Raw genomic sequence first — 273,027 nt, 5'->3', positions numbered from 1 at the left:
ATAGATTATAGAAAACAAATCTAACAATTTTAAAATTGTGAAACTATTTTGAAGCGTGTACTCTTATAAGAAATCTATTCTCAGTCTACCCAATATTTTCTGTAAATGCAGCAAGAAGTATATACATTGTTCGGGAGTGACCGTAAAATGCGTAACGCTCTAGGGGGAGAAAGGGTTTGACCCTGCGTTACGCTGTGTTACAAGGGAGAGGGGGTCAAAAATACAGAAAAACTACGTTACGTAATTTATGAACGCTCTCCCTAAGGATCTTGCGGAGGGAACATTTTGTAATTTTTAGGGGGAGGGTTGGCAGAGCGTTATGGATAAATTTCAGAAGAATGGAGATTGTTAAAAATCTGCCACTAAAGAATGGAGAAATGGCTCTTAAACTAGTATAGACATGTTTAAAATGATGACATTTTATTACAAGGACTTTCGGAGAAACTCACCACATTGCTGAGCAATCAAAATTTACCAATAGCCATTTATGGAGATTAAAATCGAAGGAATCCGCATATTTTAGTCCTGCCGCTAAATGTTTGTACTCTGGAAGCATCAGCGCAGCTCCTGAGGAATAAACAATCCACCCAAAATTATTGAAGCCTATGTGGGTTGCTAAATAGAGCGGTTGCTAATGGATCGTTTTTTGAAAATTTTTAAACTAGGTCAGATCAGCAGCCGCTATTTTCAATTGATCTAAGTTACCTCTTACTCCAATCCTAGATTGGAAGAAAAATGCGCTGCTTTACCACTTGGTACGTCAAAAATGTGGCTGAAAATCTCTAGATGTTTACTTGACTGCCCTTCTGTTTCAATTTGCATTCCCAGGATTTAAAGTTAACTTCAGAAGCAGTCTCGCCAACATCTATAGAGATCACCGGACACATATTTGAATTTGACATCCAGGATGCTTTCTTAGCACTTTTTGGGGGGTAAAATTTCTGTGGATAACCAATTACATCGTCTCAGATGTAAGGGGAATACATCTACAAACCAAAGCTGCAACTATATTTTTCTAAAATTTTCAGACATTTAGCAGATAATTTGGAAATGCATCTGAAGAAATTTATACACCCACCTGCGTATGCTGCATCTACGTGCAACCATATGTCAAATTTGTTACAGACTGGTCCAATTGATTCCAAATCATCTATACTACAAGTTCCAGTTGAACCAAACGCCGCTACTACCTGTGAAATCAATCAAAAATCACTCTCATAATAAATATAATTCTATACACACTGCTCATTGTGACATAAAACGGAAGAAACTTGTTATAAGGATTGGAAATTCTATTGAAAAATTTCATGAAATTTCAGACGGCTGTATTTTTTAAAAATACGAAACATTCATTTCAGAGGTGGAGTATATAATTCTTACCACAAAGAACCAAATATTGCAAAAAAAAAAAAAAAAAAAAAAAAAAAAATCCCCTCTTATTTCATTTAGCTCTGGACTATTATTTCACAGACAAAATACGAGTGATAATAATGGGAAACTGAAGCTTTAAAACAACATTGAAGGAAATTTGAAAGTAGAAAGAATACAATATTTGCATCAATGCTTACGAAGCATGGTATGAGGCCATTCGCTATATCAACTTCAACAGCTTCCTGTAAAGTATCAGCGGCAAGCTCGCCTTTTTCATTCGAAGGTAGGATTCTTATCGGCATGGATCCAACTAGCCCGGCTTTTTCTACACTCGAATTAGCTTGATCTGTAAAAATTGGAAATATGAGAAGTTAACACGTTTCATTGTTTTGAATCATATGAGACCGTCCATGAGAAACGGCCCGGGATCTTACAAAACAGAGCACAATCTCGATATTGAGTTGTTGGTATCAGAACACGACAAAGGGCTCTACAAACATGATCTGTACGATCACAATGTAGATTCGAGAAAAAGCTTTTAAAAATCTTATTTGCCATGTTCAGGGTACAAAATTGCAGGATTAACGTGCAAATTCACGCTTTTTATTGCCACAGTAATGAACTGGACTGTTAGCGATTTGTTTTTTAGGACATCAAAAACAGTTTTTCATCGAAATTTTAGAATCCGATTTTTTCACCCAAATCGAAAAAAATTGGTTTAGCGAGAATTTCGTCTTTGGTAAAATAAGAATGCTTTTTTCGTGGCAGCTTGCTGATTTGTACACAAAAGGAGAATATAAAGACATTTATTTGATCGTTGGATAATTGTGTTCAGAGCAAATCAGGAGTATTTCAATCATATCATGCGGAAACCAATGTTGCTTATGAGAAAGGCAAGATACAAGAAAAAAGGAACTGGAGCGAGGAAATTGAGGAGACTGGGAGGTGGGCAGAGGAGATTGGGGGCATAGACATGCTACTGCGACCTAAAAATCAACACAAAAATTTTACGAATTGGACACAGCAAAATTCTCTTTAGATGAAAATCAGTTCTAAAAATTTAGAAAAATGTCTCAGATTAGGATTTTTGTTCAACTCAATATGCAAAGGTGTGCATTATTACATTCTCTATGGAACTTGAGAGTTACATACCTGAGGTATATCCAACAAGTTTCGCCCTGATATCGTTTTCATTACTATTTATAGTATTTTGACATATTTTCCTAATAGTCCGACCTTTTGCTGCTAAGAGTGCAATGACTGTTGCCTCGCTTGCTGAGCCCTAGGACAAAAACAATTTAAAAATTTGTTTTAAAAAAATTCTAAAAATGTTGCAATTAGTTTTGTGTGAAACTTCGTGCTTGGTAAAATGGTAACTTATCGCAGTTGAACTCCGATGTATATAATTTACCTTCAAATCGCAGGATAGGCAAATACTGCGCCGTTAGGCGCAAAAAATGTATGCCATATTGACTGGGTGTTGAAATAAGCTACGGTTATATGCGTCCACTAGCTGCCCTTTTTGCTCTAATCAGTTGTATGCATTTAAAATTTGGGTTAAATTAAAAAAAAATGAAGAAGGAGACAGTAATTTTTTGAATTATATGCGCAATATTTTAATGCGTAAGTTAAAGTGATCTGAGCTCATTGGGTTCTGGTTCGGAGTTTTAGTGCAATTCATTTTGACACGAAGTTACTGTCGATTCAAGCCCTTCACAATGTAAATTTCCGCGGCTATTCTCGGGTTTTTTCATGAAGATTGTTCAAACGTCTAATGCGATGTTGTTTTACAGACAAACTGAATGCTTTGCAAATATTTTAACTATCTTAATGACTTCTGATAGCTACAAATTCCCAATGACTCACGATCGAATAGGTATTGCAACACATTAAACCTGGAACATACCTGGATGACTCCTCCCCCTCTGCCACCCTCCGAGAAAAGAAAATCCTCGGGAAGATTGAGTAATTTACCCAACCAGTTCATCATTGCAACTTCTAATTCGGTGCAAACTGGGCTTGTAATCTGGAAAAATTACAAATTCAATTTTAATATTTAGAATTAGAAATATTATCCGTGATTGTAATATTACTTATCATATTGCAGATCAAAATTTTCCTTCACATCAATTAAATAGATAGGTTAATTTAAATGAGTGCGCCCATTGTATCCTTCTTTATTTCTTGAAAACTTATATTCTAGGTCACCCAAGTGTGCATAGAACAGGATTTTAATTTTTGGCCTTCAAACTTTTTCATCTCCTCGTATTTGAATTTGGATGTTGGAATGATGTCATTGAACTAGAGAAAATGACATTATAATCTAAACTTTTGATTCATTTCCCATTTAATTTTAGTTGGCCTAGAAAAAAATCTGTGTAAGGAATACTTACCCACGAAAAGCCAAGATTTCCAAAACCAGCGGCTAACATTTCTCCTATAATACTGGGGTAAGAACTAGCGGCTGGGTAATATGCGTGACATCTGGGAGATTGCCAATGAGTCATCTGTTAAAAGAATAAATAAAAAGAAGTAATCGTGAAAATTATAAGTTTCTTGCTCCATAATAATGAGACTATTTTTCCAACTTTCTGTCTAATCCATAGAGACACTTCTCTGCACAGGGACTCTAATGGCACATACACTATTACAAAAATGAACCAGAAATAGTAGTTCCTTGTGGCAAAATGTTGTTCAATTACTAACAGTTGTCCTTAGCTAAATAATCATATCTTTCTACATTTTCTCTGACTACCCCTCGCATTTTGAACGCGATGCTGTTTTATTTTAAAGAGTTCAATAGCTGTGCGTTCAATCAGGTTCGGTAAGTATGTAGAAATAAAGGGGGGGGGGGGAGGAGGGTTTTTGAACGTCAGCAAGCAGATATGTTTTTTCGACTGGAAAGTGATAAAATACTGTGGTGATTTAAGAGTTACTACACTGCCTGCTTATTTGTCATAAATTCAGCGCTGATGTTGAACATAAATTTTGACTTACTCCTGGCATGATTGTCTTCTCTACATCTGCCAGAACGTCTTCCCATTTGTCACCCTTGTCTGGAAGCCTATCCGGAATGAGACCGTGTAGATAACCGGGCTCTACATCTGGCAGAACAGACCTGACAGAAAAACAATACAAATTAAAATAGTCGATACCTATATTGCAAAATTATGCTTTTTTAGGAATGATATTATTTCTACATTATGTTATCTTTCTGTAGAAAATGTGTGGCAAATATCTCCGTTGGATTAACAATCTTGCGGTAAAAAATGGTAACGCTTTTTTTAAAAAAACGGCGATCTGCAAGAATTCTGTTGATAAAAATGTCTAAAAACTGCCGGGTTTCTTCAGAGTGAAAGTTGCAAGCGTTGGCAAAATTGCGCAGTCCGAGGATTGGTCGATATTTTTGCCTAGTGCTTTAAATAGGCAGCCAGACCACGGACTAGCCGGAAAAAAGTCTAAAAATTGCGCCAATGGGGCCGGTAGTCAGCTTCAAATTCAATCTGTGCGCTAATCGACTAATGTCTCTCACAAATGCTAGACTGACTTGAATGCGGCGCCTTGATGCAACTATTCGTGTTCTACGAATGTGCGTGTTGCCTGTACAAAAATTGAAGGCGCTCCCGCTTTTCTCACTTCCTCAGCAATGCATGGAACTTTTGAGTTGTACCTAGCAACCGGATATGAGAGAGTTCCCAGGGACAATATTGCCAATTAGTGACAAGAGGCCAGAGCATCCAAGGCCAATTATTCGATTATCATATCGACCTACAAATTCTTTCCTGGTTGATTCACTGATGGATGGGATCTACTGAAAAGGTCTAGAGAGACTCAAAACGTCACAGATCTCTCGGTGTGACCCTGGCTTAGTACTCCAATGCATCTGCTTAAGCTGAAAGCTTCCCCACCCCTCACAGCCTGACACCGATACTTATTAGAGTTCAATTTTATTTATCTAATGAACCTCGTTATCCCGGAGACCAGTGTGGACCCAGCACTATTCTACTACTTTGTTGCACATTAAGGGAAGAGGAGCTTGATATAATTAAGGAGAAAATTGAAGTTCTAAGTTTCGCTATTGAAAAATGGTTTTAAGTGCATTTTCTGCTTTAAAGAAACACTGATAATTAGGAACACCGGTGGAAGTCATGGAAGGTCAAAAACTTACATGTAAAGGGTCGAATAAGACAGATTTTTCTGTTGTTAAAAGCGTTATGAAGTTTTACCTAACCGTGATCATGGTCAACTTGGTAGGGTTAAAATGTAGACTTCAAAACGGATAAAACCGACCCAAACAAGTAATTTGTACTAGAAGTTGCTAAAGTGACAAAAATTACAAGTATAAGTGACTTAAATACTTGCCCGCAAAAATTTTCCTACGGAATAAGGTCAAATGAATCGCTTTACCTCTCAAAATATGGAGAGCTCTTTAACAATCACTGTGCAAAAAGAAGGATCCTTCAATCAATCATATGAATACTCTCGTACAAAAGCAGACAGAGAGATATAAGTATCGCACATTATAGTATTATCTCACTATTGCGTTATACAGTGCATAATTACGGAGTCTCGCGCCGAAATATAGTTTATTTTTAGAATTTGTCTCCTCATTGTCAGAATAATGGAGGTATTGCAAATTATCGCCTGGTCGCGTGCGCAAAATTGTCGAACTATCTTTTTGAAAGTGACTGCGCAGAAATTATCGTCACCCCCTGTGAATAGCCGAGAGGAAATTATCTTGCACTGCGTGAAGACTGGAAGAGTGTCCTGAACGAATTCCTTCATTTAATAACCAATTTCACAGATTCAACGGGCTCGCACAGCCGAGGAACATGCATGCGCTGTAATTCGGTTCCGGTATACATAGTTGTCCAACGGTTGCCAAACATCAAATCTCAAAATGTTATAATGCGACACGTGTCGTAACAAGTTCCGATAGCGTTTTATTTTTATTCAAAAGACTATATTATACGTTCCAACCCTTTTGTTTGTCAGTGACGCAAACTCAGTGGCTTTTGAGTGGCCGAAAACCGACATGGCAAAACTAACTAAGCGGAGACAAGAATTTCATCACATGAATCTTCTTGTAGAGAAGCAACGTCACCGAATGAAAAACGATCAGTCTGATCAATCACAGTTTCGATTCACTCGTTTAAGAGGGTTTAAAATGAATACTTGAAAATTAGACGGTGAAGTTCATACTGCCTTCAAAGGAACCTTACGCAACCTGCACAATAAAGCTAAAGATGCAAAACTATCAAGATTATTGTTGTAAGGGCCAAACGAAGGAAAACCACTCGAAATTTCGTACAACAATGATTGATCAAATGCAGGGACGGATTTAGGGGGTGACCACATGGGTCGTAGCCCATGGCGGCAAATTTAGGGGGCGACAAATGTTGCAATTTTTCAAAAGTAGGTATCAAAAAGAAATCGGATGCAGAAAAAAAATTATTAACGAGAAAAGGCGACAAAATCTCTCATTTCATGAGATTTAAGTATAGTAATTTCTAATTCGTTCGTGTTTCGGTGATACATGAGACAGCGCCTTTCATTAGTCTAGTTGAGAGAGAAACCATGAAAACACACAATTTGGCCTGGTACGGCACTGTGCAGAGAGCAATGATGACGAGGACTTGGGATGGAATGGAGAAGCCCTCGTCCTCGGCGCGCCGGTCAGCATGAAACACATATGTATTAGCGCCTACAAGACTCCATGAATACTTCACGCATTGCGTCAAATGTAGTGCGGTTAGCAGCGGTCGCGCGGTCGGCGTGAAACGCATAGCGCCTACAAGACTGTAGGGATACTTCACGCATTGCGCCAAACACAGTGCGGTTGGCGCGGTGCCGGAAATTAAAATTATGAAACCACATTCATGTTTATTCTTTCATATTTTTTTCGTTCAATTCTTATAAATGAAACGCCTTCTCCACACAGAGATAGGTTTACGGAACTTAACTTTCGCGCAAAGTTCCGTGAACTTTTGCCAGTGTTGACAGGGCTTTCAAAAAAAATGTGCCTAACACGAGTAAACGCGTCTTTTGCACCCCTCCTCCTCCGGCACGTTCACTTGATGTTTTGTATCGATGTTTCAAAACGAATGAGAAGGGGCGGTAAAATACAGGCGGCCCATGGGCGGCAAGTAGGTAAATCCGGTCCTGATCAAATGTCTTTGAAAAATAAATAATGCGCTAGAAAATCAGAACTGTGTGCTTGAGGACATTTATTGTATAAGATTTTAATTAATAGAAAACATAAGACAGTTTTTTACGAAGAGAGCCGAAAGTTAATGAAAGTTAACTTTATTTTGTTTATCTGTAAGCTCAGCGACTGCATGAATTTTCATTTCGTTCCATAACAATTCGTTCTACTGTTCTACTGGGACAATTTTCATGATATTTGTAGCTATTGACGAGTGAAGGTCCCTATATAAGCCCGCTTCATTTACATTAACTCATGCATGAGGACCCTCAAAGCTGTCCTCAGAAGGCGCCTCGCGTCCTCTGCGGCATGAGACGTGTATAGCAGCCAGGGGGCGCCACCTCCTAATATTTTTATATTCTCAATTTCAATGTGGTGTATTGATTTGACATCTGGGATAAATAGGTCAACGAGAAAATCAGATTTTGTGCTACGATACTACAGTGGACTATCGATAATTCGAAATTGAAGGGAATCGGCTTTTTCTTCGAATTAGCGAGGTTTCGAAATAAAGAGAGTTCGAATTAAAGAGATTCCATGTAGAAAAATTTCGAATTAGAGAGGTTCGAATTATAGAGGGAAGGCGCCATCTGAATTCGAATTATAGAGGGGCAAATGGACGGATTTAAGCCTAAAGGTCTTTAGCTCAAAGGTCAAGCTCTTTCAGACACCCAGGAACATGAACAGTTGACTTCGAATTGTAGAGGGAATGTACCGTCTTATTTCGAATTATAGAGGGAGGGCCATACTTACTTCCCACATTTCGAATTACAGAGAGAATTTTCGTCGCAATTTCGAATTATAGAGGGCCAAGCCAGCTTTAAAATTTCGAATTGACGAGGGGAGAAAAATACATTGATTTTCTTCGAATTATCGAGAGATTTTCAAGGGAAACAGACTTTCCTTCGAATTAACGAGGTTTTCGAATTATCGAGGTTCGAATTATCGAGAGTCCACTGTATATCTACATCAGCAACGCGTGTTCCTCCTGACCACCTCCACCTCCTGACGCGATGTCTGATTGATAAGAACTACAAAATTGTACTACACTTTGCACTACTAAGGATCGAAATATTTTTTTATTGCTTTTAGCAGTCTTCGCTCTCGAGAACAAAATAAGGAAATTTCAAAACAATCCGCTGATACTAGCGGAAGGTGAACATGCGGCGATGGTATGTTAGTAGGTAAATTTAAGTTTTCCAGCGAATCCCTGGGTCTATTCTCAAAGTCTTTGGCTTGTTTTGAAGCTGAGAGTACGTCTGTTACGATCATTGACCACCGACCTGATTTTTTGTTGTTGTTCAGTAGGTGTGAAATAGGGAAATTTACTTTTCGTATGACCTCTTTTTTATGTGGCTTACATGGAATGCTTACCTGTCTCTAACATTATCCAGATAATCTGCAATGAGATCCACAGCCGCTTTCCCAAACTCTCTGAACTGCGCAGAATCCATATCTGGTCCTTATTAAATGCGAAATGAACTGGGCAAACACATTATAAACGAAAATTAATATAAGATCATAATAAGTACCGAAGTTTAACGAAAAATCGAACTTTCAAGTTGGAATGCAATTATTATCACATTTAAAATAAAACGATCAGTCAGGTCTGAAACTGGCATGCTTCTTTACCTTCCATTTCTCCGTGGAATTATTATTATCATCACTTTACAACCTCGCTAATAATCTGCTGATTCACGATAGAATTTAATTTCCTTGTCTAGTGTAGGTAGTGTTGTGTGTTACTTGTCTAAGTGTCCAAGCAGAGTGCTCTCCCACAAATCCCTAGAAACTACTTCACATAGACCCACGGCCACCAAACCCACACTCCCTTGACAAACACCCACTAATAAAACCCCCTCTGCACTGTTAAAAATAATATTGGCTCTGAGAGATTTTTGAAATGTTCTATATTGAAACTGAATCTGCTTGTGAGTTAACATAACTTTTGACCGGGAAGGCTTGCCGTAAAAAATGGTAACTTTCATCACACGTTGACTTATTTCTTTCAGAATCCGCGTCAATTATTCGGAAACTAAGAAATTCACTCAGATGCTGACATTCCTTTACGAATCTATTTCGTTCATCAGTGAGCAAGGAATCTTCTCTGCTGCTGAAATGTATTCAGTGCGACTCTCTCAGAAATCTGACTGACTCAAGGAAATGTTCTTAACACTAAGTCTGAGTGATTTTCTTTTTTACAGTATAGGTTGTCCGACACACATATTTATTCAGCTGCACTTCTTATCCTTTCAAAACACCAAATGCTGAGGAAATAAGCGTGGAAATTGCGAAGGGATGCGAGAAATTTTCTCACATCTCCTCACACTCACTTGCGCATACTCCTCCAATCATCACACAAAGAATTAAAATTTGCCTCATCGGAATCTTCAAAAGCGAATGGAAAAATAGATTCCATTTTGCAAAAAGGAACCAAGAGCATTCCAATGTTGCTCGGGTTACATTCTTTGCAATAAAATTACTGATATCATGCAAACAATTACATTTAAAAAGGTAATTTTCTTCTTGAATTTATAGTTTATTGGGAGTAAAGATAAAACTTAGTTAGATGTTCAGTTTATATTTGCGAGGTAAACAAAGTTGCGCCATCTTAGCGACATCGGCATGATCTCGGTTCCTTTTTGCAAAACCCAATCCAAATCTCTCAAGACGCAAGACACCTCACTTGACAAGATATAAACGCTTTACATTTTTCTAGTGGCTCTGAAAAAATATTTCGAAAAAAAACTACTCACACACTATTGATATCAAAAATTACAAGTCGGCGAATCGGTTTCCCGGATCGAGAGCGGTCAATCCGCGAATCACTCGGCGAAGAACTCGGCGTGATCGACGGGGCAACACGTGTCGTCGGGATGGAAAGCGAAAGGAAAAGCGGCGCGCCGCGACGTCTGAGGAAAAGAGGCGACCACTAATTGGCTGCCATTGTCAAGGTGCGTCGCGACGCTCCCACCACCGCATCGCCACCGCGCGCCGCGTCGCGAATCCGCGAATCCCGCGCCTCCAAATTGGTGGGGGTCCCCGGACACACGCTGCGGACATACCGCTAGGTGCGTAACCCTGTCACACGCGCCGGGAAAACGCCGTATCAACATCCAGGCGTTGCCAAATTTCCCCGGATACAACACGAATTTCCTGAAAAACTTGAGGATACACTCATTGGCGGATCCAGAAAATGGAGATGCTGCATGTGTGAGGGATTTGCGATTTGACCATTGATTCTTACGTAAACGTTCGCGAGAAACACGATAGTGTCACTGGTTTTCTCTGAAATCATCTTCCAAGCTCAAAAAAAGCTCTCAAAGTGAGGCCGAAATGGAGGGGATATCCCACCCAACCCAGAGAGTCCACCTCTACATCAAAACAAACTCTCCATGCAAAAATAGGGAGCAAATACATTAGCAGGGTTGCCACTTTATTTGGGAACTCCAAAACTGAAAACACGGCAACCCTGCTAATGTATTTGCTCCCTAACTTTGCATGGAGAGTTTGTCTTGATGTAGACGTGGACTCTCAGGGTAGGGTGGGATATCCCCTCCATTTTGGCCTCACTCTGAGAGCTTTTTTGAGCTTGGAGGATGATTTCAGAGAAAACCAGTGGCACTATCGTGTTTCTCGCGAACTCTTACTTAAGAATCGACAGTCAAATCGCAAATTCCTCACACATGCAATATCTCCATTGGCAACATTGTCTTTTTAACATTTAAACCTATGAGACTGTATCGATTCTTGAAGGGGCCCGCGGTGCTTCAGTAAAAATCGATTATTTAGCATAGATTCAAATGGAGGCAATCCGGCGTTGCCAAATTGCTGGATCCGGCTCTGGTGAAAAATCGAAGAGTGAAATGGAGAGCTCTTGCAAGTGTGTGAGGGATTTGTGATTCAAAATCTTGCTTTCGCGTGAAATTTTCATGAGAAACTCGATGGTGCCACTGGTTTTCTCTGAAAAGAACTCCAAAACTCCAAAAAGCTTTTAAAAATTGGAACCTTAATGAAGGGAATATCCCACGCTATCCTGAAAGTCCCCCTCTAATGTATATCTAGTCAAACTCTCCTTGCAAAGATAGGGAGCAAATGCGTTAGCAGGGTTGCCATGCTTTCAGTTTTGGAATCCCCGAACAAAGTGCTTAACTTTGCTGGATAAGACAATGGTGTATTAGAACCTCCCTTAGTCACAATATACACCATATGGCAGGGCCGGATTTAAGGGATGGCCACATGGGCTGCGGCCCATGGCAGCAATTTTTGCAATTTTTTTGGAATGTGGTATGAAAGAAAAGCGAGCTCAGAAAAAAAAATTACAAACGAGAAAAGGTGACAAAATCTCTCATTTCCTGAGGGTATGATAATTTCTAATTTTGTCGTCTTTCAGTGATACCGCACCATTAATTAGTCGAGTTAAGAGATAGAAACCAAACACGCAATTTGGCCTGGAATGGTGCGGCGCAGGGAGCAATGATCACGAGGACTTGAGAAGAAAAGGAGAAGCCCTCGGCGCGGCGGTCAGCGTGTAACACATTAGCGCCTACAAGACTGCATGAATACTTCACGCATCGCGTCAAAGACTGTGCGGTCAGCAGCGGTCGGCGGGAAACGCATAGCGCCTACAAGACTGCATGAATACTTCACGCATTGCATCAAACAGTGCGGTCAGCGTGAAACGCATAGCGCCTACAAGACTGTAGGAATACTTCACGCATTGCGCCAAATACAGTGCGGTCAGCGCGGCGCTGGTTAAAATTATTAAACCACATTTATGTTTGCTCTATCATAATTTTTTCGTTCATTTCTTATAAATGGAAGGCCTTGTCTACACAGAGATACGTTTACGGAACTTAACTCTCGCGCAAAGTTCCGTGAACTTTTGCAAGTAGTGTTGACAGCAGGGCTTCGCAAAAAATGTGTCCAACACGAGTAAATGCGTCTTATGAACCCCTTCCCCTCCGGCACGTTCACTTGATGGTTTTTATTGATGTTTCAAAACGAATGAGAAAGGGGTGGCAAAATACATGGGCGGCAAGTAGGTAAATCTGGCCCTGCCATATGGTAAAGGTACTAAAAGACTTCCTAAAAAGAGGCACTAATCAACTATGACATCGCGATCCTAATTTTTTTTTAAATTGTCAGTGAAAATTCTCCAAAATTTTTTTGGCATACCTGAAAATTTCAATGAAAAAAGAGGCGTTTATTGACAGAAATTTGGTACCGTCTGAATGTCCATATGGCGTTTTTCCTCTGCACGAGAGAATTGCGTGAGCATATCGTCGAAGCAAGGGCGATCACGTGCTTCTGCTCCGCCATTGACACCGCATATCAAGGATCCATCAGATCATTGGTATTACTTAATCGCGGTCCGGATGAAGAGCTATGAGTTAATCTGATGTGCTAAGGAAGAACGCCGTATGAATAATCGAGAGTTGCCAAATTTCCTTCCATAAAATGATTATTTTCAAGGAAAGTTACGAATATTTTTCTTTGAAACTTTAAGGAGCTTTAGGTGGAATTGCTGACAAAATCATCTGAAAAAACTGGGAGAAAAATATTCAGAAGTTTACCAGGAAATTTGCGTCTTATCAAAGGAAATTTGGCAACACCTGAAGATTCATACGGCGTTTTTCCTTAGCGAGGCAGTGATGGTCACGGTCCGGCCCTGCTTCTCGGTTCCTTATTTTGTAACGTATTTAAAATCCAATTCGGTCACCTATTATAAAAACTTACGTGCGGTTAGAGTCCTCGCCAAAAAAGTTTACTCGTTTCTAGATTGTGACAGAGGATCGTCTGACGTCACTTTTACATGTAAAGTAAATGCAAGAAGCAAGATGGCGGATCATCTGTCGCAGTTTAAAAGTTCGTAAAATTATTTGGCGTGGACTCTAGTATTGTCGTCTCAATCCATCCAGTATGTAGAGGAACTGTGCCGCAGTACTACTCTGTGATTGATCTGCGAGTTTTATGCTTTTGTGGAGCCATTGATGCCCAATGTGAACAAACAAGATGATGATCGAGTCCTAGGCGTGATAAGAATTTTTTTCATTTTCAATTTCTGAGATGACATCGAAGTAAACTTCGATGGATATTTTGGCCAGGATTGCACCTGTCCTATAGGTTAATTTTTTCTGTTCAAGATTTTCACGTTCGCCCCTAAAAGTCCCATGAAAGGCATCAGGAAGTGCGGCAATACTCTTCTTTTATAGGTGCTCTATATAAATGGTCTTGCAGAATAATTGAATCAAAATGTGACCCAAGTCTCTGCATATGGGAAGTTGAGACGTCTTTGGTGCTGACCATTGATGGTTTCAAAAATTACACAGTTCATAAAATGTTTCATAATTTTTGATCAACTCAATCTCTACTTTGTTTCTCATTCTCTCATTTCTTATTTTTTTATTCCTTTTCTCATTTCGTTCGCCTTATCATACCCTTCGTTCCCTAGTTCATTCCAGCGGTTAATTTTTGCAACTTGTGAAAGTGCTAACTTTCTGACCGTTTACATCGTGGGAGTCAATCAGAGACGAAGAAACGAGAGGTACGCAGAAATTGAGTACAAATGGCTAAACTGTTCCTACAGAGAATTTTTGGCGTAGCTGGACAGAATATAGTTACTGTATGATGATAGACTAAAGCTCAGGTCTCGACATCTGGGAATAAAATGAGGAAAAACGCAAGAACCAACTTCATAACATACAGTGTTTTGATTGTCAATCTTAATGGGAATTAGGAAAATGTTTTAATAACAAACGTTATCTTGCTACCTTGAATTATTGGTGTAGGTACTTGAACATGAACATGACCGTGAAATTCAAATTGGCAACTTTTTATCTTTCCGCAACGACCTCGTGTTGCATTAGTTTATCAATACTATTTTCGGATTTTTACTTCAGGGATCACTTTTTGAGAATTTTCCATGCATGCGGTTGTTAAGTGGCGTAAGTGCTTCATACTTAGAGCCAGACGATCGTTATTGATCATCCTTGAATATACAGACACAAATAAACATTTAATCAATTACTCGAGAGCCGCGAAAGTAAGTTAATATAAGAGTAATTCATTGAAGATAATTTCTCTCTATAATCTACTATGCATGAAAGAAAATTGCAACCTTTTCTTTAAAAAAAATTTGCCATGCCTATTTGATTCACTTAAAATAATGGAGGATTTTACCTTTTACCTTTACCACGGTGTTACACACGTAACGCAGATCTGCACTCCTCCTACATAAATTAAGTAAATCTACCCTTAAGTTAGCTTTTGGTGATGGAACTCGGATGAGGAATTGCTATCTTGCTTCAATTTTTCATCTTAATTTTTCGAAAACTCAGCGCAACGCATTGATTTCAGCGTTACGTGTAATGCAGATCTAGACCCCTCTCTCCCCTTAACGCACTCGTAATACAGCCTTCGACCCCCTCTCTCCAGAGCGTTACGTATTACATGAGCGGCCACTATGTTTCGTGTTTAGTATCGAAAACAATCCTCAACCAACTCGAAGATTTTCTGCTCTTTTAATCCAGAACATGCGCAGATTTTTTTTCGGTAAATATGGACAGTGACTAATATGGTACAGCCGGCGATTTGAAAGAATGTATACAATGAAATTGAGTCACCTGCGAAATATATTGGTCACTTGACGTTTCTCACGAAAAACATAATTGATTTTTCCGATCATTTATAGTTTACAAATATAAATCGCATTTAAAATTCACATAAATTGACTGAAACCTTGAAGTCATTCGAGACTTACAGACCTATTTTTGAACATTCTAAATCTAGCATAATAATTGCTGATTCAAAAATTTTTTAGCACCTGCATTTGCAAATTAAAGTACATTTTTAACGGGAACTTGTCTATTTTTTTGTCATTTTACAATATATTAATGCAAACTTCATGAATCCCGAGCACCGCTATTAAAATAACGAAGCTTTCTGTGTTTCAAATCAATTCTGTTTCAAATGTCACGGAGTTGGACAACATGTGCCTCAGGGTGGAAACTCAAACAGCGGAAAAAAATGCGATTTGCGGTTAAAAATATCGATTTCCAGTTTCGATGCTAAACATTTGTGATTATTCTCGATCGAATTGCTCCGATTACATTTGGCTAAATTTTCAAGACATAATTTGCATCATAATTCGTTATTGCTGGTGCAGGCGTTTAAAGTGAATCATCGGCAACAGCGCTGGAAAACTTTTCCGACGGTTTTCTTGAATTCCTAATTTTTTCTTTTCAAACTTGGGATCGCTGTCAACGGGTCAATTTTCCAAATTTTTAGGCATTATTTACGCCAAACTAGCCTTTTTTAGGCTTTGGTACAGTTACTTCATTTTTCTTTGTAGCTTGAGGCACATTCTGCTTGACTCCGTCATAAATGAAAAAAAGTTGGTTTTTTTTCTTCTTCAGAGGCGGATACAGCAATTTAACAACACGGATTCCCTCCATTTAAACCTATGTTAAATAATCTATTCTTGTCGGAGCACCTAGCCCCTCTAAGAATCGATACATTTTCATAGGTTTAAATAGAGAAAAGGAATGTTGTCAATTCGCTGGATCCGCCAATGTTCTTTTTCTTTCTTAGGAAGGACCTCGTAGCTTGCACGTAATTCCATAGCCATGAACATTGCATCGGTATACGAGCTGCATGTTGAGTGCGTGACAGTGGCAGCATTAAAAGGGTGGCACTTACACACAGGTATTCGAATGAGGTTTAGAGGTATGGCAGAGATGTGATAACATGCGTTTAAAAATAAACTCGACGAAGGGGGCCTTTAACCACAAATATTACAGCTTAAAACAAGGCGGTGACTGGATCAATATACGGTGACCGCCCTCTTTGCGGCTTTCAGCCAATCGCCATCGCCCTTGCATCCTGCCAAGGACCCTGCGAAACACGCGGTAATAGGAGGGACGCGCTAGGGTTTCTCGGGAGTTGACGCTCCTGCTGCTTCAGTCGTCTCCCTTTTCACCTCGATGATTTTCCCGATTCTAAAATACACTGAATACATGCATGAATTTTTCATTTTCACACAACAAATTTCAATATAAGTTCACGGATCAAATATTTTAGCTGTTTAAACTTAGGATTTCATTATTTGACATAGATCTATTTTAATTAATTTTAATAAAAGTATCAATTTTACTCGTTTGAATCAACCTGAAATTTGTGTAACTTATTTTTATTTCATTTAAGAATACTTTACTTTTTCTTTTGCCAAAGTTAGGTATGAAAGAGCTGCGGAATAAATAATATAGGGTCAATAAAATGTCACAACATGTAAATAAGGTTATCTAGCTGATACGTTATCACACTAAATTTAATTGCAAAACTGTAGTAATTGTACGAACAATGAATCGATTTAAAGACACAGAATGGGAGAGAAACTAGATACAATTTGTAATTACAGATAGGTACCCACCAAATGATCAAGAGTATTTTCCGCAGAATAAAATTCATTGCTATATTTTACAAATTAGGCTTAATACTCTCCCCTCGTTTTTACGAAAAAAAAAATAAAATAAACTGGCGAGAATTCCTCCAGCAGAATAATGTGAGAAATTAAGACGTCTTTAAAGCCGTGGACGGAAGAAACTAGCCTGTTGCATCATTTATAAGCCAAGGTGCAATTTAAGTCGTTTAAAAAAAATCCCCTCGCATCTTGAGAAAAGTATAAGTTTATGGATTTAAAACTTGAAATTAGGTTAATGCATGTAAATCATTTGCAACTGTCTAGACTCTCTCGATAAAAAATCCTTCGTATCCCGGTGTTTTCCTGTTGTCATCATTGATAACTTTACCATTCAAATTATAGTTTTCGAATAGCCTCTCGCAAAATTGATTTTCAGTATTTTTTTCTTGAGAGAATTATTACTATGAATTCTCTAAATTTTGATTCTTTTAACTTTGATGCAGGTTGATCGCATATTATGGAAATAAGTTTTTTAAAAAAAATTGGAGTAGTTATGAGCTAGACGAGCCGTATATTTTCTCTTGCAGCGCTCTGACTTTTTTCTTTTCCATTTTCCCACAAAAATTTCACTCAGAATTGAAACGAAAAAATGTATTAAAGCCCCCCCCCCCCCTCTATCTAACTAACGATTTTATTTCAGAGGTAGCGGCAGCTGCGACTGTATGTAACGTCATGCGTTGTTCGTCTAACACGAGGATACAACTATTGCGGCTCCTAAGAGTCCGCTTTTGCCTACCCTCTTGATTGAAGGCGAATTTATGAGTTTGCAGAACACCATTTCTGGTAGATGCTCTGGCATTGGCCATTCTTAGGTATCACACTAAGAAAAATTTCCCAGAATGCCAAGCTACATTTCAAATAGAGGAGTAGACCGTGACTGATAATAATTTTCTCACAGGAATTTCTATTTCTTATACTCCTATTATTGTAACTGAAATTACAGTTGAGGTAACCAGACATTTGGGACTTTTAATAGCTGTTTCATTTCGTGCGGGCAGATTTCCTGTTACCACGACTAGATTTTGAGATAACCTGTATATACGGTTGATGCCCCAGTTATTCCTACTGTAAGTCAGGTAAATATCGGAGTGACAGCAATCTTCCTTTTTGGCGTTCAAGGAAAACTGTCAATGGGACTATTCCTGTTGCATCAGCAACCCAGTTTTTCTCAGTGCAAACTGGAGCATCAAACTGTTAAGTTCTTATGGAAATGAATAATAAGAGCTCTAATTGCTGCACGAGTTGAATTCCCCACATGACCTTGTCATTGTGATGACATGACTTAATATTGTGAGATGAGGTAGGTTCTATTGCATCATTCTAAAGATAATGCAAAAAATGCAAACAATAATAATCTAAACCTAAAATACAATAATGAAAAATGTGAACGAAGCTATACTCTCAAACCGCACGTTTTCAGAATTTAGAGATTGAGGTAGCCGCCACAAATCGCCGACCCTCTCCTTAAATGAATCAGTGAGAACGAAAACACACCAACTCGGTATCTAGATAATACTTAAGTTTTATTAAAGACAGTCAGTTTTCATGAGGGTCATTGATGTTAGCGCATCTGCTCCAATTTGGACCTTTAAAGTGTCCTTGACTACTTGTGTTTTGGCACCAAAAATCTTTGCCTTTGACTAACTCCTTCACTTACTGTGCAGTTTTGTTTGTGTCTAGATTATTTTCATTTTTTCGAGTTGGTGTGTTTTCGTTCTCACTGACTCAGATCTCACTAAGTGTATGAATACAACTATTACTGCTCCTGAGTACCCGCTTTTGCCTACCTTGTTTAAAGAAGGCAAATTTCTAGTAGCTCACGTGGAGGCTGAATATGCAGGAGGCTCTCAAACATTCGGTATCGCCTATCAGTAGTATTATGAAGGGACTTGGAGGATGTATGTAGCTATCATTTCAGTGGAGCCGCACTTACCCTCCGCTCCTGCCCTATCCACCTTGCGGTCTAATCATTGAAATTAGTATTCTGACAGAAGATCAACCCGTAGGTTATCCACTCTGCCGTGCTAGAGAAAAACGTCGCATGAGCCTACAGGCGTTGCCGCATTTCTTCCGATAAAATATGAATTTTCGAGAGAACTGTTGGATATTTTTTTCCAATTTTTCAGAAAATCTCACTCGCGATTTGATTTAAAGTATGTGAAAATTTCAAGGAAAAATATTAATAACTTTCCTTAAAAATTCCTATTTTATTAGAGGAAATTTGGCATTTCCTGAAGGCTCATACGGCGTTTTTCTTCAGCACGGTAGCACCAGTTGTTAAGGTATTATGGATTATTAAAAAATAACACCTCGTTAGATAGTACAGAGTATATATCGATGATAATAAGGCTTAGTTATGACATCGTGCGTACAAGTGCTGAAGAGGACTGAGTACAGGAGAAATTTTGAACTAGACAGGGAGCTTCATCTTATCGCTGAGTCTCAGGCTCAGTTGACCATACGTCATAAGTAATATAATACATGAACTGATACAGGTTTGCAAAATCTTGCGTTATATTCTTAATTTCATTAAACCTCAACACACCCCCTTAATGCCAGATTTTGCTTATGAAAATTGAACTTGATCTTCTGCAAAGGTTTTGTAAGAATATCAGCAATTTGACGATCTGTGCTGATATATTTGATTTCCACTTTGTTTCTCTCGACTTTCTCTTTAATGAAATGAAATCTTATGTCCATGTGTTTTGATCTCTTACCATTTACCCCAGTTTTGATCAGTTTAATAGTACTTTGATTATCGATGAATAGTCGGTTATGATTTACATACAGAATATTTTCTTTATATTCATCAATTAATTCTAGCATGAGATTTCTCATATAAGCAAGTGTTTTCCACGCAATCAAATGCAGCCATTAGTTCAGATTCTGCACTGGAAGTGGCAACTAAATGTTGCCTACGAGATGACCAGCACACAGGGGAATTTCCAATAAAAATGACGTACCCTGTGGTGCTCCTTCTTGTGTCTAAGTCCCCGCCATAATCGGCATCAGAATACGCGTTTAAGTTTAAAGTACCACTCTTTTCAAAAATTATTCCATCAGACATTGTACCTTTAAGGTACCGTAAAATCCTTTTAACCTTAATTACATCACTTTTATCCGGATTGTCAAGATGCCTACTCACGACGTTTGTCGCAAATGCTATATCAGGTCGAGTTTTATTACTTAGGTACAAAAGTGACCCTACAGCTTTCCTATACGGAAAATTGATCACCTCAATTTGATTTTCTCCAGTTTCAAAAATATTACCAGACACATTTTCAGGAATCATTGGAGTTTCGACACTTTTTGCATCATACATGTTAAAAGTTTTCAACACGTTATCAGTGTATTTACTTTGAGATATTTTGATGTAACTCACCCCTCTCTTAATCTCAATACCAAGATAGTCAGTTGGATTCACCTCTGTTTTGATATCAAAGTCTTTACCTAAAAAATTTATCAACTTGTCAAGCTCAGTTTTACATTTAAAGACAACTAATCCGTCATCAACATGAATAGATATAAACACAGTATTTGTTTTGTTCTTAAAAATACAACTATCAGTTTTCAACTGTTCAAACCCTTGTTTTACCAAATGCTGAGTCAAAGTTGTGTTCCATGCCTGAGGTGATTGTTTAAGTCCATAAAGTGCTTTATTCAGTTTACATATTTTACCTTCAAATTTTTCAAAGCCTTGCGGAATGTACATAAAAACACTTTCTTGAAGCTCCGCGTTAATAAAAAGCTGATTTAATATCAAATTTGGCGATGTTCATATCACGCTCAACGGCTAACACCAAAAGTGTTCTAATAGAACTAAGTAATGCTGGCAACAGGGCTGAATATTTCCCGTAATCAATGTCTCCTTGCTCAAATCCCCGTACTACGAGTCTGGCCTTTTAGTACCATCCTCTTTGGTTCTAAACACCCATTTACTTGAGAGAATTTTTGAAGTTTTAGCTTCATTCTTGTTGACTAAAACCCAAGTTTTATTATCTTTCAACGCTGCTGTTTCAGCATTGATGGCAGCTTGCCACTTATGCTGTTCTGGAGAAGCTAATGCCTCATTGTAGGTTTGAGGGTCAGGTGAACCCGAGCACCCAGGAATGACGCGATCAGCCAAACTTGCTTGCTCTGGATATCGGACGGGCGGTTGTCGCGGGCGGTCAGGATAGCGACGGTCCCCTGATGGATTTTCTGGAGCGCTCGGGTCTTCGTCATCATCCGACTCCGGTAGCCACTCACTCGACTCGCTGTCTTTATCATCCAACTCGCTCTCGCTTTGGTTCCCATCGAAATCCGATTCCTGAACACTTGGCGATTTGCCTCTTCCCGTATGCTCTGACTCACGCTCAGAATTTTCGTTCGAGATTGCGTCGTCCTTTTCGTCTTGCTCACTAATAATGGATGAATAATCATCCTCCGCGGCGTGGGAATTAGTTTCAATGAACTTCACATCTCTTCTCAACACAATTTCACGTTTTTCTTTGTCCCAGAGTCTGTACCCATTTTGACAATAGCCAACAAAAATTAGCTTTTCACTTCTCTCTTCAAATTTACCTGATCTGGTTAAAATTTTGCATATGCAGTTGAGCCAAAAATTCTTAAATTTTTCAAATTTGGTTTTCTGTTAAACCACAACTCAAAAGGAGTAGTTTCTTTGTTTGCTTTAGGGCTTCTATTAAGAACATAAGTTGCAGCCAAAACTGCCTCGCCCCACATTTCTTTATCAAGTTTTGATTCTAGAATCATTGCTCTGGCCTTGTCCAAAATTGTTCTATTCAGGCGTTCAGCGGTACCGTTTAACTGAGGCGTGTATGGAGTACTTCTGTCAAGTATAATACCTCTATTTTTACACCACTTTTTAAATTCGGTACTTTCGTACTCTCCGCCATTGTCACTTCTAAGTTTAGATATTTTCAAGTTGAACTTTGCCTCAACTTCAGCCACATATTCCTTGGCACACTCGCTCACTTCACTTTTTGCACCAAGCAAGTAAATTTGGACAAAACCTGAAAAATCATCCTCAAAAGTTACAAAGTACTGTTTATTGTCCCAGGTTGGTGGGCTTACATAGCACACATCACTGTGAATTATTTCAAGAGGTCGGCTAGCCTTATGCCTATCATTTTCAAATGGTAATCTGGTCTGCTTCGCGAGAATACAGACTTCACAATTTTTAATAGTTTCAATTACCTGCTGTTTCTGTAAATTCATTCCTTCGCTCAATTTTAAAAGTTTACACATATTTTGAGCACCTATATGCCCCAATCGCTTATGCCACATCCATGCATCATTTACAACGTTTGCTGAAAGAGCTTTATCGATGATTTTAGGATGCAATTTTATTGTATATAACCCGTTATCTCCTTTTTCTCCTTTAAGAACTTCAACGTTATCTTTGGAGATTAACACTTCATTTTCTGTAAAAAGAACTGTTCCACCTTTTTCAGTTATTGCCTTCACTGACAAAAGATTCCCTGCTGCTTCGTCTGAGAATAGAACTTTTGTTAGCGAACACTCATCGGCGCACACTTGGCCAATTTTTGTTATGTTTAGACTATTACCCTTCTTCGCAACACCGATTTCGATGTTAGCATTCTTTACGTCACTCAAGTCAGTTAGATTATTCGTGAGATGGCTCGTGGCCCCGCTATCAACAATCCACTCATCAGACTCCACACCATCGGTCTTTATTTTATTAAGAGAAAATGCTACCCCTTTTTCGCCCTTGGAGTTTTGCTTATTTTTCTTTGCATTACCTTTTTGATTGGCCTTATTATGCCAACATTTTTCAGTTGAATGGTTTCCCTTATTACAAATACTACAAGTACTAGTACTATTTTCACCTTTCTTGTTTCTGCAGTATTGGGTCAGGTGACCTTTACCACAATTTTCACATTTTAACACTGTTGTACAATTGCGTTTTAAATGCCCGACTTGATGGCACCGATAACAGCTTAAGGATGAACTAGTTGAAAAAGCCACGCCAGACTCACTCGATGTTTTCAATCTTTCCTCCGCCAAAAGAAGTTTGGAGACTAATCTCTCGACCGTTTTCTCATTAATGGACAATACATCCCATGATGTTACAAAGCTTTCCATACTTTCCGGGAGTGTAGTTAAAATTTTTGACATGAGCATCTCATCACTAACTGTTTGATCAACAGCTTTAAGTTGAGCAAAGATATTTTGAATTTTACTCACATGTTGAGTCATAGGCGTGCCTCTTTCAAATTTAATGCTGAAAAATTCTCTGATTAACTCTTGCTTTTGTTCCTCTTGGTTCCTACCATACAAATTTTTCAAACGAACCCACATTTCAGCTGAGGAGTTGCACGACATGATGGATGGCATGATGGTCTTCTCGAGTGTTGTAAAGATGATCCTTTTTCCGATGACGTCCTTCTTTGTCCAGGCTTCCTGTGACTTTGTGTCATCTGGTCTGTCAGTTGCTGCAGGTTTAGGGTCCTCTCCAGTTGCGATTTTCAGCGCGCCCTTTTCTTCCAGAAGGATTTGCACTTGAAACTTCCAAAGTTCATAGTTTGATTTTCCTTTGAGTTTATCCACGGCCCGCATGTCTAATAACTGATACTCGTGCGATTCAGACATTTTTGTTTTGCGTATTGATGCGCACCGATAAATTGATTGGCACCGATTTTGCCCAGAAAATACAGTATTTCTTCAGGAAATTTAGTTTCACGTAAACTTCGATTTAGTTGTCACTGTGTTGACCGAAAAGTTCAATTTAGTTGTCACTGTGTTGACCGAAAAGTTCAATTTAGTTGTCACTGTGTTGACCAAAAAATTTCAATTTAGTTGTCACTGTGTTGACCAAAAAATTTCAATTTAGTTGTCACTGTGTTGACCGAAAAATTTCGTTGGCCGAAAACTTTGTTGCCCGAAATTTTTATCACAAAAACGAACGTTAAATTTTTCGTCGAATTAGTTGGCACTATGTTGCCCGAAATTGGCTCTTTGTTGCCCGTTGGCACTTTGTCGCCCGTTGGCACTATGTCGCCCGTAATTTTTGACTAAAATTTTCGTCGTTCTCGTGATTTTTCGGCACGATTGTTTTTCACATGATGGTCACGTTCACTCTGGGCCCATAACCTGTTAAGGTATTATGGATTATTAAAAAATAACACCTCGTTAGATAGTACAGAGTATATATCGATGATAATAAGGCTTAGTTATGACATCGTGCGTACAAGTGCTGAAGAGGACTGAGTACAGGAGAAATTTTGAACTAGACAGGGAGCTTCATCTTATCGCTGAGTCTCAGGCTCAGTTGACCATACGTCATAAGTAATATAATACATGAACTGATACAGGTTTGCAAAATCTTGCGTTATATTCTTAATTTCATTAAACCTCAACACCAGTGACCCCGTTTGATTTCATTCGCCAATTATTGGAACCTCCTCTCGTACAAGATCCAATCTGGTTTTAAGCAGAAAATCTCCAAAAAGTAGCCGTTTAAAATGCATGCCGACATCTAACAGTGTCATTGTTTGTGTATTTACCGGCTAAGGACCAGAATTGAACATAAAATGCGCAATTTTGAGAAAAAACATTTTATATCATACCGTTTCATTAAGTCGATCACATAAATCATTATTGATCAGGATAGTTTCTAAAAAGAAGGAAAATTTTTGCTAACTCGAGAAATACCTACTCACAGAAAGAGGTATAGTTCAGAAGAGGAGAAGCCAATATACGGGTAACCTAGACAATATTGCGACAAAAGGTTTTTGGGTCGCGCGATTCTTATAGGAAATGAGTCATTGAGCCATTGACTGAGGTTCAAGAAGGATTTAATAGCCTTAAATGTATGTACTGATATTTAGATACGCTGGCAAATCTCTCTCGCTGCATTTACAGTGTATTTGCCCAGATATCGGCGCTGACCTCTTTTGAAGGCATTCATAAGGGGTTAAAATGTACTTTTTGTATTTTCAGGTCCTATGCGAATGTTGAATTGTATCCTATACAATTTTGAAAATAAATGTTCTTGCTAAAGCGAACGGTTTAGGGGCTGCTATTTTAATAAACTGCGGAATATTTGGTAAACCTTTTTCATAATTTTAACGATTTGCGGGTACAGGTGTCGGAATCCCGGGGCGGAATTAGCAAATTCGGATTCCGCGACTCACTTTTTTTTACGAAACTATCAAAAAACTTTTTGTTGCAATTTTGTCTAATTTCCGCCCCTCTTTTCCTGAACTAGTAACTTATTTTAGGTGTGAAGGAAGTTATTACCTCTGGCCCATCATATCCTGCCTCAAACAAACTCTTCTTCAAACCAGTGTTCGAAACTCACAGGCATAAAAAATGAAGGATCTGCGCCAACGTGGCCCCTAAAAATTGCCCCCCCCCCCTCCACCCAGAGAAAAAATCCTAATTTTTCTGTTTGGTGATTTTTCGAAATTTCTCCTAAATTACAGCTACTCGTTTTGTAACTAAAAAATCTTGCGTCTAACTTTTCACTGAATGCGCCAAGATATTTTGGCAAAAAGTCAATTTGGCCCCCAAAAAATCTTCAATGGCCCCTAAAAATTGAGCTTGATGAGCCACATGGCTCCTTTAACTCAAATATGAGTTTCGAACACTGCTTCAAAGCCACCCTTTAAAAAATTCCGATCGCCTCCTCAGTCACGGTTTTGGCCTAGTTACGGCTTTTGTCCCGAAGAAGAAGTCCTTGCATAAATGAATAGTTGGCACACGCAATGATGACATCAACATTATTGATGGAATGCAAAATGAGGGACTATCGCTGGGGCGAGGGAGGGGCGGGAATGGGATGGGGTTTGATTTATTGGCCACAAACTGGTGCATGTGCGGAAAAGTTAGAGTATGCATCATTGCGTGGTTATAATGAAGGCAACTGCCCAGGTGGCCGACAGGTGGGAGTGGGGAGGTAGGTAAGAGGCACCCTGGCGTGATAGCAGAGCACAGACCCGGACCCGAAAGTCCACCGGCCGTGGCCCCTGCACAGGGATGATGCGCCGAAGCACGAACCACGCCCATGTTGCCGTCTATCGAACTTTTACCATTCGCTATCACTGCTTTCTCCATTGAACCGCATTCACTGTTGCGATTCATTGATTTGTTTCATATTCAGCAAACTTTGGGGTCTGACCGTAGAGTACTTGTCATTCATAGGGGTTTTGATAGCTTTTCACAAAAACTATACGATTCACTGCAGATTTAGTCGTTTCTCTGACGAAGGAACGTAACTTCATTCCAAGGTTCCAAAATTGACTCAAACAATTCAATTTTTTACGAGAATATCACTATGCAATTTATTTCTAAAGTTTTTCTGATCTTTGCATGAGATTAGGAGAAAAATCAGAGAAATTTTCAGGCTCCCTAAGTAAAAATGCAATTTTTGTAAGATGAAGCCTTTTTTCAAAATGCAAGAAGTTAGGGAAAATTATATTGAAATTATACGCTCCTTCGTAAGGGAAACGACGATTTTTCCGCTTTCTTAAGACATAAATATTTGTAAAATTCTCCTTTATGCAATGGTAAAAGTGAAAGTTACTAAATTTAGAGCTCTTTGCCCCCAAAGTCCTCTTTTCATGCGAAAGTTCAAATGAGAATTTTTGCTTACATCAATCCTTTTGACTTATTACAAAAACACTGAATCAAATCATTAAATCAAACCATGATGGGGAAACTCTGAGAGTATATTTCTCTTCACTAAGAATGCTAATAAATAGTGTGGACCCTGTAGAATATTTGAACCAAATTGAACAGAAAAATTAATTGTAAGTCACATTGAGTCGTAACCGAGCAAATTAAGGTTTGGAGTTTTTCCTGTATAAGACTCAGTGTTAAAGAAAAAGTTCAACTTCCATCTTCACATTCAAAATAAGGTTCCTCGACTCATTTATGAACATTTTGGAGAAAAATATACGTTCAGTTATGCTCAAAACTGTACGCTTATTGCTCTCTTCTGATTCATTCAGTTCATTTTTATTTTTGATTAATTCCGCATCAATATTACAACGCTGGATATGTTTTTCCAGGCCACCGTGAAACCTCAGTTGCACTCGGACTTGCGACAGATGTCCACCACGTCGACTGGCCACGCTACGGCGCGGCGCCCCGACCCAAAAGCCATGTCCGACCTCCGCCTCCACGGCATAACTTTTGACTTGATCTAAACAGCTCCTCATCCCTCCGGTTTATATTACTCTCTCCCGTTATCAGCCACGTTATCACGCTCATCCATCCGCAGCTCACTGCCCCAATTTTGCGCCTCTTCGTGACTTCATACCCTGGCCTTATCATCTCATCCAAAGGGGGTTTCAAGGCATATTTTCGATAGTGAGCCTTTTTTATGTTCTCCATCAGTATTGATGCAGCTTTGTTCGTCGTGCAAAATTATTCGGATTGCATTTTGCAAAAAGGAACCACTAGCATTGCAATGATGCTAAGATTGTGCAACTTCATCCTTTGCAATAAAATTGCGGAAATTGTGGAAAACTATGAAATTTAGATGGTAATTTTTGTCTTAAATTTACAGTTTTTAGCGAGTAGTAGAAACTATTTAGGGATAATCGGGTTTTTCCTCAAAGACAAAAGAAGTTGCACAATCTTAGCAACATTGCAATGCTAGTGGTTCCTTTTTGCAAAATGCAATCCATTTAAGCCTAGTATCCACAGTATTTTGCAAACAGTCGTACCGCAGAACTGTACTTTACGGGTTTACCGACACCAAAATTGCTTGACGTTAACTAATCATTGTAAAGTCGGATGGCAGCTGGTTGGTCAGATGACGCATGAAAAAAATAAATCTCGACACAAGCTTTATTACGGACTTATGATAATGGATTACAGTGCAATGTGTCTTGATACAAAATCATTTACTTGAGCGCTGGTTTACCTGGGTTAAAATTGTCATTACTTGCGCCCAAAATTCGCGGCGATTTAAAGTTAAAAAAAAACAATCGATTCTTGACCATCTTCATCTAATTTCCAGACATTAGTTCAAAATGTGAATACATAAAATCAAAAATTATGCTGTAGTTCGCAGCATATTTGAGCTCGCTGAAAGAAGAGAGAAAGAAAACGCTAGGTTTGCGCGGACTTTCTAAAAGCAATTAAAATGTCTCCTTATCCTCCAGCTTTGCTTTTTTGGAGCAAACGTCTGACCTCTCTATTCTCATTTAACTTTTGAAGGGGATGATAAAGTACGAGATGATAAATAATGATAAATATGACGGACCCCCTGATGAATAAAAATATTTCCAGCCAGAATCAAGGTGCGAGAAAAAAAGGAAACAGTCAAAGACGCGAAGAGAGGTGGGGTGAAGAGGGAGGGACTTTAATGAAGGATAGAGTGGGAGGCTGTAAAGATAAGAGCACGTCCGCGCCTTCGGTCGTCGCCAAGGCTACCGGGCAGTGCAATAAAATATGGATATTTAACAGGGGATTATATGGGGAAAGTGTTACTTTTTCGGCACTATCTGGCAACAACGACCTTTGCGTTGCTTCATTTTCTGCGCAGCATCCGTATCTGCATCTGCAACCGGGATGTCAGGGCTGTGCGGTCGGAGCGTCGCTTCGACTCGGAGCGCGGTTGGCCGCGCCGCGCCGTGCCGGCAGGCCACCGGTGGAGCACCGCTGAGCTTTGGTCGCATATTGATTCCCACGTTGATATTCACCGTGTATTCCGCCTCGAAAAACTTGCCAGATCGCCACTCGAAATCATCCAGTTCCCTTTCAGTCTAGGCCCAGCTCACGCTTTGAGGAAAGTTGGATTCATCTTTTCGGCGGATAAAACCGTTTCCATGGCTGTCTCGCTCCGTGCTAACGAAAATATTTGTTGCCTTAAGGAGCCATGAACTAATTGTGCCGAGTAAAATTTTATGACGGAAGCAACTTGTGGTGGAAAAGTATTTATGGTCGTGGTGACTGAGAAATGTGTCATCATGACAGGGAACGTTCGTTATCACAGCCGAAAAGTTGTTGCTGTAACGTGAGTCCGGTTTTTTAGAAATAAGGAACTGAAAATTATCGCGTTTGAGTCGGTCATGTAGGGCATTTTTAGGAATAAGCTGGCGGTCCTCTAAATTGCATGTTGAGATGCAGCACACCTAAAGTTGACGGCACTGCCAACTAGAAGTAAAAAGTTTCATGCGATAGTTCCTACCCACAAAGCTCTGATTGCATAGCCATTAAAATGAAGGAGCACTTAAAATCTCGGTCAATCAGCTACAAGTGAAATCAAATTATTTTTGAACTATAGCTTGCAATTCAGAAGCACTTTATTCTATCGACCATTGTTGACAGAGGCCCAAATTTTAAAATGAACAGTCCATTGCGATACTTGGCCGTTAATCTCTCTTTTTTACCTTTATTCTTCGTAGAAATTCAGGCAATAGTTAGGAGGCGCTTCGTTCGATCAACCGCTCAAGTCACAAGAATTCACATTTTCAAATGGAATGCCTCGACTGGGCTAAGCCATTAGTTCCTCTGCAAATAATCTCTTTTTGGTCATCTGAAGAGAACTCTGCGAGTTTAGTGTCCTGCTTACTCTCCAAAGGAACTGGTCGCCCTCTTTTTAATTCGCACGTATTAGATAATACTTCTTTAACCATAGATGCGGATAATGTCCCTGGGAGCGCAAGCCACAGGGCCGGATTTACCTGCTTGCCGCCCATGGGCCGCATGTATTTTGCCTCCCCCGTCTTATTCGTTTTGAAACATCAATAAGAACCATCAAGTGAACGTGCCGGAGAGGAAAGGGTTCATAAGACGCGCTCACTTGTGTTGGACACATTTTTTGCGTAAGCCCTGTCAACAATACTAGCAAAAGTTCAGTTCCGTAAACTGATCTCTGTGTGGACAAGGCCTTTCATTTGTAAGAAATGAACTAAAAAATTATGAAAGAATACACATAAATGTGTTTTAATAATTTTAACTTCCGCCGCCGCGCCGCGTTGACCGCACTGTGTTTGGCACAATGCGTGAAGTATTCCTACAGTCTTGCAGGAGCAATGCGTTTCACGCCGATCGCTGCTGACCGCAGTGTGTTTGACGCAATGCGTGAAATCTCCATACAGTCTTGTAAGCGCCACGCGTTTCACGCTGACGGCCGCGACACTGTGTTTGACGCAATGCGTGAAGTATTCATGCAGTCTTGTAGGCGCTATGCGTTTCACGCCGACCGCTGTTGACCGCACTGTGTTTGACGCAATGCGTGAAGTATTTATGCACTTTTGTAGGCGCTAATATATGTTACATACCGCCCGCCGCGCCGAGGGCTTCTCCTTTTCATCTCAAGTCCTCGTCATCATTGCTGTCTGCGCCGCGCGCTCCAGGCCAAATTTCGTGTTTGGTTTCCCTCTTAACTCGACTAATGAAAGGTACGCAGTCTTTTGTAACACCGAAAGAAGACAAAATTAGAAATTGATACACTCTCAAGAAATGAGAGATTTTGTCACCTTTTCTTGTTTGTAATTTTTTTCTGAATCTGATTTTTTTTACCTTCATTTAAAATAATTTCAAAATTTGCCGCCATGGGCTGCGGCCCATGTGGCCACCCCCTAAATCCGGCCCTAGAAAGCCACCCTAATTTAAAGACATGTTAAACTATCAGATGCAAACTAAGGAATCAGCAGGTATTATAATAACTCATCATACGTGCGTATCTGTCTGGGTGTCATACACGGTGGTTTTCAACAAGCTCTGACAATGTTCTGCAGCGTTAGAGCCGGTCACGACGACTCAAACATTGACTATGACACCCAGCGTTGTCCGATTATCGTCGAAAACCATGAATTTCAACAAAGCAGGAATTTCAATTCGTGTCCAACTTGGCAACAAGGGGCGCGTTATGAACGCCAGAAGCGTCCGCGTCGGCATCAGATGATTAATGAGCGCCACCAGCAACGAAAACAACAATAATCGAAGTCCCAAAACTCGATGAATGATTGATGCTACAACCCCGGAATTATTACCGGCTCCTTTATGTACTTTTCACCACCTCCAACCCCCGCCCGCCCGGCTTGAGCTTGCCTTGTGGTCGAGTGCACATACGATAGAGCAACACGACGGGGTGAGTAAGGAGGTGGTAAAAAGGGCATTTATGAGTTCGTGTCCATTTAACATTTACATAGCTATAAACTCGGTCGATAAGGCGCTATCAAAGTGCGCGAAAATTCAAGATCGGACCGAAGTCGGTAGTCAACGATATACCTCTAACGCTTGCACTTGTCTCACGTTTTTATCATCGCCTTTTCGAAGTCAAGTGCTTTCTATCTAGAGGTTGTCCTTTCGTCCTATGTTTAACATTTATTTGGATCCTCTCCTTAAATCTAAAATAATATGTTTTGGGTTATGAATATGGATCTAATAAATCAAATGAACTCCTTCCAGAAGTCACGACGACGGGACGAAGTCACGTAACACGATCGAATGTTTTTCTTGAATTGCGGCCATCTGCCAAGGGTCTTAAAATTTTAAACTTCTGAGTACATTTAATGCCATTTTTGAATTATTCCAATTTCATGATAACCCATCAGTCCCATCACAAGTCAAAATTAAAATATATTTCCTCTTTGTTTCGCAACTTTGCACCTTTATGCCATAAAGCCATAAAGTTTATGGCTCGATAGGATTTAAATTTGAAATTCGAACAAAATTTCACCGTTTCAAGAATAAGCGACCAGCAAAGACGATGTTGAACTTGAGACAACATTAAATTGTACAAACTTATCAGTGAACATTACATGAAGTATATTTTTTAATTACCCCTAAATCAGTGTACTGATTAAATGGGAAAACGAGTAAGCGCAGAAAGGCAAGGAGCATGCGTTGATTACTTTCCTCCATACGTATCTCTTACTTAGTTGAGTTCGCCTTCAATAATTGTGCCGGCAATATGAGCGACTTGGAAGCACGAATAGTTGCGCGCAGCAGATTTGTCATTTGTCACTCTTCCACCGGCCCAACCAAGAACAAACGTTGATTACTATCCTCACTGCGTGTCTCCCATTCTGTCAATTTCTGCATCATTCTACAATACTTATTGTAAATCATAAATGCTTGAACCCGAATGACTGAAATCAGCATTAAAATAGTTAAGCAGAGTTTGAAATCACTCACTACAGGGCCAGATTTGTGTAGACATTTCGAGACCTCGAATATTTAACTATTTTGATGAGTTCTGGCCTACCTCTTAAATTGAAGGCAAACTACCTTATACGCTCAACCTCTAAAGTTCCTCTTTTCTTCCTCTCATTTTGTAGTTATTTTTAGTATATTAGCACGATGGACTATGTTTCTCCATGCAAACAGCCGCTTTTACAGCGCAGCTTCGCGCTCTGCGACACCCAATCGTCATTGCCCCCCATCTTTCCAGAGAACGTCAGGCAACTGACACCTCCCGATCTCCTCCTCCACTCCTTGTCACCAACTTTTCACGGGATGTCCATGCCGTCTCCTTCCGGGAGGAATCCAATCGAAAACCTGCGTGGGCAAACGATCGTCTGCCATCCACACATGTCCATACCAGACCAACTCTCTGTATCTGGGCCCAACTCTGTCTCTAAATTTTGGAAAATCACAGCCGCAATTGTTATCGCTCGGTTCTTCGGCGCAGCGTGTGACGTCAGATTGAAACGGTCTATTTACGCGCGTCATGGAATTAGCCGGCGACTTGAGCCCGTTTTGAATACTACACAGATGTTTGTTTTACGGCCGACCGAGGGGTGGGGGGAAGGTCGCGGGGCGAGGCAAGAGGGCACCTGCTAGAATCATTCGACTGATGACTTTGAATAGCGCTGCAGGGTGTAGACTCGAACAATACGAGGGCGCAATGTTTTCATGAAACCCCTTCATGCTTGGGCCCGGCCCTGATTAATTTCAATGGACTATGACTGTCATGCACCTTCATCCCTCGCTGACTCCCCCCTCCCCCCCTCCCCCGCGGCCTTCGCCCACTGCCGCGCCCCATCAACCTCGCGCTCTATTCACCGACGACGCTCGGCGCGGAAGCATTACAAGGTTTTTAGTTCCATCTTTTGAGCTTTTGCGGATTTGGATTTGTTCGGGGCGTTTTTAATTTGCAAATTATGAAGTGAACTTTGGCTCTTGAACGCTCGAAAAAAGGAAAGAAAGGAAGCCCTCGATTCACTTGACGGTCCCCACGGCGCTTCTTCTTTGCTGCTTGTCGGATGTCAGATGAAAGTGCTTCGCTCTTTCTTACCCCTAGCTCATCCTCGAGGGGTGTTCCGTATTAGCGGAAAAAAATAATTCAAAATTACTGATGAAATAAACTGTTTTGAGGGGTAAAATGACATTTATCATTGATACCATACAAGCACTCCCTTTTCCTAAAATTTGCATAAGCACTTCGACGGTGCAAGTCGGCAGTCACATAACTCGGTTTGCGACGTCGCAGACTTCCTGTCATACTTTATTTTTTAAACGGGAAACTACTCAAAAGCAATTCCTTAAAACTGCCGTAATTTTTCTTCTCTGTGCGAAGAAAATTCTGCAAAAACTTCAAGAAATGATGTCAATTTGTTCTCCTTTAAAAAAATAACATTGAGTCGGATAGTCGCATGGCGTGCTTTGCGATATATCGATTGATCTGTCATTTAAATCTGTGGATAAGGATCGATGAACAGGGTGTTCGCAGCGAACATCTTAATAATCGATTCTTTACCATAAGTTTAAATGGCATAACAATCGCTACATCGCAATTCACGCCACGCCACGCTGGAGTCGGAGATTTTCAGACACACCGCAAAGGAATGCTGACTTACGCCGTCAACTTACAATAGCAGATACTGAGGGAAATGTATCAAAAATGAGACGGGTGCATTGAGTTATCTTGCTATCACTGTCCTGAATATTCCAGAATTATTGGTGTTTAAAAAAGCAATGTTAAAACGTTATATTTACGAAATGACTTTTTTTCATCAATGTATATTAAAACAAAAGTTGATAAAATATTTTATTAAGTTTTTAGAGGACAGGAAAATTTGGAAAAGATCGATGATCAAGCTATGCATAAACTCAGTTCAGACATATACGATGAAGAAAATATTTTCAGTTACTTCTTAGAAGAAGTCACACAGACAATATCATCCAAATATTGCTGTATTTTTATACAATTAGTAGAGTTGTCATCTTATTCATGTAAATATTATCTCCATCGAACACATGCAAAAAACGTTGAATTGGATCCGAAAAAACTCAAATTATGTGTTCAAGTGGCTACTTTAAGACCAGATTTTAAAATAATCTCTTTTGCGACATTCTGTAGCCTTAATGGGGGAGGGAAAAAGACACTAGTAAACACTCCTACTGCCTGGTAATTAGAAAACAATTACCTTTAATGAGGTGAAAAAATCTGCGAAATATTAAAAATGATTCATTTTTTATCATGATAATGAAATTAGGCCAAAAAGGCACGACATTGCTATCGTCCAATTCCTGAATAACCATTCTGGTACTTAAAATTCAAACACAAACTGCTCCCCAAAGCTTCGTATCATTTGTTCCTGTCCTTTGTTTCGGTGCCATTGATCAATGTGCCCGCACATCGAGAGAGAAAAAATTGAGCGCATTTGTAAAATGCCACGTTAGCTTTCATCTTCGAGCCTTTGTGACATTTACTTTTTCAGATTGTATTCAATTATTCTTCTGCAAAGAATTTATCAGTCTGTATCTTTTCGTGCCGGCACTCAAGTACCTACCAAGAGAGCTATTAACGCAAAGGGATCCCTCTCACATCACAGTAGGGGTGCTACTTGAGTCCCTGATGGCCGCGAAAGAGCGCCGATCCCTCGAGAGCGATTTTGCTCCGCGGAGTTGCCAACCGCATGCAATCGGAGTGGCTTTCTGCCGTGCCAAGGAAAAACGCCGTATGAACCTTCAGGCGTTGCCAAATTTCCTTTAATAAAACGTGAATTTCCTGGTAAACTTCTGAATATTTTCCTCCCAATTTTTCAGATCATTTTGTTCGCAATTTCACCTAAAAATTCTGAAAATTTAAAGGAAAAATATTCATAACTTTTCTCAAAAATAAACATTTTATCGAAGGAAATTTGGCAACTCTCTAATGTTCATGCGGCGTTTTGCCTTAGCACGGCAGCTTTCGGCTCCAAATGAAGGGGTTGGAGTTGCGATTTGGTGAGGTTGGTCCCCTGTCCTCGAGTCCAGCATATTGTAGTTTATCATCTCCGTTAACGCCACCCTCCCCCTTCCTCCTCCCCCCCGGTACTTGACTTTTCGTAAACGCTACAAATGTCTTGGATTGATTACGTATCCCACAGGACTGCATAATGGCTCACAAAACAATCGGTCGGATACGGACTCCTGATTTTTATCGTGACGTTTTGAATCTGTTCCCCAGCACGCCTTCCATTCCTCCCTCCGAACTTTTTCCTCTTCTTTCTGTTCATCCATCTTCTCGGTCATGGTTGCAATTTCGGGGTCTAAAATTGTACCCTGAGATCGGTTAGCGCACAGCGCATCAAGTTCGAATCAGAAAGCTAAGCACCGGAGGCAAGTTTCTTGGATCCAGAGTTCAAATTCTTAAAACGTTTGACAAGAAAGAATACTCTTGATTCACCCGGCTTTTTGCTTGGATCAAAAGGGAACCCGCTTAAATTAAGAGGCTTGGCTCTCGATTCAAGCAAAATTCCGATTGAATTAAAAGTTTCTTTCTTGTCAATCTTTATAAGAGTCCGGATTTTGGATACAAGAAACTTTTCTTCCAGTGAGCTGACGAAATGCAGAATCTGAAAATAGTTTAAAAATGACGGGATTTGGTTAAACCAAGGACAATGGTTGTAACCAAGAACAATGACAGATATGCAACAGTAAGACGCCATTTGACTTTCAGAGAGGTAAAAAGGGCAGGGAGCATTCGTCCCTCTCCAGGCATAGTGTAGAGTTGACGTTTCGAAATGCCGAAGATGATTGATTTTGATCAATCTTAGGGCTTTTTTCGAGTTTTTCTTAAACAAGAAAACTGATTTTACTCTCAACAAGTTTTGCTCCCTTCCTTGAAATTTGCCTGAAGAGACACCATTATTGACTCGATCGAGTACTTGAGCCTCAGCTGATATAAGTTTAGTTGCATGTGTCGCAGAGTGTTGTCTTGATTATTAAAGTTTTAGGAAAACCATAAAAGAAATCCATTTTTCCAGACGTCGCATTTTTATATTTAAAACCAACAGAGAGAACGCTTTATGTAAACCACTTTTCAGAGCAGATGCCATGATTTTCACTACGAGTGATTCATGCCACCGATTTTACTGCGCAAGTAAGTTTTCCTTATTCAGGAGAAATCAAAGCCATAATTTTCGTTGAAAATTAACTAAATGTCCATAAGACTACCTTTTTTATGGGCGAGTAATGAACCTCGCCGTTTATTCGTTCCTCTCGGAGACAGGGGGAGTCGAGCTGCGACGATATTCATGTCCCCGAAAGAGACGCTAATCGGGAGCAGAGTAATTCTTGAATTTTTAATGCGCGCTTTCCCTCCCCTCCAATTTACAAGCTTTAAAATTTAGAAGAGCTTGACCCGGGAGTCAAAAGTGTCGTTTGGGCCTTGTACTCTCGTGATTTTATGCGGGAAAATTCATGCCTCAAGACCCACGCCGTTTCATCCTTTTCGTCGCTCCTCTGGCGTATGGGCTAATCTTGATTTCTGCATGAGCCCCAGAGAGCGTGGATTTCCGTGTAGAGCAGGGCTCACGTTAAAATCTAGATACGCTAGTGAGTCAGGGGGGCGACGATATGAGGAAAGATTGGCATGGACTTATTGCTCTTTTTTATGCACGATAAAGAATTGGATCGCTTTTAGCAAGAAGGAACCAGCGCCCCTGGTAAAAATTGGCAGTAGAATGTGTGTTCCAAAATACTATAGACCTAAAGCCGGCTGTATAAGATTTCCAACAGCTTCTGTAGCCGGCTGTACAATTTCTTATAGCCTTTTATAGCCGATGGCGATTAAGCAACAACCAGGCGATAAATTTTATGCTAAACGTTACCAAATACGGATACTAGGATTTAGTTTGTTTATGGACTATCGCTCCCTTTTTGTGCCGTAGTATCTTGATTTATTTTGCGAGGAAAGCTCCTTACTTTTGAAGGATGCCTGTCATTCTTAATAAGTTGGAGCGCCTTCAATTTCTTATGATACTGTGCAATACCTCTGGTGTGAAATAGTTGCTTCAGACGCCGTGGCACGCTGCGGCGCGGCGGGCGGGTAGAGAGCGCAAAACGCGGATTGGCGCCTACAAACCTAACAGGGATACTTCACGCATTGCGCAATGCGTGAAGTATCCCTGTTAGGTTTGTAGGCGCCAGTGCGTCGCCGCTCCGCTTTGTGTTAGGCTCTAATATTTAATCTCGCGGAGTCAGCGTTTTTCAACTCATGATTTTGAAATGTTTGCACACTCTGTATGGATTATTCTCATTTTAACTGATAAAAAAAATATGTTTTAAAGGAAAATATAACATGTGTTATTAAGGTAGTTCCATATCAAACTTAATGATTTCCAAAGCACACACATTTCTACACAATTTCTTATAGCCTTTTATAGCCAATGGTGATAAAGTGTAGAGCCCAGCGATAGGAACTATAGCCCGACTGTATACTTTTTATAACTTCGTATAGCCCGGCTATATGATTTGCTCCGCTTTCTACAGCCAGCTATATGATTTTCAATAGCCTTCTTTAGTCGGCTATAAGAACTCCGATGGTATTTTGAAACGCAGCTCCTATCGCCAATTTTTACCAGGGGTGAACGCGGTATTTTCAAAATCGTACAACTTCTTCTTTTCTTTCAAAGATACTTAATATATACACAGTATTGGAATTTGCACAATTATTTTCCTTTAAAATTAACAATTTTTCGGCGGGAAGCAAAAATTATTGGCTGTTCTTAGAGATTTTGTGGCTAATTATGAAGGAGCAGCATTTTTACAACGTTGTAATAGCGCTGGTTCAATTTTGCTAAATTCGATCCAATTGGTCTGTTCCACTGGTCACAAAATCGTGCTCTGATGGTTTAAGCTTATCGATTTTCAAAAACGAAGATCTGCTCAAAGACCAAGTTTCTACGTCCAATATTAAAGGATATATCGCTCATCGAAGAAATGGCGTATAGACGTAGACTACCGCGTTAGTGATCTTTCTCTTCATCGATCACACATCTGCAGTATTGGTTGCTGAACGTATACCAACACGGATAAAATGGGGGTGGAAGAAACTACCGTATGCTTTTTGTGCCGTGGTGAATGACGTCATACAACGTCTTGCTTAAACCATCAAAACACGATTCTGCGGCAAACGTAACTGACCTGTTTGTGTGAGGCAGAAAACCGGTTACTATATAATATTCACGACATTTTTCACGATTGCTTATGAAAAATATTCAGAACCGTGACCGTGTTTTTCATTTTCCATTTTAATATTGGAAACTGAAGAACTGTGAGGAATCAATCAAATTCAGTCTCATATTTATATTAAAAGACTTTGTTAAAGTTTTTTTTTATCTAATTAAGAGCGCAAAGTTTTTTTTTTTTTTTTTTTTTTTTGTTTTTTTTTGTGAGTTCAAAGGTAAAATAAAATATAAAGAATAAAAGAAAAAGAGGGAAGCTCGACATTAGATGAGCGTTCCTTAACGTGTGCGAGAGGGCTTCGATAAAATCACTTGTAAGGTAGCCGAGTGATTATAATTACTGTGAGATAACAATGAGAGAGCACGGATTAGCTTCTCGATGATCGAAGAAATGGAAGAAAAGAAATACTGAAAGAAATAAGGAGGAACTTCAGTACTCTGAAATATCGCAGGATGAAGTATTCGCCGAGGAGGAAACTGTGATCAGAGATGAAGGAGATGGGAAAAAGGAGAGAAGCCAAGCAAGCTTGCACAAGATGAAAATATGAGCAGCACGGCAGAAAGTTGGGGAAAAGTTGGAAGATTTTTCCCCCGATTTGCACGCACAGTAAGACAAATCCTGACATTTTTGGAATAAACCCTTTAGAAGAAAGTTATTACTTTTTGAAGTGTGTCATAATATATTAATTCGGAGGGAAAAAGATCCGTCCTTTTAAAATGTTTCCTTTTCCTCTCACATACTTCCTTCAAAATCCTGTACCGGTCACCAAAGCTATGTAAGAAAGTGTAAGGTAAATGTTCAAAACCTACTGCTAACATTGTAAAGGTCAGAGGCGGATCCAGCAACTTGGCAACGCCGGATTCCCTCCATTTAAACCTATGTTAAATAATCGATTCTTGTCGGAGCACCTGGCCCCTCAAAGAATCGATACATTTCCATAGGTTTTAATTGAGAAAAATGATGTTGCCAATTTGCTAGATCCGCCATTGGTAAAGGTGAAGGATTTTATATGAAGACCGGGAGGAGGAGCTGAAATATTTTTTTAAAAAAAGTGACGAAATGAGAAATTTAAATCAAATTTTCAGCAAAGAGTATTATTGATGTCTCATTCAAAAAATTCTGCTGTTCATGAGGCCTAAGATTCTTGCGGAGAAGGATCTTTTATCTGTTAAGCTGCACTGTTCAAGGTCTGGCAATGATTATTTAAGTTAATTCTCAAATTCGAAACTCATCGGCAAAAATCTCATTTTCTTGCATAGTGACACTCAGTAAAGTGGTACAGGTAAAGTGGTCTCATTTTCTGTTCCCCCTTTTTTTTAGTTTTTTAATAGATAAAGTTGCTATATTTAAAAAAAAGGGTATGGAAAATGAGGCGGTTCATGAACACGATATAATTTAAACGATAGTATGGTCCCTTTGAAACAGAAATGAAGCATATCGCATTGAGATCGAACCCAGGAAAGGAGGTTTGAAGTTTTAACCCTCCATGAGACTCAGTGCTAGAGACTAAGTTCAACGATTGTTTCAATGCATATTCGAAATATTTTTACTCGATTTTGAAATTGCTCATAAGAAATTTTCGGTTACTGAAGCTAAAAACTACTCAATGACTCATATTTTTCCAAAAAAAAAGAAAAAAAAAATGATTTGTTTAACCTCCGTTTGATTCATTAAAGTTTTCCGTGCTGGTTCTCAAAGTATCAATGGCTGCAGAAATTGAAAAAAGGAATCTCCATTTTATTTTTTAAAAATCTCCGAATATATTTAACTTGAAAAAAGTACCTTTTCGAAATTTCATGCAATTACTTTGGAATGACTAGAATAAAATTTTAGAAAATTTCAAGAGAAATGGTCGGTCACTTTTCTTTTTAAAAAAATCACAAAAAAACTTACAACGTCTTAATCAGACATGGGGATTTTTTCACTTAAACCATGGATATTTGGATTGCATTTTGCAAAAAGTAACCACTAGCATTGCAATGATGCTAAGATTGTGCAACTTCATCTTTTGCAATAAAATTGCGGAAATCGTGAAAAACTATGAAATTTAGATGGTAATTTTTGTTTTAAATTTACAGTTTTTAGCGAGTAAAATAGAAACTATGAATGGATAAGCGGGTTTTTCCTCCAAGACAAAAGAAGTTGCACAATCTTAGCAACATTGCAATGCTAGTGGTTCTTTTTTGCAAAATGCAATCCATTTGTCGTCCGAAAAGGCGCGTGAGGAACACGTTCGGAAAAGCGAGCGACGCTCCCACTGTAAGGCGACGGGACGTATCGGGATAGAGGACATCACCCGGAGGATGATTTAGGGCTGTTGTCGTGGCAACAGCGACGCGCCACACCCCCCGGAGTAACCCCCCTCCCCCATCCCTTTCCCCTTGCAGTGAAACCCGACGGCGAGAGCTTTCCACCGCGATTCGGGAAAGCGGGAAAACAAGCGACGAAGCTTGGAAAGTGTCTGCCTGCCCCGGCTCGATCCCTCTCCAGTTGCCATGACAGGGTTGCCATTCGAAAATAATTAAAAATTAACTTGAGAAATATTATCAGCGTGGCGATTTGTTCTCATTAAAATTGATCACTATACAGGGTAAGAATTTAGCAATACAAAATCAACCTCACGCAAAATAAAAAAAAAATCTGAATTAATCAATTAATGCACTAAGTCTCTATTTAAATTTACATTTAAATCATTTAATTCAAAATTTTCGCTCATAGAAGTACCAAAATTAACGAGGGTCAAAACGGCACAACATTGATCAAATTCATTGGTCAACATTCGACATATAGCTATTGCAAGATTCTAGAAATTCCTTCCTAGGCAGGAGCACGATATATGTAAACGTCAAAAATTTAGCATACTTGACGAGAATAATTATAAAGTAACAGTTATTGATTAAATAGATTCATAATAATAGAATACATTTCTGTTGAAAGAACAGTGAATTTAGTTCGATGTCCAATTGGATACAGATGGACCTAGGCTTTCTCACAATAGTGATATTTGAGTTTTTAAACTCAGAAAATTCTGGGTTTTTTTTGTTCAAAAATTGAATTTGGGCATTTTTTGATAGATCCGTCTTGTTTTACCTGAAATTTAGATCCATTTGTGAATATGTAAAACCGTGTGCGAAAAAAGATACATTAATCGACGCCAACTGAAAAATGACGTTTTTTTATGCCAGAGCGGAACATATAAGAGTGTTTTAGGATATCTTAGTACCATGGCAAAGCGGAGATATCGCGGTTTCAAGTCTCCGGTTCAGGAGACATAATTTTGACTTACATCAGCTGTTTCAAAATTCTACTTTGTACAGTATCAGTGTGTCTTGTAGTGTTCAGGGTACAAAATCGACGAATGATGAGGCAATTTTATGCCCTGTATATTAGCACAAAAAGTAACCAAATCGCTTTAGCTATATTTTTAGGATACGAGAGAGGGAGTTACCAAAAAATCTCAAAAGCCCAATTTTTTAGGCCAACTCGACAAAAATCACTTCTCTGAAAATGTTGCCACGGTGGACCGAGCAATTTTAATCTTGGACGGTTGTTTTTATAAATTTATCAGTAAATACTAAAAATAAAAGATGGACCAGGAAACAAGGTGCGAATTTAAGCCTTTTTACACATATTTCCTCATCAAAATTTCAAGAAAAGTACGAATTTTGCGACAAAATTTACTGAAAACAACTCCTAAGCAAGATATGTAACGTTTTCTAGGCGAAAATTTAAACCAACCGCTAGTGATAAAAACAAAATCTTTCGCAAGTCAAATCCCGCACTAAGCGTTACCACCGTGGATACTGCAGTATCTGCGGTATAAAAGTATGGAAAGCTCAAGCTCGTCGCTTCGACTCAGCTGTTGAACGTTTTTAACGTTTTGAAAAACACATAGGGCGGGGAAGGGATACTGATCGATTAAGGAAAGCCTGCAAAAACCAAACTGCGCGATCAAAATTCCCATAATCAATAGACTAAAAACGTTCATATAACTTACAATTAGTTAATTTTAGGAATTTTTGTCGCGCGAATCGTCTTTCGATAAAAAGTAAGCTAAAATATTGACAGGAAGAAAATAGCTCAAATTTTCCATTTCAACATACTTGATACATAAAATTTATCATTTCCCTGCAGTAAAAGTGAACATATTTATGCCGAGAGGAATTACGTGGAAATGATTAATATCAAAAGGAATTATGTGACACGCAAAACCTATACACATAGTTCCTTTTAATTTTATTCGATTTCGCATAGTTTTTTGTTTGTTTGGCATCCAACTGATTCATTTCGAAAAATTGGCGAGAAAGCCGAAATAAATACTTTCTTGTCATTGAAACCTTTTTTTAAAGCTTTGATTTCTTGTCTTTTTCGATTTTCGCGCAAAAACAAAAGTAATGATTAAAGGTTGTCTGTCATTTTTCATTCAACATATTTTTTTCCTGATGCACCTGTTATATTTCCAGTTTATTCTCTGTATAGTCTCGTCCCCTCCATTAGTTATTTTTATGCATTCTTTTATTTCATGTGAATGCTGATGATGCCTGTAGGATACGGCTGTTTCTTTGTTGAGGTATATGCATTAACTTTTCTATGGTGCACTTAACCACACCTAACAGGAAAAACAGAGATCCCAGATTTTGCGGCTAAAGCTTTAAAATCGGGAACTTACGGTCACTGTGTTCAGAATTCAGGGTTCTTGTCACTGAACTCGAAATGTCAACGATAAAGCTGTCTCGCCCGTAGTTGAAGAATTATATTGATAGAAGAAATGGGTCGATTGATTGTTCAAATTTTTTCCAACGGACGGTTGGATTAGATCCCAATGAAATGCTCTACATAGCCTTTTTGGTCACAATACTCCTAGCGCAACCTCACTGCTTGCCTGCTATACTGATTCTTTTAAAAAAGTAACATCCTGATACTTTAAAGTCTCTAACAAAGTTCTGCCACCTCCAAAAATTTGGTTCTCCCGCGAAATAAAAAGCAACCAGATTGGTTGTTCAGATGGTGGAAAGAAGTAGGAAGGAACCTTAAATGCCAATAAATCACACGTATTATACTCTTGATTGCACATTTAAAACACAGCAACCGTGATTTGTGTTAAAGTTCAAATCGTTAGTTTCGAGAACACTATAAAACTAAAAAAATGTTCGAAGGGGGAGTCCTTTTTATTTACTTTCATTTTTTTCCTACCTAATGTTTGCCATTCTTCCCCGCAGCGCGATGCCTATCCATTGACATTATCTCCTAGCGTTTTTGAAGAGGGGGTCAATTCGCACATCTAGAAATATTCACCTTCAATATTCATTTATAAGTAGGAATTCGTCGAGAGTGAAAAATTTGGAATTACATTTTTTCAAATTTTCACGCTGGAAGCAAGTAATTTTTTCAGTAGATTCAATCCACAGGTGCTTAACGTGATGGAAATACTGCTATGAAACGGCAACAACGGTGTCTAGATGCCAGCAGAGAACAGACTTACGACTTTCCCTCCTCTTATAACTCCACGCTCCTCAATTGCAGCAGGAATTGGCGCAAAATAAAACTACATAAAATATTATATCCTGTTATATTTAGATTCGGGTAATTTACAGCCCCGCCTCGGGTGAAATTACCCATTTCCTCCACCCGAGAAAATTTCAGATCATAAAAGTATAAAACTCTAATTGTTCACAAAACTTTGAAATCTCAGCGCTATCCTCATTGTTTATTCACGCATAACTGATCATTTATTTACCTAATGAAAAACGAGCGAGCCATGCATGGCAATTAAACGACCCTGTGAAATATTACCTACTCCTCGTTTCTTTTGCATAGTAATAGCCAAATTCCACTTTTAATTTTTCGACGGGGACTCTAGTCGCACTGACCTTTAAAAATCACTTTTCAAAAGCTATTTAAATAATGTGAGAAAATTCTTTTTCGGGGAACCCTGTTGGGTTAAAATTCACGTCTGATAAAATGTACGAAAAAAATTATTTTAAAAATATACCACGGTGTAAGAGTTTTTTTTTTTTTAAAGAATTTTCAAAAATCTCAAGTATTGAGAGGCTAATGTAAAAATGGTAAGAGCTCTGTTTTTCAACACTTTTTGACTCAACTTGTGACAGCTTTAGCCCCCAAAATTGTCTTTATAAAATTCACGAATTTTTTAAAAGCTTTTTTAACAACCTTTTGCTACTAGGGAAATGTAATTTTAAGTTTATGTATACAATTGGACAGCATAAAATGTATTAGGTGTATTTAACCAACACACCCACGGACTTTTTCATGCTGGTCGGTGGAAAGGTAAGTAAACAGTTATCGTTACTTGGATATGACTTCGTATTCTCGCTCTGAGCCATTCGCGCGTTCGAACTGGAGCAACTCAACAGATTCAGGTATCCAAGTTGATCGGAGGGTTTTGCGATCTCTTCTCCGGTTAAAGTTGATCTTTAGAAGGAGTGATGCCTAAAGGTTTCTTTTAAAAATTCCTCGGGAAAAACAGCAAAAACTAACAAATCGGAAAAACCACGATTTTTTTTACTTTCAAGGTGTGATATTTGAAACACCTCTAGTGTATCCCTTCATTGGATTTGAGTTTGGACACCCTTTTCTCTAAAGAAAAATAAAACACAAAATCTCGATTAACCTTTTTAACTAATTTTGCCGAAAATTCGCATCAAATCAAAAACTCAGATCAGACTTTTCAGAATACTAGACCATGCCGATGATGAGGTTTTGGTCATGGTCACCTCGGCTGACAACGGTCGAATTCGAGCTGAATATTGTGGTCGACTCTTGCACATAATTATCCAATTAATTTGATAATTCGTTTAGTTTTCAGTTTAATTCAACACAATTTCCATGCCTCAGTTATACGGAACTCCATTCACATGACTGAATTCATCAATGTCCATTTGTTTAATGACATCCCTGGTCGCGTCGTATTACAGGACATCAATGCAATTCATTCAACGGGCCTGTCGTGAAACTGCATGGGCAGGGGGCGGGGGGGGGCTGCCCTTCCACTCAGAATTGAAAATAGTATCATCTGCCCCCCTCCCCCAGAAATCCTGGATGGTGGGAAAAGACCTTCGTCTAGGATGGTTATATCTCTTAATGTAAAGTCTAAATTGAAATAAACCGTGTTCATTTCCTTAGTGTTTTCTAAAATTTTCATCACGGAGGCGTCAAAATGCATCCAAATAGAGTTAAAATTTCAACAAATTTCCTGATCTATATATTCAATGCAATAATTCGAAAGTATTCTTTGCTGAAAGTAAAAAAATGAACGTCATTTTTCGGCAGAAATTTATGGAAAATCTGCGTCATGGAGGCCTCAAAATGCATCCAAACGCTGTTAAAATTTCAAACAAATTCCATATCTATTCAATGCAACAATTCAAACTTATTCTTTGCTGGAAGTAAAAAAATAAACGTATCCATCAAACTGCGATATGACCCGTATGACGTAACCACTGAATCGGTCTATTATGACCGAATTCTCATATTGAATGAAATCTGTGTCGATTTACGTTCGATCTTCACAGTGTGATTATGTTCCTCCAAGAGCATATTACAACTCCATTATTCATGCCCAAGATCCTACGCATAATGGAATCCCTTACGAAATTCCATTTGCGGCTATTCTAGGTCTTCGTGGGTCTCAAATTCAATTTTTCGTAACAAATCCGCGAACGAAGCAGCGCTCGAAAGTAATGTCTCTCTCATGGAGCAACAATTACTTGGCATCGGTTGAAAATCGCCCTACGGAGAATTGATTAATGCGCGAAAAGACGCGGAGTCAGGGAAACTGAAGAGCGAGCGGTGCACATTATAAAATACTGGGCATTTTACCATGGAAAGGACCTGTTTGATGAAGAGGGCAGAAGAAAAAGGAAAATGAAAACGGGAAGAATCGGGGAGTGCGTCGGTGGCTCCATTAATGGCGGGAGCGCCAAAGGGGCGGTCGGGGGTGGTGAAGGGCGGCGAGGACGCTCATGCGTCGGAAAGGGATCACGTGACGCAGCGATGGCGGCGCAGGGCGACAGGGCGTCGTAAGGCGGCCAAAGGGATGAATATCTTCCTATAGCTCCGTCTCTCTCACCACTTAGACAAATTAAAGCTGGACTGTGCGTGCATCGCAAACCCTGTTACCCGGTTTTTGAGACGATTCATAACCAATATTAAATTAAAAACACGAGTCTTGCCCCGAACACACCAGTAAATATCGAACACTTATGAAGCAGTATATTGGTCTCGCGTTTTTTCAGGGTTTTCCGGGAAAAACTTGTCCGTGCGCGCGTTCGTTTTTACCGATTTAATAATTATTTCGATATTTTGTTTGAAGTTCTTCGATATCGGATTTTTCTCCCTCAACTTTGTGCGGTTAAATTTTTTTCTCTTTAAGCGCCGGAGTGGTATTTTAGGAAAAGCGGTTGCTGACCTTAGATCCTGTGGTCGTGCAAGTTTCCAAGTGCGGTGTTTCAAGTGTGATCTGATCCCGTGGGGCTGTGAAAAAATAGTGCGCGTATGGGACACTAAAAAAGGTGCTTTTTCAAGGCGAAAGAAGAAGAAAAACCATGCGGTAGAGTCTCGTAAAAAGTGATTATTCTGTTATGCGTCCGGTACTTCAGCGCTAGATGTGCGAGGTAAACAATTTTTCGGTAAAAAAAGTAAATACTCATCCATAGAACAGGCTATGCTATATTTTCGATTAAGAGCTCCCAATTCCAATTCTTTAGTCGTCCAATTTGTTTGAGAACTACTAGATAGCCGATGAGATGTACAATTATTTTAAAATTAAATACAGGTTTAAAATAAGAAAAGCATCAAATAGATTTCCTGACAACGATGCTACTACCTTAGATGTCTCGATAAAAATAGCAGCTTGCTGATGAAAAAATAGGCAATATTCTTGTTTATGATAAATTCTGATTGGTGCTTAGTATCAAATTTAAAAATAAAAAAGATAATATTTGCTCGGCTACTGTCTTGTTTTTCATCGGTGAGGAACGATAGGCAATACAGAAACAGGAACCAAAGAACTGTGAAATATTTAGGGGGAAAAATTTGTGGATGTATGAAAATTATATTCTTACACAAACCAAAGATTTAAAAGCTGTTATTGTCATAACTGATGTGTCACGGAAAACTGAATTTTACTCTGCCCATTTTTATCAAAAACTAATCGGCGATAAAAGTTCCTGATTCATGAGCGTGGAGCTGATGATGTCAACAATCGTTCATCATGGTGGAATACCCCCCACATCAACTGGTGCCCCGAATATACTGTCCCATTTACACCAATTTACTACTGCCCAACCACATAGTCCCGATGTTCTTCTGGCTTTGCTGGCTCGCAACAAAGAATTAGAAGGTATGTTATAACTCAATTTTTAAGCCTTTTCTATATTATACGTTGTTATCAGAGTGACAGCCTCAAATAGAGGAATATAGAAAACATCGACGGCCAAAGTCTGAAAACACGAAATTAATTACAACTTTTCAAAATCTACGTTCATAGTTTATTATTATACAGAAGAACTGACGAACACTAAGGTATGCATTTTTACGGGAAAATCTGACAAAGTTAGGCAAGTTTTTTCTTTTTCCTCTTTTTTTCATAGGGGACTACAATAACTTACAATATATTTACCCTTATAATCTTAGCTAAAAAATGTCGGTAGAATATTGGGTGAGCCGGTTATCCCGACCTTGGGTTTTTACACACGATACAGTGACTGTACTTGACTATACAGTCACTGTACTATATGATGAAGAAGTTTATAACTATATGTGTTCTTTTTTTCGTTTTTGTTTTTATTTTTCATTTGATGAAGAAGATTAACAGTGTTGAGAATATTGATAGAATTTGACTGAAGATATTTACACCAAGCCAAAATAATTTCACACAAGTTTTTCCCCTTTTGAGAAATAAAATATGAGAGAGAGTTACATGCGGAGAAAACTTAATCCTTTCTTCATTGCTATAAATCAAAATACTAGTAAGCGAAAAAGTCAATGCGACGCGACGCGTAGATCACTCTATAGTAGATATAGCAGATACCACTATTTCGACGTAAGGGAGCTCGTATTGCCTATAGCATCAAGCGAAGGCTGAGATTGAACTGTGTGCGAGAGGGCGTGGTAATTGCTCAGGGTACAGTGGCTCAGTGTGCTGTTCTTCTTGCGCGCGAATATTTTTGACACACTAATACAAGTGAGTATACTTGAAGAAATTTCCAAAAAGTTTTCCCTGTGAACTTGCTCTCCCAAAAGAAAATTCAGAAAGCACAAAGATACTCTCTGAGCTCTATCCAAAATACGAAGGACTAACTCGTAGGAAAACAAAATATAAGAGCTCAATTTCTCTCTCTTAGCCTCTAGTCTTCTTGGATAAAAAAAAAAATCAACAGATATTTTGCGTGCACATTTTCGGGGGTAATTTGAGTCTTGGGAAAGGTGAAGTTCACCTTTTAACCGTGCGATCAATGCGGACCCTGGTAAAAATTGGCGGTAGAATCTGTGTTCCAAAATACCATAGACCTACAGCCGGCTGTAAGATTTCCAATAGCTTCTATAGCCGGCAACACAATTCCTTATAGCCTTTTATAGCCGATGGCGATTAAGCAACAGCTTGGCGATAAAGTGTATCTTTATCGCCAGCTAGGACTAAGGACTTAGTGAGTTTTTGGCCTACCGCTCTCTTTGTGGGACGTGGTACCTTGATTTATTTTCCGAGGAAAGCTCCGTTCTTTTAAAGGATGCCTACCATTCCTAATATGTTGGAGCGCCTTCAGTTTCGTATGATACTGTGCAATACCTCTGATGTGAAATAGTTGCTTCAAGCGCCGTGGTAAGCTGCGGCGCGGCGCGGCGGGCGGGCAGCCAGCGCGAAACGGGCATTGACGCCTACAAACCTAACAGGGATACTTCACGCATTGCGCAATGCGTGAAGTATCCCTGTTAGGTTTGTAGGCGCCAGTGCGCCGCCGCTCAGCTTTGTGTTAGGCTCTAATATTTAATCTCGTTGAGTCAGTGTTTTTCAACTCATGACTTTGAAATGTTTGCACACTCTGTATATGTATGGATTATTCTCATTTTAATTGATGAAAAAAAATATGTAGGTAGGAAAGGAAAATATAATGTGCGTTTTGTAAATATTAAGGTGATTCCGTACAAACTTAAGGATTTACATAGCACATGAATTTCTCCACAATTTCTTATAGCCTTTTACAGCCGATGGCAAAAAAGCAACAGCCAGGCGATAAAATGTAAAGCCCGGCGATAGGAACTATAGCCCGGCTGTATAATTTTTTATCGCTTTGTGTAGCCCGGCCGTATGATTTTTTCCACTTTCTACAGCCAGCTATATAATTTTCTATCGCCTTCTTTAGTCGGCTGTAAGAACTCCTATGGTATTTTGAAACACAGCTCCTATCGCCAATTTTCGCCAGGGGACTCAGAATGAAAATGGGAAAAAAGAACTAAAGAAAATTATTTTTGTAACAAAATTTTGAGAGAGCTATATCACGATGTAATTTTGATGTTTGAACTCTGAATCCTAATTACATTTCTTGACTTTGGATAGAAGAATCGGTTTTAAAACGGTGTACTTCTCAGGTTGGAACCTGATTTGAATGAAACTTAAACATACAATCTTTGTAAAAGTTGCGGCTACAAATTGTGCCTCACTGAGTTTGCTCTCTGACACTTTGAGGCTTACCTGAACACACACTGCGAGGAAGTAAAACATTTCAAATTCCAGTACAGTTCAATGTATCAATATGTTCGAGTTTGTGACGTTATCACTGTCGGATTTGGTTTAGGAAATCGATGGAATCAATTGCAGACGCAAATATTTTCCTTATAGTAAGAATAAGAACAATTTATGAAAACATGCGCACAAGTTTTGTCTCAAATTCAAGGAAAAAAGCTTCATATTTATCATGATTTTTACTTATCATCCAAAGATTAATCAAATTGAGAGTGATCGACAATTTATGATTAAAATGGACGCGAGTTACTGACATCATCAAACTATCGGCGCGGCGGGAGGAACCCAAGAGCATTAAAAAATCTATGCAATAAACGGTAAAAGTAAACTTTACGAATAGATACACAGTGCTTAAAGTTAGAACGAATTACTTTAATTACAAATTTCACGAAGTCATTTAACAAAATATTTACGGTAATCCTTCTTGCGACAAGTATTCCGAAAACGAACCGAGAATTTGAGAGAATGTTTCATGAAAAGACTCAGCTGAGGAACTGAGGAGCCTTCGTTCGCACAGTAAGTGTATATCCCACTGTCTACCACATTAACCGTAGATTTTAATGCTTTTAGCCACCCTACCGATCGCAAACTCACAACTGACGTTCTGCTGAAAACAATTTAATGGATTAAAAGTTACATTTTCTTCACACAGCACCGGCGAAAATTGGAAGAGTTTGCTGCGCCGCAGTCCTAGCGCCGCGCGGTTCAACCCGGCGCCTTAAATGGACTAATTAAAATATCTGGGTCAAAATTTGAAAATTTTCACGATAGTGGATTCATCTACAGATTAATTTCCGATCCTGAAAACTTAAAAATTCTACAAATTATATTTTCTTCACGAGATAGCCCGTGAGTCTGTTATTCGTGCTCGCATGTTTAATCGACTATCAGTTCTTTCCTATTTTTACAATGGAGCGACTTTTAAATGTCTGACTTAAATGAGCTCTACGCACGGTGCCGCTCTGCTGGATGTACAAAATCACATGCAAATTAAGAAGCGAATTTGGCGCCCCTCTCGGCCAATAAGAGAAGGGAATAGAAAAGTACAGGGAATAAAAAAAAAAGAAAAAAAAAACATCTCCAAACAAGGTTGACGCTAAAATTGAAGATCTCAGTTCAAAAACGACCCAAATCGGGTTTTTTAAGATGTTCATTTTTGGCGTATGAACACTCCTTTTCTGGCTGCAATACAATTTTTACTTTTTTTCGTCTCCTGTAAAATTTCGTTTTTCCGAGATGGGTCATTTTCGAATTGAGAGATGCAATCATAGTTGATCGTAAATTGTCTTACTGACAACCTCTGAGCGTGAATGGCAAAGGTAATTGTCGAGAGCTGGCAGCATTATTTTTCCTCGCCGTTTAAATGTCTTAAAAACCATCAACTTCGGGTAAGGCAGCCTACTTTGATACATTTCAAAGTCTGCTTCTAGCAGTTCAGCTATCGATTACTTCATAAAACATTAAATGAACGAAACACAATATTTTAGTTATTCGGGCAAAATTTTGCAATTAGGAATTGCAATTTCTGACTCATCCGTAAAAGCGCTTATGTGCATAAGGAAAATAATGACGTATACATTTTTGTAATACCAAGCCAGAGATTGTAGTTCTCAAGTGCAAAATGTAGTCCACTTGCATGATCGCCGCTGATCAACGGTCAACATCGCCATCGATGCCGTAAGTTTGATCGTTTGGAAGGCGCTAATCATCTCGAACCTGTTCGCGTCCGCGGGTCCATCGATTGAACCTGGATCATTCGTCACGCCTCACGCGTCGCGACGCCGCGCGAGCGAGCGTTGGCGCAGCATGACGTGGCGCTGGCGCTACTTTCGTCAGCAAGCAAGCCTGCGCGGTAGTCGCTGCTGCTGCACCCGGACTACTTTCTCTCTCTCTCACTATAAGTATTTCTCTTTCTCTCGCTCGCTCGCTCGCTCGTGCCCGCGGACGCGCGATCAGCGGCAAAACCCAAGACCAGGAAAGAACTGATTCTGTTTATATTTATTAAGTGTAGCGGCCGCAGATGTAAGTCGTGATCGTCTAGTGGTTAGGACCCTACGTTGTGGCCGTAGTAACCCAGGTTCGAATCCTGGTCACGACACTAAATTTTTAAAATGATGGGATTTGGTCGTAGGAGCTGGTCGTGTACCTGGGTTGGATTAGGAGATCTATATGCACAGGCATATTATCTTATCTCTTTTATTGGAAAAATTTAAAAAAAATTAAAAATAATGCGGAATGGAATAGAGGAAGATGAGAATAATGTAAAAAATGAAGTTGAGAAGTGGAGTTGAATAAAATAACAAAAAATAAAATATAATACAAAAAATTATTAAATAATGAAACATGCTCAAAAAAATAAAAATAATTGAAAAAGGAGAATATAAGATTAATTTGCAGGAGGCCGTGTAAAAGTACACTGTAATGTTTCAGAAATTGATTGGACTATTAATATTCGTTTTTTCAGACGAGAAATGATATCGTTTCTTTGTCGAAATTCTATAAATCATAGAATTTCGATTAAGAAATATCAATACTTTACCACTGCTGAAAAGTATACAAAATCTAAATTATCATCGTGACATTATGTTGGAATGAAAACGTGTTAAGATCTGAGCCTTCAAAAAAGGACTGTCTCCTCCACTTTTATATGTTATCATAAAAATAACATCAAACCAAAATTATGTTTAACATATATTTAAGAAAAATTCAGAGTGAGAAGGGAAAAAATTTAACAATACTCGATAAGATCGAACTTGAAACTGTATTTAATTTAAGAACTTTGAAATTTCAAAATAATTCTTGAGTAATAAACATTTTTCAAAAAATAAAAAAAAATAAACAAATAATGATAAAAAAGGAGAAAAATAAGATTTATGTGCAGGAATTTTTTGACATAGAAAGACTTCAAAAGGCTAACAGATTAGATTAGGATAAAACAGAGGTAGAGCACATGAGAGAATATACCCCTACATTAAGACCAGCTAACTCAACGCAGGAGCTACGGCCAGCACTAGCACACACAGTCAAATACCACACTTAATTTCAAAATTTTAGTGTCGTGACCAGGATTCGAACCTGGGTTACTACGGCCACAACGTAGGGTCCTAACCACTAGACGATCACGACTTATGTAGTTGTGGAATACACTCAAGAAATATAATCAGAATCACTTATGCGCTGGTCTTGCAGTTTTTGCTGCTGATCGTGCGTTTGTGAGGCATACGTCAAAAACCATGCTTACGGCGGAAAGTTCAACTGGGCTCCAAACTAGAAACTCACCGATATGCAAATTGCATTGAAGAATTTATTTCAAGACCTTCCGAACTCCTTCCGGGCGGTTTTTACGAGCAAATGTTTTCCCTTAAGAATGATAGGAAGAAAAGAGAAAAAAGAGAAAAAAAGAGAAAAAAGAGAAAAAAAAGCAAAAAGAAGAAAAAGGAAAAAAAGAAAAAAAAGCCCTACGAAACAGACAACATATTTTTCATTTATTTGAAATTTTAAGAGAGAGGTAAGGATACTCGCGATTCTAGCGCGTAGATCCATCTAGGTAGGTATTTAAACTCTTGCAGAACATGTTGCATACGTAGTAAAATGAAGGCACTCATTGTCCAAAACTTCGCTTGATCCAGAAAACTGGGGGGGGGGGGGGGGGGAGAATTAAACCTCTTCAAAGCATTAATTTATACCTCGTCCATAGCCCATTTTTATCTGCAGTCTCGTAGATTATGAAACATGGCAGAGCGCAGAAACGAATGAAAATTCGCTTCTCTGGATACTGCGGGACGTCCGATTAAGTTAGGGTAAATTATACAACCGAGCGCGTTATGTGTTTGCATCGGAACCCTTCAGTGATCATTTACGGTGGTGAATATTTGCTGAAACTTTTTTACGATTTCCACGGAGCAGGGCAGATATTCTGGTTCAATATTTGCTCGGTGCAATTTCATATTTCCCCCGGCTCGTATGTCATTGAAGACCGTATCCCAGAGCCCACTCACACGAGCACACACCGGCTACTCGCGCTCTCTGCATCCCCAACTTATCCAGTGTTGCCGTGCGGTCATCGTAAACTCTATGCATTCCTCCCCTCCCCCCCTCTCTCTCTCTGCGAGACAGCAGAAAGTTAGTTAGTTAGTAAGTATATATTAAGAAATTCAGCGTTAGTTAGTTAGTATATTTTGAGACATTCAGCGTCACAGGCTATTAACGTCTTTACAGAGAATTTTGAAAATGGGAGTATATACGAAAATTTAGATTTTTAAATTAAGAGAGGTGAAGAGTTTCATAATTTTGGTAGTAATATTGGGTTCATCGCATGTAAGTGGGTTTGTATTTCTGTTGATTGTAGGGGAGTAGATCTGTGATAGGAGATATCATATGATTTTATTGTTCATTTTATACATATTTATAGATACTATAAAGTGGACCTTCAGCGTTAGCGAAAGAGTATGTTCGCAATTTTGAGCATCTTCTATTGTACCTTCCTCAAAAAATAATTAATATTTAACTCTATAACTGGTTTCCAGTTTTTAATGTCTCTTCCTCTAATTCAACGCAAAACTGAAAATGTAGCTTCCGGTTTTCATTTTCTGATTGTTAATATTTTCGTTTTATTGACTGATGGTTGCAGGGTAACCAGCCTAGACGCCGCTTGTTTCTTCTTCGGAATTTTAATCTTGCTTCCAACCACTTTGTAATTTTTGCTTACTTCGTTCATGTCAGACGCTAATGTAAGAATTATTTTACCGCGTGGACATACCTTACCTTTTCAAAAATTGTGTCATGGAAAGTTCAGAGATTACGTAATTTTGTGAATCAAATGTATTAATGAAAATTTTGATGAAAAATACCCCTAAAAATATAAGAAAACGATCTGATTCAAAGGCAAGCCCAAAACACATCTTTCTTACATTCTTATTCTTTCGATTATTTTCTGAATTGATCAAAAAATAGTTATCCTGCTCCGAGGAGGGTTTTTGGCATGGAAGTGGAAACAAGCAATGTTTAAAAATTTAAGTTATGGTCCCCAATTTAATTTTTCAACTTCACACAAAAATTTGTCTTTGAGTCACAAATATATGACGATTCACAATTTTTTCCCAATTTCCCTTCATATTAGCTATCAGGACCCGCAATGTCAGAATGTATTGATCGTACAAAATTACTCTGCACCCATCCGCATCATTAATTTTTAAAAAAATTATTGACTTTCATATGGGTCACAACAAAGCAAATGGTGTAAATACAGATTTATGCATAGTTTTGAATCATTAGCGTGATTTCCAGGATTAGACTCAGCCAATTATAGAGGGTCATCGATGCGACTGTCGAGTGTTGCTGATCAATTTCGAGAGGCGCCGCTACTTTTTGATCGACATAAATCGCGAACAAAATATCGAAAAAAGATATTTTGATACGCTGCTCGCAATTTATGTTGATTAAATCCTAGAAGGACTTCTTAATTTTAAACGGCAACACTCAACAGTCGCATCGACGACCCATTTTGGTGTATTTTGAATAATTTTGATCGTCAACACAAAGCTATCAAGTACGTTGGAGTTGGAACTAATTCGACTTCATTTTGCGATTCGGAACTACATTCTCTGGCTCATCTGTAAAAACACATACAGGGCCAGGGAAACTTATAGTACTTACGTCGTTTCTTAACTGAGCCATAAATTGTAGCTCCAAATTGAAAAATGCAGTCCAATCCTTATACCTCGTTTTCGAAATAGGCTTGAAAAATCCTCAGGGCTCCGATCTGACTTAATTATCACAAATCAGTGTGCCACTTAGTGACGTCAGACGAAACATCTACCAAGACTTCAGAAGTACTCAACGAGGGTGAGTGTGAAATCTCATACGTTGGAAAAGCGGCAATACCGAACATTTAAGCACGTCTCGTCTCTCCCTACCCTCCCCTCTATGCACCCCTCCTTGCGAAAGCTCAAGAGCTACAGGCACAAGTAACCGTGGTATATGCTCCGGTTGTTTGGTTTGGTTTACCAATACATACAATTGATAAAGCTAACACATTCCCGACTCCCCAGTTATACCGACTTATTAAATATTTAACTCGCTGGGGAATCTTACACATACTCTGCTTATAACCCATTCTGTTTACGGCTCCTTCTCCCTTTACGCGGGTATTGTTGTTTTGCTCGAGAGGTTCTTTTTTTTCTCCTCTTTTTTTATAAGGAAAATTAGCCTCCTCCTCTTTTTACCCGTTTCTTTGTTTTCTTCGCTCTTTGTGCCTCCGCGGTAAGTCCCAGATTTTCATCCACGGTTCGACGCAGTTCAATTTATGGCGGTTTCAAGTGAGGCATTGATATGCTGAAAGATTCATAGTTATAATTTTCTAGATTGAGGTTTGTAATCTTTACGGTGGAAAATTAGTGCGGTCCTTTGTATAAATGGTTTCATGAGTTTGTTTTGTTAGAGTCCAGGGCCGGATTAAGGAGGTGGCCACATGGGCCGCGGCCCATGGCGGCAAATCAATGGGGCGGCAAATTTTACACTTTTTTTTAAAAAAATCGGATTATGAAAAAAAATTACAAACGAGAAAAGGCCACAAAATCTCTCATTTCCTCAGAGTATAGTAATTTCTAATTTTGTCGTCTTTCAGTGATACAAGAGACAGCACCTTTAATTAGTCGAGTTAGAGAGAAACCAAACACGCAATTTGGCCTGGAACGGCGCGACTTAGAGAGAAATGATGACGAGGATACTTGAGATGAAAAGGAGAAGTCCTCGGCGCGGAGGTCGGCATGTAATACATATTAGCGCCTACAAGACTGCACGAATACCTCACGCATTGCATCAAACACAGTGCGTTCAGCAGCGGTCGGCGTGAAACGCATAGCGCCTACAAGACTGTCGGAATACTTCACGCATAACGCCAAACACAGTGCAGTCTGCGCGGCGCGGCGGCGGAAGTTAAAATCATTAAACTATATATTTATGTTTGTTCTTTCATAATTTGTTCGTTCTGAATGGAAGGCCTTGTCCACACAGAGATAGATTTACGGAACTTAACTTCCGTGAACTTTTGCTAGTAGTGATAACAGGGCTTTCCCAAAAAATGTGTCCAACTCGAGTGTGCGCGTCTTATGCACCCATCCTCCGTTATTGATATTTCAAAACGATTGAGAAGGGGGCGGCAAAATACAAGCGGCCCATGGGCGGCAAGTAGGTAAATCCGGCCCTGTTAAAGTCCTTTCAATTTAATCTAGTCAAGAACATGTGATTTACGTGAGATGAAAACACCTTGCTTTGTAGCATTCCCAAACTTTCCAGAGCTGTGTAGCAAATTCTAGCGGTCCTGCAGCGACCTTTTTCCAATGTATCAAACAAATGCTACTAAATTTCGCTCAGATGCAGCCCCCCTCCCTCTAAACTTCCCAAAGGAGATCAGGGGAGCTCCAAGACTGTAGAACTTGGATTTCTTCATATCACTGACCTAGGATATCGCCAGTTTCTGGTGAATATACGTGAATTTTGCGACCTTTTGCAATCTAGAATATTACGAAAATTGCCAAATGATCTGTTAGACATTAGAAACTGAACTCACTGCGGGCGATAGGGTTTTTTTTCTCGACATCGACCAATTTCTGTAATGATCAGACTTTTGAGAGAGACAGGTCCTAACATAGCCTCAATATACTAATCCCAATACGAATCTCATGATGGATAAATTCGAGAAATAATAAGTACCATAACTACTTGCGACCTGTGTGTAATTTTCGGGGTGGGTCTTTTGTGGTGGGCAACTGAGAGAAAAGGCATGAAGCATTAGTAGGGATGCTAGCGCGTGTCATCGGAGGCCATTTGGCTGCGGAGGAAAAACGCCGCCCTCTTGTCAGTAATCTCACTTTGATGAGCAGTCCCTTTGAAAAAATAATTATAGTAAACATTCTGGCTTCCGCGGCTTCTCTCTTTGGTGATCTGATTTCTCAGGCAATGGAAAAGACGGAAAGCACGTGTCCGGCTCGGAATTTCATCGATTCGCGTTGTAAGCGGACTAGGAAGTCATTTGAACAGTGGACATGAGTTTTAAGAGTGAATATACAAAACTACGGGGCTACGCCCACTGGCCGCTGTACGCAAACCAACCCCGTGAGGGTGCTACGCGCTCTCCAGGGCCAGGGGGCTTCGCGGGCTCCTGTTAATTTGACTGCATTTTGCAATTTGGAGCTATACATTCTAGCCCGGTTTAAAAATAACGTATGTGCCATTAGTTTCCCTATGCACATAAGTGTTTTTCCAAGAGAGCCAGAATTTATAGTTCCAAATTGCAAAATGCAGTCCAATTAATTTAAATAGATCGGGCTCATCTGTTATGTGCTATTTGTTTCACCTGTCGATACCCGCAAAAGTCATGGAAACTGGCCGGGTAGATGTTTGAGGAACTATGACGAAAAATTAAAAATTTACATTATGTTTAAATGAGAGGATTCCCAACTTCATCACGTAGTGAATGAACTTCATCATCCAAATAACCTGGGTAATATTTTGAAAAAGTGAATAAAGCGAGCTCACTTAAAAACTATCACCTGTCGATAGCCGCAAAAATCGTGGAACTCGGCCTCGCAGAACGGTAGAACAAGTCCTGATAAAAGATCAAAATTTAGAGGGTTAGAGAGCTTGTGGAAGCGGGTGGTTGTAATGGACAAAGGAGGTAGGTAATAGACTAACTAACGGCAACCCACGAGAGACCCGATAGTTAGTCCATCATTTACCCCCTTAGTCTATAGGAACCACCCATTTCCACCGTTAAGATCGCTCTATACTCCTTATGTCTTCTTTGTCCATAGCTTTGTCTATAAATTTCAATAATCAGCCCGCTGATTCGGTTGTCCGCGAACATAAGGAAGTGATTTTCCGCGGTGGCTCCGGTTATAGGGGTTAATGTAGTGCGATGACTTGTTGAGCAGATGCGTGGGGAGGGGGCGGGCGAGGGTGAGGTTGAGGGGGAGCGAAGGGATGCGCGGACGTGTGGCACGAAATGAGCGAGGCGCGGAGGCGGAGGCGTGCGGTGGCGCGGTGGCGTCAGCTGAGAGCTCCGCAGGCCGCGACTCCGGAAGTGGTACGTGGTACGGCACGCGACTCTTGCGTCCTCCTATCTCTGGCTTTTGTTCCGCAAAACAAAATAATCACATCCGCTATTCTTCCCGTCTCATGATTGATCGCTCGGCAAATACGCTCCTTTGTAGCCGCCACGTCTCCACAGACCGGAGAATTCGACTTCGATGAGTGCTTGTCCAAATTTCAACAAGCTAGAGCAAGGATTGTAAACAAACAATATGCATGTTACGCATGTTACGCCCTGTTGGCAAAATTGATCAGTCCGCGAACTGGCCGATTCGAATCGGTGATCATGAATACGTTGATTGTGATTTGGTTCCGGCGCCTCAATGCTACTATTCGTGTTCCGCGGACATGCGTGTTGCATGTTCAAAATTGAAGGCACTTTCGCTTTTCTTACCTCCTCAGAAATGCATAGAAGTTGTTGTTAGTTGTAGCACTCGAATAGTATAGTGCCTATGTCGGAAACTAGGCATTGCATCTCACTAAGAAAAAGTGCCGTTTTCTGATTGGTCGACGAATTTCACACTTTCATGGATTTTCTGATTTCCAATTTTTGAAATAATTTCTGCAAAAAAGATGGATGGATATTTTTACCGATAACTGTGATAAACCGAATTTCTAAAGATCGGTTTGGTTTACTTAGATACCGGGTTCGTAAACAGAAAAAACTCGTTAGGTATTTAAAAACCCCTGAAAAAATCGAAATAAATCAATTGTGAACGTGTGAATCAATTGTCAATTGGCGAAGTATTGCATTTGGGATGAAGCATTGGGGGTCCAAGGGATACTGTGAATTCAAATACTAATTGAATGGCATCGTTCGAAAGTTTCAGGGTGCAACGGAGAACATTTGTGGTAAAGAAGTTTCGACTTTTTTCTAGTTTTCGTGGACATCTGAGAACTAATACGCGTTGCTTGAGACTCATTTCATCTTTGTGGTGAAATCCGCGGTTTATCCACAGTTGTCAAATCTTTTTTAAAAGATCTCCAGAACAGGAAAGTAGAGTCCTTTATAATGGGAGTAACTTGCTACTTTTGCAACTTTAAGTCCACTGCCAACATATTAGCGGCTTTTGCTCTATCGATTTCTTCAACAAGTCTTCCTACGAGCTGTGATTTGTACCTAATGCGGTTTCTAATTTTAGTTCAAATTTGTCTTTCGAGGTATGAAAGATCCGTGCGCCAAACTTTTTAGAACTATGAAATGGTGATAATCTTCACTACCCTTTTACTTTTTACGCCATCGAAGAAGTCAATGCCAAGCCAACAGCATTTGAAGTGAGGTTTTGGAGCAACTCCTCCTTCAGTTGCAATGCAAACATGTACATCCAAAGGATTTTTAAAAAACGGAAACCAAAGAAAAAAATATACAAATTAATAAAGTTTGTCAAAGTTTTCTAAATTTTACCACAATCAGCACATCAAGGACCACCCAGCCAAGGTTGAAAATCAAGCATCAAAAGTCATATTTTCTTATTTAATTTTTACGAGAGTTACGGTGATCACCAAAAAAAAGTCGAGATTTGGCTCTTAAGAGAAAAATCACGATTTTCAACGTGTATACAGCTTGCCAAAAGATGAAAGTCTGCTTGATGGGAAATTTTTCTTCCCCAACACGTTCACAACAATAATACCTGACCGAACAGGCCAACCTTGACGCAGATCACTTTGTAAACGTTTTGTCTTATTTCACGGTCATAGACCATGAGCCACGGCTGATGCCATAAACCACGTGTGACCCACGCATTGAGGAGCACCGCATTACGCGTTTCACCTAAACACATAAGCGTGCTTACGTAAGCATCAAGATATTGTCCTCCCAGGATTTTGCCATCAGTGCGAGGGAGCGTCGAAGGATTACTGACGTCCGCAACCTTAACGCCCGGAAAATCTTCATGACGTAATCCCGTCGCGGTTATCATCGATAGCTTTCAATCATTCGTGGTTTTCATTACGGCGCCATCTCGTAGACTCTCGAGAACACTGGTGCTGTGTTGGCTGGTGAGACTTGAGGAGGCTATATACGAGTACTTCGTCGGGAAACGAATCCAGATTGGACTACATTTTTCAATTCGATTCGGAACTACAATACAATTTCTGGTTCAGTTTAGAAGCAACGTATGTACCATTAGTTTCCCTATGAACATATGAATTTTTCCGGACGAGCCAACAATTGTTTCAATTCGGAACTACAATTTCTGGTTCAGTTTAGAAGCAACGTATATACCATTAGTTTCCCAGTGAACGTAAGAATTTTTACGGATAAGCCAAAAATTATTTCAATTCGGAACTACAATTTCTAGTTCAGTTTAGAAGCAACGTATGTTCGTATGTACCATTAGTTTCCCTATGAACATAAGAATTTTTACGGATGAGCTAAAAATTATAGTTTGGAATTGCAAAATGAAGTCCAATTGTCTGATTGATTCACTTTTCAGAGGAGCAGAAGGAATTTTGTCATCGTCTTTGACTTGCAGGCAATAGAGAAGTTTTAACCATGGAGTCTCAAAATGACATTACGATATAGAACACACATGATGAGTACAGTAGATGTACACTTCATTTTATTGCTCATATTTAAATATTCATGAAAGCAGTACCCCTAGTAAAAGTGAATCAGCCTGAAGTCAGGCTATGTTTCATAAACTACCCTGAGTCAGACTGATTCAGACCTATGTCAGACTGATGTCAGCCTGAATCAGTCAGGCTCAGGGTAGTTTATAAAACATAGCCTGACGTCAGGCTGACTCACTTTTATTGGGGACATTTTATAATAAGAGACTATACTATTTCCGGCTCATTTTAGGAAAAACGGACGTGCTTCCAGTTTACCTGGGCAGATAGGTGTCTAATGCTTTCACGGCTCAGCCTGAAATGGTATTTCTTATCGCAAAATGCAATCCGTGTTAAGAATGTGTTTAAGTATTGCGTTCCACACTCCAAAAAAGTCAGTGTCGACTGAAAATCCAGAAAAAGCTAATTTCACAGGGAAGTGTATGAGCTTTACACACGTTGCTTATTCGCCTTCAATTTCCAAGGTAGACTGGAGAATATCCTATGTGCAACAATAGGTATCTTTGCGACGGTACATATTCTGCGTTGTGTATAATCTTGTTTTGCAGTAAATCGTAGCAAACTTCTCTAACCTGATGACCTTATCGCTGGCTCTGCTTTTTTACTCGCACCTTTCCTGCTCATGAAAAATTTTATCCCTGGTTTTCACCAAAAATAACTATTTAATCAAGAAAAATTTGACGACTGCCGAATGTTCATACGATTTTTCCCGGGCAACGTAGAATAGTTTATTAAAATGTAAAAAAAAAAAAGGAGGCGGAAAAATATTAACAATAACGAAAAGACCAGGAAAGCGAGAGATTGACGCGCCGATGCACGGGTAAAAAGGAGGATGAGCAGTGGCGAGATGTGAATGATCGATTACCGATATTTTCCCATTTGAAGCTATGATAAATAATCGATTATTAGAGTGTCCGTTGCGAACACCCTGATTATCGATCCTTTTCCATAGGTTTAAATAGCAGATCAATCGATACATCGCACAGGACACAACACCACTGAGGACGAGGGAGAGGCGAGGGCGCCGAGGGAAAAAATGGACTAATACGTTGATTACACGGTTGACAATGAATGCGTGGTAGGGGTGCATCCGCATCGCATCCCCCGCAGGACGGCGATCTGTTTATCGAATCAATAAACACCAACCTCCCCTAACTGGCGCTCCCTCTCGGTTTTTTATATTATTTTTTTAGGCTATCACCAGCGATGTAATTATATTATTTATGGAGTTTATAGTTCAATGTAAAGTCTGTTTTCACCTCGCCCGACTCTTGAGGCGAGACGCAGCCCGGCTCCTGCTCTTATTATACTCCCTCCCTCTTTCTGCTCCCCCTGGAGCTCCCAACGCAAACATTCCTGCCAAATTAACTGCGATCTCGGAATATTGACGGGCATGTCAGTCCTCTTGACTTCCCAATCGGAAATTTGACCTTGGGCAGATCAGAATAATATTGTGGCAACCTTAGCGAGATTGTGAGCATATTTCAACAGTAAGGTTGGCCTGAGAAACTTGGTACAATATACCATCAATACTGGATATATAACCTTAGTATTTTAATATTGCACCAATATTAGCAACATTAGAAATCCAAGGTCAGGTGGTGCTCGGTGATTCCAAGATTGTCACAATGTTGTCACAATATTGGTTATACAATATTGGTAAACTAATACTGTCGTAGAGTTGTGTTTTCAATATTGCAGTAATATGTTAGTTTTAACATTGGCGCATTATTAAAAAAAATACTGAACATAGGCTTTTGCTTATAATATTGACACAATATTGACACAATATTAGGAAAACAAAATTGCTAAAATAATATCGAGACGATGTTATCTCTGTGATACTGCGGTATTGTTATTATGTTAACATTCAATTAACGTTAGAACAACAAACATAACAGGCTTCTGTTCGTAATATTGTCATAATATTGACACAATATTGGATATCTAAAACTGCTGAATTGATATTATGTTAACATTATTTTTACAACATTGTGGTAATATTCGCACTTTAACATTGTCTTAAGATTAAGAAAATAAACATTTTAAGCTTCTGTTTCTAATATTGTCATAAGATTAACACAATATTGTGCGCGGCGAGCACAATTCGACCGCGTTTGCTGTTTCCGCCACCAGGGCGCGCTCGCCGCGGATCTGCCGTTGCGGTCCCTTTAAGGGCAAATTAAAGGGCAAAAACTGCGACCTTTCGCTTTTTAACGTAATAGGCACATGATCCATAGGCGTCTAACCCATCTTACCGATATTTTTAGGCCAAGGGCTCAAATGGAGCTTTTTGGCAACGGTCCGCGCGCGGCCGCCCCGTCAATGGGGCTGGTTCTCGTTTCGCCTGGGCAGTGCCCGTTACAAGTAGGATTCAAGTTAAATACTTCAGCCAGTGCAAGCAGCCAAGAAATTAGCTGACTTTTAGGAAGGATCCTTGGCACTTCAATGTTCCGTATGCTCACTTTATAGGCATTGCGACGCTAAGGAACTTCTTCCGCGAGGACGGCAGGTAATACGGCGTTCTATCGCCTACCTTACCTCAGAGGGAAGGTTGGAAATCCAAGCTTGTCTCAGAGGTAAAATAAATATTCTTCCAATATTATGGCAATATTATAACATCAAGTCTATGGCAACATCATGATCACAAACCGCTGAACAAGCTTGGAGCAATATTGTTAACATAACGTTGTCACAATATTGAATATCCAAGTTTGTCTCGGAAGTAAAATAATGTCCCACCAATATTGTGGCAATATTGTCAGGATAGGCTTGGAGCAGTCTTACAAACCTAACCTTAGCACAATCTTTGGGCTCAAGCTTGTCCCAGAGGTAAAATAAATGTCCTGCTAACATTGTGGGAACATTAGCAAGATAAGCTTGGCAACTCTATTCAAATGCGAAAAAATGTCATACTAAGCTTGTACTAAGGTCAAATTTCCGATTGGGTTACCTCATTCAACTCTGAGATTTTTCGACCCTCGTTGAGTTGTTTCATCCATTCGTGAGTGAACCGATGAAATTCTGGCCTAGAGTGCATTGAGGTTGGAGGCTTGTTAATTTGCGTATTAATTTTACAATACCTGATTTTGCGCAATGTTCAACACCATCCACATGAATATCTGTTTTTATTGGGTCTTATTCACGCAATCAAGTTCGATAATCCGATAAGGTTGGAAAAACAATTTGGAAGGAAAATTCAGTGCCAAAAAAATTAATAAAACTATCATTGCCATGTGAATTCCCGGCACCTACGCAAATCCAGCGAAAATCCGGTTTTAGCTGATTTCAGGCAAAAAGTGTTGTCTTTCAGCAACATTTTTTGAACTTTCAACAAAAAGTTCTGAGGTCAAAAAATGAGTTTTTTGTGGTAAATCAACCGGGAAACTATACCCTTCAGTCGATTGGTCTGCCCACGTCTGTGATATATGTCTACGTTTTAATGCTAAATGCTTCATTGAAACATAGATTCAATAATCCTACATTCAGTAGTCAGAATTCTGTACCACCTACAGTTCCCTCTTGTATTTTGGGTTTAAGAAACCTTAAAGCCTTTACGATTCTCCCCCCTCCCCTCACCCAACGACCCACCCTCCATCTCAAAGACCAGTTTACCTAGTAAAGCCTGAAGAAAAACAACCCCTGCAAAACCATAGATTAACGCCATCTATGCAAAATTTTCAAAGAGGAGGTGGTAACTAGATGGAAAGTTGGACGTATTTATGCTAAAAGGAACTATGTCCCATTTAAACCGTATGCACATAGTTCCTGTCAGCATAAATACGTCCAATTGTAGATAGTATCAGTGTCTGCAAGATCCCTTCATTTTTTTTTTTTTTTTTTTAATAATGAAAGCAGAAAGGAGTGATAGATTTTCCCCGCGATGAAGAACCTGTGCGAAAGAAAGCTGGTGCACATTTCTGACAGATGTTCAAAGGAGGACAATCAAAGACGCAAGATCGTTCGGGTTGATTAAGAGTGGGTTGACTGGAACAGTGGAATTAGGGTTACGGAGTGAGGTGATCTGGAGCAAAAGAGGGCTGGGGGAGGGAGTAAGGGAGGGAGGGAGGGACCGGGAGCCGCTACCACCACCAGCGAATTGAGGAGGGTATTAAAACTTTCAGCGGGAGGTCTTTCAGATAACGAGCTCGGCACTCAAGCCGTCCGCTCGCGAGAATGCTGCGCGCAGACATCTAAATAACACTGTTATAAATATCATTTAGTTCAATTTAATTCAATTTAATTCCTCGCTTTAACTTCCTAGTGGGCTTGTCACCCCAGCGCGTTGTTGTCGAAGAGCGATCGAGTAAAACCATAACTCCGCGACGCCCCAACACGATTATCCGTGACAGAAAAACATTTGGCGGCTCAGCTCCCGTGAAAGCCGCACCCTGGGCACTTCCACCTTTACAACCCCTTTCGGATCGTTGAGGAGCTGAAGTTCTTGAGAATAGCTTCTGAGAGAGAACACCACTCTCACTCATATCAGAATAACTGAAAACTGGAGTGAGAAATCAAGTTCGCCTTCAATACGATGGATACAATTTGAGCGGCTCGGAAGTTAGGATAGTTGTATCACGCATTTTTGTTGTGCGTGATGCGCGAATGACGAGTACCTTTCGTTGCAATCTTCGTGTTTTTATGGCCATTGCAGTTAAAGGTCCCGTAAATGTTAATGCATTCTCCCCGCAGGAAAAGATTTTAATGATGACAAAGAGATAGGTTGCAAAAGTTAGAATTTAGCACCGCTCTCGCGGTCATGTCTGATTGACTGAAAGCTGAAGTGCGAAATCAAGTTCGCCTCAAACCCGAAGGATACAATTTGAGCGGTACAGGGCTGAAATAATTGTGTCACGCATTTTTGTTTACGGTGCGATGTCCAAAGAAAGTCGTCCAGAAAGATGTCCAAGTGACTTCGTTGCGAGCTTTGTGTTTTTAATGACCATTGCAGCGAAAGGTCCCGTAACTTTTAATCGATTCTCCCCGCAGAAAATATTTTGATACTGACATTCAGATAAGTTTCGAAAGTTAGAATGTAGCACCGTGCTATACATACTATACCTCATCTTTTGTGAACCTTCTAAGTGAGAGTGTGGACACTGGAGGATCCATTTCTGATTGGCTCAACCATCTTAGATATCATGGAGCTTTGAGGGTCCAAAACATGACCGGAGTCGCATGCAGATGATTCAAGACGACGAAAATTGCTTGTATCACCGAGTACTCTTCTTGAACTATATAGTTAAGCGTATTTACTCAGGTTTTAATCCAATTTTGTACATTTTACTCGGAAATTCTCTTGCAACTCATATCATTACTCTGGCAAGGTTGACAGCAAGTGCAGCAGGTGATAACTGGCAAACAGTGGCGTGGCGTGCTTTGCGACTTATCGATTTATCTGTATTTAAACTTAACTATGGAAAAAGATCGATAAAGGGGTGTTTGCAACAAACACCTCAATTACCGATTCTTGACCATAGCTTCAAATGGAGAAATAGCTATAATCGATCATTCACACCTCGCCACTTCTGCGAAAGGTTGGCAACAACCCCCTCTCATCCAGAGCCGCTTTCAATTCGCCTAGATCCTAAATGTCTCCATTAGACCCGATGTCCAGACTCACTTGGGAAAGGTGCTCTACTCTATTGCAGTCACGCTCGAGAAAAATCAAAATCGGACAATAGAATAGAAAGCGACAGAGTTAGATTTGAGTGACCAAAAAAGTCCATCTTAAGAGGAAGAGTGCGCGGCAACTTGCAGGGGCAAAATGGTAGGAAAAGAAACGAGGAATTCTGCTATGCTAAGGAGAAACGCCATATGAACCTTCAGGTGTTGCCAAAGTTCTTCTGGTATATTACAAATTCATTGGGTAAATAGAAAATATTTTTCTTCCAATTTTTCAGACTATTTTCTTCACAGTTGAATCTAAGATATCTAAAAATGTAAAGGAAAAATATGCATAAATTTCGTCAAAAATACATGCTTTAGCCGGGGAAATTTGGCAACTCTCGAATGTTTATACGGCGTTTTTCCTCGGCTCGGCAGAACTGGAGGGAGGGCGATACGGACGAAAAAACAGGCGCTCGGCGTAAACGGCTGAAAGGAGCGTGGAGCTCGAGCACTTTGTGAATGATCGATTATCGATAGTGCCCCATTTGAAGCTGTGGTAAAGAATCGATTATCAAGGTGTTCGTTGCGAACACCCTGTTTATCGATCCTTTTCCACTGGTTTAAATGGCAGATTAATCGATATATCGCGAAGCACGTCACGCCACTGAATGTTGAACACACGCTTAGTCATAGCGTGCGTCTAGTCCGGGTCCGCTAGCTTCAGCGCCCCGCCCTGCGTCCTGCGTCTGTGTCGCGGGCGCGGGCTCCCAGTCTAGGCGGATCAAAAGGGCGATTATGCTCTAATCAAGCAGAGTGCTTTCCTTTATGATCGATATTCTGATGGAGGTGTCGCGATATTTTCACTCCTATCTTTGTCCTTTTCCTGTCCTCCTCTTCCGCGTTCTCAACTTCCGACTCTGGCCGGCCCGGCGCGGCGCAGCACGGTGCTGACTAGTCCATTTTTAGTCATCCCATGTGGTTTCCACGATTCACCTGTCTTTTTACTGAGGACAAATTAGAAATCGATGGAAAAACTTAAAAAACATGGGTCAGTTCTAGTGGTGCCAATTTTTGATCCTGATTTTTTTTCTGGAAGAGAAACGACGCAACTTTATTTTTTGAAATTTTTTACATAATTTCCTTCAAACCTAAAAAAAATATTTTCCAAGAACAAAGGCTTCCAATTTCGGAACAAAGGCTTCCCACGAATGCAGAATAAACTCACACATTCAGGGATCACCATAATTTTCAATTGTTCCGACTGATGAGTGATGCTTTGGGGAATGCATTTCGCAAACAAAATTCAATTCTACGGGCATGAATGGCTAAGTAACCAGAGCAAACGCAACTCGGGAACACGACTTTCAGGAGTATGCCATTGAAAGAAAATGATTGCTGTCATCAGTGAGAAGGAATTTTCACTTATACATATCGACGGTGCAAGTCGGCAATCACATAACTCGGTTTGCGACGTCGCAGACTTCCTGTCATACTTTATTTTTTAAATGGAAAACTACTCAACGGCAATTCTTTAAAACTGTCATGATTTTTCTTCTCAATGCGAAGAAAATTCTGCAAAAACTTCAAGAAATAATGTCAATTTGCTCTCCTTTAAAAAAATGACGTAGAGGCGGAGATTTTCAGACACCGCAAACGAGTTATGTGATTGCCGACTTTCACCGTCGATATGTAACCTTTTCACTCGTTAACATGAGATGGACATTCAGAGAAGGATCTTGAAAATATTTTTCCTCTAGTTACCGCAACTCACAATCAAAGATCCCGGGTATTCGTGTTGAATGATCACACCCATTATACCTCAAATGAAGACTGTATAAGCGAAGATAGCTGGATTTATTATTCTGTAATATGATGCTAAAAATTGACGAAGCAAGCTGAAAATTGAGCAACGTGTAAAGGACAAGCCTAAGAAAATTCATAACCATCTGCTGAACAACCTCCCGATCTAAAACTCCGGGGAGTATGCGCGAGGTAAGCTCAAAAGACCCACAATCAGTTGATCCAGGCAAGAAAATACCATTCACTTGTGAAGACCACTGATCGTATTCGGCGGAAGTACTTACGTATGCGAATATCATTCCTCGCTACTTCGATTCGCCTTCAAAAACGGAGGTAGACCACACATATAACTGATTGCAGTTAATGGATGTTATTACAACGTACAACGTGCACTGTACATACACTGATTGTCGCATTTGTGCATCAGATTTTCTACTGTGCTACACATTCATTCTGTAAAATGATTCTATGATATGCTTGCGTAAAGTTTCGTCGATCCCGTGCAACAGTTCAGAATTTCAAATCAATGATTAGGTTGACGGACAACGGAAATATTTGTTAATATCTTCCCCCACCCCTGAAAAAAAAACATAAAAATATAAAAATCTCGAAAATGTTCGCAAAAGTAACTTAAAAAGGTAAAAGCAACATTCCTGTATTCAAATAGAGTTGTAGATTTGGAGAAAGGCGTCAAAGGGGTGATGTTTTTTCCAAGCGAAGAACAGTGCCTGTTCTGTGCGCCTGAGACCGAAGATGGGAGAGAGGAAGGACTGACAGAAAATTGAAATTGATTACCTGACAATTACGAGGATTTCGCCTATCAGTAGTCGAGGAAGGCAAAAACTTCCCTCGCACCCTTGTCCCGGGGAGGTATAAAACATTGCCCGAGATGTCTCACAGCCGTCGGTGCTTGCCCGCCTTTTTTGCCAGATTTAGCAGAAATCAATAAATTGAAAGATCTTTTATTAGAGCGTGAGGTATTAAAACCTTGATGAAATTTTTCAGACCGTGGAAATTTGCGATGATGTTTGTATCCACTTCTTCAAAACATTGTGCGAAATGCGATGGGGGAGTTGCATGCAACGTAAAATCGAGTATGACTGGACAGGGCCGGACTTACCTACTTGCCGCCCATGGGCCGCCTGTATTTTGCCGCCCCCTTCTCTTTCATTTTGAAACGTCAATAGATACCATCAAGTGAAAAGCTGTAGGGGGAAGGGTACATAAGACGCGTTTACTCGTGTTGGAAACATTTTTTTGCGAAAGCCCTGTCACCACTCCTAGCAAAATTTCACGGAACTTTGCGCGCAAGTTAAGTTCCGTGAACCTATCTCTGTGTGGACAAGGCCTTCTATATTTATAAGAAATGAACGAAAAAAATTATGACAGAACAAACATAAATGTGGTTTAATAATTTTAACTTCTGCCACCGCGCCGCGCTGACCGCACTGTTATTGACGCAATGCGTGAAGTATTTATGCAGTCTTGTAGGCGATATGCGTTTCTCGTCGACCGCTGCTCACCGCGCTGTGTTTGACGCAATGCGTGAAGTATTCACGCAGTCTTGTAGGCGCTATGCGCTTCACGTCGACCGCTGCTCACTGCACTACGTTTGACGCGATGCGTGAAGTATTCCTGCAGTTTTGTAGGCGCTAATGTGTGTTAAATGCCGACCGCTGCGCCGAGGGCTTCTCCTTTTCATCTCAATTCCTTGTCATCATTGCTCTGTGCGCCGCGCCGTTCCAGACTCGACTTATTAAAGGTTCTATCTCTTGTATCACCGAAAGACGACGAAATTAGAATTTACTATTCTCTCTGGAAATGAGAGATTTTGTCCCCTTTTCTTGTTTGTATTTTTTCGCTGAATCCATTTTTTTTATACCTACATTTAAAAAATTGCAAAATTTGCCGCCATGAGCCGCGGCCCATGTGGCCACCCCCAAAAACCAGCCCTGTGACTGGAAGTCGACAACGTCGCAAATGGAGATAAGCGGTCTTGCACTTAAGCCATCGATATCGGTGGCGTGGCGTGAATAGCGATGTATCGATTGATATGCCATTTAAACCTATGGTAAAGAATCAATTATTAAGGTGTTGGCTGCAAACACCTTGTTTATCGATACTTTTCCATAGATTTAAACGACTGACTAATCGATATATCGCAAAGCACGCCACGCTACTGATCGATATCATAGTCTCCTTCGGCCAACTTAGTCAATCAGTAACACTAATCGTCTGATCGAACATTAAACTCATGAGAGCTGACGTGTGACCGTGAATTAAACCGTGTGGCGATCACAGTCTGATCCGCCTTCAATCGATAGAGTAGGCAATACGAGTTCATTAAAGCTTTAATAGTTGTATCGAGACGCCTTCGATCAAATATCCTTTAATCAATTTGATTGCCGCAAGGAACCGTGAAATTAACTGATCGTGGTTTTTTATTTTTTATTTTATTTTAATTTCTTCTGGCTCGTACTGCCATGCGTGGGACTCACTCTTGAAAGGCCCCGGCATATTTAACAAAATATTAACAACTAAAGTCAGAAAATTTGTACCTACATGACAGCGTTGCAGATCTCCGTTAACGTTGTAAAATTTTTAAAAAAAATCAATCACAGTTTTATATAGCCTTCGAATTAACCTCATTCGCTCAAAAATATTCACAAAAAATCATAAGGAGAGAGATTTTGGGTGAAGATCTCCCAATATTTATGTTTTAATATGCTCGGTGTTAGATGGCCTGACAAACAGGCAATGACCTAGGCGTTTGAAAAAGAAGATCTCTCGAAGTAATAAATTATTATCACATATGGACGTATTTATGCTGAAAGGAACTATGTGCATAGGCATTGCGAGTAACATTGTTCCTTTTAGCACGTATACTTCCATATTCATAAACTTTGCAATAAAGATATGAATTATTCGAATTTAGCCATCATTATTCATATTTTCCTCAGTTGTCGTTTTCTTTCTTTCTTTTTTGCGTCATGTGCTCCTGGCTATCATCACATCTTGTTTCAATTGTTTATCATAGTCACGCACGTGGGCGCAACCTAGACATTACTGTCTATATTATTGCACCGCTACCTCTAGCATTTCCCATCCATTCCGATCCCAGCATCGCGTTGTTGCGACCGGCATGTCCCTGTGCGGCACGGAACTCGGGAGCCAGGGTTCAGAGGGACCAATAACTTCGGGACGACCGCCACGCAACATCGTGGCACGGCCCAAAGGGCGCAGGGATACCCCGCAGCTTGGGATTACAGTTGCCCGACGGCGCGTGAAAAACAATGATTTCCCCTCTGAATAAATACGGATTTGGATAAATATGGCAACGTGGTTTGGGAGTCGGCATCCGCGCCCGTGTCCCGCGAGGATTCCCGCTAATCACGTACGCCTTTCCGCGTCGCGTGGCCGGCGTTACGCAGCCTCTTCGGTCCTAAAACAAATCAAATTATACTGTTTACCGACTTCAATTTTCAAGCATCCTTCTCCTCTTTTGCCTTTGCCGGCCGCGGTGACCCCATCTCCCTCCCTCCCTGCGTACCTGCCTCATCATAAACCGGATTTCGGATGTAGCTGCAAAACTTAACATTCCAAGTTCACTTTGATGCCCTCAAATAGAATATCTCCATTTGTGACCGCGGTAGGTGACTCCGGAGGAGCAAAAATTTCAAATTTGAGAAAAGCGAAAATGCCCAAAAACGAGGCCCGAGTACAGTTACTACACGGAGAAAAAAACCTCGTGCGTGAGACCCGAAGTTTAGGTCATATGGATCTCTGTGGTTTTCGAATTGAGCATCTGAACACTTTAGGTCTAGCTGTCGAGGTTCGGATCACACATCTGAAACTTCAGTTCTCACATCTGAAGTACTTCAGATGTGAGAACCGAAGTTTTTCGGATGTGAAAACCGAAGTACTTCAGATGTAAGAACTGAAGTTTCAGATGTGTGATCCAAACCTCGACAACTAGACCTAAAGTGTTCAGATGCTCAGTCCGAAAACTTCAGAGATCCATATGACCTAAACTTCGGGCCCCACATACGAAGTTTTTTTCTCCGTGTAACAGGATGTCTGCCGTGATAACGAGGAGAGTAGCATGTGTCAAATTTTTGAAATGGATTTTCCATTAAAATTCGTCTAATCTCTTTTTAGATGAAGTTACTGAAATAGCTGAAACGGCAAAATTCATCTTAATTGTATAAAAATGAGACTGAAGGCGTAAAATCACGCCGATTAATCGCCACAGTTGAAAGACGGAAGCTAATGGAGAGCCTGGATTTCGATCCATTGACGTCGATATATCGAAATCCAGGCTCTCCATTGGCTTTCGTCTTTCAATCGCGGCGATTAAGCGTCGTGTGTATTTAGGCCTTAATGAGAAAGCCGTATGAGTGCGCAAAAAATGACGCAGTTTCCGGCAAGACACCAGTAAGAGACATTATTTCTCCAGAGCGCCAATAAAAATAGTGCTTTCAAGTGAAGTGCTGCCCTCTTCTGTCAGTTTCTAACCTGAAAATGTGTTTGTTGCGTGTCCATAACGCAATCACGAAAGCATGCAGAAGCACTTACGGCTGTCTTGCCTAACACTAGCCTAATATGGAAATGAAAAATACCCATTTTATGTAATTGAAATAAAGTCGGTCGATTTTTAATCATTCAAACGATTTTAAGGAGTCTTGCAGATGATAAGAGGCAATTTGACAAAAAAAGGAGGGTTCTTTCAACGAAATTTTCCGGTTATACGTTTCTGAGCCCGTTTTCTCAGCACTTTGTTTTTGCACTTATTGCTCTCCTCACTATCTCGGCAGCGCAGTGGCGTACGTGCAGTGCGTGAGGTATCCTTGCAGTCTTGCAGGCACTAACAATGCGCACCGTGGAGTACGCGCAATACGTGAAGTATTCACGTAGTCTTGCAGGCGCTAACATTGCCGTGACTGTAATTAAAATAGAATCAGTCGAATTTTAATCATCCAAACAATATCTCAGAGTCGTTCGTATGATTAGTGGCAATTTGAGAAAGAACGGAGTCGTCTTTTAATAAAATGTTCCGGTCAGATGAGTCAGATGCTTCAGATTCATTTTTGCATTTACTGCTCTCTTTGCTGTCACAGCAAATGTATACATGCCTATACAATTTTCAAACTTACCTGAGGTAGAGGTTGTAACGGCTCGAAGTTTCAAGTTCAGTAAACGTGGTTTTGTGAAGAAGCTATACAATTCTAATCTGCTAACAAGCACGTTATTTATTCGTCGTGCTAAAATAAATGATGCTGAAAGCCAAATTGAGTTTTTAATTTGTGGTAAACTTGGTCACAAGGAGATCGAGCCAAGAATTCTGTGGCTACTCTCATTCAAAAAGTCTTTGGAAAAAAGAATATGTTTTTGTGGGTAGAGAACTTAAACATTCCTCGCATCGCTATAATGATATCGTAGAGTGATGACGCTACCGAAATTTCTCTTCCCTGGATGTTTGCCAACTGCTTGTACTCGACCCGGCCCGTACCGTAATTAAAGTCTTTTCCTCCAGCCCTATACTTTCCGAAGGGTTATTCTTCTCTCGTTTTCCTCTTACGCATTACTCCTGATTTCAATTGAGCGCTGCACTGATACAAACCATAATTGGTTTATTAATCCACTCCGAAATACTACCTGATTATTTTGGATATTCTCAGTCTGGATCTGTGATTACAGACTGGATCTCATAAAAAAACTCCTAGCCCACGATTAAATTGGCACAACATTGAGTCGATTAAAAAGAAACTGGCATCTTCAAAAGTATTACAAACAGTGTTCGAACTCACAGGCGCGAACGCGCCAAATGCGCCTAAAAAATTGGCCATGGCGCCTAAAAAAATGAAGGCTCTGCGCTCCAACGTGGCCCTTACAAAATGCTCCTTAAAAATCTGAATTTTCATATTAGGTGATTATTGGAAAATTTCAGCACTACAAGTGAAAGCTTTTTCTATTCCTCTTGATTTTATCCTTAGTGCTTTTGTCTTCCCCGAGTTTTACAGCAATACTTACTAGTTCTGTTACGAAAACATCTTGCGTCTAATTTTTCACTAAATATGCCGTAATTGCCGTAATATAAAGGCAAAAAGTCAATTTGGCCCCTAAAAATCTTCAATGGCGCCTAAAAATCAGGCTTGATGCGCCACATGGCTCCTAAAACTCAAAGGTGAGTTTCGAACACTGATTACAAAGGACAAAGTCATCTTCCGAGAGGTTCTCGAGTGAACAGTGCCTTCAAATACGCACGTCCTCAACACTGGTAAGAGAAGGTTATTCCTCTTTCACATAACAGACTATCATTGGCCGTGAAAATGTGTCTCAAGTCTATATAGTACACAGACAGCAGGCTTGACTGTCTGCGTTTTGACAGGTACTTTTGCCCTTACATATCTAAACAGGGTTAAACTGACCCAAGGTTTTCTAAAAAAAACGTGGCCCGCGGGTTGTATGGAGCCTGCACATACGAGCTTTGGATATAAGGCTACAAATACACCGCAATAAAGAATCGGACATCAAATGGAAAAAAGAAAAGAAACAAAATCGAGTGTAAAAAGATAGAAAAGACGTATTCGGGCCTCGTTTTTAAATTTTTCTCCCGAAGCTGAGCGACACCTAATTGGCAGCATGGAGCGGAACATTGCGAGCTCACGCCTCGCGCCATCGCGCCTTCAATTTTGCAGATGCAGCACGGGCATCCATCAAGCACGAATAGTTGTATCTCTGCGCCGTTATCAACGCGCAGTCTTCCTCTTACTCTATTTCCTTATTTTGTTGGTTACAATTGTCTCATTTGTAGTGGTGGTTTAAGAGCCACGTAAGCTACACAGTTGAAGATAGGTGAGACGAATTTTTCTATCAAACAAATTTATTGTAAACCATTTTTTTTTTCACTCAGGAAAACGGCTCACGTGCCACGCAACAAAATTTGTTGCAGTTAGCCACGGACTTTGTGATGACGTCAGCGACTTTAGGATGACGTTAGCGACTATAGGATGATGTTGGCGACTTTTACATTGGCAACATTAGTGTTAGGTTAGGTTAGATTAGAAGCTCGTTTTAGTTCTTCGTAAAGTGTCGTTCTATTATGCGCATGATCATACTCAGTCTGTCAGGAAAAATATAAATAACTGACACATTCTAAAAATTCAATTAAAAATAAAATAAATTTGTTGCATTTAGCCACACTCATTTTTAATTGTTACATTTAGCCACACAGCATCTATAAGCTGTGGCTAAAGGCAACAATTTTTGTTGCGTGGCGCCACGAGATGTGGCTAAATGAGATGTATTCGGATTTTTTGCCATTATCTGATTACACCTCGCGTAGTAACTGGCTAACTCTATGGAACAATACCAAGCTAATGCGATATATTTTCTACTCTACTAATTCATGAGATTTTACTATTCTCTTCATTAAAACACAACTTTATGCCTAACGTAAATGACCCATATTCTCTAATTGTAAGCCTTTTTCTCGGGTAAAACTTGTTGGAACGGTATGCAAAAGGCCCTGAGACGATCAAGTTCAAAAGATATCGATAAGTTCCAAATTTATTTCCAACAATCTTACGTGCTACTTCAAAGACCGATTCGGTTGTGCACAATTTTTAAAAGGAACGCCTGAGCAGAGCGCGCGACCCAAATTCGAGAATGCGTTTCATTGTAAGCGCACAAATATGGGGAATAAATGCCAATTTTCAGGCGGAGCCGTGGAAGAGGCCCTTTTAATCTGTGTAAAAGCCGCTCATCAAAGTGAAGACCCTGAATAGGGCGGGGTTGGGGGGGGGGGGGGCTAACGACGGCGAGACACGGGCTATATGGCTGAGCATCTTATTTTGTAAAAGAACTTAAACGCAATTGAGATATCCTAGCACTTGGGTCCTTCTTCAAGTCAGCTATTCGGTTCTTTTCGCCGTGAATGTTATTACCGGGGAGGGAAACCAAGTTAGAAGCTAAGTGGAAGCACAGGTGTCCTGAGAAGTCCTTAAAACTTACTACATACCATTTAACCTGCGGTTCACTCCGTTTTATGCGCTCGCCGTTCAACCCCGGCACCGTTTTAACCCGAGACCCTCTTTTGTTCGCTAATTAAACTAACTATCAGTATTATTTTGTCCTTTAATAAAATATGGCGTCCTCGATACTCGCTTCAACCGTATTAGAAGCCTAACTTTTAACGGCGCCGCTGCCTTCAAGCGGAAGTCTCGAAGAAGTTCAGCACTGAAAATCTGCGCTGTTTCTCCAAGCTCAGCTCCTCAATTCCAGGTATATAAAGAGTCTGCTTTTCTCAGTTAAGCGAGAGTCTGACAATACGATGATACGCTGCCTCTTTGAACGCCGAAGCTTTTCTCCCACACTCTCTTTTGCTTCTGATTCTTGATGTGTCTCATCGATCCTTCTCGCGTTTTTTTGCGTCTCTCATTTTCTTCTCTTCGCACTGTGTGATACGCTTTTGTGTTTTCCTAACTCCTTTCATTTTTCTTTCTGTTCTTCAGTTCACTCTTATTTCTCCCGATAATGCATCGAGTAGAGCCATTTTCCAAGAAAGGGAAAAATGGACTTATTGAAGTCCAGAGTTCGGTTCATGGAGCCGGGGTGAATTTTCCGCCCCTGCGGGGCGTTTTCCGAAATCAACCAATATTTATTATAAAATGTCTTTTTAACATTTGGTTCTTCTTCTTAATTGTTTCCTATAATGACGAACTTAATTCATGTTTAAACAATATTTTCCCTGTATATACATCCCTCTCTGATGATTTTCAAGTGACTTTGGAACACTCTTTTAAAAAAATGCACGGTAAAAATAAAAACGTCGAATAGGAACTCGTTTGGATTCCATTTTACAAAAAGGAATCAAGAGCATCCCAATGTTGCTGGGATTGTGCAACGTATATTCTTCGCAAAAAAAAAAAAAAAAAAAAAAAAAAAAAAAAAAAAATACCGAGAGCACGCAAAAAATTAAAATACATAGGTAATTTTCTTACTTGAATTTATAATTTATTGGGAGTAAAGATATAACTTGTTCACCGTGTTCACGTGATCAGTTTATATTTGCATAATTACCAGGATAGTACAGTAAGTCCACGTATTCGTGTCCACGTATGTTCGTCCACGGTGTTTTTGTCTGCGTCCAGAATTTTAACGTCTCGACTTTTAGAGCAATCTCCCGGAACGTCGATTTTGATTAGCTAAAATTATTTTTTACTATGCGTAGTCTCACCTGAAAATCCGCCCCTCATCAAATAAAATTTGAACAGTAAGTTGGAAATGTATCCAACATGCGTTAAAACCCAGAAAACTGTAAATCTCAATACAGAGGGAAAAAGCTCACTCGAGCACAATTTTCCCTCAGGGATTTTCCAACTTTTGAGGGAAAATGGAGATGTTGCATATGTGAGGAATTTGCGATTTGGCTGTTGATTCTTACGTAAAAGTTCGCAAGAAACACGATGGTGCCACTGGCTTTCTCTGAAATCAACTTCCAAGCTCAAAAAAAGCTCTCAAGTTGAGGCCAAAATGGAGGGGATATCCCACGCTATCCTGAGAGTCCACATCTACATCAAGACAAACTTTCCATGCAAAGATAGGGAGCAAATACATTGATACACGGCTGTCACTTTATTTGGGGACTCCAAAACTGAAAACACGGCATCACTGCTAATGTATTTGCTCCCTATCTTTATTGCATGGAGAGTTTGTCTTGATGTAGATGTGGACTCTCAGGATATCGTGTGATATGCCCTCCATTTTGGCCTCAATTTGAGAGCTTTTTTTGAGCTTGGGAGTAGATTTCAGAGAAAACCAGTGGCACCAACGTGTTTCTCGCGTACTTTTGTGTAAGAATCAATAGTCAAATCGCAAATTTCTCACACATGCAACATCTCCATTGTGCTCGAATGAGCTTTTTCTCTCTGTATTGAGATTTCCAGTTTTCTGGATTTCAACGCACGTTGGCTACATTTCCAACTTAGCGTCTATACGACTCGTACGTTCACCGCAATCAGTTTGTTTTGCAAATGAAATTTGGCGAGATTCAAAAGCTGATACGTTGTTCTACCCTGAGACGGAATAAGCATGTGCCCTGGCCCTGGTATCGATGGTGCTTGTCAAGCGAGCGGATGATCTCAAGTCGGCAAACAAGTCGAAGAGCGTAACTTGATTAAAAAGCCATTTAAAGTTCATTAAAAGAATAAACTGTTATTTTAGGATCGGACGAGGCCGTAGACTTTCACACGCTCGGCGGCTCGCGGCGCGGCGCGGCGCGGCGGGGGGTCGAGTGTGTAACCAAACACGCGACCGCCGTCTGGAAACACAATGAGAGCATCGCATTTCCCGAAAGAAAACACAACAGTTACTTTTTACCCGATTTTTTTCGTAGCCCGAGCCCCGACAGCATCCCGCCCACTCGGAAGCCGACATTTAGCGGGTTTCGCCGCGGCCTCCCCCGGGGCCGAGGGCGAGGGCGGGGAGGCGCACACGTGGTCGCCCCGAAACGCGTGCTGTTTTAATCTCATTCCGTGTCGCTACAACTGCCCATCCCTAACTGCCGTGTAATTATATGCTTTTCCCCTGTCAGCCCCTCCTCATGCTCTTTGATGTCTAACCTCCCGTCGAGTAGGCATGTGATGATGCGCTTTGTTTGGACTCAAATATCCTCATGATCTTTCGCGTTATCGGCTATCATCGCACTCCATTTACCTTACCTGCGCGAGAGGTGAGAAAGCGTGCTCCGCGGCTTTGCACGCATAGGCGGAGGTGCAAACAGTTGGGTAAGCGGATGAGTTTTTTATGTGACGTATGGGGTGAATGAGTGGATATGACAATCTGGTGGGATGTATGGCTGTGGCTAGTCACATGAAATTTTCATTCCTTGAGCTAGAACTGTGAAAATTGTCTTGATACCTAAATCACTGGAGTCGTTTGAAAAAAGGTGACTTTTTCAAAACAGCGTGGATTACTGTGAGAAGAGTCATATTATCTCTTTATGCCACGGTAAAAACTTGAACATTAAACTACTGCAAGAAACTATTGCTGATCCCAAACCACGCACATTGCCTAGTTAGGAGATTGAAGGCGAACCGCCGCGCCGGTCAATGCGAGCGCAAAATATTGTGCATAGTTTTACAACTTTACATGAATGAGCATACTGCCGGGCATACTGAGGCAGGCAAATTTCAATGAATACGAATGCATACTCCGTCAACTCTGATTTAAACGCAGCAAAGTTCTGCTCCTCCACAATTATTCCCTCATTTTTAGTGTCATCGAAGCATGAGCCCTTCAGGTCCAAGCTCAATTTGTGACAATGAGTCTCGTATTGGTGTTAATCGCCATTTCTTGCGAAAGAGGTGACAGCACAGACATCAAAATCCAGTGCGAGTAATCGACGATAAAGAAATTTTATTGCTTACTGGCAGTGCTCCCCCACAAATGGAATGAACCGGACTAAGTTCGAGCACAAACATTAAATTCAAGCAGATCGTGCATCCAACACTGGGAACAGTCGGAGACATTTTCACAGCGCAATTCTGAACACGCGCCGATAAGTTTGGGAAGAGAAGGAACGTGCTGATTCTAACGAGAGAAAGATATTCGCCGTCAAACCATCCCCTTGAGAGCGCTGGCACCGTGGACTGACCCATAGCCGTTTTATACCTTATTTGGTGTAGGGATGAACTTTGCCAACCAATTACTGAATCTCTGGATGACAACCCTCTCAACTCTCAATAACTCAACCAGGTTCCACAGAAGGCAAGTTCGGAGTGGGCTCGTAAAAGATCTGTTTAAGAACGTGAATTTTACTTCGAAAAATAATATTGCCACAGACACATTAGCACAGACACTTTATTCCATTCATGTTAAAATAATGTAAAAAATAAATAGTAATTGCGCGAGGATAGATTTTATTTACGTAAAATTTACGTACTTTTTTGGTAAATATATTATTCAAGGTTTAAAAATCAAGGAAATTTTCTCCTAAAATTTAGGTAAGAGGTTCTCGCGAGCCAAAAAGGAAACACGATTTAATGGTCAATATAAAAAAATGAATTGTTTCAAAATTTTACAAATTTTACCCAGGCCTCGATTTTCTTTTGACACCCTCCACTGAATGAAACCATACTAAATTGCTCCTGACTGTACCACACCCACTCTGATGAGGTGCAATACTGCCATGCTACGGAAGAACGCCGTATGAGCCTTCAGACGTTGCCAAATATCCTTAAACAAACCCCGAATTTTTCTGAGAAACTTAGTAATACTTTTCTCCAAATTTTTCAAAGAATATTGTTCGCAATATAATATTGAATATCTGAAAGCTTCCAAGAAAAGAGTAAATAAGTCTTCTCAAAAATAAATGTTTTATCAAACATTTCTTTCCATTCTTTCGCCCATTATCGAACTTGCTAACAATCGAATATTCATACGGCGTTTTTCCTTAGCACGGCAGAATACTGCAGGTTTTCAATTTACACTGAAAAAAAAAATCTCGGTGTATTTACTAAGAAAAGGGTAAAATTACCAAGAATTCAGGGTTCTATTTGATCCCAGTTTTTTCTTGGTAAAATTACCATTTATGGAATTGGTAATTTTACCGAGAAATCTCGGTAAAATGATTGAACTTTCTCGGTAATTTTACTGGACCTTGGTAAAAACGCCAATATTTTTTATCGACTATGGTAGAATAACCGAGATAAAATGGCAAAGTTACCGGGTATTGATTACCAATAAAAGTGGTATTCTTACCTGAAAAAAACAGTAAAAATACCGGTTTTTAGGTAAGTTTACCAGTCTATCTTGGTAAAATTACCAATAATTGGTAAAAAAAGTGAGATGGTAAAGGTACCAACGGACGTTGGTAAAAACGCCGAGAATTTTTTTTCAGTGTAAGGATAAATCAAACGGGGGGTCGTTACTTTGTTGACCGCGGGGAAGGACACGACGCGATACGACCTAACTGGTGTAGAAAAAACATTACTTTGTTGACAGAGTTAAGGACGTTTTTTCCGATTCAACTATCACTAATCTCCGCCAATTGAATTGAGGGGAAGGCGAAAAGGGAAAACGACGACAGATTGCTCTCAAGCACCAACTCTTCCGGCCGGATTCACTCCGATAATACGACGAATATCCTCTGCGCGGAGCATCCCGGATCAGACGGATTGCGATCGGTGACAGAAGCCCCGGCGATTTTTTACTCGTATAAATAAATTCCACGCACCCCTCCTATTTTCCGCTATTAGCTTTAATGACTTTACAAGTGTCAACAACTCCTTCAAACAGCTATTATCCACCTGACAAACAACACTGCCTCATACTTGCGACACCCCTCGCTCTCTCTTCTACTCTTGATCAGAGGTGATAGAGGCTGGAGTGGAGGGTTGCATCGGCTTCCTTCCTGAAAAAGAATAGACGAGTGAGAAAGGGGTGGAAAGAGAAACTAACGTTGCATCTTCAATCAAGAAACTAATTATACAATGTTTCATGTAAAGTGGCAAAAAGCCCCAATTTTGTCTTTAAAAAACTACGGGCGGCTGCACATTTTTGTAGGTACTTGCTACTATCAATGCATCAGTTACGCATGTTTTACGTCACGATTTGGTGTTTATACCTGATGATTTCACAAAAGATAAAAATAAACGTGAATTAATGAATTTTCTACCCATTCATTGTATATTGTTAACACCATTTCAATATCACGGTAGAGAATGTTATCCAGCATGTTAAAGTGTATCATGATCTCCTTCAAGTTTGTCTCATCAATTTTGCAACAAGGAATTATAATTTCTGGCCCAAAGATAAAAATACTTTTCTGCTTAGGAAACCAATGACACATACGTCGTTTCTAAAATGAGCCAGAAATTATAGTTTCTGGTGCAAAATGTGGTCCAATTATACACGGCTTACTCCGCGTGAATCTCTCCATTGAGCCCGAAGTAAGTAAAAACCACTGTAGCAGCATAAATGGGATGAAAGACGTTGGTCTGAGCTTGCATTTCTTCGTGTTACTTCATGCACGGAAATGGATAGGTCGGGTTAAGTCCCAACTATTGCATGATACGGGCATTTCCAATTAACTGTGGTAGTACCCCAATCAATTGTGTTAGCACCGCAATAAATCAAGTTACCAATCCAAATGTTGCGGTACTACCCCAACTTGAGTCGCAGTACCACCAAAATCAATTCAGAATGTCCATATCATCCAACAAATGGACGTATTTATTCTAAAAGGAACTATGTGCATAGGTTTGCGTGTGACATAGTTCCTTTCAGCATAAATACGTCCAAACGAGGATAGTACCACAATTTTAGGGTGTAACTTCCGACACTATTTTTTCCGTGCGTACTCTTGAGAAATGGTTCGTTTGTATTTGCCTTCATTTAGACATATAGGCAGAACGAGATCCTGAGAGGCGGAATGGTGGTGGTGGTGGAAAGGACATCACATCTTGTGAGCTATTTCAACGGGGTGCGTGACTTTGCATCATAGAGTACATAGAGTCGTAATGTAAGCGGGTGAGCTGGCGCCACTTCTAAGTATTTTCCAGGTCCCGAATTCCGAGACTCCTGTGTGACGCCGGGTCACTTTTTCGATACATAATCGATTGTTTGCGATACACGGGTACCCGGCCGGGGGCAGGACATTACCTACAACGGCATTACCTCCAAAAATCCAACATGGTCGAGCGAGAGATCGAAACTTTGGCAATGTGCCCAAATCGATCGGTCGAGGTTTCGAGATGTAAGGCTGTCTCGAATTTTACGATGTTGCCAAACCAAAAAGTAAGCATGAGATTTCTTTATAGGTGTTTCTCACTTTCTACCACTGTCGATGGTCTGTGTCTGTGAGATTGTGCGAGTTGTGAGATAATCTGATAATCGCTCTCGAAACATGAGCATGAGCGTGAATTAAGAGTTAGAGGTTAGAATCCATTAAGTGAAATTGGTAGAAATGTATGTATTAAAAGGCATTGAATCACAGGATCAATTAGTTTCTCGTAGACTTTTCCCCTAATACTCGTGGATCGGGAGACTTGTAATTTAAGGAGTATGGGTGATGTGATTAGATTCGTGAAAAAGTGTAACCGCATTGCTTGCTTTTAACTAGCGCTTATGGTTTTGATGCAATGATTGTCATCAGTTAGTTTCCTCTACTACACGACCGCACCCTTATGAAGGCAGATGATGAATAAAAGTGGTTACTTCAGTTGTTAAGTACTCTTTCTCTAAATTTTATGTTTTGGCATCTCCGCTCCGAAATCACAAGGCTGCCGTGTTCCCTAGCTATGCAGATCGCTTGCTAAGTCTGCCCCCTGTGGAAAGTCTAATCATACCTAAGTTCTCTCCGGTTGGAATTTCTCTACTTCAATGTACGCAAAATAATATTTTGCAGCTGAAGAACACAGCATCTCTCTTGCGGCTATGAAACAATCCAGTTTTCTCTCTGAGCTAATAGATTTCATGATGTGCTTGACTTGACTGTAGCTTGATCAGTTACCTAGTTCATCCAGGATGTCACCATGCTCTTCCACAACTCTTGTTGTTTAAACAATTAATGGGCTCCATTAATTAATGTTCGACAATGTTGTGGAAAAGCACGTCGATAGTCCGTCCAAGCATCGAAGGAGAAGTACATTTGTATGAAGGTTTGTCAAGTCTGGCTTAAAGTAAGTCATGTACCAGCCTTCCACCTATCAGCACATCTTAGAGCGCCAGTTTTCTGACAAATAGACCAATTCTGCATTGTCAGACAATGATCTACCTTTTTTAGAATCCTTTCAGATGTTCCAGTAAACTGTAAACATCAAGTAAACATAACCTCACTTTCTTCTTTTACTTTTACACAGAGATAGAAGAGATAGCAGCATAGAGTAAGAGTAGTTAGAGGTAAACTCTCCCGTATAGAACCCCTAAGAACTATACCATCATTGCAGCCTGATTAGAGGTTTTTTTGAAAGTTGATTTCTTACATACGGAAAAAAATCAGCGATTCTCGTAAAATTTGGGGGAAAAAAATAGGAATAGTTGGTTAATAAATTAGGTATCGCTCGGCATATATAAGAGCTCCGCCGAGTGACGGAAAATTTCAAGGGGGATATTGTGGCAATTTCACGTAAAACTTATGAAACTTATGCGAATGAATGAGGCTGCTTATGAACCAACAAAAAAAATGAAAATTCAATTTTGAATTTTTTATGAGATAAACTTCGTTGGAAAAAAAACATTGTTAGTTGAACTTGCAAATCGTCGGCGTGATTTTGTTACAGGCTGCGGAACCAACCCGTAAAAAGTACCTAAGTTTAAATGCATGGGAATATCCACCGAAAAAATTAAATTGCTCATTTAACAGTTTTGTACTTACAAACTGTCCGACTTGTTCCAAATGAGGAGCTTGGAGGACAAGGCGCATAAATGCAGTTTTTGAAAAAATTAAGATATTAATGATATTAAGTAAAACTAGTCTTAATGCATATTCTGTGGAAAATTCGTTCCAAATTTCCAATTTTAAAGCATCAAAGAGTCAGTTTGAGCTTTCTCTCCGCCATGGATCCATGTAATTTCGAAACTTTAAACACGCATTTCTCGGAATAGCAAAAACTGCACTTATGTGCCCCTCAAATGTCCTTTTCAATAAGGGAAAGCTAATTGAGCTACCACAAAATTGTTGAATCAGCAATTTCATTTTCTTCCGTGCATTGCAAATTTGATACTTCATGTGAATTTTTAAGACGAACGCCGCTCGTTCGCCTCAAAAAAAGTGAGTGTGGGTGGGTGCTTAGGGGAGCTATAAAATACCTAATTTTGAAATTCAGATTTTTACTTTCTCGCTCCCATAGGGTAGAGAGGAAGTATTGTCATCCTCCAAAAAAAAAAAAAAAAAAAAAGTTGAAATTTCATCATTTCTAGACGTTTTAAGGTCCCAGGAGTAAAAATAACCATACTTGAAAAAATGTGTGTCCGTCCGTGTGGCGTCCCCCAAATCTGTCTACAGCGATATCTCAGAATCTATCTGTTCGATTTCATTCAAAATTGGCACAGGACACCATATCTATGGTCTCCTTATGCACGTTCAACGATTTTGAGGTACGCTAAAATTTGGGGGGGCTACGCTCAATTGTCCATTTTTAGCAAAATCACACGGAAAGCTCATTTTGAAAGACTGTAAATTTTGAAAAATGTCTTTAATTCTTTAACAATGGGCATCAAGCACATCACCTGGGTCATTAATTTAAGTTCCAAAAAGATCTTTGGACTAAACTCAAAATTCAAGAGATACGAGGCCCAAAAGTAGGGCACTTTGCTCCGCGAAACAGCTCATTTTCAAGGACTGTAAATTTGAAAAAAAATAAAATAAAATGCCTTCAATTCTTCGAAAGTTGGCATCAGAGCACCACCTGGTTCATTAATTTAAGTTCCTACGAGGTCTTTGGACTAAACTAAAAATTGAAGGGTTACGCGTCATATAGCGAGGAGAGCACTTCGGTCACACGGAGAGCTCATGGACTGTAGATTTTGAAAAAATGCCTTTAATTCTTTGAAAGTTGGCTCAAAAGCACCATCTGAGTCATTAATTTAAGTTCCTAAAGGATTCATGGACTAATCTCATAATTGCAGAGGGGCCGATAGGAAACGCTCAATTCTCTGATAAATGAGTCGGAGCGCTTCTAGATAATAGCAGCAAACGCTTTGAGTCAGGTGAAACCTAGGAATTCAAATGCATTATATAATGCATCATATACTATTTCCAAAATTACTCCGTAGGTAATCACAAAGCAAAATTAGACAACTAATTAGATACATACTCACATTACAAAGGTACTATGAATCATCAAGCTAACGCCAAGAACTGACACTTAGATCTTTATTAAAAACTAATATGTTTGTTGTTAATGAATTTAGAATCCCGGCAGATTCCATCTTTTGCGGTTCCTTTTTACGAGGTACTAAGCACAAATATAATGTAATAATTCGGCACAAATATGACTGATTTAATGCTTGTTAATGAAGGAGGTTATAATTGTTATAACGTGACGTTTGTTGACTTGTCTCTCGTTGACGTTTGTCGATGGCGCTCTCTATTGTTTTCGCTTTGAGTTACGGGGATACGCGGTAAGGAGATGGCGCTCCTGGCGGGCGTGTCGTGAACCTTCCAGCAGGTAGATTCGCCCGCCAAATTTAAAATTTGGGAGATGCTAAGCGAAAACCGTTTAGTTTTAAGACTATTTGAACATCGAATAGTCATTCTACCCATTCAAGTAGATATTTGATGGCTTTTGACCGTGCTTAAGGAGAGATTATAATATAAAATCGTATCTGAAGTATGATGTCAATGAATCTAATGGATCCTAATGAATCGTAGAAAAGCTAAGATTTTTACGGATCGCCATCTTTGACAGGAGACTTAGTTAATCAATTACATATTTAATTGAAGATGCCTCATAAAATCAACAAGTCGAGTCCGAATATATGAATTCACCACATATCGCGAAGACATTTACAATGAAGTTCAATGGTTTGAATAAAAATTTCATAACTATTATCCTGTGATCAAAATTCCAATCAAACTTTATGATTTTGTAAAATTGGCAGTATTTTTCTAAATATTCCAGTAAAAGTGTCTATGCCGGCGCGAAGCGCCGGCTCGAGCGAGAAAGTCCCGTGCGGTCCCCGCACCAATCCGCTAAGCGGATGGGGGGGCGAAGCCCCCCAAATGCCGGCGCGTAGCGCCGGTACGCGGCGCGAAGCGCCGCGCATAAATTGGCCGGAGGCCAATTTTTTTCACTCTTTCTCATCTTCATAACCCACCTGTGACATACGTCTGCACTACTCAAAAAAGAAGAAGAAAAAAAAAACGTAACGTTTTGTATGATCCCCTTCCTCGAATTAGTATTCTGTAAGTAATGAATTTTGAATGAAATTTCGTAATAGTCGGCCTCCTAAGCTGCCGTGCTAAGGAAAAACGCCGTATGAACATTCAAGGGTTGCCAAATTTCCTTCGATACAATGTTAATTTTTGAGGAAATTCATGAATATTTTCCCTTGAAATTTTCAGGACTTTTCGGTGGAATTACGAGCAAAATTATCTGAAAAAGTGGAGGGAAAATATTCATGAGTTTACCAGGAAATTCGTGTTTTTCAAAGGAAATGTGGCAACGCTTAAAGGTTCATACGGCGTTTTTCCTTAGCGCACGGCAGTATGGTGTAATGGTTGTAGCGCCAGCTCGATGATCGGGAGGTCCCGGGTACGATTCCCGGCCAGACGACCCGAGTTTGATAGTCTCAAACAATGGTTGCCTGGGACTGGTTGAGGGGTTGGAGGGGGACGGGAATAAAGGGCAAGGATTGGTCCCTTGTGCACTATTTGAAGTGGTAAAAAAAAAAAAAAAAAAAAAAAAAAAAAAATAGTGTATCTTTCCTTCGGAAAATACACTAAAAACTCATGAAATTTAACATCTCTGCGACCAACGCCCAAAACCGCAGGGGGACGTAACGTCACCGTTTTTACCGGCTGATGAGAGCAGAGACCAGGGGAATATATTTTGCTGTCGACGGACTGATCGACCAACAGCCACAATCTCGGCATTTCCATCCGATCATCCATGTTCCGTAGTATCATTGAACATCTATTAAGAGAGTCCAAATGTCGCTTAAGAGATACTTCATTTCATTGATATCCTTCATAAATGGGCTGGGCCGTTATCGGTCCGAGAAAATCAAACTAAGATCAACAAAGCAACACACACAAGAAAAGCAACACAGTTCAGGGTCGTTTCGGCAGAGTTATGTGGACTAAAGGGGTCAGTCGAGAAAGCTATTTGTTTTGAACAATGTATCGCCTTCAATTTTCATTGCGATCAATCCACCGTACAACTGGCTTGTTGAGAAGAACGGGACATTTGCTGATAGGTATCGCGCCTTCATTTCGTTTAACAGGCAACACATCATACACTACAGACTGGCAACATTGTATGAGTTTCAGCGCTCTCTGTCGGCATCTGGCCGCAACCCCTCTTGGGTCACATTGCCACAATCGATTCGATATATCGCAGGGGAGTCTTGTGGAGGTAATGCCGTTGGAGGTAATGCAGTATTCCCTACCCGGCCATCCGATGTAAACAAAGAAGATAGGAATCACCACGTATCCCACACCGCCATTTTGGATCGAACATGTATCGAAAAAGCGACCCAAACTCGGCGCACACCGGGCTCGGAACTCGTCGAGCAGAACATGGCGCCAGCTCTCCCATTTACATTACGGCTCTATTAACTCTATGAATCTAACCTAACCTAACCTAACCTAACCTAACCTAACCTAATTTAATGGCTGGGTGGATGCATCGCAGGTGGATGCAACGTCCTGAGCCATTCCAACGTTACATACCGAGGAACGTGAACCTTTAACATCGATGCAATTTCAATGATACATTAAGAATGTCCTCCAAGACGACCGAGACGAAACAAGAGGACCAACAACCTGTCTCGAGTGAGGAGCACCGAGCGGTGTTAATTCTAACAGCCGAAGTAATGAAATAAGTGATACGTTAATTCTGTATAAATCAATCAAGCGGCAAATCCCTCTATATGGGCTATGACAAACGGGTTTATTGTCACCGGAGGGACGGGCCGGAGGGAGGGCGGCGAGGGATGCAAAGAAAGGGCGGTCGGAGAGCAGAGGCTCATGAATACTGGATGAGGGACGAGCGGACCACTTAGTCCACTGTATCCGCGGATCCCCGAATCCCTCCGCGCTAATAGTTAGCAGGGATTAGGGTGTCACTTACCGAAATTTGTTTGCACTGTTATCAATTACATCTGAATATATAAACTGCGGAACTTGTCTCGCCGCGGCGTGGACCCGCCTCTGCCTCGAATTTTCCTCGCGACTAAACGCCGTCCCTGTCGCCACATGGGCCGCTGCGCTGGGTGCTCTTTAACGACCCGCTTAAACGCCTCTTAGAACGCTCCCTGGCCACCCAAAACTCCTTTTCCGTGTCGGGGCTGAGTCTGCACAGATGTGCAGGCTGTTAGCATCTACCGAGAGCTGCACCACTTTTCCATGAATTTTAAGTGCGTTTGCTCGCGTCAATGTGCTTGCTACCAGCAATGTCACTTTTAATTTTTTTTCTTACTCGAACTTTCTATGCTATTTTAACTGTAGTCTCTGCACGGAGAAAAACACTTCGTGGATGGGACCCGAAGTTGAGGTCATATGGATCTCTGAAGTTTGCTGATCACGCATCCGAAAACTTGAGGTCGAGCTGCCGAAGTTCGGGTCAGACATCGAGGCACTTCGGTATGTACCTACCGGATTACTTCAGATGTGTGACCCGTACCCTTCGCTATCGAAGTACTTCAGATATCTGACCCGAACTTCGGCATCTGGACCTCAAGTTTTTAGATACGTGATCCAAAAACTTTAGAGATTCATATGACCTCAACTTCGGGTCCCATACACGAAGTTTTTTTTTTTCTCCGTGTGCTGCGTTGGTACAAGAGTAGCCAATACGTTCGATTGAGTCAAAAATCGATGAAACCAAGGTGTAAAAAGCGATTATACCCTAAGAAAAAAACTCACTTGTGTTGGGAATTCATACCCTTAAAAAATTTGACACGAAAAAATACTCTTGATTCAATCGGATTTTTGCTTGAACCAAAACGAAATCTGCTTAAATTAAGTGGCTTGGCTTTCGATTCACGCAATCAAGAATATTTTTTCTTGTCAAATTTTATAAGAGTCTGGACTATGGATCCAAGAGAATTTTGTCCAGTGCACGCTTAAACACAGTTGATGAAGTCTGGGGCAAATGTTTTCAACAGATACCTCCACAATGAGAAAAAGACATTATTTATGTTTATAGAAACATCGTTTCCATTATACACACCTCCTCGACTCACCCAATTTTACTTTATATTCGTAGTTATGATCAACTGGGCCAATTTTCATTATTTTTTCGCCATCATCGGGTAATATTTTCTAGAAAAGCATAGGTTATTAAAAATTTTTAGAGTTAAGTTCCCAATTTTTCTGATGTCACAGAAAAGTTTTGAGAAGGTGCGAAGATTGAGAACCTGATAGGAGCTGGGCCGTGTAATGGCTAGTAGGCCTCTTCTATAATTTTCGCCGGTTCATAGATAGGTATAAAAAATTAAAGCCGATTTCGCACCTGACAACATTTTCAGATAATTCAAAATACTGTGCCTTCGTGAGTCATCTCCGACTTTCCGACTTTTCTGTAATCAATTTATAGCTTTTCCAAGGGCCAAAGTCTTATGGTATTATACCTCGCCCACAGAATTGCGGAAATGCGCACTGAAAAAAAAATTCTCTGCGTTTTTACCAAGGTCCGTTGGTACCTTTACCATCTCACTTTTTTTACCAATTATTGGTAATTTTACTTAAACAAACTAGTAAACTTACCTGAAAACCGGTATTTTTACTGTTTTTTTAGGTAAGAATACCACTTTTATTGGTAATCAATTCCCGGTAACTTTGCCATTTTATCTCGGTAATTCTACCACAGTCGATAAAAAAATATTGGCGTTTTTACCAAGGTCCAGTCAAATTACCGAGAATGTTCAATAAATTTACCGAGATTTCTCGGTAAAATTACCAATTCCATGAATGGTAATTTTACCAAGAAAAAACTGGAATCAAATGGAACCCTGAATTCTCGGTAATTTTACACTTTTCTTAATAAATACACCTAGATTTTTTTTTCAGTGTGGATAGTCAATATTGTCGCGCGAATCTTGACCGTGAAAAGGTGCAATGAATAAATAGACAAACTGGAGAGTGGGACCACAACCGGAAATGAATTATTGCTGACCCACGGTCGGTCACGGGGCGGAATGTCCGTAAGAGCGAGATTTGGGGTGGTGAGGGGGCGGGGGAGCAGTCGCAGGGTGGAAAATCATGAAACTGTGACTCCAGCTTGGCGATTACGCACAGGTCTGACTCGCCCCCGATGATGTGGTCTCGCTCTGGAAAACACAGAACAAGCTTTCAATTAAAATCACTGCATCTGCCGCTTTCCATAATATGCTGCTCATTAGACCGGAGATGTCCGTTTCGTTTGAGCGGCTCATTCACAGAGAGACGTAAGCGCCATAGGGATTTCATAGTGCTTATGTTCTTCTTAAATAGGCGGTTTGAATCGACGAAAATATGAGCAAACAAGCTACCATCGTATTTCCTGAACTCAGAATTGCAAAGTGGACAAGGCCAACCCTACGAAAAAGGTAGCCAAAATACTATACCGTATTGTTGCCAGGATACACTATTTTTAAATATCAGAACAATATTATCTAGCGAATAGTCCAAAAAACTGAAAATCAGTGCTGGGCGATATTGCAGACAAACAAACGCGGTGAAAATGTCAACGTCAATTCTTAGTCCGAAAAAGGCCTCACTTTTACTAAAAAAAAATAATATTAATTACGTAGAATGTTCCGGCAATATTGAATTTTCAATTCGAGTTTTCACGGAGTGGGCAGTTTTTTTGCCATTTCACGGAATGACAGATCGCATCGGCTACAGGGCGGATTGACCGGAAAATGGACCAAATCGTAAATTTGCTGCCCAACCCACGGACTGACCAATGAAATTAAGTCAAATTCTGCAGACGAGGCAACAGATGAGTGACCGCAAAGTAACTAGAGTTGCTTGATTGAGTAAACGAAAACGATGAATACTTCATATGAAAGAATGAGAGTGAACCACCCGGCGCATGGCACAACAATAAGAATGTACGCGACCCATACTTAGCGCACGGAAGCGCGATGCAACTATTCGACCACCCGAGCGTGGCACAGTATCACTCGTAATTGAAGGCGAACTCAACGCACCAACTGACTGAGCTAATGGACCACTAAGGTATTAATTTGAGAATTCTGGTTTATTATATTATTCCTCTTCAAAACTACACGTAGGCACATAGGTGGATCCAGAGGGGCGTTCGCCCGAGAAAAAAGGAGGGGAAAAAGGAAACAAAAAAAAAAGAAGGAACGGAGAAGAGAGGAAGGAAGGGCGCTTTATAAGATTCGGTAATTATTCATAACGAAATTGACCCAAACTGCATATAAGATACTTCAAAATTTTGAAAATTTCTCGATGGGACGGGACCCTTCTTAGCCCCCCCTCCCCCGTTCGGATTGTCTGGATCCACCCGTGAGTAGGCACAACACGATTTGCGCTTACACGAGGAGCTTACAGAATGACTTAGACCCTCGAACCGAAACTTAGTCGTTCCAATTCTTCAAGATGCGCTCATTTAGTAAGTTTTCGAAAAAGGGAGGCGAAAGGAGGAAAAGGCGGGGGCGATGAAGGAAATAATCGGCCGTGCCGATGAGTTTCTAAACAGTTATGATTCCGAAAGAAAAAACTACCAGCTCTCCATGCACCTTAAAAACGAGAGAAGGAGGGAAAGAAATCGGGGTAGTTAATGAAATTTTAACGTCCCTCGAGAGCGGGAGCGAACGGCGAAAGGCAATGCATTTTACGGGAGGATCAGAGGGGTGGCGGGAAGGTCGTGCCGCCTCGCTCAACCCCGCGCACCGCCCCGACCCGACTCAATAAGACGTAAGGGTGGGCTCTCCGTTCCGGCCGTTCTTCTTCCTCTCCGTCTTGTAACTCAATTTTTATCAAGTATTACTACCACCTGAGAATCCTCTCGCTCGCTGTAGCCTCCAGCACTCACTGATTTTCTGCGATTCGCAATTCTCCTCTTCCGCCAAACTCGAATATTGAACCCGACTTTTTTCATGCTTGGTTGTCTTCAATATGAACATCGAGTTTGTCTGTTTTTTTTTTTTTTTTTTTTTTTTTTTTTTTTTTTTTTTTTTTTTTTGAGTGACTTAATGTGCATATTCGTCCCTGCAAGTAACTTGAACGTAATCACCTGCATTGGTTGAAAGTACCGTTTCTAGCTTCATTTTCCTTTTTCTCCATGAATTGTGTTCAAACTTCCTTCATGCGGGAAAACCAAAATCAACAAAGTTCAAATTTTTAGATTTAACCAATTGGAATATCTTACACTACTCTAGCGGAGGGATTTTATAAAGTTTTGAAGAAAGTGACGATCCAAGTTTGAAACGCTTAAAGTTATAACATGGAAAGAAATACCAAGGACCCAGATTTTGAAGTAAGCAACTAAAAATCAGACGGTTGCATTATACAACCACAATTTCTCTTTGTTCACTAAGATACATGTCTTAAAAATAACTTACAAACAGATTTTCTTTTATTTTAAAAATACGTAAACTGAACTGCCGAGAGTTCAAGTGGTAAAATCGGTGGCCAAAACACCGGAATTCAGTCAGAATGTTAGAAAAATGTAAAAATTCACGAACAGTCACTCGCATGAAATTTATTAAAGGTATAATTCCTTGATTTTCTTATTTTTTGTGAAATAATCGCATGCAAGTCAGCACGTTTAAATGTTTGAAGAAACTTTCACTTATGTGGTTTTTGTGAAGTTTCTGAACCACCCGCTAGAAGATTATTGTTAATGCGAACTTTCGGAAATGTAAATTGTGGCATATACCGATCACAGATCTCTTATCAATATATACAGACACCGAATTGCGGGCCCTTGCGGCAAAAGGAGATCGTTAGAACCATAACACTAACACAGGTATTTTTTAACATTCACAACGATAAAATACTGCAACAAAAGTACTTTTATTGAGCTGTGACGATTCTGATCCTCTTGCCCTTTTTCTTGCGTATTGGCAAAAAATACTACTAGAATAGTTACGACAGAAACCAGCATCAGGTGGATCTATATTGCGATAGTATCCGCGCATTGTCACCAAAAATGTGGAGTTCAATCCGAACCAAGAGCACATTTGAAAGTTAAAAATGGACTGCGGTCCAAATCGAGTTAACAATAATTACCGCAGTCTGTTGGGGAAGCAAACGCCTTCCAAGTCCTAAATGCACTTAGCATAATAATTCACCCCACAACCGGGCCTTATTCAGATTTTCTGCGACTGAATTACAAACATATTTATCGGCAATAATCATATATTACCGAGTGTAGGTGAATTATACGCCGCGAATTCATAAAAGGGAAGAAGTCAATGGTCGCCGCGCACCGCACCGCGAGAGGGATGGAGGGGCGGCAAATAATGGATTAGTGCATTACGGGGCTCAATGCTACGGGACGATACGATAACCAGATGGCTCGACAATTGCTCAGAGTCGGCTTAGAAATGTATGTCATCGATATCCCCATCCCTACAGCCACTATCACCACGAACCTAACCTTTACAGGAAATGGGCATTTACACCAGCAGGCAGGCTCAAAACACACTAGTACTTGATCCCTCGAATATGTCAATGGAGGATTCCCTTTTTTCGCGATTTATGGATATATCGTCGCCCTCCTGAAATAAGGGCGTAACTACACTCAGCGATGACCCCTCGAGTCCATATAATTCAATGCCCTCCCGGGCTCATCTCTAAATGCAGTTACGCCTTTTTGTCAGCCAAGCGACGATATGTGCCGGCGCATTGTCCATCCCGGCACTTTATGCCTATTGTTTAAACAGAACGAAATCCGCCCAATAAATTTTTCCTTCCACCTAGATTTTTATGCCCCTTTTTCTGCTTCGTCCCCTAATTCGTCCTATCTTATTGCACCGTCAGTTTTTCAGGGATTCGGGATTTATAACTGCTCTCGGCGAGGGGGAAGGGATGAGCTTCTAGCAGGTTTAGGTGCAGGTTCATGCACTTGTTTGAGTTTGCGCACTAAGCGTTTGATTAATGATGCGTGAAATTGTGAGTGATTCTGAATTCATACATCATTCCATTGTCGTGGTGTAGGCGAGGATACGGTCAGATGTTCCTCCCTCCCCCCTTTTTCCCCGAAAGTGCAAAATTCTTACATGAGAATCCAAAAAACTTGTAATCATCTGGATTGATTCCAAAAAACTTGTAATCATCTGGATTGATTCCAAAAAACTTGTAATTATCTGGATTGATTTGGACCCTAACTGATCCGGATATTTAAAAAATCTGAGAATCCGTAGAGAAACCAACACTAATGTATGCACATGTATTATTGAATTAGATCAAATGTTGTTTGACAGGACGATTTTTCCTTTTTAAAAAATAGGTTTTGCTGCCTTAACCCTCCACCTCCATGGCGTGGTGAGATACTTATTCGTAACAACACACTTCTTGGTCTTGGTATTTTAAAAATTGCATCTTACTTTTGTGGCATGATTTTCCAAATTTTTGTAAGCGAGTTGTTTTCTGAAAAAGTGATTTCCAAAAATTTGAAATTTTGGGAAAAAACTTCGGAAATTTAAGTTCATTTGAAAGCTGCAACATAGATATGTGTCCCACAGAATCCAATATTTAAAATCAATTTATGCCATAGAGGGTTGATTGAGGTCACTTTTTCAACAAATCAAAATGTATAAAAAATGTCCACCAAAATGCCCAAAATCGGCCTGGCCAGGTCGATTTGACACTCGTCTGACGTAAGGGCGTATCTCAAATTCCACGTGAGCCCCGATAAGCATGGAGTTATATGGACAACAGGTTTCAGGTGAAAATTGAGTTACACCCTCTAGTCAAAGGGCCGACGAATTATACGGCCGTGCAGACGTGCCGAATCAATCCGGACAATCCGAAGCTCGGTTACGTCTGCAGCTGGATAATCGCAAGTTTCAGCCTGAAACTTTTAGGTACCTGGCAATGTTATATTTTCCCGATTTTTTCGCTCTCTGACAATTGTGAAAAATAGTTCCTGAAATATTTTGTCGAAAGGTATGAGGAATGAAATGGACTTTCAATAAAAAAATGAATTATGTCAATTTTGGTCGTAAAAATATATATAATTTCTGATTAAATGATGATATTGGCCCTTACCGATCAAACTCGACTATATCGAACGTCTTTCTACCTTGCAAAGTAACTCTAGCCTCTGAATGCGGTTTTTCTTTTTTTTTTTTCTTTTTTTTTTTGTAGAATTTAGGGAACATAAGATATGATTAAATATTAAACGGAATCGATCGGAAAGGCCGTTTAAACATACACATAAAAGAAAAGGAAAGAAAAGATGGAGAGTAAATAAAAGACGGCGAGTTTTTTTAACTCAACGTGAGTTGGGATTGAAAGAGACACTATAAGACAGTCGTAAATTTTAATAGTCCAAATTTCTTATAGTCCACTAGTCCAGTTTAGACCTTCTGTTATTCCATTTTGCCAACTCCGCAAAATAAAGGCAAATCCGTTATAATCGCCTTGAATTATCCCAGATAACAGCAAGACTAAATTAGAGTCCCTTTATACTGAGAGTCAAGACAACACCCCTCATGGAGTCACAAACGGGAATAAAGATTACAGAAATTGAACGTTTTTCGTAATCTTTGATCGGCTCATTCTTAAATTCCTTTCTCCGTTCCTTCTTTCATTCCGTTTGTTCCTTGTCGAACCCGAAATTCCTCGGTCCATTCCAGATTATAATCTTTGCAATTGGTGAAAATGTAATCTTTATTCCCGTTTGTGACACTGTGAAGGCCTAAAATCCGGCTAACCAATCAGAAATGGATTCGCATTGTCTTGACTCTCAGTATAAAGGGACTCTAGACTAAATAACGTGGACATAAACTTTGAGCTCTTATTGGGCACTCATTTCCCACTATTCAAGCCTAAAAAGCGTCACTTTTCTGGTCAGTGATTTTGTGCTTTAAGAAGGCGCTCTTCAAATTTTTTTCTTGAAAAAGGGGAAAACTTTGCCTTAAAATTGTAGTAAACTAAATCCACTTGAACTTTCGGGTTAGAAGTTCAGAACTTAAGACGGCTTTTTTCTACCTGCCTCCATCTTATTAATATTCGTTGATTCACCCATTGGACTCTTGGCCAGTCAGATCAGGCATGAAACCCGCATAATGTCATACATTGCGATCTGATTTACCGCTTCCGAATGACCAAAACGATTTTAAAAAGTATAATATGTGCGTCAGAACTACAACCAAACTCTCTTAGTACTGTCCTCTTTTTGGACTTAATTGTCACGTGAAAGTACGCGGGTTGAGCAAGTGCAGTTTTCAGTTACATTAAACTTTCCACAAAGTTTAATGCACTTCTTTGCATTCATCAATCACAGGAAGGAAATTGTGTACGTCGTCGCAAAAAGTTGATTTTTATTTTTTTATTTACTTTCTTTGGAACATTTACGATCGCTGGACATGGGACTTTTTTCCAAGAAAAATTTTCTGTATTTTGTCATTTTTAGGCGCAATCCACTTAGTTTCTATTGCTGCGCTGGACCATCAAGACAATGGTGATTATTCGTAAAATTTGTCATAAGATACAATTTTTTGTATGAACCTATTTTTAAAGTCGTTTACAAGTTACAGGATCTCAACGAGTCGGATATATATAACACAGAATACGAAAGTGTTAAAAGTGAACATTTTTATGTAACTATTATATTAAAAAAAGGTCATAATTTTCGTGTGCTTTCCGCGAATTAGAAGATTTTTTTAATATTTTTGCGAAAAGCTCACGGAAATGATGACTTTTTTTTATATAATGGTTAGATAAAAATGTTCACTTTCAACACTTTCGTATGCATCCGTTTTATAAAAAAAATTAACTTTCGTACACAATCTTTATTTTTTCCTTCTATGGTTCTGCTACTGGGGAAATGGCACGTGAACTTTCTTATTTTCGGTTTGTAACGATACTCGTTAATACGGCAAAATTTGCCAATATCTTTCCAAGAAATGAAGTACATGTAAAATTAAAGTTCCTTTTTCTTCCCTTCTAAAAATAGCACCAAATATGGCAGAATATAGTGAGCATTTTCTGGGTGTGGGGCGGAAGGTGCGAGGCTGCTCGCGAGCGGCAGGGGCGGCCGCTAATAAGGGGGTGGAACGGAAACGAACCAATCGCATGCCCCGTTACATGAACCTACCCCTCGGTGGAGGGTGAATCAAGTTCAGTGAATATCGAAGCTCTTTTGATTGATGAAAAAAAGCTGCTCCTGTGCACAATCAGTTCTTCGGGCGATGCCAAGCCGCCAACTCGACCTCGCGATTTCCCTTTTAATATCCTCAATAATCTGTCAAGTAATTAATCTAATTGAACACGCATCAGTTCCCGTTGTATCCTAAGTTATACGTGTGCTCACATTTTTGTGCATCGAATTTAACCTCAATTCCGGGCAGTGCAATTTCTTATGCTTGAAGAAGTGTTCCATTTCACCCCTATTCGCGCTTTATCCTTTGCTCACCTTTGATTTCTCTCTGCAATCAGTGGGTGTACGATACCTAGTTTCACTGGAGTGCCTATTGGTGCCGACTTGATATTTTGTGCGTCCGTCTCAAGTGCTGCATTTTGTGCTCGCTGGATATAATTGTAATCTGTTTTTCATCTTCAGATGATATTAGTGGTGGCACGGCGTGATAAAATCTTTTCGAGTTTTTTTCGAGTAATTTCTAGGCATGGTCTGGAAGTTTAGAATTCTAATGACAACCCAATGTGCCTTGTTTTCCTAAAAGTTTGAAATAAAAATTGCAAGACATAGAAGGATCGATCGATTTTGACGTCACGGAAAGTTACCGCGATATAGTTTTATTCGAAACAGAGGGCTTTCTATCACGTGTGATGGGCTGCTATCATGATTACATTTCCAGATGACCCCTACTGCAATGTGCCGCATTCCAGCCCGCAATCTCAAATTTGGGTACCACCCAACATCCAAGCGTATCCGGCAGAATTATTAGGTATTTGCGTTTAAATACATGATTATTTTCAATTTAGCAGTTCATTTTTTTGTTAGTGCATCCTCATGAAGAAACAATGAAGCTGAACTATTGAAGGGCAGCATTAACGTCATGTTAGTTTTTTTTTATTTTTTTTTATTTTTAGGATTCAAGATGAGAGCGAAAAGAGGAATTATGCCTTGTAGTACCCTCCTTCTTACAGAAATTGGGACCACACGTAAGGCACGAAAATTGATTGGTGGTTCTCTTCAATGATACAAATATCTGATTTTTTTTACAAGATGTGCAGTTTGTCGACTTGTTCTGATTGAAGCATATGGGTTGATCTTCAGTAGGACAACATTTTGCAAAGAGGCACTACGATTTCAGGCTCATTAAAGAGACAACGTACGTGTCATTCGTTTCCCTAAGTAGATAGGTGTTTCTACGTAAGAGACAGAAAATGTCGTTCCTTATTGAAGAATGTGATCCAATTATTCAAAACTTGTTGAGGTGTTTTATCAAAGCATTTACATTAATTAAGCAAAGATTGGCAAAAGTCCGGAGTGACATCTTTTTACGAAGGAAGGAGAGCAAAGTGGACGTAAAATATTTACGATTAACTTCTTTTTCTATTCATCGCTAGTCACGCGGCACGGTGTGAGCTGTGAAGGCACACGCTGATGCGCCTTCATCTACGAAGTAGGCAAAACGAGCTCCTAGAAGCTTGAATAGTGGTATCCGTCATAACGCGGCTCGTGAGAACTGCTGGTGAAACCGGAATGAACGCGATCTTGCGAGCACTTGGAAGTTGTTATTACCACATTTAGGTTAAACTAAATTAAACAGAAAAGAATCAAGCCACACTTCGGGTGTAAAATTAGTAACAGTAGTTTTGACTTTTGCGTTTATTGAACTGCACAGTTTCTCATGACAAAAATTCAAGGCCGAAAAAAGGACTTCGAATGTGAAAGTAGACGTTGAACTTTACCTCTAAAATTGAATATTGCGGAGGAATCTGACCTTTTGTTTTTGATTCGATCTTGGTGCGACTGAATTTATTTCTATTACACTCTGTCTAAATCTGACGCCTGCGGTCTAGGTTAAAACTTATGGACAACAACCGGCTTTTTGGGTTAAAACTTATGGACAACAATCGGCTTTTTGGGTCATCTCATGATATATTTCTGATAAGGGTCAGTTTTTTTCCTAATTCATACATTTCGGCTCAGATGGTGTTGGGCTAAATAAGAAATAAGATGGCAATTAAAATATCCGTCTCACCCCCCTTGCTTGGCTGGGAAAGGATTTCATTCCAAATTGAAGTTGTCAGTATTTTGTGTGGAGAGAAGTGTGGACACTGATTCCACGAATCTCCTTTCGGAAATTTAGTCGAGTGCGTGGCGTTGCGTATATCATTTTGGATCGATTTGACCTTCAAATGTTAACATGATTTTGCGATTAAAACGGCAGTTTCTCTACAATATCTGCACCACTAAGAAAAAGAAAGAAAAAAATAAAAAGTCTGCAAATTTGTTTTGACAAAAGAAAAGTATATTATCTTTGAATTGCGCTCTTTGAAACTGCATTTTATTCATTTAAATCAAAACTTTGGTGTTCAAAAAGTTGTAACTATAATTGAACATTTTTGCAATTCCCGTACAACTGACGAAAATCTGTACTAATATGGCTTCTGACACTAAAATTCTGTCAAGCACAGGGTCGGACGGGCTCGCATCTGAGGGCGTATAGACCTTTGGCTGGTTAAAGGGGCATAATGTGATATTTCCTGGTAAGGCATTCCCTACGTGGAGAGCGGTTCAGAAAATGTGGGCAAATCAGCACAAGTTTACGCTATTTTCAGGTTCAAAGTTTATTGATCGCACGGAGTAAAAATTGCAAAATTGAACGTGAAGCACAGCATTAAGAGCTCACGCTTCGCGTCATCGCGCCTTCAATTTTTCAGATGCAGCACGGACGTGCATCAAGTACGTATAGTTGTATCTCTGCGCCGTCGTAAACACGCATCCTTTCCCTCCCTCTTTTTCCATATTATGTTTGTTTCCGTCTGTCTTATCCGTAATGGTGCTTCAAGCACTACGTGAGTAATATAGCCGAAGGTAGGAGAGATGTCTTCAGGCCTTTTTTTAACTTTTCTCCCGAATCAGAGCGACGCTTCATTGACAGCATAAAGCAGAGCATTGAGAGCTCACGGTTCACGTCATCGCGCCTTCAATTTTTCAGATGCAGCACGGACAATGGACATCCATCAAGTACGAATAGTTGTATCTCTGCGCCGTCGTTAACGCGCATCCTTTCCCTCGCTTTATTTCCATATTGTGTTTGTTTGCGTTTGTCTTATTTGTAATGTTGCTTCAAACTAGAGCAGAGCATTGCAAGTTCACGACTCACGGCATCGCGTCATACATTTTTCATATGCAATGTACATCCATCTTGCGCGAATAGTTGTATCGCGTTTACAATTTAGATGTCTCTTATTTTTGAATTTCGAGATAAATTAAGGTTAAGTTTTGCGTATATCTAAAAATCGAACCGACCATCGCTTCTAAGGGAGTTACACATAGCGAATGAAGGAGGGGGATGATAAAAGCGCCTGTATGTCAAGAAGAAGGTGAAAATTTCACAGAAAATTGTTTTCGCTTCAGAAAGTAGTTCTTGGATCTATGTTTACCACTATCATGCGTTAAAGCACCTTTTTTTTACTCCTAACTCTCTCTTCTTCCGTTCATTTAAGAAATTTTTCTCACATATTCTTGGTCGTAATTTTTTTCGTTTCTTATTTTGCTCTCTGTAAGAGGGGCGCGTTTTCGGCGCGCAAAGGGTGCGTATCTGCCAATGGCAGATTGGCCTTATGGCCAGTCCGAGCCTGGTCAAGCAAGTAAAAAATAAGCGCTGAGTAACTAGAATCTTCACCCGTATCTTTCGGTTTGATTTTGGTTGGAGGAGGAACAGGGAAATGTTAGAATGGGGGCTTTTAGTGCGCAGCGTGAACAGATTCACTAAAAATTCTATTAAATTTGCCTCTGACATTTTCAAAATTGGATTTGATATTTTTCAATCACATCCATTGGTGCGCTGTTCAGGCTATCTCCCTCCTTTCACTGAATCTTACATTGCAGTATCCGACGGATTGGACAGTGCATGAGGTGTAGTTGCTTGAGTAAAGTAGTTGGTTGTAAGTTGCTTTGAGGAATATCGGTCCACTCAGCACTCTCGTTGTAACTTTTGTATTCTTTCGGCGTTCATACTTTTTCAGAGCTTCTTCCGCAGTCAGTCATAAATCGACGGTGTGAGTCGGCAGTCACATAACTCGTTTGCGGTGTCTGAAAATCTACGCCTCTACGTCATTTTTTTAAGGAGAACAAATTGACATTATTTCTTGAAGTTTTTGCAGAATTTTCTTCGCATGGAGAAGAAAAATCATGACAGTTTTAAAGAATTGCCGTTAAGTAGTTTTCCGTTTAAAATATAAAGTATGACAGGAAGTCTGCGACGTCGCAAACCGAGTTATGTGATCACCGACTTACACCGTCGAAATGTGAAGTGATTAAGGAAAGCTTTCTTTTTTCCTCTTTTCTTTCCTGTAAATCCTTATTGTACAACCTTTTTACGTACCTAACATTTATGCAAACTTTTTTCTGTTCCAGCTAGCATACCAAAGTGCGGAGGGTGCCAGGAGCTGATTTTAGATAGATTCATTTTAAAGGTGCTAGAACGAACGTGGCACGCGCGTTGCCTCAAGTGCAGCGAGTGCGGAGGTCAACTATCAGACAAGTGTTTTGCTAGAAACGGTATGGTTTTCTGCAAGGAGGATTTTTTCAAGTGAGTAACCTCTATCTGATACTTTCTCACTCGGGGAAGTGGGCAAAATTGTCGGCCTTCTATGGTGTAGCGGTTGTAGCGCTAGCTCTATGATCGGGAGGTCCCGGGTTCGATTCCCGGCCAGGTGACCCGAGTTTGATGGTCTCAAACAATGGTTACCTGGGACTGGTTGTTAGGGACGGAGGGGGAATGGGACTGAAGCGCAGGATTAGCCCTTGTGGGCTACTTGAAGTAGTAAAAAAAAAAAAAAAAAGGAAACCCCTGTAATTTTCTCTTTGGGAGTGACACTTTGGAGGGTTAGAACTGATGGAAATTTTGTAAAATCTACAAGCTGTAAAATGCTGTCACTGAAATTAGGTACTTAGCATTACAAATTAGGTAGGTAATTGTAGCAGTTGTTGAATTCGCCAAATTATTTTTTATGCACTCATGTCGATAACCGTCACATTAAGGCTCTCTACTGAAACCTAAAATGTTCCCATAAATACCCAAAAAGAACTTTCCGTAAAATGAAGGAGAAGAAAAATGAACGGCTTTTGTGCTTAATAACCCTCAATTAACCTCATTAAATATTATGTTTGTTAAAGAGGAAAAACTAAAATTCTTCCATCGCATTTTATCATGAAATTAGGGTAACTGATCGTTAGCCGTGCTCATGTCCATATTATTTTGCTTTACCTCAAGAATCTCATAATTGCGAGATCAATTGTTGATTCTTTCTTCGAAAAAATAATTGCTCAAGAAAATTTTAGAATAATGCGAAGAAAAAGTATTTTCCGCCTAGATTATGACCAGGTAACTAAAGAATCGGTGATATTATCAAATTTTCCTTTAAGCTTTTTTTTCAAATCAACATTTTGTGAAAATAACAACCCTCCTTCTCCGGCATTTTCTCACTCAGATCATTCTTTCTTCTTTGGCGAGGGGAACTACAAGTTTAAATCACTATCTGTCAAATTGTAAAGACAATTTTCAAAGGGCTAAAACTGTTTAAAAACTCACTTGCATAAAATGTTTGATCATTTTAATGAAATGCAGCGAAAGAGTTTTTGCAAATAGGTAATCAAAGCTTTTAAAGTTCACTGGCGCTGTCGTCAGATTTTGAAAGGTGTAACTTGTCATGGAGATTGTCCGTTATGTTTCTCCTCCTGCTACCATTCATTATACACACATTTTGTGAGTTTGAATTTTCTCAAGATTGAGTTAAATCTCAAGAGAAAAACACTTGCATAATAAATGACTAACTCAATCTGGTTTGTGCTAAGGAGGTACGGGACCAAGTGTGCTGGTTGTGAGATGGGCATCCCGCCGACGCAAGTCGTGAGGAGAGCTCAGGATTTCGTCTACCACCTCCAATGTTTCGCCTGTGTCATGTGTGGACGACAGCTCAACACAGGAGACGAGTTCTACCTCATGGAGGACAGAAAATTAGTTTGTAAACCCGATTATGAAACAGCAAAAGCTAAAGGTACGTTTATTGATCATAATTAAACCTTTCCATTCTTAAAATATCCCAAATCCAAACGAATATGCTGAAAGAAACGAGGCATCTGATAGGTATCAATAGTTATAAAATTTTTCTTTGAAACGGTGTATCTTTAGTTAAGAACCAGAGAAACTTGACAGTATGCATTCTCTACACTTTTCGTAAAAAATGTGTAAAAATTGGTAACGCCCAACACCAGGTCCAAGGTTCAGGGTTTATAAAATTACAAAATAGGTAGCACACCATCGATTTAGGTGAACCTAACTCGAGGCAATGGAACTGTCGCATGGTTTTTCACTGATTTCTCGAATCTGTGAAAATAAAAATTACGATTCTTCGACCCGTAAACTACTGTTTATTCTGTATATAAATTGATAACGAAAAACCGTTTATATCTCATGTAGTTTTAAATTCCAAATGCATACCTATGAATTTTTCCAAATCCATTTTTATTTGGGCCCTCAGAAAGTTGAAATACCGCATAAATTGTTAAAATATAAAATGAATTTTATTTCCAAAATTTCAACAGCACAATTTTCTGACGCAAAAATTACAAAAAGGCTTTAAGTAAATAGAAAAGGAAAGAAGAAACAAAAAAAATCCGGAAATCTGTATTTTATTACAGGAAATTTGGCAACAGACGGCCTTAAGGTAAATTTTCGGGGTGATCTGGCGTTTCTTAGCAAAGCAGCATGGTGTTCATCCCTAAACTACAAATCCTCCTCATCGCGCGGAATAAGGATGACTGTAATACATACACCGTGTCGGCGCTTGAAAACAAAGTCGCTACTAGTTCGCCTTCAAGTTAGGCGACGCAACCCAGATCCACACCGGAGTTAATTAAGTTGTATCAACCGATTGGCTGTATTCTGAATGTTTCTACGTGGCATTATTTACATTCGAGGAACTATCGAAAAATTGACCGACACTCTTGGTCACGCTAAGGAAAAACTCCGTGTGAATATTCGAATGTTGCAAAATGTCCCTCGAAAAAGAACGTATTTTTGAGGAAAGTTATGAATATTTTTCATTAAAAGTTTCAGAGCATTGAGATCAAATTGCGAAAAATCTTTACTAAATATTATGAGAAAAGCCACGTGGCAAGTAGTTTGATAACAAGTTTTAAATGTCAAATGTTTTATTGACACCTTGCTTATTCAACTCCATTTTTAATGTGTTTATTTTTTTCTACCCTTTCGTTTAAGTCTCCTAACTCATACTTTCCTTATTGTTCCTGAACATTTAACCAGAAATCCGTGTTTTATCAAAAGAAATTTTGCAACTACGGAGGGTTCATACGAAGTTTTCCCTTAGTAAGGCAGCATAGGTTTAATTCCTAAACTGCAATTCCTCCTCATCGCGGGATGGATGACGGTGGATACAACGTAGCGGCGGGTTGAGCGCCGTGCCGCGCCGCCTGAAAACAAAATCGCTACTGGTTCGCCTTCAAATTTGGCGACGCAACCCAACATCGCACCGAAGTTAATTAAGTTGTATCCACCAATTTGCTGTATTCTGAATGTTTCTACGTATCCTGAGGACCTACTTCTTACATTTCGGACATGATCTATTTATCGACAAGCACGCACAGTCATTCTAAGGAAAAACGCCGTATTGTATGCGAATGTTGCCAAATATCTCTAAAAACAGTATTATTTTTTAGGAAAGTCAAGCATATTCTTTTTCGAAAGTTTCAGAAAATTTAGATGAAATCACGAACAAACTTCTTTGAAAATTTGGGAGAAAGATATTCATCAGATGATCAAAGTACCTCTAACGGTGCTCGCCCCGTGTTTTTTATTGCACTGGTTGTATATGATTTTTTGAAGCTCCGAACAAACAACTACCTGGAAGATTCATAAATATAATTTCTAAATACTCTCATGTATTCAATATAACAGTTTGCTGCTTCTAGCTCGCTTTTTTGAATTGAGAATTTCGCTCAGCATGCACGGCTTTATTTGAAGATATTCACCTTATTTATTTATTCATCCAATTGTTTCAGAAGTAACGTTTTTTTAAAAAAGAACTGAAGGAATGAAATTATGATGCACAGCGTTGTATATTAAAATACTTGTAAAACATCCATACAGTATGTTGATAAGACGGGTCTTTTACATAATGTTCAGTACAATTACATAGTTTTACGGTTTGAAAACTTTGAAAACGCGCGTGTTTCTTGAATTCTATCAATAAAATGTGAAAAAGCTCCCTAAAAATACTTATGAATAATAAATTTTACTTTAAAATTCCTGTTTCAGATGGAAACTGCCTGGAAGGAGATCAACCAAATAAAAGGCCTAGAACAACAATAACCGCAAAACAATTAGAAACCTTAAAAATGGCGTATAATAATAGCCCTAAACCAGCTAGGCATGTCAGGGAACAACTTAGTCAAGACACAGGCTTAGATATGAGGGTAGTTCAAGTATGGTTTCAAAATAGGTGAGTAGTTTTGCACATTAAGTGTATTGATCTAGTTTATTTTTCCGGTACATAATTGCACATACTACGCATGATAGGATCACGCGCTTGCACCGTAAAGTTGATAGAAGAAGGTGTTTAATACGATGCAACTCGATGTTGAATGGAAACTGGAAAATCACACGTCCTCCAGAATCCAGATCTGAAAAAATGTTCTTTCTATTTATTTATTTATTTATCTATTTATTTATTTATTTATCTATCTATTTATTTTTTTTCGGAAAAAACCGCAACCTTCTTTTTAACGCACAAGAAATTACATAACACCATCGAAAGAGCAACTACAAAAACACTAATTTAATCCGAGAAATGCACTCAGTACACCAGAAAATATTGCAGTACGAATCAATTTTTATAATACTCTATGTAATGAACAGCCAAACAACGCACAGAGCAATATAAACTTGGGTGTGCCTGTGCTGTTAACGTCTCTTTAGAAAATGGTGACAATGGTCACCAGGGGCTGGTGGTAAGCGGGGGATCAGCCAGTAAGGGCTATTTGAAGCTTGTAAAAAAAAAAAATAAAAAAAAAAATAAAATAAATAGGCACTTGGTGTTATGAGGTTACTGAAAAAAATTGATGGGTCATTCCTCCTTCCCACGATCTACGTAAGAAATTTTAGTCCAACTCGGGTTTAAGAGTATAAATTATTCTCACGCCGACACCACTATTTAAAATAGTAAACTAGATGGAATTTACTTAAAATTACTATAATTTAACTGTCCATTCTTTTTTCCAGGAGAGCGAAAGAAAAACGACTGAAGAAAGATGCGGGAAGAAGTAGATGGAGCCAGTATTTCAGATCTATGAAAGGTGGAGTGTCTCCTCGACATGATAAAGATGATATGAAAGTTGATTTAGATTCTAATTTTAGTCATTCGCATGGTAAGTTCCTCCTAAATAAGATGCAATTTTTTGAGAGAACCAATTTTTTAGGGGGGGGGGAAAAATTAGAGAAAAGGTAGCACGGCCGTGATAACAGTAAGCGGGCCTCTCCGTTTCACCGATAGTTGATGATATGCAAAAAGTTCGAGCGCGTGTTTCAGTCCCATTCATTTCCTCTGGCGCGACAAGATTCGCCTCCAATGGGCAAAGTAGGCAAAAGCGTGTACTTCAGAGCCGCAATAGTTGAATCCCCGTTTTGTACGAATGGACAGACGTCTTTCGACAGATGATGGCGGATGCGACGCCGCCGCCGTGATGAAGACACCTTCTGGTTTTTCAATTTCAGGGTGAAATTTCCGAAATTAGTAAAAAAAAAATTTAAAAAGTATTAGCCGATACGAATGAACCTCATGTATTCAGATTCAGACATACCTTGTGGAGCTATTGATATTGATCCTGGAGTTCATTTTTTCATCCCAATATTCGTGTCTAAAGTTCAATTGCTAAAAAGTTATAGGTAGGGTCAATTTTTAACTTTCGGCAAGTTTACATCAAAATCACGAAAATGTTACAAAAAATCAATCCTTGCTCGCAATATCCTTCAATCATCAACCCATCAGTTCCTTGTGATTTCCGCATTCGGTTGTTGCCTACCTACGTTATCCGTATTCATGGAAAGTTAATGGTAAATAATTGGATTTTTTCCTTCATGGCAAAAAACGAGAGGAAAGGAACAATCTACACGTTGCGGACTTCAAAAATCGATTTCGGGAATTCTATTCTACCATGGTTGATGAATAACAGGTTCTACTGTTTCTCGTTTTAAATAAATGAGATCCTTCTTCGGATATCCTAAAATTGATGATTGGAGGCTACCAGTCTCCTCCCTTTCACTGACGTGATTTTGAGGACTTCCGAAAAAATTAGTTTCTTCCTTCTTCCCAAGTAGCACAGTGCAACGAAAATATTGAAATTACATTTCAATTTATTGATTTAAACAGAATTTTAATTTTTTTACCATTAAATTGCAATATTTTTACATAATTCAGTCGATTTGTGCCGACTTTAAACAATAAATAAAATGAGCTCCGTGTGTCAGAAAGATAGGCAATGTGAAATGCAATGAAAAATTGCAACTCATTTAAATTTAATTGCAATGATTTTCAATAAATGGGGCCCCTTCAAATAGGAGCTAGGCAACATACACAACACCCACAATCAGTAAAATTGCAATACTTTTACAATGTGATTGCAACTTACTGCAATCTGTGCTACTTGGGTTTCTCTTTTTTTCTTCACGCGAAAAAAGGGTGCGACATATAGGACTCACAAATCATAATAGAAAATCTCCGGAAATCGATTTTTGAAGTTTGCGACGTAAATTTCTGTACTTGTTCTCGAGTTTTTCTTGTTCTCCGAGTACAGTTCATGAGAAAACTTTTTTTGTTCCATTTCAGATCTAGAAAGCAACGATAGTTATGGTACTCTGGGACTCGAAGGTGAGGGAACGTCGCCACACAGCCGATTTTTACACGGTGGCAGTTCCTCTCCGGCCTACCTCTCCTCACCGACCCATCCTCTACCATATAGTGGTGAGTCTTTTACTTAAGTACATAGGGTCGTATTCGTTTTCGTTCCTGAAACAGTTCTTCCTTTCAGTAGGCCAGCAGGCGCCATGTGATTTTCACTGTAATTAAAGAAGATTGAACAAGACCCTTAATATATAGCATCATAAAAAGGACGATTTTTGCAAATCTCGAGAAAAATTCAATGAAATAACTTAGAAAATGGATCCTTGCGAGGGATATACAACGATTTGCCACTGCAAAAAGTATAACGAAACCTATAGAAAACGTCGTTTCCCGCACGAAGAAACGTAACTCCATCAGGGCCGGATGCACCTACTTGCCGCCCGTGGGCCGCCTGTATTTTGCCGACCCCTTCTCATTCGTTTTGAAACATCAATAAAGACCATCAAGGGAACGTGCAGCGGGGAGAGGTGCATAAGACGCGTATACTCGTGTTGGACACATTTTTTGCGAAGCCCTGTCAACATTACCAGCAAAAGTTCACGGAACTTTGCGCGAAAGTTAAGTTCCGTCAACCTATCTCTGTGTGAACAAGGCCTACCATTTATAAGAAATGAACGAAAAAATTATGAAAGAACAAACTGACCGCACTGTGTTTGACGCAATGCGTGAAGAATTCCTGAAGTCAAATAGGCGCTGTGCGTTTCACACCGACCGCTTCTGAACGCACTGTGTTTGACGCAATGCGTGAAGTATTCATGAAGTCTTGTAGGCGCTATGCGTTTCATGCCGACCGCCGCGCCGCGCCACTCCGTTCCAGGTTAAATTGCATATCGACGGTGAAACTACCAAACCACGTATCTCGGTTTGCGACGTCGCAGACTTCCTGTCATACTTTATTTTTTAAATGAAAAACTACTTAACATCCAGTCTTGAAAATTTCTGTGATTTTTCCTCTTTGTGCGGAGAAAATTCCGTGAAAATTTCAAGGAGTGATATTGATTTGGTCTACTTCAAAAAAATAAAATGTGAGCGTAGATTTTTAAACACCGCAAACGAGATACGTGGTTTGGTAGTTTCACCGTCGATATTTGGTTTCTCCCTTAACTCGGCTAATTAAAGGTGTTGTCTCTTGCATCACCGAAAGACGACAAAATTAGAAATTACTATACTTTTACCCTTAGGAAATGAGAGATTCTGTCGCCTTTTCTCGTTTGTAATTTATTTTCTGAATCCGATTTTTTTCTCTCCGAAATTTTGCATCGTCGCAAATCGAGATACACGTTCCCGTTCCAGCAGTTTCGCCCTCGATGTTTTCTTCTGCTATTTTTTCTTTGCGTCTAAAGCAGGGAGGAATCTGAGTTCGGGCGACTGCTGCCCACATCCCACATGTGCCAGGAATACACTGCCGAAAATTCTACCCCTGGCAGCCGCGAGGAACTGACGGAGGGAGTGACCGCGCCTCCCTTAATAGCAATGGCTCTTTAAAAAATTTTATAAATAGTTGTAAAAAAAATGTAAATAACAATTTAAAAAACTTGTAAATTTTAAGAGTTCGTAAGTTTTAAGTAAAACAACTCTTAAAATACTCGTTTTAGGAAATCCTTCTGAGGAATTCTTTTAAAAAAAATTGTGCTATTTTAATTAAAAGAAAACATAAAATTTGCGTAAAAATTAAAAAAAAACAGTACCTATCCTCAATTTTTATGGGCTGCAACTTTTCCTTTTATACTTTTCTGTTCACCACTTTTTCCCCTCGTTTTTGGCTGCAGGAAGTTTATAAAAAAAAAATACGTAAATTTTAAGTAAAATTTACGTAAAAAAATTTACTTCACATTTATCTTTGAGTTTATGTAAAAAAATCCCCAAAAAGGGTTTCCTGATACGAACATTTCAAGAGTTTTCCTACGTAATTTTCAAGTGGTTTTGAAGTAAATTTTAAGTTCTCTTAAAGTTTACGTGTTTTTTACAACTTTTCTCAACAGCCACTGCTACTAGGGCCCCTGGCCCCACTCGCTCGATGGTCAGGAACAAGCGAGTGGGTTCGGACCCCTGCCACAAGCCTCTGCTGCAGTTCTTTTTGTTTAAAAAAAGGACGAATTATTTCCTACTTTCTTCATCTTGTAGTCGCATTTTAATGAGTTTTTTCTCTTCTTCTCTTTCAGGAGTCTCTCATCATGCAGGGTCAGAACTCAGCGATGGAAGCAGCACACACGGTTACCCTGACTTTCCTCCGAGCCCAGATTCTTGGCTTGGCGAACCTCCTACGCATCGTTACTGATGATAAATTATACTTTTTTTAAACTTTCACTTGTATTATATGATAAAAAGTAATTATGATAAATTCATTAAATTTATAAACTTAAATAAGGGTGTTTGGGCTGGAATGGGGCAATACCTAAGGTAGTAGCAGACGCTTCTACAAAAACTGTAAAAATAAATATTAAAAAATGTCTTGTGGGTAAGAAAACAATTTCAGATACTTTGTTGCATTCGAAAAGATATTCTTAAATTTTAAATACCAAGTTTCCAAAGTATTTTTCAAATGAATTGCCTCGTTTTATCTAGTTATGTACCTCCTAAAATCCATGACAGTACACTATATGTTCCAACATTTTATTTATTTGAAATTTGTGAATTCTTGACATTGACATTTCGAGTTGTTGGAGTCACTGCTACTATGGTGCTCATTTTACAAACAAAGATCGCCACTGCTAAATATTAATCAATTTGGTCAAAACCATGAAATTTTAATGAGTGGTGAATACCCGTAGGTAATGCATATAATGGAGACATACCTACAACACATACCAGCATGAGAATGAATGCTCACTACAAAATCAAAATTGTAATCTATTACATGCTCTTCCTTTTTCTTTTGACACCAGATGAACCGTGGAAATTGAAAAATTGAATAGTTAGCGATATGATTTTAAAGCACCTAGCAACAGCCGAAAATGCCGTTACGAAGACGTTGCTACGATATGAATAGCATAAAGTTGTAAAAACGTTTTCCTGACCACATTTTACCAGGCAAGAAGTAACCTGGAGATTTATATGAAAAATTAGACCTAATGTGTCTATCTGTTGACGATATTGTAAGAATACAGCAGTATTTTTCTATTTTCACGAGAGATAATTGCTGCTTGTCCAACTTGATGAAGCCTCTTTTGAAAGGCCATCTTCGGGTGGAATCCAGGAGCGAGCCATGAGATGTACGGACGGATAGTGTCTCCTATCAGAAGTCCCTCTGTGCTCTGCGCGAAGATGTCGAAGAGCTTGCAAGGCGCACGCAAGTCCGCAGCGCTCTGATTCTTGTCGTCGTGATGTCAGAGTCCCGCTCCCGGGCCTGACTAGTGTACAACATGCGCGGCTCGTCTCGGAGACTCACGGGGGGGCGCTTATACACATCTTCCTCACTCAGAGTTGTGTCTCTCTCTCCGATAAGAGCTCACGTGTTTGCTACGTTTGCCGGCAATGTACTCGTGGGATCGCTGCTTAAGGTATTCTATATATCTGCTGACTTCAGCTGAGGAACGGCTGTTCTAGTGCACGCCTACTCGCGTGTCTCCGCAGGGGGTGATTATCTGATTATGCTTTCTGTTGTGCGAGTCGATATCACTTGTTGACTTTGATTTGCTGTTTTTGTCTGTCGTCTAGTGTCTTGTTTGTTGTTGCGTTTAGTCTGCTTTTAGTGTTTCTCTAGTGTCATATCTGTTTTCTGAATGTATTTTCAGTCTGTGAGTATTGATTCTGTCACAAGAAAGTACGTGTGAGGGTCGCTCTGTGACTCGAGATATGCTTGTTTTTTGTTAGCGCTTTTGTGTTTTCGCTTCGTTAGTTCGTACTAATTTTATCGTAGGTCTTCACATCTCACGCGATCAATTTTAATTGTGGCTTAATAAGTGATGCATCTAGTTGAGAAGTCCTCTAAACTATTCTCGTGTATGTTTTTTCTGTTTTGCTTTTTTTCTTGTCACGTTATTCACTTTTTGAGTTTTGTTTTCAGAGTTCTCTGTATTCGTTGTGTGTCTCTACTTCCATCTTCACATGTTTTTTATGTTCTCGAGATGTAAAGCATAGATCACTCTAGATGTCCGCGAGCGTTAGAAACGGCCGGAGGACGTCACCCCAGGTTGTGACTCCCAGAGTTTCTACGTGGTCCTTTGTGTTCCGTTGTCCAATTCTCCACCTGGACTCGGCGAATAGTTACGCGGCTTGAGCAGGATACTGCTCGACGGAAACTGCGTCAAGAAGCGCGAGTGTGCTAGTACATGAGATATATATTAGACAGTATCGCCTACACAAATGTGGCCTTCATTATTAATCTTTATTGCTTCCCTTAATTTTTGTTCATTATAACGTCACGCGATGAGTGATACGAACGTGCAGGAAAGATGTATCTCATACTCATCTTTGGTTGTGGTTATCGGAGTACCCAACAAGCCTTGGGCGTAGTCTTTGATAAATCAGAGTTCTTCCGCGGCGGGGCACCCGATCCGGCATGTCTGATACGCAACGATATCTTTAAACCGTGTCGGAGTAGCTTTACAACTACGCGACACTGCGCCAGAGATGCATTTGAGGAGTGTGTATGAGTATTGCTTAAACGAAAGGTTGATTTTTTAGTGCAGTGTTTTCTGTTGCAAATCTTATACTGTGTTTGGTGCTCTATGTGGCTAGTGCCGCGAACACCCAGGCTACTGTGAGAGTGTAACTTTTAGAGGCGCTGTTTTTAAAGATATCAGGGATGAGCACCCACCTGCTGTCTCGAGTGCGTCTCGATCGAGTTGAACTGTACGTATGTCGACGCTGCCATCTCGGATTCTCGCGTGCGTGCTAGTTCTCCACGTCATGCAGAGGCCCTGTATGCTCTCTGACCGAAGGCAGTTTCCATTGTTCCTCGCTGAGTTTTTTTTGAGCTCAGATTCGCGGGACGGAAAAATCAAAGATAGGAATCGGCAGGGACAGCACTAGCTCTTGAGGCTCTTTGGTGCTTGTGACTGGTACTCTCCAACTTGATCAGGAATCACTGAGCACAGCGTGCAACGCGCAAGAAAGCTGGACGAATTTGCCCGAACGTGTAAACTGATACACGGTGAGACGACGAACAGAGAAAGCGTAGTAAATGGAAAGCGAGTTACTGCCACTCTTGTCACATATAGATAGTGTGGGGGGAGAGAAAAGCCACCACCACCCTCAACTCGTATGGCCGGTGAGAAGCCTACTCCTCGCCGGAACAAGAGTCTACGGCGAGCATGGCGCCTTCTAGATGTTCACTGCTCGTGCAGACTCCCTCATTTGCGCGCACCGACGTCTATGTGTAGAATAGTTGTGCCGGAGCGGTGCCAAACTTTGTTTTATATCGTATTGTGAGTTGCTAGTGTCGCTGGCTGTGGAGGTGTAGAATCAGGGCTGGAGTTAGATCCTGGTGGTTATGTGTAAGTTCACGCAGTTGTAGGTTCGAGAGCGGTGACGTACATGTGATGGGCTAGCTGCCAGGAATTCAAGAGCGGATTGCTGTCGTTCTCTGACGTAGAAATGGGTTGCGTTGACAGAAGTGTGGCTCTACTTTGGGACCTATACATGACTCGTACGACGAGTGTTTTTCTATGTGTCATGTTTAATGTCTGTTTGATTTTGTGTGTGTTTTTCGTTTAGTCTCTCTTTGTGTGTGTTATTTGTGTATTTTGTTGTCCGATCATAGTGCAGCGAGAAATAAACTATGTTAAATAAAATTCGAGGCGAAATCCGTCTTCGCGAGGTGTACGCTCATGTTTGTGGCCATGTCTGTGTTTGGGGGTTGTATCGCTCAGACGCTAGTATGATCAAGGTGCTCTTCGCTCGCTGTTGTGTTTGCATTCCACTTGGCGCGACGCGCGTCCTACCCTGTGTGTGCACGGGTTATAGTACAGTAGAGTGTCTTGTTGTGTACGAGTAAGTAGTTCAAGCCTTAGTGCGACGTCCCGTTAATCATGTTCTTTTCTTTGTTGATTGCCGTTATTCTTGTTCGTTCTTTTTTTTTTTAGGGAGTGCGCAGCGTGCTCGGTTGCGATAGAACAGTCGTAAACAAAACAGGGTTATGTGTTATCTAACGGGCTGAAGCGGTGCATGCTCGCTGAAGAAACCGATTGGAGATTTAGCATGTGAGTCGAGTACGAGCAGGCGCCAGTCGTGAAGTGTTTTTCCGTAACAGAGCGAGGGAGACAAGAATTGACTCGGAAGTGAGTGCGAACTAGCAAGGTCAGTGATCTTTATCGCAGAAGCCGTGCCAATGTCGCATGAACGCTTGTAGACATGTTTGATTATCTTGATTTATGATGTGTGTGTGGTGTTGTTTTTGTAGGGCCCGCTCCTGCGCAGAGATTTTGTGTGAGGAGCGGTGTAAGGAGTAGGGAGAATTCACGAGTAGTGATAGTATTTACGGGAATTACGATGCAATGAACCAGACGGGGTGTTTCCGAAGTTTTGGCGAATCGTCGGATTGATGCAGCTACGGTGTCTAGACTCAGTCGAGATAGTTCTCTATGTTTCTTTCATATAGAGTCCAGGATGTGTGTTTGGAGATGTTGTTGTAGGTGTTTGTTTAGTTGTTTTTGTTGTTTGTGTTAGTAGGTGATGATTTAATAGGAGTTATAAGAAACTGTTTTGGTGCTTTGTCCGATTGTGATGTAGGTTTGTTGGGGTTGCTCGGAGTACGGGCAGCTAATTTTTGATGCGAACACGTTGACGAAACTTGTCACGAGGGCTACGGGAATTAGTTGTCATAATGAGTGACAGGTTTTTGGGCTTGATGTGTTTTAGAGTGTCTGCGCCTCGGTTTTTCTTTTGATTTAAACTTGGAAAATCTGCATTGTAGGGTAACATTTTCCTCCAATGTGTTAAAAACTGCCTGATTAAAAAGTTTCAGTTTTGAATCACCACTGTTGATGATTTAAGTACTTTTCTGTGTTGCTCCTTTTTTTCTTCAACAAACTTTCGTAAAGATAATTTCTAGGTGAGAAAATTAAACTTAATATGAAAAGCAAAATAAGAAAAGCTAACAAAGAGGGTATAGGAGGCATCTTCATTTTCCCTTATTTCTCAGATTACAAAATAATGCATGTGGAGAGTATTTTCCTTATGTCACTGATAAATTAGAAAAGATTCCAAAGGTTTTCCCACATGAGGAATTAAAGTGCGAATCATGTGAAAACATAACAACCTTCGAACCCAACAAACCTACATCTCAGACTCCATGATGAACAATAAGTGTTTTGAATTTGATACAAGAGATCAAAGTCAAATACTTTTGCCATTACTATGTAGACATTTGTGACAAATAGCAAGGGAGCTTTAACGTAGACAGGAATAACCAAAAAGGTTCTTGGATTATGAGCAAAGAATGGTTCGTTAGAATAAATGTTCCTCCACTTCCGGTAAAAATAAATTGAAAAAAACAGAAATTCATGTCATTTTTGAGAAGTTTTCACCTCATGACATGGCTCAGCTAAATTTTGAGATGATGGTTAAATAGAGTAAACTTAGGATTAACATGATAAATATTGTTCCTCAAAAACAGCGAGCAACAACTTATCAAAATTAGAAGCACAGCCAAAATATCAAAGAAAACACTCTAAATTGATATAAACCAATTGCTCACCGAGTTGAAAACTGTTAATCTTACTTCACAAATAGGAAACTTTTCTTCCAAATCAAAGATGGTAAAAGAGAGGGGAAGGAACAGTTAAAAAACTATCAACCTGATACTCTAAAAACTAGCACGTTCTTTACCAACAGACAGGATGGCAGAAAAGGTTCCTTCACAGCACTTACTATAGTGATCTTCAGAAAAAATGATGCAGAGAGCAACCAAAGAAATTAGATTTGAAAACACGGTAATCCTGAGGAGATGCTCCATGTGCTGTTGTAGCAGAAAGTTGGTGTAAAACGTCTTTTCTCTCTTTGATGACCGTTCAAACAAAAGTTTTGTAGTTTTCATTGCAATGAAAGCACTCTTCTTTTTTTTGCGATTAGCAAAGCACGGTACATAAAGCTAAGATCAAAATTGATAAATTGTAAAATTTGTGGAAATTTTTGATGAGAAGATAGGAAAAATCGGTTGTAGTATACCACGTAAAATCTAGTTCTTCTGTTCTTCCAATACCTGGAATAGAAAAATGCTGCAATTACATTGCAACATATTTTAAAAAAAAACAAGAGCCACAGTTTTTCCAGGTAATTTGGGCCAGCCAAGTATGAAAATTCTTGACTGTAACAAAATGACTTGCAAATAGTTTGGTCCTTAAAACTCTAACCAAGCCTGAACTCATTTACAACATAGCTGGTTGAGCTTTGATACCATAAAAATCTATTTGTAATGGTTTAAAATACAACGATAGTTAGTGTTAGAAAATTATTCAGTTTAAAATTTCCCTTCCCTTGAGAGAATGAAAAAAGGCAGGTGGTCGCTTTTAATAGACAAGCATTGTTGGGTGAAAATATTTCTCAAGAATTTACCTTTACAAACAAGGGAAGGTGAATTTTATGAAGCCCACTGCTGCAATTCTTTCATATCATCATCATCTTCCTCTTTCTTCTTGCCTGTAACAAAAATGTAAAGAGAAGCGATTGAAGCGCAAGGCTGCATATAAGAAAGGACATTACTTTATTTACAATTGAAGCGGTCAGGTACAAAAGGGCTCAAGCGCCAAAAATGATAATTCAAGAAAAATGGTATAACCATTTTAATCGACCCCTTATAAATCTCAGAGCTCTAAAAAATTAAAGCGATGAATTAAGTAATTACATTATTAATTAATCTGCAATTTAAAACAGGTTAGTTCTTATAGTTTTGACTGTTTTTTGTTGTATTTTCATATCTGGCTCTTGAGCCCTTCTGTAACTGACCGATTCAAATCTTAAAAGCATGAAATCAGCAATGGGTATGGAATGGTAAATTTGGCGAGTTGGAGCTCGTCTGATGACTCTGAAGTGATGGCAGCAGTTTTTACAATGAATAATTTAACCTCCCTTGACATTATTTATTAATAGTAATCTCGGAGAACATGAGTTCCATGAAACCATTCATCAACGATAATTCATTTTCTCATTTATTCCGTACTGAAATGAAATGACACAACAAAATTCCTCAATTGGCCTTTTTTGATTCGTCTTTTATTTCTTTCTATTGAATTTAGTAGAAGAAACACAAAAAAGAGCCATATTTTCTTTAGTATCATTCTTTTGCTCTCTTTGAAACGTCTTAGACACTCTTATACAACTACCAGAAAAAAAGCTTTCTCTCTTGGTTCACAAAGTAGATTTCTACTTATCTGCAGGATGCAACAACTTTTCAGCTTTCCCATTTTTCAAATTGGTTCTTCTATTTGTCTCCTTTTACTTCAGAAATTTCAAAATGATGACCTTGTCTAGCCACAATCTAGCAGAAAGCGTATAATTTTTACCACAGTTTAGCAAAAGTATAGGACTTTTGACAGCCTTCCCATTCATAAAACCTGTCTTTGGAGCTCCCTCGTTTTATTATTACGACCCGCCCAGTCAATAAATTTTTACACTTCTGAGCGTAAGTACTGTATAGAGATTAAGGGATCCTGCCTAAATAAAGAGGCAACTTACCACTTGATTTATCTGCCACTTTAGCAGGCTCTGCAGAAGGCACAATTGGCAGTGCTGGTGAAGGCCCAGTGCCGAGAAGTTCTTTGTCTAGTTCTTCCTGTTCTAGTTCTTCTAATTCTTTCTCTAATTCATCTTCATCAATGTCATGGCCAAATGCGACTGGATTTGAAATGGCCTCAGAGATTTCCTTAGCAACATCTTGCTGTTCAGCAATGTCATCCATCATATCATGCACTTGATCAACATCCCTAGATCAAAGCAAAAGAAATAATTAGAATCAAAGTTTGTGTGCTTTTGCGGTTGGTTACATTTAAAATTGCACAAAATACAAACATTGAACCTATTGTGACTGAAATGAAAAATTCAGGATGCACTTTATTTAAAAGAAAAAAATAAATATTACCATTCCCCGCATTGTGATAGTGCTTCAATTTTTTCAAATAACCATGTACATACAAGATGTCGACGGTGAAACTACCAAAGCACGTATCTCGGTTTGCGACGTCGCAGACTTCCTGTCATACTTTATTTTTTAAATAGAAAACTACTCAACGTCAATTCATGAAAACTTCCGTGATTTTTCCTCTTTGTGCGGAGAAAAATCTGTGAAAATTGTAAGGAATGATATTGATTTGATCTCCTTCAAAAAAATAAAATGTGAGTGGAGATTTTTAAACACCTAAAACGAGATACGTGGTCTGGTAGTTTCACCGTCGATGTATGGTTTTTCGGTCTGTAAACTACCTCTGCTAATGCAAAAGTAAGTGAGTGTCTTAGGTATAAAATTTTCAAATTCCCTGACCTTCTAACAAAATTTCCACATGGTTTTTTTTAAATACCTACACTGACTTTCGCTTTTGGACATAATTTCCTTGTTGGAAGATCCAGTTATGGAAACAAGCATTCAGTAGCTGGTTAAAAGATGACATGCCTTCATAAGACCACAAAAGGTGAACAGTTGGAAGATCTGTGGTATGTTTTGATGATAAGTAGCTGTGTTAGAAATTCCCTGACTTTTCCCTGTCGCTGCAAATTACCTACTTTCCCTGAATTTCCTGGTTTTCCAGACCCCCGGCAATTCTGCTATGATCAAGGACTTTTCAAAGCATCACAAGCCCTGACTCTTGCAGGCAGCTACTTGAAATAGGTATTCTTTGTCAGGTGGGAAGCTACAACTCCCTGAATCATTATTTTGTAACTTAAAGTTACAGCAAACAAAAAAATAAAAAGAAGTAAACCTATGGGAGATTCAAAATTGATAGGATCGTACATGTGTTTGTGAGCGGCTTTGAGCGCATCTGCAGCATTTTTCATGGTAGTTAATACAGCTGTGTTGGTATTGGCGCCTTCCAGTGCTTCTCTTTGCATTTCAATTGTAGACAGTGTGCCATCGATCTGTTGTAACTGTTTCTCAAGCCGCTTCTTCCTCTTCAACGCCTGAATAGCAGCTGTGGAAAAAAAATGAAGGATAAGTACTGCAAACGAAAACTGATCCAGTTAAGTATGCTCTGTGTGGAAACTCTTTCAATTTTTTTTCCGGTTTCCTCTACAGATAAATTTACAGGAGGTTCTTAGCGCAGCAACAATTGTTCCAGATTTTCTGCGTATAAAAATGAAGTTGGTAAAAGCATTGCAATTATCAACTGAAAAAGGTCATCCTTTTTACTGCTCATCCTCTTAATGTTCTAGAATACGTAACTTTTCACCATCTTCAAACCTTTCAAAAATTTATTTCTACTTCAGTTGATGTGAAGCTGTAAGTCAAAGAGACATGATGACATGATGAGATTTCTCTTTCCAGAAGTCAATTGATCATGTTTCAATTTCAAATCCAAGCAGAGAATCTTCCAAATCCGTACGTAATAAATTTAAAACAGAAAATCTTCTTTCTAAGCAAGTTTACAGCTTTTTACGAATAGGTTGACAACTTCATTTCATTTGTTATTTCAAGCAATTACAATAACAGACAAGATTTAGTGGCAACGTAATTTGATCAAAATTTCTGTTTGATGGTTTAAATTCAAACAGAAACATAACCTAATCATACTCATGCCACCGTGGTTGAATATGTTGAGTTGTTTTTTGCCGTGTAACATCTCAAATCTGATGAGTCACACATTGATTCATGATTCATTAATGTAGGATTAGTCAAGCACCATAATCAATGATACGCTATCAAAACCAAATTTTGACAAAAGGCTATGTTATAAAAATTGCATGAATGACATAGCAGCTGGATGTGACTATCAGAGAGGTTGTGTGATAGACTTTTTTTTTATAAAATGATTGAAAATCTCCATCAAGATAACACACCACTATCAGGGAGCTGTTCAATTATTTGGAAACAAAACTTAGACAGTATATACTAACATGAGCTTGCCAGTATTACAGCTTGCGCATCAATCATTGGCACAAACAGGAGTTTAATTTACGATGCCGATAAGCATAGGTATACCGAAACTAGATTTGTGATCTCTCCGTTAATCTTGGACGAAGTTAGGACTTAGGGTGTCAATTAATAAGTTGGCAAAGAAATAGATACTAAATAATATTGTTAGGTTTCAACCTAAGATGGATTAGTCATTCATCAATTTTAAGGTTGATGAAAATAGTTCCTGTTTAGGCTGACGTCTCCAATCTCACAGGAGCTTCATGCAGCTCAATGACGGTGGCAAGAAATAAAGCGAGTAAGTCTTGCTAATTTTATCAGAGATTATGCATTTTGACCCTTAACAAGATAAAGAGATCAAAGACAATGAAAGTTCAGGATGATGATGAAGCTGGATGACTTATCAACAGATGACATGTACTCAAGGATTCTTGATCGTAATGATAGCAATGCGGTCATTCAAGGAAGAGACCAAAGCGGATACTTACCTCTTTTGTTTTTGGATCCATTAGCTTTGGCAGTCTGAATTTCTTTTTCAATCCTTTTCTCTAAAAATTCCTGTTTCTTCACTAACATTTCCTCAGTTTCCCTCAACTTTTGAATAGCTTCCCCTGTTGAGGGAGCTTTATCCTCCTTTTTACCACCGAACACTTTTGCTAGGAAACTCATATTGACTTAATGTTATTTCTAGCACTTAAAAGTAATTCAATTTAGAAATGAATAAAGAAATACTCGATAAATTACACCATGAGTCACTCTAAAGAAGTTAGAATTGCACTCCGCACCTAACCAAAACTCCAAAATCCAAAGACAAAACACGACAGTCAAGTCTGATAAAGGACAGAGATCGAAGGCTATGTGTTTATATGTAATGTAACCGGAAATTCCGTTTTATCACAAAGCTTCCAGCTTGCCAGAGTTCAGTTTAAATGCACATAAGTCTGTTAATTTTAATAACGTTTTTAACTAACTGGCATCAACGCTACTATTCAAACTGCAAGAGCGGGAAATGTAAAGTTTAAATCTGTCACTTGCAGTGAAGAAAAATTGGACCACATTTTGCAATTGGGAACTATAATTTCTGACTCAGTTTAGAAATAACTTATGAGCCATTAGTTTCCCGATGCACAAAAGTGTTTTTAAGGATGAGCCAGAAATTTTAGTTCCTAATTGCAAAATGTAGTCCAATTATTCTTCTCTCATTGTCTGTCACATAAAAGAACTTAACGGAATAATCAATAAGATATACTTAGAGCTTGATCTGAATCTAAATAATGCGTAGAAAATTTTTTTTTTATTTTTTGGGATGATAGTTTCCAACTTACCGTAGTTATACTGATGCCATGAACCTCAAGAACCTGCAGATCATGGAAAAAATTTGGAGCATCCGAATAGTGGATATTTAATGATCAAAACCAGAGAAATTAAATTCCATGGTAATTTTATAAGGGAATGAAGTTTTCTTTAGAACTTAATCCTTAGTCGGTGACGCACGCATATGTTTTGATGGCTTTGGTCGAAAGATGCACATCTCCACTGCAAGGTTTAAAAATCTGCAATTATTGTCTCCTCTTTTTTATTTTAAAAGGAATGAAATGAAAATCTTCTTTGAAGTTTTTGTAAATATTTTTTAATTAAAAAAAAAAGATAAGTATACCTAAATAAAGTAATTCTGAGAGGAACTGATATACTTGGCTCTCATTGAAAAAAATCATGCGCGAAGATTTGCTGCAATCTGAGGAGGGAATTTTTCGACTCTATAGCCATCGATTTTATTATGAAAATTTCCGTCAAATCAAAAAGAAAATTTGAAACCATTCTCAAGTGTCTAACTTCACAATGCGCCAAGTGAAAATTTGCAACATTCCAAAGCAATAAACCCCCACTGCCTCTAGTCCTTTCAACTGGACTAAGTTGAATGTGCATGAGAGAGAGTAGTTTACCTACTTTCAAAATCACCTTTACTGAAATTGACAACTGTTGTGGAGGCATAATGTCCACTTAATAGGAACGATTTTTGAAAATTACCTATCCTTAACAACTCGTTTGAAATTTCAGACTCCCATTGTGTGGCTCTAATTATTTCTAGCTGAGCCCCTAAGAAAAAACCTCTGTAAAACAATAGGATTCTGCTATCTGAGTTAACATTGACAAATACCCATGCTCAATCTAAAAGTTGCATTCCGCTACCTTGTTAAGATTATAGAAAGTTGTAAAAACTCTGAGATGACGAACGTCGTAAGCAAAAACAGGACTTTCTAGTGGATCTTCAAGAATAATTCATGCTTAAGCTTTGAACTCCAAGACATGCTTACCTCCACATTTTGACAATTATTTCCTGTGAAAAAATCATTATCCAGCAAAAATTGCATGACAGATTAATCCTTCAGCACCTACATATTTATGAATTTTGGTTTACTTTTGAGTTTCTTTTGTTCCATTGCGTAAAAAAAAAAAAAAAAAAAAAAATTGAATGAAATGTGACCATCTCAAAACAAAGTTCTTTTGTCATCATTGACAGATGACGATAAAATTTAATTAAAATAAATAAATAAATAAAAAAATTATGATGATATACTGAAATAAAATTTTCTGCAATAAAACGGATCATTTTTTACGAGTTGGGCAGTTCCCAGAGCAAGACATTGAATTAGACTGCTGCTTTGCTGAAAGTTACGTGCAATGACAAGAAATACGATTTTAAAACTGCCATACTAAACAACAGTCCCAAAGGAGTATAGTTCTCTTCCTAGTATTCAAGTAAATGAATGGATAGCTGAAGAAAGATGTGATCTTATACAGACAGTAAAAATTAGTTTATTACAAATGGTATTAATATTACAAAATACTCTAAAATTAAACAATTTATAAACAATTAAAAAAGCTTAGGATTTTTACAATGTATTTTCTTATATTGGCTTGTAATCTAACTTAGATTCTAGTTTCTTATTATCTGCAACCTTACGTACAGCTTTCATAAAATCTTCTTGAATAACATATTCTCTTTCTGCTCGAATGGCAAATAATCCAGCTTCGGTACACACATTCCGTAAATCAGCGCCATTGAATGAATCTGATAGTTTCACAACTGCTTCATAATCTGAAAATTTAAGATACAGCAACTTAAAATCTGCTCAAGAAAGTGTCTTCCTTTTTTTTAAAAAAAAAAATGTAAATAGTAAAAACTTATTTTTACATAAAATATCGGTGAGCTTTTTTCAGTTTTTGCTTCATTCAAAAGTTTTTTCAGATTTAACAATCTTTTGGTGAGGAGAACAGATTCTTCCTGACCTTGCAACTTAGTTGTATATATAAAGTCGCTTTACAACGCACTCTGGCGTTCTACGACACCCAAACGCCACATATGCCTGTCTTCCCAGAGGTTATAGGGCAACTGACACCGCAACATCTCTTCGTCAACGCCCTGCCGCCAACCCTTTACGGGACGTCCCCGACGCCTCTTCCCAGGTGGTACCCAATCCAAAACTTAGTTGTCATGTACAAAAAGTATTAACCCGATGAAATATGAGAAAGCATTTGATTTCTTCCCTCCAAATATTTTTCACCAAATGTTCAGCAAGACAAAGGCGGAATAGAATGGTCTTAACTCTCTAACTGAAAAAAAAAACGCACAAAAAACAGTGTTTACCTACGAAATTGCAAAGAGCTTAATAAAATGAGAAAATTTACCTATGTCACCATGCTTGGACATGGGCCGCCCATGAATTTTCAAAATTTCAAGCCTGGCTTGTTCATTAGGGAGGGGAATTTCAATTTTCCTGTCAAGACGACCTGGTCGCAGTAAGGCAGGATCTAGTGTGTCAGGACGATTTGTAGCCATGATCATTTTCACCTGAAAATTGAACATAGAAAAATAATGTGTCTCAGTAAATGAAGTGAGAATGCAAAATGCCTTACTTCACCAGGTGCTACTGCCTGTCTGGTTTTTAGTAATTTTGCAATGTGATTGCTGCTGGAACTACCGAAATTTAAATTTTTATGCAGTTGCAACTCTACATTTTTCATTTTTGTCAAATAAAAAAAAATCCGCTCCCAGTTTATTTCATTGAACAAATTGAACAAATCAATATCATTCCTTGGAGTTCTCACAGAGTGTTCTTTGCACCAAGAGGAAAAATCATAGAAGTTTTCAAGAATCAACGTTGCGTAGTTTTCCATTTAAAAAATAACGTACAGCCAGAAGTCTGCAATGTCCCAAACTGAGGTATGGTGGTTTCACAGTCAAAACAGAATCTACTTCAATTGATTGAATTGCGTCTGACAATGTAGTGCATCACAAGCTAAAACTAATGGATGAAATATCCAAAGGAGAGAAAATTGAGAGCAAAGCTGATTAAAAGATAACATTTACCTGTCCTAAAGAGTCAAAGCCATCCATTTGATTGAGAAGCTCCATCAAAGTACGCTGAATTTCACGATCAGCCGATGTACCTTCAGAAAACCTTTTTCCACCTGGAAGATTCAACAAACAAATGATTTTTTAGAGAAATGAACAAGGATTCTTGTAAAAGAGTTCTATAAAAATATTAACACAGCAATGAATCTTGAAATTATCTTTTGATGATAAAAATCTCTTGATATTAAAAAAAGAAAAATAATAAGATAAGTTTTGCTAAATTTCTAAACAAACATCAATTTTAAATGAGAAGCTTCTTTATTTACTTGGTGTGGGTATTTCAGTTTGTGAGGACAAAAACTGAGTGAGAGCTTGGAATGAATGAGACTTTTGAGAGACAAAAAGAGATAGAAGAGAAGAGCCTTTAGGTAAATTTTTGGGTGTGATATACACTTTTGTTAAAAAAAGATCCCATTTGCGATTCTTAAACTGTCAGTGAAAAGTTACGTGAAAGAACTTTTCTCAACACTTTGGCCTTCATTATTTCCTCTTTGAAAATTCAGGGTGTTTTAAGCAACCTGAACTTAGTATTGATATTATTGGTATACATATTAGTATAACATTATTGATATTTGTCCACCATCTGTATCTTTGAAACGGCTTGAGATAGAGCATTGAATCCAAGGATTGTAGAGGTAAATTTAATCGCAGGGAATTCAATGAAAGTATTATTGTGAGTTCTATTAATTTTTTTAAAAATCAGATATTTGTAACTTCACAACGTTTGATTGAATTGCCCTGAAAAGCCCTTCAGTAAAAATTGGAGGAGTTTGGGAGAATATGTGTCAATCAAAAATTTTATGCTTCCCACTACAGAATCAGACACCAAAACATACCCTTACCATTTGAAAATTCTGAGAAACATGGGATGGCTGCGTACCCTCTCCACCCCCAAATGCCTCCCATCAAAGGTTTCGGAGGCCGAGATTTGTATTCATTAAATTTTTTAGGGTTAATTAAGGTGGTGATAGTCTTGGTTTCAGAGCTCTATTTTAAATTGTTATCTGAATACAAATGAGAGACTGATGATAAGAGACCACCCCGTACTTAAGGTCTAAGTTCTTATTTAGCGTTAAAGATTTACTCACCAATTGCATCAATTTCATCCATGAATATTATGCAAGGTTGATGATCTCTGGCATAGTTGAACATTTCACGAATCAGCCGAGCACTCTCTCCGATGTACTTGTCAACAATAGCACTTGATACAACCTGGAAGAATAGGAAGCATATTTTCAATAACACATTATGAGAAAAATATCATAAGCCTTTATTAAGGCAATAAACGTTTGTATGCACCAAAATTTTGAGTTGAGACCTGTTATGAAACAGGGGTGCAAAAATTTCTTGACCATCCAACTGGGCGAGTCATAATTGGATTGCATTATGCAAAAAGGAACCACCATCTCTGGCTTGTCCTTAAAAGCACTTTCCTGCATAGGAACACCAATGGCATATATGCTGTTTCTAGAATGAGCCAGAAATAGTGGTTTCGTATTGCAAAATACGGTCCAATTGGTCTGATCACAATCGGCAATGGGAAGGCCCCAAAAATAGGTTTTAAAAATAGGAAGGTTGGCAAAATCATTCTGTTATTACTGACAGTAATGATCACATTTTTTCCCTTCAAAATTGTGACAGTTTATACATACAGAGTTGTAAAAAGAACAGATCTTTGAAATTTCAGAGGACAAAAAGGTTTTTACGATGGGAAAACCATAGAGTATTTGTATCATTGTTCCGACACATGTGTTTCGGCACTACAGGAAAACCATAAAAATATTAAAAGATTTCTCATTTACTGAGCGTTAAGGCCTCTAATTAAGAGGCAAATCCAGCTATTTTGCTTTCAGAAATTGTCAAATATGAAATTTTACCTTTAAGAAATTAGCATCCAACATACTGGCGACAGCTCTAGCGAGAAGGGTTTTCCCTGTTCCAGGTGGGCCATACAGCAGACAACCTTTAGGAGGAGTGATACCAACTCTTTGGAAGAGCTCTGGGTTCTTTAGAGGTAGTTCAATAACCTGAAAAAAATTGAAGAGATTTTTTAGTCAAACTGATTTAATAGGAAAAAAAATAAGTTTGGTTTGACTACAGTTTAATTAATTTATTTTGTTATTTAATTAACTTAAAACTTTTTTGAAAACCGACTATATAATCGGTTTTCAAAAAATTTTAAGTTAATCAAATAATTTGTGTAGTGCCGATAAAATTTTAAAAAAAAGTGCAATATACAACAACATAGTAATTTATTTTGACCTAAAACTGTAAGTTTAAAATAAAGTCCTTCGTATTTTCCTCAAGTTATTTTTTTGATAGCTTCGCTGAAAATTTAACAAGGGGGTACTTTATTAATGAACAAGCAATGAGGGAATGCCAGCTCCCAGAGGGGCTTTGGGAGGATAGGGATCTGAGCCGTTAGATAACCCAGGGCGCAAAAGAGCGCTGTAAAAGCAGCGTTCATGTATGTGCGACTTCATTGATGAAGTAAGTGATGATACTGCAGATAGTTGTGACACTAATTTTTTTCAAAATCAGGAGTGATGATAATTTATCAAAAAAAATATCATTGCTGGAGTAAGGTGTTGCAAAATTTCCAGGTGGATCTCCTGCAGAAGAAGAAAGGCACAGTCAATGGAAAAAAACTGCTACCACCTCACTCCCAGAAAAAGAAATAGACATTTAATCAAGATTAGTCCCTAAATTAAACTTAACTCTCAGGCACAGGAGTAACAATAAAGCCAAACTATCCTACAAACTCTTTTAGGGTAAGGAGGTGCCGGGCTGTCAACCTAAGTTTCGGAGACGGAGAGTTGGTGATTTAGCCAACGTGTATCAAAATTCAGCATCGATCTGGAATTCACATTTTAGAGGGAAAAGCTCATTTGAATGTAATTTTGTCCCTTGACAGAAAAAAAATTGTGCTCAAATGGGATTCTTTCCTCTAAAATGGAAATTTCGGTTTTACACTGAATTTTGGCATACCTACAGTGGCAAAATCTTACTCCAACACTCTGTCTTATTAACGCATGCATCTAACCAGAATCTGCTTTTGGTCAAGTCTCTTACTTCCACACTGGCCTGTTAGAGCACGACCCCTCTATATTTGCTTTCATGAAATACTCCAAATAAAGGCATAAAAAATAAAAAAGGGTGGGGGGGGGGAACATAAAATGAAAATAATAAAAAATAAAAATCGAGAGTGAGCTTCATACAACAAGTATTCATACCTCTCTCAATTCTTGTATCTGCTCTGCAAGACCTCCAATCATTGAATAAGTAACAACACCAGGATCTTCATGAGACATATTATAGACTAGCGGATCAACTTCACGAGGTAAATACCTCATTATTGTGAGAGTTGTCATGTCTAGAGCTACACGAGTACCAGATTTTAATTTCTTCTTATCGAGCTGTCTTCTACATCCAACAACGTATCGAGGCCCATTAGTTGCTTTAACAATGACTGAAAATTAAAGAAATTGAATGATATAAGTTGATATATGATGCTAGTAAAAACTTGTGAGAAAAATAAGAAAACATTTTGGCCATAAATTACTTTAGGTTAACTGAAATATACTTTCATAGTATGAAAGAAGTAGTATGAGAACTACAGGAATGAGGCAGAGTACAGCAAACGACAGAAATTGAGGGACATTTTATACTTATGAGTTGTTAGAACTAAAACCAAAATGATTGAGCTTTTTCATAATTATTATACAGAAGGGCATTTAGCATTTTGACCCCTTTTTGTCATCTCTCTTGCTCGGTAAGACTTTTACCCCTCTATTTTCAATTTTTACTTCTCATGAAGCAAGACTATCAAGTAATCCTCCCTCCCTTAAGAAAAGAAGGGTCTCAATTTTTAAAAATTGAACCAAAACCTAGAATTGAACATTGTTGCCTCTACTCTTGTCCCCAGTATCCGGTCTTGTCTCTTCAATAATGGTACCTGGCTCCTCTCTTCTCAAATAAACTGAGAAAAAATTGAATACGCCCCCACCAAACTAAGGCCCGAAGAGAAAATGATGATTACACAAGATTATAATTAATTGCAGATTTAACAAAATTGCCTTCTATTTTGCAACTATACCAGCTATTTAAATTCTGAAATAAGGACATTTTCAATACGCATGGAAAATAACTTACACTTTTCCTCAGTAAGTTGCTTTAATACTTCACCAACAATCTGAAAGCACAAATATCAATTAGAAAGGAGGATATAAAAAGAAACCTGGGAAGAGGATAAAACAAAAAATTCCTTGGTGATGAGAGTTCATCAATATAATTAATGAAATAAGTAATGCTGATCTCAGAATACCTCCAGAAAAGGTAAGTGACAATTTAGTTACTTTGAGTTACTTTTCTTTGAGAGAAAAAATTTAAGTTCTAAAAATTACATCAGGTTGTAGAGCTGCTAAATGGTTTGAACTGATGTTGTGATGCTGAAAATTGAGTTCTTTACTTTGATTTGGTTACATTATTCATTGTAGAACATATATCCTTAAAAATCTTAAATATCTTGACTTCTACAAGACAGAATTTTCCTTTTCCAATTTTCAAGTAGTCCTCAGGGCTACTTACCAAATCCTACACTTAATCCCCCAGTCCCTTACACCCAACTCCAGGTGATCTTCGCCTGAGACCATGAGACTCAAGTCATCTGGCTGGGAATCATACCCAGGACCTCCTGATCATAGGGCTAGAGCTACAATCACCACACCACTGAAGGCTGATCCAGTGAAAGTTCTCAGTGAGAACTTCTCACCTGTTTCATTCATTGGAGAATCCAACTTAGAGGTACGTCCAAATACTTTTTAAATGCATTTAAGTTAAAAAATAATGATAGAGATACTGACCTGGCCAACACTTTGAAGAGCTTTGAGATCATTTTCAGATTTATCATACTGTTTTGTAAGGTCTTTCAACTGCTCTCTCACTAAAGAGAAAAAAAAACAAATCATGTTATGAAACATATTTTTAAAAAAGAAATTTCAGAGAGATGTCATGCTTTAAATCACTCCCTTTCACACTATTCATTTGATGCAGTTAGAGAAAAAATATCACAACTAGGGTAAATTCCTGAATTATTGAACAAAAACTAACAGAAGAACCTACTTGAGATGGAAGTAGAATTTACATGAACTCAAATTTCTTCCTACTGAGGTTGCCGTTTTCATATTGCTTTAGGTCTTTGAGACACTTTAAGCTTGTTATACTGCAATATTTATATTAAGGACTACTATCATAATTTTTCTTTAAAACTTAGGAGGATTCTCATTATTGGATATTTAGAAAGAATAAAATTGGCTATTCTTCAATACAATAACTTCTGTGTCAAGACAGCAGGACTACTTGTGAACATTCTGAGTGCTTAAAACCGTTTAGACTCGACAAATCAATGATGCAAAATAGTGAGTTTTACGAAAAAACTGAGGGTGTAGAACTCTGGGAAAAAGACTAAAAAAAGTCTTACTTAAAAATTTTTGGTTCAGAGTATCTTTTTTCTTCGGGACCTGCAGCCTGATTGTTGAAACTTTATTTGGCTTTGTCAGCAAGATAAGACCAGATCTGCGCCGTGTAATAAATTGATCTTCAATGTCTTGTTGTACTGACATAAAGCTCAACAATCAAGCTGTTAGGAATCGTTCTGGTTCGAAATTTCAAATGCGAATCACACGCCATTTTAGGCTTGACAACTCCTACACTGAACCACTTGGAAAGTTAAGTAAATGCTAAGTGAGGCTTCAGTCAAGCTTTAAGGTTCATACTGTAGGGTAGCACCATTTCGTACTTGCTGTTACTGTTCATTTTCGGTAGATACTTTTAAATAACCATGGTGACAAAGCTTCAGAGATCTGATAATAAATTTTCCTACTTGTTTGGACCCGTTGAATAAGAATTGGCTGGGAGTATGCGTATCGATTGTAACAATAAAATACCCTGCGAATTCTTCATTCCAGAATTCAGGCTTGCGGATTGGATTTGACTCATGATAATGGATGATCAAATCAATGGAGAAAGTAGTTTCAGACGGTTGTATGGAAGACAATTACTTATAAATAAATAATTTTGATCTTTTGCGACTCTTGAATCTCTGTAAGTCGCATAAAAGTCATGGTCTTTGGATTTTTCTGAAGAGAATGATAATGCAGTTTGAAGCCTAACCTAAAAAATATCTTGAACTTACTTTCTTTGAGACGACTTTCGACTTCTTTGTGCTCAATTAGTTTCTTCCGATATTCTTGAAGCGATTTTTCTCGCACGGGTTCAGCCGTAGCAGCACTCATGATGAAAAAATGAATAAAACAATAATGTTAAAAAATTCTTGTAATCACCAAATCACGAACAAACAAACAGCGACGGCCAGAGCGCATAGGAGAAGATTTTAGGAGTAGGAACCACAGTCACCGACCCAAATCGTTTGCGTAGGAGCTGATACAGACATCTTGCATGGCACTAAAGCTGTGCAAAATGCCTAGCTTTTACCTGTTGTCACCGGTTATCCGTGGTAGTTATCAACCTCCTCAGCGCTTTCTATTTGGCAGTCTGTAAGCATTGTAAATAACTTCTGAATTCAAAGCACATAGACAATTCACAACCATTCAATTAGGATTAAAATCGAATTAAAGCCAAACAAACCGCAACAAAATACAAAAATATCGTTCGACCTGGCATGATGGCTTTACAAACGGAAAAGCACGAGGAGCGACGGAAAATTCCGAATCAGCGTAGCTAATCACAGCTGAGCTGAGACTGACTGATTGCGAAATCGTTCGTAAACAACGTCGGAAGTGTTTGAGTTTAGTGAAGTTTATCACACTCAAAAACTGGTGAAGTATTTTCCTGTGAAATTCTAAGTTAACAGGTGCAATTTTAGTTTGAGGCTCCTGTATTTTTGTCGAATGCTCGTGCGTTTTTAGTAGTGCGATGTTGTTTCCAGCTCTAACGCGGCAAGGCTTGGGCTCACCTGGTTTTTGCAGGAACTGTAAACTCTATCGTCGAAATTGATCAAACGACGTAAATCTCCAGGTTTATAACGATAGTATTAGTCATCGAAGTCCTGCTTCATGCAATATGCAAGATCCGAGGAGTCTAATCCGATATTTTGTGTTACACTGCTAATGGAAAATAACCTCATCATTTTATTAGTTAAGACGTATTCCTAAAAGGAAAAAAAAACCAGTTCTGGAAAATTGCAGTTCCTTCTGCGGGTTTTTCAATCTTTTCACTTCCAACTATACCTTCAGCTCCCTAAGTTTGATTCAACATTTATCAGATCTCATCTCAATGACCATGCTGTAGCACATACTAAAACAAGGTCAGTTTCGCAACTGCTTCGATCCGTCCTCTTAAGATGGATTTGAACTCTCCAGAAGAAGAGGATTTTCCCGGCAGGCTTTTGCATCAGGTATTGTCACCTTGTTAACAATGTATTTATTTAGCTGTCTCAAAAGTCCTTTTTTTGTACAATTAAGTGTAGATAGACTCTGCCCCCGTTCTCTAATTACCTCGCTTTAGTTTCTTTATCAGTTCATATTTGTTTATCTGTGGCATACATTATTTGATAAGGTTGTCACCAAGAGAATTCGTATTTGCCATCAACCAGGCATAGCCTTGAGCAATTTATAATTCATCCTGATGTAATGATTTTTTTAAACAGAATAAGGTACCTTATTCTATGTATGCATAGGTAGATAAGTACCTTCAGAAATGCCGAACAAGTTATACATTTTTTTCAAAGAAAGTAACCATTCATTAGGGCTCATTTTTCTTGGTATCAATATGACCTTAGTCATACATATAAATCACCATCCATACAAACTGTTCCAGATGTTTACAAGCGTAAGGTATTAAGTAGATTTTTCCGTGTTGTTTACAAATGTCTATGATGTTGGTTGACAATTTATCATACCATATCAAAGAACCCCTGGCTACCATGAAAAAAAATCAGTAGGGGCCTGGTTGCAAAAGGCTCAAAGTTTGAAGCCAAACTTCAGAATCCAATATAAGTAGATAAAGAAAGAGAGAAAAAAATCCTGGTGACCTAAGTCCCCCCCCCCCCCCAGCGGCTGGGCCGTCCCGGGGGAGGGGGGGAGCTTGTAACACCACTGGTTGTGAAATGTATATAAAACCTACAACAACAACAACCACCGACTACTGTACCCACAGGGCTAAGTATCGGCAGCGTTGATTTTCCCAGAAAAAATGCTGTTTTTTTGAATTTATATTGTTAAATTTAACCGTTAATAACATATTTACCAATTGTAAACCATTTGTACCTATTCCATTAAGTTACATTTTTGGCATTAATGACATTCTTCCTGGAATAGAACAATATCATGATGAAGAAGTACCTAGAACTGATATTAGCAACAAAAACCAAAAGTAAGCAGTGTCATTGAGAATCACAACTAAATATCACTGTTTCATTTCTGGTATATTTTCTTTATTTAAACCCCAGGCAGCACTATGGGACAATGCTGAGCTATTAGAAGATCTGTTAAAAGGAGATCAACGGAGGCATTTGGACGGCCAGGACTCGTGGGGTCGAACTCCTCTTCATGCAGCTGCAACCTCTGAAAATTCCAGGTGCCTCCGAGTGCTTCTTCAGTGCGGTGGTAGGTCTTTCCAACTTTTTTGTTTCATATTCTTGTGAAAGTTCACCTCAAGAATTCTTATCAATCTAATAGAAGATAGGAAATCACCTATAGCAAACGGATTCTTTAAAGTTTTATTTAAGTAAGGCAGGACTTTTAAAGAAAATTTAAGGAAAAGTTGATAACTTAATGCGCTAATGACAGCATTTCTAATAATGAGACATCAGGTGCCAGGGTAACTGATTTTTTTTAACCACAAGATACGATCTCAAAGCTCCTTAAAATACATTTGCCACTTCCAGTTCCAATAGGTATTCCGAGTATCTGCTTACTCACATTATAATTAGGGTCTCTACCTTGTTTATTTCTCAATATTTTGCTAAAGAGGTGTTTTTATTTTCTTTTAAGCTTATCCAGTTATTGATTGATTCCATTTTTCTTTTCAGCTAACCCTAACATACCTTGCGGGCCTCGTGGAGACAACAGGGTGAGTGTATTTTCTGGCTTCTGTACTCTTTTTTTCCTATCCAAAATACACGAAAAAAATCGCAAATTTTATGTTGCTCTCCCATTAATGTGAGTCTACAGTTAATCAGTCTAAAATTCAAGTCAGGACAGCACTTTATGGACATTTATGGCTCTAAGTATTTTTCCTGAGTAAAAGCTGTAAGTTTACACTTCTAGAGTGTCAAAGTGGCATCTTACAGCACCCAAAATTGGAAGATAGTGCATCTTTCATTCTCAATATTGAACAACTTGCGAAGTAAGCAACTTTAGCTTAGCTCCTGCCAAGCAGCCAGTCTAGAGAATAGATTTTAATAGAAATAGATTAATAGATAAAATCTCACCTCTCTCTACAACTACAATTCCCTTTAAATAGATAGATCTTTAGTTTTTATTGAGGACAGTTAGTTTACAAAATACATAATGGTCATTACAAAAATCAGTGCCACTGCCAAGAGAAAAAAACCTTGTGCATTATAAGAAATAAATTTCAAGTAATCATTCAAACACAAGTAATTATTCAAACAAAACAAAATTATTTTAGTGATTGACTTCGCTGTCAATTACTGAAGAAGTAACAAGTATTGAAGATGGATTGTTTGGCAAGCAGTGGCGTGGCGTGAATTGCGATGTATCGATTGTTCTGCCATTTAAACCTATGATAAAGAATCGATTATTAAGGTGTTCGCTGCGAACACCCTGTCTATCGATCATTTTCCAGAGGTTTAAATGGTATAACAATCGATATATTGCAAAGCACGCCATGCCACTGTTGGCAAGCAATGTATCAAGTATTGAGTAAGAGTATTTACAGAGAGATTTAAGATAAATTGCTTGGTCACTCTCTTAGAGTGAACTGGGAGAACCCACCTTAATAATGATGTCATCATGCAATAAAGGCATCTCATAGGTACCAAAAGGTAAGGCTTCTTCATGCTCGGTACTTTTTATCTTCATCTTTTAGAGATTAATGAATTACACCTCTCATCAGTCCTGCTTGATTTTTCTTCCAGACTCCTCTTCATTTGTGCGCTGAATATGGATTCATCAACAACATCATGCTTCTTCTGGCTCACAAAGCTGATCTTCTGGCCGAGGATGGCTGTGGCTTGACACCTTTGAGTATTGCTGAAAAAGGGGAACATGTAGAATGTGTCACCATCCTAAAACAAGCTGTTGGTGAGTCATAAACTCATTTAGTTTGTTATGCTAGCTTTGTTTCTGTGGTCATTTTCTTTTCTTTTTTAAATAACTTTACGTCTTCTTGTTTTTTTTTGTTTTTTTTTGCTCTCTAATTTTCTGTATCTGAAAAAAATATTTCCATGCCAGCAAAAAGGAATCGAAATGTCTGCAGTCAGAAATTCCTCCAAAGGGATTAGTCCAAAGGTAAAAAATTCCTAAAAATCGTGAAAAATGAGATTCTTCTGAAAAATTTCTCATTCATAAGAAGGGGTGTCCAGACTTCTTCCCCCCTCCCAGCCGTGCCAATGGTCTCATTCTTTGCAATCATACTATTCCTGAATTTTGTCCCGGTTCAAAATGTAGTTATTGCTGCTGTGGGTTTCTTGAATGCTAAGGGTACCTGATAAGCCTTAGACTTGTCAAATTTCTAAGTTTGGGGCCACCTTCTACCTCATCAGCAAGACCTTGGGGGCTGAGATCGCCCTTGAAATTTCAAAAGGTGATGGTAAAGGTTTGAATAATAGCCTTTTTTATTTTTCAAAGGTTCACTGAAATTTTTCGGGAAAGTTCAGTTCAATTTCACCGCAAAATTTCAAATTCTTATTTCTCATGAAATTTTCCATCTCAGCCAAATGGGCTTCGGAACTGTCAGCTTCGAATCTTTCAGGATCAAAACACCTTTTTTCGGGTCTCTAGGTCAGTTTTTGACCTAGCTTTTTACTGAGAAGGGTTTTATACCTCAGCCTTAGACAGGGAACTCAGGGCAGGGTGTCTACAAGTCCGGAACTGATTTTTTCGAGGCGATCCGGAAGTACTGAAAAAGAGCGGAATTCCGCAAGAAGTTCCGGAATTTTTTCATTTTTTTCTTGTCATTTTGGTCGCAATTTAAGCGGGAAATTCAAATGTTTGAAATTTGCCGAATTTCGTCAGTTGGAGGTGCTGATAAAGTACTGAATTTTTCTGTTGAGGAGGTACTGAATTTCTTGGGAATGTACTGAAAAAGTACTGTAAAAGTACTGATTTTTGGCCAGCCTGTTTCAGTAGACACCCTGCAGGGAAATGGGACAGGGGTAGGATGATTTTGGACTTTTTGGCATCGATTTCGGTCAACATTTTTCGTACTTTCTGCTTTGATTAAATAATTTCAAATTGTGACGGGAATCCCCATGTTCAAAGACATAACCCCCCCCCCCCCTTTATTTCCTAAGGGGATGGGGGTTGCGGAATGGTGAAATTCTGGTTCTCTGGGTTCGATTCCCTATTTGTTCCCGCGGCCGCGGTTCTTGACTTCGCCCGAGCCAAAATAACCGGGAGGAGAGCCGGATGAGACTAGTCTGGAACACCTTGTGAGTGTACGGAAACATTTTGATAGCTCACCAACGGCAAGCATGCGTTTTTCTACGATTCCACCGTCGTTTCGCCTCGCATCCGATGTAAGTTTTTATAAGCAGTCTGGCAACCACGAGGAAGATGGACGTGACGAGTCGACGAGTGATGACTGTCGACCGCAGTCAACATCATAAGGTAGAGTTGGAAAATGAAAGTTTTAAGAGTTTGGCAACCAGTGGTTCGTGTTCCCCGTTCATTTTCCGTAATTTCGTTCATGTCCGAGTGCGATTGCCCCCCTCGCAGCCCCCCCTCCCCCTAGCTCAGCGCCCGTGACTCGGCGCCCATCTACGAGGCTGCCATATCATACTTCATAAAAAATGTTGCTAGTAGTTTTTCTGCACTGGTAAAAAAAATTGCTTGGATCCAGAGTTCAGACTCTTAAAGACGTTGACGCAGATAACGAAGTTAAGAGTAAGATACCCTACGCATAGCCAGCACAATTTTCTGGGGATTGCACAGTGCCTACTTTTCAGGAAAGGTCGAAGTCTTCCCGCAAAGGATTCCCTAGACAATTCTGGAAAAAAGTACTTTTTTAGATACATTTTGAGGCCATTCTCACGCATGATCTAGCGTTTGCAAACTTCAAATTTAACTCAACCCAAAATCTTCGAAAAACGTATCAAAAGTTTTCCTTTTTCCCCATCGCACCATGCGATGAAATGTTCCGGTTCTAAGGCTGTTCTCTATAGTGCTGATTTTCGGGAGGGGGGGGGGGGGGTCACCCTGGCCCCGAGAGTTACGTCCATGGTGTATCTTTACCGTGCGAAAGGGTCGAAACGGTCAAAATCAGCAACTCCTCCGCTCTTGCTGTACGTCAGACAAAACTCAAATCTAGAATGGTTCTTGGGTTCCAATGGGCAATGTAGCGTCGGTGTTTCGTTGCGTACAACGCACGGCGCAATCTGTAATTATGTGTCCAATCTCTTTCGCGCGGGAGAATTGCTGCCGCTCTATCATAAGGGGAATTAATGGAAGATTGTTGAATGTTGACGCGCGGTAAAAAAAAAAAAAACAAAAAAACAAAAAAAAAAAAAAAAAAAAAAACAAAACCAGGCACCGAGAACGGGACGAGAAGGGGGCCTTGCCTCCTCACCCTTCTTTTCACACGTTGTCCGTTGTTTTCGACCGTTTTCGGCACTTCTCTCCATTGAACCACACAGAGGGGAAAAATGTAAGTATTACGGTATACCAAAAGTTACGTGCAAAACATGTTGAACTTCAGGGGTGCTAATTGTTCTCGACTTCGCGGTCGTAACATAATGGAGATGTTGCATGTGCGAGGGATTTGCGATTTGACCATTGATTCGTATGTAAAAGTTCGCGAGAAACACGATGGTGCCACTGGTTTTCTCTGAAATCAACTCCCAAGCTCATAAAAAGCTCTCGAAGTGAGGCCAAAATGGAAGGGATATCCCATCCTACCCTGAGAGTCCACCTCTACATCAAAACAAACTCTCCGTGCAAAGATAGGGAGCAAATACGCTAGCAGTGTTGCCGTGTTTTCAGTTTTGGAGTCCCCAAATAAAGTGGCAGCCCTGTCAATGTATTTGCTCCCTATCTTTGCATGGAGAGTTTGTTTTGATGTAGAGGTGGACTCTCAGGGTAGGGTGGGATATCCCCTCCATTTTAGCCTTACTTTGAGAGCTTTTTTTGAGATTAGGAGATGATTTCAGAGATAACCCGTGGCACCATCGTGTTTCTCGCGAACTTTTACATAAGAATCAGTGGTCAAATCGCAAATCCCGCGCACATGCAACATCTCCATTCCGGAGTTGCCCCAAAAATTGTGGAAGCTAAGAATGTTAGACTTATTTTCTCTGTGTTGCGCGGAAAATCTGTGCGTTGTGACGCTCATAGAGCCTTTATTGCAAGACTGCCTGTGTAAATTATCGAAACGACACAACTTCTTGTAAACACTCAGAAATTAAAGTCTAGAGAAAAATTTTCTGGGTCCCTGTAGAGTGCCCTGTTAATAATTTCCTCAGCCGATTTTTTTTTTCTTGTTCTTGGAGACTACAGGATACTCATCACACCAACAGGACGCTCGTCGTAACAACCAGACGATAGGTCTCAAACCGAAATCAGAAGAAGGAAATATTAGCAGGGCGTCGTGTAAGGACTCAGGGAAATTCTACGTGAAGGGATACGTGTAATGGATCTCGATTTTTTCTTCTTTTTTTTACCTCTGGCGCGGTAATTTAGCAACGCAGGGTAATTTTAGCGGAACCCGTCAATCACCTCTCCGCAGATAGAATGTCCACTCCCCCCTCCTCACCGTCAGTACTATCGCCATGTCGAATGTGTCGTAGCCCCTGTTAAGAACATGCTGTTCTCGAATAGAAAAACAATCCTGCGGTAGAACTTTCATTTGATAGCCGAACAGAGATTATCCCGACCTCGCCAATCAAAATCTTATTCATCCACGTTCCATGTTCGATATTGTCAGCTTACTCAGTGAATCTAATGAAAGGCTACATGCACTCATGAACTAACATTGCAAGAGATTTGACTCAAGGTGGTTCGATGGTTGAGCGGCTGTCAGTCGAAGCAACTTACAATGTATCGCGTCGCTTTGATCAGGTCTGCAAGTGCAACTTTTTGTCCTTTCTGTAATAAGTTGATATCACAAAAGCAGCTTTTATAATTAGTCAACTTTCCGTGGCTTAAGGAAGCTGCGCGGTTGAAAATAAAATAAAAATCTAACTTTAGTTTTAACTCTTACTCTAATTGGCTAATTTCATTACGGCCATTGTCAGGGAAAACCAGGAATAGCGAAAGGCAGGGATGCAGAAAGTTCTTAGTCTTTCCAATTTTCAAATTGTCTTTCCCAGCCCTGGTAAAAATTGGCAGTAGAATCTGTGTTCCAAAATACCATAGACCTACAGCCGGCTGTAAGATTTCCAATAGCTTCTATAGCCGGCTACACAATTTCTTATAGCCTTTTATAGCCGATGGCGATTGAGCAACAGCCAGGCGATAAAGTGTATGCTAAACGTTACTAATTACGGATGCTAGGACGTTGGTAAGTTTTTGGAATACTGCTCTCTTTTTGGGCCGTAGTATCTTGATTTATTTTGCGAGGAAAGCTCCGTACTTTTGATGGATGCCTGCCATTACTAATATATTAGAGCGCCTTCAGTTTCGTATGATACTGTGCAATATCTCTGGTGTGAAATAGTTGCTTCAAGCGCCATGGCAGGCGGGCAGCCAGCGCGAAACACGCATTGGCGCCTATAAACCTAACAGGGATACTTCACGCGTTGCGCAATGCGTGCAGTATCCCTGTTAGGTTTGTAGGCGCCAGTGCGTCGCCGCTCCGCTTTGTGTTAGGCTCTAATATTTAATCTGGCGGAGTCAGCGTTATTCAACTCATGATTTTAAAATGTTTGCACATCCTGTATGGATTATTCCCATTTTAATTGATGAAAAAAAATATGTATTAAAGGAAGATATAATGTGTGTTTTGTAAATATTAAGGTGGTTCCGTATCAAACTTAATGATTTCCAAAGCACACGAATTTCTACACAATTTCTTATAGCCTTTTATAATCGATGGCGAAAAAGCAACAGCCAGGCGATAAAGTGTAAAGCCCGGCGATAGGAACTATAGCCCGGCTGCATAATTTTTTATCGCTTCGTATATCCCGGCCGTAAGATTTTCTCCGCATTCTACAGCCAGCTATACGATTTTCTGTAGCCTTCTTTAGCCGGCTATAAGAATGCCTATGGTATTTTGAAACGCAGCTCTTATCGCCAATTTTTACCAGGGAGTTTTAAAACCCCTTTTTTCAGAAATTTCAAAAATATTACTTATTCCAAGGCTCCGCACGCCAAAATTGCCGCGATGTTGCCAGCTTTTCCTTTTTAAAACATCGTTTTCGGGGCCTTCCCACATTTTACACGCGACCGATCGCGACCAGTTCGGTCACGTGATTGAGAAATGTTTGTGTCCGTGGTCAAAGGAGAAGTGAATCAGAAAAAACGATTCTAGCAGGCGGAAAGGACAAAACGACCAAAAAGTCAGATAAAAGTTGCGTTAATGTGAACGGTGAAGTTCAACGTTCCACAAGTCCCAGTTTGTTTCCTAACAAACTTATAATCGGAAAATCTTGAAATTATTAATTATAATCTCTTATTTTCTTACAAATTAGACAACTTTTTCTAACTTGATCAGGAAAAACGTGGGAAAACCAGGAAATTCCATTTATACTTCCGTCCGCACTCTGGAACTTGGTATTTTACTGCGCGGGTCGATTCGATACGAAGCCAGAATCAGGCAATTGGCCCAGCAAAAATAACCAGCTCTGTTGACCAAATCCCAAGCGAATAGTCAACAATACACGGTACGTTTTTGTCCCGATGGGCGTTCGTTGGAAATAGCACCCATCCTTGAATGGCTCTAGGGTGGCAACACTGAGTGACGCAGGAAGCACATCCTGATATACATTTTAAATGCCCCGTTAGGTGAGAACCACGTATAACCATTGAAGGCTCTGTGAAGATCCGTGGTTTCGGCCTGGCACGGCAGTTAACCACTTAAATGATGCAGACAAAGAAGCAATGTTGCCAGGAAGAGGAGACTGTGAGGTGCGATTCCAACCTGAAGGACGCACAGTAGATAGAGTCAATGGGAGAGATCGGGCATGGACCACTAGACAAGGTACGAATTTAAGCATTCTGATACATGTTTCTTAACCAAAATTTCACGTAGAAAACGATTCGCGCAACGAAAACTGATGAAACAAACTCCAAACGAAGATATTAACGTTTTTATTTCACATTGGTTACGAGGAATTTGAACTGCCCGCTGACAAGAAACTCAAAGCTCTACGTGAGTCAAATCGCGCACCACAGCGGTTTCAACAAGCTTCTCAATCGAGTAATGTTCATATCCCACCATATGTTGCTCACACTATAAGCAATTCGCTGCAGCTGAGCCAAAGCGTCAAGATTGAGGTTGCCAGATTTTTATATCGCAGAGACTGTCATGATAACGTTTAGCGCACGATGTGAATCACGCAGAGCATTGAGTTTTCATGAGAGGGTGGTTTGAATTCACATATCAAGATTCATTAAATATCTTTGGAAAGAGTTGATTTCGGTAATTTTCGTTGTGCGCGTCGTATTCTACGTGAAATTTTAGTTAAGGAACATGTATCAGAATGCTGAAATTCGTACCTTATCTAGTGGTCCATTTGGACACTTTAAAAGCACATAACTCCGTTCAGGCAAAATTTTGAGGTTTTAAAGTGGTTTCATTGGTTCCCTCGTTAAATTTTCTTCCAAAAGCACCCCTTGAAATTCAAATTTTGACGAAATAAACATCAAAATTTGCAGTTCTAGCAAGAAATTTCATGTCCGACCTTTAATTCATTTTCAGAATCAGACTTTCACAGCAGTTGGAAGTCAGTAAGTGACTTATATATGATATTTTTTGGGACCTTTGAACCCCTCAGAATAATTATTGGACAGTGGCATAGCTCTTTTCGGCACCATTTTTTTTATTTCTTGTGATTTTTGAGAGTTTTTGAAAAAACTCATCATTACCGTAACCTATTTATTTTGTTAGTCCAGCACACGCAAAAGAAGTGGAAACTGATCTTTTTTATTTTTTTTGTTTAGTTTAAAGTCTGATAGTTCGAAATAAATACAAATATTTGGATAAGTTATGATTAAAACTTTTATTTAAACAAATTTCAATGTCAAATTCGGAATTTTTTGTTTTTTTTTGAGTTCTAAATTGCCCTACATTTGAGAGAAAAGGATGAGGTTGCATGTAAAGATTTTTCTATAAAGAGCTAAACTTATATTTTGTAATTTCCCCCTAAATTGTAAATTTACAGCTTTTTTTCCAATTTTTTTTCAAGAAAAATAAGCCGGTTACGGTAATGATAAATAGTAGCGGTAATGACTGTAAGTATACGGTAATGATTTATTGTTATGCATGACGGCCTTATGGGGTAGGATCTCAAGGCTGAAGGAAAAAAGCACTGATTTCTAAAGAAACATTGTATTAAAGCAGTACAAAAATTCGAAAAAATGACCAAACCAAATCATTTGAAATAAATAAATAGTCAAAGAAATGGTAGAAATCAACCAATTTCACATTAAATGAGTATCTCTAATGAGATCACTAAACAAAATAATTATAATAGAGGAAAAATAGGACTTTATTTAACCACCTATATGCAAAAGAGAAAATTTCTTTGAGAAGAAATGTAAGTAACGTAAACAAAAATATCTCTAGTGAGATCTCCAAACAAAATAATCATAATAATAGTCAAGAGAAAATAGAACTTTTAACTAGCAAAACTAGCAATAAATAGTATAAGACTATCTCGGATCGTATTGATGTACTTTCTGGGCAGGACGGGACGGTATTGCTGGTGGTATCTGATGGGCCATTTTCTTGTACTGATTTAAACTGACTGACTTTCAGTTTTTCTTGTAAGTTCTGAAACCATTTCTCATATGGGGTTGACATTTTTCTCCAATTAAAACGTCTGTGGACAAGGAAAAGACAGAGATATATTTCAAGGTAATCTCAAGCAACTGAAATTATTCCTAAAAAACTAAAAAAGGCCGCTATAGATTCATTAAAAAAGATAGTTGGTCATAACCGAAACTCTTGCATCATTACCGTACACCCTAGACGGTCTGGGTGGAAGTTACGGTAACGATGGTTACGGTCACGGTAATGATGGTTACGGTAATGAGAAACATTCAAATTTCGCGCCAAAAGGAGACATGGGCTTGTTGTAGGAAGGTGAGATTTCATATTTGAGGTTGGTTTAATGCCATGCGTTCATAAATGAAGTAGGTTTGATGATATCTTCAATCCTTGGTGGATTTTTATATGGTAACGGTAATGGCAGCTGAGAGTTGGACAAAACTCAATTCATCACTGTAAATTGAACGAATATTACTTTATGATTAAGTAAAAAATAGAGAGCTACTCACCATGGGTCCTCCTTCCAACACAAACATCAACGAATGTAAGTTCGAGCTGGTGCTGTCGCCTAGCAGCCGAAGTTTGCTCCAGAACAAGGGGTTACGGTAATGACACCAAATCCAGTAACAAGCACAAGATGGCAATTTTTTCGAAGACTTAGAGGAAAATATAGCTCTAAAAAGAAAGAATTATCAATTCAAAGTATGCTGAAGCCATATTTGATTTCAGAAGCCCGTGACTTTGTATATATTTGCTTGAATTCAGCGATAAAGTTGAGACTTTCGACCGGTAACAGGTTACGGTAATGACAAATGCAGCATTTCAGATCAAATTTGAGCTATAAAAAAAGAAAATTCCTGCAATTTAAGCACGGATTCGGATTCAGCGCAAAATTTTCATGAGGAATGATGTACAAAACACCATGCCACTGGGTTGGTTTTGTGAAAAAAGTATAACCAAGCCATATCCTTAAAACTCTTTGAAAGAGGAGCATCTGGACTTCACCAGACTGCTTAATTGGGCGGGCACTAACTGTTGGACTAACTGCTAGGCAGTGCGTAGAATATCTCTTGAAAATGAAGTCGTTTCCAACCAAAATCACTTTCCTTCAGCGTGAAGGGAAGGGCCATCCCGACGAATCTTCTTCGTCAGATAGCATCAGTTTCTCAGAAGTAATAGTTGTCTCACTAGTAACCAGTTCGTAGCCGAGAAACAAGTCACGGCACCATTTGAACCCGGGTTTGGCCAACAAAATTTTTGTAAAGTCGCGGGAGTGTTGCATCTTCCCAATTTTGATTTAATCGATGATCCTCTTTAATTCTTTATGCAGTCTGGTCGTCGAACAATGGACATTGATAAGAGCATGAAACAAAAGAAGTCTATTCAAGGGACTTGAATTGCTTGTAGTCAGGTGATATCATGCGTGAGTGCGGACGGACTGGTATCACTTCATCTTTTTGTTCTTTTTTTAACCATTTTTAATGCTCCTATAGTCCTATCTCATTACCATCGGAAAGCCTCAACGTCCTCACTGCAATACCTGTGATCCCAGCGCATAATTTTCTGCAGACCGCTCATTGCTTGTCGAATTACCTACTTGGAGCGACAAAATAAAATCGAGAGGTGGGGCTTCGTCGATCAAAGTACTTTGTCAAAGAACCAATGAAGTTCTGCAAATAAATCCTTTTTCAAGATTGGGCAAAGGCGCCTGTCTGAGGCGAATCCTTAGCCGGAATCGAAATAATACAAAAGATAGGCTAAATACCAACTTAACTTATCCGTAACGACCCTTGCTGAAGCGATGTCTTAATGCGTCCCCTACTTCAGCGGGCCTTTATTTAGATTCTTCTCGTTTGAACTCGTCGTATTTTTAAAAGGGCTTATCCATCATGACCGGCTGCGCTCGTCAATGTTTGACATGTAAGCCCTCTTAGAAATAAACTGAACATTTCTCTCCACTCGAAATTACCATGACGAAGTTTTATGCCGCTCACCTCTACGTAGTATTTTACAGGGCAATTATTTATCAGTGCGCTACGCAGAAGCTTTTTTGCAAGCTCATTTCGATTGATTGAACGTTCAATCCTGTTTTGTGATCGACAGAACCGACAGGGCGCGAATCTTTAATTTAAACAGCACGGATTTCAAAATGATTTCGTATTTATCCGTAATACTGTATGAAACCACAAATGAGCAGTGTGGGGTGCTGAATATTCAACTCAGAATCATTTTACTGAATTTTGAATTAATTGCACTTTCCTGTTTGCCAATCGAATTATTTTCATTGCTTTTTGTGACAATTTTCTCCACACCGGTGAAAAATTCTTGAGCTGAATTCAGAGATCGTTTGTTCTTCTGGCAGTAATCCCTTCGTATGATCACTTGGTCTGAAATAAATATGGTGCAGTGATGAAAACGAAGGACTATTTTGAAGGACCCTCTTCTAATGCAATGGCGTTGTGGCAATTTGAGAACACACTTTAAAAACGTTTCTTGCAATTTTTCTGATTTTTTTTTTCCAAATGGACGGTACCGAAAAGCGTGAAGGGAGAGTGTTCCGACTCCGCCGAAAAGCGTGAATGCCCGAATAAAGTAAAACTTTGGAAAGTGACGCATTTTCGTCAACGCCTGCTCCTCACCTATGATTTTACGCGAGAAACTTTATGCCAGGTTCCTTTAAACACTTCTTCATTGATTCGATTTTTATAAACCCGGTCTGCTAATGCTCCAATTTGATGACTCTGGAGCAATCAGTTGCGTCAGAAATGTTTTTAAAACCTCTGGGTCCTGCCTTGGTTACTGAACTGACCACAGGTTGATGTTTATTTCTAACTGGTGTTTTTTTTTAACTCCTCCGCGAAAACAATTAAGTTGGGATGCTTACTCGAAAAATTTTCTCCAAAGTGTCTGTAAAACAACTATGCCGCATTCGTCGGTCGTGCTAAAACTTCAAAAGAAAAAAAGCAAAAAAATCTAGACGATGCGTTTTTGAGAAAGTTGCCAATGTTACGATAATAATCAGTAATAGTTTACTTCATCGGTACATTATGCACCGCTGGATTATTGAGAGAAACAAGCAAAGCGCCTCTGCAGTAAGTAGGCACTGCATGCAACGAACACTAAACGAAATTTCATCATAACGCCTGGATGCAACTATTCGGCCCTCACGGATGTCCGTGTTGCATACACTCGAAAGTGAAGGCGTTTTGAACGCTCCGGGCACAAGTTTTTGGAGGAAGGCGGTCTGAAGTTCCTCGCGTAAAATCCTAGGTAAGGCATTAATAAAAATCACATACATGTTTCTTCTTAAGTTCCTCTTAGTTCAGTATTTACAATTTTAGGCAACCTGTTCAAACAGATTCACTAAAGTTTTGTACTCGTTCGTATTTCAGAAGTGGCTTTTTAATACCTACCGCGTGAAAATTAAAAAGAAATGTCGTTATATTGCAACCAGATCTCTAATATACGTAAAGTCTTTCTTGCCTCCTTCTCTCCTGTTTCAACTTTTCAAGGGTATCCATTTGCGCAAACGACTGCCTTTTTTCACTATCTCAAAAACGCAAATGTTCTTTTGTGCTTCCCGGGTTTTTGTTTGTAATTTTTACACTAAATTTGGGATTTCACCATTCTATCATCTTTTTTAACAACAAGCTGCATATTTCGGCCAAACCTCAGCGAAAGAAGATTTCGGACATTGACCCTCGCTCAGCCTCTCTAGCATTTATATTGCGTATGGCGAAGTGCAACTGAAGTGATCGTTTCTTATCATCAGCTTTTGCCGCAGTAGTATGAACGGATGAATTATGTGGGCACACTGATGACAGAAGTTCATGAACTCATAAAAGTATTGTGTGAAACTGGCCAAGACTCAAGTTAGACTGTTCAATAAAAGAAATAAGCAAGAGAAAACACGGAACGACTAACAAACGATCTTCAAACAAATCGAACGAAAATAAACCATTCTCACCGACCTGAGATACGTCGTTTGCCAAGAATTATTATTTTTTTACGAGTGAGAAAATGAGAAGAGAATTGAGAGAACATAGAGGAGGGTAGAGAGAGCCTTGTCAAGTTATGAGAGCAAAATAGGAAGTGAGAAAGAAGTTGGCGGACGGAGTAGAGAAGGGAGGGCAAGTGAAGCAGAACTAAAAATTGAATTGACACCGTGACTAAACTTGACTTCCCGTAATGAGCAGGTCTTGTACATTGAGAATGAGCAGCAGTTTTCTTGGAGACGGCTCTGCGGTGGAAAACTGCATTAACTGTATGATATCAAAAAATCAATTCTTGGGAGTGAGAATTGCGGGAAAGAAGAGCAATGAACTTCCTTGTACTGTAAAAGTTGGAATGTCGAAGCCAATAGGAAAATTGTGAAGCATCTACCATGAAATTATATCTCGACTGTTCAGTCCAATAGGTAAGTCGGAGGCAAATAATCAAATAAGGCATTTTGGCAAATGCCCGCGAAGATAGTAAAATAAATCTTACTTAAATTGAAATTTTGGTTCTTTTGCTAATTTTAGAATTCTTTAATTGCGTTGGAAAAAATTCACTATAAAAATGTGAATCATGCAACAGTGTCTATAAAGATTTCTAGTTTTTGAACTAAGACTCATCTCAAAATTTACAGAATCTCATAAAATACAGAAATTTTCAAGTTTGTACACTTGAAACTCATAAGGAGCATTTAGAGAGGAAACTAATACGAAATTTTATCGATTTTATGAATGTGTACTCTAAACACGTTGAAAACCCAGGAGAACTTCGTCAGAAGTATACTAAACTTCGAATATGTACATAATTTGATCATCGGCCGAGGCATTTGATAAAATGCCTGATTCGACCAATTGCCTGCGACCGATAGAGTATGAGATAGCAAAATCTCCACATCTATGCGCCAAGCTTTTATACTTCCAATTTTATCAAAGATACTGCCGTTGAAGTGGTGAATACCATTATCCTCCATTTTAGATGATGCACTATTGTTTCTTCCTTCTTAATCTTGTTAACTAGCATCAATTAAAAAGAGCACTAATTTACCCTCTTGCATTTACGACGTCAGACGAAAGAAGAAATATCTTTTAAGTATCGTCTTCGTCCATATACGCAGATGTCCAAATCCCTGTAAAAACCCCTAAAATGTGGTAGTGGCTATCGTAGTATCGGCTTCGTCCATTAGCGCAACTGTCTAAATCCCTGTAAAAACCCCTAAAATGTTGGTAGTGGCTATTATGGAGTGTTGTACTATCTCTGTAAATCTTATGATTTTTCTCAGTGCAGATACGATGTGCAAGAGTGCCAATTGCTCCTTTTGACACATGGTCAGAAATCCAAAGATGGCAAGATTTAAGGGTTTTCTAATTTCCGTGAATTCTCTCTAGATATATCGCCCCTTCAATTCATCGCGACGCAATTTTCCTAGCAGCCAGGCGCTGAACTCAGAACGCCTACGTCCGTCATGTCGCACAGTGGATCGAGTCAATCAGAGAGGTCGGATGCAAGATTCTTTACTAAAATTACAAATTTTGATGTTTAATTCGTCACATTTTAAATTGCAAGGGGTATTTCTGAAATAAAATTTCACGAGGAAACCAAAGGCACCACTTTTAAGACCTCGAAATTGTATATGGACGGAGTTATAAGCTTTTAATGTTTCCAAATTTTGTCCGACCTCTCTGATTAACGCGATCCACTGTGTGTCGCGTCGTTACTGTCTTACAGTTACAGAGCAAAGGAAGAGAGCACATTACCAGAGCGACTGACACAGACAAATAAAACGCTTTGTCTTCACTCTTGTACATACTCCAGTATTTCAATTTGTCGCCATCAATTAGAAAAGCTAATTCGATTTTCTGTAAGACGTATTTATGCGAAATGGAACTGATCACCAAATTGTTGCACGAAATCTCTATGCACATAGTTCCTTTCAGCGTAGTCCGGTTGCACCTCATTTTATAACAAGGAACCAATATTTCCGGCTCATTTTAGAAACAACATATGTGCCATTGATCTCCCTATGCAGAGAGGTGATTTTATGGAAGAGCCAGAGATAGTGGTTCCAATCCAATTGATCTCGGCCACTTCCTTAAGTTAGATTGTCAGTGTGCACTGGTCATGCAGCCGTAGCTTTTTATGAAAAAGGAAGTCGTTGAAGCTTAAAATTGCGGAAAAACTATGTACGTATGCAAAGTATCGAATACCGATGTTTGTCCAGTATATGTTTTTCCCGCAATTTTACGGTTTAAAGTTTACAGTTTTTGTATAAAGGAACGACAGATTATCCAGTTTAAATTGACAGTCTAATTTTCAGTAACGGCTGAAATAAAGCTTGCTTTCAGTCATGTATCGATTGATGATCAACGAATGGATATAAAAAAAAAATAAAAAAAATTAAAAAAACACGTTGACATTCATTTCCACCAATATTATCCTATCATTATTATCTGGTGTAACACTTTTGGTGGTTTTAAAATTTGGAAGTAATCGATTGACTGGAATTTGAAATGAAGACTCATTCCGATCATTCGATTTGTTTGCTAATTAGAAAGTAGGTATTTGTGGATTACGTTTCTAATTACTTACACATATTCGGCCAGCAGTAGTTCGGCAAGGTGGGAAAATCCCGCGATCAGGTTTGCTGGTGCTTATCTTTTAGATTCCATCTAAAGATCTACCAGCTGCTGTAATTACGCTCAATTTGCCGCGCAAATTTTCCCTGTCCGGTTCTTTTTCTTTTGACTACAGACATCTATTTGAAATTAATAAAACGATGAAAATTATTGCGTGTTATCTGGAGTTTCATTGGTCTTTATTCTAGGTGAGCGCGTATTTTATTGACAGTATATAAGAGAATTTTTAAGACGTTTGACTACTTTATTGTTAGATTACTCATCTTCGCAAAGGCTCCTAATCTAATCAGAAGCAATCAGTACTGATGTTCGAGCCAAACTATCGATTGTAGTTCCCACTGGATCCCGCCCATTTTCACCTTATCACAACATTCACGACTGATTCAAGTAGTCTGTCTGTAGAGGCGATTTGAATTCCGAATGGTTTTGTAAATGTTGAAGACCTACAATGCTCTTCCAGCTGATTTTGATTTGACGGTCAAAAAGTATGAGTCACAGAACAATTGAAATTCCGACATTAGTTCTCCAGTGATTTCGCTCATTTGACCAAAAAGTGGAACAATCATGCAATTGAGTAATGAGTTGGCTGTGCGCATGAGACGGTTACAGAATAGCGTCTTGGAAGCTTTAAAGCGTTAGCGTTTAGCGTTAAATGGAATTTGATAGAGATTTGCCCAAAAATAATGACCTCTACCGAATTATAAACAGAGATATTGCTCTTTGAAATCAGAGGGAATGTCGTCAGACGTCGCATTATAGTGATGGGATCACTACGAAAAATGAAACTGCTGAGCTCACGTTTTATATACTTCGCCCTCAGTTTGGGAGGTAGGCAAAGAAATATACTGGGCCCAGCACTAGAGATTCATTCGCATAGGCGAGTCCAGACACTTCGAACGATGGGAGGGGGCGGAAGGGGGATTCTGCGGGCTTTCCAAGTATAATGTTCTAAATTTTAAAGCATTGAATTTGCAGGTTGCCGGCCAGGTTGGCCTAGTGGTCAGCGCGTCTGACTCTAGGCCAATAGGTCCCGGGTTCGAATCCCGGTGGTGGCGACAAATTTTCATGGAACAGACGAGTGGATCTGCAGAAACAGATTCCACTCGGCCTTAATTCCTGAAAATTTGAAAGCCTGGAGCATGGATGTGCCTAAATCCCATGATGTCTAAGGACAATAAATACTGTCTATCGATGGCTGTAGGTTCCAACGGAATATAAGCCACTAAACCAGCAAAAAAAAAAAAAAAAAAAAAAAAAAAAAAAAAAAAAAAAAAAAAATAATTTGCAGGTTAAGTCAATTTTGTCCTGAATAAGCAACAAATATAAGCATCCTTCATTCTTCTTTCCTCCGTTTTTTTCTTTTCGCTTCTTTCCTTTTTCTTCTTTCTTTTTTTAGCTTTTTAGTCCTTAGTTTGAACTGCCGCGGCTCATTTTAATCAGTAACCCGGAGGTCTTGGCAGCCTGAAGCAGCTTTTCAATTGAATTTCATTCGATGATTTGAAGAAATGAAGTAAAAAGAAAACACTTTTCACTCTCAAATTTTTCCGAGAAATGTCCATATGACGCCGCCTCCCGTAATGCAGATTCACGACCCCCTCCCTCCTAGATGTGTCACTTATTACTTGAATGCTCTCCACATCCTCAGTATAGTCGAATCTCTCGGCACTCTTTTCAATGACGGATCCATATTCCCATTCATTCGCCCATTCATTTTTTATTACCTTTTTCAGCGTTGAAATGGCAAGACTGTTCGAGTGTGTGGGTTCATTCTCCGCTGAGTTTTGGTTGTAGGTGAACGGTGGGAAGCTCTCACCAACGCGGCCTTAACCCTGAAAGCGACAAAAAAAATTCATTTTTAATGAGAGAACTTCCTCCCGGAATCATAAGAACGCGATCCGTCCGCTGTAAATTCTTCGAGTTTCTTAAGGAGTGTCGTTTTACAATAGGTGTCGAGACGTCGGCACGTCGACAATAGGAATTCGGGGTGTGTGGAATGTGCCCTGTACACTGAAATACTAACGCCGAAGAGAATGTAACTTCTGTCATCCATGCTCCCAACTTTTTCTCAGTTGTGTGAGCACAGTTTGTTTACTCGCAATTTCGTCCTTGCTTTATTCTCAACGCGTCACGTCGCCAAGCTCTTTTTGACGACAAAATGCAAGTTAATTTCCAAAAGCTAAACTACGGGCACGATTAAAGCCATGAAATGGCCCAAATAAAGAAGTGATTTTGCGGTATCCTCTATTAAATGAACGACGAGTTAACGGATAGAGGACCAAGTTGATATGTCAAATTGTTGTGTCTTTCGATTTTCGATATCGACTCGGGCCATATAATGTCGGAGTCGGAGTTATTTTAAAATAGGTCCCTATCAATTTTCTTTTGTTATATTATAAACATTCCTTGGGAAACTAAATCTTAGATTACCAGGAAAACTTTTTTACCAAAGCGAGTAGATTAGATATCGTCATCGACGCCGTGTCTTGTAGCTACTATACTCATTACCTTATTTCTGGCAGCATGAGTCTTGAAGTTCTATTCTAAATGCGTATGCATTTTCTTGGATACATAATTTATTCTAATGAGGTAGTTGATTCAGTCGTTGGTAGCATGCACAACGGATATTATTTCAGAAACTTTGAAGAGAAAATTATGACAAGTTGCGAAATGCGTCCGTCAAAACGTGAGAACGTAAAAAGAATTACTGCCGCAAACGACAACGAGATAACTTTTGAATTTTCCTCCTCGATGTCCCATTTCATTCTCAGTAAACAAGGGGGCAGAAAGTACTGAATATATTGAAAATGCCCCGCGTAACGCCACATTTTTAAAAAATTCGTGGACCCTTCCGTGGGTCCTTTTTAGCATTATAGGGTGCCCCTCAAACCTCACTGAAAAATTTTCTTTTGAGGTATTATTTTTGACTCAAAGCGTCGTTTCTTGTCGATCAAATTTTTTTAGTTAAATCCGTGCGGATTGAACTTAAAGTCAGTTTTTTCAGTGAAAGACACGTTGTTTTGTTATCGTTTTTTTACTCAAACTGAACGATAAAATAAACGACGCTTTTCCAACTAAAAATACTTATTTTGAGTTGAATCCGCACAGATATATATTTTTAAAAAAACCCAAGTTTGTCGACTTAAAACGACGCTTTAAGTCAAAATAATATCTCAAGATTTTTCTTCCAGTGCTCCCATTCCAGAGCGTCCAAATCGATATTACACTAAGTAAAAAAAATTCTTGAATCCGGCATAGGCTAGGGTTGTCGCTGTGAGGAAATTTTAAAGTCAGAAAAATGATGAAAATATCAGGGACAAATCGTTAAGTCACCTCTATTTGCTTTCTAGAATGGGTCTGACGCTTCGAACATCAAATGCCCCTAAGCCAATTTTAATGAAGCCCTTTTAACCGCCTGCCATATCTTCAATCGTCAGGGAATTCCATTTTCTGAAGTCTGCGGCAACCGTGTGGGCCAGACTCACCTGCGGTCATGGCACATGCTAATTTGGCCTGTTTTAGCCCCAAAAATTCGGTCCCAGCTCCCTCGGCATGCGAAAAACGACTCCCGCCAACTTCCCGATTGACCTAGGCGGTGTTGCGCGGTGTCCAAGCCATGGCCGGCCGGACGCTAGGGGGGCTGACCAGCCGGCCGGCTCGGCCTATCCTATCCCGAAACCAGAATGATCCGTAGCCCGCGGGCCGCGAGCACTCGGACAGTGGTAGGAGGCACAGCCGTTAATGTGGATTACGTAACTCGAGCCGGTGAGGAATGCCTCGAACACTCGAATGTGCGCTGCGTCTTTCCAGTATTCCCACCAATCTCGCTGCAACACCACCCGGGGCCTAACCGGTAACCCGCTCGCCCGTTGCACTCGACGAGAGCGTTCTCCCAAGACGAGATTTTCCGGAAAACTCGGTCCGTTCCCAAGTGTGCGTCACGTGGTTTTCACGTTACGTCCAAGTGTAAACAATACTCAGTGCCGATCGTATTGGAATTGCATTACGTGTGCGAGTTAGCTCTTTGTCGGCCCTTGGTGTAACGTATTTCGCGGAACCTCGCCGGCGCGAAGTTGTGCGGTTATCGAATCAAATTGTGCCGTGAGTGATCTCTCGTAGGGCCTGGTTCAACCTATCGGTACGAGTTTAACCTCTGGCTGTATTAAACGGAGGTTAATTCTCTTTCCAAAATGCATAGGCGCACAGAGGAACGAGCCCATCGGAGTTGTCGGACATGACGCTAAAACTTCAGAAGCTCATATCTTTGTTAGTGCAAAACGCAGAAGTTTGGAAATGGTCCCATTGGTTTTCCCGTAAAATTTTGTGCCCCAAGATGTGCCCCATGGAGCCTCACCATGTAATGGAAATTGTAACAGATTAAACATCAAAATTAGAAGTTTTAGTGAAACATTTCATGTCCGGCCTCTCCAAATGGCTCGTCTCTTTGTGAGGCAAAGCTTTCAGGGGGCAAGAAAGGGCCCACCCACAACCATTGAAACGGCATCATCTGGCTCATGTTTCTCCCTAAAAAATCTTCACAGTGGAAAATAGCCGCTAAGCCGATACATTTTGTTGCATAATTGAATACGATACAAACAAAAATTTGAGATTTTTTCAAGGATTACTGGTGTAATTGGATCTTACTTGTGCGTACAGCCAAATTTTGCGCGGGAATAGTCTTAAAGTCAATCTAAGATAGGGCAGCTTCTTTTTAAAATTCCCAGGAAAAGCTCTCCCGAAACCCCATTCGCCCTTAGTAGACCCAGGCCGCTCTTGAAAAAGTGGGGGCCAGGCGCCAGGACACCCCCAGAAAATCACTGTTGCTAGGTCTGTGCTAAATTTTCGCGCCAAAATCGAAAAGGATATCCGGATCCCAAATTTTTCATACGAACCCTTAAACCCCTACAAATAGCGTTCCCTCCAAGTTTTGGCTTTACAAAAAGTTTCGATCAGAGTTGGTGATACGGGCCCCAAGTGTCGTGTCTTGAGAAGTGCTTATATGTATAGTGCTCGATCATATGGTGTGCATTTCCGCCCGTGAATTTCATTGTAGATAAACTAAGGTTCTGCTGCTTGCTTTTTTGAGTCATCACAAATGGGCTTTTTTTTATTGTTGATTGTCTCCTGGTGCGTTTTTAATCGATGTTACCACTCAAATCTAGAAATTACGACGTTACTGTTCCCCAACATCATATCGACTAATAAGAAAGGGAGGAAGGAAGAAAGAAAAACTTCCTTGATCAGTAAATAAAGGAGTTCAAAACAAAAACAAATCAAAGTAGTGTCAATTTCAAGGTTTTCTGTTTAACCACAATCATGAGTTCGTTTGTTTTCCGTTGAATAGAATAGTTTTTTTGGTAATCGAATCCTTCGAATTAGTTCGTTGAAATGGCAACTTTCAACGTATATCACCGCTGAGAAACCCAATGGATGACGTCAGTCACATTGTATTACTGCATAGTGCATCCCATGATTTCTTCCACCTTGATTTTATTGATCAGTGATCCATATCTAGTTCGAGTAAATAGCTGATAACTTTGTCTTTCAATTTGCGATGTGTACCCGCAGGACCTACTTTCAGAGTTATTCAAAAGTCCTTCTCGGCAAAATCTTGTTTACAAACCCCTCCTATCGTACTACAGCGTAATGTTGCACCCACGGATGTTTTGTAGAGAAAATGTTTTATGATTCAACAACTATGAATCAATCGATCAACCATCGAATCATTCTGGGAAAACATTTTTATCATGTCAAAAATGCTGTAAATTTTGCCAACAACTACAAGGAACAATTCATGCGTCCAGAAAATGTCCTATAAAAAAGAAGACGCTCTGAGCTATAATGCCATGCCCAAGAAGAGGATTGAGAACTTCACTGCGCGGCTTCAACTTGGGTTCGGTTGGGTTAAGCAACTAAACTAACTCCGAGGCAATGCGTGGAGTATCACGAGAAATGAAGGCGCTTCAGGTCGGAACCATGCTCTAAAAGTAATCTAACAATGGAATGTTCTACATCAATTTTTTAGCATGGAAAATTCGTTAGTTTAATCACGTATATACTACTCTGTTTCCGTAAAAATTCTCGAGACTACGTATATTCGAAAAAGTGCTGCTCGATATCGTCCGAACCGAACACAATGTAAATCTCTTGAGACGGGTGCAAGGGAGTTTGAAGGGACCAACTTTAAATCCATCATGTGAATCCCTGAGCTTAAAAAATTCACGTTATCTGGTGGATTTGTAGCACGAATATCCATCGGTAGGTTTTGTGCATTATTTCGTCGAGTCTTCATAGTGCTGAGAGCTGATTCCAAACCAGCTACGGCTCGGGCTCAGAATGCCATTGCTACGTGTCAGGAGGTTAAATAACAGGTGCTTACAGGTTCTGTCGGGATTAAAGCGAGGTTAACAAATGACAGTAGGTGATAGAACCGGCTGCCTATCAGATTAGTGCGGTCACCGACCGCGGTTGTCCCGAAAATGCATCGCTGGTCCAATATGTAAGGCCCTCAGGGCTTCGAATAGCCGATGTTCCCACCATCACTCTACATCTTAAACTTGTCTATCGTATTTTTAGTCGGAAGTTCTGATATTACGGTAAATTATTCACAGTTAAGACAAAATTATACCTAAAACTGTTTTTCCAAAAACTCTCTAACTTTAAACATGCCACAGCACGTCAGGTATCGTACCGAATAGTCGATGTACCAACATCACTCTACCATGACTTGTTTATCGTACTTCTAGTCGAAAGTTTTGTCATTAGGATAAATTATTCACAGTTAAGACAATATCATACCCAAGACTCTTTTTCCAAAATCTTTAACTTTAAGCATGCCCCAGCTCGTCAGATATCATACACAAAATTAAATCACTGGACATTTACGAGAAATGTCTTTGACAGGGTGACACGGTGACCAGCTCTTGAAAAGTCAGGAAATTTTGCCCAATATTCAAAATTCAGGGAATTTCGCCGCAGAACCTTGAGAGTATGTCTTCCAGCCGAGACATTCAATCATTTCCTACCGCACTTACACACGTTATCGATTATGAGACCAGAGCTTCTGCTTTAAAGCTCCCGAATTTTGAATTGTTACAGTTTCAAGAGACTTTGCTCTAAATACTTCGTGAAGAACCTATTCGTAGAAAAATATTCTTAACAAAAACATTCAAAAGTCAGGGAATTTCATTTTTAAGTCCTCGGAAGTAATGGAAAATCAGAGAATTTTTAATTAAAGAAACCGTGTCGTAATGTATGAAAAAAAGCGCACAAGCTAAAATTACAAATCAAGAAACGACAGACTTTTTGCTTCGCATCAAATTGTTTGACAATTTTTGACTGACAGAGAAACCGTGGAGTTATGGAGCAGTCAGAAAGCAAGATTCGGTCATGATTTCAATCGCGGGTACTTTTGGCTTTAGCGGAATTTCGCTGGCACTCGCAGTTTTTTGGAATTTGTTGGATTCTCGATGGCTCTCAAGGGTATTTTTTTCTCTTTTCTCCTTTCTTTTTTTTTGTTAGGTTTTGAGTGCTAGTAGCACTATCGTTTTCAAACTCAGTGCTCTTGTGCCTCCGCGCGTTTCAAACAAGACTTTCTTAAATCACGTTCCCGTTTTGATTCAATGAACGTTGTGAGAGGAATCAAAATTCAGTCTGAACTCGATTATGGGAGCACCAGCTTACAAACTCTGCTGCATTCACTGCGTATGCACAGTCGTGCTCGTGTGGCTGATTACGTGCCAATTTGCAGTAGCGAACCCCGGCAATGTCGCAACTGCCAAGCAATGGCGATGACTGTGCTTTTTAAGTCAGCAGCCACTCGCATTCTCCTGTAAGAGCAAAGATCTGTTCGTAGATGGGAGGACGAGAAGAATAGAAGGTATCCTAGGAGAATACATTCCTTGATCTGCAGACTGCAGAGTTGTCAGTGCTCTCTTGGGAAATCCAGTGCGGTCCTTGTTTAGCTCAATGTTACATTAATGAAAAGAAAAATTTAGTGATTTCTATCTTCTTTCTGGTGTGAGTTTTCTTTATTTTTAAAACAAGAGAAAAGTTTGAAAAATCGTCTGTGGGTTTTTTTTTTTTTTTTTTTTTTTTTTTTTTTTTTTTTAAATGTGTGAAAAAATTCATCTTTTCGATGACTCTTTACTCTGTCAAGGAAATCGCCTAAATTAACATTTTGCACCAAAATGCTTATTGGTTACGATGCCTTAGCAGGAGTGCCACTTTTTTTTTATATCGAATGAGGGTCCAAGGGTCTCGATTTTTATAATTTTATATATTTTCCGTTTCCTTGTCGAGGAGGGGGTTGAATTGAAATCACCTCGGAACGTCCCAGGCGTTTTTTTTTTTTTGTTTTTAGCCTTGGACACCCGATTTCTTGTGTTTTTTATTTTGTGTGGGGATTCTGAGGTAACCCTACTAATGTGTTCCCTCTTTATCTGTGCATGGAGAGCTTGACTGGATTTAGACGTGGACTCTCAGAATAGAGTAGGTAATCCTTTCCTTTTATTGCGGATTATTCAAGTCTGGGAGCTTTTTTCATTCGAAAGAAAACTAGTGGCGCCATGGTGTTTCTCGCGAAATTTTTCCAAAGCAAAAGTGCTTAAATTCCTCTAAGTATCGCCTCGGACAATCTCGCTCATTGGATTTCTCGTGAATGAAAGAATGCCCCCATCTACTGCGATTAAAGCGCAGATTACTATACTGAGGTGTCGCATCCAATCACCTCCACTTTGATCGCGGATTATGACTAGTGACACTGACGGGTCCGGGATCGATTTAATGAGACGCGGCCCTATGTGATGCGACGTGATGTGCAATCGGAGTAGTCGTTCAGTTTACCTCGATATGGCATATGGCGAAGCGAGCACTTGTCGTAGACGTATCGAATTAAAAGCGCCCTTACGCGTCTTTATGCGTGAGCTTTTATTCAAATGAAGAGGAGGCACCTTTGACAAGCAGCCGCTCGCATTTCACTCTAGTTCGTCTTAACGCTGCTTCACCGGGAAACAGTTTACGTCAGCCCCATAAGGAAGGCGTTAAGGCTCGTGCCCACGCACTAACTAAAGCTCACGGATAGCATCGGTTATGCTCACAAAATTAATCGGCCCAGTTTGAGAGACTACTGTTACCGCACCAAATGAATCTATTTGTGAGCTTTAGTTTGTGCGTGGGCAAGGGCTTTTACACAATCTTTTCTATGTTCTATAACTACGCCAGTTTGCGCCCTAGCGCTGAATCGAAAGGTGTGGAACGCAGAAAATCGTATGAATGAGCTCTCCACGACGCCCTAAATTTTCATTTTTCGTCATAGATCGTCCGAGAAATCAACTTTGCCGACTTTTATCACTGTTGTGGCTATCGGTAGGGAACAGCTTGTAAATGAGTTCGCACTCCTGGAGAATTTGAAGTAAGGGCCAGGGAGCGATCCTTGGAGGGTGCAAAGCGCCCTTCGGGGGCTGGGCCGCGTAGAGGCCAGAATTCGTAGCCCTCAAGTAAAATATAACGCTTTTTGATCTTGTGACTTCGGTACAATTAATCGCGAATATTCTTCGCCGAAGAAATCATTTTTTTCACGCTGTTTTTGAGAGAGGCACAGAGAGACCGGTCCATCCTGGTGTCATCTTTTAAAAAAAAATTGTAGCCCCACCCTTGCTGCCAGAATTTTTGACCATACGAGGATATCACGAGACCAAACGGTGATCTACCGGATGAGCCATCTCAGGAACTGCAAGGCAGACGCACTTAAAATTGAAGTAATTATCATTACATAAGGTGCCGCTCTGTTGCGCTCCCAAGGTCTTAATGCCATGCCACGCTGCGCGCGCGCGGGCCAAATCCAGAATGTCAACTGCGTGATGCGTGCAGAACCGGCTTGAAAGTCGAGAGAAATACTCGTAAACCCCCTTCCGTCTGTTCACCCCACTGCTTTAAAGTATATTCCTGGGAAATTTTTCTGTTATCGAATTCGTAATTTCAAAGTAGGTGTCAGTATAGTTATCAATCTTTGAGTTTAAGACACCTCGAAACACTGCTGAAAGGAAAAATGAGTTTTCGATAGTTCTTCCGTCTTCTGACGTTTCAAAATTGGACTGAATCCATTAAAAAAGTCCAAAAGAACCACGTATAATATCGCGCTGCGTATCATCTCCGGTCATTAGGAGTAACGTAAAGCTTCCAGCTTATTCTCGTCTCACTTCCGGGTTCTTAATGGGGCATGGGCTGCATGCCCGGCAAGAAGCTCCTGATAGAGCCAACACCCAAAGAATTTTGGCGCGAATCTGACCACTCTCCAATTTTACCAGTGGCAAAGGTAATATTGCTCAGCAATTCTCTTTGAAAGCTAGAGCAACGCGCGCAATTAATGAAAGAAATAAAGAAGGCAATGTCTGTGTTTTTTTCATGAGAGAAGGAAACGAGGAGACTCGTTAACATGCCTTGAGGGAAAGTGCCTTCATTTAAGAGTATAGGCAAGAAACCTACTCAGAAGTGGTAATAGTTACCTATCCAGCCGTTGTTCCTGTATGTTCCTCGCTTGAGCTCTAGTACTCGTTTGTCAGTAAACTCTGTTTTTGTAAAATTTGTTGCCATCGAAACCTTCAAATATATTTGCGAATAAATTCATTGAAAAATGTGAAAGTTTGATTATGAAAGGTTGGAGCGCCAAACGGAAGCGTATCAATTGTTGAAAGCTGAATTAGCTAGTTTCTCAACCTCAACTTGATTTGGAGCTTACACAGATTGTCTTTTAGCAGCATACCGCCTCTTTCTCTTTTTCCTTTTCTTCTCTTTCTACTTCTTCCTATTCTTCTTTTCATTATCGAGGAATCTAGCGAATAATAAGTGCTCTCCACCCTCAAAAAGTCAGGAAAATAAATCTTGAAAATTCAGGGAGAAATTAGGAAATTTTGAAATCCTTGGAAACTTATCCTAACGTAGCTCCCCTCTGTGTCGTTGTGTCGGTGCCCTTGTAATAGACTTTGACCCGTGTCTTCACAACTTATTTTTATGAATCATAGTCTTTGCGCTGATTATTGCAACCTGCTTACTGCAAAGTTGGGCTCCAGCCAGAAAGCCAAGTCTTTTTCTAACGCGCCAGTTCTATTATGCAACATTTTACGGATGCAATAATACGAAAAAGGACCAGAACTCATTTCAATCATGTTTATCGAACTCAACCATCTTTGCCTTGTTTGTCAGTTGATCAGAATCTCGCGTAACACTTGCACTTGCACATGCAGGGAGTGCAAGGATCAAACCGCAGCGTGAAAAATAAGGAAGTTGTAATTAATTTACTTGTATACCTGTGGAACAGTTAAAGTGACATTTTGAAAATTTGGGCGCGCATTCCGCAAAATGAACCGTTGTGCCAACGTAGAGGAAGACGTAAGGTGTGAAGTTACGTAAGCAGTTTATGAAGCAGCTATTTATTTCGGATGTGGACTGCGTAGATCATGGTGATTACGAGGGACTTTAAGTCAAAGACGATTTCGTTGTTCGGAGTGCGTTAAGTCGATTAAGACTCGAAAGCCGTTATATTCGTGCCGTCGCCGACCATTTCGGCTGCACCCTTCGCGAGTCGAACCCGTGATGATAGATGTTGCACCAATCGAGGGACTCGAGGTCAGACCAGCCTGCGATGCCTGTGCTTACTTCGCCGAGGAAATCCTCCAGGAAGAAGGTAGGAAAAATCGTGCTTTGCACTGCACTCCTTCTCATTTGGGAGCGTATTTTGCTCTGCAGCCATATCTGCAAACGGTTGCAAAAGAGCAAATAACACTATATTCGATGACCAGATTACCGGGGCTCCCAGGATTTTGTCCATCCTGATCACAGGCGGATCCAGCAATTTGGCAACACCGGATTTACTCCATTTAAACCTATGCTAAGTAGGTAATCGATTCTTGTCGGAGCACCTGGCCCCTCTAAGAATCGATACTTTTCCTTAGGTTTAAATGGAGAAAAGATAATGCTGCCAATTTGCTGGATCCGCTAATGATACTGATGAGCGCGAAAACTTTGGCGCCTCAGACATTTTCCCTCTTGACTAATGCTATTGGACTTTTTTGGCCTTTGGAAAATTGCGCTCCTCGCTTCAGAATGACTTCTAGAGTAAACTCCGTCAATGTCCAGAGGGGGAGGGGGGAGTTTGATGAATAACGGAAAATAGAGCATTTTAACGAATATTGACCGTCAGATTTTAAGAATTCCTGACAAAGTCTAAGTCAGGGCCGGATTAAGGGGGTGGCCACATGGGCCGCGGCCCATGGCGGCAAATCTAGGGGGCGGCAAATTTTGCAACTTTTTTAAATGTAGGTATAAAAAAAAAATCGGTTTTAGAAAAAAAATATTACAAACGAGAAAAGGCTAAAAAATCTCTCATTTCCTGAGAGTAAAGTAATTTCTAATTTTGTCGTCTGTCAGTGATACAAGAAAGAGACAGCACCTTTAATTAGTCGAGTTAAGAGAGAAACCAAACACACAATTTGGCCTGGAACGGAGCGACTTAGGGAGAAATGATAACGAGGACTTGAGATGAAAAGGAGAAGCCCTCGGCGCGGCAATCGGCATGTAACACGTATTAGCGCCTACAAGACTGTACGAATACTTCACGCATTGCATCAAGCACAGTGCGATTATTGTGGTCAGCGTGAAACGGATAGCGCCTACAAGAAAGTATGAATACTTCACGCATTGCGCCAAACAGTGCGGTCAGCGTGAAACGCATAGAGCCTACAAGACTGCGTGAATACTTCACGCATTGCGCCAAACACGGTGCGGTCGGCGCGGCGGCGGAAGTTAAAATCATTGAACCAAATTTTGTGTTTGTTCTTTCATAATTTTTTCGTTCATTTCTTATGAATGGAAGGCCTTGTCCACCAGAGATAGGTTTACGAAACTTGACTTTCGCGCAAAGTTCCGTGACCTTTTGCTTGTAGTGTTAGCAGGGCTTTCCCAAAAAATGTGTTCAACACGAGTAAACGCGTCTTGTGCACCCCTCCCCCGCTGGCACGTTCACTTGATGGTTTTTATTGATGTTTCTAAAGGAATGAGGAGGGGGCGGCAAAATACAGGCGGCCCATGGGCGGCAAGTAGGAAAATCCGGCCCTGGTCTAAGTTCCTGAAAATGATTAAATTTTCATCATTCTGTAGAAATTTCTCTTAAAATATTTCACTGTGGAACTCCACCCGAGGCAAATTAAGCAATTTTTTGAGTGCCAAAAAAACGGAGTAACATTACTCGATAGATATAAAGGGTCGGCAAGGGAAGTAATCACGATCAATAATATGAGCAAGGGCCCTGTTGACCGAGGCCTCCCCGCCTCCTGTTCACTGCTTTGCTGATGCGATTCGTGTGGTTTATTTATGTTCACGCGATATCTTTCAGAAACGTTTTGAAATTAAATCGAATCATTATCTTCATGATTAAGAGTCAAATTCATACATTAGTAACGCTGAAGGTAAATAAAAACGTTGACTTCCTTCCGATGTCGCCGTACCGCATGCCGTTTCAGCTGAAATAGCGTTTTGTCTGAATTCAAGCCGCCAGTTTTGTACATTAAACATTTTTGTACTCGGGGGAGGGGGTGTCGACAATACCATGTAGTGCCGGTTTCCAATGGAAAAAAATAAAAAGAATCTGAATTGGTACATTTTGTCATGGAGTGGGCCATTTTTTTCATCAGTGCCGCATAAAATTCACCCCTAAAATGTGCTAATTTTTTATTTGGGTCAGTCGTTTGGGTCTCGTCGAATCGCATTTTCAATTGTGCATGATGCATTCAAGGCGGACATAAAAAATTCAATCTGTCCCCACGCCAAGTTTCTATGTTTTTCCCCTCGGAGAAAATGTTATGTATTACCTGTGTAAATGCAAAAAATAAATTAGAACAAAACAAATAATTATAATTAATTAATGACAAATACAATTTTTAAACAAAACCGTGCAGCTTATATGCTACGAACATGCATGAGTAACAAAACCTCAGCAACATAGTAACCTGTCAGTTAAGTATTTTTGTAAATTATTGATTTCTGCATAGATTGAAAACTATACGATGCTGTCAGAAATCTATGGCCGAAGTGCGAAGTCAAGTAGCTCCATAGCGGTGTTTTGAAAATTTCGGTCCCTTCTTTATTTTGCTGAAAAGAAACAATAAGTTAACTGCATGGCTTGAAATTTACACAAAGTATTTTACTACCAGAGAAGAAAAATCAAGGAAGTTTTCTAGAAATTATGTTGACTAGTTTTCCAAAGAAAAAGCGCCAAAAAGTCTGCGACGTTCCAAATGGAGATACGTGGTTTCGCATTTTGGCCAGCAAAATGCCCTCTTCGATGAGTTCGCTCCCAGATTAAGTATACTTCTGATCCAGTGGCGTGACGTGCTTTGCGATGTATCGATCGATCTGCCATTTAAACCTATGGAAAAGAATCGATAAACAGGGTGTTCGTAACGAACACCTTAATAATCGATTCTTTACTATAGCTTCAAATGGGGAAATATCGATAATTATCGATTTTTCATGCCACGCCACTGTTCTGATCTGAATAACTAGTTTCAAAGAAAACCTGAACCCGTGTAGCCCCCCCCCCCCCTTCATAATTGCCTCAGGTATGGCTATGTCTTTAGGTAGGACCAGGGCTAGGGACCATCTTTTTTACTCACTCTCTTCGCAATAATGTCGACTGCCCATCCTGCCTTGCTGAGAAAGAACGCCGTATAAACATTCGAGAGTTGCTAAATTTTCTTCGATAAAATTTGTATTTTTGAGGGAAGTTATGAATATTTTTCCTTGAAAGTTTCAGGAAATTTAGGTCAAATTGCGAACAAAATTTACTAAAAAACTGGATGAAAAATATTCATCAGCTTACCAAGAAATTTTTATTTTATCAAAGGCAATTTGGCAACGCCTGAAGGCACATACGCCGTTTTTCCTTAGCACGGCAGCATTATAACCTTGATATTACGTAACCATTTAATGCATATGAGCCTCGATTTACTATATATTTTATTCAAATTGCGCGTGTATTCGTGTGTTTACTTCTTATTCCTTCCTGGCGTAAAGCTTGTTACGTAGGCACACGCCTCGCGGAACAGTTGCCCTCAAATTCGTTAACAAGACTTGATCTCGAATAAAGTAGAATAATTTATCCCAGCTTTTACGAAGGCTCAAGTTATTCAGCTCCTCGCTTGACACCCACAGGTGTAGTTTAAACTCCAGCTAATGGCTAAAAGCAAGAACTGATACTTAATTGTAGGCGCGTGATGGAAATTAACGTTATAAAGTCTATGAAAAAGTGTGGCAGAAGTCTAGAATGGATCAGCTCAGCAATAAAATATTTATATTGTGGAAACCTGCAGTTAAGCAAGCTAATATTCTAGTCGCTCGAAAATCTAAGTTTCTGATCAACGATCAATAGATGGGCTTGGAGGACAAGGCGTATAAGTGCAGTTTTTGCTATTTCGAGAAATGCGTGTTGGAAGTTTCAAAATTACTTTGATTCTTATGGCGGAAAGAATGATGAAGTCCTTATGAATGATCCTTTAGGGACAGTCTTAGCATGAAATGGAAAAAATGGAATTTGCATGAGAGCGCTTGTTTTAGTACCAACGACCTTTGCAGCTCAGATATTTTCAGGTTGAAACGACTGAACAGTGTACTACCAACTTAAAACTCGGGTTTTTTTTAGTACATGGCAAAAATATCACTAGGTAAACGTCTTGATGAACTGTATCCTCTCCTCTTCACTCGTTTCTCACCAGTAGTTACTTCTCCACATTCTTCTTTTCCGGCGTCTTAAACTTTTGTTCTTTTAAAAGAGAATACCATTCTCCTAGCTTTCCTCCTTTTTTCTCTCTTTTTTTTCAGGCCATGTTTCGCAATTTTAGACAATTCGCGGTTTTCGGATTTTGGTCATTCGCCTAACCCCTATTACCGATCTTCGCGGGTAAATATTGCTGTCAGCGGTTAATTTGAAAATTCAGTGAGGAGATTCTTCAAAATGGAAGGTGCCAATCATTGGAGTCTATAAAACAACCTCAGAAAAGTCTATGCTGCCTTTTGTAATTTTTTATGGGCATTAGGTACTGTACATCACTTTCGGCCTAGTACAGGAAGCATTTTAGTGCCGGACTGAGAGGCTACAGAAACAGACCATAAAAGCTTTTAAAAGTGACCGACGACGCTCAGTGGATCGAGTCAACAGGAGAATTCGAACAAAATCTGGCATCTTTGAAAGCTCGTATTATTATCAGAAATTTGAAGTAAGAAAGTTTAAGTGTAGCTCCATTGGTTTTTTCTATGAGATGTCCTTACAGAAACACCCCTTACAATTAAATTTGTGACGAAATAAACATAAAAATTTGATACTTCAGCCAAAAATTTCACGTCTGATCTCTTCTAACAGCGCGTTCCACTGTGCGACGTTAAGGTTTTGGTGAGCTGTATCAAAGCGGACGAGCGTCAGAGAGAATTGGCAAACTGCGAGCTTTTATTGCGTCCTCTCCTAAGTCGAACAGTAGAAGCACCATCGGAAGGTGCGTCATTTCAGCCAAATCTTGGGGGAGGAAAATAATTTTTTATGGGGGGGGGGGGGGGGGTTAATCCTCTCAAGTTCTAAAAAAATTCCCCACGATCGATCAAATTGCTTCTCCTGAAGAATAAAATTTAAAATGCGGAGGGAGGGGAGGAGAGAGAAGGGAAATGACGCTCCTGATCATCAAAATAATAGATGAGAATGACTTTGATGAAGTTGATGAATACAGCTTTTGCCTAATATTATAATGTTATTTTTGTTTCAGATGCGAGAGAACTATCCCGTCATGCTGTACACTTGGAGTTGCGTGAGGCCGTGTCCAACGGGGACTATGCTGCCATCAAAGCTCGCTTGGCAGAATTGGGCAAAGAAACGGAAGCCATCGTCAACATGGCTCCAAATGGCAGCAACACGCTCCTTTTCATGTACGTAGCGCTCATCCGTACCTTAGTGACTATGACCTAATAGAAACAATCATTTATTTTTAGAGACCCACCAAAAACTGCCAATAACAATATACAAACTCAAGTTAAGGAGCCTTCTTAAATTATACGCACGCCAACTTTTTTTATTTTATTTTATTTTATGTTATTTTTATATTTTTTATTAATAATTTTTCTTTTTTCCATTATTTTTTTATTTTTTTCATTTTTACTTTTATTTGTGTTATTTTTTTATTTTTGCAAAAAATGTAAGCAACTTTTCTCTTGCCGATTTATCACCTTCTAAATAAATTAAACTTTCTTAGAATATGAATTGTAAAATTTAAGTAATCAAATTTTTCCATTTTTTTAAGTGTTTTCTTATCCACAAAAATGTAAAAAAATTAGCAAAAAAATCAGGAGAATCCGCCAAATTCCACAGTTAATATTCTTTGAATATGTTCTAATAATAAAATTGCAAAGCTGTGTCTTTTAGTTTACGGCCTTGCAGATTTTCTGCCATTTTTTACGTTTTTGAAGGATGGTATTGATCATCATTACTGCACAAACGTGTAATATGTCTTGGTCTTTTCAAAAATACTCCTTAAAAGTCACCTGCAATTTAAAGAAATGAAATAAGAGCAAAGTTCTGAAACGCAGCTATTGAGATGCGCTGCCTTATAGTTTTTCTGACATTATGTGATTTTTATACGCTAGCTAAGATTGTCTTCAGGGTGACTGAGGCTAAAAATTTACAATTGCTCCCTGATTTGTTCTGAGTTTAGTATCCATTCAATGTTGCTGAGCCTAATTTACCAATTAGACTGTTGCACTCCCAGTCCATTCCCTCTCAAAAATGTCGTGAGTTTTTTTTATTTCAGCTTTTTACCTTAACAGATACCCATAGAAATATCTAAGCTCAAGATTTTTAAAAATCTCTCTTCTTTTTTTTCAGTGCCAGTGAAATGGGTAGGAAGGATATTGTCAAATTGCTGTTGGAACATGATGCTGACGGAAGAATACATCCGGTGACAAGGTATTCGCCACTGTACATTGCCTGCTTCAAGCAGTGCAAAGAAGTTGTAGACATTCTTCTAAAGAAATTTCCCGAATTAGTTCAGCAGTGTACGGTTGAAAAATGGCTACCCATCCATGCTGCTTGTATTAATAATAGTGTACAAATTATGGAAACTCTCCTGAAGTTTCCGTATCCAAAAGATCTCTTAACTACTTATAGGTAAGTGACGACCCCTCTGCTTACTAAATTTAACTTCAACCACTTACTAAATTTTTCCACATTCATTATTCCCTCTCTCCCTATAAACTTCCTATATTCAGAGTTCTATCGAAATTTTCATCCCCGTGCAACAACTTAAATCGTTTTCATTCAATAACAACAATTCTGGCGGATTCGCACAAGAATGTTGTTTTTTTCGTTCAGACAACCATAAAAAATAATATATAGCTAATAAAATATGAATGGAATGGTCTAGTGTGTGAGCATGTTACGGTATCTTTTTGGAAGTACTGAGAAATTGATTAGCTCCCACAAAACTAATGTACACAGTCAGAGTATTTCAAGTAAAAAAATAAAATTCAAAACTCAATTTATTGTTCCGTAGCACCAATTTAAACTTTCTAAGGTTGTAAGACTACGTGTAGTTTTTCAATGCCAAACCTTTTTTCTTGAATTTCAAAAAAAGGGCTCTGCACCATGTTTAGGCTCTAGACCCTGTTTTAATTTCAATTCCCATCATTTCTCTGCTGGAAACTATATCCTGATGATGAATGATCTTTAGTCACAGACCACAGATTGAAGGAGGAAGATTTTAAGTCAGTATGCAGTTTACTGAAATCCTTAGATTTTGCCAATAATACAATCACATTAACTTTGAACGATAGAAAAAATTGAACAAAATTGTAATTATTAGTACAAGAAGCCCTTTAAACTTTTTAATTTCGCATTGAAGAATGCTCAATCTTGTAAACACAAAGTACATTTTAATGATCCATTGAAACCGATTATTTTCTGCTCTATTTTTGACCAGTATTTTCCTAGCTTCCAAATTTTTAAATATGTGACTTATTTTTGCTGCTTTTTAGGGATGGTGACTGGGAATTCACGCTTCCCTTTGACATCAACATGAAAGATGTGACTGGACAAAATGTTCTATACTTGGCATCTTTTTTAGGGAACTCAAAAATGGTAGAAATATTATTAAAGTTCAGAGTCAAAGCCGTACGCATTAAAGTAAGTACTTTAGAGTTACGTGAATCATAATTGTGTCATGCATATGGTAGGATTTTGCGGATAGTTCTCATTTCAAAGAAGAAGAAATTGTGCAGTTCTTACCCAACACACCTTTTAGATACGTTTCTTTTAATTTTGAAAAATTCCAACAAATCAATTGCGGTGCATACAGTGGCATATTTTAAAGTATAGTTTGTAAAATATGCAGCATTTTTGCTTTTTTATACTTTTTCCCTGAGCCATTCCGACAAATAAATCAAATTTTTCTAATAGTTGCCCCTGAACAATTCAGTCACTCTGCAAGAATTGAAATCCGCAGTGATTGCCCTTTTTCTGCATGTTCACTCAATTCAGAACAAATCAAAGTCGGTTTTTTGGAAAAGAACTAAACATTCCAAAATCGCAATAAAATTCGACTCAAAATTTAATTTTTCTGCCTTTGGCAGATTTAAGCTGTTGTTTATTAATTATTTCCAAAAAATTCTCCATAGCCTTGATAAAAATCTTCGATTGAAAGGTTCCTAAAAATCCTTGATCCTGTGAGGCCTGACTTGCATGAGGTGTGAGGAAATCAGTACTGAAAACTTTTTTTATTTTAATTTCATTTCGTAGACTGATTTTGAACATTTTTTGTCAAAATATGATGACCTCTTTATGGTGTGATAAAATTTTCTACAATAAGGACATTTTGAGGCTAATATCGTGACTAATTTTTGCTCCAAAAAATTTTCCCCACCTGTGCTCGATTATCTAACTGCAGTACTAATTTTGATTGAAGAGGCCTCAAAGATACAGTCTAACAAAATGTCTTTATTTCCTTGTCCAACAGGATGTAAACGAAGACAAAGAAGCATTGTCCTCGGATACCAAAAACTCTGAACAAACAAGCCCATCTCGAAGAAGAATATCTGATGGTATTCAATCAATAATGTCAAGGTTGAATTTAAGCTCAAGAAACTCTGGGAATGCAGATTCAAATGAGCGATATTTGTCGCCTTTGAAACTAAATATGTATTGCAATAATGGTGCAGAAACTGCGCTCCATGCTGCTGTCCGACTGAAACATAATGAAATAGCATCAGCATTGCTCTCGTCCGGTGCCAATCCAAATCTCCCTGCCTTACATAATGTTAGTGACCAGGTACCTTTTTTTTCAAAATCTAAAGTTAAACTTTGATGAAGGGTTCATCGCAATTTTGTGGAGAACCATTCAAAAGATTATTTAAAATTGAAAAAAAAATTTTTTTGACTGCATGGAGAAGACCCTTTTTATTTCATTTCAGGCAAAACAGCAGTATCAAGGGTTAACATGCGAGACAGCGTATCTCTGTTTGCATCATTGTAGTCTTCCAGTCTTTCTCTATTTTTTCCTTGGAAAACTAGTCTACGTCATTTCTTGAAAAATTCTTGACTTTTGACCTCAGTTAGTAGAATATTATGTGTAAATTTCAAGCTATAAAGTTGACTTGTTCCTCTTCCAAAAAAGTAAACCAGGAGCTGAGATTTTAAAACACGGTAATGGAGATACATGGTGTCGCACTTTAGCCAACGATATGCTATGTTTTGCATGCTTGCAGGTGATATTTTGGACATGACAAACAAATTTTCAGGTTAAATTTGGTAGAAAAGAGTATCCTTTTACTTTTTCGAAACAGCAGTCAGTGCACCCTATTGTAGTATAATATGGACTTACTGCTGTTTTCCTGTAACAACGCCAATTTTTCCACATTTGCTGCTTTCTTTTAGATCTCGTTTCTAGATAAATGAGACAAATTTTGCTATTTTAGCCGAAGCAGTAATCGGTCAGTTTATTTAAATTAAACCACACGAATTTTAAGGCAAACTCTATTTCGAAAATTTGGGCGTTACTACTCGCTTTGGTAACATGGCAGATCTGTGTGAAAGCAGTAAAATAAATACTTTTGAGAATCCAAATATATATGTTTACTCGTATACAGTACTTTGAAATTATTCTTTTGTCTATCCGTGTCATTGGGCACTTGAACCCAAATAATGATGAAGAATTGTAAATTCCCTGAAAATCTGTATTATTTTAGACTCCTTTTCTAAAATTTGCTCCATTTTCAGTGGTTTTCTCCAATCCTCAATAATTACTTTGATGTAATCTTTTTGGCTACAATCATGCCTTTAAGATTTTTTCTAAGTTTTTTAAAAATGAGAAATAGTCTGAGTTCCGCATTCTTATTTCTTTACGTTATTTTCGGATGATTCGCAATCATGATACCAAAGAGGAAATACAAGAAAAACCACAAAAGACAAAATTTTCAATTTTTCAGGGTGCTCTATCTCAAAATGAAGACAACACAACACCTTTGGTGGAAGCTTGTCGAAATCGTGATCTAACAATGGTGGATCTGCTTTTGAAACACGGTGCCCGAGATGATGATTGCAAAGCATTGAGTGTTGTCGTAGGAAACAAAGATGATATTTTAACGGCAAAACTTCTCTCCATCAAAGCATTCCCAGATCCAGAGCATCGCATAAATAAAAAATCAATGAGTGAAAACCTCCCAGCTATGCAGTTCGGGGGAATCACAGGACTGACATACAGCAGTTTGTTTGCTGACACTCCAGTCATGATAAATTGGCACTGCCAGAAGTGCCAGTTGTCGAAAATCAAACCACAGTGGCTGGTAAGGACTCTTTTTGCCATAAAATTAAAATGCTTTAAAATTATGTTGCTTCATAAACTTAAATCACAAGCATACTTGAATCTGATGAATGTTGATTCTTATCAAAACAATAATGATGTCTGTAATATATGAACATTTGCTAGGTATATAGCATCACTAAAATGGTATTTATAGGTACTTTAAATGTACTTTGAGTGGAGAAACTTTTATCTCTATTCAACAAAATTTACCCTCGTTTCAAACTCCACTCTTAAGTTTAAAAACAAATGACTGTTGCTTTTCAAGCCTTCTTTTGATTTTTCTTACTCTGACCTTTGAATTCTTATTTCCTAGGTTGATGCTGCCCTGCGGGTAAATCCAAAACTTAGGCTAAATCCCAAGAGCAAAGAAGTTGTTCTTTACGCCATTACTAGATTGGATATATCCAATAATACTCTCAATTGGATTCCTCCAGTCATATTTCAGTTGCAAAGTCTCAGGTGAGTCACTTCTAAGCCTCTGGCTGCTTCACCGTTATATATTTGACAATCAATGAAAAAAATTATAATGCTGTGTTGTTAAGGCAGCTTTGTCAAAAAGAGATTGAGTTTTTATCGGCACAATTTTCCTAAAAATTCCTGCTATTTTTGTTTGTATTAGTGAGAAATTGCCCTGAAATTTCTTCAGGGGTATTCATTGTTTCATTGCACTCATTTATTCTTGTTTTACAATTATCATCACAAATCTGTTGCCTGAAATTTATCTGTGATGTAATTTTACTGATCCCGAACCTTCCTGTTTTATGTTTAGGTATTTAAATCTAGCACAAAATAAAATTGAAAGGTTACCATTAATTAGTGATTTTGAACGTGTCTATACTCAAGAAAGATCAAGTAAAAAATTGTCAAGACCCAGGCACCCTGTCATAGGTTACTCTGTTCCACTGTTAGAAGAATTATTTTTACAAGTAAGTTGGTTTTCTGTAATTCTACATAAGTTCATTTTAAGAGAATGTTTCAATCAAAGTTCATTGTGTCAAAACAACTTCTATCTTGAATGCAAAGAGAGCATAGCAGTTTTAGATTTCTGTAAGTTTTATGTACTGAGGATGAAAATTTTGAAAGAATATGCCCTTTTTAAATAAGATCGAGTGGAAAACCTGACCTTCACAATCCAATTTTTGCCCTTTTCTTTTTATTCCTGTGGATGTAGCTCAAAAAGCATAATGCAGTGGTACTACTGTCTCAGTTTCGTCAAAAAGTGCCCATGTGCCTTTTGATCCCATTATGTTTCATAAACAGCAGGGTACTTAAATTATCTACCTTCTTATCAGTCAGAAGAGGTCCACAAACTTGCAAGTCCTTTTTTTAGAAAACTCCTCAATTTAGTGGGTTTTTTTTTTATAAAGCAGTTTAGTTTTACTGTATGTACGTATGAAGATTTTTCAAGTATCTCATCTCATACTTCGATTATTCTTTTTACTTCGTTTTTTGGTTTAAATGTTTATGTCATATTTTAACGCAGCGAAGCAAAAGAAGTCTATCTACAGGGAAACTTCATTGCAGATAGACTTCTTCTGCATGAATATACTTTTTTGACCTTACCCATTCTATTTCCAGGATAACCGCCTTGAATTGATACCGGATGAAATCTTCAAACTACCATCACTAGTAACTCTAGATGTATCTAATAATAAATTGCACACTTTACCGTATCAAGTGTGGCGAGCACCAAAACTAAAAGAACTTAATGTGGCATTTAATCTGCTCAAAGATTTACCATCAGTGCCCCCAGAAGAAGCAGCAAACAGCGATACAGGGAGTATCGGATCTATAGATTCCTCCAAAAGTTTTGACTCAGGACTAGAGTCTCACCTAACGGAACCTTCTGATACTCCACGCCATCAGAACACAGAACATCTTGATCTAATACACCATACTTTGTGGGTGCAAAATATAGAAATAACGGAGCAAATAATACACACGGAAGATGAAAACAGCAGTCAAGAGAACTCTTCTCAACTATCAGCTTTAAATTTGTCTCATAATCAATTCACCTCCATTCCTCCTGTTTTACCTTGTCTGGCTGTGAATTTAACGCGCCTGAATATGGCTTATAACAAGTAAGTTTGCGAACTTGATAATTTTTTCAAACTTTCATTCTTCAGTACAGTGGTAAGTAAGAGAATATTTAGGCTGATAAATCAGTGATGAAATTTAATAGGAAGTAGGACTTCTCTCAGGCAATTCCATATTATGAGCTTTTTGACTTTTCGCAAAAGTTAAGAATTTTTCTTTTCGATAAAAGTTATTGAATTTACGGAAAATAACAAAGTAATATGAGAATTGTTGAAAATAAATATTTGGATGATCTTACCACTGGCCACCAGTAGCAGTTTTTTGTCCCAAAGAGGAATAAAGTAAAGTCTTTGGGGTAACCCAAGACAAGCAACATAAAATGCAATCAAGAGAAAAAAATTGACTGGAAAAATGACACATGCTTAGAAAAATGCTTCAGTAAAAATCAAATAAAAAAATTGAGGTTGGTTTTAATATTTCAAGTGTATAAGGCATCATTAGGAGTTAGTTGTGACCCTCTCAAAAAAAGAAGTCAATAATATGTAAAATACTGTCAGAGTGAAGGCTGTCCGGCTACTTTAGGGTCCCACTCATACTAGTTTTTTTAATTGTGTCCAAATGGATTTAGCTTAATTTTGTCTGATTTGTTTGCTTGTATCCTTGTTACTCAAGATTTTTCTCTCATTCCAGCTTACGAAGTATGGGCTACATAACTTCGTATCCTAGTTCCTTAAAACAACTTGATTTAAGCAACAACAAAGTGTGTGTTTGGCCAAGTTTACCCCAACCAGATCTTCTCCCAGACTCGTCAGAAATCACATGTTATGCACTTGATTCTAGTCTCAACAAATCTACTTCAACAAAAATTTATAATGGTAACTCTCCCCCTTTCTTTTCATTATATTAATACTTCTAAAAAATGGGGGATAACGACTGGTCGACCATTGCAAAGTAAATGGAATGTAAATCCAGGTATTATCTCAAAACTGGTGAAATTATTTTGAACTTTCGAATGATATCCAGTGGTATCAAAAAATTGAATTCACAAGAGGTGGAGTTTTAAGAATCTTCAGATTCCTAAAATATATTTTATTTACTCAGTTTACTGGCTCAAAATGTGTTAATGAAAATTTAATTAAAATGTATAAAAAATAATTTATCATTTCATGCTTATCGATCCTCTCATAGTTCTGGTATTCTGATGCAATGTGGAATGTCATTTTTCAATATTTCCGTTCCCATAATTTTTGTCTTTCCTTGAGAGTTGCAACAATAAGAAGTTGCTATTACCCTTTTTTTATCATGACTAAAACTGGAAAAAATAAGGGTTAAGATTGAATGGATTTCACATAAATTTTATGACTGTAGAAACATATTTACATGATTTTTTTTAGAATTTTTCATCAACTGGTGAATGCAACTTGATGAAGGCAATACATGTCAAGTGCTAGATATCAGCCAAAATAGTATCCAATTAAAAATCGATTATCCTGACAAAAAAAATTGCTGTTTCCAGTTCAACTCTATCTAAAATGACTGAATAAAACCCTCTTGAATAATTTTTGTTTTTGTTTTTGTTTGCTTTTTTTATCAGGAAGACGATCTCAAAATCTTAGGACTTCAGTGCTGAATAGTGTATGTCCTCATCGGTGTCACTTGAGGCTTGATTCTTTACGCACTTTAATACTTGCCGACAATGCTTTAACTCGAATTCAACTTTGCACCGATGATGATGGCTCTAATATAAGTAGCACTCAAGGCGAAGATCAAGAATCAGATTGGGTGAGTTCTCTAGAACTAATTCTGTAACTCTTTCATCGTTTTGAACAAAGAGACTTTCGGTTGGTTGTACTATATTGAGTTATCACTCTTTTCAATTGATTTCAATGTATTTTCAATATTGATTCTGCACTTGAAACCTCTCTCATAATTGTTCAAAATATTTCTTTATGAGAAGTAATAGAGCGTAGTAGAAAGTAATTTTATTTTTTAGTTTCCGTGTCAATGTTATTTTTTTATCATTTATTAAGTCCTCATTTTTTGCTTTAGGATTTTGTCAACATGAATAGTGACACATGCCCACTCACCCTCAAGTCTCGATTGATATTCCCAAACATCAGTATGTTAGATCTGAGCAATAATCAACTGAAGAAAATTCCTGCCTCTATCTACAAACTGTCAAATCTATCGGTGCTGAATGTTGCAGGAAACACAGGTATAATATTTCAAGTATTGCATCTGACATATAAATATGTTAAGTGCCCTGTCATTTTTTGGCTCTGTCTCCCACCTCATCTCTGCTTGTGTCTGTATTCCCATTGGAGGACCTAGTTACATGATTTGATCTGCCAATGGAAGGGCCGTATACTGACAGGGATCAATCGAGTGACAGACAAAGGTTTGGCAGTAAATATTTCTGTTAAAAACTCCTCACCAACAAGTTCTTTATCGCTAAACTTCTTTTAACAGATTGAGGCACAAGAAAATCTTATCATAAGGATTCAATATTAGGTATAGTGAGATTCCCTACGACTTTCATAAAAATGCATACTTCAAGACTGTGATAAAAACTTCCAGTTTTACCGATTATTTTATGGGCCTGAACACAGTTGCCTGTATTTTTCTACCCTAAGAACCCTTATGAATAAACTGCTATTGCACACTCACACAAAGCGAGTGTTTCTGAACCTTGAAACTTTTGAGACTATATCTTTTGTAATATTAAATTGGTACATATATTCCTCTGAATTTGGTGGGTACCTCTGGTAAATCTTAGACTTTTTCCGGGTAGTTTTGTGTGAGACACACTCAATTACTTTATCATAGCATCATGAGAAAATTTGAAGCAAAAACTATTCTTTTAAACTTATAAGACTCTTGTTACTAAGTTTTAACTTTAGTCTTCTTTTGTTAATCAATGAGTCACTCTTTTATCATGCTGATGTATGTATTCTTCAGAAATAAGTGATTTACCACCTCAAATGGGTTTACTGTCACGGCTGTGGAGCTTCAATACCCGAGGATGCAATCTTCAAGGACCACTGAAGGCAATGATTGAATCTAATGCCTATAAAACAATGGATGTGATAGGCTATCTGAAATCAATCCTAGAAGATGCTCAGCCATATGCTAGAATGAAGTTGATGATTGTTGGAATTCAAGGTATCGGGAAAACATCCTTACTGGAACAGTTGCGGCAGGAAGGAACAGGCTCCTACAAAAAGAAACCTGTTGAGGTAATAAGTGTAAAATTTATATTGAAATCATGAGCACTTCATTTTTTGAACTGATTGCATTTACTGCTGTTGCATTCTACCTCTTGATAAGAAATGGAAGCTTTTTGAAAGAGTTATTTAGCCCTGTAGAAGAATTCATAATCCCATGAAGGGGTTTCATACCCATTTTTATATTTATTCTCAGATACTGTGATCTGTAGGTGGTAACTTACTTTTCTAGCACTTGATACTAAGTAGTAAGTCAAAAAATTATCCTTTTTATGAGATAGAGATCTTCCCTATGCAATCCTTGTGGAACTAAGCAGATCTTTTAATTTTAAAAACTTTTTTTCCCGGACGGTTTGTTTCAAAGGGAGTAAAATTTTTTTACAACATACTCTGTTTTGGTGTGGAGCCCTGCGGATGAAGTCAATAACTTATGCAAAGAAGTAACGTTACAAACAATATAGTAAATCAGTAAGTAATGCAAGTAAGTAATTGGGCCTGTTAATATAAGTCTTGCTTCAACAGCTAAAAATCAATCAAGCTCTCTAATCACCTATTATTTTACTTTTAAGAAAAAGGAACAAAGTCTTACTGGCAGTCATTGGTCAGCACCGTCATAGAGGTCTATAAATAGCTCAGCAGAAAGCACCTTTGCTTTATTCCTCTCTGTAGAATTTTTCACATCTTGTAGTTCTTGAATTTTTAATAGCTTGCCTATCTTTCTATACTCTTCTTTCCAGCATTGGGCTAAACGAATGGGTAACAAGAACATCAATGTCAAAAATTCCCGTGGAACCAATCTGTCCACTGTTGGAGTAGATATAAATGATTGGTCTTACGAAAAAAGAGTCAGAGGCCAGTCCACCCATGGTCCAGTTACTTTCAGGTATAAATCATTAACTCAATACAATCTTTAGCGCATACTGAATAATTTTGTCTCCTATGAATTTGTTATAAATATTCCTAAAAAAATGAGCATTTTCAATCTAGTATTATTATCCTGATGCAAATGATAACTATGTGGCTATGATGAATTTATCCTTAGTGGTTATGATACCTGTCCGCCTGCCCCTCTCCTAAGTCGTAATTAATTTTCTAATAATTAATTTTCGAATTAATTTTATTTTAATTAGTGTAATACAATGTAGAACAGAATTTCATAAGTTAAGGGTTCTGTGAAAAAGTAACTTACCTAGGTTGACTTTCTGGTGAGACGTAACGAAATTAGCTCTGACTTCAGGTCAGTTGTCAGGCCAGCCTGACATTAAACTTAGCAGACTTTTGAGTCAATGTCAGGCCTGGTCTGGCATCCGACTCTAACTTGATATTAAGTTGGTTAGGTCTCACCTGGCAGTCAACCGCAAAGATGTGATGAATATCGGTTGTATATTGCTTCTTTAATCCTTCTTGACATCTGCTATTTAAAATTTTCAGAACATGGGATTTTGGTGGTCAGCGGGAGTATTATGCTACTCATCAGTATTTTCTATCAAAAAGGAGCCTGTATCTTGTGGTTTGGAAAATTCCAGATGGTCAAAAAGGCATTTCTGAAATCCTACAATGGCTAGTCAATATTCAGGTACAAACAACCTTTCTAGATCTCTTCAAGATTTTATGAACAGGAGTTTTCCTTTTTTTTCCTGAGTCAAGTGATTGATCAAAAACAGGAGACAAATTGGAATGGTATGCATGTGCCCTGTATTTTAATCGATAATACTCTCACTATATCTGAAAACAAATTTTGTGTTGTTTTTTTAAGTTTGTCATGTAGGTACAGTCAAAAGGAGAATTAAGAGAAATAACAATTTAGGTGTAGCTGTATACTTAATGTTCACACAATCTGAAATTGCTGAATGAATGAAACAATTTGAAACAAGTTTTCCCTATCTTTTCTTCTGAGATTACCATTTTTTTCAACTTGTGCTGAATGCTAAATATCCTAGCATGGTAATGGTAATTTTATTTTATAAATCGTTTCTAAATGTAAGCAATATATTGGTCTATACAAGCATAACATCTATCCATTTTTTCAGTCATGTAAGTACAGAAAATAGTACTGTAACTACAATTGGTATTTTGTTCTTTTTTCCAGGCCCGTGCGCCAAACTCCCCTGTTATAATAATCGGGACACATTATGATATGATGAGGGAAAACTATCCTTCAGCACGCTCGGAAGATCTTCAGCAATATATTAGAGATAAGTAAGTAAAAGTGTGGTTGGCCATGTACCCTTGCTTAAGGCAACCCATCATGATTTTAGACATAATCTGATCTCTCAGCATTTACCTGCGCTTCAATTTTTGAATTGTTATCTAATGGCTTTCACCAATAAGGAGCTCAGCTAAGAGAAGGCTTCATTGCGTTTGATGCATTGAGGTTGATTCAAAAATCACCCTGCCAGGAAGACAACTTTGATTTAGCAGAACCTTTAATTTTGAATTTTCCCTTTTCTCTTCTTTGATAATTAGCACCTTTTGTATGGTTTTACAAAGTAAACGGGCCTTATTATCTTCTCATTTTTACTTTTTTTAAATCTTTTCATCCCATCATTTTTATTTCTTTTTTTCCGACAGATTTATAAATATTGTTGATGCTGAAAAGTGCGGCCTTCCTAGAGTTATAGATACCATTGAAGTCAGCTGCAAGACTCGTCACAACATCAAATTGCTTTGTAACCTAATTTATGACACTGTTTTCAGTTTGAAACCACCAGGTAATCTCTCATTCTTGATTACATGTTTTCTCCCACACAGTCACTCGTTTTTTCTTTCTTTCTTTACACAAAATTTCCTTTTAAATTGCCAACACATCACAATTTGTTCCCCACTAAAGCAAAAATAAGTTTCACAAGCCGTTTTAACACATCTTATTTTATTAAAATGATAACCTACTAATATCAGGAATGTCCTCCAGGATGAAAAGAAACACATCAAGTTGTTTTTTGGATGAAAATTGTTTGTGTGTGAATTCAACCAGTCAGAAACTTTCTCCTGTCAAAAATGCAAAATCGAAAAAAAATATCTTGAGTGTAAAAATAATTGTTAAACTTTGTCCATAGCATTGAGTCTTATGAAGGTATAAAACTTTAAACCTCTTTTTCTCAGTTCAAACCTGATGCTACTTGGTACGTTTCCATCCAACGCAGTCCACAAGATTACTTTTACAACAAGCATGGCATGTCAATCTCTTCTTCCTCTTACACATCATAATGCAATACAATCTATCTTACATGGAATTTATGTACTTTTTTTAGGCAGCAAAGAATTATTGTTAGAGCAAAAAGTGCCTGCAAGTTACATCGCCCTGGAAGACGTTATTACACATTTGGTCAGCGAACGCCGAGCAAATAATGCTGATCCAGTCTTGAATGCTGAGCAGTATAAATCCACAGTTAGTATGGAAATGCAGAAACTGTGCAATAAAAGCTTTAGAGATGCTTCAGAATTGCACCAGGCTACCTTATTTCTCCATGAGAATGGTATGTTACCTACTTTTGTTCGTTCAAAATTGAACAAACAGCTATCTTAATTCCTCAAGCCTTGTCTCCTTGAGGCGTTTTCATGAGATTTGTCCCAGCAAAATGTCTCACTTGCAAAGTTAGGAAGAACATTGACTAACTCAATATTAATCACAATATTAAGTTTGGTCTTTGTTTTCCTTGTAGAAATGTAAGACCAACTCAGTAATATGAACTCACAAAGACATTATTCCCTCTTTCCATCACAACTTAGAGTGCTCGTTTTTTCTTGTATCAGTTCAAAGAATGCTGTTAGGGTGCCAAATTGGTTCACTCATGAGAGACGAGTTCATTTTTTGCTTCCACCCACAAATGTAGAATATGTCACTATGTATTATATGTCATTTTATGTTATCATTCTCACAGGTGTTCTCCTGCACTACGATGATGCTACACTAAAAGATCTCTACTTTTTGGACCCACAATGGTTGTGTGATATGTTGGCCCATGTTGTCACGATCAGAGAGATCAATCCTTTTGCAAGAACAGGTGAGATTTATCATGGATTTTCCCCCTTTTCTGTAATTAAAGAGGGGAAAACTTAATCATTTAACAGTTTTTACTGTTATGAATCTCAGCATTCCCCCCCCCCCCCCGGCAGTTTCCCTCCCTCCTCCTCTTTCCCCCCTCTCCCTCTTCCTTTTCTGGACAGAGAGGAACTATCAGCTCCACCATCTTTAATTTCTTTGGTCTTATTTTAATTTGGACCATCATAAAGTCAAGTACGTACATCTGTAGAGTCAGAATCATTTGTTTTTGAAGGTTTGACTAGAGTCCCTTTATACTGAGAGTCAAGACAATTTGAATCAATTTCTGATTGGTTCCCGTATTTTAGGCCTCCACAGTGTCACAAACGGGAATAAAGATTACATTTTCACCAATTGCAAAGATTATAATCTGGAATGGACCAGGGAATTACGGGTTCGGCAAGGAACAAACGGAATGAGAGGAGGAACGGAGAAAGGCATTTGAGAATGGGTCGATCAAAGATTACGAAAAACGTTCAATTTCTGTAATCTTTATTCCCGTTAGTGACATCATGAGCCGAATTGTCTTGACTCTCAGTATAAAGGGACTCTAGGTTTGACTTGTCCTCAAGCTCTGAGCTTTAAAGTAGCATTTACTTGGGCATTTTCTCCTCATACTATGATAATACATGGTGCCTGTTAGGAATCCTAAAATCTATAAGCTGTCCAACACAAGCCTGTTTATCTATAAAAAAGATACCAGGTTCATCAGCCAAAATTCTTGTATCTGTTGAAACTGGATTATTCCAATACAGGCAAAACTGTTTTTTCTCCAACACTGAAAGTGGCTTATAACAATCATAATGTCTTATAATTTCCTTTTATTAAACAATTCTACGTACATAGACATATTTACTGTATATTTCATTCCATATTAATTATTTTTACAGGTGTCATGAAACTTGATGATTTAAAGCACGTGTTCAAGTCATCCCAACTTGGAATTGCCGAGGGACGAAGTTATATTGTCAGCTTGCTAAACAAATTCGAAGTTGCATTGACTTGGGACAGCCGCACTTTGCTCATTCCTTCTTTGTTGCCAACTGAACAAGATCACTTGTCCTCCTTTAACCCTTCTGTTAGGGTAAAGGTATTTACAGATTCCTCTTCTTTCTTTTCTGTCGCTTTGGCACTTTTCTTTGGTATTCTGCAGATTTTTAAGGCCAAAAACTTAGAACTTTTATCAAATCATGACTTAACATAGTGCTAATAAGAATCATTATTGAAATCCTCTCTGACGTAAAAAAAGAAAGGAAGAAGGTAATTATTACAACCTAATTATGTGCTCCATTCTGAGAAGAACCAAGAACCTGAAACTCACTCACTTACTTGTTACTTGTCTGCTCATTCTTTTACGATCTCTTTGTTTTATACTTTGTGCTTTACAAGCAGTTTCAATCAAGACAGTCCCTGTTACGTTAAAATTTTGAAGAGAACCTCTCTGTTTCAATGATAGGATCGAAATCAAGACGGAATTCGAAGGCTAAGCATAATTTTAATACAAGTATTGCATATACATTGAAGACTAAGGGTAGTCAGAATATGTATTGATTTTACCGGGTAGAGAGTTTTATTTTTTGATTTTTACTTCTAAAGAGATGTCTCTTGTTTAATGCTATAACGTGAGAATTGCATTTAGCAAAAGCATCTTACTTTCTCAGAAATCGCAAAACCACAAACCTAGAATCTTGAGTGTTTTCAGATAACTTCGACCTACCGTCTCTTTGCATGCGTGTAATGCTATCTATTTAACAATCTGCCGTGCCCCTTTCTAACTAAATCCGATATCAGCCTTCAAAATCTCAGTAATTTAGATATGTCTGTCCTACCTAAATCTGTTCAGTGATGATAATCTATATGTCATAATTATCATTTGAATTAGCATAAACCTTTTTTTCATGAATGAAATTCACAAGAGTAGAGGGATATAATGTCGAGTGACTTACCTTTGTGATGATCCTCCATTCTTTCAAATTGTGGACAATGGATAGTGATACTTAGTAGATTCTAACCTAGAATTAAGAGAGAGTAGCCCTCCTCTCAGGAACCCAAAGCAAACTGAAATTTCCTTGAAATTTAATCCTATTTTTCTTACTCGAAGATTATGGAGTAAGACGCATGCATGCATCAGCCTGCCTCTTCTCTTTTTTCTCACGCACCTCGTCTTCTCATGCAGCAAATAAGACTAAATTTTCATTCTTTCATTTTCTCTACTGAGATTTGAGTCCATTTTTTCTCTAATACTTGCTTATTGTTTTCCGTTTTTTTTTTTTTTCAGATACCCATTCGCTCTCGAGGGTGGGCCATCCGCACCAAAAAACCTCCTTCCACATCGACTACTGCTGTTGGAAATTCACTTTTCTATAGCTCAGGTAAAATAATATGTGAACAGCTCTGTCAACAGGTATCTTAACTTTGACACAGCAATGTTTCAAGGATAATAATATCTATGAGCATTTATTTTCTTTTTGCTGGTAGAAGGAGAAAACGTCAGTATGTGGAATGCTGCTGTAATTTATCAAGTGATGATTAGGTTAAGATTTTTTAAGAGAAAAATGTATCATTTTGCCGCTAAATATTTTTCTTATTATTATTATTATTTCCTATCCACTTCTCTAAATACATAAAGAGAAATAAATGAGTTTGCTCCATAATTCTTTGTAAAAATATCTTAAAAAGCAACAAATAATTGTATCGTCAGAATTTGAATGCCAAATGCTTTCAGGTGAAAATTTTGTCAACAACACTATAAATTAGAAAAAATATTCCTATGTAGAAATGAAAAGATTAATTTTTCTTTAAAAGTTTACTATGCAGATGTAATGATTGCCCAAGTAGAGGAGTATTTTTCTCACGCGTCTCCTCTACCTGGAATGAAATTCTGGAAGAAGGGCTCATAATGGTCCAGGTGTACTTGTCACTCCAAGCATCAGCTTACTGGACAAACGGCAATGTAGCTGATACTATATTGCCCTCTTCCTTCTCCAGATAAGACAGATCGGAGAAATGTTTTACCCATGCATGATTTACTCTTTCTCCAGAACCCACCTTAATTGCTGTTTGCCCTTTAATAAACCGATATTCAAGATTTACCTGCTATTATTACTGAAAATAATTTCAGCTTAAAATTTAAAAAAAATTTTTTGTTGATTTTTTTGTTTTCAGTTTAGTTTTGAATTTTTTTTAGAATCACTTTATCACCTTAATCATACCTAAAATTTATTGACTTTTTTTTGGTTTTAGTGAGTGTCGAACAGCCTGCCCCAATCTGTGAAGAGCCTATTCCTGAATTAAGTCACCGTTCAGACCCAGAAGTCTCCATACGGCGGCTATTGCTCATGTCCTACTTTCCATCTGGGTTCTGGTCTCGTTTAATCACCAGAGTCTTGGCTGATGATTCCATCGTTGAAATAGTTCGATCATTTTTCATCATCCCGAAAGAGGTATTTAATTCATTTTTTTCCTGGAAAGAAGCAGCAAGAAAGGAGAATTTTTCTCCTCTATTCAAAAAGGCTAAGAGCTACTTTTTTCAGCTGTAAAATGAGCTTCTTCACTCATTTTTAATTCTTACATTTTTTAAAAGTAAGGAAGTGGCTTAGTTCGCAGAAATTGTACCAAATTTTTTTAACGCAACTGTCCTTGAAATACAAGTTCAAAGTTGCATATTTTGAGCTTCTATTTACATGTCTATCATTGAGAAAGCTAAGATGGCATCTAAAAATATTCTTCCAAAATAAGCCATGGGCACACTCTTGATCGCGCAACTCTTCTCCCGCAATTTATGGTCCATGCCGCCTTGTGTGGATAATGGCGGCAAGGACCATAAATTGAAGGTACATGTATTTTTAACAGTTATTTTTTGCTACCAGAAAGTTATATTATCATCAAGTTTCACCGTATGAAGTTAGTGAGATCACCAATTTGTGCTTCTCAAATTAACATTTTTTACAACAGGTCTCGCAAGATGCAAAATTAGCCCAGTTGCTGGATGTCAAAGTGGAGTGGGTTCTCTGGCAGACAGGAATGGAGCTTCGTTACAGTGACCTTGTGCTATTTCGAATGAAAGAAATTCTGCCGGGCTTGAAAAGTGCACCAGTCGATTATCGAACTCTCAAGATGAAACTCAAACAAGAAGGCATTTGGAACAGTGTTGATGTAGCAAACTCATCTATATTAGAAGTGTACATGCCATTGGATACAATTGTTATCAAACGACCAATCATGGACCAGAATGAGCCGACTGAAACCATTGGGTACCACGCACTTGTTTTAGATCCATCTCCTGAGTATTCTGCACAGCTCCTTGCAGTAACTATCGATCACATCGATGTTTTATTAGAAGACTGGTATCCCACTCTAGGTAAGTCTTTTTTTTACAACTCTAGAGTGCAATATGCATATTAGAGTCCAAATCTGACTCGCAGTAGAAACCTGCAAATCTTTTAGTTTTGAAAGTTTTATTGGAAAATGTAATAGTAACTGGTTGATACAACCAGCTGTCATAACCAGCAGATCATTATAAAATCTGGAAAAACTTGGGGAGGGGGAGGGTTCCAAGAATTCGTATGCCGAAGATTTTTGTTGAAGAATCATTACTTTTCCTCTTTTTTCTCGTTTCATCACTTTTCCACCTTAAAGTCATGTTATAAAAATGGAAAGGTTGAAGAATCATGGATGTCAGTGTTGGTTTCAAATAGCTGTAGTGATCAATGTGAATATAAGCTTCGAGTTTTTTCATGAAGTTTTCTTTTTTTTAAATTTTTATGGTCGCCACTCTCTGTTTTGTCGTGCAAAATTTTTGTCAACATGCTCCCCACCAACTTACATATTTTAGCGAAAGAACACAAAAAAAATGACTGAATGCGAAGACAAAAACTGCTCCTCCTGTCCATCTCTGTCGTACTAGCGCCTCTTCTCAATTGCATCTTACTCCGTTTTTTATGAGTGGTTCCACGGAGACCTCCCAGTAGCGTTCATATATATTGCTTAGAAATGTATTGAAAAGTCGCCATAATACAGACTGACCACTTTGACTGTTTGGCTCATTATTGAAAGGTCACTTGAACAATTTTTGCCCATGCTAGGCATCTACAAAACGGTCACTATGATTAGATTTTCCAGAAAATGCATTAATGGGCTGATCCCTCGAGAAGAGCCCTGATGGAAATTGACTTTTTCGTTGTTATTAAACGCATACTCTCATAGAAAAGTGGTACTACCAACGTATTTCTGATATGTGGACCCTTTTGCTCTGAAGTGACGAACGCTAGGTTTCTGTCTCATCATCTCGGCCAGCATGCAACGAGGAAAGAGGAATTCTCCTCTCTCACCAACATTTATATCAAACAATGCAGGTAAAAATGCGGATGAATTCACTTTTCAGCTTCGCTTATTTCAAAAAAGGCTCATCATGCGAGGTCATCATACGAGGTCATCATGCTCATGAGGAGGTCGTAAAGACCATCGTATCAAATCATAACGATATTTAACCAGTGCTTTGAAATCAAGCAAATCATTGTCCTCAAAGCTTTGAGAATATAATTCAGTTGTTCAAGCTTGTTTTTGAATGTATCTCTTGGGCTTTGTTTTCAGGAACAAGATTTGTACATACATCGGAGGGAAAATTTCTCGTTACTCGCCTCGTACCGTGTCCTCACTGCATTGCTTCAACGCTAGTCTCAGAACTGGATATTAGTGGACCTAGTCCTGGAGATTCTGATGCAGCCTCCAAAAAAATACTTGAGGGTCAGTCAGTGGAACCCTTTGGTCTATTCGATGCTGAGCAGAGCAATGGTGAAAATTGGCCCGTTCGAAAGTCACAAGAAAGTTACACGTCTGATGTTGACAGTGGTGTGGGGCCTGATAGTCCTGGCTCAAGGTATCTTTTCATATCATTTTCTTTGAATAAGTCCCCTCCTTTGCTTCTCTAGATTCTGTTGATCAAAGGAAGCGGCACCAGCGGCAGTTGACTTTTTTAGCAAGTTGGCCAGAAATTTAGGAATCATGATGGGACAACACAGTTACACTAGGACACTATAGAAGTGTTCAGTTGCACGGCCAGCCAATAGATAGTACAAGTTGCACTATGAAAGCAACCAAACTATAGTTTTTGTTATACCTAGAGATCAGCATTGGCCTTGTATGTCCGAAGACCAAAAAAGTCCAGGCAGTCAACAAGTTAATGCTCATCACCCCTTAAAGTTCCCTTTGTAAAATTTCTGAATTAGAACAGCAACTTGTTCGGCAAACAACAACATTCAACACATTGCAACAGCAATCTTGTTTGCATTAACGTCACAGGATGATTTTTATTTGAACTGGATTCAAACAATGTCTTGTCTGTTTCCCTTAAAATCTATTCAAAGTATTATCGAAGTGTAAGTTCTTCTTTAATTTCTCAGTTTTGATCATCAGGTCTCTTTTCACTGGTCAGTTCAAATTTTATTACTTTGTTTTTAGCAGTAAACTATTCCTGCCCAAGGGTCTAATCCACTAATTTTGGAAAAATATTTGATTTCAGTCGAAAGCCGTCAGTAGAAGGTCATCCTTGTTTGAATGGTGATGAGGAAGAAGATATCAACAAAGTGGAGTACTGTTGGATGGTAGAAGAGTGCATTTTGGCTGCTTATGACAAGAAAATCATAAAATGTCCAAATCATGGGGACATACCTCTGGCTCAAGTTGCTCCTGATACGGTAATCTTTTTCTTTATTCCAATCAATTAGGTCAATTTTGTACTAAAATTCCTGTCTCTTTATGACAGCTGGTTCCACTCTAAAATATATTTTGTCTGCTTTAAGAGCGAAAATTTTTTTAAAACTCCTTCGATAATGTTTCTCAAAACTATTTTTTTAGTATATAGCGTCCAATATTTCTGGTCTGGGTCAAACTTTCCTAAGAAACTATCTAACAAGTTTTCACAATGTAATGTTTTTTAGATAGATAATTTGGAATTCTGGTTCAAAACAAAGAAAAGATCTGATATTAGATTCCTAATTGGTACAGAAGTCAATTCATCAGTTGACTTTGTTTACTTCTCATGCAAAAATCTGTAGGAAAGACAGAGAGGTGAAGGAAGTACAGACAACCATCAAATTTAGGAGAACCATATCCTTTTTCATCACAAAAAAGCCTACAGTTTTAGCAAAATCATTTCAGCACATCTCTCTCTGCATTCTGATGTCGCAATAGTTCAACTACAAAACAGATATTTCCAATGTTCCAGACAGTTATCGATGGCAGTGCACATTTTTAGGAAAGATTAGCTGATAATACCACTTTTAATGCATTCAGTAAATCAATGGCAGAGAAAGTAAATAACATTCTCAAAATTTACCTCGCTTGATTTAACCGTCAAAAAAGAATAGCAAATTCTTCTTTTTGGAGATTTCTTGATGTCCTCTACTTTATTTAGAGTTTGCAAAAAATCCCCTTCTTGGATGCTCAGTAACCTTGGTTGTGCTCAAGGCAAAGAATGTGCGCTCCTCTTCAAAAATTTTCATCTGATGATGACTTTAATCTCCTCCTCTTTGAAGCTCTTTGATCATCAAAACAATTACAATTTTAATTGTAAAACCCTACAGACCGTCGACTGTTTCTCTAATATATATCGTAGTAGGATTTCCAGCTCATTTTAGTCTTCAGGAAATTTTACAGAATATAAGAATGTCTCTAAATGATGTGCATTTTGTGTTTTAATAATGATTTTTTGGGTCCTTCAAATTAATCAAACTTTACTTGTTCTCTTTTTGAAAAACAGATGTTCCTAGACTTAGGGGAGAGGTATCTGATTCGACCGCAGAACATTGTACGTGGACCATTGTTGGGCCGAGGAGCTTTTGGTTTTGTTTTCAAAGGATCATGTAAAGTTCGTGGCACTAATACGAGTATAGATGTAGCAATGAAAATGCTTCAACCTGTACAACCAGGACCAAATGCCAGCAAATCTGCATTTATTGCGTTTAAGGTAGCATGCGAATTGCGATTCTCTACATCTTTTTTCATTATAGCTCAATTATATTCATTTTTTCCTGTGAGATAAGTCTCAAGCTCATTTATCGTTGAGCACTTCTTTTTTTAATTCCTTTCTCTATTGGTGGTTTTCTTTCGGCAAAATTATTCTGTTGGCTGAAACAGGCTGTAGCTGTAAATTATGTTAACAATGGTATTGAACCATTCCTACAATGTTCTAATCAGGTCAATTCATATTTGCGATTTAAAAACTCTTTCAAGGTCCTCACCAGTTTTATATCTTAAACTGTGCTCTCCTTCTGCAAAGATCTGCGGCTCATAAAATCATGTCCCGTAATAAAAACTATACGTACTTTATCTTTACTCATCTATGAATAAAAACTGCTACAGGAAATACGCTGGGTTCGACAGAAAATTTCCCCCTGCTTTCATGTCCTGTGAGGCCAATGTGTCTGCATATTTTCGATTTGCTGTGCATTTATTTTATATACAGCTTCGAAAATGAGAACTGTGGAAAATTCTTGAATTTTTCTACTTTTGATCGTAACTTTTTACCGAAATTTCAGGTGAGCTCAAGAGTAAGTCAGATAAATGCCTAAAAGTCTCTTTGCAGGAAGTTACATTTGTATTCTCGTAGAAGTGTTTCATCCAATTCAAACTCATGTTAATAAAAACAGTTTTAGTACATTATGTATAACTTTAAAGCAAAAGGAAGTTGTCCTAATTTAAGTTTAACTCAATTTTTAGGGTGCTCAAGGTAAATGGGAGAGAGATCCACTTCAATATGCATCAAAAGCTTACTGCACCGCAAGGCAAGAATTGAATATTTTAATGAATCTTCGCCATCCAAACATTGTGCCACTAGTTGGAGTCTGCGCACGACCTCTTGCCATAGTGCTAGACCTAGCTCCATTAGGAGCTCTCGATGCCACACTCCGCCATTACAGAAGGTCCGGAGCAAAACTGGAGCCATATACACTCCAAGCTGTGATTTTGCAGGTAAGGAATTAAGTGCAACTACGAAGTAATGTGTATTAAAATGGAACGGTGAAAAAATTGTCCCCCTTTTCTCCTGGTATTTTCCTAAAACTCGAACAATACGTACAATTTGATCGGTTTATTCATTTATCTTGCGTTCACTTGCTTTTTAGTTGTTAAATCTAATGTTTACACTCAGTGTCTGAGTCTATAAAAGTACATATTTATATATTTACTTTGCTTTTCCTCAGGCAAAGGTTATGCAAAGTGATATTTGAAGCCAAAATTGTCGATTTTGTGCTTGCAAAAATGGGGAACTATCTCCAAATTTTGTAACGCTGTATCAGATATCTCCCTCTAATTTTCTAGATTGTTTTTAATAGCATTATTGTTTTGTTAAATAACGGACATTGATATCAAGTATTAACTGCAGAAGAGGATAAAGTGAGAGATTAGAAAAATAATTAGTTATAACTCATGAACTGTGAGAGTAGTTCCAAGTCACTCAGATTTTTTTGTTTGAGTTACAAAAATGTGTATTAAACTTCCTAAGTTCTGCTTAACATTTCCCCTTTAACACATCATAACAATAGCAATAACACCCAATTTTCCCCTAAAGCGGTAGGTAATTCAAGTTAGGTTACAAAGCTGTTATTAGTTTTAATGTATGTGGGGGTGGGCCCTCGTATATTTTCGCCATATGTATGAAACTGTCTTTAACAATCTCAAAATTGTTTGTTTTGATCATTTTTATATGATTTTCTACTCTTCAGGTTGCCAAAGCAATGGAATATTTACACCAGCAGCATATAATTTACCGAGATTTAAAAAGTGAAAATGTTTTAGTGTGGTCAATTCCTCAGCCATTTCAATCAAGTTTCGAGGTTCCAGTTCATCTGAAATTAGCTGATTATGGTAAGTCAATAGTGTACAGTTAAATCTTCTTCTACGTTGATAATCTGTTTTATTACCCCTTCCCTTAATCTCAGCACAGCATTATTGACTTTACTCGTATAACCGTTCCAAAGCTGGTCTCCAAGGACCTTTTTTAATGTCAAGTTGAATCTCCCTTTATATTTTTATCTCCTTTTATCATTGTTTCTTTGCATTAGTATTAAAAAAAAAAAAAATTTTCTTGTTGTGCAGACATATCTAAATCTCAATATTTCAAATGTCTCCCTTTTTCAGGCATCAGTCGTCTAACATTACCTTCAGGAACAAAAGGTTTTGGTGGAACAGAGGGATTCATGGCCCCTGAAATCATGCGCTTCAACGGAGAGGAAGAGTACACTGAAAAGGTAAGTTCTTTTGATGAAGGTCATATCTCATTGATATGGCTGCGCTTGTAATTGAACAACGTCTTGGCAATATTTTAAAGTATTTTTGTGTTTGCTTTCTGTAAGCCAAGTAAGGTTCCCTAAAGAAGTTAATAGATTTCCAGGTGAGAAAAATGTATGCCAAAAGGAAAAGGATGCTCCATCTCTGTTTATTGCTGAACAACAAAAAATTCTCCCATTTCCTCCAATTCCAATTCTAATTCTAATTTTTTACTGATTAAGTCTGCCTTGGTTTTGTCTTGAAGACGAGAGGCATAATTTTCCATAATTTTAAATGCAATTAAGACCATGATCAAAATTCCCAACTTTATCATGTTGAAATTGATTCAACAGCGTGTTTGCAATATAATTATAAACTAATTCAATGTCTCATTGCTCAGTATTCATGCCGCTACTCAAGATGGTCGATTCTTTTCATGAATTCTAAGAGTGAAATCGTTAGCTTTCCTCCAATACACCAGCTGTACAATAGTGCAATGCAGCTGCAGCTTTTCTCTCCAAATAGTTCAGACTGTTTGTAATATTTTTAAATTTCAGCTGAACTAGATCTCTTTGTATTACAAGATGATGAAATCTTCCGAGGAGTTCTGCTGTACAGGTGGTGTGGCAATGAGGAGAAAACAGCAACTCATACAATCTATGAATGCAAATTATTGGCATCCAAGCAGTTTGAAATTTTTGTTTAAACTTACTTGGATACAGAAGAATGCTACAAGCACCTGGGGAGCAGGGTCCTTAGTATCTCCAGTATTGGTCCTTTAAGAACGTAGTGTCTTATTCTTGCCTCAACAAGAACTCTCTAGTCTCTAGCAAACCACATCCCCCCCACCCGCCCGCCCCCCCCAAAAAGCCAACTTAGTATATGAAGTATACGTATGAAGTTCAACTTGTGTATGAAGTGTATTGTAATTCCAAGCTCTCTGCCACTTTTTCCATAGGTTGACTGTTTTTCCTTTGGAATGTTCATATACGAGCTGCTGTCATTACACCAACCATTTGAAAACCACGAATCTGTGAAAGATTGTATTTTAGAAGGTGGAAGACCTCCTCTGTCTCACAAGGTAAGATAAGCTGCACAAATGTAAATGAGACTCTCACTAACTGTAAAGTAATAAACCAAAAGTAACGAAAACAAAGCGAAACAAATGGGAAAACGAGGTAACAAACTGTGAGCTGAATAAGAAAGTAAAGAAAGTCAAAACTAAAACTAATAAACTAAAAAATTAAAACTATTAAATTAAAATTAGTAGGAGTTTAGCCTTGAAGAAGGGGCTGGAGAGCCCTGAAACACGTCGACGATTTTAATTATGTTTTGTGAGTTTGAGTTTTTTAGTTTTAGTTTCAGCCTTCTTTACTTTCTCACAAACTGACTGACGTATCCTGTTCACTTCTTGGATACGGCTCACAGGGGTTGTTCAAAAAACGCTTTTGTCAGAAAAACTTGCTCCTTAGGTGTTGTTCATATCTGAGAGTTCCAATGGACCACCCTCAGAATTTTGGCCATCCAAAGCTCACACTTATTCCCAGGTCTCTAATTGGTCACTGATCTTTTTTACAGGAAGATTACTTAAATGGAGGGAAAAACAGGGTTTCCACAAGAAATGGGATTTTTTTTTTTTTTTTACGTGAAATGTGGCGAAAAGAGTGAAGTCTTACCTTTTTTCAAAAGAAAATCATCCAAGAGACACATATGAATGAGAAAATTGCTCTTTGGACTCAGTGGTGGGGAGTCATGGCACCACTAGCTCTGCAGGGTCGTTCAGGGCCAGATAATTGCATTTTGACTTAAACTGACTAAATATTGGAATCCTGACAATTACTTAAAATCTTGCCATCCCTTGTAGCCATCACACTGTAGTAATCATCAAAGTATGGCTGTAAAGTCTCAAGTCAATTCAAATCATCAAAGTCTGATTGAGGTTAAACTTTTATTTTACTAACAGGAGTCACCATAATTTCAGATATTGATCTCTTTGAAACTGAAGGAAGATCTTCAAATTATTAAAATTTATCATCTCCAGCGGTAAAGTGTCTATTCGCTGCATCAAAGATTCTTAGGAAACATTTTACATTTTTATCTCCATGAGAGCATAAGGCTCAAGATTTCTCTTATCTTGTCTTTAATTTTGTTCATAAATGCATAATATTAGGAAATAAGTATGCCTTAGTTGCAAAAAGTAATTATCTTTCAGTATGTAAGTATCCCATTGTATGTTTTAGGAAACACTTTATCCTTGCTACATGTTGGATTTAATGGTTCTCTGCTGGGCACAGGGGCCTCGTGATAGGCCCTCAGCAAGTCAAATCGTTTCTATCGCTTCGGCTCCTGAGTTTGCACATCTCTATGACGTCACCTCGCTGTCACACCCTTCATCTGTTGTTTCAGCTGTATCAGCTGTTTTCTCCAATTCAAATGGTAAATTCTGTCTTAGATAAAGATTTTGCTTTGTCATTTTTTTCTCCTGTAGCATGATTTTATCAGTATTCATTCAAGGAACATCTATTACAAGACTGAAATGTGTCAAATTATTATTGCGTGGAGAGGCAATGATCAAAATACTTTCAGGAAGCAAACAAACTGGAAAGCCTCGCTTTAAGTACCATTTACAAAATGTGTTTTCAGAAGTTTTACTTGGTGAATTTACTTGGGTATGAGGTGAAAATAGACAGAAAGGGAGCATTTACAAATTACATAATGCCTTTTTGGGGCATTTTTTACATCCCTCCTGCCCCCCTTGTACCGTTTTTGAGGCGCAGATCCCTATCCTTAAACACACACAAACAAAATCGCCTAGTGCTCTCCTCAACCCCCCTCCCCCCTTAGAGTGATTTATGAACGGTCCCATAATTAAATTACACAGGATACAGCTATCAAATCCCCAGCGTTTTTAAAAACTTATTTTTTTGCAGACATATATTAAGTTATTCTTATCCAAGTCTCTTTGATTTATCCTGCAGAGGAAGAAAACGAGGTGACTGCGGAAGTTTGGCTGGCGTGTGCCAATTCAAAGATTGATCAGTTGACAGCTAATGAAAAAAGCTGGCAGCAGTATACCTCTCTTTCGCTCCCCGAGTGTCCAACTGCAATGTGCTTGGTGGAAAACAGTGTCTGGTTTGGTGATGTCAAGGGTCAGATCCATGCCTTTGCGTAAGTTTTTGCATAATTAATGCCTGTTGAGTGGTTAATCTCTAACCTTTTGGTTAGTACATTGGCAAATAATAGAGTGAAATGCTCTGAAATTGGCAATGGCCAGTTCAATACATTCATGGGCTCCTTTTAGGCTCTCTCTCTCCTCAACAAAATGTACCCATTGCCGTATGACAAGTTGGTGTGTAGTTGAAATGTAGAAGTTCTAGTTTAGCATAAGTACCTCCTATTCAGCTTAATTTGCCTATAATAATATGTAATGTGGGTTGTTTTTCTGAGGTTCTTTCTCTTCTCAACAAAATTACCTATTTCTAGTAACAGATGATGTATGGTCATAGTGCAAAATTCTTTGAGTGACACAAATATTTTTCATGCAGTTTAATTTGCTTGACGTTTGACACATTGCCAATATTCATGATTGTGATAAGTTACCCTCCTATTGATGGATTATTCCTATTTTATTGGCAGCAGTTGATTGCAATATTTTTGAAACCAACAATCGAGATTCATCACTGTGAAAGCGCTATAGAATCTCTACTTTGTGATGCCGATTTTCAGCATTGTTATTCGTAAAAAAATTGTAGTTAAATCAAGTGAAATCCTTCAAATGTTGAATGATGATCTTAGCAGTCTCATTGCAACTTAGTGGCAGTAAAATTGCAACTTTCTTTCAATCAACGCAACTTTTCCCTCAAAGAAGACCTTCAGAAATGATCGTTCAGGTTTAGAAATAGTACTGAAGGTACCCCTTAATCTTGGTATCAAAAATTGCGAAGAAGGCAGTGTTTACTGACCAAATTTTTACTTTTTGATCTGTGCATACCCGTCTCATCAAACTTGAAATTCATTAAATATGTTTATTTAATTTTGGTTTCAGTGCTTATTCATGTCAGCACTTGTTCAGCTACAACCTTCTTCCAGAGGCTGAATCAAAAACAGCAGGAGTCTGTGCCATATTGACCATGCCATCTCAAGACCGTGTAGCAGTCGGTCTCACTAACGGTCGAATATTTCTGGTACGTTCAGACATTCTACCTGCCACATCGTCAATGGGAGAAGGGTCTTTTGTAATGTCTGAGCTTGGTTCAACTACTGTGCTCCATACCTTGACAGCACTCTTCATGGATGATGGATTGTAAGTGATTTTACTATTCACCATTTTTTACTCATCACAATTTTTTTGTAGTATGAATATCTACCGAAGATTTTTCTATATCAATTTACTATTTTCCCCCAAACCTATTAACATTTGTATGCTCTCACAACGTCTTAGGTTTCATTTCCTATCTGACTTGGTTACAAAAAAAAGCATTGGAATTTTGAAAGTTATCTACTGGCGCCTAGGATAAGAGTTAAGAAAATGGCACCTCATAACATCACCAGTCAGTCATCATTGCCAAATGTGGAGTATAGATAATAGCATAGAAAAATTGAGTGGAAACTCATCATTTCTACCAATCTCTGTAGCTCGTGTTAGACATGGTAGAGCTGGTTAAATTGGAGAGGCAGTAAACAACTCAGTAAAGCAGATTTCATTCAAGACTTGATCATGATACAAATTTTAAGAAGTTTGTTGAAAATCTTTAGGCCCTATTGAGAAATGAAGGGGTTCCTTTTTTTGGATAGAAGTTGGAGATGAGTAATGATTACTTTGTTAATGATGACTGCTTCATTTCTTTTAACTGATTTCTAGTGGAAGGAACGTAAGCTATTTTTTTTATTTCAGAATATGTGAACTGTGGTGTGGAGGTAGCGATGGTTGTATTTCAGTCTACACAATGCAAGAAAACATTGTCAGTGGCCATGAAGTTCTCAATCATTTTGAACCACTACAACCTAATGTTAATGTCCTCAAGCTAGTTTCATCTCATAGTCCTGTTATGCATTCTGGACAAACCTCTGTTTGGTCTTATGTTTATCCTGGTGAGTAAACTTTTAGAATTTAGTTTATTCTTCATTCAGTATTTTTATCCTCTTTCCCTGAAAGAGACTGCACAGTTTGGGAGTAAGATATTCTAATGCCTACTGTAAGCCCAAAGCCAAAATAATATGAGAAATTCCATTAGTAGGAGGCTTAAATATTGGCCCTGCAGTGTTCATCTCTGCCTTTTCTTTCTACTGTACAAGACAGCTCAGGGGAAAAGGGCCTGCAAAAGAAAATCCAAGTATAAAAATGTTCAGAACCTATCTATAGTTCAAATAAAAAAATGTCCTATAAACTCACTCCAAACCTTAAGACGTCTACAGTTAACACAAGTTCAGTTATAATTTTGTCCAATAAACACATAAGTAAAATGTAACATAACTTATGCTTATTTTCTGGTTCATGGAATTTCTAATGCAGGAAAAAAGTTTAAAATTCAGAGACTCTGATCTCCTAAGCAAACATTGACTGTGAAATGGATGGATACAGTAGTACTTGGTAATTCTTAATAGCAAAGAGAGCCGTAAGTGCAATTATGAAGTTTTGAGAAGATGGACTCGGTAACTATGGAGCGGAAAATTTCATTTAAAGAAGCCTCCAATCTTTGTCAAATTGCCACCAATCATCTGTAAGACTCTCAGCAATTGTTCAAATGATTTAAAATCTATGAATTTCAGCTTAAGAATAATGAAAAAGAGTATTTTTTATTATCATGCTACGCAAGACAGCTTATTAGGTCTTAGGCGAGAGTTATCCAAAAAGTAAGGTTCCCTACCTTGTATCTTCCCAACAAAGAGAGATAAATCACATCTTTAAAAGAGCACATATCAGGCATACTCTAAGCTTTAAAACAAGCTCAAGCTTTTGAAAATCCAAAAAGGGGTTTTCAAGAAAACTCAATTTTACTGAGACAACCTTCTGTCGCCGCGTGCCCACTGCTGGAGTCAGGATGCACAGAGACTCGATTATTTCAGACTCGGATTATCGCCGTAAGCATCACATCAAGGAGGAATTTTAAAGTTTTGATTGAATAGACCTTACCTCCCTTTTTGCCATAGTCTCCACCTCTGTTTTAAAATTTTTGGTATCAATACAGCAGTCTCTTGACGTTTTCAGAGAAGAAGCTCTTGTCTCGGCACTGAAACCAATCATTGACAGCACTCTGCCCCTCCAAATCAGCTGGGAACTGCCCTCCACTGAGGAAGTTTTTCAGGTCTGGGTCCAGATGCAAGCCCTATGAGGCTGAATTGAAAGAGTATGGAGGATGGGGAAAAATTTCCCTGTGCAAAGCAACTGATCGAAAGTGCAGAGCGCTGTCAATGACGGGTTTCGAAACCAAGACAAGAGCCTCTACGACGAAAGCGTCAAGAAGCTGCTATAACAAGGTGGTGAAATTGTGCTAGGGTCACACAATTTCGCTGGGGAAACAACGCCAAACAGTTTGAAGCTGCTATATTGATACCAAAAATTTTAAAACAGAGGTGGAGACTATGTCAAAAAGTGCAGTGTCCTTCTTGATGTGATGCTTACGGGGATAAACTGAGTCTGAAATAGTCGACAATCTACGCATCCTGACTCTGGCGGTAGGCACGCAGCAACAGGAGGTTTTCTCAGTAAAATTGAATTTTCTCGCGAACCCCTTAACCAATTTTCAAAAGCTTGAGCTTGTTTTAAAACTTATTGTTAGAGTGTGCCTAATTTGTGTTTTTTAACTGATTAGATTTATCTTCTTTCCGTGGGAAGATACAAGGTAGGGAACTTCACTTTTTGGATGACCCTCGTATAAGAGTACTATGTAAACACAAAATTCTGCTATCGCACCTTAAATACATTCTGGCCTTAGTATCGACATTACCCAAAAGGGCACCTGCAATAAAATATTTTATTGTTTTTCTCAGGCTGTGCTGTTTACCAATGGAATCCAGAAACACGCTCAATTGTGAACAAGCTAGATTGTTCCAAATTAGTGCCTTGTTCTGAGAGTTTGCAGTCAATCAGCATTGAAGAACATCTTAGTCCAGGACGATGCCAGGTAGGTCAACCAAAAAATCCATTTTTTCGGACCTCGAATTTTAATGTGGAGCACAAAGACTTAACTGCAGTCTGCTTAAAGTGTGCAAGACTGTGATAAGTTATCTGGCAGATTATTTTTGAGAAGAAAGGTGAAGAAGTAAAAAGAAATTTCTTACCCTGTATCCTATTTATTTTAAGCTGACCAAAAGTTAGAAAGTGTCCCTCAGGCTGCTATCATTCCTTGAACAACTTGACGGTATAACTGCAAGAACGCAGATCTCAGATTCTGACTGTGCAGATTTCCTGTCATACTTCATTTTTTAATGGAGCATTCCTCGATGTCATTTCTTGAAAAAAGCCTAATTTTTCTGTGCCCTGTCAAGAATATTCTGTGAAAATTTCAAGTGATAGCATTGGTTTGATCTTGATCTCTTATGATTAAATAAAATCAGAGCAGAGATTTTGGATCACTATAAACAAGGTATGCATTTTTACAGTTTCACCGTTGAACTGTTTCTTCACTCATACATTCATGCTGTGTAAGAACACTCTTTTTGTAACCAATTACATATCACTTCTTATGCACCAAATAAACACATAGAAGTGAAGGAAACCAAGTAGGGAAGATGCTGAAAAACTAAAATTAAATACTATCACAGAATGTGTTGCCTTGGGCACATCAACTGTGGGGGGACCAGCCAAAGTTAAAGTACTAGGTTCATGGCAATAAAAGCTAAATAAAAAGTTGAAGTGGGTCCAAAAACTTAGCGTCTACTCACACAAACAGGTGACAGATCAAGATGAACATTTTGCCTACATGTTTCACCTGTTTTTGTGAGTAGACGCCAGATTTTAGGACCTGGTTTACCTCTTTATCTCCCTTTTATTGCTGTAAGCTTGATATTTTAGCCCTTTTCTCTTCATTTATTTATTTTTTTTTTTCTTTTTTTTATTGTTTTTTATTTCATAAGGTCAATAATACATGGGAAACTAGGTGAAATGTTTCATGTTTGTCTTTACTTTTTGTTTTTCAGCCTTGACTCTGCATCATTTCATTTTCTTTTCTGTGTTGCTTTCTTATTTGTACTGCTATAGTTGACTCCTCTTAGAACTTAACTCGTTTGATTTTAAGTGACTCAGTGCAAAACTTCTCTGTCTAGGTCACGAGTTTGTGTGTTATGGAAAATGAATTGTACATCGGCACAACTTGGGGCTGCATTGTTGTTGCAGAGAGGGATTCTATGCGTCCAATAACAGTATTCCGCCCGTTTGAAGAGGAAGTTTATGCGATTATCGCGCTGCCTTCATTCAGCTCTGATTCAACATCAACTTTGGTCACAATTGGTCGTGGTTACAGGAACCTCATCAAACGCTACAAAGACATTGTTGGAATGCCTACTATGTCTGGTCAAGTCACCAACAATGACTCCAGCACAGATAATACCTTTGGCCTTTTATGGGTAGCCAAAAATTGGACTGCAGCTTAATTCATACTCACTAGAATCCTTACCGATTTTTAGTGAAGTACAAAAAATAAAATAACTTAAAAAGAGGAGTCAATTTTAGGTAGACTGTCCACAAGAATTGGTTAGTTTTACAACGTTTTTAACAGTCACTCAAACTTACTCAAGTTTTTTTTTTTTTTTTTTTTTTTTTCAAATTGATCAACTTGTTAATTCATGATTATGCACTAAAGCCTCTTCTGACACCACAGCTCAGTCACTGCTGATTCAAAGTGTTTCACTGACATATCTGATCATGAGCAGTAAGTATGTAAATTGAATGGCCAGTGACCATCGAAGTGTCAGGCAAGTGTACATATTTTTTAAAGTTCTTTTTTATTTTTTATTTGACCGATGCTGAAGTGTCAGAGAAAACAAGTATGGAAAAAGCTAAGGCAGTCAACATTTGAAAGTCCTCAAAGCAGTCAAAAGGATGCATGAAATATGCCTTTCAATGGATGAGTGAGGACTCTAACATTTTAAATGATTTGGACTGAAGGTTTTGCTCTTTCATCTTCAAAATATTTATATTTAAACCTCTGTTATTTTTAAAATAACAGATTAGGTTTCTTCCTCTATTTTCATTAAGACCCAAATGTGTTATTGTCAATCCTTAACTTATTTAAGTCAAATTCGCTAGAAGTGAATTTTATTTATTTTTGTACTTGGAAAAGTTTTTGTGAGTTTGAAGTATTCAAACTTAGGTGCGCCAAAATTCTCCAAAAGGCTGTTTGCCAAATGAAGAATTCAGTTGCCGGGATATTTAGCCTGGAGAATTCAATCCGAAACATAGAGGATGAAACAGATTTTACCTGGTTCTGAGATCACCATCAGCGACCAAAGAAAAACAGTGACTGCACTACACCATGCACAAGTTTGTTTTTACCCAGTTTACGAAAAAATTGGTTTATTATTTCAATTCCATATGTAATGTAGCCAAAGGTCTGTAACTTGTCAGCATCAAACAAAATATCGTTTTTTCTGCAGTATCACTGTGGTTGGTATTACCAACTGCAGTATACTATGGGTAGGTGTGCTCTGTTTAAAAAAGGAGAACCCCCCTACATTGTCATCCAACAACTTACTACCCATACGTATAAAGTGTATACACACGATGACTAACACTAAATCAGGGTGTATCCAAATTCTCGTTTGTCAGCAAATCTTACAGAAAATATTTATGCCTCTTAGTTACATCACATACCCTTGCTCAGGCAGCAAAAACGGACAGCAACCTTGTTCTTGGGATTTAGCGTTCTTTAATTAGAAATTCAAAGATCCTAGTACACCAAATTGTTGCTTTCTCGTACTTTTCTTTATAGATGAGGCTTGTTGCTTCTTTTTAATACTCTGTTATGTTACAAAATATTTTTGCCAACTTTTCAAAATCCTAGCTCAGCTATGAACTTTTTGTGATATTTATTTAGTCAGCTCTTTGATTCCTCATTTTTTAGTTTTAAGAATTTTAATTTACTCGATAAAGTAACAGATGTGATACGCTTTTGTGAGTTTTAATTTTATTTTAATTTTTGATTTTTTTAATATTTGTTGAACCATAACTTTTTTAAGTGCTTTCAAACTCAATTCAACTTGCGATTGTAAGTGAAATAAAAGAAAAATTATTTTTTTAAGCCTGGCTGTTTGTATGTTCTTAAAATGTTTTTTCTTAACTTCTCATGATATGTGCCACTTAGATTATTTTATCGATGACCTAAGTGCAAAAGGATGTGTCTCCAATATGATATTTCAAAATTCCCGCTATTTTATATTTTTGAAGGAAAACAAGCCAACTTTCTAACTTGAAATTTGTGCAGAATATTCTGCCAATATAAGAAAAACCTGGAAGTTTTCAAGAAAAAACAGTGAATAGTTTTCAAAAGAAAAAATGGAGTATGATAGGAAGTCTGCAACGATGCAAATGGAGGTACTATGGTTTCCAACTTTGGTCATCGATATTGCCTGTCTCTCAGTACGTATCCATAATTCACATTGAGAAGATAACTGAAGAGATCAACTTGAAAGAACTGAAATAAGTCCCCAAGGTTTTTACAGATGACAGACCAAATGAATAAGTATGAAACTGTCTTATGACAAGGTTGGAATCAGCGACCAAAGCATTATTTCTCTCTCTCGATTATCTGAACTTCTAACTTCTTTTTAAGAAAAGGTTCAATTTTCCATGCTGTCCTATGACAACTTCAATTAGCCTAAAATGTAGATTTACACAATCATAGTTGCAATTAAAATCTAAATTTGCCTGTCGAGGACACAGATAATGACAATGAATACAAAGACTGGAAAGAAATTGCATGAAATTTTCTCCCCCTACATTTGAGGGGCTTGGAGGACAAGGTGCATAAGTGCAGTTTTTGAAAAAATTAAATTATTAATGACTTCAAAGAAAATTAGTCTTAATGCACATTCTGTGTAAAATTTGCTTCCAAATTCCAATTTTTAAGCATCAAAAAGTCGGTTTGAACTTTCTTTCCGCCTTGAAGATACATGTAATGTCGAAACTTCAAACACATATTTCCCAAAAAAGCAAAAATTGCACTTGCATGCCTTGTCCTTCAAGCCCCTCATTTATTCTACAAGTTGTTATTCAATGAAAAGCGTATTTTCAATGAATGGACGAGAGTCTATTTCAATTTTAGTTTTTTTCTGGCATAAAATTAAAAATCGAGCTTTGAATAAAAATCTGTTGGTTTTCTGCTTATCTCATGCTGGTTCTCTCATCAATTTGGTGCTATATGCTCAAACAACCACAATCCAGGACTTTATTTTATGCTGCATCATCTCACAGAAGAGTCAAGTCATAAGTATGATGTATCTCCGCTGGTTCATTCTAGAATGCTCACACCTCATCAGGCAGGATCAGACTTCATTTTGCTATTAGGAACCACAATTTCTGGATCATCTGTAAAAACACCTAATGGCATAGGGAAACTAAAGGTACTTACGTTCCTTCTAAACTGAGCCAGAAACTATAGTTCCTAATTGCAAAATGTAGTCTGATTCATTCAAGCCCATTAGTGGGAAAATAGTCCTTTGTCGTATCCCGCAAATTAGAGATTTTTGACTATGATTATTTTAGCAGAGCATCATGCAATTGGATTCAAGATATCAAAAAATTAAACAGAGCGCTATGAAGTCACTATTTGAATTACGGGAAGAAATTGCGCAATTTTTTTCTACGAGTCCAATCGTTCATGGAAAGCCGGAAAAGTTCCATCATTTTAGTCAGAGAAAACATGGAAAAGCTAGGAATAGTTTTCTTCTATAAGTTCGAAGATACCCTAAAGAAGACCTTGTTAGATGATCCGGAGTTGCGTCCTCAACTATAAATAATTTTTTGTAGCCCTTGTCTCCGTCAGACTCAATGGTTGAAGTAAACAACTAGGTATCTCCATTGCGGTGTTTCGAAATCTCAGCTCCTATGTTATTTCTTTCGTTAAAAAAAAAAAACAAGTCAATCATAAAACTTGATGAAATTTTTACAGAATATTTTGCTTATAGAAAAGCAATATTAAAGAAGTTCAAGACATTAACTTGATTAGTGATCTAAAGAAAAATCAAAGTATGCCAGGAAGTCTGCAATGTTGCAAACAAGGATACGTAGTTGTGCACTTCCGCCATTTACTGGAGGATGTCAATGATGAAGCTGTTTCTAGAGACATTCTTATTATTTTGAGAGTAACTCAATATCTCATTTGAACGCTTGCAGCCTAAAGTAATGAACTCTTAATTCAAATATTGAAGTGAAGAAATTTAATTCTCAGCAACATTCAATTTTGTCACAAGTTAAACCGTAAGTCAGAGTTTCAAACGCACATTTCAGTTTTAGGAGCTGTCTGCCTCATTAAGGTAAATTCTTAGGAGTCATTGAAGATTTTTTAAGTATGGGCCAAATTGAATTTTTGCCTATGGATCTCTGCCTTTGTGGTAAGAAGTTATGCGCAAGATGTACAGTTAGAGGACTTGTAGCTGTATAATTTGATAAAAGCAAGCCTTGAAAATGATAACCAAATGTGCAAAACTATTTTTTTTCTGCATCCTGAAATCACCTTGATTAAGACAAATGGTGCAAATTTCCTGAGGCCATTTTCCAGGAGGTTTTTTTACCGTAATTTTTCTTTAGAAGTTTAACAATTCTGCGAGAAAAAGTTTAATTGAAAGGGTTGAAAGGCTCCATAAATTTAATCGAATAAAAGTAACTTCAAGAATATGGATTGGTTAGGTACTTCAGAAATAATGAGAATGGTTTAGTAGCAAAAAAACCTTAAATTTATTTATTTACATAATTAAGTTTTAAAATGTTACATTAAAAAAATACAGAAAATTTTCAGTACGCCAGTTTCAGTGACTGAGAGAACATGATTAAATTTTTCATACTCACCCCTTTGATGGGGCACACATTAGAGGGTCAAGATATCTTGAGCTTTGTTTTCCATGAGGTGTTCCATACTTTTCACGTCTTTGCACCAGACATCCAGACGCTGAATCATGTTGGCCAATTGAGATTTATCAAGTACACGAGGTTGGACCCAGGTAATATTGACAATGGACGCAACCTGATCAATGGATCCTTTGATCAATCCGAGCGAGAGTGCTTTCATTACTAAGTGCTCGACGTCACTCAACGGTAGCTTGGACTCCGCAGCAATTTCATTGAAGGTTAGTCTCCGATTGTTTGATGGTTTCTTGAAAGCCATTTCCATGAGGCATAGAAGAGAAATTTTTTGTCTTAGCTTAATTTCCTGAGTCGCAATATCTGGAATTGAACTCCATTTCGGCTTCATTTTCTCAAATTTCGCAATGTCACCTGCATTAAAGGCGTAAAGAAGCTCTACTAACCACCAATTGGGTGTGGATTTCAGTGAGTCTAGGATGGGGTGGGCCAGAAGCTCACCAAGATTGTAGATACTTTCTCCTAGAAGGGCGGCTAACCCTAACAAGAACCCATGTTGCACCTGTTCTTTGGCAGAGAGGTCAGACAGTTCTATACAACCAAGGTATTTCAAAGCAGACTGATAATATTCTGCAAATTTCCCTTGCAGTCGATACACTTGACTTGCTAACAAATAATATCGAGCATGAACAGACGTTACTCCATCAAGCTCATTCATGAGCTTGTCTATCTCCTCGATCTGCTTTAGCGTTGCTTCTTGATCATTCAATTTTTCTAATTTAATTTGACCTTCTAAAATTTGGCATAGAATTACAGCTTCTTGCTTGTGTTTCACCTTCGTTTCTGTAGCTTCCAAAAGGGCAATAGCTTCTTTAGGGTCTTTAAACTGCTTCACAACCTCCACCAACATTTCTACTAGAGCAAGAGGATTAATTCGAGTCTCGATAATCTGAATAAAATTGTTGTAGAGGCTTAAAAGCTCCTCATTCTTTTGCAGGCTAGGATACTTCACAATATTGAGTAGCTTTAAAGTCAGTTGGTGCCACAATTTCTTGTTGTACATCTCTTCGATATCGTTCCATTCTTTCAGGAGAGCTTCGTCTGAAGCAAATTGCTGTTGCTTGCTTGTAAGAAACGCTGAAACGTCCTTCACAGGGCCGGATGTAACCATTTCGGATCAACTTCACCAACAAGAAACCGAACTGGTAATTTATTACGATAAATTATAAAAATTTCACCCTTTTTAGATTTTTAAGACACGTTCCGATAAGAAAGAGTTCAAAATGCTGGTCATACTCAAAACAAACCCTTTCCTTCTTCTTCTTCTTCTCAGGCTATCTATCTGAAACCGACGCACCGATCATCCTTGCCGTTAGCCGTTAGTCATCATCTAACAACAACACCAGTTATCAGCTGAAAAGTGACCCCTGGCTTAAGTATTATTGCACTAAAGTGGTAAGTTATTTCCTTAATGTCTCTTTTATTTTCATAATCCTGAATAGTGGTCCTGCACTATGTTATGTATCAACATATATTCTATCATTGCGCTCTCGAGCACCAGTCTTCAGAGGGTTAAGTAACTAACCTTGGTAGTCGGCTGTGGAGAGCCTATCCCATTGCACGATACGATTCAGAACCCTTTAAATCCTACCCTCCTAAGTTCAATCTTTGCAATCAGAGAGATATTTTATCCTACTTTCCTCTGGCTCCATGGTGAAATTTGCGCACTCTGGCTTCTAAAGTTTCTCCGGCCAATTCTATGGCCACATTTTGTTGGTCTTATTGGGCGCAGTAAATTACGCTGCCAAAGTTTTGGCAAATTCAAGTCTCACTCTGCAGAATGCCATCGGTGTGAAACTTCCCAAACTGCCTAAACTTAGGCGCTACCGCATAAAAGCAGAGCTCCCCAAATTTTTCTCAGTTTTGATGGGTGATCGTATTGGTAGTAAAGTTGCACATTCCTCCTGTTACCTCAAGTTGCTGTTCCACAGCACGAGCCAGGCTCAGGGTGGAAATGGAACATTTCTGTAATTATTTATGTTTTTTCAGAATGAATAAATCTAATTTAATCCAATCTAATCTTATTTTCTGTTTGACATTTTGCTGATGCTGGTAAAATGACTTTACAATACTCCTATCTTCAGCTATAAATCTGCCCAATTAATCCTAGTTGCTGGCTAAACCTAGCACAGATTTCTTTAAAATCCAGCTGCTATGCATATTCTCAGGGTTGCACCCAATATGTATCTCCCTCCTACGAGCTAATGAAGAGTGTTCTTGTATTTGTTACCGATCGGAACCACAGTCTAAAGGCCCCAAGATATTTTGAACCACTAGCTTGGTAAGCTGTGATTGCTCCAAAGTAGAACAGTGTTGGATCATGAGAGGGCTTGAAGTGACAAGACGAATCGTTCTTTTGCTATTGATCTTTCTTAACATAACAGGAACATCACACTCGGGATTTCTTTTCTAAGCCCCTGAACACAACAATACATCAAAACTTCAAGTATCCAAAATCGTGCTCTTGGACCCCAGTTACACCTTCCATATGAGCTGAATTTTTTTCTTTAGGGCCCAAGCGCCTAAAATTTGGATTTTGATTTTTCGGTAGATCATGTTGCACAGGAGTAGGTGAGATTTATTCCTGAGCACCAGACTCGATAACTGTTCTCTTATGACCAAACAGACTTTCCAACTAAATTTTTCCGGCTCCAAAGGTGAGCTTTCGCTGAAAGGGACAGTTTTTCCGTTTTTCCTGAAACTTGGATCTTGGCGCCTAAGCCCCTAAGATTTAAATTGGCTCATATCAAAGTTTTACCTTGTGTCTAGCAAGTTTTTTATTGATTATTATTACTTTTGATTTTAGGCCAGGATGGCAGGACGTGCAATGATTTCTCTTTCTGCTGCTCGATCACTGTTGAAACCGCAAAACTCGAGCGTTTTAGCATCGAGATTTGGCCACGAAGGTCCTGCTTTCTTAGTCTATGACTTTAAGAAAGGGAGGGAGGTTGTCGGTTTTGGTGTCAACGGTGAAGAATGTTATGCTGATCATCCCATCTTTCCTTACCCTGCTATCAGATACAAGAGGATTGAAGGACCTCTCATCGTGAGTATTTTCCGAAAGCGGCACCCATGTTATATTTCTTTTTGCACAAGAGATCTCAGTCTCAATGTTAATAGCTCAATTTTCTTCAAACTTCCAAAAAATTAACCTGCATTGACAGACCATAGTCATTTCATTTTTAAACATTTAAGTATGTGGGGGGAAAAAACCAAAAAAAAACAAGCTTCCACTATGATTTCAACTATTTGTCAAGATGCGTTTCGGTGGCTACCCAGGCTACCATCATCAGCTGACTGAGTCACAGACTGACAAGAGAGTTAGAGTCATCCGATGATGTGGCCTGGGTAGCCACCAAAACGCTTCTTCAAGGTCGATAGACCCAGGTCAGTATGTCAAAAAAGTTGAGTGTAATATTCTTTGCAAAATGGGGGCAAGGGCTGTCCGCATTGTCAAAAGATTCCCCCGATTTGCTTGTCCTACTCTGCTGTTCCCCCGTTCCGATTACATTGGTCTTATGCAGATCCGGGAGACTGGGAAAACTATGCAACAAAGCAGCACAAATCGGAGAAATGCTTGAAAAGTAGTGAAACAGCATATCAGGGAATTCGTCCCCAGGTGAAGAAATTCCAATAAACATCTTGCTAACAGACTGACTTGGGTCTATTGGCCTTGCGCGTCTTGACAAACAGTTAGAGTCACAGTGGAAGCATGAGATTTTTTTACATAAATGTTCCAAAATTATGTAACAACTTTTATTGTCTTTTAATACATCAATTGCAAGTGCCAAGTTAGACCTTAAGTTATATTTAATAAGAAAATATTCTGAGAGCCGAAGTAAAAGTTGTACGGTTACTGGTTCGGAGACAAATATGATTTGAAGCTTTTGGATAGAAACATATTACCTGAAAGAATTGAATAATGCAGGTATAAATATTTAAAAATTTCTGAGTATAGTAAACAGTGTTCGAAACTCACAGACGCCAAATGCGCCTAAAAAATGAAGGCTCTGCGCCAACATGGCCCTTAAAAATTCCCCCCTAAAAATCTGGATTTTCACAAGGAGTCACCTAAAAAAAGAAAAACGAATCTATTTGAATTGAAAAAACTCAGAATTCTCAGCACTACTAGTGAGAGCTTGCTTTTTCTATTCCTCACGATTTCATTCTTAGTGCTTTTGTCTTCCCCAAGTTACAGCTACTTACTAATTCTGTTATGAAAACATCTTGCGTCTAACTTTTCACTAAATGGGCCATAATATATAGGCAAATAGTCAATTTTGCCTCTAAAAAATCTTAAATGGCACCTAAAAATCAGGCTTGATGCACCATATGGCTCCTAAAACTCAAAGGTGAGTTTCAAACACTGATAGTAAATAATCAATCTGTAGAATAGCAGGAAGAAGCCATGAGTATGGAAATGAATTTAAGGTATATTATTTTTTAAATATGCAGAAAAAGTTAACTTCTTTCTGCTTATCTTTGTCCAATTAAGAGTTGGCGCTCCGTACCAATTGAGTAATATTGATTGATTTTTAACTGAAGGACTTAGAAACCACAAAATGGAAAGTTTTTGTTCCTTCTGTAGTTCTAGAAAGGAAACTGAAAATAGAAAGGAAGCAAGTTTACCAAAACATATGAATGTTCTGAATCTCATCAATGTCAAAATAAAGTATCTTAGGTTTTATTAAAGCTACAGAAAATCTGGATCTTGAAGGTAAATGAAAATCCCTCTCCCCTTTTTTTAGTCTCAAGTAGGTTTGGAAACAGTAAAGGTTTTAATCTGAATTTTTTTTTCTAGCACTTGGAGCAATTTTGACATGATTTATAGGATGGGGCAGTTAGAGAATCGTTATCAATTTTGAAGGAAAGGAGAAATATTCCTTTTGTTTACAGATAAGAAAGAAAAAATGAGCAACTTTTTTTTTTTTTTTACTGTGTGACAGGCCTTAAAAGAAAAGGAAAAAGGCGACTGGAAACTGTTGTCTAAGGATGAAGTGAAAACCCTGTACAGAGCCAGTTTCGGTCAAACTTTTGTTGAAATGGAAAATCAAAATACTGGCCGGTGGAGGCAAATTGTATCGCAAGTACTGTTTGGATGCTCACTTTCATTGTTCATCTTCTGGCTCATGGATCAATACAGTAAGTTTTACCATGAATCTAATCATAGTTTTTTCTCTTTTTTTTGATGTTCTCGGTCCCTCTAATTCACTCAGTTCTCCCTGCAAATAATTCCTTTATGCATGCTAAGTATATACTGTCCTTGCCTGGAAAACATCAGATATATTCTTCACAAAATTATTTTTAATTTCCAGAATCATCCTCGACTACTGTCCGGAAACCCCTCAATATCATCTAGATATTATCATTTCAGATTCAGTAATTTTTTTTCCACGGAAATAAAAAGAGGATTTCAACTTTCTATGGATTACAGCATCAAGAGATATAGGGGCCTGAAAATAGAACTATGGAAGTAGAAGCATAGTTTCAAATTAATCAAGCAGGCATATGAACACCCCTTCAGTATTGCAAAAAAAAAAGAAAAAGCTCCATATTTTATCGCAAGTGTTTGAGGAACCCTGGAGATCTTTTATGTTACTTAATGAATTAATTGACACATTCCTGGGAAACTGAGCAACGTAATGCAGAGGGCTGACCAGGATTTACCGCCTTGTGGACCGGCACTGCGCTGGCCCACGAATTGTCGAATTGTTTATTCGTAATAAAGCCCTGGTAATGGTAATGGAAAAAGGGTATTTTATTTAAGGATGTGTTATCAAAGAAACCAGTTACTCTAAAATTTAATATCATCTAAGAAGATGTACAGGGTGTTTCAGACCACCCGTACCAGGCCTTTTTCTTGGTTGGTTTAGGTCGTACGAAGTCGGAGACCGTGGGGTGGAATAGGGAATTGACCCCAAGGAATCTGAATTTTGTGGTCCCGAAACCCCCCCACTTCCCCTTGGGGGGTAAAGGGGGGGTCGCGATGCTAAAAGTCACGGTTCCCGACCGAATTGCGGATTGATCGCATCAGAATTGAAAAGCACGGAAAATTTCACGTGGAATTGACCCCTAAAAATCCAAAATCGGACCATCCAAGGCCCAAAAATGATCCCCTAAAGAGGGAGACAGTACCCGCCTCCATAATTTCTCTTTGGTCTCAAAATTGACATAAATTCTCCAGAAAAAGACGGTTTCCCAGGTAAGCGACCTCGAAAAATCCAAATTTCATGGTCCCGAAGCTCCTCCAGCGCCCCTTGGGGAGTAAACGGGGGGGCCCAATTTTAAAAATCGGGGCTCCTTTCCGAATCGCAAATTGATTGCATCCAAATTGAGGAGCAGAACACATTTACATCTTAAGTGACTCCTAAGAGTTCTAATAGACCCCCTGAACGGCAGAAAGTAACTCCCTGAGAAGGGGGGCTTCGCCCCCGCCTAAAATTTCTTAGGATTCCTCTTTGGTCGCAAAATTGACTTCGATTCTCCAGAAAAAGACGGTCTCCCATGTAATTGACCCCGAGGAGCTCAGGGAACATGAAATTTAGAGTCCTCGGGGTCGATTACATGGGAAACTGTCTTTTTCTGGAGAATCGAAGTCAATTTTGCGACCAAAGAGGAATCCTGAGAAATTTTTGGCGGGGGCGAGGTCCCCTTCCTCAGGGGATTACTTTCTGCCATTCAGGGGGGTCAATTAGAACTCTTAAGAGTCACTTAAGATGTAAATGTGTTCTGCTCCTCAATTTGGATGCAATCAATTTGCGATTCGGAAAGGAGCCCCGATTTTTAAAATTGCCCCCCCCCCCCCGTTTACCCCCCAAGGGGGACTGGAGGAGCTTCAGGACCATGAAATTTGGATTTTTCGAGGTCGATTACCGGGGAAACCGTCTTTTTCTGGAGAATTTACGTCAATTTTGAGACCAAAGAGAAATTATGGAGGGGGGTACTGTCCCCCTCTTTAGGGGATCATTTTTGGGCCTTGGATGGTCCGATTTTGGATTTTTAGGGGTCAATTCCACGTGAAATTTTCCGTGCTTTTCAATTCTGATGCGATCGATCCGCAATTCGGTCGGGAACCGTGACTTTTAGCATCGCGACCCCCCCTTTACCCCCCAAGGGGAAGTGGGGGGGTTTCGGGACCACAAAATTCAGATTCCTTGGGGTCAATTCCCTATTCAACCCCGCGGTCTCCGACTTCGTGCGACCTAAACCAACCGAGAAAAAGGCCTGGTACGGGTGGTCTGAAACACCCTGTATATCCAGCAGTGTCCAAAGTAAGTTTTCAATTTTTCTGTGAGAATCTTCAGAAAAAAAAAGGCCTGGGCTGCAATTATTGCTAATATTGATTCATTTAACAGATGATAAATATTTTAGCTGCTTTTGAATTTCGACAGGGAACATGTTCTGCATATCTTTCTCAATTCATCTCTTATTTTTGAAAAGTTTTTAAATTCTATTTTCTGTAATTTCAGTTCCCCGAGAATTACCAGAGACCTTATCTCTAGAACACAGACAGAAAATGCTGAAAGCTATGATTGATGCAAGAATGGAAGGAATCACCGGTATCTCTTCCAAATGGGATTATGAAAAGAATGACTGGAAAAAGTAAATTATTTTGAACCTTTTTCAACTGTGTAATAGTCATTTAGTTGCTGAAAATTTACTCTAAGAAGATTCAAGTGATCCTTTGCACGGGAGCTCTTTAAAACTGTTAAAACAGTAACTATTTGTAATTCATCCTAGCTTACAAAACCGAATTGGCTCTTTCTGTGGTTATTGTTTACTTACAAGTGTGTTATTTCATTGTATATTAAAAATGTTTTCTGAATTAATCTATTCAATTGTAATGATTTATTCCCATTATTCCTTCAATGCTTGTCAGTAATAATCATAGAGCACATGGAATCGTAATGTAAATGGGAGAGCTGGCGCCATGTTCTGGTCAACAAGTTCCGAGCCCGGTGTGCGCCGAGCTTGGGTCTTTTTTTCGATACATGTTCGATCCAAAATGGTGGTGTAGAATATGTAGTAATTCCTATCTTCTTTGTTTACATCGAATGGCTGGGTCCCTGTGTATCGAAAAAGTGACCTGGCGTCACACAGGAGTCTCAGAATTCGGGACCTGGAAAATGCTTAAAAGTGTCGCCAGCTCTCCCACTTACATTACGACTCCATGTACTCTATGGTAATGATGTAGAACAATCTGCAAAAAAGTGATGTTACATTAGAACTTTTTAACCAAGTTTTTGACCTGACACGTAATGGAGATTGTAATGGTTAAAATGAACTCAGGTTTTAACAAAAAATCATTCATTAGTGGCTATGTCATCGTAGTGTATCGTAATTTTGGTAATTAACCCTTTGTAAAATTGCCATAATTCAATTAAAGCCTTATCATTTTTAACTTGACTTACCAAAATGCCATAATTTAATAATTATCCAGTTGCATGCTAGGTGAGGCAATAAGATAGGACAAAAGGGATTCTACAAAGTGTTACCACTTTCATTAAAATTCCTCTAAATTTTTCCCAACCTTTAAAGTAAATCTTATGTCTACAGAAAGAGAGCATAACCGTTGAGTTGTTACATCACAATTACACTCCTGAAAAATATCCGAGATACAACTTGGAGAAAATGAGACGATAAGTTTCAGCGTTTTTGCTACCTAGCAACATTTTTCTTCTTAGAAGTGACCGAAGGGCATGCTAATGTGCTTTTTTTTTCTTGAGCTGTGCAAGCGCCCTGCTACTGCCTACTCTGTTTGGCCAGTATCAGATTCCTCAGAGACTGTTAGTCCAATCTAAAAAACATATGAGCCAGCATAATATTTCTTTCCATGTTTTCTCAGAACCCTTCATCTTAATAGCATTATTTGCAGCAGTGACACGAGATTCAGAGGCTGAAAGATTAATGACACAGGAAACCCTCTTACATACTCACCCAACAATATTTTTGTATAATCTGTAGTGCAGCCCACTTGTAAGCACTTTCACGTCTGAGTCACTTGATTTTGAGGCATGGGGAGGAACCCAGTTTCAAATCATTTTTGAACTTACAGAGCTTTTTCTGCATGTTCTCATCATCAGAATATGATTTTAAAAATCAAAATTCCAGATTTCAGAATCTAAAATAGAAGAAAATCGCAACTAGAGAGTCTTCTATTAAACACTGTAAGTATTTCTAAGAGAAATGAGCCACATGATGGCTTTTTATGGATAAAAAGACGTGACAGAGTTGGGAAAGAATTATTTGGTGGATCAGCAATGTTCGATCAATCGTCAATTGGACGTATATTTGATGATTGATCTACCTTATCAAGTATAGAATTTTTAGGACTGAGCGTTAAGTCAGTGTTACCGCACCAATTTCTTTAGTTGCCGAATTATTCGCGCCCAACTCTGAGGCGTGACAGATGAAAACGTCCAGAAAAACAAGAGTCCGATAACCGTAAATGTCCTGAGAAAAGCATGTCCATGCCAACAGACATCCAAGTAGCCAAGTAGAGGGTTCAGTAAGAGTGACATGACCAAAAAAAAAGACTGACAAAATGCCCCTTTACTTTCTTGGTGAAGTATCTGGAATTTTATGTATCTGTTTCTAGAAAGATTTCATATTTATTCTATTTTCGGGTCATTCTCATCTTGCGGCTTGTTGGCAACCCAAACGTAGAAAATTGTCCTCTAGGATATAGTGGAATGTCTAAATTTTATACATTCCTGACCTAGTTTTGCTTTGTTTTAATTGATGAAGCTATTTTATTCTCGACGTGCTGTCGGAAATTTTATCCATGTATTTACTTAGCTTCCACAGTGAATGCATTGCCAATTTGGTGCTACCACTGCATCAGCAGTGTTGAAAAGCCTTGAAAGTTCTTTAAGGGATAGTTTCTATAATCAAATAAATTACACCATTATGATGACATTTAAAAGAACATATCAACAGCTTAAGTCTGCAATCACATATCTCATTTGCGGTGTCTGAAAATCTCCGTCTCTACGTTATTTTATTTGAAGGAGAACAAATTGACATTATTTCTTGAAGTTTTTGCAGAATTTTCTTCGCACAGAGAAGAAAAATCGCGACAGTTTTAAAGAGTTGCCGTTGAATAGTTTTCCGTTTAAAGAATAAAGTACGACAGAAAGTCTGCGACGTTGCAAACCGAATCATGTGATTGCTGACTTAAACCGTTGATATGGTCATTTTTTGTTTTCGGTCATGATACCTTGAACACTTTTGTCCCTCGACATTTTTCGTGTGAGTGGACGTCTCATCTATCATCTCATTGGGTATATTCTTTAGCATGTAAGATATTATTCATTTGGCAAATTTCTATACCCTCCGCCTTGTTAATTCTGCTAACATGTTAATATTAATTATCAGATCAACCTTGTACCGCATGATGGGGATTTTCAAAGTTTATAAAACCATAAACTTTTAAATAATAAAGACTAGGATATAAATGAGCAACAAGGGTATATGTCTTTTTTCTAAAAACTGTTTTCACACTGAGTCACAGAAAGATTGTTTTAGAAAAAGTTTAAAAATAAAAAAAAGCAATTGACAAAATTAACAACTATGTACATTCAAACCCTTCATTCCACTTTAAATTTTCCCATTATAAAATCACAAAAGACTAAATTCCCTTCACTTTTTCCCTGTCTAAAAGCTAAAGAAACATTATTCCAGTTGGAAAAACTTAATAAATTAAAGTACCTGGTGGTGCCACAATACAAGTAGATGACATATGTATGATTGTATAAAATCATTCACTTAAAACTAGCAGAATAAAGAAAAGAGCTTTCAATCCAAATAAAAATATCCTTTGATGAAGGAAGATAAATCACTGGACAATAAAACATGATACAGGAAGTAGAGAGGGTGGGGTAAACTAACATACGCAAATTTAAAGTTGACAATCTTGCGTACATCATGGCTGCGTGGGCAGCTATTTGCGGTCCGGTAAGGCGAGTAACATCTACCCTACTATAGGTTCTCAGTCTCACTGTTGGATACTGCTTTGAAAATTCCTGGGTGTAACAACTAATTTCCAGGATGTTTAGAATGATGTCGCCGAATCTCTTTTCTCAAAGAAAAAACAAGAGTTGTTCAACTCAGAAAAAAAATAGAGGAGTAGGTAACCATTTTGCTGAGTATCAAAAACTTGCTGAAAGGTTCAGTGACCCCTGAGTCAAGTTCAATTTGAGCAACGCATATATACCCCTGATAGTGTATCAAACTCCTCCCCCCCCCCCTCCCTTTTCAGAGAAACCACCAAATCCTAATATTAAAGTGTCTTTTACCTCCTCATATAATGAGATTCACTAATCTTGCTAAAGTGTCAAAGAGAAAAGTCAAAGTAAGGAAAATATCAACAAAAATCCTACGTGCACTTCCAGAGGTGGCCATCAAATATTTGTGCAATTCAATGACTAGCACATTCTATCCATAGAGAACATCCCAAAGGCAATGAAATTTATCTTAAAACCAATGAAACCTGAGAATTGTGCAGCATCCCATTGACCAAAATCAATACTTTCATTTCCTAGGAAAATATTTGAAAAACTTTTGAGTCTAAACCGAATGTCATGATCCTCACAAGAAAAAGACTCATTAATTAAATCCCAATTACACTAGACCACCTGGAAACAGATAGATTTACAGCCTCCAAATACCTCGATGTTACATATGAACGGAGAAGGTGATTTAATTTTCACCAAAAATATATTACAGATCCAATATCTCAAAAACGGCAAACGGGGGGGGGGGGGGGGGGGGGATTTGATACCAGACTCGGAGGGTTTTGAATCACAGCAAATAAAAAAATCAAGAGTTTTAATTATGAGGACATTCCAGCACTTAAAAAACGTAACCCTTCAAGAAGGAAGTGGGCTTGGGAGTCTTTATTTGAGAAGAAAGGTACAACAACGTTAAAATACCAGCGAAATACAGGACATTGAACATCCTCCGACAATTTAAGAGGACCATAACTAAATAATATTGGACCCAAAATTTTGAGAATCTTGTAAGCTTAGCAAGAAATATATGTAAGATGCGTAATTCTAAAGATATGATGATTGAGGAAAAAATAAATTTGGATGCTCAAAAACTGGCGAAGTTACGAATTGGGATTCGAAAGGTTTCCACAAAATTTGAGGATTTGTATGAGTTCACATCCCTTTCCAAAGGTGTTATAAAAAAAATTAACAATGGACCACTAGACAGGGTACGAATTTTAGCATTCTAATACATGTTTCTGAACCAAAATTTCACGTAGAATACGATTCGCGCAACAAAAGTTATTGAAACCAACTCTTAGCGAAGATATTAACGTTTTTATTTCACATCAGTTACGAGGAATTTGAACTGGCCGCTCACAAGAAACTCAAAGCTCTACGTGAGTCAAATCGTGCACTACAACGGTTTCAGCAAGCTTCTCAATCGAGCAATGTTCATTTCCCACCATGTGTTGTTCAAACTATAAGCAATTTGCTATAGCTGAGCCAAAGCGTCAGGACTAAGGTTGCCAGATTTATATATCGCTAAGACGTTGATGATAACGTTTAGCGCGCGATGTGAATTACGTAGAGCATTGAGTTTTCATGAGCAGGTGGTTTCAATTCACGCATCAAGAATCATTGAATATCTTCGTAAGGAGTTAATTTTGGTAATTTTCGTTGTGCGTATCGTGTTCTACGTGAAATTTTGGTCAGGAAACATGAATCAGAATGCTGAAATTCGTACCTTGTCTAGTGATCCATTCTGCTTATCAACAACACTTATACAATCGTTATCTGAAAAAAAAACTAAATGATAAAAAAAATCAAAATAAAAAAAGGAACAACTAGTTTTTTCATGACTCAATGTCATGAGAGTAATAACACCCTCAAAAAAGATCACAGATTTTTATCATAAACTATCTCAGTCCAATTGCAGTCTTAATGAATACTCTTCTAAAAAGAAAATTTGTACGCTTTATAACTTGCAGGCCAGGCTGTAACTTCAGCCCAAGATGGAAATTGTGCCAAGAATTGCTTAAAATTGTCAGCGAGGTTATGAGATCCATCTTGGTAGTGTCCGTTCACAGCAATATCTAGGGATGGCTCCGAGTGATTTGCATCAATGTTCTGAATAAAAAAATTACAAAAAATTCAATTAACAAACAATTTCAAACTTGCAACATGATTTGTATCCTAGGTTTTAAAATGATAAGGAAAAAAAGTGCAGGAAAACAATCACATACATCAGAGCCTAAAGCATTTATTTTCTCATAGATTTTGGCAATGCGTGTTAAACAAGCGTGACTGTGCGTGATTCCAACGGTTCCAAAAATGATCCAAAAGAGCTGTTTTTGAGCTTATTTGAAAGCCTATCCCCTCACAAGTATCTTGTTTTTAGTTTATTGTTTCAACATTCCAAGATGGAGATTGTGCTATGCATTGCTCAAAATGAGTCACGGAACCATGAACGAACTTTGACTCGAAATTATTTTTATCTGAAAGTAAATGGCGTGTAGAACATTGAAAACACAAAAAAGTAACTCAAAGCCGAGAAATATCCAGTTCAAAAAGCGCAACTTTTCCACAAATTTTAAATGCCCCGTTTTCGCGCTGAACTGAATGATGTCATCTGGCTCCAATCAGAGGCGAGCAAGGGTTTCTACAACTTCTGTCAAATGTCTTACTACTCCTTGTATTTGAAAACAATAGGAAAATCGTAACTAAATCTTCAGAATCAAAGAATCAAATCTTATTCACGTTATCTGTTGTTAACAAGCAACACTTTCACATCGAAATATGTTTTCTAAACAAACAAACATCAGTGGAAATTGAGAGGAGATAGCAATTCGACCGCTGTAGTGCATAAATTTCATCATAACGCCATCATTCCAGTGCATTTGAAATTCCTTTGAGTCTTTAGGTTTATTAAAAGCGGGCTTGTACGGGATTTTGGCTCAAAAAATACGCAACAAATCACCATGTAAAAAACACGAGGTTCAATGACCCATTGCCTGCAAGGTATTGTGTATCCAGCTTAGTGGTGTTCACTCAGAGCAATATCTGAGAGAAGCTTTCCTTTGTGAATGAGGGTCGCTTTTCTTGTATGGTTACATTGAATGATATTACCATCATCATATATTATATGGAAGTTGGAGGAAATCAAATTAGCCTTCTTGAAGGAGTCTCTCCTGCACATACCTGAACATCGATCCAAAACTGCCACTTGTCTCCATGTTGGTAGTAAATAAAATAAACGCTCCTACCATCGATCACAAATGCTTGCTTTGGACCACCGGTTTTGAAACTCCATGCAGATACTTGGTAACCCTTGGAAGGAGAGAGAATCAAACTTGCACGGTCAGGAGCTGAAAAAAATAAATCAGCTGATATTTCTAGTTCGTTGCCAAGAGCTTTAAGAGAGAGTTGCAATAAAATTATAAGTCTGCATATACATACAGGGTGTACCAAAAGTCCGTCCCACCCCTGCTAACTTTTGAACGAATTGAGCTAGGGTAATGAAACTTTGGGAATGTTCCTATCTCAAAGGGGACCATCTTTTGGGGGGGTCAAAATTTTGGTCCCCCCTCAAGGGGGGCGCGGGGGGCCCCCAACTTTTTTTTTTTCAAATGGCAACCCCTATCTTGTGATACCTCATTCGAAAGAGCATAAAAAACTAAGAATTTTGGCGCAAACCGCAGATCAATATCTTAATTTTTGACCGAGTTATGATAGGTCAAAGGTCAAATTTGACCTATTTTCAAAAAATCATAACTCCGGTTCAAATTATCGTAGAGAAAATAATGAAACGGGAAAATTTACCAAATTGTATCCGCTTTTAAGTAAAAATTGCAGAAATCACTTCGCTGTAATTTTAAGGGGGGGCTCGGACCCCCAAATACGTCAATTCAAAGGTCATTCAATTTTCCCGCGAAAAAAGGCAATTTCCCCTAGATTTGCCTCCACATTATCTCAATAAGGTCAAAATTAGTCCAACATTACGTTGGCAAGTCCTCAAATTTCGGGAAAAGTTAAAAAAAAACGAAATTTAAACGGTCAAATTTAATCACCTTAAATTTCGTTTTTTTTAACTTTTCCCGAAATTTGAGGACTTGCCAACGTAATGTTGGACTAATTTTGACCTTATTGAGATAATGTGGAGGCAAATCTAGGGGAAATTGCTTTTTTTCGCGGGAAAATTGAATGACCTTTGAATTGACGTATTTGGGGGTCCGAGCCCCCCCTTAAAATTACAGCGAAGTGATTTCTGCAATTTTTACTTAAAAGCGGACACAATTTGGTAAATTTTCCCGTTTTATTATTTTCTCTACGATAATTTGAACCGGAGTTATGATTTTTTGAAAATGGGTCAAATTTGACCTTTGACCTATCATAACTCGGTCAAAAATTAAGATATTGATCTGCGGTTTGCGCCAAAATTCTTAGTTTTTTATGCTCTTTTGAATGAGGTATCACAAGATAGGGGTTGCCATTTGAAAAAAAAAAGTTGGGGGCCCCCCGCGCCCCCCTGAGGGGGGACCAAAATTTTGACCCCTCCAAAAGATGGTCCCCTTTGAGATAGGAACATTCCCAAAGTTTCATTACCCTAGCTCAATTCGTTCAAAAGTTAGCAGGGGTGGGACGGACTTTTGGTACACCCTGTATATCTTTTGCATGGAGGTGGAAAGTCTTTGAGCGCTCCTTTACCTTAACTATGAAACAATACTTATGGGATTCTCGCCTATTGTTCCACAGCACCAATGATCACATTTATTTCAGGTATCTGAGAATTGACGTATATCAGGAGTATAAGAGGTATTGAGTAGGTAATTGATGGTAGCATTGGAAAATTTAGTTTAGAAACTTAGGAATAGAAAAAAAAACTTTGCTCCAACCTGTGAAAAAGTACAAACAAGAGAGATCATGGTAGGTGTACACTATAATTCTACAATATTTGACCCGGAACATAGCAGATTAGTATCTAAAGATATTAACGCATATTACAAGACTACATTCTTTGAACAGCAAACTTGCAACTACTTCAACTCAGATTTGAGTTGACATTTTGGGTCCTTTTTTTAAATGTTCAAAGAACTCTCCTCTATGCTTTGGTATCAATGACTCAAAATTGAATGTAATTGGTAGGCGTAGATCCCTTTTCTTTTAGAGGGTTACAAAATGTTCAAAATCGAATGGGCAGTTAAAATTCATGAGAAGAGGAACCTCATAAAAAGAAGGTCCATCTAGAAAGAGAATGCTGTACATAATAAAATTCTAAGCTAAACTCTGGAAGCTAAACAACATGTGAAGGACATCTATTCTTCTTTATACTCACCAAAGACTTCAAAAGTAAAGCGTACAGTGTCCTTATTGATTTGAGTTTTAGTAGCAGAAGTTAATTCAGTGCCTTCACCTAGAAGCTTAGGCGGATCTGCTGATATCCAATTACTTGTTCCCCTATAATAAACAAAAAAAGCGGCCACGTCTAAATTACAGTGATAATTCTTCGGATTTTGAAGATTTTGAGTGAAATTAGAAGTTGGAGGCAACTGCTTGAATGCATAGTAAAAATTTTTGGAGACCATCCATCATGCTTGTTAAACCACAGGTTCTGTAACTTTTGTGCTCTTTGCACTTTTTCTTCTTGACTTAAAAATGTGTTGCCATCGAAAGAAAGGCCATCATGCGTAATTCAAATAGAGAGTTGCAATATCTTTTAATGATCTCTTGATGAGGAGATATTGTATTAGTTCCTCAAAAGCCAAACGCACACACTTACATGAGCAAAAATACTTCTTCTGGTCTTCATTTTTGGATTGATGATTGGTAAACAAATGCCTTTCCTATCTCTCCCTCGCACACTACACTTCTCGTTAAATGGCAATCATTCTCAGCCCTTCAAATGACAGCTATACGCACACACCAACACCATAAACTCATGTCTCATATTAAGGCACTGATGCCTAATGAACCATTGACATCACTTTTTATCTCACACTTATCTATCAAATGTTCTTTTTTATTTTCAAAGCTGTCTTCAATTTTCATTTTTCTCGTGTTAAGTTTTTGTTATCCAATATATATCCAATATTTGTTTTGGATGATCCAAATTACTCTCTAAATTCATGGGGGGGGGGGGGGTTAATTATATTGCAAAAAAATTTAGATTTTCCTAAATTTTTGACATGATTGATGCAATTTATCAAATATTCAAATGCTGGTTCAACCGCACACTCATCGCACACATCTAAGTCTGGCAACTGTGCATCCACTCTTTGGCAGGTCACTGTAGGTTGTGGACAGTGAAGATATTGAGAAATTCAACTAATCTTGAGATTTTGGTTCTTTAATATCTTTCGCTACAGGTAATAGCTACTAGTGACAGTCAGTTTGTAGGATATTTTATTATGTTTTTTAAACAATTACTTATTTTTCATGTATCATACTACAACATTCCTAGGATTGCGAAGATTTTTCCTTCTTTTGCAGCCTATTTTGTTAGCCATATACAATTGCTGACACACACACTCTCCCTCTCTCACTCGCACACAAAACAAAAAATTTACATTATGTTTGACTGAATAATACTGAAATTACTTTTTCTCGAAATGAAGCATGCTGTGTCTCCAACATTCTACATGTCAGATTGAGTCTGATATGGAACTTGTTAAATTGGACAGAGTTAGAAACAAACAAAAGCATTCTAATGGTATGTAAAGAAAGGAAAGATTGGTAAACCTTGATGAATGATTTCACTTTGGTACATTACAAAATTTAATCTTTGTACCATGAATTTTTCAACTTGCTGCTCTTCCTAGGTAAGTGGTTAAAAATTAAGGAAGGACTGTGAAGATTGAGAGAAAATTTGTCAGATCCCCCCCCCCCCTCTTAAGGACCCTGAAACATACACTGAGAGCTTAAGAAGATATTAATATTTGCACAGTGAATTTTAAGAAGTGCTTTAATGATCAAAGTAACAGTCATCATCCAGCTGTGGTGACTAAAAACAGGGTATAGAAATGTAATGACTTACTTTTTATTCATTAATGTTATAAATGTAGGAGAGCTAATGCTCTAACAGACTCTTGTGAAATTTGATTGTTCAAAAAAAAGGGGGGGGAGGGAAACAACACGAAAAAAATAAGTAAATGAAAAAAATTTGCTTATTTAATTATTATGTAAGTGTTTGAAAGTATTATTTTGTTGTTTAAAGTACCTCAAATGGACAGAGCCGACTGTCAAAAATGGGAGACCACACAGAAATTCTGCATCACCACCACAAACTCTTTTCATACTGCCATTCCTGACCTCCAAAACATGATCTTCAAGAGTCCACACACGGTTGTGATCAAAATTCACTATCCAAAAACCAGAATCCCCTCTTTGAGATTCATTCAGACTATTTAATTCATAAAATACTCGATCGGTATGCTACAGATAAGAACAAAAAACATAGAGTAAGTAGAAAAAGAAGTAATTCATGTACAGTTGAAAAATATTAATCACTAGTTTCGAGGGCCAAACTCATGCCACTTAGATTTTTTCTCCCCCAGTTATGTGAAAGAAAAAAGTTTCCTAGGCATGTTTGAGCTGACAGGAGAAAAATGTTTTTACCCAAGATTGACCTAAAGAGAAAAAAAATGAGGCCCCCCATGCATTACCACAATTTTCTACTTGCGATACATGCATCACACCACCTTGCCACAACTGTGCAAGACTTGACAAATGACAGTTGATAATTATTACCAGTACATCATAGTTTTTCATATCCCAATTTTTTTCAATTTTATTCATTCAGTTTCAACATAGTTTCAAATTCACGTTTCTCTTCAGTTTCAATTCAAAAACGCCTCTATTAGTTGATTCACTACTTTTATCTCTTATCTAAACCCTTGATTACTTGATCGACAAGATTGGAGACAGCCAAGCCGAACGACAGGAACTCTACAACTCAAAGCGTGATCGACGATGTCACAGAGGCTATAAAAGTCTCTGCTAGCCTGGAATTGAGGTCCATTTCCATCTTTGAGACCTGAAAACCTGTGCTACACCCTTTGCATGTTCTTAAAGGTAAACAAACAAAAGAAACTCACTATCACAGAAAAACGCTGAGGAGTTGGAGCAAGAGGATCATTGCAATACGGAAAGCCAATCGGTGTGAAAATGATGGCAGTCAAAGATACTATGTGGATAACCAACAAGGCGCCTAATAAGGTAAAAGGCTTTGCAATCATTAGAAATGCTGGAATCTGAAACATAAAAAACTATTTTTCAGAGCAGTTAACAAATCTTACAAATAACTGTGATTGATAGCTATTGATTAAAATTAAGGAGATTGAACAAAAACCTTACGATGGTCTTTTTCACAGATTCCTTGGAATTTCTCAAAATTTTTTACAGTTTGAAACAAACACTAATCTTATTTTTAAAGAATGGAAAGTTGTATCACTCTTCTGTATGTGATAAGTACATGGTTGGACTAGCGTTTGATACGAGAGATAACTGATTGGTAAGCTCAAAACTTTAATCAAAAAGACATTTTGACGAACTTTGAGAAAATCCTTGAAGTAGACATCATTAGCTTTGTAACGGTTTATTGGACTTTGAAAAACACAATTTATGATGTTTAATAATGATGATGTTTAGCAATAAACACAATTTATTGCTAAATGTCCAAGCATGATTTGCTAACAGGTTGAAGAAAAATTTTGCTGATAAAAGGTCACAGCACTGCAAAACTATACACACCTATGCAACAAATGTTGAGATATATTGATGAATTTTGGTGCAGTTTAAAGATTTAACAAGTCAACCTTCATCCTGCTAAGAGCAGTTTGTGAGAGCATGTAGTTGAGTTTGGAGTTCCAGCATGTTTAAAAAACAAGATTGGTGCTGGTATCTTTGGTCAGGGAGGATTCTGCACCTATTGTTATAAATAAGCGGTAATTGAATGTTAATGGTATCACAACTATCACCAACAATAGCTATTGAATATGAGCGTTAACCGTCAAAAGTTGTGATCAAGGGAAATTGTAAGTAGAGGATTTTCCTCCTTACTGGAGGCATGACAAGAGTCTTCAGGTTTTCAGTGCCCTTACATCTGCCCTCTTACGGACAAAAGGGACTGCTGCTATGCAACTACCCAAGTAGCATTTTTCAACGGAAAAATCGCAATTTGTTGCGATTTTGTCGACGATAAAATTGCTAAGATCATAAACATCTGAGCGATTATCCTCAATCTTGTTGCAATAAAATCGCGATTTTATCACCTGGAAATTTATTGCGATATTATCGCAACAAAAATCGCGATATATGGCGATTTAATCTCGGTTTTATCGACGAAAATTGATCACGATTTTATTGAACAAAAAATTGCGATACCTAGCGATTGAATCGCCATAAATCGCGATTTTTTATTCGATAATATTGCGATAAATTGCCACCGATATAACGCGATAATCAACCGATAAAATCGCTATTTATCGCGATCACTACTACTTGGGTACAGACACTGTGCCTCACAATGTTATCATTCAGAGGAATTGGATTCTTTTCATATGTCTCATCTTCTCAATTAGCAAGGGAACAAAAGCTCTCCTTGATCACATATCAGATATTTCAACATTTCAAATAAATGATGCGTGTGAAAATGCAGACAAATTCACTTGCTAGCCCTGCAGTTCTCAAGGGTGGCACAGAGAAAGTTCGACTTTAAAACCTCATCAAACTCAGGAGGACGGAGGGGACATCATATCAAATAATGACCAAATTTAGCCAGCGCCGAATTCTTTGATTTTCCAAATGGGTGTTTTATTCAGCTGTTGATGATATGACTCATTAAATATGATACGATGTCTATTTGAACACAAATGAGCTCCACCAGAACGTATCACCTTATCAATGCTTTGACTATTTTGATAATTGGTTTCAATAATTTGAAGACCTTCTAGGGGAAGCTAAAATTTGACAATTAAATAGTTTCTGGGCAAAAAAATTTTTAGGATGCTTAGAAAATGAACCCGACAGGCTGCTTCCTGTTATGTTAAGCAAGTCAAAGCAAACATTCGCAAGTTAAAAATGATGAAGAAACAAAATCTAAAATCACTTACCAAGAAAATAATAATGTAAATAAATACAAGAGAGAATAACATTCCAACAAACAAATCCGGATTCTGGGAAGGTCCAAATCGACCCATCAGTGGTATGAAAAGATTCAGAATGCGTGCACTCATATTAATGGTATTCACAATATGAGGAATAAAACTTAGCATATACACAAGGAGCCACGTAGAAACTGAAAAGGAGAGAGGAGGCAAGAATTAAGGACACTGCGTTGCAATTAAGATGAAAAATTAATGTTATTGATGAAGTTTACTCCCTACTACTCCACTCTGAGTGACTACTGCAGTTTCATGTAAAAAATTAAATGAAGTGGAAAAAAGAGTCACCTTTGATATTGAATTCAAAGGATAATAAGTACACATTTTCAGTCCATTAATTATTAATGGCAAAAGCTTACAACACCTGAAAACTAGGGTAATGTGATATCTTTATTAAAGTCAATTAGAAAAAGTTCACGCTTATCTTCTTTGAACACTTTACGCTCTTTAGAAAATTGTGGTTACCGATGAACAGCATTTTGCAAAAATCAATATCTATAACAGGTCAAGGAGAAACAGTCCTCAACTCCAGCAGGAAAATTTTTGAGGCAAAAAAGGCATTGAAGAAACAGAATTCAGTTCAGTAATACGTAATTTTCATTTCAACAGATTCGTATCAGTATCTTTCATACTGAAAAGCGCGTAAGAGAATTTGAGCACATTCTTTGTAATGACTGGGTTAACTTTTAAGTAATAAGCATTGGACAGCTGACTTCATTTCAAAATTCTTACGGCGTTCTCATTTAATCTCAAATTTTCCTCTTACATTTTAAAATACATTGAAAATTACACTTCATAGAATTCATGGGTGTTTCTAGGCTTTGAATGACCATAATTATTCCTCCAGATTAATGATACCATCATCTTATTATCTTTATTTTATCCAAAATGATATGGAATGGACTTTTGTCTGAGTAAATATAAAGGTATGAAGAAAATTTATTAAAAAACAAAGGGAAAAGCACCCAATTGGATGAGGGAAACAGGGGCAATCTGACCAACAAACAGTATCATGAAATATTTAGAAATAGAGGTTTAATTAACTGTATTGAAACACATCTTGTTTTTGTAAGAGTATTAGTTATGACAAATGAATCAGTGAGTTCGAAAACACACCAACTCAAAAAAAAAAATTTTCAGGAAACACCTAAAACTGTGCAGCGGGCGAAGAAGTTGGTTTAAGAAAAACCTTTTTGGTACCAAAGGACAAATACTTAGAGACTTTGTAAAGCACCAAGTTGAAATTGATACACCATGTTTGATGACAGAGAATTACACGTTTAAAAATTTCCGAGTTGGTGTGTTTTCGTTCTCACCGACTTTCAGATACTGATTTTTTATAGTCTGTCCTGAAAATTTGTTATTTTTTGACCTGAATAACGCTTGAATATTTATATAACTTGTTGGTACAATGTATACTGAACCGAAAAAAGAAAACATCAAAATCGGATGGTCACCCGTTTCCCGTGAAATGACCAAAAATAGGTATTTCCAATGAAATACTTCGATTTTTCCCTTTTCCCAAGGCTGTTTCGAGCACTTCTGTTTGCAATTTCGAAATTTCCTTTTGCGTGCAGATGCTTCTATCCATAAGTTTTACTGAAACGTAAAAAAGTGAAAATCTAAAAAAACCTGAATTGGTGTGTTTTCAAACTCATCCTGATTCAAATGTTCATGAGAGAGGATAAAAGTTTATGGGACGAATACCTGAGCGTTGACGATTAAAAAATCCTAAGGCTGAGCTGGCAATGCTGGGTGTGATCAGAGACACGAAAAATAAAAATGTCATCCTCAGACCAGCCATAGTTCCCAGCAAGAATAGGAGATTAATGATGAGAAGAATGCCATTCATGTACATTTGAACTTGTTTACCCCAGCATAAGCTACTCTGAAAAAAGTGAAAAATAAGTGATGCTTTGGACTGCAATATAGAATCTATATTTAAAAAACCTGCCACAGTGGCTGTTGGTTTTATATCTTACATCTGAGACAAATGAGCTTAACATAGGCTCAATATAAGCTCAAATAAGTGGGAAAAAATAGGAAATCCAATGGGAAAGACTTGCATTTTTATAAAAATATCCTGTTTTGTATGAAACTTACAGGGAAAGAAAATCGGACTATAATTTTACTTTAGGTAGAACATAACACAGAAAATAAGAGGCACACCAGGTATGTTTTTCATTTAAAAAAATTTCCTCAATGCAAAAAAAGTCAGAGACCAACATAAAAATTATAGAAAAAATAAAACTCACATATTTATAGGAAGTCAGTGACAACATAGGGAGGACAAGACAAATGACAACTGGAAGTCCATACAAAGGCAACAATAAGAAACCATGCGTGAACCAACTCATAGTTCTTGACAAGTATTTCATTTCAAAAGCGATGATCGTCACACTTGTGAGAGCCATGATGATTCCAATGAGAGGCATAGCAAAACCCAGCGCTAGCTGTTTCATCATTTCCACTCGTTTCAGGCCTGCCACAAAAAGTTCAATACAATAGTTTGAAGATAAAAAAAAAAAATTATCCTTGCTAAAACAATTTACATAATTTGAAACTAAAAATGTGTCGAAAAAATTTGTTTGCTGCTTTCAATGAAGATATGAGGAAATCCAGCTTAGCAATTTAGTAATAATTTTCAGATCGGTGAAACAAACTTATACTGCTTATAACAAAGCATTTATTAAAATAGGAACCAAGTCAAACACTGTGAGTGGGGTTACGTGGAACAAATGAAGTACCCTTCTTTTAAAAAACTTGTTCCGTGTAAACTGGTGCTGTTACTGCTTCAATGCTCTTAGATTGACAGGCTTTTTTTTCTTTTAATTGCATGTCTTGCAGAATTCTCTAACCAACTTGAAAGTACATAAATTTTTTTTTATGGAATGTACTAGATTTTTTGTATAGACATCAAATTCTAGGCATAAAAGCTGACTATTGTTAATGTAAGGTAAGATATTTTTTTTTACTCTCTCTTTAAAGCACATTCAAGAGACAAGATCACACTACCCAATGCAACAATCCTGAATTTTCCAATGTTCTTTGACCCTCATATTCTCATTTTGAAACTTGATTTATCTCTCAACTTCTTTGACCCTCTGTTCTTGTATATTCTCATTCTAAGAAATAAGAAGGCATAGGAAGTATAAAATTACTAAAATTACCTTCTGTAATTACAAACGTATTCTGCAATACATTATAAAATATCAACAAGATAATAGCCAGATTCAGGATGGTGTTGGTTGTTTGTGAATAGTAAAACACAACTAAACCGCAAAAATCATAGTACACTAATTTCTTGCCATCAAATTTCTCAGCAACAAATGATTCATCAGTAACGTCCGTGAAGGCTTTTACCAAGGCTAACATGTTGTCGCCAGTATTTTGATAGACACCTCTATCTATCAGATTGATGTCATCATATTTTGTGTGATATACATATCCATTTGTAAAATGAGCAAAATCGAGACCTGAAATTAAAATTTCATTTCTGATATAACACAATATAAATAATTTTTCAATTTTTTTCAATTATTTCATCAATTGGTTATCATTTGTGGCAGTCTATCCCAGGAGACTTATAGGAACGCCGTGTGATGTCAGTTTCTACAAATTGGCAACAAGTTATGAGAGCTCCTAGTTTTGGTGATATCAGTATCGACGAATCAACAACCCATACGAGCACTTAGTCCCCGTGGCGTTAGAGCTATAAGTATAGGCAGTGCTGCAGGAGAGCACCTCGTATCTTGCGTGTAAAGCAAACCATGGAATAGACCACTTTGTTAGCCAACCAACCAGCTTACTTTGACTAACCTACCAACCTCTAGCCATTACACTAGTGCAAAAAGGACTTTAGACAACAGAGAAAATCTACGAAAAAATAATAGAGAGTGAAGGTGCCAAGTTAAATAAACCTTGAAATGAAAAGAGATAAGTACAGCTTCACAGAAAGCCTAAAAGCTGGGAAAGCTCTTGTGTTTCTAGTTTTCACTAAAAAAGATATACTTATCAAAAATGTACAGTTAGAATGAGGTGACTGGTATTAAAAGAATGTTTTATGTTGACCTACCAGGCAGTTTACCAAGATCTCGAAAGTTCTGATAGTCTGTGTAAGATGGAATCACACCATAGTTAAATAATTCTTCACCAACGACAGATGCAAATGGATGTTTTGCAAATTTTGAGTAGATCTGCAAAAATTAGTAGCAATGAAAGTCAATTACACTTTGAAAATTGGAGGCAGAATGAGGAATGGAGAATGAAAGAATAAAGAGCCAATTAGAGGATGAATGGCTTTTGATAATACATGATTTATCAGCATTGTAATTGAACCTATAAGTAGTAAAAAAAAAAAAAAAAAAAAAAAACATTGTTAATGAAATATTATATCGACGGTGAAACTACCAAACCACGTATCTCGTTTGCGGTGTTTAAAAATCTACGCTCGCATTTTATTTTTTTGAAGTCGACCAAATCAATATCATTCCTTGAAATTTTCACAGAATTTTCTCCGCTCAAAGAGGAAAAATCACAGAAATTTTCAAGACTAGACGTTAAGTAGTTTTTCATTTAAAAAATAAAGTATGACAGGAAGTCTGCGACGTCGCAAACCGAGATACGTGGTTTGGTAGTTTCACCGTCGATATGTACAATTTAACTTTGATAAACCTCTGTCACACAGTATCAATGATTACGAATTGTTTGATTTCAGCCTTTTTCAAACCTTTAATCCCTTCTATAAAAAACTGTTTTCCTCACTGAAATAGACCCTTGTAAGACTTAAGGTAAACATAAATCCATAATGATTTGCGCAAGATTGCCTTGGTCCACAGTGTGTAACAACAAGTAAAAGCAAGGGAATTTCATCATCCTGCATGCTGTTACTTGGCATTGCATGCTACGGACGAAAATGACCTTGTGTGGATCACTGTGGATCGACGTTCACTTAAACTTGCACAAATTTCATGTAATAGGTTTTACCATTTTATTTGCAAAATTTTCAATTGAGTCACTTTTTTACCTCTACCATCCACGGATGCTCTGTACTTGCTTGAAAAAGTATCTCTTTTCCACCTGCTCCACAGGAATCATAGTTGAGAAAGGCAAAAATATCTTCAGCCCAAGAGTGAGTTTTCATAAAAGCATAAGAGCCCTGAAATTTAAGACCAAGAATAGCTGTAAAATCATCCTCTGGAATAAGATTGAGCAACGAACAAATATACCTAGTCTGCTAATGAAGCATCAAATCTTGTAACTTACAGAAAGATTTGATTACATCTGATAACGAGGGTGGATCTGATAAAAAGTGAGATGATAGGAAAAAAACTTTAATTATAAAAGAGTAATGTTCATGATGGAGTTAAATCAAAATTACTTTGCATAACTGACAGTAATGGAGTCCATGCCAGATAAGATTGCGTAGTTTTACGGTGCTACAAATGCAAAATTGCTACAATAAGCTCTATAAGTACTAATTTTATTTAAGATGCTATTCTCAAATTAATTAAGAATTTCTGACAAGAGCATGGTATTTTCTGGTATTATTTCTGGTATGGGTATCATACACACCCTGTCATTTGTGACTTCAAAGCTCAGTTCTAGGGAATAAAGTATTTTACAAAGCTGACTTAAGATAGAATGATCGAAATAGAAAGCTCTTCACAATGACATACTAATAGAGGCAAAAAGAAATAGGTGTGGTCTTTAATGAAATGTGTATCACATTATTTGATACAACCATTTAAAATTTTTAGAGCCGGATTAGTTTTTTTTTTTATGGTATGAGGGAGGTTCAAGTTAATTTGTAATTTTGAATGGTGCTAGAGAGACAAATCCAGATAATACCTATTCTTAAATTCAATTACTTAAAATACACCAATTTTTATGTCAAATTGGAGGTAATAGTGAGAGACATTGAGGAAAAAAGGTTCTTCAAATGTAAGGACTCACCTGCATACTTGTTTCTTCAGCACCATTGAAAAGAAAAATAATGTCTCGCTTCATAGATACAGTTCTTTTGGATAACACTCGTAACACTTCAAGCATGACAGCACAATTCAGACCATCATCACTGGCACCAGGGCTCATGTAAACAGAGTCAAAATGACAGTTGACAAGTAGCTTCTTCCGGTCATCATGCGGGCCAAATTTTACGGCAATATTGACTAAATCGTTAAATTTTGTGACCATACCATTACTCCCAAATTGAATGTACCCTTCTCTGATGAGTGGCTCACATCAATGGTCATGTTGTTAAACGAGTTTGCTTGCGCTTTAATTGCTTCCAATTCATTTGTTAGTATCCTGGTAGTCACAACATTGTTGATTTGACTTCCGGCAACTCTAGGCCCCAGTTTCACCAACTTGAATAGATCAGCGTAAGCTCTTTCAGCAATAAATCTGAGAGAAAAATTAAAAAATTCTCATCATCAATCATGCTTAGTTTGGTAGATGATAACATCTGAAAATTTTAGCTCTTTTTGAGATTAGATTTTATGACAAGCCTTCAGACAAGGTATAAGGTAAAGTAACCTTGTTACTTTGTTAAAAACCTCGAACACCAAGAGTAACTGTGAAGATCCTTGAAAACCCCTACAGGGAGCCATGATATCCTGTGGAAAACTCGTGGCCTCCCTTTAAACACATAGTTTGAGTGTAAATAAAACTATTTACACTCAGACTTTCGAAACGAACTTTCAAACGAAAGTTCGTTTTACTCAATTGCGTGAGTGTGCCAACTATAGGTGGCAAATAGGTAAATTCAGCCCTGTTAACAGTGCCTCTTTTAAAAGACTGTAAAGTGGACTGCTGATCAATGATATTTAATCATGTATAACTGGAAGTTATGTCTAAAATTTACTGACAACACACTCCTTGAACGCACTTGAGTTTAGGAGTTTTTCTCTTAATGAGCTTCATTATAGAGGAAAAACAAGTGTTCTTAAAGTAAATACTTTGATAACTAGAAAAAGACAGTAATCTAATCTAAATCAGCTAATTGATAAAATGCAATATGAGTCACTAAAATTGAACAAAAATGAGTAATTACTGGTTGGACTGCTTTGCAACATCTTCAACATTTAACGGTTTTGGATACCGATAGTTAAGATATGTTCCAAGATAAAATGCAAGGTACGCTAGAGAGCAAATGACAGCAAGTCCTCCAAGTGTTGGAAATTGGTTCACTCTAGTTAAACATTTAGGAGGCACAGAGTCACTGGAGTACTCTCTATCCTCTCGAGATTCCTCCACTTCATACCGATTGGACCTCTGACGCAATCTGATGTTTTCCTGCAAAAAGAGAAGGATTAAACAGGTTTTAATACATCTTTGCTATTTACATGCTATCAACTTCTGATAACATGAAAAAAAGCACCGGCTCCTGAAAACATCCTCATTCTTATGAGATACAGCCAAGGATTTTAACCCTTTGAAAATTCAAACAATTCAGTTCCTTGAAATCACAAATAATCTCTGGAATTTGACCTTTAGAAAATATGTACCTACTCTGGTGTCAAATTTTAAACGAGAACGCAGGAAAATGTGTAAACCATACAAGAATAAATCTCCAAGTCCATATTTTCAAATGATTTTTGGAGTGGCATTTAAACATAACTTTTTGAAAATGGGTCTATGTTGAACTCAGACCATGTTGTTTTAAGAGCAAAAAGTTAAAAGACCTCCAGTTCACATTAAAAATTCCTGTCATTACTCTATTCTTTTTAATGGTAAATCTTCAAGGTATTTAGGATTATTGTTTGACTAAGGAAAAAGATTTCCTTGACTTACAAATAGCGGAAAAGCCCAAGTAGCAGTGATCGCAATAAATAGCGATTTTATTGGTTGATTATCGCGATTCCATCAGTGAAAATTTATCGCAATATTATCGATTAAAAAATTGCGATTTAAGGCGATTGAATCGCTATGCATCGCAATTTTTTGTTCAATAAAATTGCAATCAATTTTTGTTAACAAAATTGAGATTAAATTGCCATATATCGCGATTTTTGTTGCAATAATATCGCGATAAATTGCCGGGCGATAAAATCGCGATTTTACTGCAATAAGATCAAGGATAATCGCTCAGATGTTGATGATTTTAGCGATTTTATCGCCGACAAAATCGCAACAAATCGCGATTATTCCGTTGAAAAATGCTACTTGGGAGTACGGTATTTCTGTGATGGACCAATGATATCGCATTAATATCGCACCAATAATTTTGCACTCATCCATCCCTACTGACTTGGATTGAAAACCAAGAAGGCAGCAAAAAAAAACTGATTTGAGATCTATATTCATGGCCAAAGTGCGTACTCAATCATGAACCTCCATTTGCGATGTTGCACCCTAGCAATAGCTCTTAAAAAAATTCTACAAAAAGTTGTCAAGAAAATGTAAAAAACTTGTAAATTTTAAGTAAAAAAACTCATAAGATACTTGTTTAAGAAAACCCTTTTGAGGAATTCTTTTAAATAAAAAAATAGTGTTATTTTAGTTAAAAGAAGACGTAAAATTTACGTGAAAACAACAAACCATATCCTTAATTTTTATGGGCTGCAACTTTTCTTTTTATACTTTTCTGTTCACCACTTTCTTTTCCTCGTTTTAGCCAGCAGGCAGTTTATAAAAAAAATACGTAAATATTACTTAAAATTTACGATAAAAAGTTTACTTAAAATTTTTCTTTTTTAAGTAAAAAGAAGCCCCAAAAAGGGTTTTCTGATACGAATATTTCAAGGGTTTTTGTTACGTAATTTTCAAGCGGTTTTGAAGTAAATTTTAAGTTTTCTTCTAAACGAGTTTTTTATAACTAATCTCAACAGCCACTGCTACTACGGCAGGCTTCCTGTCATACTCTGATTTTTCTTCAGAAATTCAGTGTCAACACCTTCTCATATTTTCCTTTTCATATTTTCAATTTTTCATTACATTTCAGTATTCTCATTAGGGATGGCTGGATTTTGTTCATTTCTGTCTTTTTCACGTCTATCTCCCAGCCATCACCTAAAATCACCCATTACTTTAATTACTGAACTTGCAACTGATAGCTCCACTGATTATAGCCAGCCAATAGCGTGTAGACTTGTTGTCTCACCACCTGTGACGTCAGCAAGTCTATAAAAGCTTGCGCTGCCCTAAAATCGAGGTCTTATTCCATCTCCGACCCGTACTAGTACGTAGTGCCCATTTTCGCCCTTTTGGCACATTTCTAAGTGACTATTGTAATTCTGTAACTTTTCTCTTTCGATCAATATATTCCAAATTCCATCATCAATTTCGTTGTTCAATTTTTTTCCGCGTAGTTTGTTGTTCCTACTCAAAGAGCAACTGATGCCGAACGGATATTTCCAACTCTCATTTATGACATTCAGTCTTGGCGTATTTTCTTGATTTTTCTTCTCTGTTGACAAAATATTTTGTGTAAATTTCAAGAAATAAAAATGGCATGGTTCTCTTCAAAATGTAAAGCAGGAGCAACACATTTTGAAACACCGCAATGGAGATACACAGTTTCCCACTTTGACCGTCAATATGTCGTGAAAAGTACGTTATGGAAATATATACCTGCATGTTTCTGGTACCGTGAAGGTTTTTGGATGGTTCTCTTAAAATAAAACTTCTCCAGTTTGCTTAGTGACTACTTCGGAAGCTGAATATGAAATAAGGTGTGAAAACGTTAAAGACAACGCTAAAAAAGATTACAATGTTGACCACGGCTGATCGAGTAGACCACCCTTAAAAGTCTTTCATTTTCCATTATATTTCCTCAGTTTGAATTCTTAGTTTTTCTAATATAATTCAAATACTCCTTGAATACGAGAGAATCGTAACATGCCGTCTCTCATTACTCTTTCTCTTTCCAGGTTTGGTCAGTCCCTTATCTTATCACTGATCAGAAATTTCACAATTCACAAACCGAACATGAACGTAAACATAACCTTTGAAAGAATTTTGCATAGACTTATAGAATATGCAGTGGGGTATGGAACTTCAGCGTTTTGAAGTTGTGGATAGCAAAACGTGTGAGAATGTGAGTGTGTTACACTCAAAGAAGCAAGGCAAGTGTAGTGCAACTGTGCAACCAGAACTGACCAGCCAATAAGAAGCGACATGACAATGGCGGATTACAATAAACGATTATTCCGATCTCCTCCTCTTGTGTTCTCTGTGTCTGTGTTATTATTGGTTATGTTAGGTTATTTTGATGTTTCAGCAGCCCAGCCGCGAGTAAGGACGTTTCTGGTTTTTCTACCTGCCCAGAGTTTTTCGTTTTTCCCGTGAATTGTGAGCATAATTACTCAGTGCATTCAACATCCTTCTTTCCGTACTTAATAGAATTTAAATCCCACAATGCCGAAATATTATTGTGACTATTGTGACACTTATCTGACCCATGATTCTCCTTCTGTCAGAACAACCCACTGTCAAGGGAGAAAACACAAAGACAATGTTAAATTTTACTATCAGAAATGGATGGAGGAGCAAGCCCAAAACTTGATCGATGCCACGACAGCGGCCTTTAAAGCAGGTAAAATTGCAACCAATCCATTTGCCAAAGGAGCAGCGATCCCACCTCCACCGAGTTTGCAAGCTGGCGGTCCAATTAGACCTCCTGTTCCTCCGCCTGGTGTACCAGGTCCTATCGTGGGTCCACCTGTGGGACCAATGGGTCCAATGATGATGCCACCAGGAGCTATGCCACCCGGAGCGATGCCACCTGGAGCGATGCCACCTGGAGCAATGCCACCAATGATGCCCCCAATGATGGGACCCATGGGTCCAATGAGACCCCCAATGATGCCACCTGTAATGAAGTAACGTGCAGATTGAAGATTTATAACATTTTATGAGTTGACTGAAACTTTGTATGTACTTACCCTTGTTCTGACAGTTCTTGTGACTCCTTTTTTGTAGGGTAACTGGCAGCGCACTAATTGCAGGGGTGCAGAAACTTCCGGACCCAGCAATCGGCCCAGTCATGTGAAGTGGGGGAACCTCCGCAAAATTGGAGAGTATCGGAGAAGCCTCTTCGTTAACAGGGAAATCATGCTTGTATTTTGTTGAAACACAGCGATGTAGCAATGAGGAAGGCTGATTATTTGGGTTATAAGTTCAGGGGAAGCGACCATATATTTACTTAAGCCAAAAATGGAGAAAGGTTAGAACTGAGAAAAGAAAAGAAGAGACGTGACTTTTGTCTCTTCTCTTCTTTCCCCAGTTCTAATGGAATTTAAGAGGAATCCTGGAACTTTCTGCACCCCTGATCAATTAGCTACTTATTAGCAGTCTTTTATTTTGTCCCTAGAGATTACGAACATTTCATGAGGTATTAGGAGTTTAAATTAGTTCGCAGGTCTCTAATCATCTGTGAAATTGAGAGGCAATTAGGAACCATAAAAAATTTTAAGTTGATTTGAGCAGTGATTCAAAATTAATCATGGGTAAGTACTGCGGTGTTGCAAGGGACGGACTAAACATAGCTATGACAACATAAATGTCTATGGTTCCTAAAAGTCACCAGGGATGAAGTAAAAGTCAGCTTCTTGTATCATCTTATGTTTCCTCTCTTCAATATGTGTATATCTCCTTAATTTAAGGTATGTTCTTTTTTCAACTTTTTTGTAAACATAAATTGAAATAAAATGTAAATTTTTAGTACATAAATTCTATTCTTTTAACATGCTGTATGAGAACTCAACAGAGATGAGAATTGCATGATTTAAAGTCTTTAATTTCCAACAGCAGCCAACATTTTTGAAAGTTTACCTGGCTTTATCGGCTAGGTAAGACAAGACATGGCCCTATGCTGCTTAACATAACGACGGTGTAAGTCGGCAATCACATAACTCGGTTTGCAACGTCGCAGACTTCCTGTCATACTTAATTCTTTGAACGGAAAACTACTCAACAGCACTTCTTTAAAACTGCCTTGATTTTTCTTCTCTGTGCGAATAAATTTCAAAGAATGATGCGGAGATTTTTAGACACTGCAAACAAGTTATGTGATTGCCGACTTACACCGTCGATATTGATTATTAATGTCTTGTCAAGCTGCATGACATAAATTTCAACAAGCAGGCCGCAGGAAATGAAATGCTTAATCTACAGATATGTAATACCTATTTACTTAGGTCTTAATTATTAGGAAAAGAGAGCCTCTTTATCTGAAATACAAGTGGTCCCATTACTGCATTCCAAATGGGTGATTTCTGTGGGGAAAAAATTTGCATCGGTAGGTATAGCCCCAAATTGACTATTCCTAAGCTACTTTAAACCAGTAGTAAAACGAGCAAAACTGTAAACTACAACGGAAAAAAAAGCACATTTTGGTTTGGAATTTGTTGAATTCCTTGCCGAATCCAATCATATTACAGGGAAACAATAGGTTGTTATTTTATGAAATAATACACAATTTTCTTTCGGTTACTTAGTTAAAATAATCCCTGAAATATTTTGAAAAAAACTAGCTCTCTTTTTTTTGAAGACAAGTAAAAGTGAAAATGGTGAAACTTCATTTGGGGGGCTTGGAGGACAAGCAGAAGCAGGGTGAGTGCAGTTTTTGCTAATACAAGAATTCAATATGTTTCAAAATTACATTAAGCCTTAAGTAGGATAGAAAGAAAGTTCAAACTTACTTTTTGATGCTTTAAACTTGGATTTTACTGTAGTGAATTTTTCACAGAATATATTGTAGAACTATATAGTTAAAGTTGAAGTCATTAAAATCTTAATTTTTTGACAAACTCAAAACTTGCACTTATTTCACTTGCCTTAATTGCAAGCCCTTCAGGTAAAAACAGTTTATCGATACATTAAGTATTTATGGAAAAATGTCCATCTAGGTAAATTGTTTTGTTTGAAAATCTATGATTTTGAGAGGAATAGCTAACCGCTCTTGGAGGGTCGCGGCTCGCGGGGGCGGGGGAATGCTTACAGTTGACCCCCATAGCCGCGTGTTCCCGTCTGCATAGGGCCGGATTAAGGGGCTGGCCATGGGCCGCGGCCCATGGCGGCAAATGTTGTAATCTTTTCAAATGTAGGTATTGAGAAAAAAATCTGATTTAGAAGAAAAATCACAAATGAGGAAAGGCGAAAAAATCTCTCATATCCTGAGAGTTAAACTATAGTAATTTCTAATTCGTTCGTCTTTCGGTGATACAAGAGACAGCGCCTTTCATCAGTCTAGTTGAGAGAGAAACCAAACACGCAATTTATTTGGCCTGGAGCGGCGCGGCGCAGTAAGCAAAAATGGCGATAACTTGAGATGGAAAGGAGAAGCCCTATCGCGCGGCGCACCGGTCAGCATGAAACACATATTAGCGCCTACAAGACTCCATGAATACTTCACGCATTGCGTCAAAAACAGTGCGGTCACTTGGTCAGCAGCGCAGCGGTCAGCGTGAAACGCATAGCGCCTACAAGACTGTAGGGATACTTCACGCATTGCGCCGAACACAGTGCGGTTGGCACGGTGGCGGAAATTAAGATCATTAGACCACATTCATGTTTATTCTTATTCATAATTTTTTCGTTCTGTCGTAATGAAAGGCATCGTCCACACAGAGATAGGTCTACGGAACTTAATTTTCGAGCAAAGTTCCGTGAACTTTTGCTAGTGTTGACAGGGCTTTCACGAAAAATGTTCCAAACGCGAGTAAACGCGTAGGTGCCCCCCCCCCCCCCTTTCATGGGTCTTATGTTTATGCCAGGTGTGAGCAGCTCAAAATAAGAGAGCACACAAGTAATTAGCCATTTCTTGGATACTTTAAACACCTCACTTAATGCCCCAGCCACTGTCGAACTTTCTGACGAAGTTTTTTCTCTGAACTTAAGAATCAGTAGGTAACCAGCGCATACTTATTCGAATCTTGTCACTTACTGCTCACAAAAATTAGGTGCGATTCTGTCACTGCTGATCTTATTTTTTTCTTTATTTAACGCATTTTATGTTTGTTCAGACTTGCACTGGATTTATATTGACCTAATCCCCTCTCCTCCCTTCGTCATCTTCATACCGAAAGTTTAGGGATTAAACTGGACATGAGCCCCTCAAAGTTCATCATATGTATAGCATAGCCCTTCGTTTCCTGTTCACTTTCCATTATTGTACAACTCTTGAAAATTAACCTTACGAATCTACGACCATAATTGCTAAAATATAGTTTGCAATAATTTGTAAGACGGGCGGTGCATAATGCAATTCTTATTTTCATGTACGTTATTCAAAGCGCCAGGTAAAGAGGTAATGGTACTTCTAAATGGTGTAATGAAGACATTCCGAAAACAAAGGGCTTTCTATAAAGTCTGAAGGAATTTTTAGTAGCTATGCAACATGCACTACACTAGTACTACTAGAGTTAAAAGCGTTGCCACACATTTGTGATCCATACGTGGCAAATGATTAGCTTATTTTTAATAGCGTAATATCTGCATTCTCTTATTTTATTCATTTTAGAAGCAATCCTCAAGATTTTACACGAAATAAAATACGGTACTCATATGTAAGGTAAGTAGAGGTTTCTTGTTTTTTTGGTATTATTTTGACCAACCGAGTTCATCTTGTTGCGCCAATACCTGCGCATGAAGTCTATTTCGTTGATCCAAAATTTCCTGGTTATATCTGTGTTGCTAAAATTTTATTCGTAAGTAAGCCGAGTGTCTCCCAGTTTCGAAACGAAGTTTTAAGTCAACAGTAATTTTTAAGTAACTCAATTTCTTTCGTGCCGTACTATTTCAGTCAACGGGTTTTCCGGTCTGTCTGCTGGAGCAAAATATTTTGTTCTGTAAGCCTAACTTCTAGCCTACGTAGACTTAAGGTTGCCATTTAACGTATTCAACTTGATTACAAACCCGTAGTTTTATTCTTGAAGGTTTTATTAGTGTCATTAGCGGTAGGTATTCCCCAAATTTGTGGGAAATAACCTCTCTCGGAACATCTTGAAGTGTCGAAGTCCGTTTCAATATTGCTACCATTCATGTACCTGAGCCTACACTTTCATTGTTTTTCTAACTGTTTTACACATTGAACGTCCAAACTTAGCACTTTCTTCTGAATCACATTTCCCTGCATCGTTCGATCGTAAGTTTCAGTTTGAGCTTTTATGATCCCTTCCATATTTTATGAGCAGTTGAGGTTAATACTTCACTAATTCAGTATCAGCTGATCACTTTGTCCAGGATTCATTGAAATAATTTTCATTCTGCCATATATTTTGCCAATAAAATTTCCTACTTCGTGATCTCTAATCATCTTACTGCTTCCACAGCATTTTGTAAGTATACTTGACTTTAAGCCTGCTTCTGGATAGGCAGTATCGGTGGTACCTTAAGTTGATACTGGCCGAAGACACAAATTAACCCTAATTACTAGAACTACCATTACTGTTACTGAATGTCCCTTATTTTGGATTTAAACAAGTACCTAGTTAAAGCCGTTCTGCTACAGTTTCATTCCTATTGCCAGTATTGGTCATTTGAAGAGACGGAATGCTCATTATTGGCTAGTACGCATGTGCCCGCCACATTGTCGCCAATCAGCAGTGAACTATGATTGAAAATTTAGAACTCACAGATGCAAGTGTCTTTATAGCCCCAAGCTGATCAAAGACAGCCAAGTTATGATTGTCAATACTATCCTAACATGCATATAGAAGTGATATGTTAAATTTGACTGCGCGTTTCAGTTAATTGGACAATGGAGATGCGTGTACAGACTGATGCTATCCTAGCTTTTCTAAATTTAGTACCTCACCAACCCTTTCTTATTCAAATTAGTGTTGAATTCTTGTCACAGCTCTTGAAAATTTACGTCAACTCACTTTATTACTACAAATTGCTAATGTGTATTGGCACTGTAGTTGAGACCTTTTAACCAACTTAATCATTTGACGGGATAAATGAAGTACTCTGTACTTGTGAAGATTAGCTGTTTTGAACAGTGCGCATCTGAATGAATAATGATGCCTGCCACACTTATCATCCCTCCGATTGACGAAGAATGCAGCTTACCTGTCATTACTGCTCTTTTAGAATGATTTTAAGATCGGCCATTTCTTCAAATTAATCCAAAGGAAGGCAAATAAGCCTCTAGCTCTTCTTCCTGAACATTAGTTCTCTCCTACTTTTCTCCAATTGCAATTGTATCTCAGACCTTGTTCAGTGCAATAGGAAATTCCTTGCCACCTTGAAACAATCTCTTAAGTCTCTTCAATGTAAGTTATGAAATTCCCAATGGATCCATGTTGGTTTGCAACTTTGCCGACTTCCTGCCATAACACTTCATACGAGATGCACGGTTCTGTAGTTTCATCATTGACATGTACATTTTCTTAGAACTTTCGCCATTTAGGTCGGCAGTGTTTACCATCTGTTTGCAAGCGACTGCTTCACAGTTGTTCAGTAGCCATCTAGGATTATTCACAGGTAGTGCTGTAGCTGGGTACTGAATACAGTCAACAACAACAGCAAAACTTGACAACTGTCCATTCATTTGACTAGAGTTCTTTGTGATGTACTTAATAAGTATATGCCATGGACAACCACAATTTTGTTGGAATAAAATTGTTGCATATAACGACAAACTACAGCCATCCTAAAAGATATTACAGTGAGGAGGGGCTAAATAGTCAATATGTAGATAGCAGGTGTGTTGTAAGATAGTTTATTTCTAATGATCGCTTCATTGCCATCAGTGGCGAATATTTTATATTCGGTAATATCGTGCAGCAGCTATACTTCCTGATTAGCCTCTTAAAATCGGTTCCTACAGCAATGCTTAGTGTATCGTCAGTCCATTTATTATAGTTTATAATGGTTACAGTCCTTGCTAATAGAGCTGGAAGCACATTTACCGTATTCATGCCAAAAGGCAATGAGTGTGTTACTGGTTTGGGCTGTCTGGTGTAGTTTAAGCAGTGTCCCAGTTGATGCAGGAATACCAGTGTTGCCAGATTGCGTGCAAAAACCTGGAGTCATTTTACTTTGTGCTAAATGGGAAGTGTGCTGAATTATCAGATCTGGCAGCAATGAGAAATACTCATCTACTCAGGGGCGGACAGACAAGCGGGAACACTAGTTAAAAACCAAGGGTGTATTTACCTCTAGGTAATGAAAGAAAAAATGAATAATTTTTCCAGAACAAGATATGAATAATTCTGGTAATCAAATGAAATCCTTTTCTCAAGTGACAAATATGCACCTTCTTAAGATAATATTTCGGTATATTCCTTCCTTAATGACATTATTTTGGGGGTAATTTATGCATCGTACAAACTTGTTCGAAAATTAAGTTAAGTAGATCAATATGGCCAAAAATGCATCCATATATTTGGTAACATCTGTTATGGTATGGAAGTTTCCAACAATAAAACGCGTACCTACTTTCATTTTTCAGGGAAGATGACATTTTTTACTGAAAATGTAGGTACTTTTTCAATTAATTTGAGTGTGTATCGATCAGTTTCAGCAACTTGACAGTTATTTGGATGGAGGGAGGGGAGAGGGAACTTGGCAATAAAGAACTTCGGCTTTAATCAGCTGTATCAAAGTATTGTGAGAAAAGGAAGGATTTGTTCTACCAAATGAAATCTATTGATGGATCTATTGGATCTCAAATTAATTGGAAGGCAGTCTAGGGGGAGACTGCTCAACACAGATGGGGTCTGTGGATCATAAACCACCTATGACCATGATACGCGGAGATGGTGCATAATGTCTGATTGAAAACTCGTCCGAGGAAGGTTGAAACCTGGAAAAAAAAAATCTGCTCTTCTATTTTACTCTAAACCTTCAAAAAAATTATGGAAGCTAGGAATAGAAAATATCTAGGAAAGGTGTTTTCCTGCAGTGGTATTTTTGAAATAATATCCAAGAATTCTCAAAACATCTTTTAGGATTTGAGGTTTTCACAAATTTCAATTAAGTATTTGATAAGAAAGAAAGACAAGAATTTCTTCTACTCACTTTATCTACACTCATTGCTAATCTCCATTATCCATTATATGCCGTATCCCATTAATAATTATTTTTAATGTTGCTTCTGGCAGGCAATGGCTCTTTTGAATCAAAGCGGAGAAGAACAGGTTGAGTGTCCATTATGCATGGAACCACTGGAAGTGGACGACTTGAATTTCTTCCCATGCACATGTGGTTACCAGGTTTGTTTTTAGAATCCCTCCAGTTCTGCATGACATTATTTTTGCAGTTAATAACTGCTCTAAAATAAATTTTTGATTTCATTTATTCTTCATTGAATCTGTTATCTTAAAATTAACAACTTAATGTCACTAATTAGCAGATTGAAACTTCGAAAATCCTGATTAGGAAAAAAAACGCATTCCTTGTTATATTTGATTGCAAGTCAACTTGCAACAGCTGTATTATATATTATATCAGAACCTATAGAGTAAAATAAGCAATGAGGTCAATCCAAATGTAACATGTACACGATAAATATTAACAGAGACTTTTCTTTCAACAGACCGTAAATTGAAAACATCGAATATGGCACTGCATGCCATGTTTTATCCCATTTTCGTTTTATTAGTTCAATGGCTTATGTATGTAATTCTTGCATTTTTTGACCCGGGTACACACTTCTGTTAACATGATGTCGATCACCGTAGCTATCAAAAGGAGGTATCCATGTCAATGTTGGGCGTTGAAACAAGGTATGAAGAATGATTTCCTTTTATTCTATAGATAAATGAGATTCTATCAAGGAAATACATACCATTACCAACACCCAGCACCATTTTGCAACCAATGCAACAAATCCATTTGACTTAAAAAGGAGTCATTGTTAAGAGGGTATGCAATAGTTTATCCTGTTAATTTGTTTTTCATTATTTAAAACTTTCTTACTCCCTAATTTCTCATTTTTGCTGTGCAGATTTGTCGATTCTGCTGGCATCGCATTCGAACAGATGAAAATGGGCTGTGTCCAGCATGTCGGAAAGCGTATCCAGAGGATCCTGCAGATTTTAAACCACTGTCAAAAGAAGAAGTGTCAAAATTGAAAGCAGAAAAAAGGCAGAAGGATCAGTTAAGGAAGCAGAAAGTAACAGAGAATAGGAAGTATTTAGCTAATGTAAGGGTTGTCCAGAGGAACTTAGTGTTCGTTGTGGGACTTCCTCTTAGACTAGCAGATCAAGAGGTAAGCTGTTCTGTCCTTGTTTATTTTAATCCTCTGTAGACATTTTGTGGAGGCATTGGAGAGGACTTAGATATTATACTGAACCTTAAATTTTTTTTTTTTTGTGTAAAATTACTAGGAATAAAAAACAAAATTTGAAGAAGTTTCTCTGTTACTTGCAAAACCAATTTTTTTTCTTCCTTTTTTTAATGAATTTATTGTATACCTTTACACAAGCCTTTATCTAAGCTCAAGATTGTCAAAGTTATAAGAGGAGCGATTACCTCACATCAGTTACTACAAAGTGTTACAGAGATAGTATCCATACTTGGACTTAACGTACAAAAATTTATTGAATAAAAGCATTCTGCTCTTGCTCAAGACAACTTTCCATGGTGAAATATAAAATGAGGGAGCTTTTCTGCACAAGCTGTCACAAAATTTAAACAAATTAACGCTTTTGAGCCAAAATTCTTTGGTATCGGCCAGGTTGCCAATACCGAAGAATTTCGTCACAAGTGAGTCAATTTTGTAAAACATTTTTTAATACAATTTTTAATTTTCATGGCGAAATCATCTGTGTAATTTCTCATAATTAGTCACTTACTGTTGAAATTGCTAGTTCTTACCCCTCTACACATATGCAGGGTTCCTTTTTTTTATCACCCTCAAGAAGAGCTTTCTCTCAAATCATGATTTAGATGAATATTTGGAGTCATGAGTTATTCTAAAAATTGAAAACTTTTTACATCCAATACCTCGAGTTTTTTTTTTTTAAAGCCAACACATTTACTTGGTTCTGCATAAATTTTTTCTCGTAGCTGAAAATAAGATTCATCATAGTTGCAACTATAAATTTTCAGTTAGTTTAGTAAATGTTCTCTCATTAATGGCTTTTCAGTCCTTATTTTTTTATTTTTTTTTCAGAAGAAAAATTATCTCAACACCTAAAAAATTATCTGCACTGTTCATTGTTTCAGGTTCTAAAAAAACATGAGTATTTTGGGAAATTTGGCAAGATTCATAAAGTGGTCATAAATCAGAGTACAACCTATGCAGGGTCGCAGGTCAGTCATTTTAACTACGCTTTTTCATTTGCCTCGTCCAGGCGTAGCAAAAATCCATTGTATCACTTCCACCCCAGAATTATAGCACATAACTGCAGTGGACAAGCCTAATACACTCCAAGATAAAAAATTGTAGGCACATTTGTCCCCACAGCACCAGAAAGACGAGCCAAAAAAGGGAACAGTTTTAGTGAAATATGAAAAAGTTAAAACTAAATTCAAATAGCCCCAAGTTTTCAAGCGGTCACTGTCAGATGACAGTAGGTGACATGAGAATGCTGGTTTCAGCTTTACAAGCCTGACCTAGTGCCACATAAGCATCTTTGTATTGAGCCCATTAGCCTGACTTGGCATTCAAAATTTTAATTTTCCTCTTTGCTTTAAGTTTGAACTTTTACTCATCTTTAGGAGGTTCAGCTAGGCATCGATGGATGTGGATATGCCGCGTGCAGCTGAGCATTAAATAATTACCTTTTATCATGTAAGTGGATACTGATAATGAAGGGATAAAAGTAGAATAATTTGTTAACTATGACGAGGGATAAGCGCTTAGTAGGTAGTAACAAGCTTTCTAAAGGTGCCTAGAAATGATTTATTTCATAGATGCTCGAAAAGAGCTTCACTTTTTTATCCTTGAATTTGTTTGAACCATTTATTCTTTGTTAGGAGTCCAAGGGCTCCACACTGTCACAGCATGGCTCTATTTCTGCTCTCATTTTTTCAGGGGCCCAGTGCAAGTGCGTACGTAACGTATCAGAAAGCGGATGATGCGTTGAGGGCTATTCAGGCCGTCAACAACATTTCCGTCGATGGACGGGTGATAAAAACATCACTTGGTACAACCAAGTATTGCTCACACTTTATGAAAAATCAAACCTGTCCAAAGCCCGATTGCATGTATCTACATGAAATGGGCGACTCGGAAGCCAGTTTCACCAAGGAAGAAATGCAACAGGGAAAACATCAAGAATACGAGAAAAAACTCCACGACGCATTAATCGCAGCCACAGCAAACAGTAGGTAAGTAATCGGTTGTTCAGGAACTGTTTTTACTCTTATTAAATAATTACTCTGGGAGGCTCTCACATTTTCATGCGAAAAATTTCCGCGTAATTGCGCTTCCGTAAAATTGGCAAAGGCTTCCACAATTTCGAAAATTTTTCGCGAGATCTAAAATAATGCCGACCCCTGATGATTCATTTTAAAAGTTTTCGGTATGTTTAATGTGTCCTGCATGAAATTTTGTTAAGAAAACAAATTGTCAATTTTCTGCAGCAATTTAAGTTGGGTTAAGATGCACCAATTAAAGTTGGGTTAAGATGTTAACCCAACATCAATTGGTGCAGATTTTTGAAAAGAGTATAACATGTGATTTTTAAAGCATGCGTTTAAACACAACCGCCATATAAATTAGTGGAAAGCAATTCTAAGTATATGTCACTTTCCCACTTTATCTTCAGCTCAAAAACAGAGTTCTATATTGTAGACTTTACTTCTTTTTTTTTCCCAGGAAACCAAACCCTTCCCCTCCGACAGTAATGACAACAAGCAGCAATCCAACCCCTGTACCAGTAACCAACAATAGCAAAGATTCATGGCCTTCTCTTCAAGCTTCACCACCAGGTAATGTGATCAAGTAGACTCAATCAGTATATGTTTATCTCAGGAATACACAAAATTTCTTGATTACACGACTGAGCGGGCTAGAGCTGCATTTGATTATGAGAAGGCCGGGAGAACAGGTTTTGAAAAAGGGAAAGCTGAAAAAATAGGAAGGTTTTTGTTCCCTGCCAAACCCCAATGAAAATCAGAAGCGTTTTGCAATTTGCAGCAATTACATCTACTTACAGATCCTTGAAAAGGTCATCACTTTGAAATTCCTGAGGAAAAAGGGGTTTTTAAAACGAGAAGATCAAAAACTTTCTGAATACTTGCCTGTAAGCTAAGGTGGTATCCTTATATCAACAGTATCCACTTGATAATTCAGACCTTTAATTTCAAAAGCATTGTAACTAAAAAGTTACACCAATCTCCCTGAACAAAGGGTTCTAATTGTTAAAGAAACACCCAAGATAACTTTCCTCTTTTTAACCCTTTGCCTGCTACAGATAATTATTCTTGCAGCAGAGAAACTATGCCAATGAACTATGTCTGAGTTTATTTGCATTTGTCGTGTCATTTGAATTTACCAGTACAGCATTAGGAAGGAAAGTCAAGTACAATTCTAAGACGATCCAAATGCAGGACCAGGGTCAATTTTCGAGTCTGATTTCAGGGTATAAATTGGGGCAAATATATCTGTTTATTTCACAGTTAATTAAATATTGGTTTCTAGCATCCTTCATGGTCTTACTTTTTTTTAATTTTTCTTTTACAGCAGACCCAACACCGTTCATTCCAACACCCCCTACAAATTCAATATCCACAACAAACAACAACAACAAAGGCGAAACACGGTCCTATAAACAAAACTCGTATTCAGATAAAAACCGGAAGAAAAAACAAAGCTCAGAGGAAAAGTAAGTCCTAGTTTTTTCATCTTTGTTTTTACCTCTAGTTAGAGGGTTAGCATTTTTCTTTTTTTTATAGAAACTTCTGAAATGTTGAAACATGATTTTATACTCTGTACAATGTAAAATTGCTTCTTCATGCAGGTAGAGGAGAGGAAAAGTGAGCGCCCAAATATTTCTAGGTTTAAGGCGCAGTGTGAAAGCTTTAAAAAATTTTAGAAATCGTTCAACTCATTGAATGCTCTTGATTTTGGTTTTACTTTTGAAGAGTTATCATAAACCTTGTCTGCCGCATTTATATTTACATTGCTGTCATGATTGAAGATATAAATCGCCAAGAAGGATTTGGCATGTCTAAAATCAGCAAGACTAATCTGATTTAAAAAGTTGTTATGCTCTATGGAACATTATCTACATGAAGATTTATGTTTGGCATGGTTGTCAATAATCTACTGTTCTGATTTAAGGGGCTGGAAGAAGGAGATTTAAAGGAGGTTTTGTATGTTTCTCTGGATTTCTATATTTCCATTATATTCAATAAATCTTACTTTTTCACTCTCTATTGCAGGAAACTTTGCAAAGAAACACTTCACCTCCAGACCCAGGCGATAGATTTAGAAAGAATTCCGAGCACAGATTTTGACTACGATAATTCTCTCCCGAACTCATGTGACAGTCCACAAACAACCTTTACAGGTATGTATTTATGGTATATATTCTCTCTATAGTCCCTCAATTGATTATCATATCAATCGATGCCTTTTTGTAGTGGTGGCAGTTCTTGCAGACAGTGGTTGTACTACACTTCTGCCACCTCTTGGATGAACAGAACCACATCATCCTTTGCAGCATCGACGAAATGCTATCAATCCATAAGTTTTGTCAACCTCTTCTTTGTCTTGGTTTTATACATGTGAATCCACAACAGAAATACAACATATGACAATACGTAATGACAGAATTCAAGAGGTCATTCCTCTTGTCAGTGTAGCCCTCAAGATATTCTCAGGTAGCCCACACTTTGGGGTACAGAAGTTTTGCCATCAAAATTAGGTTAATGATGGGTGGGAAAACATCAGGAATCAAAAAAGTAAGCTTCCTGATTTTTGTTTGTCGATCTTTAAGTACTGTCGTTTCTATCTCCATAACTGACTTGTCAGAATTTGACGACCATCTTTTTCTTTGTTGTGAATGTTGGTTTGATCTTGACTCGTCAGAATTCGACAACCGGCTTTTTCTTTGTAGTGAATGTTGGTTGGTCCTAATGTGGATTCTTAACACCATCTGTGCACATTTTTTAAGTCCATATCCTCCTTTACGTGCACTTCTAGTATATAACAATGAATATCAATAAATACCATTTGCATCCAGAAAAGGATGTTGTATTTTGCATAAATGACTATCGGAAGACTTATCGAAGCAGATGTGGTGGAAATGCCTCTTGAGCGCTCTGACAAAAATTAATGCCAAATCATGACTGAACTAATTAGTGGATCAGACGACCACGTATTTTGGAGGGAAGGAGTTACCCAATGAAACAGTATTTTTGAATTTTTTTTAGTGCAACCATACATAAGCCACCAGTTTTTTGGAGACCTTACTCTTGAGATACTTAATGAACCTGAGTGTCAAATTTAAAATTTGGCATGCATTTTGTTTTCTTTCCTTATTTTTTATTTCTCTGTAAATTTGATTGATTTTCACATTTGCTCTCATCTCTTTGTTTTTGTAGAAATTGAAAAACCCAATTCTCCTATCCAACAATTAGTCAATGGAGATCTCGACACACAAAGTAAGTTCCTAATTAGACATGATGATCATTCATAAGTCTCTCTGCACTAGAATACAGTTGAAAATTCACCCTGAATCTTTGGATCAATATTCTTCCGATGGGCCAGTTGCGCTGGTCATAGAATTGTGTTTTAGTGCTTGATTCTTGTAGCAAAGCCAAAAATAACAAGATCTGTCCAAACCGAAACTTTCAACGTTCAATATTAACCTAGATATCGCCCTTTGAAAAGTCGGGTTTTTAACGTCATCCACTGCGGTAGTGACACCCTTGCTTTCCTCCACCTTGCTTTCGTCCGAGTTTAACGTTAAACAACCAGTGCAAATTTGAGTCATAGCAACTGATGAAAGCAAGGTGGAAGAAACCACAGGTGTCACTACCGCGGTGGATGATGTCAAAAACCCGCCTTTCAAAGGGCGATATCTGGGTTAATATTGAACGTTGAAAGTTGCAGTTTGGACAGCTCTTATTTCTGGCTGATCTACTAGAATCAAGCATCAAACACAATTTTGTTACCAGCGCAACTGACCCATTAATGAAGCAACTTTCGTTGTTTTCAGGGTTTTTAAAAATGGATTAATTATTTATTGCAGATCACTCATTGCCCTAAGGTTGATCAAGTTAAAGGCTACTTAACTTGAACTGTCCTTTTCAAAGCCTTTTGTTGTTCACTGCAGTGCAGAGTTTGAGATTGTGAGATGATCTTAAGTTTAGAAGAAATTCAGACTTTTTGAACCTTTACCTAATTTTTGGTGAATACATTTTTTTAAATTGTATCTTCATAGTAATTGACAAAGTTTAATAGGTACGTGACTAACAAATCAAGTACTTTTAATAGGCCTGAACTTAATTTAACCAATGTCAAAGATATTACTTGTCAAAAAAAGCCTTTTTTTTCTTTTTTTACTCTTCATCGTTTTATAACTTTCTCTATTGCAGCTTCACAGAAAATTTCCTTTTTTCTGGTTTTTTTATAACAAACATTTTTTATGTGTTTCAGCAATAGAACCACTTGAACAATATGAACAAAACAGGCATCGGCCCCCATCACTGTTTGAGCCAGATAATAACTCCTTCTTCTCCTCGCACACATTCTCTGAAAAACCTAACAATAGTTGTGGATCTTTAACAGAGGACTGGCATGTAAATGGCTTAACCTACATGCCAGATGTTCTACCTCCAGTTCACTCTACTGAAGACTGGCAAGCAGCATTTTGTAACCACATTCAAAAGAAGGAAGAACCTGATGAACAGGTAAAAGCAGATGAAAGTCTAAGTAAAAAATAAGAATTGATAGATACTGCTAACCCAAGGTCATAAGACCCAGATAACTACTGTGGCAACTGTGCAGAAACCCTCTATTTTATCAATCAGGAACTTTGGATTTTCTGGACATAATCTCAGCTTTTCTCATATTTTCCTAATGATGACCTCAATAAATTGTTGATTTTCATCAGTCTTGTCAAAGTCCCTGCACTAACTGGGTATTTTTTACTCTAAAATACATATCATTGTAGCAAGCTGGAATCGGGTCAATGATGATTTGGTGACAGAAGAGGAGACTACTTTCTGCAGAAAACATTCCATGTTCAGTGCATGTCTCAGTCTGGACACAATCCTAACATTGCTATTTGGTTACATGTATCTAAAGTTCACCGTATTATCCTGCAAAAACCGCCCTCTTTTTCTTTCAGTGACCAAAACAACATTTGTCCTTTCGAATCATGGCATATCTTGATAATGTTACATTGAATTTAAAATACGTAATTGGTAGAGTTGGGCCGGGTATCCGGCGATTATCCGGATTGCCGGATTATCCGGCCGGATACCGGATATCCGGCTCCGGCCGGATACGATTTTCGCGAGGATCCGGCCGGATAATCGCGCTATCCGGTTTTTGGACCCGCCGAATAGTGCTTTTTTGGCCCTGAAAATTTCGATAAATTTTTGGTGATATTCTTTCTTTTTTCTTCCCTATCAATACAATTTTCTGTATTTTTTCCTGAAACTTTTGACTTTTTTTCTTCTCCTTCAATACAGCTCTGTTTATTTTTTTTTCTTTCAACATGAATTACATGCTGCTAAGTCTTGAACAATTTTAATTTTATTCAGTCTGTTTTAACGCACATGTTCTGCTAATTGACGCGATCGCAACGTAAATTCCTTTAGTCCGCGACCCGCGTGTTTCACTTTCATAGATGCAGGTGGAAAAGAGAATAACAAACAACAACGCCACCAACATATGCATAATTCCCCGTTTTTAGTCGGTGCAAAACTCCGCATTCATCGTAGTGTCGCAGCACGCTGTTTGTTTCGGTAATATCGAAACGAAGGCCAATTAAGTTTGTGATCGGTTGAAACATCCATTTCTCTCGTTCATTTAGAGATTCTCATCAACAGAAATTGACCGAATAATTTTCCGTCAAGACAGGCTTTGATTTGCTGTGACTTTGGATTGGCATGCGGCGGCGGTGCTTTCAAAAGTGTCAGATTGGCAGCGCTGTTTTCCACTTTTGTTTTGTTTACATTTCTGACTTCTGATAACACCCTCCTGCTGAACCTTTGTGCTGAACATATGAGCACAGCTGCGAAAAGCTAGAAACTGCCTTGCTATATTTATGACACATATTATTTGTCAACCATGATTTTTGTACTATTGCAATTGTGACACTAGAAATAAGGAAAGAAATTCAAGGCCCGAATTTTGTTAGCTACGACCGATCGTGAGTCGAGTAAACTTAACCTCAAAAATCGCGACATTTTTCGCGCGAAAAAGCACTATCCGGATCCGGCCGGATACTTTTTTGAATTATCCGGTATCCGGATCCGGCCGGATACAAAAAACCGATATCCGGATCCGGTTCCGGTGACGCGAAAATTCCATTTCGGCCCAACTCTAGTAATTGGCGTAGGTATTTGAAAAGAATTGTGAAAAATTAGTTTTGCATAAAAAAATCCTTATCCCGATTTTTTTTTAAAATTTTATTTAGTTCTACTGTAACTGATAAATTTTCCAAAAATATAGGCGCTCCCTACTGTTGAGGGAAAGTATACAAAAAATTGGCCATTCTTTGCTTTCTTTCATTCTTTATTATTTTTCGCTAATTTTTAATTTTTCTGTTTTTCCTGCAGCACATTAGAAATGATGATGATCTAGGATTTGATCCGTTTCATGAAACACAAAAAGGTTTTGCAGAAATGATTGAAAAAGAAAATCAAATAAAATCCAGGCACACTTATATGCAACACAATAATGGGTATGCTCTTCATTTTTTTCCTCCTTGTAGGATTTTTCAGTATTTTTAATCCCCTTAATACCTTTCAGAAGTTATCTCATCTGCTCTGTTGTGTACCATTGAAGAGTAAAGTTGTCCTGCGGCTGCACGAACTGCAGTTCCCTCCATGCCTATAAGTCCTGATGTATATTAAAATATCTGTCAGCGAGGCCTAAAACCACAGCCGTAGTATATTAACAACAAAATTCAGGCATATTGTTGCGTTAAACAAGACTTGAAGTGCTTATGAGGTGCAATTCCGACTCTGTAAGTGATTCAGAGGTGTGCACGGCATATCTCAATTTTGTATTGAAAGGATTTAAGTTCCATCAATTGTGTTCATTTAGCTATTTTTAACTTCTCAAGCAAACTTTTTAGGAGAGCAAAAATAAATTTTTAATCGTGAAAATTTTCATGTTTCAATTTTCTGTTCCTACAACGCACTAAATGGAGCAAGCCTGTCTTTAAATTTCTTTTGACATGCCAATGAAAAGCTTTGTAAATGGTGATACTTATTATCGTCTATGTCTGTGTAGACTACTTTAGACCTAGGTATGCAATGTTTACATCTGTGTATATATTTTGAAGATGATTGAACAAATCTGATCTCATGGAAGGTCTCTAATTGTTAGAATATAAATGGTTTTCGATGAATTTTTGCATTTTTACTTGTATTTGTTTATTTACATCATAAACATGATTAGTCAGGGCCCGACTTTTGTCAGCCAGTTAATGTTTGGCAGAAAGTTGCGTTAAAAATGTTGACTTTCATATTTGACAGCTGATTAATGGTTTGAACCGCTTAGGAGCTAATGATGACTCAAGCCTGCTGTAAAAAAAGCTCAAATTTTATACAGTTTAAGTTTAGAGTATAATTTTTGCGACCTTAAGTCGAATTTAGAAGTTAGTTTTCTCAACATGTGGTCAACCGCAAACCAACGAGTTTTTGGCCCAGGTGAATAGCTAGGTTATGAACGTCAAGCCTCCCAAATTCAACCTATTTTTAGCAACCAAGTTTCTTTTTGTGGTCACACTATGTTGAATAATGTCGATAATGTTTCGTCCCGAAGTTTAACGTTATTTTGAAATTTCTTTCAGGCTATCAAATTGTTCAAAACTGTTAGATGGGCTTCGAATAAATGGAACTGTTCCTCCCCCACCTGGTTTCACATCAACAACCAATCACATGAATGCCTTTTCATTAGGCGTACCCCGGACTGTAAACAAAACACTTCCCTGTGTTCAGCCTACCATCACATTTCCACAACATCCTCCTCCTCCAGGTACTGATGCTCAAAAAAATCCTCTTCTTTTCCCCAAGTGTTTCATACAAAAGTTGCGGTTTTCTACTTACTCCTCTAGTCTTTAATTTTATTATTGATTTTTTTTACTCCTTTGTAACCATGGTGAAACGGCTTGAATTTATCAGGGACTCTGAAAATTTAAAATTGCTTAGTGATCAAGCTGCTACCAAACCTGCATCATTAATCATCATGTTTACCTAGCCACAAGAGACCAAAGCTCTATTTAGTCATTTTTGTCATAAACGAAACAAATTTATAGCGGATGATCAGGTGTTAAAGCAATTGAAGCTCTGAGCTGAGAATTGTGAAAGAAACATCTTGGAAACTATGCCACTAATGTCCCTTTGATATGCCGCACATGTATGTTATGTCTGTGTTACTGGGAAGAGTTCTATAAATTTTTGTTTCATGTTGATCAAAAGTTGGTGAGTTCTAAACTCTGAATCTTTCACTTTGAAAATTTTCTTCTGTTTTTAATTTACGAGATCAATATAAAGTAATTTGTAAAATTTTAGTCTAACCCGGAGTATTTGTTATGTGAAATCTCGCACTTGTATATTGTATCAAGGAAAGATTCCTTGTATTGAAACTCAGCTCTGATCTACAAGCCATTTCCATAGTTTGTTGAGGCTTGGACTTAATTTGAAAAAGTGCCATCAAAACTCCCAGGACTGTGCGAATAGTGTAAGACTGGGCAAATTTTAATAAGACTTGAATATTCCAGTCCATCGAAATGCCAAAACATTGTTATTAAGATCTCACAAGTGGTGATCCATTAGTGCTGTACCTTCAACCAGATTAAAATGGGGTTGCAAGCTGATTTAAAACCTTGAAGCTTTTTTCGCTACTAAATGCGTGTTGCATTATTGTTAAGAAAGAAGATGCTGACTCCAGCTAAAATGTTGTGTTAAATTCGGGTGACTGCTTCTCTTAAAATGTGAGGGAATTTTCTCAAGCAAATCGTCCCAATGTAGAGTGAATTTCCTGCAGCACAAAACATACTTTCGATTTTCAGCGGTAAGGCATCTGCCAATCTGAAAGTGATGGTTTGAGATGATAGTTTGACATTACAATTCAAGTGACGCCTCGTCAAAATGCCACTTACCCCAAGTTTTGGCCTCTTACATCTTGTGGCTTACTTTAAAATTCCTCAATGCTCCCTGAATTCCTGTAACCATTCTCTTTGTTCCTCGGTTGAGTTCATCTTTTTGTTGAATATTTTGAAATTACTTTTTGCAAATTTACCTTCAAGTGTGAAATTTTTTAAGGGAAGGAACCATAGTGTTTAGAGGTGATTTTTGAGAGAGATTCTAATTGAGTTAAATCAAAGAATTGTGTTCTAAGTTCAAAAGAAAAAACTCTCTCAGTGGTATCTCAGAGAAGAACTTCTTTTTTTTTCTTTCTTTTTTCAAATGAGCGTGTACTTAAAGTCGAACCAATCCAAAGGACCCCGTACTGAAAGCCATAGAATTCAGTGCTGACTAAATTTCGGTATTATTTAAGATGATGTCCTTTTATGACCTCCTGAGCAAAACGAGTTTTTAAAATTGAACTTTCTTTACACCATATCCGAGATTAGCAGGGCTGGAAAGTGAATTTTTAGCATTTTCGCACTCTTTATCTAGTAGAAATGTTGCAACATCTGATTGGTGATCAAGGGGAGCTTTTGTTTCCTCACCAGCCGAGAAGATAAGACCGACCTAAAGAATTCCATTCATCCAAATGATAATAGCATCCCATGCAGCATCAACACACTTGGTAAAGGCATGGAAGAGTACCAAAAACTTCACTTTTCAGCCTTGCTGTTCTCAACATTGGCACTTAGCTTCGAAGGAGTTGGTAAAGAACATCATATAAAATAATAGCACTGAATTTCTCAGTATGACGTAGCTGGAGTCTGTAGCCGGGCAGAATGAAGCCCATATTATGTAACCATCTCTCAACTCTCAAAATGTTAATATTCAACCGGCCACTTTTGAGTGCTTCAACGCCACTGTTTACAAATTTATTCTTAATGTTCCAGTATGGGATTGGACTGCCCTAGATCCAGCCATTGTTACATCAGCACAACACTGGGACCTATATTCAGCTCCTCCTCCACCTGGTTTCCTACTGCGGCAGACGTTGGATAGTAAGTGTGTTAATAACTCTTGGTGGTGACTTGGATTTTGTGGACTTTCTTGTTGCAACCTTGTTGAATATTAATGGAGACAGCATTGTTTTTATACCCTCATCTCGTATCACCTCCTATCGTAATGGCTCACTCCCCCCCCCCCCTCCCTGCGCTCCTCGTTTTTTGTTGACAGATTTTACATCCATCAAGAAGCTTATCCATAGAGACCTCATCTTGCTGAATGTGATCCATTTCTAATAAAAAGTTGTTCTGAAATCCTGATTTTAGTATGTTTTAGTTAAGTATTTTAAGGCTGTGTCCACTCAGTGCTGGAACGGAGTTATGGAGAAAGATTAAAAATAAATCTTTGGACTTGTTGAACTGTTTGTTTGATTTAGAAAAATTTACAACTTTTTCCCCCAACTAACTAAAAACTTATTACCTAGAGCTTTCAGTTTTTGGTGCTTGAATAATAGCATAAATTATCTCACCATCTTCTTTGCTGAGATTATTAATGACAAAATACATCTGCATTATTTGGTTTGTGAAAGTAGAAGAGAAAAAGACCCTCGTAAATTAACAGCTTTGTTTGGTTACAGATAATAGGTTTCCACCAGAGTTGATGAATGGCCTCAAATGTTTTTCTCACTTTGCTGAGCTCCAATGATCAGTTCCTCTTTTAAAGTTCAGTATTCCCTTAAAAATTAATTAATGTTAACATTTCCCTCCTAGATCATTCCTCGGTAGTTTTTTAAGGCTTAGTCTTTTATTTTTTTTTTCAGTTGTTTGAAACAAGTTGAAGGGTTTTACTGTAACTCAGAGAAAAAGAAAGAAACCAGTGAACTGAAAAGTGGAGGATTAATAATAAGAAGACATCTTTAGTTAAAAATACCTTTTATTTATTTCATTCTTTGGAAAATTAGTGCTTTCTTGCTGGGATAAGTTGTTCTAAGTAAGACCTGTGCAGCCCTTTGATTTTATTGGAAAATTTGATGGACATTATCGATTTGTCTCCTAATTTGCCTAAAATTTTTTAAAATTTTTCATTAACTTTTTTTTTTACACTTAGTGCATAAAGGAACTCCAAGTCAAGATCCCTAATAAGTCAAATCTCTGAGGGAGTCTATTCTGTATCAACCTTTGAGTCATTCGCAGTTTTTCAACAATGGATTTTTTCTCTTGAATGTACTGTAGAATTGGTTCCCATGGGTTTATTATGTGATGAAAAACTGTTTAACCATTGAAAACATTCTATCACGGGGCCTCAGAGAAAGTAGAAAAAGGAAGGGGATAATAATCCCTTGTTGTCTCTTTTTTCAGCCTCTTGTCCCTCAAATGATTCTCAATAAAACTCTTTCATTCTTTCTATTTCAAGTGAAGAAAACAGCAACAATGGTTCCAAATTTTTATTAATCTTTTTCCTCCTCTTAAATCTATCAAGGGTGTGTATTGATTCAGTTAGTGATTTTGAGGCAATCGAGTGTCTTTTTCCCTAATAATGAGCTGAAACCTCAATCCTTTTCAACTCCGTCTCCACCTTTGATCAAATCATTTCATGGTTTTGTGTTGTTGACACTGGGCTTCAGAAGAATCCTCAGAAATTAGTTTGAGACAAATAAGAAAATCACGGGTTTTTCATGAGGTCCGGCCCTGTGTGTTTGTTATTGTTGTTGTGCAAGTTTCTCTATGCTATTTCTTCTATTTGTCTCCTCACCTTTTTGTCCTTTTCATTTCCCCTTTTTCCTCATTCCTTCGGTGCCCCGTTTTGTCACTTAGACCTCCCCCTAATTCAACCACCAAAAAATTGCCGTCTTAATTATTCTATTATAATTCAGCTTTCCTGTTTTCTCATTTTGAGATTTTTGTTTGGAATGAAAGAAGATGAGACATGTCGCTCAGAAAAAGTCTACTATAATTTCAATTCTCTATCAATACCATGAAATTCTAATTGTCTACACCTTTTCCTATTAGAAATCTCAACTTACAAAATTATTAAGCATTACATTTTTTATCATAAATGTTACATAAAAATTCTACCCCTGAATCCAATGAATAACTTGTTGAGAATTACTTGCATTTTGGAAGTCTAACTGGGATTGCATCTTAATGTTGACCCTTAATCTTCAGATTCATGTACACAAACATCTTACTAAAAATTGATTGCAATTGAAGCTGTGTGCTTTTATGAATGATATCCAGAGTTAAAAATTTAAAGTGAAGCCTCTGCAAGTAGTTTATGGTATGTGATGCTGAGACTTTAAAATCATCCTGGATGAATATTTCTTGCCCTGCTGTTGGGAGCTAGAGTGCTGTAACTTGACTGTTGCATCTAATATCTCTGGATGAAGAAAAATTCCTGTCAAAAGCAGTCACATGCTCCTGTTACTTTGTAACTGTGATTTTTCAGTATATCTCTAAGAACTTATTTAGGATTTTTTGAAATTATCTCTCGAGAACACTCTCCGATTTTCTCATTACAAATATCTTGTGCTACAAGGAACAGAAACACCATAGCTGAGATCAGGTAGATAAAAAAATAAATAATTCCCTCTTGCGTAAAACGTCAGTCATATGGAATTTTGTCACAGATGTATTTTGATGGTAACACAATGAAAACATGTGTATTGATAGTGAAACTGCCAAAATTGTTATTTTGGTTGCTATATTTCAAAATCTCTGTACCTATCTAATTTTTCGATTGGAGACAAAACCAACATCATGGCTCGAAATCTTCACAGAATATTCTTGATTCAGAGAAGGAAAATCACCAAAGTTTTAAAAAAAATGGTGTTAAGTTGTTTTCCATATAGAATATGAAGTATGACAGTAAGTCTGCAACAGTGCAAAACAAGATGCTAATTTCTGCAGTTTCACCATATCTTGAATATAGTGGTTCAGAATTTCTCTCTGTATTTTATTTCTTTAGGAGACCTCACCCGATATTTTAGCAAGAAATTTTCGTAAAATAGTCTTGAACCGGCAGACCAAAATCACACTAAATTTTGTGTGATCGAGTGATTTGTTGGCGCACTCAACTCCAATTAGCCTAATTGCATATCATTGTTGCCAAATTTTCTCTAGTATGTTTTTATCCAAAAATGCAGCAATACAGTGTCTTGAAATTTCCTGTAGATGTTCTCTCTGTCCTAAAAAATACGCTCATGACATAACCGCATACATTAAATTTCATGACAAAATGTCGCTCAGTTTTTAGTTAAAAAATTATAATATGAGAAAATTTCAGACAAAATGTGATGTAGTTCGGCTGATTGTGGTTGGAGCTGCTCAGTTGTCCTTTAAACAAGTTAAATATAACTACATATCTGAACTGTCTAAAACTGAGTTTTGGGTTTTTCTTGTTTCACCATTGTTTTGAAAAACCATAGGTTAACCCTAACCGGGTGCCATGTGACAAACTTTTCCTGTATTCAATTACTCCCAAGACTATCTCTATTTAGTATGTACTAACCAAAAATATTTACCCTTAAAAACAATTTTTGGAAAATATAATGCATTCTCTACTCAAAGTTTTGAAAGCTCTCTAAAAGTATCAATCTTCTTGAACATATGTGTAGAATATCAGGATAAAGAAGCAAAATTCAAAACTATATCTGTTGGAGAACTCTCCTGAAAATTATAGATAGTTTAAGGAGAAATTATAATGGAAAAACATTTAGCCTCCAATTCTAATGAAGTAGGAAAAAACGAATTGGTTGTTTTCACATTGCAAACCTTAATGTGGTTTGGAAAAAAGAGATCTTGATTTCATCGGATGAGGATGAGCCCCAAAAAAAATGTCCAAAATCCTCACTGTGTCATGCTTTTTCAGAAAATCGGAATTTTCCCAAAAGACAGGCTTTTCTGGGATGAATTCTATTCATCGAAAAACAGGTCCATGATAGGGAAAAAACTTGGAATACAGCAGCAAAAAATACTTAAAAATTACTTTACTATGACATGCCTGAGAATGTTGTAAGTTTCCTTTGATCGCCAAGTCTTTTCAGTCAAGCATGCAAAATTTATCAAACAATTGGTTGAGTAAAACTAAGGTTATTTTCAAATTCAGCCATAATTATTAATTAGTGCATTGGATTTGTTTCACCAGACACCTGTTGACAGTTGTTGATCTTTCCTTTTTCTTAAGAAATAACTAGTCTAATTTTTTATGGTGACAAATGGATACATTATTTGAAAAAGATTTAGCTACCATAGAGAGCGAAAATAATTCTTAGACATGCCAAATGGGAATTTCTATCTAATTTTTGCTGCTGAAATAAAAAAAAACTTGGTTTTTTATCTGTCATGCTACAGTTTTCTAGAAAATTGAATTTTACTTGGGAAGCTTGTACCCAGACAAATTTTAATTTTCTAGAAAATTACTGTATGAAATGTTTCAAAATTCTCCTCAAACTCAGGACTAAGAAAAAACCGGAGTCTGTCAAGCTACAATATGTTCTGCCAAAAATATGCAAAGCTGTGTAATGTACTGGCTGTGGTACCTGGCACTACACTCCTCTCAGGACTTATAAATACATGTAGAGTATAAATACAAGTGTAGCAAAGGGAAATTCAGGGGGTTAGGACCCCCTCACGACCAGAAATTTTCCTTCGTTGAAGGTCATTTTTAACGATCTGTTGATACTTTTTACCTTTACACTACTTTCAGAGATGCTGTCCTCCAGATTCCCCCCATAAACAGTTTTTAGCAACTCCACTGGGTAAAGAATGTAATCCCCTTTCTGTTATAGCTCAGTGTACACTAAGAAGTTGAAGGTCAATAGTGGTCTGCCTTTGCGCTAACCTTTTATGGAATACTTACTAACTATCGATATCGGTTATATGATACAAGTGCAATGATAACTATGGCAGTAGTTGCTGTATTATCAAATTTTTTCAAAGCCTGAACAAAAAATTGACTTTTCTAAACATTAAGGTGAAATGTGTCAACCCCCCCCCCCCCCCCCATTTCTGTACTGATTCAAGACCCTGGTAGTTGTGATTTCTCGAGGATTGAAAAAAGGTGTTATCTTTATGAATGATACTCATAAAATGCTGTATTTTGTGAATTTCTGGTATTGATAAAATGTTAGATGTCAAGGTTAGTGAAATCCATGAAAAGCAGATGTACTTTTTCTGTAGATGTACTGCTTCAACCTTGATTTTTTATAATTTGTTTTCATTTTAATTATATCTTTTATTCCAAAACTATTCTTTATCTATATTAAGTGATCATTGTTCAGTTTACTAGGATGGTAAAGGAATTCAAACAAAAGATAAAAAAATACAAGTGGAAAAAAATATAAATGAAGCCTTGTAAATAAAAATGTGTCAGGATCGCAGGCTGAGTTTTTCATGGATCAACTTTGGCTTTCATGTAATCAATATTTGATCAACTTTATTTTGCACTAGTCATAAATTCAAAGAAATCCTATAATATCCAAAGTTCTATAAGTTCAGAATTTTTAATTTTGAGAAGATTTTTTCCATTTGATTTAAATTACTCTCACTCTTTCTGTCTCCAATGTATCCTCTCTGTTTCGCTAATCTTATGCTAATCCTTAATTAAAATGTGATCACAATCATCAAAACCATTTTAATTACCTAAAGTAAAAGGTTTGTAAAATATCCTTAAAAAGTGCATTATTTATATATATTTATATATATAAATTCAAATTAAACTATCTAATTATTTTTAATTCTCTGTCTTCATTATTTTTTTCTATCCATCAGGAACATTTCCTTTTCAATACATTGTTTATTATTTTTTTCGTATACCCTCCCTATCATTACTTTCTATATACTTGTGAATTGCTCCGAATGCAGAAAGATTCCATTGTAAAAGCCTATTCTTATTTGAAAGATACTTTTTAATTTCTGAATCTTAGGTTTTTTCCAGTAATGATTAGCGCACATTCTGAGCGTTTATATTTATTGATATTTCAGGAGGAGACGTTTTAATAAGTACGTAACATAAGGAACAATTTTAATTCTTTTTAAAAGGAAAATGCAAAAATTCACTTTTTCTACCTGAGTCATTTGTACACATCTACTGCACAAAAATCTGTTTTCTCCATATTTTTTCTTGAACAATTCCAATTCTAAAGAAAAATTTGATAGCAACTCTCCCTTTATGATGGAAGTATTACACTCAGTGTTCTGAAACAAATTCGTGACGAACCTACCTGCAAATTATTTCAAATTGTAGTTTAGTGGTAATTTTTTAAGAAATCGGGTAGTATTTGTCTTTTTAAGCCCATCGTAACATTATGAACAAAAAACAGTAGAAGTAGCATCATAATATATGTTCTTGGATTAAAGTGATTTTCAAGAAGCTTTGCACTTGTTGGGACTTGGCCTTCAGTTTTTGCCAAAATTTTACCTTTGGAATGAATTATTTTTGTAGAAAGATATTTATCGTGTCCACCAGACTTCTAAGATTACCAGGAAAGAAATTATTCTACCTGCATTCACGGATTGTTTAAAAATGAATCACAAATTACAGCAGAGGACTGTACAGAGGATTAACTGTTTGCTCGTGGAAAACATTTTTGTTGTAGAATTTAGTCTGAAATTTTCTCTCTGTTATCTTTTCTCTCCCTTGCATTTTCCTTTAGGTTATTTTCCTCCTTTTTTTCTCTGTGTAGTAAACATCAGATAAATGTCCCTTGTCAACTTGGAAATTTTGGAAGGAACTGTTACAGTTAGTCAGTGCTTTAACGCTAAGTTAGCGTAGACAGTTACTCAATCATTTAATATTCTCTGTTTTGACAAAAATAAAAAAAAAACTGAAGAAATCTAAATTTTTCTCTCTGAAAAAAGTGATGCTAAAAATGAGTAAGTTCTTCTTTCGAAATCAAAGAGAAATTTTAGTTTTTACACTCTTTTTGAGAATCGTCACCAGCTGGCACTATTTCGTTTTTTTTCTTTTTTTCCTATGTACAAAAGAAAATGCTTCAATCTTCATTTTCGACAAAAAGTGTAATCAGAAGGCCTAAATAGATTTCTTTACTTTCATTCCTTCAATGAAGTGATACAGAAATGCTAAGCCAGATGTTTTGAAGTCAGCAGGTACCAATAAATTTATCTATGATGTATATAAGATCATGTAACCAGAGCTTAAGATGATGCATTGGTATAATATTTAACTAATTTTTAGACTTCTCCTTAAAAAAAATTCATCATAATCTCATGATGAATAGTTGAAAAACGAAAAGTTGATCAAATTGCGATTTACACTTTCACCTGTCCTAGATAGGTCAACGTCACTAATTTACTCCAACACAATTTATTTTTTTATTTTACTCTTGCATAATTTAGTCTGCTGTTTAGTTCTCTTATAATAACAAGAGGATGAACTTCAATGACCTTCCTTGAAAGATAAAAGGTCTAAGAGCTCGTTGAAGCATCTTAATAATCCCAAAATGGAAAAAAGTAAAGAAGCTGGCATGTCCTATGCATTGAGAAATTTTATTTTTCAAATTAACTACTTCTTGATGCCCCATCCCATCATAACCAAGAAAAAGTTTTCCGAAGAATGCCATTCCATAATGATCCAAAAAGTAATTTGTCATTTGTGTCTTTCATCAGTCCATCGTTATATACCAGTTCATCGCTATATTTAAAAGAGAGACTTTTTGTCAAGCCTGGTAAGAATTCTTCCAAGGCATTAATTTTAATAATCAAACGTTGTCCCTCAAAAAAGGGGAACGGAGGACATGAAATATTCTAAAATATTGCTTTGTGCTTGCACATTTCTAGGTTTGTTTTTTTGCATGTATGAAAAGTCCGATCTAGCGAGAACAAACTTCAAACAAAACCTCTTAAAACTAAAGAAGGCATAGATTTTCATTTCATTTTGGCCTAGAATGCAATTGGTTGTTGCAAACTTGTGATAATTAACTCCCTATTCCCTATCTCATGCATGTGCTCAAACATTTTCAACCCTCTTTCATCTGGTTTTCTGGTAGCATCCACTCACCAATATCTCATCATTCGGTCTCAACAACAGTATGTTTCCTTTTTCATGGGAACTTATTTCTACAATATTATTAAGAGAATCAAATGACTAAATAGCATCAGGTACCTACCTTCTTTGAAGTCTGCTTTCAGTTGGTGTGAGACATATATATACTCTCTCATACGCGGTTGTTTTAATTATTTTTAAGAAGCCCAACTTTTAGAGTCTTTTAGGGATATTTTGAATTCAAAACTTTTTTTTCTGTCCGGCGTAAGCAGTTTGCTTTTTGGTCTTGTTTTTATTTTTTAACCCTGTTTATCAATAATAATGTTCCGAGTTTATAATTCATCTTCGGAATTACTTTTCTAGCGCTTGTTACTCGAAGATGTCAAAACGTTGGTCTCTCTGTGTGTATGTGTACACTAGCTTTGTTCATGGGCAGAGCTAGGAACTTTTCGTAAAGTGGACAGAAGGGCACCTCATCAAGGAGGGGCTGGGGGTCATTAAAGACACCCTGCCAAAAGGGATCCGTGGGACATCCCTAGCTCCCAAAGGGACTGCGTTAAACAGAAAGGAACCAAGCCACATCAGCTATAGCCAAATTTAATTCGGCAGTTTAATTTTTTATATGAAAACGGTTGTGCGGATTTTCGTGCAAATTTCAGTGAAAATTCTCCATGGTACGAAGCAAATTCCTTAAAATTTTCAAGGAAACCCGAACTAATGTTCTCTCGTAAAAAATTTAATTGCCCAGTTAAACTTGGCAATAGCTGATGTGGCTTGGTTTCTTTCTGTTAAACTCGGTCCAATTAGGGTTCAGGGGATTTATTTTACTCCCATGGGAGGATCTGGCGGCGGACTTTCCCCAGAAAATGGTGAAAAATCAAGAAGCAATTTTGAGCCTCTTACAGAAAACTTCACCGAATTGTGGTTTCAAAGATAAAAGATGTATCGTGCACCTACTGAGGAAAATTCGTCACATCTCTTGAAAGTGGTCAAGTAGATTCCTGATGGGATCAGCCTCTCCCCCCCCCCTTCCCCCCGGCTGGTTCCCTCTAGTTCTGCTCCCGGCTTTGTAGTGCCTCAATTTGATGCTAATGGAAGTTTTTTCATCGGACGGAAGAAAGCTTTTATCTTTCTATGTTTTACTTAACCAAGGTACCATAAAATCAAGAGCCAAGTTTTCTGTATGAAATAAACATTCAAAATACCTTTGAGGCTCTCTTTTTACAAAACGAGGTACAAGTTAACTTCAAGAAGCACTACTGAAGCATCCCTAAATTTGGAAGCAAGCTGGCCAACCCACTGTCTTGTTATGAAAATGCATTGACTAATGAGTATTCCAAATGTTTCAGATCTGTAATGCATTTTTCCAATGGACCGACAATGATCAAGTATCAACTTTAGTTTTGTCGCATGGTTTTATGAAGCTGAACTGAAATTCAGTCACGTAATTATAATTTCACTCTCATTTATTGTTCATTTTCTTCTCTCTGCAATTCTCTGAGAAATAAAAAAAGAGCAGAACGCCTGCTTCATCCATCTTATTCTTTGATTATTATTTTTAATTCTTATTTTATTATTATGATTATTATAGAATTTTTATTTTAATTCCTTGTTTCTTTTTTTTCTCTTTTTTTTTGTTGATGTGTACCTGCGTAATATTTTAATTATGTATCAAAAATCAAAGTTTGATTAATTCTTATTTTAATCTATGTCCAATCAATAAAAAACACAGAAAAACTCTCTTCAAGAAAATTCAGAAATTAGTGCATGGCTTCAACAATAAATCTGGATTGATTTCATGATGAAGAGGTATGAGTACAAACAGAAATGAATTGAGCCTTTTCAACACTTAGAGTTTTTGTCTTCTCAATTTACGTCTCTCATTGTCTCTCATTGAAAGTTAGCTGCTATCCTCTGTTTCCATCAAAAATTAAATTTCCTTTGTGGGAGGGGTCATAGTGTCCTGCCTGAAATTTTGATAAGGGAACAAGTTTCGTAGTACTTCAATTCAGACTCGGGTCTAGTCTCCCATAACGCTTGATAACATTAATATCTAGAAGTCTCTCCAATGGCAAATTTTCATTCCATAATGTACAAAATTCAGTCTAGATGAAAAATTTCTCATGCTTGTCACCCTCAGCAATCAAAAACCAAAAAGAAAAACTTCATTCCATTTTCCTGAGAAAGTGATGTTTTGGGGCGGGTACTTCTGCCAGGAGGCTCCTCAACAAGATATTCAACAAAATGACCTTAAGTACTTTGACTGAAACTTGTTCACGCTCAGAAATGGAAGAGATGCAACTTTATGTTTACGAATCCAACCGGCAAATATCTTGAAAATGCCTTGTTGAATCTGCTCTGCAGAACTCAGACATTGAGTATTAAGGAGTTACTACCTACTTGAGTAAGTTCCACGAAAAACATATATTTATCTTGAAATGCATCACCCCTCAAGGTAATATCCCTTCTTTTACTTCCAAAATTGAGGTCTGCTTTTAAGTCCTTCACTTTGCTGTTACATTTATTCGCTAATATATCACACATAAAAAACAAGCAAAAGGAAATTATAACTGAAGGACCATACTGAAATGCTCCATTTTCAAAGTTCCTGTTTTGTAAGAATCAAGCCCATTTGTACTGATAGGTTTATTTTAGTGTCAGCCTCTTGAAATATGTTTTATATTGCAAGAGCTAAGTTGTGATCATACATTTTTTTCCACTGTAGGTAAATCAATTTCGATTTATGTTAATTTCCCTTTCTCTGGCACCTTAAAGGTATTTTTTTACAGGTACCTATGCCAAAAATTATCGAATAATATTTTTTGAAATAAATACCTATGAATGATTTATTGTGAAATGCTCTCCCATATATTGTGCTAGACCTAAGTATTTTCTTTTTTTATCATCAATTTGTACCCATTTGTGATCAGTATTTCTCTTGTATATCCATCATTGAAAAGGTTTTCTAGCAAGCATATAAGACACGCTTCAAAGCCAGTCTTCAGTTTTTAGTAAGAGGAAGTTGTGCCATTACCAGGTTACTTTGAAGAAATGGCAAACACAATTTTGTTTCCTGTCTGATTGCAGGAAAAATGAGTTTTCAGGTTTGAGCATGCATTGTAAAGCTGTTGAAAGCTGTCGAGCTCATTTGTACTAAACCTGGTGGGTTCACCTTCGCTTCAACAAGAAAAATAAAGAAGACACTAAAAAAGATCATTTTTTTAATGTAGGGTTTCTTGAAAAAAAAAAAAAAAAAAAAAAAAAAAACAACCCAAAAGTTTATCTTTTGTCATTGAATCATGATGTTTTTAAAAGTGACCCCATTGGCAAGCATATTACACTCCTTCTGATATCAGCTACAGAAATTAATTAATGAATGTTTTTATCTGTAAAAATTTTCCAATTTTCCTTTTTTCCTATTTTTCGCACCTTTTCAAGAATTTTTTTTAAAAGGAAAACGAAACAAAGCAGAAAAAACCAGTTTACTTGCTGTAAGTTGAAGTAAAAATGTTTTGAACAATTCTTGAGCTGCTGTCCCACAAGCAGTTCCGACTGTACGGTCTGACAGGGTATGTATGCGCACAGTCCGTACAATCAGTAAAGGGCCACTGCCAACTGTTCATTTAGCCCATGAATGTCATTTATTGTATAATCGGACTACTTGTGAAATAGCAGCTTCGATGGGTATGAGACAAAAATACTCAACTTCACAAAACCTTACGTGAAATTTACCATATTATTTTCTTTTTTGGCATTTCTTTGTGCCTGTAATTTATTACCTTATTTTCCCCCAATTTTGTTCTGGTTTAGGTAGGGATAAAATTTCGCAGCTGTATCAAAAGGAGCCTCTTTTTCCAACTAGGGTTGTCTCAACTCCCTTTCTGAATCACTTTTTCCCCCTAGAAAGTTAATCATTTGCCGATTCTTCTCACTCTCGCTATGCTCGTTACAAGAATTCAGTTCTTTTGTCTTAATGGTGCGATGGCTCATCCTGTTAAACATTGCAAGGAAAAATTGTCAATTTTTGAATAGAGGCTGTCATGTCAAATTCTGCCTTTAACTTGAAATCATCTCTACGTTTAATTTTTCCACCAAAAAATGATGATGACAACAAGTGCTGGTTCATTCTACCTTCTCAACTCAAATCAGGTCAAAAATTAGACTTATTGAAGTCTGAGTTTAATTCAAAACAATCTCAAGAAAAGAAGATTTGGTTGGAGATTTTGCAATCCTTCTCATAAAATTGAGATCTCCTTTACTTTTTGTGGAGTTTTACTCATCTATACATTGTCTCATGTTAAAAAGTAAAATTTCATCTCCTCTTAGTATTGAATAACAGATGCCATGAAACTCATAACGTCATGAAAACATCAGATTTAGAGCTATTAAAGCTTTTAATTTTCTTTGAAAATATTATTTACTCACGTAAAATTGTTTTCAAGTAATTGACGTGTTTAAATATATCCAAGTGTTTTGGAAAAGGTTCTCAGTTCATTGTTTCTTGTATTGATATCATTCTACTGAGATAATTTTGCCCTACTTCTATTTCTACAACTTGGCAGCTAGTGACCGTGCTTCCACTCTGTGAGTCAGTCACTGATCATATTGATATCAACGTTTTATTGTAAGTCTGTTTTAGTGATTCAGAGCAGTTAAGTAAAGCTCAAAAGTACTGTGAAAAGTTAAGTTGTATGAAAGAAGTGACCTTATAAGAACTTATTTAAAGTACCTACTTAATAATTGAAACGTTAATCCAATAAACTTCTGTTTCTTTCATTACCTGGATAACTTCTTTTTGTTTTTCTTAAAAAAAATTTGCCCTGTGTTGCATCTTGGTGAAAATTTATGAGATGATCAAAAAGAAATTGCTGATCTGAGGTCTGAGATGCATTCTCGCCTAAGGAAGCTGTCATAATAATATTTTCACATTGGAGGCTGCAACAGGTACACCTTTTTTGGGTTACAGGATATTTCTTCAACGTATTTTTGTCTGCGCACCTGTTTCTTCTACTAGTTTACGTCCACACGTTTTTTTGGCAGGGATATTTTGGCCCACTCACCAATTGAGACCCAGAATTAATTGGTCTACATGTAAATACAAACAACAATTGAATCAGTGAGTTCGAAAACACACCAACTCGGAAAAAAAATTGTTCAGGAAACACCTAAAACTGCGCAGTGGGCGAAGAAGTTAGTTTAAGAAAAACCTCTTGGTGCCACAGGACAAGTACTTAGAGACTTAGTAGAGCACCGAGTTGAAATCGATACACCATGTTTGATGACAGAGAATTAAGCGTATAAAAATTTCCGAGTTGATGTGTTCTCGTTCTCACCGACTTTCAGATACTGATTTTTCACAGTCTGCCCGGTAAAATGTATATTTTTTGACCTGAATAACGCTTGAATATTTATATAACTTGTTGGTACAAGGTACATACCGAACCGAAAAAAGGAAACCGCAAAATCGGATGGTCACCCGTTTCCCTTGAAATGGACAAGAATTGGTATTTCCCCACATAGCACAGAATATTGATATAATACTACAATAGTACTGACACGTCAGTAGTGTCAGTATTTATAAAATGCTGATGTATCCTGATTTAATATTATATCAAGACTATGCCAGTATTTATTAGTTACTGATTTGGAGCTGTCAAAATATTGTTACAGTATTGGCCGAAAAGGTTGATTTCATATGGAAATCAGGGTTATGACAAGGTCATCTGAACACTGCAGGACACCGACAATATGTATGCATTACTACCTTAACACTGACACGTCTGTACACTCAGCGCACTCTGTCAAGTAGATATGAAAGTTCAGACGATGGCCGTCATTTTCAGTAGTACTACACATGTATTACATTTGAAACATGAATTACACAAGTATACAAGTATTGAATATTATAAACCACTTACTTGATGTCCTGCGACGTTTAGTAGCGTAAAATACCCGGACGCCCTCAGGTGGATTTGAACCCGAACCGTGGAATTCCTAGCCCAGTATTCTGCCATTGAGCCACAGGGAGCTGATGGTGTTTCGGGTTAAAATCACGCCTGTTAAGGCTGTTATAGCATGCATAGCATCAGTGCGCGGCTCGACTTTCATCATAACTTTGATTAACACCGTGTTTTCTTAGGCTTCTTTTTCTTCCTATATTTTTTTTTCATTTTTTCGTGTTAATTTCTTCTCGTGTTATTTTTTTTTTTTACCTCGTCAGCATTGACTCAATACTGTTGTTTGATATATTGAAGGTATCAGTGTTATATTCATGCTGACGCGGTATACCTTTTAACCGACAATCTTAATATCATACTGCATTAGTGTTGGTGATATCATGTCAACATCCAACAATATGTATCAGTATTGACATAAGATTCTGTGCTATGTGGGTCCAATGAAATACTTCGATTCTTCCCTTTTCCCGTCGCTGTTTCGAGCACTTCCGATTGCGATTTCGAAATTTCCTTTTGCGTACAGATGCTTTTATCCATAAGTGTTACTAAACCGTGAAAAAGTGAAAATCGAAAAAAACCCGAGTTGGTGTATTTTCGAACTCACTGATTCAATTGCGCATGACGTTTTTGGATGGAAAATGTGTAATGTCTTGGGAAAATGAAGGTTTGATTTTTTTTTTGTTAGTTTGGTCCAATGGATAAAAATACGTCATTGAGATTTTGGTAAAAATGGGGATCGTCAGTTCCATGAGGGGAAATTCACTAAAACTCTCCACATCTTTTTGGTGCCACAGGACTTAATTTTCTT

General features: G+C 38.1%; 10 protein-coding genes, 1 long non-coding RNA gene and 2 other non-coding genes across 29 annotated transcripts in view; 6 read left to right on the top strand and 7 right to left on the bottom strand.

The window, feature by feature from the left end:
• LOC109036611 (3,4-dihydroxyphenylacetaldehyde synthase 2) overlaps nt 1-10,539 on the bottom strand; it is a 15,404-nt gene extending 4,865 nt beyond the window's left edge. The window contains exons 1-9 of the mRNA XM_072300428.1: nt 10,333-10,539; nt 8,951-9,058; nt 4,369-4,489; nt 3,765-3,878; nt 3,278-3,397; nt 2,524-2,653; nt 1,569-1,717; nt 1,079-1,190; nt 450-567 (exon numbers count right to left, since the gene is read on the bottom strand). Of these exons, the coding sequence (XP_072156529.1) occupies nt 450-567; nt 1,079-1,190; nt 1,569-1,717; nt 2,524-2,653; nt 3,278-3,397; nt 3,765-3,878; nt 4,369-4,489; nt 8,951-9,030 (944 nt within the window). The 5' untranslated portion in view covers nt 9,031-9,058; nt 10,333-10,539. The remainder of the gene's footprint in view (nt 1-449; nt 568-1,078; nt 1,191-1,568; nt 1,718-2,523; nt 2,654-3,277; nt 3,398-3,764; nt 3,879-4,368; nt 4,490-8,950; nt 9,059-10,332) is intronic.
• A 35,938-nt stretch (nt 10,540-46,477) lies between these two features.
• Nucleotides 46,478-113,387, top strand: Lim3 (Lim3 homeobox protein). 3 transcript variants are annotated; one of them, XM_019050887.2, is made up of 7 exons: nt 46,478-47,802; nt 103,680-103,854; nt 105,123-105,322; nt 107,602-107,785; nt 108,565-108,710; nt 110,168-110,302; nt 112,405-113,387. In XM_019050887.2, exons 1-7 carry the CDS (start codon nt 47,637-47,639, stop codon nt 112,518-112,520), a joined length of 1,122 nt encoding a protein of 373 aa, XP_018906432.1. In that variant the 5' UTR covers nt 46,478-47,636; the 3' UTR covers nt 112,521-113,387. The 3 variants fall into 3 exon arrangements, with proteins under 3 accessions (XP_018906432.1, XP_018906430.1, XP_018906433.1); XM_019050885.2 differs by having other exon boundaries at nt 46,479-47,802; nt 105,120-105,322; XM_019050888.2 differs by lacking the exon at nt 46,478-47,802 and adding an exon at nt 99,215-100,032 and having other exon boundaries at nt 105,120-105,322.
• TRNAH-GUG (transfer RNA histidin (anticodon GUG)) lies at nt 52,229-52,300 on the top strand. Its single transcript has one exon. It is a non-coding gene; the product is annotated as a tRNA-His (tRNA).
• On the bottom strand, nt 53,257-53,328 carry TRNAH-GUG (transfer RNA histidin (anticodon GUG)). Its single transcript has one exon. It is a non-coding gene; the product is annotated as a tRNA-His (tRNA).
• Nucleotides 113,388-117,105: 3,718 nt separating the features above from the next.
• Nucleotides 117,106-123,074, bottom strand: shrb (charged multivesicular body protein shrub). Of its 2 annotated transcripts, XM_019050890.2 has the most exons (5): nt 122,735-123,074; nt 121,128-121,305; nt 119,858-120,105; nt 118,739-118,822; nt 117,106-118,385 (listed from the first exon to the last, which is right to left on the bottom strand). In XM_019050890.2, exons 1-4 carry the CDS (start codon nt 122,913-122,915, stop codon nt 118,764-118,766), a joined length of 666 nt encoding a protein of 221 aa, XP_018906435.1. In that variant the 5' UTR covers nt 122,916-123,074; the 3' UTR covers nt 117,106-118,385; nt 118,739-118,763. The 2 variants fall into 2 exon arrangements, with proteins under 2 accessions (XP_018906435.1, XP_018906434.1); XM_019050889.2 differs by having other exon boundaries at nt 117,106-118,822; nt 122,735-123,073.
• A 1,966-nt stretch (nt 123,075-125,040) lies between these two features.
• Nucleotides 125,041-133,056, bottom strand: Rpt4 (Regulatory particle triple-A ATPase 4). The gene is made up of 9 exons (XM_019050884.2): nt 132,857-133,056; nt 131,526-131,605; nt 130,816-130,855; nt 129,897-130,132; nt 128,541-128,690; nt 127,752-127,875; nt 126,619-126,719; nt 125,937-126,099; nt 125,041-125,346 (listed from the first exon to the last, which is right to left on the bottom strand). Exons 1-9 carry the CDS (start codon nt 132,954-132,956, stop codon nt 125,156-125,158), a joined length of 1,185 nt encoding a protein of 394 aa, XP_018906429.1. The 5' UTR covers nt 132,957-133,056; the 3' UTR covers nt 125,041-125,155.
• Nucleotides 133,057-133,411: 355 nt separating this feature from the next.
• On the top strand, nt 133,412-203,112 carry Lrrk (Leucine-rich repeat kinase). Of its 11 annotated transcripts, none has more exons than XM_019050875.2 (39): nt 133,412-134,077; nt 135,131-135,287; nt 135,713-135,753; nt 136,784-136,949; nt 168,224-168,383; nt 169,336-169,617; nt 170,484-170,631; nt 171,461-171,772; nt 172,929-173,285; nt 173,619-173,764; nt 174,075-174,231; nt 174,884-175,386; nt 176,033-176,217; nt 176,937-177,124; nt 177,392-177,557; nt 178,301-178,578; nt 179,304-179,449; nt 179,998-180,142; nt 180,656-180,765; nt 181,138-181,277; nt 181,818-182,042; nt 182,448-182,570; nt 183,499-183,692; nt 184,887-184,980; nt 185,852-186,051; nt 186,563-186,968; nt 188,201-188,486; nt 189,129-189,303; nt 190,368-190,574; nt 191,327-191,578; nt 192,331-192,472; nt 192,746-192,855; nt 193,833-193,955; nt 195,115-195,310; nt 195,853-196,042; nt 196,920-197,177; nt 197,769-197,965; nt 199,865-199,998; nt 201,140-203,112. In XM_019050875.2, the coding sequence occupies exons 1-39, from the start codon at nt 134,024-134,026 to the stop codon at nt 201,464-201,466; spliced, it is 7,680 nt and encodes a 2,559-aa protein (XP_018906420.2). In that variant the 5' UTR covers nt 133,412-134,023; the 3' UTR covers nt 201,467-203,112. The 11 variants fall into 11 exon arrangements, with proteins under 11 accessions (XP_018906420.2, XP_018906419.2, XP_018906422.2 ...); XM_019050874.2 differs by having other exon boundaries at nt 183,499-183,698; XM_019050877.2 differs by having other exon boundaries at nt 133,413-134,077; nt 171,461-171,760; nt 183,499-183,698.
• On the bottom strand, nt 135,088-139,359 carry LOC109036576 (uncharacterized). Its single transcript, XR_011899880.1, has 3 exons — nt 139,101-139,359; nt 136,641-136,898; nt 135,088-135,352 (listed from the first exon to the last, which is right to left on the bottom strand). It is a non-coding gene; the product is annotated as an uncharacterized lncRNA (long non-coding RNA).
• Nucleotides 203,113-205,742: 2,630 nt separating the features above from the next.
• Rpn9 (regulatory particle non-ATPase 9) lies at nt 205,743-207,095 on the bottom strand. The gene has a single exon (XM_019051038.2). The coding sequence runs from the start codon at nt 207,058-207,060 to the stop codon at nt 205,897-205,899; it is 1,164 nt and encodes a 387-aa protein (XP_018906583.1). The 5' UTR covers nt 207,061-207,095; the 3' UTR covers nt 205,743-205,896.
• A 115-nt stretch (nt 207,096-207,210) lies between these two features.
• On the top strand, nt 207,211-213,782 carry LOC109036682 (cytochrome c oxidase subunit 4 isoform 1, mitochondrial). The gene is made up of 4 exons (XM_019051039.2): nt 207,211-207,344; nt 208,756-208,995; nt 210,896-211,091; nt 213,419-213,782. The coding sequence occupies exons 2-4, from the start codon at nt 208,762-208,764 to the stop codon at nt 213,553-213,555; spliced, it is 567 nt and encodes a 188-aa protein (XP_018906584.1). The 5' UTR covers nt 207,211-207,344; nt 208,756-208,761; the 3' UTR covers nt 213,556-213,782.
• Nucleotides 213,783-216,402: 2,620 nt separating this feature from the next.
• On the bottom strand, nt 216,403-237,137 carry LOC109036654 (endoplasmic reticulum metallopeptidase 1). Its single transcript, XM_019051002.2, is given in 15 exon segments — nt 216,403-219,070; nt 220,142-220,308; nt 222,276-222,397; nt 224,157-224,371; nt 225,034-225,189; nt 227,050-227,234; nt 228,808-228,988; nt 229,356-229,582; nt 230,271-230,576; nt 231,176-231,296; nt 232,127-232,258; nt 233,056-233,325; nt 233,328-233,505; nt 234,155-234,396; nt 236,674-237,137. Coding segments are annotated over 15 exon segments (2,682 nt in total). The 5' UTR covers nt 236,680-237,137; the 3' UTR covers nt 216,403-218,896.
• A 177-nt stretch (nt 237,138-237,314) lies between these two features.
• Nucleotides 237,315-238,773, top strand: snRNP-U1-C (small ribonucleoprotein particle U1 subunit C). The gene has a single exon (XM_019051003.2). It carries the CDS (start codon nt 237,460-237,462, stop codon nt 237,925-237,927), a length of 468 nt encoding a protein of 155 aa, XP_018906548.1. The 5' UTR covers nt 237,315-237,459; the 3' UTR covers nt 237,928-238,773.
• A 2,903-nt stretch (nt 238,774-241,676) lies between these two features.
• On the top strand, nt 241,677-271,050 carry LOC109036597 (CCR4-NOT transcription complex subunit 4). 4 transcript variants are annotated; one of them, XM_019050924.2, is made up of 14 exons: nt 241,678-241,892; nt 245,154-245,264; nt 245,999-246,262; nt 247,222-247,308; nt 248,033-248,328; nt 248,819-248,931; nt 249,686-249,827; nt 250,387-250,514; nt 251,551-251,610; nt 252,608-252,861; nt 254,740-254,864; nt 255,981-256,165; nt 258,210-258,317; nt 267,612-271,050. In XM_019050924.2, exons 2-14 carry the CDS (start codon nt 245,157-245,159, stop codon nt 267,617-267,619), a joined length of 1,878 nt encoding a protein of 625 aa, XP_018906469.2. In that variant the 5' UTR covers nt 241,678-241,892; nt 245,154-245,156; the 3' UTR covers nt 267,620-271,050. The 4 variants fall into 4 exon arrangements, with proteins under 4 accessions (XP_018906467.2, XP_018906469.2, XP_018906465.2 ...); XM_019050922.2 differs by lacking the exon at nt 267,612-271,050 and having other exon boundaries at nt 241,677-241,892; nt 249,689-249,827; nt 258,210-263,995; XM_019050920.2 differs by lacking the exon at nt 267,612-271,050 and having other exon boundaries at nt 258,210-263,995.
• Nucleotides 271,051-273,027: the final 1,977 nt, after the last annotated feature.

This window comes from Bemisia tabaci, chromosome 5 (genome assembly GCF_918797505.1).
Source record: "Bemisia tabaci chromosome 5, PGI_BMITA_v3".
In the NCBI taxonomy this organism is placed as follows: domain Eukaryota; kingdom Metazoa; phylum Arthropoda; class Insecta; order Hemiptera; family Aleyrodidae; genus Bemisia; species Bemisia tabaci.
The sequence above is the reverse complement of the archived record's forward strand: the minus strand, read 5'-3'. Positions and strand labels throughout refer to the sequence as shown.

Coding starts and splice junctions, on each gene's coding strand:
- Lim3 (XM_019050885.2), top strand. CDS start 47,637: ATGAGCGTGGAGCTGATGATGTCAACAATCGTTCATCATGGTGGAATA. Junction 105,323..107,601: donor TGAAACAGCAAAAGCTAAAG/GTACGTTTATTG, acceptor TTCCTGTTTCAG/ATGGAAACTGCCTGGAAGGA. Junction 107,786..108,564: donor CAAGTATGGTTTCAAAATAG/GTGAGTAGTTTT, acceptor TCTTTTTTCCAG/GAGAGCGAAAGAAAAACGAC.
- shrb (XM_019050890.2), bottom strand. CDS start 122,915: ATGAGTTTCCTAGCAAAAGTGTTCGGTGGTAAAAAGGAGGATAAAGCT. Junction 120,106..121,127: donor AAAGCCGCTCACAAACACAT/GTACGATCCTAT, acceptor GCTTTGATCTAG/GGATGTTGATCAAGTGCATG. Junction 118,823..119,857: donor AGTGGCAGATAAATCAAGTG/GTAAGTTGCCTC, acceptor TTTTTGTTACAG/GCAAGAAGAAAGAGGAAGAT.
- Rpt4 (XM_019050884.2), bottom strand. CDS start 132,956: ATGAGTGCTGCTACGGCTGAACCCGTGCGAGAAAAATCGCTTCAAGAA. Junction 126,720..127,751: donor GGATGAAATTGATGCAATTG/GTGAGTAAATCT, acceptor TGAATCTTCCAG/GTGGAAAAAGGTTTTCTGAA. Junction 126,100..126,618: donor GCTTTGACTCTTTAGGACAG/GTAAATGTTATC, acceptor TTCAATTTTCAG/GTGAAAATGATCATGGCTAC.
- Lrrk (XM_019050874.2), top strand. CDS start 134,024: ATGGATTTGAACTCTCCAGAAGAAGAGGATTTTCCCGGCAGGCTTTTG. Junction 175,387..176,032: donor CTGAATATGGCTTATAACAA/GTAAGTTTGCGA, acceptor CTCTCATTCCAG/CTTACGAAGTATGGGCTACA. Junction 188,487..189,128: donor CCTGATAGTCCTGGCTCAAG/GTATCTTTTCAT, acceptor ATTTGATTTCAG/TCGAAAGCCGTCAGTAGAAG.
- Rpn9 (XM_019051038.2), bottom strand. CDS start 207,060: ATGGTTACATCCGGCCCTGTGAAGGACGTTTCAGCGTTTCTTACAAGC.
- LOC109036682 (XM_019051039.2), top strand. CDS start 208,762: ATGGCAGGACGTGCAATGATTTCTCTTTCTGCTGCTCGATCACTGTTG. Junction 208,996..210,895: donor GGATTGAAGGACCTCTCATC/GTGAGTATTTTC, acceptor ACTGTGTGACAG/GCCTTAAAAGAAAAGGAAAA. Junction 211,092..213,418: donor CTGGCTCATGGATCAATACA/GTAAGTTTTACC, acceptor CTGTAATTTCAG/TTCCCCGAGAATTACCAGAG.
- snRNP-U1-C (XM_019051003.2), top strand. CDS start 237,460: ATGCCGAAATATTATTGTGACTATTGTGACACTTATCTGACCCATGAT.
- LOC109036597 (XM_019050920.2), top strand. CDS start 245,157: ATGGCTCTTTTGAATCAAAGCGGAGAAGAACAGGTTGAGTGTCCATTA. Junction 246,263..247,221: donor TTAGACTAGCAGATCAAGAG/GTAAGCTGTTCT, acceptor TCATTGTTTCAG/GTTCTAAAAAAACATGAGTA. Junction 247,309..248,032: donor CAACCTATGCAGGGTCGCAG/GTCAGTCATTTT, acceptor TCATTTTTTCAG/GGGCCCAGTGCAAGTGCGTA.